This window comes from Nipponia nippon, unplaced genomic scaffold (assembly GCF_047370975.1).
Source record: "Nipponia nippon isolate SJK-2023a ecotype South Korea unplaced genomic scaffold, ASM4737097v1 scaffold_25, whole genome shotgun sequence".
NCBI lineage: Eukaryota > Metazoa > Chordata > Aves > Pelecaniformes > Threskiornithidae > Nipponia > Nipponia nippon.
In genome coordinates, this window is record NW_028262342.1 from 3913999 (window position 1) to 4156252 (window position 242254).

At 48.3% G+C, this 242254-nt stretch overlaps 16 protein-coding genes across 25 annotated transcripts; 6 read left to right on the forward strand and 10 right to left on the reverse strand.

The window, feature by feature from the left end:
• Nucleotides 1–340: 340 nt before the first annotated feature.
• On the reverse strand, nucleotides 341–2091 carry LOC104010352 (adenosine receptor A3-like). The gene is made up of 2 exons (XM_009462461.2): nucleotides 1638–2091; nucleotides 341–1051 (listed from the first exon to the last, which is right to left on the reverse strand). Exons 1-2 carry the CDS (start codon nucleotides 1979–1981, stop codon nucleotides 433–435), a joined length of 963 nt encoding a protein of 320 aa, XP_009460736.2. The 5' UTR covers nucleotides 1982–2091; the 3' UTR covers nucleotides 341–432.
• A 1951-nt stretch (nucleotides 2092–4042) lies between these two features.
• ADORA3 (adenosine A3 receptor) lies at nucleotides 4043–7588 on the forward strand. The gene is made up of 2 exons (XM_009462460.2): nucleotides 4043–4778; nucleotides 5760–7588. Exons 1-2 carry the CDS (start codon nucleotides 4429–4431, stop codon nucleotides 6361–6363), a joined length of 954 nt encoding a protein of 317 aa, XP_009460735.1. The 5' UTR covers nucleotides 4043–4428; the 3' UTR covers nucleotides 6364–7588.
• Nucleotides 7589–9682: 2094 nt separating this feature from the next.
• On the reverse strand, nucleotides 9683–15408 carry LOC148055258 (uncharacterized). Of its 3 annotated transcripts, none has more exons than XM_087761926.1 (6): nucleotides 15037–15408; nucleotides 13548–13610; nucleotides 13101–13206; nucleotides 12704–12792; nucleotides 11988–12067; nucleotides 9683–11370 (listed from the first exon to the last, which is right to left on the reverse strand). In XM_087761926.1, exons 2-6 carry the CDS (start codon nucleotides 13576–13578, stop codon nucleotides 11311–11313), a joined length of 366 nt encoding a protein of 121 aa, XP_087618052.1. In that variant the 5' UTR covers nucleotides 13579–13610; nucleotides 15037–15408; the 3' UTR covers nucleotides 9683–11310. The 3 variants fall into 3 exon arrangements, with proteins under 3 accessions (XP_087618052.1, XP_087618049.1, XP_087618051.1); XM_087761923.1 differs by having other exon boundaries at nucleotides 14351–15408; XM_087761925.1 differs by having other exon boundaries at nucleotides 13975–15408.
• A 137-nt stretch (nucleotides 15409–15545) lies between these two features.
• Nucleotides 15546–18742, reverse strand: ATP5PB (ATP synthase peripheral stalk-membrane subunit b). Its single transcript, XM_087761922.1, has 7 exons — nucleotides 18609–18742; nucleotides 18459–18501; nucleotides 17905–18047; nucleotides 17222–17385; nucleotides 16690–16815; nucleotides 16288–16467; nucleotides 15546–15703 (listed from the first exon to the last, which is right to left on the reverse strand). Exons 1-7 carry the CDS (start codon nucleotides 18634–18636, stop codon nucleotides 15632–15634), a joined length of 756 nt encoding a protein of 251 aa, XP_087618048.1. The 5' UTR covers nucleotides 18637–18742; the 3' UTR covers nucleotides 15546–15631.
• On the forward strand, nucleotides 18714–22359 carry WDR77 (WD repeat domain 77). Its single transcript, XM_087761921.1, has 10 exons — nucleotides 18714–19011; nucleotides 19153–19338; nucleotides 19440–19581; nucleotides 19654–19703; nucleotides 20365–20435; nucleotides 20816–20870; nucleotides 21142–21213; nucleotides 21314–21422; nucleotides 21895–21963; nucleotides 22175–22359. The coding sequence occupies exons 1-10, from the start codon at nucleotides 18714–18716 to the stop codon at nucleotides 22332–22334; spliced, it is 1212 nt and encodes a 403-aa protein (XP_087618047.1). The 3' UTR covers nucleotides 22335–22359.
• A 1359-nt stretch (nucleotides 22360–23718) lies between these two features.
• CUNH6orf132 (chromosome unknown C6orf132 homolog) lies at nucleotides 23719–42496 on the reverse strand. Of its 2 annotated transcripts, XR_015705698.1 has the most exons (7): nucleotides 42279–42496; nucleotides 37391–37506; nucleotides 32683–32758; nucleotides 29397–32334; nucleotides 28688–29026; nucleotides 24655–24859; nucleotides 23719–24135 (listed from the first exon to the last, which is right to left on the reverse strand). XR_015705698.1 is itself a non-coding variant. In XM_087761920.1 (5 exons), exons 1-5 carry the CDS (start codon nucleotides 42421–42423, stop codon nucleotides 28924–28926), a joined length of 3378 nt encoding a protein of 1125 aa, XP_087618046.1. In that variant the 5' UTR covers nucleotides 42424–42496; the 3' UTR covers nucleotides 25565–28923. The 2 variants fall into 2 exon arrangements, 1 of the variants encoding a protein (XP_087618046.1); XM_087761920.1 differs by lacking the exons at nucleotides 23719–24135; nucleotides 24655–24859 and having other exon boundaries at nucleotides 25565–29026.
• An 8648-nt stretch (nucleotides 42497–51144) lies between these two features.
• Nucleotides 51145–54597, forward strand: GUCA1A (guanylate cyclase activator 1A). The gene is made up of 4 exons (XM_009462418.1): nucleotides 51145–51342; nucleotides 53265–53414; nucleotides 53952–54042; nucleotides 54437–54597. The coding sequence occupies exons 1-4, from the start codon at nucleotides 51145–51147 to the stop codon at nucleotides 54595–54597; spliced, it is 600 nt and encodes a 199-aa protein (XP_009460693.1).
• A 4891-nt stretch (nucleotides 54598–59488) lies between these two features.
• On the reverse strand, nucleotides 59489–67271 carry GUCA1B (guanylate cyclase activator 1B). Of its 2 annotated transcripts, XM_087761952.1 has the most exons (8): nucleotides 67157–67271; nucleotides 66550–66697; nucleotides 66294–66460; nucleotides 66004–66213; nucleotides 64255–64431; nucleotides 63818–63967; nucleotides 62296–62410; nucleotides 59489–61663 (listed from the first exon to the last, which is right to left on the reverse strand). In XM_087761952.1, exons 4-8 carry the CDS (start codon nucleotides 66205–66207, stop codon nucleotides 61536–61538), a joined length of 774 nt encoding a protein of 257 aa, XP_087618078.1. In that variant the 5' UTR covers nucleotides 66208–66213; nucleotides 66294–66460; nucleotides 66550–66697; nucleotides 67157–67271; the 3' UTR covers nucleotides 59489–61535. The 2 variants fall into 2 exon arrangements, with proteins under 2 accessions (XP_087618078.1, XP_087618079.1); XM_087761953.1 differs by lacking the exon at nucleotides 64255–64431.
• A 3190-nt stretch (nucleotides 67272–70461) lies between these two features.
• Nucleotides 70462–78334, forward strand: IRF6 (interferon regulatory factor 6). Of its 2 annotated transcripts, none has more exons than XM_087761990.1 (8): nucleotides 70462–70561; nucleotides 74409–74585; nucleotides 75513–75717; nucleotides 76174–76296; nucleotides 76402–76548; nucleotides 76757–77149; nucleotides 77566–77684; nucleotides 77999–78334. In XM_087761990.1, exons 2-8 carry the CDS (start codon nucleotides 74412–74414, stop codon nucleotides 78218–78220), a joined length of 1383 nt encoding a protein of 460 aa, XP_087618116.1. In that variant the 5' UTR covers nucleotides 70462–70561; nucleotides 74409–74411; the 3' UTR covers nucleotides 78221–78334. The 2 variants fall into 2 exon arrangements, with proteins under 2 accessions (XP_087618116.1, XP_087618115.1); XM_087761989.1 differs by lacking the exon at nucleotides 70462–70561 and adding an exon at nucleotides 70908–71033.
• A 657-nt stretch (nucleotides 78335–78991) lies between these two features.
• On the forward strand, nucleotides 78992–80184 carry CUNH1orf74 (chromosome unknown C1orf74 homolog). The gene has a single exon (XM_009462456.2). It carries the CDS (start codon nucleotides 79041–79043, stop codon nucleotides 79860–79862), a length of 822 nt encoding a protein of 273 aa, XP_009460731.2. The 5' UTR covers nucleotides 78992–79040; the 3' UTR covers nucleotides 79863–80184.
• Nucleotides 80185–80803: 619 nt separating this feature from the next.
• Nucleotides 80804–97337, reverse strand: TRAF3IP3 (TRAF3 interacting protein 3). 3 transcript variants are annotated; one of them, XM_009462415.2, is made up of 16 exons: nucleotides 96981–97333; nucleotides 93639–93991; nucleotides 92230–92338; nucleotides 91655–91712; nucleotides 91406–91430; nucleotides 90949–90978; nucleotides 90562–90657; nucleotides 85998–86069; nucleotides 85591–85731; nucleotides 84721–84858; nucleotides 84346–84481; nucleotides 83505–83567; nucleotides 83363–83422; nucleotides 82677–82831; nucleotides 81236–81508; nucleotides 80804–81055 (listed from the first exon to the last, which is right to left on the reverse strand). In XM_009462415.2, exons 2-16 carry the CDS (start codon nucleotides 93933–93935, stop codon nucleotides 80972–80974), a joined length of 1737 nt encoding a protein of 578 aa, XP_009460690.2. In that variant the 5' UTR covers nucleotides 93936–93991; nucleotides 96981–97333; the 3' UTR covers nucleotides 80804–80971. The 3 variants fall into 3 exon arrangements, with proteins under 3 accessions (XP_009460690.2, XP_087617891.1, XP_087617890.1); XM_087761765.1 differs by having other exon boundaries at nucleotides 81236–81349; nucleotides 96981–97309; XM_087761764.1 differs by lacking the exon at nucleotides 85998–86069 and having other exon boundaries at nucleotides 96981–97337.
• A 291-nt stretch (nucleotides 97338–97628) lies between these two features.
• Nucleotides 97629–101512, reverse strand: LOC104010310 (11-beta-hydroxysteroid dehydrogenase 1). The gene is made up of 6 exons (XM_009462414.2): nucleotides 101239–101512; nucleotides 100513–100643; nucleotides 99799–99910; nucleotides 99481–99666; nucleotides 98792–98935; nucleotides 97629–98336 (listed from the first exon to the last, which is right to left on the reverse strand). The coding sequence occupies exons 1-6, from the start codon at nucleotides 101324–101326 to the stop codon at nucleotides 98116–98118; spliced, it is 882 nt and encodes a 293-aa protein (XP_009460689.1). The 5' UTR covers nucleotides 101327–101512; the 3' UTR covers nucleotides 97629–98115.
• Nucleotides 101513–102759: 1247 nt separating this feature from the next.
• On the reverse strand, nucleotides 102760–107850 carry LOC104010345 (11-beta-hydroxysteroid dehydrogenase 1). Its single transcript, XM_087762087.1, has 6 exons — nucleotides 107140–107850; nucleotides 106402–106532; nucleotides 105714–105825; nucleotides 104886–105071; nucleotides 103917–104060; nucleotides 102760–103346 (listed from the first exon to the last, which is right to left on the reverse strand). Exons 1-6 carry the CDS (start codon nucleotides 107225–107227, stop codon nucleotides 103102–103104), a joined length of 906 nt encoding a protein of 301 aa, XP_087618213.1. The 5' UTR covers nucleotides 107228–107850; the 3' UTR covers nucleotides 102760–103101.
• Nucleotides 107851–113249: 5399 nt separating this feature from the next.
• G0S2 (G0/G1 switch 2) lies at nucleotides 113250–114283 on the reverse strand. The gene is made up of 2 exons (XM_087762159.1): nucleotides 114177–114283; nucleotides 113250–113872 (listed from the first exon to the last, which is right to left on the reverse strand). The coding sequence occupies exon 2, from the start codon at nucleotides 113836–113838 to the stop codon at nucleotides 113539–113541; it is 300 nt and encodes a 99-aa protein (XP_087618285.1). The 5' UTR covers nucleotides 113839–113872; nucleotides 114177–114283; the 3' UTR covers nucleotides 113250–113538.
• A 9529-nt stretch (nucleotides 114284–123812) lies between these two features.
• LAMB3 (laminin subunit beta 3) lies at nucleotides 123813–149945 on the forward strand. 3 transcript variants are annotated; one of them, XM_009462411.2, is made up of 25 exons: nucleotides 123844–123906; nucleotides 124351–124556; nucleotides 124689–124717; nucleotides 125293–125357; nucleotides 125855–126009; nucleotides 134411–134525; nucleotides 134727–134800; nucleotides 135259–135441; nucleotides 135847–135910; nucleotides 136247–136422; nucleotides 137100–137220; nucleotides 137589–137777; nucleotides 137871–138026; nucleotides 138640–138836; nucleotides 139814–139925; nucleotides 140445–140817; nucleotides 141301–141461; nucleotides 142538–142746; nucleotides 143861–144064; nucleotides 144769–144913; nucleotides 146265–146472; nucleotides 147493–147634; nucleotides 148021–148197; nucleotides 148653–148806; nucleotides 149303–149945. In XM_009462411.2, exons 4-25 carry the CDS (start codon nucleotides 125309–125311, stop codon nucleotides 149437–149439), a joined length of 3501 nt encoding a protein of 1166 aa, XP_009460686.2. In that variant the 5' UTR covers nucleotides 123844–123906; nucleotides 124351–124556; nucleotides 124689–124717; nucleotides 125293–125308; the 3' UTR covers nucleotides 149440–149945. The 3 variants fall into 3 exon arrangements, with proteins under 3 accessions (XP_087617888.1, XP_009460686.2, XP_087617887.1); XM_087761761.1 differs by having other exon boundaries at nucleotides 137097–137220; nucleotides 149303–149944; XM_087761762.1 differs by lacking the exon at nucleotides 124351–124556 and having other exon boundaries at nucleotides 123813–123906; nucleotides 137097–137220; nucleotides 149303–149944.
• A 41-nt stretch (nucleotides 149946–149986) lies between these two features.
• On the reverse strand, nucleotides 149987–166056 carry CAMK1G (calcium/calmodulin dependent protein kinase IG). The gene is made up of 13 exons (XM_009462410.2): nucleotides 165874–166056; nucleotides 161246–161363; nucleotides 158345–158473; nucleotides 157774–157848; nucleotides 156864–157002; nucleotides 156598–156721; nucleotides 155952–156027; nucleotides 155277–155389; nucleotides 154186–154264; nucleotides 153674–153761; nucleotides 152471–152898; nucleotides 151811–151941; nucleotides 149987–150807 (listed from the first exon to the last, which is right to left on the reverse strand). Exons 2-12 carry the CDS (start codon nucleotides 161335–161337, stop codon nucleotides 151848–151850), a joined length of 1437 nt encoding a protein of 478 aa, XP_009460685.1. The 5' UTR covers nucleotides 161338–161363; nucleotides 165874–166056; the 3' UTR covers nucleotides 149987–150807; nucleotides 151811–151847.
• Nucleotides 166057–242254: the final 76198 nt, after the last annotated feature.

Sequence of the window (242254 nt, forward strand, 5' to 3'; positions counted from 1 at the left end):
CGGCTGCCACCTCCCAGAGCTGCTGGCAAGTGCCCAGGCTCCACCAAACCCCACCGCCTGCCAGCAGAGCACAGTAATGCTTTTTATTAACAGAGCAAAACACCCGTAAGCATACGCAGAGCTAATCTCTTCCCTGCACCCAGCACTCCCCTGTCGAGCTACCACTCTGTTCCAAACATCTCACACCTTTTGCCTTGGAAATGCAAAGGAGTTTCTTTGTTTTGGGAGTTAGCTAGGGACCTGAACTCAGCATTGCACTGTCCAGAGCTTCATTAGCTGAACACAGACATATACACATAGCTGTTGCTCTAGAATGCATGATCTGAAAAACGTGCCTTGGTGTCTGTGCCATTTTCACCCCGCTCTCGGGGTGCTCCCACGCTGTTTCAGTTGTTGTATCCAGCCCGGACAGACGGACAAGCGGGGCACAGCTCAGATGGTGCTCACTGCCGGCTGCTCTGCCATGTGCCCTGCGCTAGAAATAACTGACTCTGACTTCTGGAGCAGGATGTAAGTCCTCAGAATGAAAGCGTATGTTTCTTTGAACTTCTGTATTTTGAAGGCATAGACGACAGGGTTCACGGCTGAGTTGGCATGAGACAGCAGGATGCCCAGGTACATCAGAGGCTGCGGGATGGCGCAGGAGGGGCAGAAGTACAAAATGCAGTTCAGGATGCCCAGAGGCAGCCAAGACACTGCAAACAAGAAGAGGATGAGGGCCAGATATTTGGCCATTTCGTATTCCTTCCCACAAACTGTTCCTCTTCTTGGAGGACTTGCTGAGCTTGGGCTTAGTTTTACCCACATGATGTAGAAAATCTCGGTGTAGAGGGCACACATGATGAGCAAGGGAAGGAGGATCCAGGTGAAGAAGCTGAAATACACCACATAATCCATTCTCATCACAGCCAAATAGTGACACTCGATGTAGCTGGAGCTGCCTGTGTGCTGGTTCCACCCCAGCATGGGGACCAGCCCCACCAACACGGACACGAGCCAGCAGAGTCCCAGAGTCACACAAATCCTTTTCTTCGTGGTGGCTGCCCTGTACCTGGGTGGGCAGGAAGCATCGGCCATGTTAGATGCAAATTTTAGAAAAAAGGACTACAATATTCAGGAACTTGGGCTTTTAAGCACTCATTTCTGGTTAGCCTGATTCAAGTTAAGCATAGTTCTGTGCAGTTGGTCCTTAGCAGCTTCTGACATTTCAAATGTATTTTGAAACTACAGGCGAACCTCCGAACAGTCACCGAGCCCTTTTAAATGAGAACCCACAAATGCAGGGTCAAAACCTTTCCTCAGAAACACTGGTTCATTTTGACCTGCATCAGTAGAGCAGTCTCCCAGAGGAAAAACCTAAAGACCACCACCTTATTCAGACTTTGAGCATACACACATTTATGGGCAACCATACCCTGACCCTCTTAAGATTTTCAGGCATTGCTGAATTTCCAGGAGTGCCCAGGCTGCTGGTGCTCCCTTGCCTACACTTTGGGAACCTCTGCCTTTGTGTGAGTTTCTCTCAGAGAACCGACGATGCCCGGGAAGCCCTGTGATGCTGCAAGCACAGAAGGAAAAGAGAAGGGAGGAGAGAAATGGGGAAAAGATGATGAGATGGGACCTTCGCCCAGACTCACCTGGTCGTCAGCTTCACTCGCAGGTACCTGTCGACTGCGATGGCCAGGAGAGACAGGATCGAGGCATGAGAAAAGATCATCATCAGGCAGCACATGAACAGGCAGGAGTAGAAATGGATGACGACTCCCAGGCTCACCATGACAGCCAGCGGCACCACAAAGATCCCCATGGCAATGTCAGTGAGTGCCAGAGAAATGATGTAAAAGAAGACAGTCTTCTGAAGAGCTGGGTTCAGCTTCACTGTCCAGATCACCAAAGTATTGCCCACCACTGTAAATATCCCAATAATGGACTCCATTATGATATAGATCACATCCAGGCTGCCTACTGACATTTTGGACATCTGAGGCTGTTTACATCCAAAATTAAGGAATGCTGCGCTGAATTCTTTTTTTTTTCCTGCAACAGCCGGGTCAGAAGCCAGCTCCTCCCTGATCTGCCTTAAATTAAGTCCCTCATTCAGAATTTTGCACACTTTCTGATCTGCGTACACAACTCCCTCTTTAAACATGAGCAGAGCAAATTGCCTGTGAAGATCCATTTATCAGACCTTCTATAACAAACCCTGTAACATCTTCCATTCTGTCTCCTTGAAGTTTCAGCACATTTACATATGCTTTTGTAGAAGAGTCAACGCTATATAGTGGCAGCGTCACACTGTGAATAAACCACAGGGGCTACCTGTTGGATGTGGTAATTTCGCTAGTTTATTTTAGCTCCAAACGCACGATCTCCTCCCCACCTGGGCGCTCTGTACTATCTAGCAGGGTGAATTAGCCAATGCACAGCTATGAGGCACTGTGGCTAGCTTGCTGCTTCTCTGAGCTTCTTTAAAGCCTGCTCAGTCTATGCTACATGCAGTGTAGGTGTAGCATCAGAGAAAACAGGGCCAAGGGACCTTCAGTGATTTAGTCCCTTCCCCTGCCACAAAAGAAGGGGTGGGGAGAGCAAACGTGAAGACACTCAGCTGGATTTTGGGTGAGCAAAAGGCAGATGGAAGGAGAAATATTTTCTTTTGACGCTGTTACACAAGCTGCTCCCCTAAGGTCCCACGCAGTACCAAGTTCTTGTTCTCAGGAGCTGCGTTTACAGCAGGCACAGGGCAGCAGAGGAGGCTAGGCCCCATTAAAGCCCCCCTAACTCGGCTTTGTGGTAGCTGTCTCTACGAGAGGCGCCTGGCTGCAGCCACAGGAGCAGAGGACAGAAAAAGGAAACTGGCAGCTGAGGTCAAGCGAGGAGATGCACAGCGAGCGCAGGAAGTGGGGAGCGCTCTTACCCGCCGCCTTGCCCACAGGACACAGACATTTGCCACGTCTGCTCAAAGCTGCAAAGTACCAGCTGCCTGCTCCATCCAGGTACTATTCATTCAGCTTGCAAAAGCCTAGCATACATCCCAGCTGTGACCTTGCACATGCCTGTCCTGGGATTTATCTCCTGCACCCACAGATATCCTGTGTCAGATTTGATTAGAAAACCAGTGTGGCCAAATTCAGTTGCAGACTGGGACTGTCTATAGACAGCTCACCATTTTCCCAGCAGTAATTCTACCAAAATGCCTTCCAGTCAGGGGGCAAGAAGAACTTACATTGATTTCAAGGAAGGGGACAGCAGAGAATAAAGAAGTCTCATTTATTTCTGGCTCTGTCTCCTCTCAGGGCTGATTTCACTTCCCCATCCTCAGTTTTGCCAGAAAGTTGGGTGGAAGAGATGGAGGACTCAATGTTCGGGAAACCGAATATTACCCATGTTTGCTTAAGCTTCGTTACACTAATATGGTACCATCCACCTAATGCTATTTGCTCGTTCCTGGAGAGCATGCATTTCTATTTGTCCAAGAGCCAGGTTACCCTGCGACTCACAGGCTGACACGAGCTCACGGGTTTGCATCTCTTCCCAGTTTCATCTGAAACAGGAGCAGCTCCTTCACTGCAGACCCACGTCCAGGAGCAAGGCACCGCATGCTGCCGGGCTCACCCACAGCAAACAGATCACAGCTTTCACACCCTCTCCCTGCTACTTCACTTCCCACACCTTTCCTCAGTTTCTCCGTCTTCCATAAACAAAGCAGAGGAAAGTATGCCACTCTCTGAACATGACTTGGTTGGTCGTTGTACTGATTTCTAGCAGAAATGAGGGCTCTCACTGAAAACGTCACCTGCATTACGAGTGTTCTGGTCAGACTGAGAAAGGTCCAAGTAAAGAGTAGGTTTTGGCCACCTCAGGGCTTTAACTGAAATGGTATACCCTGAATTAAGTAAAGTATTGGAATTTTATGAAACACCCTTCTAACACCCCCTGAACTGCCTCATTTCCTATAGTGCTGCAGAGTGATTATCTAGATTGATAAGTGTCAGCTTTGCACAGTCAACTGCGATTGCAGTTCTCCCAGTTCTAAAACTGTGGCTTGGAAGAGGAAGCAGCTAAAGTACTTGCTTATAGGTTGCTGGTAAACAGGCTTGTGGAAGCTTTTCCATCTTTTTCCTACAAAATAGCTTTCCAGAGTACTATACTGATACCACGCTGCTGAAGGGATACTGTGAGCTTCAGGAGATGTGTCCAGAGCGGGGAATGTTTCCTGGATGCTAAGGTATTTGCAGCTCTGTGGAAAGGCAACAGCTTATTTGCTGCCCGAGTGCTGAGGATGTAAAATACTGGAAGAGGTTTGCACGCCGGAGAGTCACTGGAACAACTGAGGACCAGACACTGAGGACGAACCCCACACATGGTCATCGAAGCCCATGCTCCCTTCTGCAGCTCAAGCCAGGGTGGGAGCATCTCCAGCAACTCACCATGCCAAATGACAGCCAGGTGCTGAGCAGCCTGGATGGGATTTACATCGGTACCGAGTGCTTGGTTGCTTTGTTTGCCACGTTGGGTAACATCCTGGTCATCTGGGTGGTGAAGCTGAACTTGACACTTCAGAACACGACTCTGTACTTCATCGTTTCCCTGGCACTGGCTGATATCGCAGTGGGGATCCTCGTCATGCCCCTGGCCATCGTGGTGAGTCTGGGCATCAGCGTCCGCTTCTACACCTGCCTGTTTATGTGCTGCCTGATGGTGGTTTTCACTAACGCGTCCATCCTCTCCCTCTTGGCCATCGCGATCGACAGATACCTGCGAGTGAAGCTGCCAACCAGGTGAGCGCTGGACCACCACGGGCCCCTCCGCTTGCCCTGCCCCTGCCAGCTTTGCCATGCCCAGCCTCTGCCCCACGGGCACCACCTCCTCTCTCGTCCTTAACTTGGCCCTCTTCTAACAAATATTTACTCTAAATGCATGCTTGCACATGGAGAAAATATCTGAGCCTCAAAGCCCATCCAAGACAAGCTATCTAGAGCAGGAACCACCCTCTGCATTTAATGCTGCAGCACAGACAGACCCCAGGAGTGTTCGGTGTTGCTGCTGACCAGAATTTAGCCACAAGATGAGGCTGTGGTCGAACAGTTGAATTCTTCAGATGTTTTGTTAATTTTGCAGGATGCTGAGAGTACGACAGATTTCTTGGGGTTTCTGAGGCTAATCTTTCAAATAAAATTCCTTTTAGCATTTGCTGAAAATACAAAAAACGTAACAGACTTATTAAGGGCTAACTTAAGAAGTCATTCACTTTTTATATTTGAACAGAAAAGTACATAAGCTAGAAATGCAAAGCATAATCCCAAGCATGAAAGAAGTCATATTTTTAATGGGGAAAGGACCTATAAAATTGAAGAGTGAAAGAACAGTTTGGTTCTACGAATGGCATAAACCAAATGTGAAGAATAAAGTACAGCCAAGGAAGCTGAGAAATAAGATAGGACTGCTAATAGTAGAAAAGCAATACCTAGGCAAGAGGAGCACTAAGACCATAATGAAACAAGAAACAAAATAGCTGAAAACATCCAATTATAAAGAGGGGAAGTTAAGCATAGTTCTTCTTATGGGTGCTGCAAAGTAACTGTTAGAAATGAAGAGTCAGGGCTTGTCTCAAAGTAAGACTTGGTTTCCCCTCAAAAAAACCTTAATGCTCCATTTTGTGACAATGAACCTGTAGTATTTGAACACGTGAGTTCTTGAAACCATCCTTAACAATTTTAAACATTTCTGTTTAACACAACCTGGGTTTTCTTCCCCAACAGATACAAATTAATCATTACAGAGAGAAGAGTTTGGTGGGCACTGGGTTTCTGCTGGTCTGTGTCCCTGCTGGTAGGATTAGTCCCCATGTTTGGATGGAACAACAGAGAACCAAGAAACTCCGACTTTCTCAGGTGCCAGTTTGCCTCTGTGATGAGGATGGATTACATGGTATATTTTGGCTTCTTCACATGGACCCTTGTCCCTCTGCTCATCATGTGTGCTCTGTACATTGAAATCTTTTACATCATCCGGACAAAGCTAAGACAAGGTACCACCAACGCGAGAGGGGCAGGAGGTTTTTATGGACAGGAGTTCAAGACAGCCAAATCTCTAGCACTTGTTCTCTTCCTGTTTGCAATATCCTGGTTGCCTCTGTGCATTATAAACTGCGTTTCCTATTTTTACCCTAAGTGTCAGATCCCACCGCATTTGCTGTACTTAGGAATCCTGTTATCCCATGCCAATTCTGCCATGAACCCCATTGTCTATGCTTGCAAGATAAAGAAGTTCAAAAACACATACCTTTTAATTTTAAGGACCTATATCCTGTGCAAAAAACCAGACCCAGTTCTTACAGAGCAAACAACAGACCAACAGTCATAAATAAAGAACGCATGTTGACCTGCCAGTATGTACCAGACCATTGACAGACCACTTTGTTAAGAAACTCATGGGAAAATGTCTGTTCTGTTTCATCTACTCCGACTCTTGCACAAACTGTTTTGTGATAAGGGCAAGCTCCTCTTCCTCCATCTGATGCACATTTGACATTAAGCCCGAAAGGATCATTTACGATCTTTTGCGTTATTGTGCCCCAGAGAATTCTGCTTGGCGGTTCCTGTATCAAGCCCAGATCTCCCAGGCAAGCATCTTCATTGAACAGGACGTTCCACTTTTTATTTATTGGCCTGGGCGTTATTTGGTAGGCCAGCAACCCAAAGCACCGTTAACAAGGCAGAGTTTTTGCTCCTAGTTCCCCAGCTCGGATCCACGGCCAGCTGGTAAAAGCCAGTGCTTGTTCATTTCTAGTTTTAACTCAAGCCTGACAAGTCTTTTTGTTATAATTTTGATTTCTCTTTTTGCCCAGTTATAGGCCCTTTGCTTATACACAGCCAGACTTGCCCTGACTTTTTTTTTTGCCTAGTAGCACCTATCCAATAAAACTATAGCATCTCCTGCGACAGCTCCAGCTGCAGATGACCTGCGTCGTGAAATTACCCCCACCCGCTGCTGACCAGCGCAGCTGAAAGGCCAGAAGCTGCACTGACTTTGGTGACCCTCCTCTTCTTCGGGGAGTTCCCGTCAGTGGGAGACTTCCATTGCTTTTAAATCAAGACAGTGCTCACCCCAGGAGCCTGCAAAATCGACCTCAGACATAGAGCACCAGGCAAGAGCCCAACTGCCGAACACACCGAAGCTATTAATTAGTGAGCTATGCCGGGGACAGGGGAGCATGCCAGGAAGGGATGACTGTCAAAAAATAATTATATCTTTAAGTTCTTCCCTCCTCCCCCAGCTACCTGACCCAGGATAGAACCGACTGTCTCTAAACCATCAAGGACGCATTTTCCTAATTTGTTCCTAACCCACATCCATTTTTGGGGTTCTTCCTGCACAGCATATTCCCGTGCTTAATTCTCCCTACAATCACAAACTGTTTTCCTAACACCTGATTTAAATGTAATTTGCTGCAAGTCTCCTCTGGAAACCTGAAGAACAGTTGCTTTTTGTAGCAACCTGTTACAGATCTGAAGACTACTCTAAAGGTGTATGTAAATGTGTCTACATATGTCTTTGTAATAAATTGTTGCAAAATACAAAAGAGATACTTAAGAGAAATTTTGTCCAGTGCCTTTTTTTTTTTTTTTTTTTTTTACATAAGGATCGGTTGGGTCCACTGAAAAATAGGATAAACGTGTTCTTTGTTGTTGGTAATACAGCAGCTCTCAATCCAGCCATGTCCTCGCTGACTATTCTTACGCCCCTTGTCTTCGTTGTCAATTTAGACTAAATTTGAGTCTGGTCAACTTGTGCTGCAGTCAGCGTTGTCACATTTTCATGAATAATAATAAATATTAGATGGATTTTGTATTAATTCAGCCTGCTCGTCTCCCATGACAATCAAAACAGCAGCCTACATGAAATCTCCACGCTGTTTTAGTCGGCGTCCTGACCAGGATGCCACAGAAATTGCAGTAAATATTGCACCACAGCTCTCTCAGCCTGTATTTAGGGAACATGGGTCAAGCTGAAAATAGGTCATTAAAGGCCAGGCTCTTTTTTTTTTCCATCTTTAAATAATAAAAGTGATCTAGAGAAAGCAGAAAAGGGAGCGCATCATTCTGTTATTTATCTCGGAAAGTGTTGGCGTTTGCTCCTTTAGCTGAGATCAGACGTCCTGATTTATTATCTGATGCAACCCTTCTCACAGGCCAAAGCTCTGCCCTGTTACACAGTGCAACTCTATTAATAAACAGGCCAGCAAAGGAAGTCACTGCATAAGTACATCAGAATTTTGCTACATGATCTCTCATTATCAGTTGATAGAACTGATTGCTTTCAGCAGAAAAACAGGTCCCACCTAAAGAGTAGAAAATCATTCATTAGAATGACGCACAGCAAACTTTGCCTGTGTATTTTTGAGAAATTGAGAAAAGAGGGAGCAACACCGCACCAAATTCCTAGCAGGCTGCCTGACAAACACCAAGAGAACAAGGCATAAGGATATGGAGAAAGAACAGAAACAGAGGGCTGAGAGCAGGGGAAGCTTGCTTTTTTTTTTTTTTTTTCTTTTTTTCTTCTGAAAGCAAGCTGCAAAGGAGAGCAGTCTCAGCAAGCTGACTGACCCTGCTCAGCCCCCCGAGAGGGAACCCCAGGCAACAACTCACCTTTTAGCGATGAAGCGGGATGCTCACCACCGCTGGACCCAGCCGCTCTCCGTAAGGCAACCAGAGGAGCAGCTGCCCCGCGGCGGGAGAGGTTCATTAGCTGCCTCCTGCCAGTGGTGGAGCTGCACTGGCTGGAAAATGTTCATGCAGGTGTAGTAGGTCCCTGGTTCTCACTTCCAGCAGTTACTCTGGAAATAGTTGTGGCTTCAGCCCCAGGCAGAGATCAAACAGGCTGAATAATGCTTAAACTAGACGTGAAGATGGGTGAAGGCACATGCCAGCAGTCCACGCGTATACAAATATCACTCAGCTATCACTGTGAGAGCTGGCCGAGGGAAACGCAGCCCGACAGTCACGTCAACATCATCGCTGTAGCTCTAATAATCCATCCTTTTAACACTGCAACCAGATGATCGATTCCAAATATATAGGCCACCACTGTCCATGCACCCTTCAAAGCACCTTTTAAACCGTGAGCCGTTTCCACCCACCCTCCCAGGGCTGGACAATTTGCACTGGACTTTCCCATACCCAGGCAAATTCCTTGCAAATTCCTGCTGTGACAGCTTTTCTTTAGGGAGACCACAAGTACAAACACCTCTAGCAGAAACCTACTGAAATAGTGAAAATGGGAGAGCCAGAATAGCAAAACAGAGGGGGGACAACCCCTCCTCTATTCTGATAAGCAGATGCCGTTGTCCCAAATTCCTCTATCTGTCTATGAGACAAAGCGTTGGCTGATGGCTACCATTAGAAGCTTTGTATGACTATGCAGAGCTCTTGGGATGGGAAAGGGAGAGACAGAGGGATACTCTGGGATGAGTCTGGGACTCTGCAACAAACGGAGGTTCTGTCACTGAGGGCTGTACCAGACGCAGCTCTCCAGGTAGGCACATGAAATTGCCGCACCGTGGTTGGCAACGTTTCACAAAGTACATGAAATGGTTGTGCTCAGTCTCAGTACAGTTCACAGTGAGAAAACATCTACATGAAAACCCAGCATCCCAGCCGGCGTCAGGGTGGGGAAGCCTATGGCGAGTCACCTTTTCTTGCACTTCTAACACAGGATCTAACAGTATCTGACCCAGGAAGGTAGTGTTCTTGTTGGTATGGTGAAGTAACGTTTGTGCAAGCCAGATAAATTGTCAGACATTCTTATTTCTCAGTTGCTGTCCGGCAGCAGACTAGCATTGTTATTAATTTTAAGCAAAAAATAATTGTGAACCAACTACGATCATTCCTCATGAACCTCTCAGCAGCTGCACATTTTGAGTAATACGGTATTTTCTCTATTAAATAGTGCTTGAAGAAACTGCCATGACTGAGGTGAGAGCAGATACAGCAAGACAAAGACCACAAGTTCTACACCTGACCCTGTAAAACGGTCAGCAGCCTTACCCACGACGCCTCTCAAGCCCGATTTCAGAACACAACGGTGTTTGTGCACCTGCTTTTCAGTGGTCCCCCGGACTTCCACCAGCTTCTGCGGTCAGGAAGGCAGGACAAGCCAACGGGGCTGGCAGAGGTGGAGCCGCTGCTCTGCTAACTGCTCCTTGGAAAGACACCAAAGGCACCACATCCAAGCTGAGCTCAGTCCAAGCTGAGCTCGATCCAGCTCCCATTTGTGGCTTGGTGCTGCCATCAGGCGGCACATCCAGCCGCCCTCCTTTGAAGCCTCGCAGATGCCAGACTTGCTGTCTTCACCTGTAGCACACAGGAGGCTGGAGGACCCCAGGCACTTGTCCTGCCTAAGAAATTCCTCTGGAGAGGTGTTTGCAATAGCATGCACGCAATCATCTGCATTTTTAGAAAAGAGAAATACCTGCCAGAATCTGATAGTGTCTGGTGACCAGAAACAAGGAGGCTCCTGAAGCCCGGAGGGCTGAGGGGGCTGGAAACTTAGCTGCAATTCAGCCTTCAGGAGAAGCGGTGTAGGACAGACGGAGATGGCGGTACTTCCTCAGACACCGGGCCTCCCGCCCATGGGCACAGGAACACGCAGAGAAGCTTCTTGGTAGCTGCTAGGGCTGAGTCACTAGTGGTAACTTATCCCCCAGTTTATGAAGTTTTTTTAACTTTTTACAATGTATTTAGAACACTACAGGTAATAACACGTGAAGGAACACCTCCAGACATTTTGACCATTACACTGTGATTGTGCATTTCTTTTATGTGACCCAGTCAGGTAGCAGACATTTACATACAAACATTTCATCATCATAACTTCAATAAGTAGAAAATAACTAATCAGAGCACTTGGCAATCAAAAAAAACCAAAAAAAATGCTGTAGTCAGCGACCGAAAAGGGAAACATAAGGGCACAGACATGAATAGACACAGAGTAACATTTCCATTTTTCAATTCTCTTTGGTACTTCAAAGCAAGAGCAAACACACAAATGGAAACTTTACAAGTGTGTTGTAGGGACTCACTGAGATTTCTCCAGATGAGGAAATACGGTACGCAAAGCAATTTGTCCACAGCTGTTGGCAAATAGTTTGGAACAGGAGATGTCTGTTTCCCCTTATAACTATAAAATGAGCTGACATTACATATGGCAGCGCTGCCGTTTCTCAGAGCTCTGTAGGCCTTGATATAATGTTCTGGTAGCATTTGATGTGCAGAAAGTGCAAACGTCTTCATTTCACTAGAAACTTCTTCATCACACAGCCATCGGTGTCCGACTCCGCTGGAAGGCCAGAGTGGTGTAGGCAACCTCATTCTGGGGACATGAAAGAAGCCGCAAAGATTAGAGAGTGTGCAAGCATCACATTTCAGCATGAATTTCCTGCTGTTAATTTGTCCTCAGTGCTACACACCATAAGCAGTCACAGTCTGTCCCTGCACGGGGGAAATTAGTAAACGCTGTGCTGGATCAGAGCACTTGTTAGCCTAGCTCAGGATCCTGGGTCAACTCTGCATTAGGGGCTTCCAAAGAATCAATATCATGAAGAAAAACGGCAGAAATGCTTGCCCTTTAAAAAAAAGATTTTCCCCTAATCTGCCTAATTAGTGGTTTAGTTTAGCCCCAGAACCCTTGAAACACGTGGGGAGTACGGCATTTGAGCCCTGCGATAACAGAGAAGGAACAGCTTGCCTCCTGCTGTCCAGGTACCTCCTCAGGTAACTCCCTGCAACTACAAACACAGGCTGAAGCCTTGGATGCACAAAAGAAAGCGCTTTTCCTTCGTCAAAAGAACTGGTGACTAACACTTGAGTCTTGCAAGAGCAAACCTCTTTTCTCCCCCCCCCCCCCCCCCCCCGATTAATATTTACCATTCATATGAAGAATCTGAAGCCTCTGCATAAAGTATTAGAAAGAATAGTTGTGACCTGTACCTGGATGTCCTTAGCAGATTCCTCAGTCTCTGCCTGGGAGGGAACTTGCTCTTGTAAGTGTTGGTGGGATCTCTTACGCTCTAGGAAGGAGAGGGACACCAGTCTCAGCTGTCTGCTCCGCGTTTGGAGGCAGCAGCGCTAGAGAGGTGCAAGAGTGGTTCATTAGCTGCCTTCTAACGAACCAGCACCAGAGCGCGTGGCTTCAGCGCAGTTGGTAAAATTTGCCACGGACCTTCCCTGCAGAGGGAGCAGTTTGGCAGCCCAATGCCTGCCCACCGGCGGGAAGTGGCTAGGATGAAAGCGACTGATGAATTCGGCGAGAACTCTGTGTGGTCAGTGTTAGGATGGGGAAAAAAAACAAACCAAAACCAAAAAAAAAAAAAAAAACCAACCAAACCAAATCCAACCAACAAAACCCACCACAACTCATCAGTGCTAAAGTGAATTCTTCCATGAAAACAGCCCCTGGGATGATTCACGAGGAGTTACTGCCAGGAATGACCTGTTCATCAATACATTTATTATTCAAGGCAGACATAATTGGAGCCTCTTTTGAAGGACCTTCTTTGAAACCCTAGTGCTGCAATATGCAGCCTGAAGAGCGCAGAAACGTAGCGCCATCCATGTTACGGTGTGCAGCACACGATGTTAAGCACTTCTCTGCCACCAGGTCTGGATCATCACGCTGCCCTTGCTCCCTCTACTGTGCCACTTACTTTTTCTGAAGAGGCAGATGATTGCAAAAACCAGAACAGTTGACAGGATGCCGGAGATAAAGGCTAGCGATATGTAGAGTATATCATAGCTGTGGGTACACAGAAAATAGTGTGAGAATCCCCACTTTTAAACAGAGGCATTAAAGAATCAGCAGGGCTCAAATTCACCAAGCTTTATAAAATGTAACATCATTTGTCACAAGCCCCACGAGATTAAAAGGTGCGTACCTGCGTTAAGCATCACTATGAATTAAGTATCTAGTGCACAGACTAGGAAATTCTAAGCAACCTTTTAAAACCCCTAGCCGTAAAATGTGTTACATGTAACTCCTCCCTTACAGGAGCAGTCTCGGGATACTCTGTGTTTGACATCGGGAAATAAAGGTGGAGCATTTACTTATCAGTCCAGCACTTGACTTCTGAGGCTTTTAAGTCAGTCGTAGTGGTATATACGGTGGTATGTACAGTGACAGTAGTGGAAATGGGTTCTGGTGTAACTGGAACTGAGTAAGGAAAAAAAAAAAACAAAACTAGTTTTAAGATGTGTTAGTTTCTCCAGTAATATCACAAGCAACAAGAACTACACAGAGGCTTGGGCCTATTCAAGTAAGCGTTATTGTCAGTATAACGTTTCTGTCTCAGACGGCTGAAAGTGGAAACACCAGACCGAAAAATTTATTCATATGATTACTGTCCCCCAGCAGCCGCGGGCAGCCATGCGGTCCTTCCCCAAATGCAGACATCTGCTCCTAAGCTACCCCCGCATCAGCCCGTTCCGAGTCAGGACAAGATCAACTTAGTCAAGAATACTGCATCTGAGAAAATTCCTTAAAGAAGAAAATACCTGGATTTGCTTTCGAGGATCTACTTCCCATTCTCTCCAAACACTAATGAACAGTATGAGAAGCTAAAAGGAGGGGAAAGGGGAAAAAAAAAAGTTTATTTATATACATATACATACACACGCATGACAAGAGCAAACCAAACCTGTCACCCTCTCTAACTCAGGCTTGATTTAGTTTTTATCAATTTTTTCCAGACATCTTCTGCAAACTGGCACAAAGCCACAGCAGCGAACCCGGCGATTTCTCAGCATGCATCCTACTTCCCAACGCCTTATTCCTACACTTGCGCGTTCACTGGGGTGATGAACACGCTGCCTTCTTTCAAGAGGATGAAGTCTATTTAATAACTAAAAAAGCACCCGCAGCAGAACCGAGTGAACTTTATGAAACATTTTCATAATCAGAAGCAGCTTTGAAAAAACGCACCTTTAAGTTTTCCTTTCTCAAGTTACATTGACTTTTTCCACCAACGCAGGAACGATAACTTTCTTCTCAAATTCGGGGGTGCAATCTTAAAAATAGGGAAATACCAGCCTACCACAAAACTCTTACCCTGTTATTTCTCACTACAGGGCTTGCAAACGGCACGGCGTGATCAACAGGGAAGTATTGCTAACAACAACACGAAAGTAAACATCCCGTTTTCTGTTGCTGTCACCTTTTGCTACTGCGTGCCCGTTGTTGCCCACGTTCCAGGAGAGTCCAACCGTTAAGACCTCCCAGTTCCCTACCCCAAGTCTAAAAGTGCGTTGCGTTTGCAGCAGTAGAAGCAAGGACGAGGAGCGATACCGCTCTGTCTTACCTCCCACCATAGAACTGCTGCCCGCCCGCTGCCAGAAACTCCCGAAGCCTTGGCACAGCAGCTTAACCGCCCGCTTTGTGAAAGGAATCTCTGTCACACCAGCTCATGTGTCATTCAGAGGTAGGGTTGCACAAATGCGGAAGTTGAGCAACTTCACTTTTTTTTTTTATTTAAAAAAACAGGAAACTATGAAAAACACCTCCATTCTCAGGAACTGTTCATCTCAAAAAAGCCAGCTTCAGCTTAAGTTAGCTTCCTTTTAAGTAAGGTTCTTACCTTTGAAGAGCACCTTTTTTGCTGAACTGTTGTACTGAAAAGCGCCGAAACCTGTGCTATTTTACTAACTCCACTAAAAATAAGCATTTCCCTCCTGCAGTACCCATCCGTACAACAGATGCACGTAAGCACACCCTAGTCTGCTTACTCATTTAGTAAATCAATCACTTCCCAACACAGAAAGGATGCGATTACACATAGGTCGAGTGTTTTGTGCAGCTGGGACATTTGAGATATAACAAAATCCTTCAGGGAAAGACTTTCCTATAAAAACAAGATGAAGAGGCTTATACAGTGTGTTACCATAATACATGTAAAACTCTTTTCCTTGTTACGCAAAAAAGAAAAAAGCAAGCAACTTTTTTGTCTATGAAAATGCAGGAAAACCCCACCCTCTAGAATAAACTCACCCATTTCACTGTTTTAAACTTAATACCGGCAAGTTCAGTTGAAGCCAAGGTATTCTGGTAGCTTTTGATACATTTCCTGCCACCTACATCCCCTTTTCCACAGGGCAGGACAATGCTTTTCGTCACTATTTGAAGCTTTGTAATGAAAGTGTTTCTTTCAGTTCATTTTTAAGACGAGGACGTTCATTCAGAGTACCCCCAAGGACTGCACTTGGTGAGTGGAGCTCTAGCCATCATTGTGATTTTAGACCACGTTTACAATCACAGTAGATATCCATAGGTCGTTATCACACACAATTCTACGACAAACTGATTGCTGTATTAGCACCACAATTTTTCACTGTGCAGTTCTGTATCTTATCTCTGGAAGTGTTCACGACCAAACAAGGAACCAACCAAAATTGATAATCCCCACTACAAACTAACCGTAGTGGTTTATCTGACCGATCTAGCTATTTCAAACACAAAAAGTAAATGACTGTTGCTACTGCTAGTGAAAGACAGCAGAGTGCTTGGTTTGTTTGTTTAATGATACTTTAGAATCATACAGTTTACAAGAGTAAGTAATGAGACACGTCAGCGGAATCAGGCTTGGTTACACCGCTGCCTGTGCGCTCTTCGATAATGCCTTCAGGTCCAAAATGCACTTTGCAATACTCTCCTTCTGCTGCAAAAGAAAGGAAAACAGCTTTCAGAAGAAAGACTTTTACGAAAGACATTTAAACAAGCAAAATATGCCTTCTAATCTATTTTAGATACTCCTTTTTAGACCCATAAAATGAGTTACAGATAAAAGGGATAGCTCATGAAGTCAGAGATTCAAATCCAACGACCTGCATTAAAGCATCTGCACGCAGTGCTAGGAACAGGTTTTCTTTTCTTGTTCTCAGCTTCATTCCTTAAAAGAAAGGACACCTAGAGCCCATCTGCAGATCTTAAGCTGCCATGGTCTTACACAGAGAATTTTACAAGTGAGTTCCCTAACCTGTTAGCTATGCATCTTATCACAAGCTTAGCTCTATGCTGCAACAACAAACACCACACGGGATTCTAGCTGCGGTCACCAGCAACGCAAGCACCTGGTACCAAGTCGCTGGGCTTGTTACCTCTTACTCAGCAGTAGGAACGCCTTGCAGCCACGTTTGGAAGTCACCCAAAGATGACTTATCATCTTCTGGCTTAAGCCAGAATCACTGGACAGCAAGTATTGGTACAGACTAAAACGTAACGCAGCTTAAAAAAAGCAAATACCTGCTGAGGCGTGATGCTCTGAACAACATTTTTCTCCACCCACTGAATCATGTGATCTTGTTCTTTCTGACGCTTTAAATTCTGCATGGCCACCTGATAGTCCAGCCTCTTCTTTACTTCGTTGTACACGGTCAGTAATCGTTCTCGATAATTAGTTTCCAGCAGCATTGCAATATTGTTCTAGACACAGAAGACGAAATCAAAGGGTTAACATTTGGCAAGAACACAAACCAGCAGCAGAACACATTCTACAGCAATAGTCACCGGATCAGGTGGTGACACTAGCCCCCTCTGCAACACACAGAGGGTAAACGGTTTGTTACTTGTTCGCAATTTAAGAGGCACCCAGATTACGTAGCAGAGACTGCACTGGAAGTGAGCAGTAGAGCTGGAACTGCATACCCGCTTAGCGTCAAAGAGGTAACTGCGGCCTTCAACCCGCCACTGCTCCTTCTTCTCCTGTTCAATGGCAGTCTCAAGATCTTTAATAGCCTCATTTTTCACAGCTAAAGCTTTAGCAACTTTCTCCTGAAATAAGAAACAAAAAGTATGCTTCAGAATGAAAGTAAGATGCAAGGAACATAAGTGATCTGTAATTAACTGCCGAAATGCTACATCAAGATTTGAGAAATGTCTGCACAAACCAGATTGTGCCAGGGCTGAAGTCAAAGGATGGCAAGGCAGAAGAATTCGGGTTCACCATCAACTGCACTTTAAAAAAATCATTTGTGCTGGTATGAGGTGTTTTATTTTTGAAGACTTATGTAGCAATACCAACATAAGATCTAAACCATACCTTATTGAAGCAAATTCTGAAGACATTAAACTCAGGTTTTTATGACAGCCTGGACACAGTATTCTTTTAAATATTTAAGCAGATAACTTAGAACAGTTATTAACTACTACAAAGTCAGATTATGGTTTCTTTTGTTACCTCATTAAGTTTGTCAGCAAAAGCTGCTACAGCAGACCCATATTTTTTTACGCCATAAATGATGACTGTTAATATGCAGGCAGCTGCAACTGTCTCGTGGTTAATTACATAGATTTCCTTAGAGAGAAAGTAAAGCAGGAGTCCAGTTCCCAACATGTAAGGCCCTAAAGGAAAAATAAAGCAGCATTAGTTGTACAAAGCATAAAGAGGCTCACTAAAGTCAGACACCTAAGAGGTACTTGGTTTAAGGCTTACAAGAAGATCAGGAAGCATTCTCTTTTACCACAACAAAAAATAAAAACCCAATACCACCAAGGGGAAGGGTGCCACGAGGGTGCTCAGAAGAAGTGGAAGCAACTTGCGCCTGGCGTGGGACCTGCTGCTTCTGCTCATTCAGAAACAGGCAAAAAATTTCCATTTAAGGGTTTTGAGGGTCAGCAGGCAAATAAATCTCCCTGCAAGATCAAGCTCATGACATTCTTTTAGCCTTTATTTAAAGCACAGGTACCTAGCTTTAGAGCCAGGAAGTGCTGCACTGGCTCATTCTTCACAACCTCCTTCTGCATATGCAAAAGGTAATTTCCCCTAATAATTTACCATTTCAGCAGCCAAAAGTGGTGGACAGAACTAAATAACCATAATTAAACACACATTTTTTTAAAAAAATGAAGGTATATATTAACCTGTAACTCCTGTTTTAGGATAGAGAAACTGGAAAAACTCCTCAGGGATCAAACCATAACGTACTTCTCCTCCTTTCTCAGGCAGAGGTGGCAAAGGGGCCGAGCACTGCTGAGTTGTGTGCAGTGGTCTTGTGTGCAACACGCTACAAATAATGAGAAAGTTCCCATTAAGCTTCTTAAAAAAATCCCACCCTTAGATGAGACTCAAACACATTTCCAATTAAACAGGTAGGCATTCATTAGACACGCCTCCCCGAGGAAGGGGGTGGGACCAGATAACCTCCACGGGTTCCTTCCGACCGTAACTGTTTTATAGGCCCACAATAGTAGTTAGAAGGGTAAAAACAAAACCCCGGAATAACGTTATTTAAACACAACGACTGGCAGGCTCCTGAGGCGCTGCCAGGCCTCCGCCGGCAGCCCGTCACTGGGAGGGGGCGGCAGCCGGCCGGGCCGCCCGGCAGAGCGGAGGCACCGCTAGGCCTCAGCCGGAGGTGAAAGCCCTCCGCGCTGCCCACCGAGGCGGCGGGGCCGCCCCCCCCCCCGGTACTCACCCCACGCTGACGGGAGGCGGCAGGCTCCTCAGCGCGGCCGGGGCTGAGGGAAGAAGAGGGGCAGAGAGGGAGTCAGGACAGAGCTCAGCCAGGACAGACCCCCGCCGCCGCCCCCCACCCCAGGGAGACGGCGCTTCCCCCCCGTCTCACCGGCGCGGAGGAGGAGGCGGGAGAGCATGGCGGGGCGGGCAGGGCAGGGCAGGCGGCGGCGCGACCCCCTTCGTCCCGGTGACCGCCGGCCGCCTCCGCACCGAGATGGCGGCGGAAAAGGTCTCGCGAGACGCAGCGCGGCGTGGGCGGGGCGGGACGGGAACTCTCGCGAGAGGTGGCGGCGGCGGCGCGCGCGGCGCGGGAGCACGTGGGGGCGCCGCCGGCCCCGCTCCCGCCGCCGCCGCCGCCATGGAAGAGCCGCCGCCCGAGCAGCCCCCGCCGCCCCCGGCGCCCCCGGCGGGCGGGGAGGAGGCCGCGCCCGCGGCCTGCCCCGAGTGGAACATCCCGCCCAACGCGCCCGCCTGCATGGAGCGGCACCTGGAGGGCGCGCACTACCGCGCAGGTAGCGGGGCCGCCGGACCGGGGGAGGGGAGCGGGGCGGGGGGGGGTGGGGTGGGGGGGGCGGCCGGGCCGCCCGGCTCGGCCCCTCGGGGGGCGGCGGCGGGCTCTCACCGGGCCTCTCCCCTCGTCTCTCCCCCCGCAGACGGGGCCCTGCTGCTGGGCGCCTCGGGGCTGAGCGGGCGCTGCTGGGCCGGCTCCCTCTGGGTCTTCGCCGACCCCCGCCGCGCCCCCAGCGAGGGCTTCTGCACCGCCGGCGTCCAGACCGAGGCGGGCGTCGCCGACCTGCGCTGGGTGGCTGACAGGGGCATCCTGGTGGCCTCCGACTCCGGTAAGCAACGGGGATCCCCCCGCCCTGGGACCCCCGGCTGAGGTGGGTGCCCCCCCGGCTGAGGTGGGTGCCCCCCCCGGCTGAGGTGGGTCCCCCCCCAGGTGCCGTGGAGCTGTGGGAGCTGGACGAGAACGAAACCCTCATCGTCAACAAGTTCTGTAAATACGAGCACGATGACATCGTGATGACGGTGGCCGTCCTGGCCAACAGCACCCAGGCTGTCAGCGGCGGCAGGGACTTCTGGTGAGTGTCCCCAGCCCGGCTGCCCTGCGCCAGGGCCGGCGCTGGGTGCTGACTGCTCGCTTTTGTCCGCAGCGTGAAGGTCTGGGATCTCCCACAGCAGACAGTCCTGCACTCCTACAGAGGTGAGTGCCACGCCGGCCACGTCGCCTGGCTCCTCCTGGGCCCTCGCTGGTTGCTGCAGGCTGAGCTCAGTCCTGCAGCATCGCTGGTTATCTCCCGTCTGCCAAACCAGACTTGGGCCGTGATCTAATGCTTGCCAGTCTATGGAGTTTCTGGTGCTGCCTTATTTCTTTGTCTGTTGTTCGTTTCTCACCACAAAATGAATGCTATAAGGCTTAGTTTGCCTTGCATCTCTAAGTGTATTTTAGAGTATTTCTTCTGTACTGAAATCTTTCTTCCACCTGCATATGATCGTGTGGTCTCCTAACCTGTATTTGTTTTGAACAACAGCTCATTGGAGATGCCGATCTCTGGAGCTGTGGTATTGTGATCTCTAGCCACAGAGAGCTAGAGGCCCCTGGCCCCTTTGTAACTGCTCTCTTGTCTGGAGAGGCTTCCTCAAGCTTATGCATGTCACGGGGACTTGACTGCGGTGGTTCTGGTTGGATTTGGCAGCTCATCAGTTTGGTAGGAAGCAGTTGGCTCTTGCTGAGTAGAAGTTAACCCTTTATCTGGGCATAAACTATTCTTTATTATACTGCTGTGCCTTCAGAGGTCCTTGGGAATATGCGGGAAAGTTGGATACAATCTTTGAGGCTCTTTATCCTTTTGTGCTTTTGGTAGCTCACTCCGGTTCAGTGACATGTGTGGCTTCCTGTCCTGGTAAGGACACTGTGTTCCTGTCCTGTGCTGAGGTAAAGCTCGCTCTCTGTCTAAATCTACCCAATAAAAGTCATAGTTTAGTTATTTACAGTTAAATGCACTTACTGAGAAACCACCTATTGTATTACAAGCTGCATACCTGTGTTTCAGTGTTCCAGTCTGATAAGTTGCCAGTCAGCTTACCAAGCTGATTTCTACAGGTTTGTATTAAAATGTGGGAGTTCCCAGCTCTGTCCTGGGGATGACTGAAGGAGCTAACTTGCAGTTAATGGCAGTATCAGTTTAACACAAAGGAAGAGCTGACGTGGGTTTGAATGTGGGTCAGTAGCAGTTCTGCAGTGAATCTGAGTTTATGCTTACCCCCTGCCACAAAGAAATTGTAAAAACCTTCTCATTCACTTTGGATTTATAGGACAGCAGAACTTTACTCTGGGACACCAGATGCCCCAAACCAGCTACTCGAATTGGTATGTTTCTGTATGCAGTCACTACTTGTGTATGAGTTTTTGTTGGAAGAAATAACTTACTTTATGCCTGACTTCACTATGTCTAATTTCAAATCTAGCGATGTGGCTGTTTGGGCAGAAAAGCCTGTTAAAACCTAAGGAAGTCTAACACTATCACTGAAGTACAATAAGCTTTTAAATATTGGTCTTAGTGCAGTAGCAGTGCTGAGTTAGTGTAGGAATATCTTTGTACTGACTCTTTTCACACTCATCCCAATTTATTTACTCGCAGTTTGCAGTGCCTGTAATCACCTCCCTACCTCAGTCATGTGGCATCCACAGAAAAGTGACATCTTTGCTTTGGGTGAGAAGTGATATTATTTGACTTTCACCAGACAAATCAAGGTCTTTCTTTTCACGTGACAATTTTGCTAATAACCTCATTCTCCCTTCCTCTCTTAAAGGCGATGAAAATGGAACAGTTGCACTAGTAGACACAAAGAATCCTGATTCTGCCCTCAGCTCCACTGTGCATGCCCGAAGTATCACGGGGTTTGCATTTTCTACACATAGGTACAGTCTGATATACTGGCATAGAACGTGTGACTACATACACTTGAAAACCTTATTTGTTTTTAGAGTAAAACGTATGAGAGTACTAGTTTTGGTCTTTTTATCAAGAAGGTTGATAGTGAAGAATAGGGTAAACCAAACAATGTCTCACTTTTAACAAGAAGTGCATGAATGTACATGAGAAGACTTTTGGAGTATTCAGAATTAGCGACCCACTCGCTGTGAGGATTTTTCTAATTAGTCACCTCTGCTTGGAGAAGGATTACTTGCTTTGCGACGCTAATAGAATATTCTCGCTTAGCGTGCTGGCAACCTGCCAAATCATGATGAAAACATTTTTGTAAGATTTGGTGTCTGTTAATTCACTGTACCTGGGTCAAGCTCACTAAGAAATGTGCTTTTCACAAGGTTATCCCTAAGAAGCTTTCTTGTATTTGACTGTTCTAACCGTGGTCTCATCTCTGTCCTCTAGTTCACCCTTACTGGCTTCAATCAGTGAAGACTGTTCAGTAACCGTTCTTGACTCAGACCTCTCAGAGGTGTAAGTACTAGACAGAATGTATGCGCTACTCTAGCTGTTTGTCTTGTTGGCTTCTCATTAAGCTAATTATTTATCCATATGCTAGTGGAAGATGCAAATACTCCTTAAATAGGGGAGCATCATCCTAACAAACTCGCAGTTAGGAATTGCACAAGCCCCTAAACTCTTAGTGACAATGCTGTGTGGCTAATGGAGTGTTCGTGTTTTCCAGGTTCAGAAACCGTTCTCATCGAGACTTCGTAAAAGGCTTATCGTGGTCTCCTTCAGACGATGCCTTGCTCACTACAGTTGGATGGGATCATCAGGTTTTACATCACACTGTCCCCATACCAACTGGTGAAGCTTCTGGAGTCAACTGTGTAAAAGAATAGTTTTATAAACTCATGGTCCAAATTCCTTCCTGGCATTACTTTGATTTTGCTGAAGTCACAGGTGCGTGTGAACTGGAGTGGGTAGGGTCTCTTGTCTGCCTTGAAGCTTGTGACTAAGAAGGTTCCTGTAGTAATTTTGAATTAGGCATAAGTTAGTTACAAACCAAGCTTTACCCTCTCCTCAGGAGTTGGCTTCACCTGTGATAAGACTTCAGTATTTTACCCGGAAAAAAATTGACTTCAGGCACAGAGGAGAGTTGGAGAGACAGGGAATTAGGTATAATTAAAAAAAAAAATAAAAAAGACTCGATGGCTCCTTCAGTTCTCCAGACCATCCATGGAATTAATATAAATGTTTTTTGGGGAGGTTAAAACGACCCCTCTTGTTAGTTAGATGCGAGGGCCTTACCCTTGAGCAAAGCTCTTCGCTATGTAAATCAATTCTTCCAACTGAATGGGAAGATGGGTTAGCATTTAAAGTATCAAAGGGTTCCGCTGTTGTCCTTCATGCAGCATGTGGTTAGAGGGCTGGTCTTCACTGCCTACAAGTGTGGATCCCTTGGTGAGCACTGTTTATGCACCTCTGCTCCCTTGATGGGTATCAGAACACCAGTGCTCGGTGTGAGGAGCTTTGTATACTGTATGATAAGGATCCCAGCTGTAGCCCTGTAATTAAACGCCTTTGTGATAGTGCATGACACGTGCTGAAATACTGGGACCTCTGATGCTCAACGTTGGCTTGCAGCTGAGGCCAGCTCAAAGCGGCTGTTACTGTAGCATGCTGAAAGCCAAGAGAAGTTAGCAGTTGCTGTGCTGTTTGACACCATGTTTCGTCTCCTCTGTGCTGAAGACAACTTATTCAAAGATAAGACCTGTGAACAAAAGTTTATGTAAGGGAAAAACTGGACTAAGGACTTCAGTTTTCATTTGCTTGCTCCTATAAACAGACTGCTTAGCGATAAATGAGGCTCCTTATGCACTTGTGGTGAGTGACTTTGTGCCGGAGGCTGAGGGGACCGAGCATTCTCATAATCCCCAAAACAGACTCCACGTAATCCTTAGAGGTGTTTTTTGTAACATACCACATACTTTTCAAACTAAACTCTTTCCCTGGAACATATTTAACTGAAAAAAAAAAAAAAAAAAAAATCATTGCTCTGCATGCATTGCCACTGCTCTAGATGTGGCTTGGTCTGGCCTAATATTTCCTAGACAGAATAAAGCAGGTCCTGACTAATGAAACAAAAAATACTATTGAAATGAGTGCTACTCCTGTTTCTTCAGCGCGATAGCAACACTAAAACGTACACCACTTCCAGTGGGCTTATCCCCGCATAAACATAGGTTTTAGCTGATCCAAATTACGCAGAGGCCACAATTAGTTTTTAGGCAGACTAAGCTTTCCCAGGCTCTGTACTTTTCTCATACTCTTTTTAAACCTCGTTTGCTGCTTTTTTTAATTCCCATGTCATACAGGTGTTTACAGAGCAGACTTCCTGATCTAGAGCAGTGTATGACAAGGAAAAGGTAAACAATTATAAAAACTGACAAGTTTCCTCAAAAGTACCCCTCGACCAACCAAAAAAGTTACCTGTTACAGACCTCTGATGGTGTACTGGAAACTGAAACAGGTCTCGTGCTGTTTGTGAAAAAGTTGTCTTGGAAAAAGTGGAAGACAGTTTTTAAATAAATCATAGTTTTCACTTGTAACTGGGTATAAGTTTGACTGGGCCGTTTCTGCAGTGTTGAGGAGCCAGCTGAGATCATTCACGCAGTTAAAGTGAAGTTGTGATTTCAGTCCCTGAAATTAAAACCGTTCTTAAATAAGTGTGCACCATATTACTGTTTAATGCTAGGGTACTATGATTTTTCAGCACTAGTGCAAGGCTGTAAGTTCTGCTTCTTTTCAGGAAGCTTTTCCTTCCAAAACTTGAAGTAGGGTTTCCATTGTGCGTAGCTAAAAAGAAAAGTTTCAAATGTCAAGTACTAAACCACGCGCAGTTCCTCACATTGCCACCCCGTGAGCAAAACACAACAGTCCATAGCAAAACGCATAATGGTGGAAGGTGAAGCCTAGATGGACAACAGGTCATTACTGATATATTATTAATCCTCTTTTACAATTGCTAAGAGACTTCTAGTGTAGCAGCGCAAAAAAAAAAGAAAATATGTGTCAGCATCTGGCAAAGGTTTAGCATCTGCTTATGTTCTGCCACAGGAGGGCAGCAGCTGCCAGGCTGACAAGCGGCAAGGCAGCATCCCCAAAACGTTTGCACATTTCTTTAAAGAGTATCTACTTTTTTTTTTTTTAGCCACTTACACTTGGTTTTTTTGCCATCCTAAGAGAAGCGCAGAAGAGCGACAGTTTATCTAGGAGTCCCTCGTGTTGTCTCAGCGTGGCTCCTGGTTGATGGCACCGCTGCTAGCAAGGCTGTATTACAGTCAGCCAACAGGCGGGCAGCAGGGCAGAAATGCTGGCAATACCACATCAGTGCTTGCTGGCTTTGTAGCTGTCTGCAAAGGAACTGGAGAATTCTCTGGGGTTTGCGGTATGCCCACACTGTCTGGCCTACTCTACACGCCGTTCAGGTTTGGGGACACTTCTATAAATACATTGTGGCTAGAGTAAAAGCTTCAAGATACACAGTGCACACTTCCCTCCCAAAGAACCTGGTTCTGTAGCCAAAGCTGGATTAAAGAGATGAGAATGCAAACAAGCACAATTTTGAGGACTGGAGGGAATAAACCACTATGAAGACAAGCCTGTCTTTTATGTTGCTGCTTGCATTGCTCACACTGCGTTTTCAATTTTAAGGACAACATTCTAGTTAGGACTTGCAAATAAGTATGCAAGTTTCATTACTAATGAAAAGCTCAAAACCAAGAACTATTTATAGAAGCAGCACAGGCTGAACTGCACAAGCTCCTCTGCCAGCCTGCCTAACCAGCTGGATGTGAGGGCTGTTTGTAGAGTGACGGGGCAGTTAGGGCGAGCTGCCCGTCGATTCCTTCATCGGGCTTCTAAAAACACTTAAAATTGCCACAGGGTTTATAGCAACAAGAGGAAAGCAGAAATTGGACCAAGCCCGAGGTAAGCTGAAAGTCAGACTGTTGCTGAGGCCAGTTTCAGCTATGTTTTCCTGTCCTTTTAATCTTACACGCAAAGATCTTGATCTTGCAGCAGACGGACCACTTCAGCAATACTAAATAAAGTCAGACCACACATGTAATAAAACAATACGTCCAGACACATTTAATGCAAGAAGGCTGGTGTTCAATGGCATTCATAAATAAGAGACTTTGACACTTTACAAGTAAAGCTATCAGTTATACTACATCAGCAGGTACTTTTGAGGAAGAGGCAGCTGCAGGGGATCTATTTAAGTTGTATCGAGACTTGAATGACCAAACTGCATCAGAGGGTTGAAGTGAGAATAATTCCATTGTCGGGCTTCAGGATTGCTTTCAGCACTAAGACTGGGCTATAAGGTAGGTTGCTTTGCTCCATTACTACCCCTCAGTTTCTTCCTCTTCTATTACTAAATTTATATAGTGAAACAGAGCTGGGGAGAAGGAGCAGAAATGGGAATCGGAGTAGAGCTTATCTACGTGCTGTCCTGACAAAGCAACCGGGCCCGGGAAGAGGGAGCGCTTCCCCATCCCTGCAGCCCAGGGGTCCCCACTCTTCACTACTCTTCATTACGGATTTAACTCCGCAAGTGCTTGCTGCCAACAGCTCTGACAGTGGTTTCTTTGTAACACAAACAGTTCCCAGTGGCCCCAGCATCAATGGCTGGTTGTTACTGAAATACTAGAATTTTGCTTAATGTATTCAAAAGAAGCAGTGCTAGCCCAAAGTGTTTAAAGAATAGAATAGTTCCACTGCTTAAAACATTCATGCTAACCAGTTTTACAACTGTGAGCAGAGTCCTACCTGATTTAGTTTAGCTTAGTCCACTATGCATTCCCAGAATGGGTGTTCTTTGAATGAATAATGGCTATTTCATAAAACTGACTTACATTATCATGCTTCTAATATTTAATATAAACAAATACACGTCTGCTAGAAACAAGACACTCCACACTATATAACACCATATTACAACTACATATGAATTGCATGTCTGGGTGAAATAGTGAATGTGAAATTCAAAGCAAGTGCCACCATTGGAGTTTCACATTTTGCCCAAAAAAAAACCCAAAGCAAATCCCAAAACTTGTGTTGTGGATACACTCAAATTTAGGAGAATTCTTGCAGGGGAAAATTGCACACAGACCGTTTCTGGGCAAAGTCAGCCTTGAAGGCTCAAGTCTCCCAACAAGCCTTTAAATTTAAAGCTGCTTTTGAGAAGTAATTTGCAGTTATACCTTATTATTAAAAAAAAAAAAAAAAAAAAGTATCGGGAAGAAGAAACAATTAGCTTGCAATATTACCAGAGAGGCTGCTTTGTTTTATTTCAAGTTAAACTGGTGAAACTTCATCCAATACTAAGACGTGACCCTGAAGCCACTCAGCCAGGATCATGGCTTTACTTCCATAGATAAATAAGAATCCTCAAGATGCTCCTCGCACGGAGAAACTTCCATGTTGGGGGGGGGGGGGCTATCCTACATGGCACTGGCACACTTAAATACCCAGGGAGTTACTCCATAGCCACTTTTCTCCATAAACATTTTTTAAAAACCAACACCCAGATATTTAAAGCATGTTACTTCAGTACTGGCTGGAGTGAGCATGTCTGGAAATCTTCCAAGTCACTGCGACTTACTGGCATAAAAATGCCGTTTGAATTAGCTATTAGACCAATTACGGTATTTGCGTTTTCATTTTTATTCACAGCAAAGTAAAGTTCAGAATACTTTGAAGCTGCTGCAATATTTGAAACAGCAGTTAAATTACTAGGTAAAGTTGGAAATGACATAAAACGCAGAACGTCAACAACATGACATTAATATCAAGAAAACTCTTTTGAAAATTCCACCGTCAAGGAAAATTTGTCACTGAGTTTTCAGTTGAACTGTAGAGCAAAAACTGCTGACCTGCACACACGCACACACGTGTGTGCAACACCGGATAAGCTGGAGTGGAACTAATGATATTGTATAGTACTGAAAATAGAAAGTGCGTTCCATAAAAGTAGACTAATGTCTCAAAGTGCTTTTAGTTTGTCAGTGATTAGAAAACATTCTCTACAAGTTTTTACACTTATCTTACAGTGATTTTCAGCAAGTTTACCTATGAGGAAGATTTATGTATTTCTAATTTCAGGAAGTTGGCCATTCAAAACTTTGGTCACCTATCGTGAGACTGTATTGCTCGCTCTGTAGTATAAAATACTCTCTTTAAGGCTACTCGTCTCTCCCACCCAAGCGCACGGCCATCACTGGCTCCTTCGGAGCGGCACTGGTGGGAAGCCGGGACAGGCGCCCAGACAAGCGCTTATGGAAATGGCGGGAGCCAGGTCCCTTCGCTATGGCGCTGCAGCTGTTCCACACACCAGGAGCACCGAATACTCTACAACCGCACCGAAATTTAGCTGCTTAGCAGACAAACTGAAGCCAAATCTCAGTATAACAGTTCATAAGGACACCATGGCTTAGCTTTTAGAGGTGGGGTTTATGTGGGTATGAAGGGGCAAGAGACCCCTCGAGGAAAGCACCACCAGCACAGCACCTTGGTGAGTTGCTGACACCCACCAGCTGATAAAGGAAAAGGATTGCTTGAAGTATTAAGTAAGTCTCCCTCAAAGTCTTACGTCTCCAAAGTGCTTTACAGCCATCGATCCAGGCCTCACAGCCTCTCCATGAGGAATAACGACCAACAGAAGCACTTACAGTGACCAAAAGGCACAGGAAAGCAAGGGCCCGTGCTCCCGAAGCTGCTGCCCCCCGCGGCGGCTCCCTGGAGAAGGGGCGCAGACCTTTGCGGCAGAGCTGCCCCCGCCTCGGCAGGACAGGCGCTGAAAGCCAGGAGCTGTTTTTAAGGCATCGGCATAATTGATTTGCTCAAGGCTGTTGAAGGAGGTGGGGACAGAAGAGGTTAGGATCTATCCTAAACTCTATTTCTATCCCATTGGCCTCACGTTTTTATTTTAATTCCCCTACGTTTAGCTATACACTGGCTTGCTTCCGTTATGCACATCTCCCACTTGGTCTCTCCCTACTCCCAAGCATGTTGGATTTAAATCAATTAAAAAAAACAAACTGAAAACAATCTCTCCAGTGGTGATGCTCCTCAAAGAGAACTAAGGATGCTTTTGGCTTTCTTAGAAGACCTATCAGGCTGCAATTTTGAAAATAATACGGGGCGGGGGGGGGGGGGGAATTGAAGAAGGAAAACCATGTTTGCTCACGTAACAAGACATCAGCCTGTCCTCTGTAGTAACTATTCTCCATGACAGTCTTTTGAGAAGAGTCCAAGTCCCAGGTTCACTCCCCGCCTCCTCCATCAGTAGTTTCAAGCACTGTGTTTGCTGGCCAGGTTGGGACCGTCCCTGGTGCCCGCCGAGAAGGAGATGAGCAGCCCAGGCGCCTTCTCACCCTTTCCCAGCCGGACAAAGGCGGCGGAGCAGCCCTGCGGACAAGGCTATCAGTGGCCGCTCTGGTAGGCGTAGGAGATGGGCTGCCGCGCCCCAGGCCTGACTGTGAAGGTGTTGCTGGGTCCGCCAAACTGCGAGCTGCCGTGGGCAGGTCTGGAGGGAAAACAGAGTGGAGAATCACTGAAAGCCAAGGAAACCCTTTGTTTTTATTCAATATTGCAATTATATATTTGACTTTTTTTATAGCGGAGCAAGGTGAATTTTGTTGCCTCGCATCTGCGTTCAGGGAGGCACAGGGAGGAGCGGGCGATGGGTGCCAGGGTTATGGCTGGGACCGGGGAGGAGCCATGCCACTGCCATGGCCAGGAGCGAGCACAGCCAAGGCACTGCACAAGCCAAGGGGCAACGACTCCTCTAGGGCCTCTGCACTGCTCTGGGGCCAGCCCAGGGCCCAGCCCTCCTCTCCTTCAAATCAAAGGGACACACAGGACAGGGAAGGGGTCAGCTCAGGGGAGACATGTACCTGCTGGCTGCCACCACACTGGTGGGCAAGAAATCCCCATTCTGCCCCTTATACTTGGCGTCAGCCCCGGCACTGCCGTACGGCGTGGCTTTCCCAGCAGCATCGATGGATGTCCGCCTGCCCTGCGTGCTCGTGGGGCCGTTCCTGTGGGCAGAGCCGAGGCGGCGGACCCCCTCCCCGGCCGGGGAGCTGTACCCCCCGGGGCCGTAGGAGGAGAGGGCACCTGTGCCCCGGGGCGCTGCGGCTGCCCGGGGGTAGGAGCTGTCGGGCTCAGAGACGTACAGGCGCTTCTTGATCAGCGGGCGGGGGTTCGGGCAGCGGCTGAAGTAACCGGCGGAGCTGCTGTAGTCTGGGTACTGGGGCGTGAAATCGCCGTTCCTCCTGTTCTTCTCTGAGGGCAGCGGGGCTGGCATCTCATGGCTGACCCCGTAGACACGGCTATAGCCAGGCCACCTGAAATACCGCGGTGCCTCCGAGCCCCGGCTGCTGTCAGGGAAGCTGGGGCACTTGCGGTTCTCCTCCTGACTTGGGAGGGGCCCCTCGGCCTTGTCCACCTCGTTGCTGAACTCCGGGGGCGGGGGGATAATTCCGTAGTCCAGCGCTGTCTCCCCATTCTCCTCCTCCCTGGGTATGCCATGGCCAGGCGGGCCAGGCTGGTTCGGCTGCCCGGACTCGAGGAGGCCCCGCAGCAGGCTGGAGGCAGTGGCCCGCCGGTGCCCGGGGAGGCTCTGGGGCTGAGCCTCACCCACTGCCCGCACGTCCCGGCCCTGCTCCGAGGAGCTGGAGAAGGACGGTTTGCTCCGTCCTGACCCCGCTGTACTCGCCACGGGCGGCCGGGGCACCACGGTGAAGGAGTAGGGCTTGGACTCATGGCGGTAGAAGGTGGTGGAGACGGTGTCTGATGAAGCACTGCCAAGTTTCAGGGGCGGCTTCGCCCGCGGCGCGGCTCCCACCTCACCACCCTGCCGGCCCCGCTGGGCACGCTGCCGGGCTGCCAGGAGCAGCGCCATGGGGGAGCCCCGCTCCACCCGCTCGCCCGTCACTGGGTGGATCAGCACCTCCTCTTGCCCCGCTCCTGAGGTGCCTGGCGGGCTCTTGACCAAGCTTGTGGGGCAGGGTGGTTCGGCCGAGCTCGAGGCGCAGGGTGGTTCGGCTGAGCTGGCCCCAGCCTGGTGCACTTTGTACTGGAAGATGGCTGTGTTGGGCTGTGGTGCTGGGCTCTGTGTGGGAGAAATGGGGGGTGAGGGGGAAGTGGGAGCAGGGGGCTCCTCCGCCGGTCCCCGAGGTGGGTCTGGGGGGCTCACGCTGCTGTCAAGGGACCCGGGAGCAGGGGTCAAGTTCTCTGTGGCCTTGCTAGCAGCAGGAGCGGGATGGTCCTTGTGCCCCATCTCATCCTTCTCCACGGCAGCTGCTGGTGCTGGGAGCGGGCTTGGAGCCAGTTTTGGCAGCACTGAGTCACCCGGGTCAGGGGGGCTCTTCCTCAGGTCAGGGGGGCTCTTTCTCACACGTGGGGTGCTGCCGCCATCCTCAGTGCCCTGCTTCTGGCTGCCAAGCCCCAGGGCAGGTTTCCCTTCTTTCTTCAGGGACAGCACAGCCTCCAGCTCGTTCCTGATTGTCATCACGCTGCGGGTCTGCGCAGCAGGGTTGCTCTCTGGAGCAGGGAGCGCTGTGCTGGGAGAGCCCCCCTTGGCACTGGGGGAGGCGCTGGGCACCTCTTTCTTCTCGCTCTCCCCTCCCATGGGTAACCGTGCATCCTTCCCGGGTAACTGCACATCCTTCCCAGCAGGTCCGGCGAGTTGGGGCCCATTGAGACTGGGCCCACGGCTGCCAGCATGGTCAGTATCACCGCCTGCGGGCCGGGGAGCAGCTGGCTTCTCCAGCGGCCTCTCCTCCCTCCGTGGGGAGCACAGGAGGGCCGAGAGCTCATGCCGCAGCCTGCTCAGGTTGCTGGCATCCCTCCAGTCATCCTCGCAGGTCGGGTAGTCCGGAGGGGGGAGGTCTAGGTCATTTGCAGAGAGAGATTCGGATTTTGGAGAAGAGTCTCTCTCAGCTGTTTTCAGCTGGGGAACCTTCTCCATCTCGGAGCCTGGCAGCGGGGATCGGCGACCAGCAGGATTCGTCCCTTGGCTGAGCCCTGGACCTGGCTTGGGGCTCAGTGGTGGGGGAGTCGGCACAGCCGGCTTCAGGACAGCCTGTCTCAGCGGGGAATTTCTTTGCTCGGGTTCTCCTCCTGCGTGAGCCTTGGCCGCGGGTCTTATGGTGAAGCAGGGTGGGAGGGGAGGCCGGGCGTGAGGCTGCTTGGCGAAGGGCTCCTGCCGAATGGGCTGGCTCTCCTGCATGGGGATGGAGGAGGACCGGGCTGGAGCTGGTGGGGGCACCTTGAAGGACCTGGGGAAGGTGAGGTGGGGCTCGGGGCAGTGCTTGGGCTGCAGGCTCTCCTTCGGGCCAGGGGCAGCCGGCACCCCAGCCTCAGCAGGGCAGAGTGGCCCCTCGGCATCCACCTGCCTCGTGTTCAGCACCGTCTCGGACTTCCACTTGGAGATGCCGGTGGTGAAAGGTGCCGGGGCCCGGCTGAGCGGCGAGGCACCTGGCGGGACACCTGGAGGGGCTGGTGGGATGAAGTCTGGAGGAGCCGGTGTGCCAGGGGAGGACAGGGCAGAGGCTGGAGGTGGCGGAGGTGCCATGGCAGGAGGTGGCGGCACCATCTCAGGTGGTGGCGGTGGTGGTGGTGGAGGCAGCATTTCAGGTGGTGGAGGGACCGGCGAGGCTGGAGGTGGTGGCACAGGTGCGGGTGCCGGTGCCGTTGGAGGGGGTGGTGGGGGTACCGATGGCGGTGGAGGGATGTCTTCATCCAGGTCATCCCCCTCGAGAGCCTGTGGGCGCAGGTCCCCCACCGAGCTGTACATTCGGTAGTTCCCATTGACCTGGGAGCTGGAGCCTGCAAGGAAGAGCGAAAGCACAGCAGTGTGAGCACCTTTGCAGTCAGCACTGTGATGGCTCGCATCGCCCCGGCCAGCTGTCCTCCTAGGAAGCCTGTTTATTTTCCTCAGCAGCTGTCTAAAGCTTGCTGAACTGTAACAGCCACTATGCCTCACCCCTTAGAAATTAATTCATTTTCAATGACTTAAAAAAAAATATTAATAGTAGACTCTATTTTAACATGAAAAAAATCTCATGATCAGACTGTCCGCTCCAGAGCTTGATAGACACACGCTTCCTTCCCCGCGGGCACGGTACTGCTGAGCACTTAGCGCCAGTCAAGGGCTCAGCAGAGAAGATCCCTTACCAAGAGCTGCTTTTTCCTCAAAGTCTTCTGGCACCGAGGGTGTTGGCACAGCCACCCCATGGGGTTCTTGGGCATTCTGCAATAGTGGACAAAACGGAGCTGGTTTAGTTTTACGCCCAGGGTATCAGAGCAAAGTGCTGACAAGCAGGCCCTAGCCTGTATAGCTGGTAATTCGTCCATGCCAACAGGGGCCTGCTGGGATCCAGGGCCATTTCCGAGACATGGAGGTCCCTGTGGTAGCTGCTGTTGACAGGCTTTAAGGGGACGAGTGAAGTGATCGAGGTGGCACAAGCCATGGACACAATTCCCCTGCACTTGCCAGGTGCAGAGGGGCTGGAGAGGAGCACGGCTCTTTCACATCCAAGCTTAGGGCTCCCCAGCCCAAGACCAGCAGCACTAGTTTCTCACCATTCACGTACCACTCAAATTTAATAGCTCCCACTGGTTTTGTGGGTATTGCTCTCCAGCAAGCACTGCCAGCCCACGCTGCAGTCACGTACACACCGCGCTGAACTCACAGACAGACCTCCAGCTTTTTGGGAAACTGGCACCAGCATATCTGAACACTCTGGGGAAAACTGCTACTTGTGTGGTTTGTGTTTCACTCTCAATTACTCCCTTTACATTCATGCTGAGAACTCGGCAGTGCATTTAGCTGGTACAGGACCATGCAATTTAGCAGCCTACACGTTTGCGAGGATGCTTACAGCCAGGGCACTTTGGATAATTACAGCCACCCACTGTGAGATATTCACGGCACGTTGACTCACCTGGAGGCTGACCAGGGCTCCTGCCTCACGCGCCTGCCAGAAGCAGAAAGCCTCTCCTTTCCCGAGTGACTCACTGCTACCATCGCTCTGCAGAGGGACTGGAGCTGCTCGTGAAACGTACGCTAATGCACCCACGGCCGAAACACAAACGGATGCTGAATCAGGCCGTCAGCACAGATGTAAGCAACTGAAGCAGCAGACTGGGCTTTCACATACCAGCCTTGGGAGAGACCCGTAGCAAGGAAATAACGCTCCTTGAGCCGCAGGAGCTCACAAACCCATGGGCAGTGGTCAGGGACATACATCCCTGTTCCCAGGCTCCAGGGTCCACCCTGTTGCGCTCCTACTCACCCCAGGCAGCTGTTTGCATTACCTGTTAACAGCCCCTTGTGCAAAGGAAAGGTTATCCCACCATCAGCCTGCACCGCTCAGCGAAGTGGTTCTCTGCATACAAAAGCCTAGTCAATGACTGAGCCCATGTCCTTTGCCTTTCACTGGCATTATCGCTATTTTTACAAGAGATTGCGATAGGATTCCAAAGTCTTCTTGATCAAAGGTCAAGCTGGTTTATACAGCCAGCCCCATCCCGGGCTCAGACAGCACATTAACACTGCACGCTGCCTCGGGTGGCGGGGTTCAGGAACGTAGGAGCTGCTGGGGCAGAGCCGACTTTAACAGCAGCAGCCTGGGCTCCTTCACAAGAGCCCTGAAATCCCCCAGCTTTTGACAAAATAATAAGAAAATACCCACGCTTTGCTTGCAAAGTCCATCACCCTGCAGATGACCAAAGATCCTCTATAACCACAAGGGAATGAGCCAGTTACTGGTGAGCCACGAGAGAGTGAGTGGGAATTCACATTCCTGGGACTGCACACCTGATCAGACAACTTGGTGCTGACCGAGAAGCCAAGGTCTGCTAAGGCATTAGGACAGATCTGTTAGTGGCAAAACATCAGATTAGGTGAGCCTTATAGCCTCATCTAAGGCTTCTCTACTGGTCCCAAAGATACAGTACAACACAGAGGAAAGATCCTTAACTTCAGCTGAAAGCCAGAGGGAAGACAAAGGCTAACGGAGGCACTTCACCAGCCCATAATGAAACTGTCCGGAGCAATGAGATACCAAAAAACACAAAGAAAAAAAACCCAGCAGTTCCCATTCGCTATGGAAATTCACTGCTGCCAGTCTCCAGAGCACACTGAGGATACCTGCTCATTTACGGGGAAACAAAGATGTCTGGGCACTGAATTAAAAGCAACATACGCATCACATGTTTGGGCAGGAATAGAAAGGGAATGGCAGTCGGAAGAGATCTATGCAAAGCCGGAGGAAACAGAGTCCACATTTCATAAACGAGTAGTAATTTTGGACATGTCATTTCAACAGGTCCTAAAAACTGGGCAAGCCTGTTTCACATCAAAAATTTTTGTTGCAGTTGCTAATGCTCAGCATCTCTCTCAAAAACCACCCATCCTCACGTCATGAGCTGGCCTCTAAAATGGAAAGCATCTCCAGTACGCTGCCAGTCTCCAGAGATGACTAGAAAGATTGTTTCCCTCTCCGGTGTTTGCTAGGGGTGTGCCCAGCCCAGCAAACCTCCAGCTGATTCAGAGCAGGCTGCTGCGCTCGGGGCGGTGCGCCAGGAACCGGCATTTCCAGTTTGTGGTACCTGAATCGGATTTGTGTGTGCCAAGGATCCCGCTGAGGCGAGCTTTCACTGTAACCACCAGGAATCGCTCTTCAGCGCTGGAACAGAGTGAGATACCCCCTGTCCCCAGCGAAGGGGAGCCTGCCTGTCCTCATGGTCCCCAGCTCCCCTGGTCTCTCGGGAGCCCACGTTTCCCACCCATGAAATGAAGTAGGTTTAAGGCTGCATGTTACAAAAAATGCACCAAAATAAAACTGCTTAGCATCCTGGGGTCTCAGAGAGGCCAAGGATTTCTCCAAATATGAAAAGCTACCCCCAAACTCCTTGTTTTGAAGCAGAGCTAGAGAAGTTTGGTGGTTAACTAAAGGAATTTATTCCCCCAGGATGCCAAAGCTCTGCCCGCACCGGCAGCACCTGGGAAGCCGGGTGGGCCGGGGGATGTGGTGGTGCCCAGGAGGCAGGCAGTGAAGCCCCCTCTCCTGCAATCCCTGCTGCAACTCGGCTCGCTTGGCAGCACAGCCGAGGGCCAGGGGCTCGGGGGGAAGGAAGCTGCTCGGTGCCAGGAGAGCTGCCAAGCGCACAGGCACACGAAGCCCGGCGGGCCCGGCTGCCGGGCAGGGTGTGTGCACCCTCCTGACTCACAGCCAGGCAGGCAGCTGCTTCTCAGCCTCCCCCTGCCCCGAGCAGGAGAGCGGGTGGGTGGAAAGAAAGGGTTAAGGTTGGAGCTGCAGAAGAGCCCAGTGCAAGTATGTATGTGGCAGCAGGAGCGTCTGTGCCAAATGAAATCATAATCAAATCTAATCAAAATAATGCAAATATCCAAAACAGACTGGTCCTTAAAAAACGTTGCTTATTCCTACTAAATCCTTCAGTTAAACCTGTTACTCTTGGAAGAGAGGCACAGTGAGAGGGACCCTCACAAGGGCAATTGAGGGGAAAAAAGCCCCAGAGCCAGCTGTGCCTCTGCGGGCAGCAGGAAAGCACCATGGCTGGGGTGACAGCCCTTAGTATTTATCCCAGGGACATTTGTGCTGTTTATTCCTCCACCACATACACTTCCACTAGTAAAGCATTTGAAAGCTCTAAAAAGATGCAAAAGGCCAGTTGCACTCTAAAAACCTGGCAATATGGAGTGCCAGCTATGGTCGCACGCCCAAGCCTGTACTACGGAGAGGAGTTGCTCAGGCACCAGTCCTACCGTTACTCGACTCAGAGCCCAGGCGAGATTTTTCATCCAGTTGTGATCTTTTGGAAGGCATCACAGAGGGCACAACCCCTTTGTAGAACCTGTGTAACCCCATAACTTCCTAATTATGCTCTCAAATAGATAAATAAACTCCCTCCTGCCCCCAGTTGTCCTCCAAGTGACACCCGACAACCCCATTAACTCCTAATGGCACCCAGGTGACAGCAGACCAGCCCATTTTCTGCTGAAGGTGACTGCTGCTCCAAAGGATGAGGATGTACGAGGAAAAACATCCCTTGCTCTCAGAGAGGATGTCCTTGTCGAGACCAAGGGCTTTTAAGTGCTTCACTGTCTTAAGTGACCTTCAGTGACCTGCATGTAGCACTTCAGATTTGGCTATTGCCATCTCCAAAATACCTCTGAGCAATCACGCGCTTCGCTGTACTCTTTTGGGGATAAGACCTTTGGAAAAGTGCATTACATGGGGGAGGAAAGCTTGCTCAGGACACGCAGCATTGGAGCATCGAAGCCAGCAGTGGCCATGTATGGCTTCTGGGGGCAGCAGGGGCGTCCCAGCTGGGTTAAAGCCACCTCTGGGTCCAGCTGCGTTGGCACTTGCTGCTCCAGCAGCGGTAGCTCTGCAGGGAATGGTTTTCCTCATACAGAGATTGGAAAATCAGCCTCTGCCCAGACACCTGCTGCATTGCCTCCCCATTCCTCCGCTGTAAACAGGACGCAGTTTTGCTATTGCTCTCTCCGGCAACATGCCCGATCCAGAGAGAGATACTGCCAGTAGCGGTTAGATGAAATGCAGTGCAAGCCAGATCTATCATCTACATGCTCAGCAATTTTTTTTTTTAATTGAAAATACAAGTCTGATGAGGCTTACGTCTCTCGCCTGAGTATCTTGCCTATGTCCAACACAAGCCTTGAACTCAGATCACCTCCTAATCCCTCGTATCCAGCTTCATTACAGAGTGGCTTTGCTTCTCATTTCTTTTCTTCCCTCGGGTAGAGGATGAGAGCAGCAGCCAGCCCAGCTGGTTCTGGGCACTGGTTACACGCACTGCTGTAAGGAATCCCAGCGGCGAGCTGGATACTCACAAGGGGTAGGAAAGTCAGCAGCGGCCGGACTCTCGGACGAGGTTTAAGCGTTGCTGTGCCTGAGTCAGTCACTGTCCCAAAGCGATTGTCACCATAGTACACTTCAATCACATCACCTGAGGGGAAGAGAAGACTGTTAGCAGCAGCACCGCATTCGAGGTAACAGGAAAAACAACACTGGATACCACCTAATTTTAAAAGGCACTGTGAAGAATTTGCTGTATCAGCTCCCAGGAATGAGCAAAACCCATCGGATTCTGAGGAGTATCTGGGTGTTTTGGAGCTAAGTTGAAGATGGGAGGAGAAAGGTCCCAGGTGAGCGGGACCCCCGGGCAGGCACTGGCAGCCCTGCCACACACCCACAAGGTGCAGAGTCCCTTCCCAGAGCTCCAGATGCTGGAGTTTAAAGAGCACAGATGTCAAGTTTATTCCGAAAGGCTTATTTCTAATAGTAGCTAACTTAAATTTACCTCAGGAGGGTCAAAAGTTAGCATAAGCGCTCAATGCACTCCCCACCCACATTACGTTTAGGGAAGGAAAATGCTTCAGGAGCAACGGGATCAGCTCTTTACAGCACCACGAGGCTCCAACCCCCAGGAGAGCAGGAGGTGGGCCCAGGGCCCACAGAGGTGACACAAGCCAGCTCGTAAGCACGGGCAGGATCCAATCTTGGCCTATCCGTCAGCGGCTGGAGTGGCGGGGGGAGGCAGCAGCAGAGCCTAACCACCAACCACGCCGACTGCAGAGAGCGAGCTACTGCCCTTCCTCGCCCGTCGACCGCTCCATGGACAGAGCAGTTGCATCAAAGTGCAGAGTTAATTACAGGTTCTTCACTCAGCCCTATCACGACTACAGGTCCCCGTCATTTATGCAGCGGAGAGGGACAGCGGAGGCGTCCCTGACCCCGGCTGCCCGCTGGCAGCGGCTCCGTCCCTTGGGATTCGCACCGTCCCTTGGGATTCGCGCTGGCTTGTGCCAAGCAGGACCGGGGCGAGCGGAGGGGAACGCCTCGCTGCGCCACTCGGCCACAGCGATGGAAACGGGACACGCAGGGGCTTCCCAAGGAGGTTTTTCCCCTTCCGTGTTTTGCTGCCAGCAGCTGAGGGCAGCGGCAGGGAGGTGCCACAGCCGCTCTCCCTGCTGTGGACGGCCACCACCAGCGCCCGCAGCATCCTTCTGCACGCTGCTGGAGCAATTTGTTTCTGACCCCTGATGCAGTTGGCACTGGAGGACAAGTCGTGCTTGCCACAACACTTCCACGCTTCAGCCTGCCTTACGGAGAAACGCTCTGAATGTCTTCCCACGAAATACCACCACGAATGGAGACGCTACGGCAGAAGGCAGTCCCAGAGCCCTGGTGGTACAAGCAGGAGAAGCCGTCAGGTACTCCTGGTTCCCAGCCCTGTGCTTTTACCTTGAACCACACCTTTTGGGCCGGTTTATTTCTGACAGTGAATAAAGCCCATAAAATTAGTTTAATTACGTTCTTTGTGTCTGATTAACAGCATGAATTAACAAGCAGAAGCACTGAAGCATGTAAGCCCCACCTTGGCTGGAAGGAGATACACAAATAACTTGTAGCCAAGGAGATCAACATTAAAGAAAATATGAGGGTTTCGACGAAGGAGGGGGAAAGTGAGCAAAACGGCTGTGATCAGAGAGAAAACTGCAGGAGTGTTCCCACCGAAGAGATTTCGATAGTGGTTTCAGTGAGAAGGAAGAAGCAAACAACCTCCCCCTCCGCACCAAAACACAAACACCAAGAAGTAAATGACGCTTTTTTTTCCCCCCCCTCCCAAAAAAAGTTTGGAAGCAGTCCTCAAACCCGACCCCGCGCTAAAGCGTGAAGCACAGAAACAGTTTCTGTCAAGTATCGCACAGCCATTAAAAGCCAAGGAGCAGAAAGGTGAAGGCTGTGTAAGCTCCACACACAGGCAAAGGGGCTGGGCTGCATTTCTAAGCCTCCGAAACCCACGGGCAGCAGTTGCTGAAGCGGGACTGCCCGCCCGAGGAGCCCGCTGCACCCCGGAGTCCCTGACCGAGACTGTGCAAGCAACCGGCCGCTGCCACAACCCCAGCCAGCATCCCCGCTGCCTCTCGAGCGTCCCCGCTCCCGCACGGCCCCTCGCTGGCCCGAGGCACAGCCCGTGCCCTCCGTACGCTGCTGGACTCAGCCCGTGCGGGTGGAACCGATGACCGGGGTCCCCAGCCCATCACAGACTGCCATGGCATCTAGCTGTGGTTGTCACTAAGTCTCAGCCCTACTTGGACAGGCAGAGATGAGGCAAGAAGATCCCAAGGAAACAGAGCCTTACACGGGTTTAGTGAAGGAAAAAAAAAAAAAAAAAAAGAGGAGGGCAAATGCTTGTGCGTGTATTCCCAGAGAATAAAAGCACTTGCATGAACACCTGGAATGAAGAACCTGACCACGCCAGGGGCTGGGCAGGAGCTACCACAGCCTCTGCTGAAGTTATGGGTTTGGAGGCAGATGAATTCCGCATAACCTTGAGACATGCCACTGAGTCCAGCAAGCATGTAAGCTTTTCCTTTCTCCCACCCACTCCACCACAAGTTACCCTGGGATACACCCAGGAGCATCCATCATCCTATCACCGTCCTTACGGTCAGTCACGACTTCCTTTCCCTTATCCCAAACTTCTGCCACTACAAGGGAATTTTTACAAAAAGGACATTTTCTTCAGCTTTCAAAATACTAATCAGCCTGCACTCCAGTTAGCGAGGTCTTACCACCAGCTTAACACTTCCCCGCCTGTCAGGGGCCCAAGCGCAAAGGAGGAGCTGCTGCAGTCCCGAGGACGGCAGAGATGCCAGCAATTTATTATCATTTTCACATAACCCCTTGGGTGACCCCACATTCAGCGAGTAAGCAGCAAGAACTAAGGCCAGTGCAACATGAGAGTTTTGATTCAGGCAGCTTTGTGGAACAGCGATAGAGTCGTTCAGAGACTTGAAGCGATGACAGTTTTATATTAAACAAGACACTAGGTAAACTCAGTGAGAAACTGGATTAAAGATCACAAGGTCTTTGATCCTAGATTACTAAGCATCGCTAACCTGAATGCATTTAATTAAAGTAAAATGAAGTGCTTGTAGTTGTGTTTTCTTTGCTAGATAAACAGGACTTGCCTGCTAAGAGCCTGTCACCAGTAAGACCTGTGCTCCGCCAGCTTCGTTTCCTGGAAGGAGGGATCAGGAAACGCCTTCGGAGGCTGTCAGAAGCGGCTGGCCCCAACTACGCTTTGGCCACTTTTTGACATTCAACCCATTCTGGAGACGTTTGTGTCCTCTCAGTCATGGGAAATAAAATAAGCAATCATCTGCCACACAGGTAATGGCACTTCTTCCTACTTCGGGGTTGCATCACCTGGAGTAGGCGTAGCAGGTTTGACGCCGGGGTATCCACAGCTCACAGCGAGGAGGCGGCATCAGTCACTGCGTTCAGGAATCTCTGAGTCAGCGCCACGCAAACCTACACCCATTCCACATTGCTTAACTTGTGTTTACTTTGTATGAAAAACTAAGGTGGGGATCAGCAGAAGCAGTGGACTCCTTTTGGCAGCAGCGATGGCATGAAGCTACGCAGCAAATATTCAAGAAACAGGGCCAGGGATGGGGCTTCACTGGGTAAGAGCGTGGCACTGTGGAAGTCAGGATACAACAGAATCTGCCCCTTGGATTGCTTGGCTGTGGGAGCAGGCCGTTCCTCGCGACGAGCCCACACCTCAGCACACGTTAGTCCGAACATGGTCACTCAGCTTCTGTGTGTCACGCTACTCTACACAAATTAATGAGATAAATGCCAAGAGGATGCTAAGGAGTGATTCAACAGCCTTTATTTACGCTCAGATTTCAAGGACTCCTGGCTTTTACTTTGCAAGCTGATCCACGCAGCAGTTCCCCACCTGAAAGGAATGCCTTTGTGCTGCAATTGCAGCCACGGAAATCAGGCTTGTAATAAGCAGACACAGCGACTTTTTTTTTTTTTTTTTTAAATCCAAACCACATCAGAGGGAGGCTTGAATCCTCCTCGGATTTACGACAGTTAGAAATCAGCAATTTTCCTTTTGTGTTCAAGAGTTGCACGAAACTCTCCATCACATTTTCATTTTATCTTAGTTTCAGCAGCTTGGCCTTCAGGGTGTAGCCACCTTGCAATAACTTTAATGGACACCGCTTCACATCGCACAGCTCAGCAAGCGGCGCTTCCATTTCTAAGCTTGGAAGTGTTTATTGGAATCTTACAGCCACCAAACTTCATCCACAAACTGCTATCTTTTATCTACCTGGCTCCATTACTGTTAATTTGGCTCCCTCCTACATGAGCCTCCAGGGCACAGTATTGCAATTAAAACCACAAAGAAATACAAATAAATCCTGGGGAATATGCAACCCTGGACTCCCCCCTCGCACACAGCCCTTCAAGAAACAGGTTTACAAGTAAATAACGAAAACCTGGGAAGGAGCAGATCAAACATGGCGTGGGAAAGAGCTACTGGGAGCAATAAAACAGGTTCTCGACTATTTAGCAGCCTGCTTTACTCCAGTTCAGCTCCCCGCAGCGGACTCTGGCCCCGCCGGTGCGGAGCCTTCGCGCCTTCCCCAGCGGCCCGGGGCTTCGCTCCAGCCGCGAGCCCGGAGCCCAGGTTTAAACCCGCGCTTTCGGAACCCGGCCCGACCAAACGCCCGCCGGAGCTGCCCAAGCGGGCGGTGGACGAGCCCCGGCCGCCCCCCGGCCCCGGCCGACCCCCTCGCCCGCCGGGCCCGGCCCCGTCCCGGCCGCCCCGGTCACCCCTGGCCGCGCACAGAGCTCCCACCGCCCGCTCCGGAGCTCCCCAGCGAGCCCCGGCGGCAGAGGGGAGGCACTGACCGGTGCCACCCGCGCTGTCCGAGGTCACCTCCTGCGTGAAGATCCAGGGCGGGTTGGTAGCGAAGAGGGAAGCGGCGGCGGGGCTGGCCTGGCGCTTCCCGAAGAGGCGGCTGAAGGTGCCCTGCACCGAGTGATGCTTCTTCATCCTGGCGGAGCCTGGCGCTGCCCGCCGCGCTCCTCACCGGGCATCCCCGCCGCGGCAGGCGGGCGAGGGCCGGGGCCGCTGGCGGGGCGGGGCCGGGCTCCACCTTCCGCCGCTCCCTCCGCCCAGGTGCCTCCCGCCGCCCCGGGAGCCCCGGGCCGCCCAGCTCCTCCCGCCCGGCGGGGGCGGGGGGTCCCCCGGGGCTGAGCTCCCGGCGCGGCCCCGCCGAGGGGCCCGGGGTCCCCGTGCGGCTGCGGGAGCGGGGCTGGGGCTGGGTGTCAGCCCCTTCCCGCTGCTGGGGGAGCGGGGGGGACGAGGCACCCTCCAGGGTCAGCGGGGTGAATGTCGCCGAACACCCGATTCCGCTTAAAAAACCCCAACCCAACGCAAACTGTCAATCAGTCTTTTCAAGTTGGTCGCATACTGAACGTTGCGGTTTGGGAGTTTGGATCTTTCTCTCGCTGTCTCCTGTGTTTACCTGTTCCTTCGCCTGCTGCTGCAGTCCTGACCGAGGGCTGGGCTCCCCTGCCCCAAGACTTTCTGCGTACCCCCTTGCTCAGCGCGTTGGGACCTGAAGTCCCTGTCTGAGATCTGCAGGTGTCCTTGCAATACAAGGAAATGTCAGCCCAAGCCCGGGGAAGCTGAACTGTAATCCTTTCGCTCTGCTGAGTGTACACGAGAAAGCAAATTAGCACCGAGGGTTTAGGAGGTGCCTCACTAAGTGGTAAAACTCCCCTCCTCCTCGCATCCGAGCCCCTGTGCGGATCCCTGCTGGCTTCAGGGGGACCGTGCACTGCCAGAAACGTCTGCCTGTCCAATGCGGCCTGTGTGTATTAGGCTTTGGGATTTTTTGGGTACAAAAGCTTAAAGACAGTGGGACTTGACCCCAAATCATTTCTTGTCTCGGGTACAACGGCAAGTGTCTAGCAGTGCCAACAATTTTCTGTGTCATACAAGTTAAAACTGAGAGTTAATGAGTAACATTGGTTATTAATAAATGCTGGGATTTCTGGAGAACTTTAAACCCAAAATAGCTGTCAAAACATTAACTCTGAAACACGGCTTGAGGGTAAGGTCATCCTGTCTTATACCTATCTCTATTTCCACCACATTTTGAGGGTCAAAATGATACAGATTTCTTTCTTCAGTGATAAACATCACTTATTTAATCACTTTGAAATTACGCTTTTCACCTCCTTTTCTTGCCACAAAGTGCAAATTAGGGCAACAGATTAAATCACCTGGGAACAATGAAAAATGAGTACTGTTATGATATTTCAAAAGGAAAATCAAGGTATAAATTGTCAGGCAGCACTTAAATAAAGTGAATTAACATGAATGGCAAAAAGGGGGAAAGAAAAGGAGAGTTAAAATGTCATACCACCTGGATTCAATACTGTGGTTGTAATGTGGGGGTTATAATTATTTAAGACAGTTTTCAGAGAATTCAGCCTGGTCTGCAGCCGTGCAGCTCCATCCAGCTGGTCGGACGCCTCTTCCCAGCTGGGAGCTCCTGAGATCCGCTCTGGAGCAGCAGGTGATGCCGAAGGGACGGCTCTGTGCCGTGCACAAGGCCTGCAATTAGTGGGGCTCGCACCCTTTCTGACAGTTATCTTAACTGCTGTTTGTGTGAGACGGGGAAAGGAAACAACCCTGCAAACGTCTGCACGAGCGTGACTCCTGCACGGCCTGAGCTCAGTGCACGGGGAACGCACCGCAGGGACATTAGCCGAGATCGCAGTCAAAGGGATAGTCTTGCCTGCAGATAAGAGTGGTAATAGGATGGAAACTGTGAAACAACGTTCCTCCGGGGAGAGTGGAGCTGGAGGCAGCTCTGTGCAGGAACCCATCTAGCTGAGCCCCAGACATTTAAAGAAAATGCACTGGCACCTCTCGAAAGCAGAAACCAGATGAAATGAAGGCCCCATTCACCACTGGAAAGACAAAGGACACAATAGAAAGGTTGGACCAGATGATCCCTGAGGTCCCTTCCAACCTGGTATTCTATGATTCTATGAATATCTTTGCAAGACAGGCAAGGCTCACGTGCTCGCTGGTATTCACAGTCTTTGACTGAACAAACTGAACGGAACATACAGGGAAACAAAGTCAAGGCAAAGGGGAAGGAGAAGAGGAACTATTTTACAAAGGGAAGCCAATAAAATCCCGTGGAATGAGAAAGCCTGGCCTCCTGCACGAAGGCGTCCCACAAAATGTCATTACACCAAAGAGACTTCAAAGGGGCCACACGGCTGCTGCAACGCTCTGCGGGACGGGAAAGTGTGATTCAGCTCCCTGAGCTGCTCCCGCGGTGTTCCTCTGCCCGGGGGCAGGGGCGGGGGGGCTCCGGAGCAGCGCCCGTGAGATCCGGGGCAGTGAGCCGTACCCCCGCCACCCCACCAGCGATGGGTTGGCCTCACCCTGGGTGGTGAGCGTAGGAAAACATAATCCTCACAACATGAAGGCATGTGTGTTGGAGGTGAATTTTTTATCCCAGTGAACACAAGCTGCTAAACAATTCTGCAAGAGCTCATGTGCACACTCCCGTTTATTTGTTCCAGATGAAAAATATTCGTTCTTCACCTTCCACCTCCCAGTAAAGCATGGACCTCCCCCCAGAAGACCAGAAAAAGCTCAGGATTAGCAAGAAGAGCGTGCTAGGTGTGGTGCTGGGTGGGCTGACGTCTGCAAAGTGCAAGCTCAAAAGATGCAGAGAAGATGCCCAGTTTGGTGGCACGGCTGTGTTTTTAAGGGCGGACGACTGCCGCTCGCCGCGATCTCCTGAGCGATAGAGGCCGCACAGCTAAAGGGACAGGAGGGCCGGGCTGGGCGCAAAGCACGGGAAAGCACTTGGAAGATCGCCAGCAGATTTTATGGCACAGAAATAGCCATGTGAGCAGGGCTCTGATGTAACACACCACAGTGTGAGGCTGCCTTTGATCCTAATATGGGTAAACACCCCAGAACAATCTGCCTTTGCATCAGCGCGAGGAGCTGCACCCTGCAGATGCAGATCTTTCCCTGCCACGCTCGCAGGTGTGCAAAGTGCTTGTGCAGCTCCCCAGCCGGACCCGGAGGAGGGAGGGAGGGAGGGACGGGAGGAGAAACCCTCCTGCGTGGCTGCAGAACAGCAAGCTGCACCCGTGGAAAGAGAAGAAGCTTGTGTCTGTAGGGGTGAGCGGGTCTGCACTGCCAAGGCCATATTTCGGTGGGGGTGGCAGGGCCAGCAGAGCACCCCGCAGTGCTCTGGCTGGACGGGCAGCAGCAGCGGTTCCCATCGGGTGCGGCTCTTCCCCTGTCCCAGCAGGCCAGGAGAAACAGCACTCTCCTCATCTCCATGGCTGAGCCCCTGTGCTCCTCCGCACCCTCTGCCTGAGGAGCCCTGCTCGGCCTGGGCACCCCTATGACAGCCACCACCCTGGTGACACCCCGGTGGTCACAATGGCCCCGATGGCCCTGGCAGCTGGCACTGCCCACCCCGACAGCGCTGCCTCCAGCCTCCACCCCAGACGGCCGCGCGTGCCGGGGTCCCCGCCGGGGAGATGACCTCGCAGGTGGGAGCCCTGGACTCACGGTTTGGCAGGAGGGACTCCCGCTCGCCGTGTCCCCTTCCTGCGGGCAGGGGGCTGGAAGACCCTCGCCCTGAGGGGTGGCTGGGACAAAAGGGTCCTGGTGGTGTCGGTTTGATGCATCGTCCCTCCCCTGCTGCGCAAATCCCGGCTGCACTGCCGTCAGCCGGCTTTGCCCCCGTGGCTGCTGAGGGCTCGGAGCAAACCGCACATGGTAGCCTGGGATGGCTCCGCAGGGACAAGCGGGGATCCGCAGGAGTGGGGACTCCCCGCTGCAAAGCCATGGGGGTGGCAGCAGCGCAGGGGCAGGACGGGCAGCACCAGCAGCCAGGCAGGGCTCCGGCAGCCGCCCAGGGAACGCCTCATCTGGGGTGGACGTCTGACCCCTTCGTGCTTTCTTGATTACCGAAGTCAGTCTGTGACCCCACCTGTGGGGATCTTTTTTGAGAGACAACAGACAATTTGGGAGGGATTGGGGATCTCTAAACATATGACTGGATGCAATAAGATTATGTGGGACTCTCAGTTCAGGCACGGAGCCCTGGCAGTGCCATAAATAGCGCTGTGGACATTGACCTGGTGCTTCCCCTCAAAGGCAGTGATCACGTAAGCAGGCGCGCTCACCTGGGCATGAAGGGCGTTTCTGCCAAGATTTAGACGCTCCAGAGGAGGAGCAGGATCCCCCAGGGCAGACGAACCCCATCGCAAGAGCAAAGCCGAAAGCTCAGTGCTCGCTGGCACGGTATCCTGCCCGTCACTGGAAATGACTGCCAGCCCTCTATCGCCAAGCACATGCGAGGCTCGCACATCTCAAAAACATCTACGTGACTTAGCAGCTGGGTTTTCAAAGTAGCTACAGCCTCACCTCCACACCCCAAATGCACTGCTTTAATAACATCAATGCCTCCCTGCTGGGTGGATGCAGTGGCAGCAGCAGTCATGTGCGTACTTGTCTCTTATCTTCCAAAGCGAGAAAGGTCATGAGCTATAATCATGCATGTATGCGAATATAATCATTTCTGAACAAATCCAAGTGTGTTCAGAGCAGGGATACACAAACCACACTGAAATGACTGCAGTGGTACAAAATCTGCTCTTCAGGAGTCAAAATCCCATTGTTTTATCCCCTGTGGAAAACATGGCCTGACATTTCCTTGTGGCAGCAACTGCTGAAGTAACACTTGGCCTGAGCTCCAGCAGCAGAGCCTTCCAAGCATCTGGCAGGTGGCTGTACTGGGGAAAGGAGTGACAAAACGAGGCGGTGAACCCGTGGGGATCTGCTCATTTCCCTCAAAGGCTTTAAGGAGATTTCTAAACAATTTGTGGGTTTCCCCCTCCTACTAGGTTTAGGAGCCAGTGTTCAGAGCCAGCTACAGGGAACAGAAATAGAGCACCAAGTAAGCCGGGGCATCACGGAAACCTCTTTACAAGGTTAAAAATAAAGCCAGACAGCAAAGCGTTTATTTAGGACACCCAGGAGTAAATCGGATAATTACTGGGGGAAGAGCCAGTTTCCATTAGCACAGAGGTGTCATCAATGAAAACAAGATAACTGAGTCATGGTTAAATAACAGCAGCAGAAATACTTCCGCAGTCAAGCACAGCCTGGGAGCAGCCATGGGTGACAAGTCAGCCCCAGGTGTGTCCTGGGGCACACATCCACACCACCTCCTCTGCAAAGGGTTCGTGCAAATACACAGGCAAAACGGGCTGCTTCTGCAGCCCTTGGTCCCCCGCGCCCTGCGTACGGGTGATGGCGCTGGCTTTGCTCCAAGACTTTAGAAATGTGACCCAGCTGATGACAAGGAAGACCTCGCCTCACAAGAGTCAACAACCCTCGTTTTCCTTTCATGTTTCTGGGGGGCAAAAAATCCACATAGAGTTATGGCAAGAGCAATTAGCATGGCAGTACAAGGTGCAGGGTACCTGCAGAGCGGCCAGGAGCCCGCTGGGCTGATGGCCCAGGCTGTGTTTGTAAAGGCCAGTGTTATGGTTCTGTCATCACTGATACGCCCCATTGCGTCTTGTGGGTTGGACTGGGTTGAACCATTTTCATGGCTGGTTTGCCATGGCTGTGGTTTGGTGAAGACTTTACAAGGAGCATGTATTGCTGTCATTTATAGCTATTATAATTGAGACCCTGATCTGGGGCCAGGGCTCCACTGTGCCAAACACAGAAGGAAAACGTAGTATCCCCCAAAAGCGATGAAAGTGAGCCAGGTCAGACCGACAGCGGGAACATCAGAAACTGGGTAGCACTTTATATTCACTCTGCCCTGTTACAAATAACCAGCTGAAATGCAAGTCAGGAGAGAATCAAGTCCTTCAAGTCTCCTCATGTGCGTTCCCTCAGTATGCTTTGGCTTAGTTTCACTAAGTCGCTTCCATATTTCCAGTACATCATTTGATTTTAAACTCACTTTCTCTTTAAGTAACACCACCTTAGATTTTTAGCTAAAGAAACGTAAATACCTGACTTCTCAGAATTTATACTGCGTATTGACTGCCCTTGCAGCAAGTGTAAGCAGGCTGGCACTCCCCAAGCTCTCCTGGTTTGTTTAACTTGCTGCTTTTTGGTCACCAGTACACAACTCTTGCGTCGGGGCCTTAAGCACTGAAGAGGATGGCAAAGTGTGGGGGCAATTGCAATGCATTTGTCTGGCACTTTTGCTCCACAGGTGACTAAAACACCAGAAGCCCCTGGCGAAGACCGCAAGAGACCAAAGGGAATGGAGGAGAGCAAAGTGATGCAGGAGGTCTCTCGCACGCCGCCCATCCCCACGAGCCAGCAGTCTCCAGCAGATCACCACAGGGACCAGCCTTTGGCCGCTCACTTCATTCCTTTTGTCACCCATTTTGGGGGCCGTCAGCCCAACTCCTTCAAGTTTCTCTTCTACAGACCAAGTTGCTCCAACTCGTACAGCCCCTTCTACACTGCGCAGAAGCCAACCTGCGGGTACCGCTACCACCGCGACACCGATCACACCAGGAAGGTGATGGACGTCCCGAGTACAAACATTGTGAAATGGAGACCCATCCTGGGCACAAAGCCGTATTGAGAGCAATAAAGCCCAAGCAATGAAACCAGCGACCAGTGCGACTTCAGCATCCCATTGAGCGTCTGAGTGACGACCAGCAGTGAACGTGGGGGCCGAGGAAGGGGTGGTGAGGCTGTGTCACTGCTCCCCAGAAAAACAGGCAGTGTGGATCTTGCTCTAAAAACCCAGTCCAACTTGTCCTGTCGTTTATTGCCAACTGCTTACACGGAGGCACTGGGTGTCAGCAGTGCACGGCACTGCGTGAATGGCCACCCAGCCAGGCTCGCCTGCACAAGCCTGGCCTTAGCACATGCTGCAAAACCTGGAAAGGTTTTGGCAGCTTCTTTGGCTGAGCCTAAGTTCTGCTCCTTCTTTGAAAGGACATCTTCTTTCACTAGGCTTTCCTAGACACGGGCGAAGTATTTTTCTTAGTGAATGGAAAAGCATGTTTCATTTGTGGCACTCAGAAATGAGATAGTAATTGGAGCTGAAATTCAGGCGGCACATCCCTGCAGCTCTTCTCCAGAAGGCAGCGTAAAATGGTTCAGCTTTTGCATTGCCCGTTCTGGAGAACTGGATGCACCGTTAGCAAGTACTTCTTGAAACAGTCGGCGAGCCTGTATCCACATTTAATACGCAATCTTTCTGCTATTAATGAATACCTCAATATTGCAACCCCTCTCTGTGCTCCAGGCCAGGCCATCCCAGCCGTGGCCCCTTTGGTGGGTGGGTCGGAGCCCCGGGCACCCGCTGAAGGCTCACCTTGCTCGCAGGTGCTGTGCGCAGCAGGGACCTGTGCCTGCTGCTGCTGGCAAGCGCAGGATTAGCACATCCAATTAGCGTTCCTCGATCTAATTCCTTTTTCATAACTGCTTTATGCTTGTGTAATGCCACCTGCTTTAGCAGAGTTATTCCTAACTGGCTTCAGTGAACAAGCAATGCCGAGTTCTGCAACACATAAAAATTGGGCTCTTTGTCTTAAAGTTGTCAGGTAAAAAAAAGTAAGTGTTATAGGACAGACTCTCTGCGGGTAGAGATCCAGTAGTGACATCCATTTCATTACCGGTGGAGGACCTGGCCCGTGCTACTTTCTGAGGATATACTTTTTTATCTCCCAGTCCTTCTCTGAATGCTGTGCATTGGCGTAAAAACAACATTGGGTTTGGTCGTATTTACATGGAGAATTTTTCATGGTAATTCATCATAAATGAAAATCGAAGCTGCATTCAACTCCCCTGGCGCCAGCCGAGTTGTGGTAAGGCAGCGGCCAGGGCGCTCCCGGGATGTGCCGCGTGCGGGACTGGTGGGACCAGAGAGACTGAGCACGGGTGGAGAGGGAGCTTCCCCGGGAGAAGGTCATCGTAGCAGCTGGTGTCTGCATTTAAAGCACTTAAAGCTTTGCCATTCAAAGCAATTCTGTTTTTATGTTTGTCTTAGCACACTAAATTTACCCTCATATAGCATCTCTCATAGGAGCTGAAATGGCACGTCCCCCTCCCTGAATTTCAGGCTCAAATTGACAGCCCCGTCTGGAAATCCTCCAGCCCGAGCGAGGCTAAGGGAGACCAAAAAGACAGTAACAGCACAGAGACTTCCAGCTGGTTTTCTCTCTTTCTTCTTACTCTGATTTTGGTGCAAAAGTTATTGCTCGTGTCCCCCCACAAAATCATAAATGAAGTGGATTAGGAGATTACACCATCATGGAGAAAATTCCCCCCTCATAATCTCCTGCTGGGCCTATAATCTGCGAGACTTTCCCATTTTACCTCCTTTCTATTTTAACCCTGAACTCTTAATGCCTGGCAGGAGCCCATCGCCCCCCTGAGCCTCATTGGCCGGCGAGGGATTTGCTGGGTACTTAAATGTCACCCTCTTGGCCAAAGAGGGTTTTGTGCTTTTGATTTTTCCTGGGGAGAGGTGTCTTTTGTGTCCCTCACCACCAACACTGAATCGGCACGGCCCGCACACAAGGCGGTTTGTTTTTTCCTGATACTGTGATCCCTGCAGTGCTGGGTACATTTGGACTTTAAAGGCAAGAAGCAGAATTTAAAAGAAAGCCCTCGAATTTCAGAAAACATCCATTTTTGGCTGCAAAGTGACCAGCACTTGGTGTGGAGATGGGGAACATGGATGGGAAAGCCGTGGAGGAGCTGAGCTCTACCGAGTGCCACCAGTGGTATAAGAAGTTCATGACGGAGTGTCCTTCTGGCCAGCTCACCCTCTATGAGTTCAAACAGTTTTTTGGCTTGAAAAACCTGAGTCTGGCAGCGAACAAATACGTTGAGCAAATGTTTGAGACGTTTGACTTTAATAAGGTAAATATTGTCCTTCCTGCTCAGCCTGCGCAGGGATCAGCTGTGCTCTGCTCCCTGCCTGCAATCGCGTCTGGTGTATCTGGGTGTATGCAATATAGATGTGTGTCTAAGTATGTACGGTCCGATTCTCCATGGCCTCGTAAATTGTAAAATCAGTTAGGTAAGGTGAAAAACGTCAGCAAAAACTCCTCACCTGCTGACTGTTCTTGGAGAAAATAGACTTCTCCCAGAATTGATATTTCCCTATTAGTTTTAAATTATTAAATTAGTGGTGTTGTATCTGGTAGTCTCTGATCCCTTTAAAATGAAGTTCCCTTTAGTCCTTAAATATCGAATGTTGTGACAGTAAGGAACAAGCAAGCGGCGTGAGAACAAGCGCTGCATTCATGCAGAAACAGCGAGTTCCCGGGCCATGCAGCGTGGCATGAGCTATGGTTTACAGAACAGATCGGGTTTGTTTTTCTATTGTTTTAAATTATAAATGGATTACAGTTTCATTGATTTTATTACGTGTGCGCGGTCCCATACGATAAGGAGCTTGGGCCCTTTGTTCCCTGCGGAGAGGCTTTGCCCTCGGGCTGGCGCGGTGCGGGACGCCGGAGCGGGGCAGTCCTGGAGCACCTGCACGCCTTGGGGAACGCTGCCTGCCCGGCTCAGGAGCAGCTCCAGAGAAGCAGATGGATGCTGTACCTCTGAGAGGAAACCACCCTCCTTTACTTGCAAATGATTTGAAATTGCACCTCATGTGAGATGAGGAATACGTTTTATGGCAAGCTGAAGGGCTTAGTGGGCTTAATCCCACTGAAAATAATACAATTTAGGCCATAAATCCTTTAGGTATTTTGTTTGTGCCTTGGCCTTTACCTTGCTCACTGCCCCATGTTTGAACGCATGCCTGAAAACGGGACTGATGCACAGGAACTCCTGCTGGGAATGGGGCTCAGCGGCTATTTATACCTGATCTGGCTCAGTGGGATAAAGCAGATGATCTCTGCTTGAACCTGCCCCGTGGTGCGGTGGCTTTGTTCATTGACAAATCCCGGCTTATTCCCTCCCAAAGACTTCCTGTGGTTTATAGTAGGAACCGTTTTCCCTCAAAGTGCTTTGTATCTCAATGGTCCGTGACATCGAAATGCTCTGTGGCGGGCACTAAGCGTTTTAGCAAACTTCGTAGAAGCTGTGAACGTCACGGGGCAGTGCCGGGATCAGGTTGGTGGCACGGGAGCTCACCCCAGCACGGCTTTGCATTGGCACTGTAAGGCTGGCTGGAGAGCCGTCTGCGGGCCCCGCTGAACGTCTCTTTACACCGTGGAGTGAGCTGGTGGCGGGCAAACACCTAGGAGGAAAGTCAAAGATAAAATTGTTTGTGCTTTTGACGTGACCAAATGTGAAGCAGATACACAAATGGCACAGGGACAGAGCAGCGCCCTCCCGGCCCAAGATGTCAGCAACGTTGCTGGGGCAATTCCTGAGTTCGTTCCTCTCCTGGAGGCTTGCGTGCGAGACCCCTTCGCAGCAGCAAAGAGCTATGGGCATGTGCAGACAGGATAACGTGAGGTAATCCATCAGGGCTCATCTCCATAAGCCTGTTCCTCTTCGACCTCTGAATTACACCGCTTTGCATAAAGAGATTCCTTTAGGACAGGCTACCTTTCTAGGCTTCGTTAGTCCCCAGGCCAGGTACACACACCGAGTTCCTTCGTGATCGACACATAACGACTCTGCACAGGTTAACGTGGAGCCCTCACCATACGGTGCGTGGGCTTTAACCGGTGCCTCTGCGCTCCCCAAGCCCCTGCTCTCGAGGTGGTGGCCACACACTGAAGTCTTCCAGTGGGGACTTCCAAAAGTGACCAGGAAAATCACTTACTGCCTGACTCTTCGCTTTTAATCTCACCTAGCTTCTAACCTTCTGCTTTTAGGATGGCTACATAGATTTTATGGAGTATGTGGCAGCTCTGAGTCTGGTCCTGAAAGGGAAGGTGGATCAGAAGCTGCGGTGGTATTTCAAGCTCTACGATGTGGACGGGAATGGCTGCATCGACCGGGGAGAATTGCTGAACATCATCAAAGTGAGTGGGCTCAGCTTTTTCTGTTTCTTTCACAGACAATGGTTATTAAACACAGGTAGACAGAAAGGTTGTAACAGGAACATTCCAACCCGAAAGACAACTCCCTGGTAAATGAGCAGGCGCTGGCCAAACCTGCTGCTTGTCCTCTGCCAGTCCTGCCACCAGGCTGGCCTCCCTGCCTCCAGCGCCCCACACCCCACAGCACCCGCACGCCCCGACACGCAGCAACCCCTCGTCTTCTCCTTGCAGGTTGTTTGACCACGTCCACTGAAACCCCGGCTGAGATAAGCACTTGAATTTAATCTAAGGATTTGTGGAGGTGAACAGCTCCTGGCTTATCCCAGTATGCCCACATAATCTTTTAATGCATTGATTGCCTTTTTAAGTGTTTTTAATCTCCAGTTTTTTAGAAAGGACTTATTCCTTTCAGAACCTACCTGCCTGCAGAAAAGTTTGGCCTCTCATGTCTGGTCACTTAACCACTTGTAGCAATGGATACACCCAGTAATTGTCCTCTGCGTCCTTCTTTCCCTCCAGGCTATTCGAGCTATCAACCGCTGCAACGAAACGATGACAGCTGAGGAATTCACTAACATGGTGTTTGACAAAATTGATATAAATGGAGATGGTGAGGAACTTTCTTATGCAATGCCAAACACTGCTCCCACTTCCCCCTTACCTGACAGAGCAATTCCAGAGGTTGGATGTCCCAAAACACCAGGACATGGGGAGAGCTGGCAGAGCGCGGCTCTCCGCGAAGGTTTAGCTCCCCGTCCCCTCCGCGGGCTGTAGCTGGCCCGAGGGGACACTGCAAGCTGCCCCTCTTCATACTGGCAGTGTGGGGATCTGCGTGGGGTTTAGCTGTGATGAGGTTTGGGGTGTACAATACACAGACCCGGGACCTCGGGAAGGGCCCCGTTTTATGGTCCGTGCAGCTCCTGGGAGGCTGCTCCGAGGCTGCCAGTGGAGGGAGGAGAAAGGCTGCAGGATTTAACCGACCTGTTCTGAACGTGCTCTCGCAGGTGAGCTCTCCCTGGAAGAATTCATGGAGGGTGTGCAAAAGGATGAGGTGCTGCTCGAGATCCTCACCCGCAGCCTGGACCTGACGCACATCGTCCAGTTGATCCAGAACGACGGGAAGAACCCGCACGAGCCGGAGCAGGAGGCGGAGGCTGCCCAGTAGGCTCCTGGGATGCCTCCCCTTCATCTCTGCTTTTCCCCCCTCGCATTATTAAAACAAAACGTGGTTGCAGGAGCTGGTGAGCTGTCCCAGCGCCAGTGCGACCACCGATAGACTATCCCACTGGCGCAGGGACCAGGATCTGCTCCGAAGGCGCCGCTCCCCTGGCAGACGGTTTGGGGGAGCCCGGAGCTCCCCGGGCACTGCCCTGGCCCTGCCCGCCGCAGCTGCACCAGCCGGCGAGAGAAAGGCTGCTGCAAAGAAGGGGTGCTGCGACGGCAGCTCGCCACGCTGGAAGCACATGGCCACCCCTGGGACTGCCAGCAGGGCCACGGGGCCCTTCGCTGTGCAGGGGCCTCTGGATATTGCTGCTGAGCAGAGAGGGGGGAGAGTCTCGCCTCCCCGGGAAGGGGGAGCAGCACCCCGCGATGCGGTTAGATATCACACCGAGAGCCTCAAAATTCACCCCAAGGCCGTGGCCAACACCAGCGTCTGCAGCCTCTGCGGGGGACGAACCCAGGGCTGCCCGGCACTTGGCCCCGGTGAGGGGGGGTCCCCCAAGGACGTGTACAAAACCTAGAAAGCAGACCTGAACCTTCTCTTTCCATACATATCTCCAGAGCACGAGATCAGCGTTTTTGGTCACTTGTTCTTTGATTTGTTATTATTATGTTAGCAATCATTAGTGATAACGTAAGACAAAAACATCTATGAGCTAGAAAAAGGAGAGCGGTGGAGTGGTGAACGCAGTGGCTTTTCTTTGTTTAAAAGCATTAAAAACATAGAATGGTGCCTTTTTTCTAACAACTATCTGAACTTTAAGGGCATGTTTCTCCTTGAAATACCTGGAAGGGCTGCAATGGCAGTAACCTGAGGGGGAAAACTTTTGAATGTTTGTAGGCATATCCCTGCATGTCTTATCACCTGTACAACAAACTTAAACTCTCCTGCAAGTGACGGTGCGTGGTACCCTCGAGCATCATGTGGTTTTAACTACAACGGCAGCAAATCACCTGCATGCAGTCTGGAGGGGTGCGCTTCTAGAGACAGGCTAGACGCAGCGTCCGCACCACGAGCATCCGCAAGTACCTGAGTATTCCAGAGCAGGAATGGGTACCGTCACCTCCACGGTACAGTGGGCTCAGGTACCATCCTCCGTGGAATAAAACCCAGTCACCCCTTATTATAGCATCCTGGGAGAGCAACCTCGTCTGCCAGTGCTAATTACCCAGTGCCACGAGCAGGGGCTGCACCCAGGACACGCACAAAGGAGGCTGCGAGAGCAGCGGCCTCATCCCCGCACCAGCCGTCATCCCCGCGGCTGGGCTGCTCCGGGAGAGGAGTTTCCTCGTCTGACGGGAGCAAGTTTCAGGCGTGGTGAGGCAATACAGGACACCAGGAAGGATTTCTCGCCTAGCTGAAAGACTTGTTATTTAGCACTGGATTCCTGTAATTCATAAGCAACTTTCTGACCATTTTTCCTGTGTATCTTTTTCATTTGACAGTGTTTGACCTGGAAGCTTTTGTACTTCCAATCTTATAGTGAACTAATCAAGATCTTTTACAAGATTATTTCAGGTTGTGCTTTTTCTCTCTTTCAATCAATCATTCTGTTTCCAGCAGGACAGATTAAATGTCTCACGCATGTGCAGAAACCTTTGGTTTGGCTTCATTAAAACAGTTCTTCTGCAAGAACCGCACGAGCACAGGGAGAGGTCTGTTTTCTTCAGAATCAGCATAGAAAAGGGGCTCCTCCTGGGTTCTCACATCCCGTGAGCCCTGAACCTTGTCTGCGTTGAGCAAGCGTAGCTTGCTTGAATAAAACCTCACCCCCTGGGTAGTCCTACAACTCCTCCTCCTAGAGCTCTGCTTTACCCACCCACATTTCTAGGCACCTCCTGCTGCCACCCAGGTGGGCCACATCTGGCAGCCCTGCAGCCCTCTCCAGCCTCTGCTGTCCCCCCAGACGGACAGCGAGTGCGGGATGCACGTCCGCAGCCCCCCAGCAGCCGCCCGCGGCTCCCGGCTGCCCACCAACAGCTTGATTCATGCTCCAGTGCTGTGGGACAGGCACTCAAACCAAAAGGCCATGGAGAGGAACCCTTTGATGGGCCAGCTTGTCCAGCCACCCCACTTACACTGGTGCAAGAGGGAGCAGGCTGCAACCCTCTTATTAGAGCTGGGCTGAGCTGTTTACTCAGTGTGTAACACTCCTCCTCGCAGCAGAATTAACTTCCCCGCAAACAACCAGCACAAAACGTACTGCACATCATCTTCACAACGGCAGTGAGGAGGGAGCCGACTTCAGCATGGGCTTTCTGTGCCCAGCCCTCCGCAGAGACACAGTCAGTCTCGCCTGGGCTTCCTTCAGCCTTTCTCTCCTCTGCGTGCCCAAGAAGCCGCAAGGAGCAGCCCTGACAAGCCCAATTTCTATTTATAAAGACAAAGTTATTCTAAAAGGGCTGTCTCAGAATTGCCGGCTGGCCGAGGGCACCTTTCAAACCTCAGCGTCTCTCTCCAAAGGATGTTTTTTCAGCCTCTAAGAAAGCAAATTAAAAATAATTAAAAACTAATATTGTGACTCTCTTTGCCCTAACTCGTGCATAATTAATTTCAAAATAGTGGTGTCTGGTCAGGTGCCAGCCACGGACGCATTGCTCACTCTTGTGACAATATCGCTGGTGAACGCGAGGCAGCACAGCCTCGCTGCCGAGCGCGGGAGAGGCTTTTTTCGGGAGCTGCTATCAGAGGGGCAGCGGGCCCGCAAGGCTGCAGCACCGCGCCGCAGGTCTGCAGTCAGGTCCCTTTGCGGTGACCTGGGACAAGTCCCTGGAGCCAGGTTTGTTAAGAAGAGTTGCAGCTACACTAAAACCAACTAGCGAGTGACTTTCGGCAACACCAGGCCATTGATCTCAGTGGGGTTTAGGTGCCAAAACACCATAAAAGCTGCAATGCACATTTGCCTTTTGAGGGATGCAGAAATCGTAGGTCCATGGACCGTTTGACATTGGGAGGGATCTTAGGGGGGGTCTGTGCCCATGCCTTTCCCAGCCCAGCTTTGGAGGGAGGATGTCCAGCAGCACTTCATCCTTTCGTACGCTCTGTACAGCAGGGGAGCCCAGCTGGGGCTCTGCCATCCCTCTGCAAAGCCACCTGCCCCGCTGCCTCTCGCTGCAGCCGGTGCTGCTGCTCCATCTGCCCGTGCTGCCTGCCCTGGGGAGCCAGGGCTGCCCCATCCCATCCTGTCCCGTCCCCACAGGGCCACCTCGGTCTGCAGAGGAGCAACACTTGGGAATCACGGGAACCTGCTGGGAATTGAGCCGATGGGCTCCTAGACAGCAAAATCAAAGAGAAGCAAGATGATGAGCTCAGGAACAGATGATGGCAAATTGCAAAAACATCTCCTTTTGCATCCCCGTGCATTAGGGTGTGAGGCCTAAAAGGCAAAGAAATGAAACAAAACAGGTTCTCAGCCAGATGCTTCTAAAGGTCCCTTACCCCAGGGGATGCAGCTGCCCTGCAGCACAGCTCCCGTGTTCCTATATCATGCATCAGATCCCAGAATACAATTAAATTACCTTAAATACGGGGTCTTCAAGGGCAATATGTTTGAGATACTTTCTAAACTTCTGAGGTACATTTTCCTTTGAAGAGAAGGAGGAAAGAAAAAAAGAAGTATTTTCCCATACTGCCAGAGCTGAGCACAGGTGCTGTGAGACAATGGCTGAGCATGAGACCACAAAAAGCTCCCATAGCCATCAGCACAGGGCTGTGTGAGCCCTGGCCCAGCCACTCTGCTTTTCAACACACCATTCTCAAGGGGAGCCGCACATGGGTGCTTTGGGAATGGCCTGGACATAAGCCCTTCCTCCAGGCAGGGACCAAACCCCAGCTACCCATGGATGAACCTCCCCTCTCAGAGTATCAGGTGCACAGACAAATAAAGAGCATGGCTAAGCACAGAGTTCGATGTAATTATCCTCTTTCCTTCTCAGCCTCATTATTTCTACTGCTCAGTGCTTTCCCTGGGAATGCACCTTCCAGAGTATTTCAGGACACAGTGCCCCCTTTGGCTCCTGTTCCTTGGTGCCTCTCCCCATCAGCCACCTTCAGCAACAGCCTCACCTTCAGTCCTACCTAACTTCAGAGGCATCAAACATCAGAGCAGATGGTAGATGATCAGAAAAATCACATGGCATTTGCCTTTTCCAAGTCCTCCTGTTTCCCCATTTAGACTAAAAAGAAATCCGATCAGTCAAATCCAATTCTAGCTGGGCTGTAAGTCTGGAAAAATGGATTATGCAAAACATCTGACATCAACAGCTTGATGTTAACATTGAACTGAGTTTGGGAAGAGATCAAAGTGTTTATACCTATGGATTTAAAAATAGGACTAAGACTAAAGTACCTTGCGATTTCTTGACAAAAGATTACACAATTGATAAGAACAATTTTCCACAGGGCTATGCCAGCACTAACACAAGTGCACCGCTACCACCACCGGTCTGCCTGGGCCAGAGGAGCTGGAGGCATCCCACTGCCGAGTCCAACACTTCCCTTTGAGCCCTAAGTTCTTCAAGGCTCCTGTTTCAGTCCTGGCAGGAGCCATCTCACTGCAGCACTGTCAGCTCACTTCATTGTAAGCAACTATTTCAAATTCCATTCAGAATTTTTTTTTATTATACACATGTTTTCCACCATCTTTACATAGAAGTTAAACAGAAGATACTCCTTTCCTACTCTGCATCTGCAATAGCATCGCCATCTCTGCCTTATATTTGTCTCACCCAGGTTACCTGTTACATTTAACACCTCCCTTAAATATTACAATTTTGGTCCAATACGCAGGTGCTTACACAGGTCTTCACCTTCATCCCAAGTGATAAATACTACAAAACAGAATTTTAATAAATAATTCTTTATTAAATTCATGTGTTACAAGATTCCTACAAGCAACTGTACAAGTGCTCAGTGTTAGGTTGCCCTCTACCACCCCAGCAGAGGACTGCTGCTGCGGGGGACACCACACAGCTCCCACAGTGCCTGGCCTGACCAGGTGAGCAGGGTAAGAACATTTAAAGCATTTAATAAAACCACAGCATGCAACTACAGTAAGTAAACACCCACTTCAAAATTGTGCAAGAAGCAAAGTGTGTTATGTTGGTTGAGATGCTGAAATTTAAGGAATTAGAGATTTGTATCCTCCCATGAAAACATTTGTCCACAAGTTGGAAAATCAGTAAAGTGCGTCTTTTCTTCCAGGCCCTCAAGTCAGAAGCAAGATTTTTTTTCTTTCAGATCTTTGGCTGATAAACTATTGACTTGAATGAGCTTTAAACAGCTGCCTTACAGCAGCATAAACTATAAGTCTACTCTGCTCTGCTAAGTAAGCATGCCACAAGCAAGCGTGTATTTACAGAAAACTCTTAGAAAGGCTATTTAGAAGTGGAAACATATATGGGTTTGAACTGTAGCACTGTGTCTTATCCTGAATGCTTCTCGCGTTCCTGAATTTAAACATTGGCTAAATTCACAATACCACAAACCAGCAAACTAATCACCTAATGAAAGATACTACAGTCATAATTAAAGGCCACAAAAAAGAGATTGCAAATCTTTTCATGGATGTGACTTGGCCCACTGATCCCATGGGAAAATGAAAATAAAAACCAAAAAACTCATGGTTACTCTCCTGGGGAAATTTTTCTTGCAAATAAACCAATAAATAAATCCAATAAAGGAAAACCAAAATATTGGTTCAACCCAAATTCTCTTTCCACATACATGTATATATGTAGGAATACCTGTTAGGATAGCCGAGCTCAGCCTACAGCCTGTGCAAATTTCATATCTATAGTGTGTGGCTAAATTAAGTCCAGTGTAAAACCACTGTATTACTTCAGTAACTCACTCGGATTTTCTGTCACTTGTTCCATTCTGTGGTCCTGCCGATAAAGCAGCGCTAATCCCCTCACTGCAGACACTGCCAAGCAAAACTCTGCTCTTCCCTTCTCTCTCCTGCCACACAAAACATCTCCCAGTACAGCAAAAGTCCTGGAGCTCCTTGAGCTCAGTCTTCACAGGGCAGGAAAAACTGTTCTAGAGTGATGATTCAGTAAGAAGAACGGGCTCAAAAGGAGCAGAATCACACTTGTGCAAATCTGTCCTCTAAACGTGGCTGTCAAGAAGAGGTACAATTTCTAGTGCTGCTCAGTGTTTGGAAATAGCATTTTTCCAGCCCCACAGAAACCCAGGTCTCTGAACAGGCAGAAGGAGCAGACTCTGGTCCACAGGAGGGAGATGCAAAGAGTTACTGCTCCACCTGTCCAGCCCACACATTGGGTTTTCCTCCCCTGTGTGCTGTCTTGGCTACCACTTATAATAATCCAGTTCTCATTTTTGATAGCAATATGTTGATGTTCAATCATTTTACATTAGCAGTAGTATAGTCTACTAAATATGCATACAGACATCCTGGACGTATAAAGCCTGCCAGAGCACCTCTTTTGGTGTCACTGTTGGTGTGATGTGTTTGTATCATGCAGGCATGAATGATGCAGCCACTAGTCTGCACTGGAGATGGTACCACTGCATCACGATTTCTCACTTCCCGATCCCATCTGCCATCAGAATAAAACCCTGCCCAGGATCCACTGCAGGAAGCCCTGAAGAGTTTGTTCCTTGGGGTGTAACCAAAAACCAGAGCTGGCAAACATGGTATTGTGTACACAGAAAGACTTATTCATGGGCCAAAAATAGTCTCTGGGTACCTGCAGTATGCAGCACATTGGTTTTAGATTGAGATATGGCTTCTTAAACCACTGAAGTTCTCACCTGGATGCTGAGATTGTATTCAAAAGGAAAGCCACCACCACCCTGGAGTAAGAGAGCCACAGCTGTGGTCAGCATCACATTTTCAGCTGTATCAAAACTGAATTTTCTCAAAACAAAGCACTCTTTCTCCTCTGCTCAGAGATCCATCCCCCAGGGTTTACATCCATTTGCAACATCTTCATCACCCACTTGTCTTTCCTGGCCCCATCAATGAACTCGTCAAGAGACAACTGCCCTGTGTAGGAGACAAGGAGGACACAAGATGGGGAGACAAAACATGGCAGATAAGACAAGAAAAGGAAGGCAGGAAGTAAAAGCCATCTCTGTTTCAGAAAATATGCTAATAAGACAAAAGCTATACTTCATTTCCCCATGGAGTTTAGGCCAGCTAGCTGAAAGACAAACCACCACACTGCAACCCGGTGCATTCACACCTACCCCATCCCATCAGCTAACATGGAATGTTGCATGAGCTTGCACACGCTCCTCCAGGAGGATTGCAAGTCTGATCCTGCAAGCTCCAATTTGACTGGAGCCACTGTCTGTACTCAGGCTATTTCTGCTGGGACTGGGACCTGTGCTCTGGCTACTGGGGGCTTTCAGAAGATGCGATCTGTGTGGCATCAAAATCCAGACAGAATAGCGACCCCTCTGTATTTTACATTACAATAACAAGGAAAATTAGTTCCTCCTGCTGCACCAAGTTACTCTCGATTCAAACAAACAGATCAGAACCAAACCCAATGCGTTTAATATGAGTAACATAATAGTCCCAAGTGATTTCTTGATAGACGTAATTAAAGCTAGCCTGCCCAGCACAGATAACTGCATTACGCATGAATGCAATCTGAGCCATCGATCACTTACCATCCCCATTCTCATCCACTAACTGAAATATCCTGTCCACAACCTCCTCCGGCGTGAGCAATGGAGTCCTCTCCTCCACCTCCGACCGACACACTTTCTTCAGCTTGTAGATAGACTGAAAAGAAGTTCGCAGATTAGGATAAGGACTGGAAAATGAAGAGCAGTGAACTCCATTATTGTCCCAACAACAGCGTAAAGGTCTTTTACAAAGGCTGTGGTTTTAACCTTTCTAGAAAGATCTGCCACTCAACAGCCTCAGACCTTTAATGAAACCTCCAACCTTAGGCTCACACACACTGCGGATTGCTTCATTTGCTCTTTGAAGCTGCTGCCCTCCTATTTTCCTTGGTCAGACCTCAGGGTTCCTTTGCAAAGAACAAGGCAAGAGTTTCACAGGTGGGAAAATCATCTGCCTTTTGAGTATGATTTTTTTTTTCCAACATCTGAGGCCAGGGACATCTGGACTTACCCAGCCCTCTCTCCCAGGGAGCTTGTGCCCAAGCTGCAAGATCAAACCTGTATTAGCACATATTTTGACCGATAGTTTCTCTTCCACTTTGTCACTGGAAAGGGGCAGATTTTATCTATTCCTCCCATGTTCATTATTAACTTTACTCCATAGGCTGAAGGGTTTTGCCTGAAGTCTTCCCAGAGAGGGGATTAGCAAGGGCCTAACACAGCTCTGGCCGATTCCTGGCTGACCTCAAAACTATAATTGAACCTGCCCCAGACAAGCTCCCCCGATGCTCTCACACCTGCTGCTGGGGCTGCAGACCACAAACTGGTCACACTTTCCAGCCAAAATGACCTGCTTTCCACAGGTTCAATTTCTGATGTTTTCTTGATATTGCATTTCACCTAAGATCCTAAAATGTTTGATAACCATTGATTGAGCCTGACAAGTACTGCTGTGCAAGGGTAGCAGCAGCTGTGGTGCAGGGGTAACTCTAGCACAATCACCAAGATATTCACCTAAAGTAGGATCCCAGGTCTCCTGTGCCTGACTGTCTGCTAAGCCCCATGCCTCCTCTCACACCTTCACACAGTCACTAATTAAAACTAAGTGCAGAACATAACAGAAACCCAGAAAGGAATAATTACAAAAGGGATTTCTGTACTAATTTGTGCCTCTCTGTGTATTCTCACCAGCTACTCAGGCAGAAAACTTGGCTCCTGTAAGGGGCATGGGGTGAAACCCTCTTCCACTGGCCAGTGCAATGAATCTTGGTGTAAACAGGTTGCAAGGAAAGGCCGAGCAGAGATACAGAACTCCACAACAGCACCCAGATGCTGTGTTTCTGGACAGCAGCAGCAGGGGCCAGGCTGCCCGCCATGGGTTTCACTGATCCCTCAGCCACCACCAGACCACCCAGCACATGACCCGTTCACCAAGGTCAGGCATTTTCACATCATCACTGCCCACAGCTGCCCTGAAACCCAATTATCACAAAACCCATATATATCATTACATTGCCAAAGACCTGTGATTGCTTAAATAAGTGATTAGGCAATGCCTACTTACCTCAACAATTTCCAGCAGCTCAGGTTTATCTATGCAGCCATTCCCATCCTTGTCATATACTTTGAATGTCCACCTCAGCTTGTGTTCCAGCTTTCCTCGTAAAACAAGATTCAAGGCAGCTACATATTCCAGAAAATCAATGGTATTATCCTGTAGAAACCAAAAAGCAGCTGAATGGCACTTAACTGGGTATAGTTGATAGAAAACTGCTTATGAAACCTAGATAAAAACCGTCAAGAAGATACTCCATGGGACAGCTTTTATTTTCCACTTTCTATAAGACTTCTGCCAGTCCATGACCATCAGCAAGCACAGCCAGACCCCTCTGCACCAAGGATGAGTTCCCAAGGAGTGACAGCAGAGAGCAAAGCAGTTTTCCTACAGTGCAATAAGGGGGGGACACCTGCCAGGACTCCAGAAATGAGCAATTTAAATACCCCAAGACAACATGGATTACATGGAGGACGGGGAGGCAGATGAGGATCAGTGCAGGAGGCGCTGACTTTTTGGGACAGGATTGCCATTCTCAACAAGCCCAGCTGCTTCACCGATGAGACCAACACCCAACCATCACCCCTTTCTTCCATCCTTCCCCTTATTTGATCTTGATTCATCTGAGAAAGACAGACAATGAAAGTGTCACCATTCAGAAGGAGGCAGCAAGAACACCCACAATAAAGGATTAACATCAGGTGTTCATCCTCCTAAAAACTTCAGAGACAGTGAAGGGCTGCAGGGCTCCTCAGCCGCCTGCAGCAGATGGCCCTCATGCAGATCAGCGCCAGCCCCAGGGCTAAGCCAGGGCCCCATGTCACCCTACAGCCCTCCCCACCAGGGCTTTGAGCAAAACCCCCGGGAGATCTGGGCCACGCACCCCCTCCCCGCACGCAACGGTCTGCAGTAACCATCAGCAAAAACTGCTACTGCTGGACTTCGGAGGCCAGTAAGCACAAAAAGACAATTGAGGAATTGTTTTTATTTTCTTGCCGTATTACCAATAATCCTTTTGATAGTTAGGTCCTGCTCAACTGATTATATACCATGGGCATATTTAAGCAAACATGAATCTAGGCTTAATTTAGTGTTCTTAATATATGCAAGTACCAGCATCCCTTAAAAACAAATTTTAGCCTTATTAGGAAGACTCCTATAAACTGGGAATGGGGCTTCACCTTTTATGCCCACCATTTGCTCTGCAACCCTTTCTGCACAGCTTTCATAACAGAATTTGGACCTGGACCTTCAGGCTTTTTGCAGGAATTTGGGGTTTGCCAACTTCAAATTCTGAGACAAGTCTGACCTGCCCACATTTTCCATAGCTTTTTTTATGCTTTCTCACAAACTGACCTTTGTTGCCACCAGTTTCAAAGGAAGCTTAAGGGAAATTGGTATATCTGAGAGACGAGAGACTTATCTCGCTTTTTCCTATATTGATATACAGCCCCAGCCAACCCCATACTCTGAATATGATCAAGAGCTTCAGAAAAAACCAGAACCATTTGGCAAGCATTGCTTACCTGTCACAGGACAAGAAAGGCCACCATATTACACTTCTTTTGACTACCTGAAATATTGCAGGCTAGTATACTATCTTTTGCACCAGTGCATGGGTATGTGTGCACTGCTACTAAACCAGAAAGCCCACTTTTCCCAGGCATCTGATGACAAATACAGCAAAGGGAATCAAAACCAGAACGTCTGAATTGCTCAGCATTCCTTAGCTTTTGAGCAGCTAAAATCAATATTTTGTTACATGCCACCTGTTCATACTGTATATATACACTTCCTCCAATGTATAGCAAGCCTGATGAGGACTTCAATTACCCTCTGTCATAACAGATAAATATTTTTTTCCATGTAACAACCTTGGCTATTTGAGGATCTTTCAATAATACTGTCTCAAAACACAACTGCCTAAATGTCAACCTTTTAATCCATCCTTAGTCCCTTAAGGGGACATTCTGTCCTTAATTTGTGTACAGATTTGTGAAAGGCTAAATCCATACCAGCCCATACAGAGCAGTGCAGCATGTGCTCCTTCTCCTGCCCTAGCAGGTCCATTGCCTTGCCTTACTCTCATGAAGTATGGTAAAAAGGGTGGGAACTGCCCCAAAACACCTCTGAATTACAGATGGAAGAGGTGCAAATTATTAGACAAATAATTGTAAAAATTCCTCACCACTTACCCCATTCTTATCAAAAGCTCTGAACATGTTTTCAATATACTCTGCTGCTTCACGGTTATCCTGGACCCCGAAGAACCGCTTGAATTCGTGCATGAAGAGGGTACCGCTGGGACATTCAACCACAAATTTCTTATACCATTCCTGCAATTCGGCAACATCAATCTCTGTTTGCTCCCCTTCAGCATTGGTGAACTGCTGTCCCATTTTGCTCTGTAAAGCAAGATTTAAAAAAAGAAGGAACAAAAGGAAAACCCTGCCAGAGTCCTTTGCTTGTACTGTCCTTTTATTACCTTTAGTTGCTTTTTCTTCTCACCGTCTTGTGCCTTTACTTGATGTTAATATTGCGTCTTGCTATTTCCCCTTCTTTTTGTGTTTTACTTTCTTCTTCCTCTTTCTCTCCTACAGTTTTCACCGCTACAGCTTTGTGTGCTTGCTCAGTGATCGTAGACTTGCTTCTCTGCATTAAGGCAGCATAATGTGTGGTATCAGGCATGTATAAAAATAACTAAGATCATTAGGAGATTCCCACCTATGAGTCACAGAGACCTTCAGATGTTCCAGGCTGTGCCCTATTTACAAGCAGACTCCAGGAGCTCAGGGTCCTTCTGCACATTAATACCATCACATCAAAGAATTTGGGAGCCAAGGTTCCCCTTACATAACATACAACCCCACTCACTTTACTGGTGTTTTTCTAGGAAAAAACACAATTGTAAATGAATTTCCCTAACATGAGTTATTCAACACTAGCATACACTACCTGCTTGCAGGGGATACTCAGCATTTCAGTGAACTAGGGCATATTACCAAACAACAATTAGAGAGCAAATCCTGACAAACTAAGCACATACAACTAACACCACTCACATGAAAAAGCCTGCTAAGGCATAAAGTTAATTGAATGCCTCCTACAGGCTTTACTCTATACAAAATGACTGAGAGAACTAGTAAACACACATAGATACAAATGTGCATCTCTCATTTTCACAATTAATTCTGAAACCTCTCAGTTAAAAATCAGAGGAATATTTTAACACTCTATTTCCCTATTTTTTTTAAAGCATTGAGTTCTCCTTACATCCCCTTCCCCCTTTTGCGCCTTTTTCTATTGAAATGCTTCTCCTGCTCACCCCTACCCCTGAACATTGCTTACCACTTTTACTACAGGTACAACATACAGCTCTCCCCTGGCCCCTCGCTGTTCTGCACCCCAGCCTAGCAGCAGACAGCTCACAGCCCCTCCTGCCAGAGATCAGACACCCCCCCCCCCCCCCCCTCCCCACAGGCAACCTGCTCTTCTTTCCTTTTCTCACTAGAGCCACCAGTTTTTATCCATATCAAACCAGGTGTTCTGAATCCAGCCGTTATCTGTGCCAGCTGGAAAGAAATGACCTGTAGCTATAAATGTGTCTGAGCCAGCCTGATATCCAGATAGGATTCTTCTTATAAGAGGATTGGAGCAGTATTAATAGGAAACAATAGATTCCTCATTGTAATAATGCTAAGGCCTAGAAGGATTTAAGCTGTTCAATTTTTTGGAACACTTTTTTTGTTGGTTTGGAAAGAGTTTCTGGCATGGAGAAACACTGGTCAAGAGTCAGTCTAAAATTTGATACTGCAGAACAGTACAGTAATTCATACTCTGCTGTAAGAATAGAGCTTGCTCTGAATCTGCTCACACCTGTAAGCAACCCATCAGGAGTATTGTGTGTGCATAGAGATATATATATAGATATAGGTTTGCAGGAGTATAGCGTAACTTTGCACTTCTGTACGTAAGAATGCCCAGACAACGCACGGTTTCACTGAAGCATCATAAGCGAGAAGAGGGTATAGGCAGTACAGCAGAAGTATGGAGATGGATGGGAAGAACCGGAGGAGTTGCTAGAAAGGTTAAGACCACTCTCTTTCAATGAAAAGGTATACTTTTATCTAATAATATAGAGGAGTCTTGTTTGTCTATCTTTGTGCCTAGAAGAATGCAACAGGATTAATAAACTCAATCCTTCCTTTTCTAGATGCTTCGGACAAACTTCAGCCCCTAACTCTAAGATAACTTGTCTGTTGTGGAGCAGCTTGAGGTCCAGCTCATCAAAAAAAGTTATACTGGTTCTATCCCCCAGCATTTGCCCCTCAGCTAGACCTACGAGAAAGAAGGCTTTGGCAGCCACAGTCACTGTGGTATTTATAAAATAGTTCTGTTCCATTCTCCATTTCCTCACGCTCTGTTATGCATGCCATGTAAAGAATGAGCTTTTTCCCTCGATAATATTTCTTGAATCATCTTGGCTACTCTCTGGTGAGGGCAGGGGTTCTCTCTCTGGGTCACAGACAGCCTTCAAGAAGCAGAGGTGCTGCTGCTGAGATGGGGTGGGGAGGGCTCATCGCAGTTTTTCCTGCAGCACGGCTGGGGAGTTTTGCACGCGCTGGTGTGAAGCCTTCCACCATTTTGTGCTGCGCTCCTGCACCGAGGCTGCATGCTGGAATGTGAGTGCTGAGAGCACACAACAAGACTCCACATGCCCAGGACATTGTCTTGCCTCATTGCATAATTTTGTTTTGCCTTATGGGAACTTAGTGATCTGTTCCCAGGAGAGAAAATGGTTCCCCTTTGTTTTGATGACTACAATCTTTTCCAGCCAGGAACAAAGGACTGCAAGAGACCTGGGTTACAAAGCCTAGCTGGTGCTATTGCAGGTATCATGACATACAATCGTGTTGATAAAAGTACTGATGTTAATTTGGCACTGAAATAAATTAAATCCCATAGCTCCTGGTATGAAAATTCCTCTGCATAAACTCTCATTGTCCCAGGTGTGTGCTCTGCAGACTGGGCTGACAGAGCTGCTGTCTCCCGGCCAGCGGAATGTCACTTCATGCAGTACAGTTCATCAGCCAAAGGATTTCTTCATTTGGTTTGAAAAAAAGATGCAGGAAGAGGTAAAGATAAGCAGAGAGAACTAAAAATAAAAAGAATGATTTCTAGAAAACACTGTAAGAAAGAGGCTTGTGCTGTTTAGGCTGCTGTTTAGGGTTAGGATCGATGCTTTATACATCATGTCAGAGTGAACCCTTTGTATGATTAGTTGCAAACAGGTAACATCTGATTACATGCCCTGCCTAACGAGCTATCCCTAGATTATCACCTCTACGGCTCAAAAGCTGCAGAGTTTCCCAGCCAAGAGCATGGCAAAAGGCAGCGTGTTTCCTGCCAGTTGGCTAACCCAGCATGCTGCCACACGCTTCAGCAGAGGCTGGTAGAAACTCAAGAGAAAAAAAAAAAATAAAAGAAAAACCAAACCCTGCAGAGGGCTGGGAGGATTCATTTGGTTGGCATCTGTGTTACCACGCAGGGAAGGCAGCAGAGGCCGTACCGCAGGGTGCGCAGGCACAGCTGCCTGCCGCGAGAGGACCAACTTCAGTGAAACTGGAGGCAAGACCAGATCCTTCGCCCACGCTGGAGCGGCCCTTGCCTAGTCATTTGGCCGCATTGCTCCATTATTTTAAATACCCCAGCCCTGACCTGCCCTAAGGCCCCTCTCCGGGTTGGGCAATCTCAAGTGTCCTTGCAGTGGGCCTGGAAGAGCAAAGCCCTGCCCGGGGCTGCTCCCAGCCCCTCTGCCGCAGCCAGCCTGCGGCGCGGGTGAGCGTGCAGCATCGCTGTCTGTGTCCGCTTCCAGAGCTCCCCGAGCATCAGACCGCAAAGGAAAGCAAACCTGAAGCATCCTTAAATTTACCCGTCGCCAGGCAGGGCGGATACGCGGACAGGAGGAATGCAGGGAGGATGAACGGCAGCTTTTGCACTGACCCGTTTGAGGGAAGATCAAAGTTCCCTCGTACTTTGGCTAGGAGTTCAGCCCAACGTCTCTGTGCATCTCTTCTCAGTTGCTCACCAAATTGGCCACACCATTGCACATTTCTATACAGCAGGAATAACAACACGGTAGAAAGTATTCTTACAGGAGCAGCTGTCCCTTGTTTTGCAGTATCAAAAATGGTCAGGTACAAGTAACCAAACGCATCTAAAACCCACCATTGCAGTGCTGCCCCACAAAAAAAGCGCTGACCTTTGGGTGTCACCTATTGTCTTTTGCTTATTGCCAGAAAGATTTTATTATGTGCTGACAAACTCCTGCTCAATGTTACATGGCTACATTTCAGCGCTGAACGAAGCCTGAAATATTGATGTTGCAAGGCAAACTTTCCAAGAAAAATGCAGAATTCTATTTTCTCCGTGTGTGAAGATTTTAAGAAGGTTGCATAGTTCCAAAGTCTCGGCATAGGACTGAGCTTTGGCTGTAAGTCAGCCTTTCCAAAATCAGGATTCAGCACTATCCGTAGCGTTCATGATGGGAAAGAGAAGGGAAATTCCCACTGTTTTTTTCTGCTTCATTGAAACTGAATAGTAAAATATTGTATGATCTCTTGAAACCAAGATTCACCACTGAGTCACCGTTCTCCACCTACAAGGAAAAGAAATGAAACGCGGGGCTGGCGGAGATCGCGGTGTAAGGCCAGGCTGGAGGGGAGATGCTGCAGAGCCCCATCGCAGCCAAAGGTGGGTGTGCGAGCGGGATGGAGGTGGCGAAGAGGAACGTTTTTACGTTTTTCAGAGAAAAACTGCGTGCCCGTGGCTTCGCGTTAATCCTCGCTGACTTGAAGTTTTGTCTTTGTTCTGCGCTACGGATCGGCTGGGCCGAATATGCTTTGAACTGCGGAGAAAACGGGAACTTTCTGTTCTCTTCCCGAAGTCTTCCATTAGAAAAAGAGAGGTGGGAAAGCGGCGGGGGGGACGCGGCGCTGCCGGACCCCGCGGAGCGGCTCCCCCCCGCCCCGGGGCCGTGGGCGGAGCGGGCGGCGGCGCGGCTGCGCCGGGCGCACCTGGGCAGGTGAGGGCGGAGCGGGCGGCGAGTGGTGGCCGCCGCCGCTCTCCCCTCGCCCCGCCGCCGCCGCCTCGCCCACGCGTGGGGCCCCGCGGGGCGGCCGAGAGCCCCCCGCGGGCGCGGAGCCGGTTCCCGCCCGCCGGAGGGGTAAGTTGTGCGGGGCTGGGGCGGGGGGGTGCCGACCCGACGCCGCACCGATCCGCCCGGCCCGGCGGGACCGCGGCGCGCCCTTCGCGAAGCCCCGTCCCGCGTGGGGCTCCCGTGGCGGGGGAGGTCGGCGGGAACCGAAGAACAGCGCGGGGCGGCGGGGACGCGGGTGTCCGTGGGAAGGCTGGCGGCGCGGGGCCGGCGGGAGCGGCCCGATCCCGGCGGGAAAGGGAGGCGGGGGGGCGGCCCGGGCCGGAGGCAGCCGGGAGGGTGCAGCCGGCTGAGAGCGCCCATTTAGTGCTCCCTTCCCCGTCTGCTCCCGCGGCTCGTGCTGTATTAGCCCTAGGCTACGTCTTTCAGGTTGGTGTAAACCGAGGCCTAGAGTTAGGCAAGGGTAATATTTGCCCCCCCCCCCCCCCCCCGCCCCGTTCGCCGACAGCAGGTTTTGGACCACAGCTGTTACCACCCCCGAGAACCCAGATTACCTGTAAGAACCCAGGCCCCCCACAGCTTCGTGGCAGAGGTTACCAGATTGGGGCACAGGGACCATGGATTGTAAGAGTTAATTGTCCTCAGGGTGTGTTGCTGGCCCTGGGTGGCTGCAAAAGTGACTTACGGACCCCCGAAACGTGGGAGCTATAGGTTCCCCATGTAGGGAGGTGATTAAGTGTCAGACACTCGGGTGAAAATTCAGCCTGTTTCTCTGTGGGAACGCTCATGTTAAGTGTTGAGCTGCTTGTCTTTGAAAAAATGAATACAAATCCATGAAATAGAGGATAATGTCATTAAACAAAGGTCAGGAGCAAGGAGTGAGGTCTGTGGTATCGCAGCGACGAACCCAGAGAAGACCCCTTCCTTCTTCAGAGGCTTCGTGAACGGGGTGGAGCGGGAGCAGCGAATACGCTTGGGTGTGCAGGCGGAGAGTGAAAGCATCTCGCAGCGAGGCTGAGACAGGCTTCACGTCGCGTTTTCCTGGTGTGCTGTGTGTTGTGACGCTGGCTGGCACCGCGCCGGAGCCCTGACAGTCACCACGGTTAACCGGGGCTGTCCCTGACCTTGGTCACTCATCTGCAGCTCTCGGGGAAGTGGCTGCAGGATGCCTGCTCCGTCCTGAGTTTGCTTCAGTTGTTCTTGTTGGGATGAAGGTCTCCTCTCCAAGGAAAAACGTGTGACTTCATAATAATTGGGGTACAGGGAATAACTACATCACTGACCAGAGATGCATTATCAGCACAGGGATGTGCCAGTTACCCCCCCACACCAGCCAGTTTGAGTGGGAATAAAGCAAACTGGAGGATTCCTGGGTATGTGCACCGAGGAGTCTTGAGTGAGGGCCAAGCCTCCCTTGGCAAATCCAATTAATGGTGTGAAGACGTTCCCCGAGCTCACCCTTGCAGCTCTCGGAGCGGGAGCAGCCTCTGGCGTCAGTGGACTCCACTGGATCGAAGTTGAAGGCTGTAAGAGGCTGACTCACCGTCTGAGCCCAGCAATGGGATTCAAGTTGATTTGCTCTCGGTTATTGTGTCAACAAGTCATTGGTGATAAAAGGTCATAAAGCATTGTAATGTCGCGTATTGACAGACGCTGTCTGTGATCCGAGGGACAATTCAAACCTCGTACGGCAGTGCCAGCGCACCCTCCGTGTGACCGAATGTATTTTGTGTGAGAGAGGCATGAATTTTTCTCCCTGGTGCATGGGTTTGAATTTACTCTTGGGTCTTGCAAATGTGTCTGTACACAGCGTATGTTGTTAGAAGCAGAGGGGGCTGCTTGTAAAGTTAAGTGTAAAAGAGATTGTGGAAACAAGCTTTAGTGAGGATTTCTTTGTTACAATGAGAAGTCACTTTTTTTTCCTTTGCAAGGGAAATCGATACCTGGGTTTGATCTCAATTCTAAGTTCAGGATTAACCTGGACTTTGTGTCTTTGCAAACACTCTACCGAAAGTTTAATTCTGATAGGATTTTCGACATGGATAACTAATGCAGCAGAATTTCAGAAGCACAAAAATAATTTTGATGATAGCTTTCTGATCATTTGCAGCTCCTGGGAAGCAGTCTGCTAATGTCCTCAGGTCTTTGACAAAGCACATTTTCAAACTATTATTTAAAGATGATTTGCAATTGAATCTGCACATTTTCTTTGCTTAACAGATAAAATAAGTTGTGTTCAGATTCATTTTGCGTGAATGCTTGCACGTGAATGGGATCTGCAGGTATTTGAGGAAATAAAACCTCTTCCTAGACTAGTTCTTGGATAGGATTCTTTAATCTCCTCGATCTCTGCTACTAGACCCCTTTTCCAACTCCTGCAGCAGTATTCAGAGCTTATGGCAAAGGCTTTACTTATCCTGTAACTGCTTTATTAATGGGAATATTTATCGTTTCTCACATCTGTTGCAAGATTTACAAATGAATATGGGAGACAGACCTTCTAAGCACGTGTAGCATAAAAGTCCCCTCCCAAAATCTAAAGATAGCAAACGCTGTCTCTTCCTGCAGAGGGACAGTCCTTAGCGGTGTTTGTTTGGCTTTGTATCTCTTCTGCACAAGAAAAATATTGTTGGTTGGTTGCAAAGGTAGTAGCAACATGGGGCTACTTAAGCAACAACAGATTTGATCAGTTAACTGCAGCATTGTTTTTTTAAAAAGCCTAAACATTAAGTCAACATCACTTGATTTTTAGCAGGCGTGCAGGCAGACTTGCAGTTCATGTCCTGCTGGATAAACATCCTGGTTATTACAGGTCAGTGATGTTTGCAAATGATTATACTGCACTTAGAACATGCATGAAAAAGTCATGAAATGCCTTTCAGAGGAACATCTGTCTCTGATGAAGCGGCCCCCTCCGCTTCAGCCCAATGCTTCCACCTTTACCTCAACTGGGGCAAAAGCCTCTGCTTCGGCGCATGGTAGTTTTTCTCCTCCTGGATGCAAGTCTGAAGAAGAACTAGATCAGATAGGCCCCTTCGCTAAGGCGTACGTGGAGGCTTTTGAAATTCTGCTGCCTGTTCTTGCTGTGGCTTGTTTGTGGCTTTATCTCCTGTGCAGCGTTTACAGCTCAGGTTTGATTGGGGCTCGCCCTCCGTGCGCTCAGTTAACACGAATAACGTGCCGTCTCTGCTTACTGGAATATTTAGTAGTGAGTTGTTGTTCTTGTAACGATTACGGTCCTCGCTTAGCAATGTGTTTGTAACTCCTCCTGGCAGAAGAGTCATCTAGCTGAATCTGAATTCTGGTTTCAGTGTGCAGTAACGTAACAAGCAGTAGCAGTAACATGGCATAGGGTCCTTTTTCATGAAATTATTTTTTTTTTAAAGCATATGAGTCTCAACTAACCTTTAGCAGTTGGTCTACTATTATCCCTGTCTTTTGTAGACAATGGCGTTACACCCGCGAAGAGTTCGCTTGAAGCCGTGGCTGGTAGCCCAGGTAGATAGCGGTATGTATCCTGGCCTTATCTGGCTAAACCGAGAAGCGAAGCGGTTTCAGATCCCCTGGAAGCACGCAACTCGGCACAGCCCGCAGCACGAGGAGGAGAACACCATCTTCAAGGTGAGGGAGGGGAGAGCTCGGATGTACCATGGCTCTTAAACAGAGACAAAGGGTTGAATTGTTGGCCCAGGAGCTGGATAGCCATCTCGGGAGCTGCTTCCAGGCACATTTTGTCCTATTTCTTTGACCTCAGAAAAGCACTTTGTGCACCTGGATGCCAAGCTTGGCACGGCCTGAAACGGTGTTGAGTTCTTTAACCCTTTCTGACCACCAAAAGCCAGACAATGTCTGATTGCATCGACTCTGGAAGATTGCTGCTATTGGCTTCATCTGCTTGGTTTAGGATGTGGTAGCTGGCTTGTTCTTAGCAGCAAACCGTTACATACTGTTACATACATCTTCAGAGGTCCACCACAAACTTCCAGTACTCATCGCTGCTGTCCTTAATGTTCTTATCCCAAGGGACTCATTATAACTCCTACACTCCTTTGAGGAATTTCTGACCTCCTCTGCCTTGGAGGGATCTTGGACTGATAGTCTGATTTTGGGGTGAGAGAGGGAGAGGGCCAGCTGCATGTCTGTGGCTGCTCTTCCACTCCATTTTAACCGAGTCCATTCCTCCTACGCAGGGTATGGCTCGCTGTCAAAAATGACTTTTGGTATTGAACCTGAGACACCTAGAAAAACTCAGTGCACAATCCTGTATAATTTATACTTTCTTAACTCGTATGAAGATGCATGCTCAGAATTGCTAATGGTTTTTGGAAATTTGGATTTACATCTTTTTTTTTTTTTTTTTTTTCTCCCCCTTCTTTTAACGGGAAAGCTATTAAAGCGGGATTTTCCATTGTTGTTGTTATCAGAAGAGCTGTAGTTAAGACTTCTGCAAGAGAAGGATTTTACAGTGAATTTGTTTGGAAGTTTGATTTCTGATAAAAGCTGCTCTGTTGAGAGGGCTGGACTGAGCACGGTGTACTTTGTCCCCAGGCATGGGCTGTGGAAACGGGAAAGTACCAGGAAGGAGTCGATGAGCCAGACCCTGCAAAGTGGAAAGCCCAGCTCCGATGTGCTCTTAACAAAAGCCGGGAATTTAATTTAATGTATGATGGCACCAAGGAGGTGCCCATGAATCCTATTAAAATTTATGAAGTGTGCGATATCCCGCAGTCCCAGGGATCAATCATTAATCCAGGTGAGGGCCTTGCTGACACAGGGCCGATTACTGAGCAGGCGTTTGTCCAGTGCGCGTTCCTTTCCCTCCGCGGCGTTAACTCTCAAGCTGCCTTTCTGTGCAGCAGAAAGCAGCTGCCATGTGTAAGCCCCGTTGTGCTTAAACTAAGAGGACTTTGAACCATGGTGTACCTGTACTAAAATTAATAAAGCTGTACACAGTTGTATGTTTTCTGCTAAACAGTCCAATGTTGGTGATAGTTCATCTATTTCCTTGGCTCTCTAGAATTATATATTAAACTGAAAATAGTATGTTGTACAGATCAGATTTTTCCTTTTGTTAATTATGTTCAGAAAATACACAAATAAATTTCCAATATTGTGCAAAGCCAATATGAAGATTACGTTACTTTCTTCAAGAATTGCACTGCAGTGCTTCACACTGATCGACTGCCCACAAGGATGTGCTTGTTTGCAGGTTCCACTGGCTCAGCTCCGTGGGATGAAAAGGATAATGATCTTGATGACGAAGAAGAGGAAGAATTGAATCAATCTCAGCATGTCCCTATTCAAGAGACATTTCCATTTCTTAATATCAATGGTTGGTGGCATGGACTATAATGTATCGGTGAAGGTATTTGCTTGTAAATTGGCGCATGCTTGAAATAAAATCTTGGTTTATTGAAGAATTGTTTCCTTTTTGTAGATTCTCCAATGGCTCCAGCCAGTGTAGAAAACTGCAGCCCTGAAGCTGTGTGGCCAAAAAATGAACCTCTAGATATGGAAATGCCTCCAAATGTGCTGCAGCATGACTTCTTCAGCAGCCCTGAGCTCTGGATCAGCTCTCTGCCAAGTATGTATATGGATTTGTAGTGCTTCTGTCATTGTACTTTAAAAAAGAAAAAAAAAAAAGTGGTTTAACTTTTTTCCTGTTAGCATGGAGAACTGTGTATAGTTTAAACATCCCTGTGACTGTAGCATGGATTGTGTGGTGTGACTCTACTGCTGATGCAGTACACGCAAAGGTCCAGGAAAAGCCATACTGACAGTTTCTTTCTCAGTGACAGACCTAGAAATCAAGTTTGAATATCGAGGAAAGGAGACTGGACCGACGACGACTGTAAGCAACCCGCAGGGATGCAGACTTTTCTACGGAGAGCTGGGTCCTATGCCAGACCAGGAGGAGCTCTTTGGGCCTATTAGTTTGGAGCAAGTAAAGTTTCCAGGAACAGAGCAAATCACCAATGAAAGGCAGAAGATCTTCACAAGTCGGCTGCTGGATGTTATGGACAGGGGACTGATCCTGGAGGTCAGTGGCCATGCCATCTACGCTGTCCGGCTCTGCCAGTGCAAGGTGTACTGGTCTGGTCCCTGTGCGCCTTCCTCCACCACACCAAATTTGATCGAGAGGCAAAAGAAAGTCAAACTCTTCTGTCTGGAAACGTTCCTAAGTGGTAGGTAGCTTTTGCTTCTGCAAAATAGCTTTGGATACTGGTCTGGGCACTTGGTGGCACTATTGGAAAGTGTGGTCTGCACTGGGGCTCAGCCTGGGTGCACCAATGAGTTTGTTCTCGCATGGAGCCTGAGTAGGGGCCACCTCTTCCCTGATGTCAGCTGACCATGCAGCAGGTGTGCATCAGAAGAAAGCGAATGTGCACTCATTTAATGCTCCGAAAAACATTGGTGTGCTTTGCTGTTAGAGAAGGCTCTTCTGGGTTCAAGAAATAAGCTGTAGTTGTGTATGTGTAAGAGGTGGCTTTGGCAAAGGACACTGTGTAGGTAAGACCTGGGATGATACAATGAGGTGAGATGTGGGGAGTGTTTCTAACTGAAAGAGGACAACCCTGCAGCATTCTGCTTTTCTTCCTAGAGCTGATTGCCCATCAGAAAGGACAAATTGAGAAACAGCCACCATATGAGATCTACTTCTGTTTTGGAGAAGAATGGCCTGATGGAAAACCTAGGGAGAGGAAGCTGATTGTGGTTCAGGTAGGAACTGAGGCTCTGGAGTGACACGTGCCAGCCTTGCTGGGGCTGGTGCGTTGGCTCTGGATCGATGCCCATGGAAAGCAGAGACCTGTTCTTCTCTGTCGTGGTTACTGACACTGGGAAACCCCAACGGGGCTGGTGGGTTTTGTCATGGCAAATACAAATGCTATGTATGCTGAATAGCATCAGTCTGTGAGTAAGCTTTAGGTTATTGTGGAAACCATCCCCTGCATCCAGAGCAGGGGATTCCTGCAAAAGAACAGGAGCGTACTGTGTGACCGTTAGGCTAAAACAACTGACTACTTCTTAAACAGGTCATTCCAGTTGTGGCCCGGATGATCTATGAAATGTTTTCCGGTGATTTCACGCGCTCCTTTGACAGCGGCAGCGTGCGGCTCCAGATCTCTACGCCCGACATCAAGGACAACATCGTGGCTCACCTGAAGCAGCTGTACCGCCTGCTGCAGAACCACCAGGAGGGGTGGCCGATGCCAGCCCCCACCATGCACATGGCACAGCCGCTCCCGGCACAGTGACAGACGCTTTGCTTTGCCCTACGGCTTCTTGTGTTGTACATACAGAAAAGTATTTCTTAACGAGTGCCTTGCCTAAATCTGAATAAAATCTGTAAATCTGGTCATCTGATTCAATTTCAGCAGTCTATGGTACTTTTTGTTTTGGAAGTGTTTAAAACAGAGGGGATTACAGGAACACCTCTGGCTCCTTTGCCATTTTCAGCTGTTTGCTTCAATAACCAGTATGTATAAATCAGATTTTCAATTCTGTAATATTTTTTTTAATCCACTATTGATACATTGTATATAAATACTTGATCATTAGAGGGGGAAAAAAAATAATCTGTGCTCTATTAAAACCACCTGGAGAGTATAATCTTGTCTAGTTTTATTTCTGTCTTTAACTGGGCTGTAGCTGCAAGCTGGGAGGCTGACACTTCTTCCAGTGTGCTTCTTTATATGCATGTATACGCGCACACAACGTACACACGTATATATGTAAAATAAACGGCTCTGCACCTTCTGAGAGCACGCTAACCCTAGAGCTCTGAAAGCTGGGAGATGGCTCTGTGCTGCGCCCTCCCCACGTTGCTTCCCCAAGCTGTGGCTGAGGGACATGGCAGCGATTTGCTCCAAAACGGCCTTTTCCTTGTCCGCCCAGGCCCGGTCCCGCCCGGGAAGGCCGCTCCGCCCGGGATCGGGCCCCGGCCTAGTCCGGGGCGGAGCGGCTTTTCCAGGCGGGCCCCAGCCGCTCCGCCCCGGGCCACCGCCCACTCTAGCGCCGAGGCCGAACCCGGAAGCGCTAGGCCCGGCGGTGGCTTCCCCTCAGCGGGCCGCGGCGATGGGCCCGGAGACCCCGGCGGGCAGCGCCCTGTCGGCGCCGCGGTTGGTGGCGGCGGCGCGGGAGGAGCTGGGGACCGGGCGGCGGTGGAGGTTGCCGGCGGCCCGTGCCCTGCAGCTAGCCGGGGAGGTGCTGGCGGTAGCGGCGGGGCTGAAGCCGGCCTTGCTGTACGACTGCGGCGCGGCGGGCCCCGCCGAGCTGCGGAGGTACCTGGCCCGGCTAAGGGAGGCCGGGCTGGCCCCGGGCCGCCTCCATGTGCTGGGCGCGGGGGGCTCGGCCTTGCTGCTGCACCCGGGACTCGCCCAGCGGAGGCTGGCGGCCGTGCTGCGTGCCCACCCCGCGCCCTTCATGGATGTCTCAGCGGGGCGGCGGTCCCCGGGTCTCTGTGGGCCAGCAGAGGCCGAGGCCATCAGGGACCACCTCGCCGCCCTCCTTGCCCACCTAAGGGCCGCCGAGGCCACCGCCACCGGCCCCGTGTCCTCCAGCGAGGTCGTCCCCGCAGGCTGGAACCTCTGCACCATCGTTGGGGTGCTGCTGGGCTACCCAGTGGCGTACGCCTTCTCCGTGGAGGAGAGCACCGAGAACTGCCTGGCGCTGGCGCCGCTAAGGGTGTTCACAGTCCAGGCCTCCTGCCCCAGGATAAAGAATGGTCTCAGGGTCCAGATCTACTCCTTCAGCATCCCGGAGAGCCTCTGCGCGGAGCTGAAGGAGGTGCTGGACGCCTGGTGCGATGAGCTGAAGGAGGCCTTCAGTGTGCAGAATGACTTTGTAGATCTCTGCATTTTGAGCAAGGTGGTGTCTCTTCCAGCGGTTGCCTTGTAAAACCCAGACAAACTCAAGACTCTGGCTTATTTCTCGCTTGTATCAGGGACTGAGGTGAGAGACCCAGTTCGTGTAAGTGCAGCCCACTGAGGCTCTAGGAGGCCCATGAGCAATAAAGGCTGAATTTTGACGATCTCGGGTCCCCGACCTCGTAGGCCAGTTGTAAATCAAATACGTGTACTTCCCAGAAGACCAGTGTGTGGATGTACGCGCTCACAGCTGCAGTGCAGCCTCCGTCCGGGCTGCGGAGTGTGCCCTGTAAAGTCAGGGTGTTATTTATTTGCTGCGAACAGCTGAGGATTAATAAAAAATGTGAACACCACAGTATTCTGAATTTGTGAAGTTCATTGAAGGCTCCATATCATATTTACTACTTGAGCAAGGTGGCGTCACGTGCAAGGGGCAAGTGCTACCATAAAACCTGCACAGTGCAGCTCCAAAAGGGGCTTAAAACTCCTCTCTCTGTCAAATTAATGTGCTGCTGGCAGTGAAAGGGAAGTGGACGTGGCTGTGGGGACGCTTGGCCACGAGACAGGCTCAAAGAGCGGTGGGCCAAACTGGGCCTGGTGGGTGGGAGGTGGGAAAGTTGCTCAGGACAGGCAGTGCACGGGGGGAATATGAGGGGACTGTGCCAAAAAGCCTCCCTGAGCTGGGTTTCTTTGTCAGGTATCAGTAGAGATGGTCCAGGGTCAAATACCTCCCATTTAGAGAGGCAATAAATAAAGGAAGAGAATTTTGTAGTCCACTCAGCCGCTGGGCACGAAAATCAGGGAGGCTGGATCCTGAGGGCGCAGGGTGCCTCATCCCTGCTGCCCTGTCCCTCCCGCCCCACGTGAGCCCCGGGAGCGGTGGTTGGAGTGGCTTTGTCCCTCAGTGCCGCGGGGACTGGGCAGCACAACCTTCAACTGACGCAGAATAAGCAAAGCAGCCGAGGGAAGGAGTGATCTCCCAGCGTTTATTGGAGCTGTGGGAGCTTGTCTGGAGTGAGACCAGCTCAGGATATGAACCAAACAGGCAAGTACACAACAGCAGACGGTGCATTGGGGCAAGGGTGCGTTGCTGTTGGAGAAGTCAGTTCTTGCAGTGAGGTCGGTCATTGAGAAGGTCCTTCATGGTCTGTAACTTGCGAGGAAGGTGGCTATGGCCATCACTATCACTGCCACCAGGAGAGGGATCCAGTGACTGTGTCGTCTCTGCAAGGAGAAGCAAGTGTTACTAGGAAATTGGTGGGGAGAAGAAACATCTCATCTCATCCCTAGCAAACATGTCATTCATCTTTCCGCGCTGCACAAATAAATGGGGGAATTTTTCCCAGACCGATCTGCAGCCTCGGTCCGAAAGCACTGGGAGTCGGGGTGAGGAACACCTCCCACCTTTGCCTGCTTGCTCTGGAAGTGGTTGAGCTCGTCCCGGCACTGGCGCAGCCTGGTCAGGCAGGAGCGGTACTCCTCGCTCAGGGCCTCCAGCTCCGAGCGCAGCTCCGTGCACTGCAAGCAGAGCGAGGGGCCGTTAGCAGGAGGGCACCCCTCACTCTTGTATGCACCGAGAGTGGCAGGGCTCCCGCAGCGGCTGCAGCGCTTCGCCCATGCATGGGCACTGCAGTGACGGGGGATTTTCACTTCTGCTACCTGTATGCCCATATATACCTATAGGGGACAGAGCAGATCTCAGTGTTACTGGGAACGTGGTGACGGAGGCAATGCCCGGTCGGTTGCCATCGCATGACCTGCTTGGCTTTGCTGCCATCTTTCACATCACACAGGAGAAAGAAGCAATAGTTATTTTTATGACCATAGAAGTGTGCAGGTCAGGAAGAAGACGTGGAGTGCAAACTCGTGGCAGGGTTTGCCTCTCATTCTGAAATTCAGTCTGCATTTCACTGACTGCGAGAGCAATTGCAGAGTCCTTTAAACCCTCTGAGACGTGGAACACACGGGATGGGTGCCTTGGTTGTGCAACCTCAAAACCCAAGGAGTGTCTTTGGTCCAAACAGCCACGCGGTGCGAGACCCTGCTGCCCTCCCGGTGAGCGGTGCGTTAGCAGCAGCTGTGGAAGGAGGCTGCAAGAGCCGCCACGGCGGGGGCAGCTGGGATCCCCCAGCTGTTCCCTTTTGCTGTGATTGTGCTTTACAAAGCCCTTCCCCAGGTGGTGCTGGGTGATACCTGGGGCAGCTCTCACCAGCGTGGGTCAGTAGGACACGCTCTTCTCCTGTGTGGCTCTGAGTTCTGCTACAGTAAGTTATAAATCCTTTTTTATAAGTCCTTGCTATCTGAGCACTGCTGTAAGAGCTGTGGGGCTGTTGGCTAGTAGAGGGCACAGTTTGTGCTCCCAGTCTTGTGTCCTGAAACAGTCTTTTAGTTGGGAAAAAGCATGTAAGAGATCAGAAAGCTTTGAAGTTTTTTGCAGCCCAGTTGTAAGGGCATTGCTTCTGTTAGCAGACCTTTCCTGTTATCTGCAAGACTTTTTTTCTCCTCTCCTTCCTTTGTGCTCAAGGCTTTGGCTCTTAAAGCGTGGCTTTGGCTTTTCCCTGTGAGACTATGGAGATTCTCCTGTCTGTGAGAGTAGAAATGGGTTTGTATGGAGAGGGCTCTGCTACTACAGCCCTGGGCACTCAACAGTGTGTCTGGGGTTTAGCTGAGGCTGGTATCAGGATAAAAAAATCAGCAGAAAGAATCCTTACAGGAGGTACCAAGCTCGGGTTACTTCCAGGAGCTTTGGTGAGTTGTGTTGTGCTGCTGCTGGAGCACCCATGCCAGCAGCTCTCGTTCCCCAGCTGGAAACCCAGTCCCAGCCGTGATTCAGTGACTTCCTCACCTCGTTCTCCTTTGCTGTAAGCTGGGATGTCCTTTTCTGCATCTCATCCTTCAGGCTTTCTTCTCCCTCCTCCTCCTCCTCGGGGTGCTCTAACAGAGCGTTTTGTTTTTCCTTGGCAGGAGTGAGAGGTGGGGTCTGCGTGGTGAAAACCTGGTCTAGAAAACAGTCAGGCTTCTGATGAGAAACAGGTCCAGGCTTTCAGTTTGCTTTAGATCTTGTTTACTCAGCATAGTTTAAAGATAATATTTGTGTGCTACGCACACAGCAGAGGACACAGGAGCTGAGTTAGTTATCGTGGGCCTGCCTCTGCTGTAGCTACAAGTTAATCATCTCTAGAGGAATATTTATAATTAGTTGTCAGAAATGGAAGGGAGGGAGAGTTAAAATGCCTTTTATTACTTTTTTTCAAGTACAGCTGTAGTTGCAATCATAAACTGGAAAGTATTTTGCTTGGGAAAAAAATGGCATAGCCACTGAAGTACAATTTGCAATGAAATCCATTTATTTTTAAAGTGTTCACCATCATAAATACATTTACATTTAATGTTAACTAGCAAAGTATAACAACTCGCTTTGCGCAGCTGTAAAATAATCCTGTATTCTAAACCAAGGTAGGCTTCTCCTAGAGTAAGGTCTACTGTTCCTGTATCCAGTGAGAGGAGTGCTAGGTTACAAAGTTTGCTGACCTTTCCTTTGCACCATCGCCTCCTGGGTCTTCAGCTCGTTGGTCTGGTTCTCTATCAAGTCTGTGAACGTGAAAAGCCACTGTTACCATCGTCCACAGCGCTAACGCGGATCTCTTACTTTGCGCTTCCTTGTGTTACGTACTGTGCAAACGGCTGATTGTTGCCTCCAGCTCTACCTTCTGGTTTTGTTCTTTTTGCAGTTTCTCTGAAATAATAAGAAGAAAATCAAGGTTGATGTAAATCTTGTGCATCTTTATGCAAGGATGGCAACTTTCTCCACATGTGTTAAGCAGAGTGGTTACCGTTGGCTACACTGAACTTTCTTCTCTGAAGAGACATGATTTTTAGCTGTTAATTGCCCTTTCAGTTTTGGTAGCTTTTTCTAGTGTGCCTTACATTCTATTAATTTATGGCTTATTTTAAAGCTGTTTGTATGAGACCTATTATGAAAATAGAACTGCCACCTACTTTTCCTTAACTGTGTTTTAAAATAGCCATGTGAAGTATGTGCGAGTTTCCTTCCCTCTATCTGAATTAGTACTTTCAGACACTAGTAGCTCCTATGTACACACTGCTAATCTCCTCCTCCACCAGGCAGCAGCAGCTCACACAGTAACGCTCAGGTGGCGGGGCATGCATTGCTGTGTTTGATGGGTCTGACAAGGATGCAAAAGTCCTCATCAAAGCTGAGGACTCATCTTTGATTTTTTTTTTTTTTCAGGTCTCTCATTCCATCCTTTTTTTTTTTTTTCTTAAAGTCATTTCACTTCTCTGAAGTCCTTTAGTCTAGTTGGAAATTGCTTTAGGAGCCCTTTGGAAACGAGAGGCTGTCTCAGCAAGCTGGGATGTGCAGCATGTTCAGAGAGAGTGTCTTGCACGTGTGTGTGTGCTTGGCTTTAAGGACCAGGATTTTAAGACTATTTTCCTTATATTCCCCCTTTCATTTGGAGGACAGACCCCTCCCATTCCCCTGCACATGATACCTTCGATGGCGCTGATGTGCTCTGCCTTCAGGTCGTTGTCCTCCCGCAAGGCGCTGGCTCGCTGGTGGAGCGCGGCGTGCTCGCTCTGCAGGCTGCACAGGGCCTGCTGGAGCTGCTCCTTCTGCGCGTCCGCTCGCTGGGGGCGAGAAGAGCCCCGACATCAGCCCAGCCCTGGCACCGCACCGCGGGCAGCCCGCGAGCACGCAGCTTTCTGGCAACAAAAGGCAACCTCAAGCGGAGAACTGTGTTGCACGTGTAGCTGCTGTGCTTCATCAAGCGGGACTTATATAGTGACCTCAACCTGGGGGCTTCTCTGATTGCAAACTGGAAAATGCGAACTCCCGTGGGCGTTATCCCTGTGGGGAACTAACGTACCTGCAGTTCGCTTTGCAAAACGTGGAAGCTGTTCTCAAGCTCGGTGTGTGCCATGGTCATCTTGGTCAATTCGGCTTTGAGTGTGGTGTAGTGCTCTTTCCAGAAGGCAAGGTCCTCTCTTGTCACTGCCAGGCTTCTCTGCAGAGGAGACAAGGACCCACGGGTGGGCTGTGACCCACTGCCCGGCCGGACCGTGCCAGGCTGCCCTGAACAATGTCCATGGGTGCTCACATCAGCTGGGTTGTGCGTGGGGCCGGGGCAGCGCTGCCTCCTCCTGCACCCGGGTTATGATAACCTGCGTGGGTCTGATGCCATCTGATGGACGCAGCAAATGCAGGCAGAGGGTTTGCTGGGGAACCCGAGTTCCTCTGCTGCTGGGAGGATTTAGAAGCCTAGTAGTATTTGGGATAAGACTGACTTGTTTTTCTGAAAATACCAGTTATCCTGTGGGTCAAAGCAAATTGCTACCTCTTGGGGAAAATGCATTTTCATATAAAAGAGCACCTCCAGAAAAAGCGTCTCTGGAGATCTCGTGCCCTGGATGTCTGTGTGTGTGCCGCTTGTTGCTCTGTGCGTGCAGCGCAGGGAATGAGGAGAAAGAAGGGATTACATTTAAAACTGCCAAACAGCAGTATGGTTCCCCAGCTTTGTGCTGGTTTTAATAACCTGATGTATGACTAACAAAATGAGCATGGGTTGCCACTAAACTGCTTTGGATTTTGCTCAGTAGTTAACAAAAAAAAAATAGATTTTTTTTTTGCATCTTTGTTACTAATGGTAAGCTAGTCATTGCCTTTCCCTGAAATGTGGGGGCTCTTTGTCACAGTTGGACTAGATTAAAGCAAAGCCAGGTGAAAAGATGTGGCTTACTTGAGAGTTTTGCAGCTGCTGCTCTGTTTGGAGTTTGTCCTCCAGCATCTTCTGAAGAGCCTCTTTTGCCTTCTGCTCGTAGGTCTGCTTCTGGTCTTCCATCTCTATCAGGATCTTTTTCACACACTCCTTTGAGTAACTCTTTAAAAGAAGAATTAAAGTGCTTGATGGGTCTTATCTGACATACACCTAATCTTGTGAAGCCTGAATATTAGCAAATCCAGAGTGTGTAAATGCTACTGCTAATTTGCTGTGAAGCATTGCTTCAGCAAAGAGGAAAAATCATTTTCAGATCCATATCTAATCAGATGGCTCTAGAAACTGAGACCCAACCTAATTACATGGTTTGGTATTTTGTTTTCATGCCTTTCTGTGCCCATGTTTGTTTCTCAGCAATCAGATGTTACCTGGGTGCAGGCCTGCAGCTGATTTTCAAGTGCCCTTAGTTTACACTTCAGTTTATCTTCGTTCAGCTGACCCTGGGGAAGAAACAATGGAACTGATGTGTGGAATCATGAACTGTACAATATGCCCCCGATGTTTTGTTAGCCTGTGTTTTGATTCATTTTCTCCCTTTTCTTCATCTATAATATTGTGGCTAAATTTGGTCAAAGTCTTTTCAACACTCGGAGTTCAAGTAAGCCCTTCATGGTCCCCAAATAAAGGAGATGTGGGGGACGTAAAACTTTTGCACATTGACAATCTCTCCTGAGGCAGTTCCACTGGATACTGAGTGCAGGTACCTGCAGTGAGATGAGAAGTTAAAAGCAAGAGGATTTCAGGTTATTTCCCATCCAGACTAACCTGACTGGGTCTGGCAGAAGCGTAGCTGCTGCCTGTCCCCACGTACAGCCCTGTTCCCTGGCTGATGGTTCCTCCCTGCGCCGCTCCTTGCCTAAAGCTCCGGCTGGTGCTAAGGTCTTGCCTTGGTGCTAAGGTCTTGCCTTGGTGCTAAGGTCTTGCCTTGGTGCTAAGGTCTTGCCTTGGTGCTAAGGTCTTGCCTTGGTGCTAAGGTCTTGCCTTGGTGCTAAGGTCTTGCCTTGGTGCTAAGGTCTTGCCTTGGTGCTAAGGTCTTGCCTTGGTGCTAAGGTCTTGCCTTGGTGCTAAGGTCTTGCCTTGGTGCTAAGGTCTTGCCTTGGTGCTAAGGTCTTGCCTTGGTGCTAAGGTCTTGCCTTGGTGCTAAGGTCTTGCCTTGGTGCTAAGGTCTTGCCTTGGTGCTAAGGTCTTGCCTTGGTGCTAAGGTCTTGCCTTGGTGCTAAGGTCTTGCCTTGGTGCTAAGGTCTTGCCTTGGTGCTAAGGTCTTGCCTTGGTGCTAAGGTCTTGCCTTGGTGCTAAGGTCTTGCCTTGGTGCTAAGGTCTTGCCTTGGTGCTAAGGTCTTGCCTTGGTGCTAAGGTCTTGCCTTGGTGCTAAGGTCTTGCCTTGGTGCTAAGGTCTTGCCTTGGTGCTAAGGTCTTGCCTTGGTGCTAGCCTTAGGAAATAGGCTGGGTCTGCGTTGCGACATCTAGCAGTTGGGCAGGGGGAGAGAGGGCAACAGTGATGACTGATGTTCCTTATGATGAACTCCTCTCGGTGTTAGTCAGGCTTCTTAGGGTTTGTGAAACCAGACTGCATGCAAATTAAGATAAAATTTCTAGCAAAGAGTTCACGTAGGCTGTTTCTCCACCACCAATACTGAGAATGCCAGCATTCTCTCTGCTTATTGCTGTTTGAAGCCAAGCCTCTGACAAAGAAACTCCTTGATGTTACAGGAATACCTGTTAGACCCCAACAAAACCAGATTCTCTGGTGTCTGAGCACTGTTTAAATTTGCACAAAAGTAAGTTTACTGTCCCAAAGAATAAGTCTTCCCAGTTCAGCTGTTGGTACAAAGTACTAATGGCTCCATCCTCTTAGAAAGTAGGTGGAATTTTGAAAAAAATTTTTATGTGAACTGTTACACCTAGTTCCCCTCTGCAGTTTATTCTGTTGCCTGCCTGCAAAGGCTCACGTTAGAGGGTGGTGGTACGGCCGTTGTGCACAGATGTAAATAACTGTACAAAGTACAAGGCAACAGAGCACCGGGGCCTTCCTACGCTTCAGAGCAGAAATGTGCTGGCAAACTCCTTTCATGGCAATGCAGCTTATAAATTGGCAAAAGAACATAGAGTATAAAGATTTCCCTAAATGGAATAAGCTGTCTGTCAGGGCTGTTACCAGAACAGCGTGGCAGTGAGGGGTGAGTGAGTATGTGCACGTATGTGGGAGGGCATAAGAAATTACGCTTCTGACCAGAGAAGTTATGTGAGCAAATCTTGGTCAAGCCTTTGTGTTGAAGATTATCTACATGAAAGGGGCTGCTTTAAAAAAGACCCAAAACAACCCCAAAACCAACCAAACAAAACGCCCACCCGCAACTAAACAAAACAACAACAATAAAAAACCCCTGTAGCCACCAGGATCAGATGGTGGTGGTTTCTCCTCCCTTCTGCAGTGTCCCCGGTGACACCGTTTGAACACCACCTGGGGATCCTTGCTAGAGAGCCCAGAGATGCCTACTGAAAGCGAGGCAGAGGAAATAATTAGGGCTATGTGTTCAAAATAATGCCCATTCTTGCAAAAACTGGATTTGAATCCTCTGTAGTCCTCGTCTTCAGAGAGTCTGAGGTTACCTGAACAGGCAGCTCCAAATCTCTTCCCGAACTCTCTTCTGCATTTCTGTACTGCTGTCACTTAAGTGCCATATAAGTGTGTTAAACTGGTTTTGGCTGACAGCTGTAGTGGCCTGGTTGCCCTATGATTGGTGAATTCTCTGATAATCCTTCCCTTAGTAATTTTAAATAGCTGGTTTAAAGGAACAATAATACGTGCTGTTTCTGGAAGGCTTCCAATTTGCCCAAACATGATGCTTGTGCTAGAAAAATGGGTCCATAAAGTAGCAGTAATGCACTGGAAATGGCAAAGAGCTTAAAATCTGCAGAGCTGCAAGGTACTTGCAAAAGTCAGGCTCAACTTCAGAGGTCAGGAAGGGAAGAAAATGTATTAAAGTAGTAATTTTCTTCTTTAAGAGAACTGCTCAGAACTAATTACTCTTAATTAAAACTGAGATTTACTTAGCTTCCTTCATTGGCAGCATTTTTGAATCAACAAAGTGAGTTTTACAAGACGGGTGATTGAAGGTCCAGACCGGTGGTAGGAAGGTCTCTTTAACTTAGAAGTAAAATTGTGGGAGAGGGAAGGAACCAAAGACACTGTCCCTTCAGTTTAACTACACCCCATCCTCCTGTGAAGTATTTGCTTGCTCCATCAAACCAGAAGCACCCACAAATGTGAGCAGCATCTCAAAAATTACTCTGGCCATTTCATGAGTCACTGCCAAATCGTTCACATGTATGCAATCACATTTCTTCTGAAACCCAAAATATTGGAAAGGATTAAAAAGCTTCTGCAGCAAGCATTTGGCATCTCACCTGGGCCTGGAAATGGGCAATCAACCATCAGCTTCCATGGCACAGCATTATTGATAGGACCCTTTGCCAGCACCTCCCGGAGAAGCCCCTTGCCCCCCGCCTGCCTGCCTCCCTCCACGCAGCTCCCAGGGGATCCCCTCCAAGCTGGCAGCATCTGCCTCGTTTGCCCCGTTGGCTCCAGTGCCAGTGGCGAGTTAATTTTTAGTCCGATGAAAGGCTGAATGTGAGAGGCAGCAGCAAACCTCTGTTCTATAGCAGAGACAGCAAGAAGCAAAGTGCACCCACCTGTTTCTAATCTGAGGTTGCATGGCTACTTCCTGCAGAGTGTGTCAGGCTGTTTTTTCCTGCTCACATTTGAAGAAGCAAGCGAAGGCGGAAGTTTCTAACCGCAGTACATCTAACACAAGTTTTTATTCCATCTCACCCAATCACTCGCTTTTCTGCCCCAACAGAACTTTCAAACCACTTTTTTTATTGGCACAGTGAACTGTAAATTAATATTTGATTTAATGGTCCTATATAAAACACTTCATATGTTGCATAAAATGCATCACCTTAATTTTACCTCCTGAGAACAAAGAAAATGGGCCCTGGTTTTCAGTGCTGCCCGGAGGATTTTGTTTGAGCTGTGGGGAAATAGCCTGATGCAGGGCCACGATTCAGCAGAGCACCTAAGGCTAAGCAGGTGTGCCGGAGCATCGTGGCACTGGGTCCCCTGACCTGTGTTTGGGGCCCAGAACACGTCCCCAAAAAGAACCAGGGCAGAGCATGTCCTGGCGAGGAACAGACTGGGTGGCCGGGAAGGCTGTGTGCGTTGGGTGGGGTTTTTTAGCCATTGTGTTCCCAGCTTAAGAAACAGCCTGCCTTTTCCCCCATCCAGCATGGTGTTTGCCAGCGCTTGGATGCAGCCGTTTGGTGCATCTAAAATTTTTATTTTGGGGGGGGGGGGGGGGGAAATTGGTTCAAAATATTTGAAACTTGTTTTGACTAGGAAAGATAATTTGGTGGAAGATGGTTGTTTGGGTTCATTCCATTTTTTCCCCACTTACACACTTCTGTTTGCTTTTTATTTAAGAAAAAGTGGGAAAGGCAAGTATAAAAAAAAAACCTTATAGAAGAAAAGGGTTTTACACTTCCTGTTGATCTGAAAGCAAAGTACGTTTTGTAACAATCTTTTGGGGGACAAGAGGGAAAAACTTCAAGCAAAGCAGCCCCCTAAATTCTGAGTTTGTGTTCAACCCTCCCTAAAAAGAAAGGCGACAGCAAGGAAAGAGGCAGGGCAAGCAGCTACTTGCAGGCGAACGGTTCGGCACAATGTCTTGCCTGCTAGGTGACAGCGTTGCATTTTAAACCTGTAAATCTCCACACCTGTAAAGCACCGAAGCCAGGCAGAGCTAGAACTTAGCTCTGAGAAAGAAGGGGAGACCCGTGGGGTGCTCTTGTTTCTGCACACAAGCCCTGTCCCACTGAGGCAAAACTTGCTCCCAGCCCCAGCAGGAATCGACTCGTGCAGCTCACCAGTACCTGCCAGGATTTTTCTGATGCTTGCAGCAGCGTGGAGAAAAGCTCCTGCAAAATCACCATCTTCTGCTTGAGCAGCAGCTCGCGGTGCAAGGCCTCCTGTGGGGAAGGGGAGAACCGGTCAGCAGGGACCCTCGGAGCTGGTGGGGACCCTCGGAGCTGGCGGGGACAGCCCAGCTACCCCTCCAGCTCAGGGTCGGGGCTTCCTCTGCTTGGGGGGGGTTTCAGACAGATCTTTGGGTTCAGTGGCTTGTCTGTAGGCTTTCCTGGCCATGTTAAAATTGGGTATGTAACACCTCTTTGTTTAATAATAATTATAATTTTTAAAATGTTGTTGTACTGACTGAAGACCTGCCTTCCAGGTGGGTACGTACAATATTTGGTACCTACCTTCAGGTAGTTGGACAGCTGCACCATTTCCTGAAAGGGAAAGGGCGAATGTTTAAAAACAACAGGATTGCTTCAGTTTATAAACATTTTATGAACTGGCTACAAAACCCAAATATTTTGAAATAAAACTGACGCTAGCAGCCGAGTCTGGGCAGAGGAGGAGAGCCTGCTGGGCTTCGTTTGTTTGCTTTTTGCAGGGAAATGCAAATACTTTCTGCAGCAACTTACAGCATTGGAGTTATGGCATCTTTGCAATGTAGTATGTCAAACCAGGGCAGTTATGGAATGAGAACAGTAGATATCCATGGGACAGAAGTGTCTTTCTCTCCTATAGGAGCAGTGTCATCGTTTTTGAAACTATAGAAATTTAGCACCAGTCAATGTCCCAGTCAGAAATTCTAGAAGCTCATTTCTTTTGCAGGAGTTCAAGGCTAGTTATTATCTGTGTTTCGCTTACCTTATTTAAAACTGCTGTTCCACAACTAAAATAAAAAAGAAAGCGTGTTACTGAGGTGAGGGTGATGCGGGGGTCCGCAGCAGCCCATGGCTGTGGATGCCAGCTGCGCCCCAGCCCCAGCAGAGCGTGGGTATTTGTACAGCAAAAGCTTGCGCCGAGGTGAAACGTGTCTGGGCTTGGGCATCGGAGGCTGCTGTCCTGCCGGTATCTGAATTCCCAGCCCGGGGAGGGAGGGGAGGACCAGCTTACTCTGTCTGCTGGCTTGAGTCTTTCACTCCTGCACTTGGATTTGTAAGGGTCTGGGTTCCTGTGAAAGCAAAGCGAAAGGATGTGAGATCCCCCTGTCCCAGGGGCCATGAAATTCTTCTGAGTGTCCATCCTGGCTGCCTCAGGGATGGCATGGCTTCTAAGATGGAGAGCAGTTGTTTAAACAGCATCCAGTAACACAACTCAGTAGGGACCAGAGGCAAAGAGTCCTGCTCAGACGGACAGAGAAATAAGTAATTCTGCAGACTGGAGTCAGCCCCCAGCCCCAGATAATCGGGGGCACTTACAGGGAAGCCGTAGGGCAGAGCATCTGCTCAGCAGCGCTGGTTGTTATGCTGTGGGCTAGGCTGGTTTATAGCTCCACAGGAAAAAGTATTCTTAACACCTGCAAGCTGCAGGGGAAACTCGGACTGGGATGGTAAAACTTAGCGCAGATGTGGGGCTGCTGGCAAGGGGAGCTACCAGCTCGCATCCCAAACCGCTCGATGGAGGCTTGGACGTGGGAGGGAAACGCCGCGGTTGCTGTTGTGCTCAGAAACCCAGCATCCCTCACCTACCTTGGGTGTTCATAGAGGCACCTCGTCTGGGGATGGCCCCTGCTGAAATGCTGAGGGGGACGCTGAGCAGGGAGCGTGCAGGGGCGAATGTGGGGCAGCTCCGTGGGTGCTGGAATGAGAGGGCAGCTCAAGTCAGCATCCTTCCAAAACGGGCTGTGAGGAATGGAGGGGAAGGGGCTGTGGCTGGGTCAGGCTTTGTCCCTGCAGTGACTGGGTGAAGAGCATCAAGGATATGCCAAGAAACCATGGCAAATCCACAAGGATCTGCTGCTTTGGTTGCAGCAGCTCCAGAGCTCTGTGGGGGAGCGAGGGGGAAACCTGCTGGCTTCTGGGGGGGCACACCAGAACAGGACAAGGAACCCCCCCAAGTGTCTTGAGATACCTTTTTTTTTTTTTTTTTTTTTTTTTTTTTTTTTAAAAGATGAGGACTTTTGGTGGCAGGGAGCTGTGTCCTGGTTTGGATCTCTGCTATCATTTGGCTGCCTTGGAGCAGGCATACCTGTTCTGCACTGGCTTCCCTCTGGGGCTGGGGGAGCAGGGTGCTCGCCCCATTGCCCCTCTGCCCCCCGCAGCCTCCTGCCCCATGTTACTTCTGCAAAAGCAATCAGAGGAAGGCACCATGCGTGGGCCATGCACATGTAAATGCTTGTTCCAGATTCCTGCTGCCTAGTGGGTGATTAAACCTGGTGAACCAAATGGCAGCAGGAGGCAGGTAACTGCTCTGCACGCTCTCCTGCTGCAAAGGGATCTTGAGGGCGTGCCTGCATAAGTTATCTTGCCTTTGACTGTCTCTGCTCACATAGGTTTGTGAAGCCCCTAGGATGAAATCACAGAGTACCAGGGGAATTGTTCATTTTGCACGGGATAAAAGTTTAGAAGGAAATCGGTTTGGCTCTCAGACTGGGGTGTTTTGCATTGCATCTTTCTATAGATGTTATTCAAGGCGCTGAGCCCTCTGGGTTGCTGTTAGCTGTGCGGCACAGGGGAGGTAACGAGTACCAGGGAGTCTCTGATACCTGCACCCTCCCTGCTAACAGCAAAGGTGATGGAGGGAACCCAGGTATTTAGAGCTCAGTTTTTCAAGGGCAAAAATAATTTGTACAAGTGCAAAACTGTAATCTGGCAGCTAGGATGTGGGGTTGTACTTGGAGAAATGGTGAAAAATCTCCATCTGGTTCAGGGTTTGGAAAACCGGAGAGGAGCACGGCAGGAGGGAGGTGACAGCGTTTACCCATGCCCAACTGCAGTCCATAGGAAATGCACTTTTTTGTTGGTGCATTCTCACTTTTTGTCTGTACTTTGATTTGGATGCCAGTGCTGTTGCAATCGGTGGACAGGCTGTGGGTGCTTTAGTGGGTGCTAGCTGGAGCAGGCAGAGCACTGAGCTGCGCTCCGGGGGCAGGCGTTACCTGGAGCAGGACGGGTGGGCTCCACTCCACCCGCGAGGAGGGGTCCAGGGGGACGTGTGCTTTGGGCTCCTGTCCCGGCGGTGTCCTTCCAGCAGCGCTTGCCAGGTTTCTCCTTCTCAGGAACTCCCTTTGCCGGGGGCTCTGCGATGGCTCCTCCGCTCCCCTCCTGAGGCGGCGGCAGGTCGTCACGTTGTTTCGCCGCCGCAGGTTCTCCCGCGTCTCGTGCCGCCGCTCGCACTTCTCATCGTAGCTCTCGTGCCTGTGCCGCAGCCGTGCCTTCTCGGGCTGGCTGATCATGTTGGGCGCAGCTCTGCCGGTCTGCGACCACGCCGTCCACTCTGAGGTCCTCTGTCCTGATGAAACCAAGGGAAAAGACATGATTTGACTGAAAACAGATCATTTCTAAAATAAATGAATGTGAGGTATTGGACACAGATTCTGGAGTCCTCGTGCAATGGATGCAAGTGGTGTTCCTGGAGAAATCTGTTGTCCGTGAACTCGTATGCGTTGGCTGTGTGAAGCACACTGTGCTGTTCTCTCTCCTCCGTCGAGTGGTGCTGACCCAGCAGATGCTCGGAACAGAACTTCAAACAGTTAACACAACCTCATGAAGTTGGCTTCGCTACCAAGTAATGATGCTTCCACTGCTTCCTCTGGAAGAATTCCTTTCCCGATAAAATAAAATCCCTCTGTTATTCAGACTATTTCTTTGGTGCATGCTCTTAGGTTGGCAAAAGAGCTCTAAAGAAAACAATGAAAACACAGGCAGAGCAATAGTTGCTATGTCCGCAATAAACCGCTTTTAAGCGTGCATTTCTTTTACCAGTTTGTTGTTTGTTTGGTTTTTTTTATAGGTCCCGATATAGTGGTGCTGTGGTGTGATTTACCCTTCAAGCAGTTGCATTATATCCCTTAGTGGTGGCTGCCTTTTCTGTGTGCACAGAGAGGTCTGGAGCAGTGAAAACCTTGCAGTGTTGTAGGGGTGGGTTGTTTGTTGGTTTTTTTGGGTTTTGTTTTTTTTTTTTTTTTTTTTTTTTTTTTGTTAATGGAGCATCTGGCAAAGTCCCCGCAGGCCTGAGCGCACCCACTCTCTGGAGACCACAGCTACTGAGTGCTGCTTTCTCTGACCTCCTGGTTGCTCGCTCCCTCCCCAGCTCCTGGCTCGGATGCCGCATAACGCTTTGCCCTCCGCTCGTCCACCTTCGCTTGTCCTCCTGCAGCCTTGCCGGCTGCAGCCCTGGGTCTGTGTGTTAGCCAAGCTGCACCTTGGCTCCTTCATTGCAAATAGAAGTGTAGCGATTGATTGTTACGTTTTGGGATTAATTCGTTGTTGAGCTGTGCTCAAGAACTGGGGGGGCACAGGCTCTCAATGGTACCAGTTTGCCTCAGGCACGGATTCTGCCTCCATGTTTGGGCCACAAAGTCCCCAGAAAAGGCAGTGGCCTGGCCGAAGGAGGAGCTCCTCTGCTTCAGCACTATTGTACCATCTACATGTGCATGCAGGGTGTAGATATGAAACCTTCTCCCTCCTGCTGACTTCTCTGCACAGTTGCAAGCCACTGGTGCATTGTTTTTTACTGGACTTTGGCCGTATCAAGTGTTTTTGAGCCTTTGCTTCTGCATCAGTGAGAGAAAGCTGAGCAATAACTACCTACAACTGCTCCTCTGCCTTCCTCCCCGTGAGCGAAGGCTGTGTCCCCCTCTCCTGTCCCCTCACCCCATTGGCAGTGGAGAGGCTTATCGTCCCCGTGCACGTCCCATGAACGATGCTCGGAGGGTGCCTGGCCCCAGGGGGCTCAGCCTGGGAGCTGCTGTCTGGTGTGGGGCTTTTCTCATGTTCAGTAAATCATGTTAATGTAGGAAGGAGGGAAAAGAAAAAAGAATTTTAGTCTCTGCAAATTCAGGTTAAATGTTCTTCAGTGTTGAACAAAACCACCAAAACTTCATTGGTCTTATTCTGTCTCAAGCAATTAGGAAGTTGTGGAGTCTAATGGGAAAAAAAATGGGAACAAGTAAACCCCATTTACATGTATAATACTTCCGTGCTTTTTAGTCTGCATTAAAATCTGCTCCGTAATTCTCTTCATTGTCCTTGTGCTAGCTGTGGTGTACCCAAAGCTCGTAGCTAGTGCTGCCTTTTCACTGAGGGGCTTCCTTTGGAAGGAGAGCGGCGCTTTCGGGGCGGCCAGCTCTTGCTCTGGGCAGGGACGGTGCCTGCAAACCCACAGCCAGGACACTGCTCCCAGCGCTGAGCCCACCTGGGATGTGGGCTTCGAGACCCCTTAAGTATGGCACTTGCTGAAAGATTAGGCATTGCTCACTTACGTGCTTTTATTAATTTTTATTTGAATATTCTCTTCTTTGAATAGCTGCTGAAGCATCTCTAATTTTAGCTTAAACTTACTGAAGGATCCCAACAGTGTTTCACTATTTGGGTGTTTCTTACTGCGATACACTTTCAACTGGAGGAGTCTGGGGGTATAAAAGCCCGAGCAGGTTATCCCCATGCAGCTTTCACGTCCGTACCACAGCAATCCTGCTGTGCTCACCCAGGGCCTTTCCTCCTGGTGCACACGTGCTTTCCTTGGCCCAGCAGGCAAGGCAAGGTTTGGCCAACAGCTTCGCACACAGAAATGCGAGTTGGGCGCATGCCAACATCCAGCAACGTGCCCCCTTGAAGCCTGAGGCTGGGTACAAACCCCATAGCTCGGGACAAAGTGTGTATCTACAGCCAAACCTGCTCCAGACACTTCAGGACACTTTAAAAGCCTTTTTCAACTCATTTTTCTTAATTTTAGGAATGGCCCAATTCTGTGTTGAATCTGGGCCTCAGATGTCCTGCTCGGTCCCCGCTCATCCAGCTCTTCCCGTCAGGAATAGCTCAGCCCCTCTCCCACCTGCGCTGTCTCTGGGCTGCCCAGCCTGTCACCATGCATCCCAACAGCACCTCTTGTAAGAGCCTCTGCTAACCAAAAATCCGCTTTAAAGCAAGGTAAAGCTTAAAGAAATACACGGTCCATTACTCACCCCAAGCTGAGCAAACTGTTGAGGCCTTTGTGACAAGCTAATACTCTATTTCCTCCTTCTGTTGCCCCAGATTACCCTCTCTAATTAACAAACATGTCCTTTATCTTTGCTTTCCAAGCTGTTACACTTCTTGCTTCAAGGGAAACCAAAAAAACCAAGTGCTTCTTGCCAGTTCATGTTACAGCCTCCCAGTGTCAATCATGTAGGCTGAAAGCGGGGTGAAAAAAGAGGAAAAAAGGTGCATGCTGCTGCCTTTAGCATGGCAGCCTCCCCTCCCCTCCATCCCTTGCCGGCCCCAGCGCGGCAGGCTCTTACCTGGACCGAGGGGTCCTGTCCTACCCCTCGACCGCCGCGGAGGAGCAGGGAGAGCAGGGGGTTATCGGGCACGAACACGCTCCAACTGCCATCTTCGTGGCAACCACTTCATTTTGCTGCTCTCGCTCTCTTTCTCGCTCCGTAAAACAGGAAACGTTGCAGCCGAGCCCCGGTTCCTGTCTCTGCTCGCAGCCTGGCTGCGGGGCGCAGGGGCCTGGCTCGTGGGGGGATTTGGGTTATCTTGGGACCCCAAAGTCTCCAGCTTCTCTCTAAGCAGAGCTAGCAGTTATCTTTTGGGCCATCTCCCTTTATCGGCCTCTGACACGCGGAGGTTGAGTGCTGGTTCATGGAGCTGCTTGTGGCACTTGGTGACCAAGTCTCCCCGAGCTGCTTTGGGGTAGAGAAATCCAGACTTAGGGAAGTACAGTAATGCTGTTATTTTAAGGCTTCCCGTAGATTGGAAAGGAAAAAAAGTGTGTATTGGCAGCTGAGGAGAGGTCACCAATGGCAGAAATTCATTAAGGTCTTTAGAGAAGTGAAAGCTGTGTTAATGCAAATCATGCAGGGAGGTCGGCTTAACCAGCTGGGTGCTGATAAGGGCTCTGTGCCTATGCATATGGAAAAGGAACACAAGTAAATGCGGAGAGCTCGTAAAGTAACGTAGGTTTTATTTTTACAAAGACCAGCCTAAAGGGATACGTGACAAAAAATTTCCCGGTTCAAAGACCCTCTCCTGGCTTTGGGTGGTTTGTGCTGCTTGGCCCAAATCCTCGTTCTGGGCCGTGGCTCTGCTCGCTTCCCGCAGTGCTCAGCACCGCTGCCTTTGGGGCTTTTGGTGGGGGAACAGTAATTCTGGAGGCTGAGCAGGTAATCTGCTGGCGAGCAGATCCTGCTGCCAGGAGCTTCTCTGAAGTGCCTCTTGGTTGGAAAAAAGCCAGTCGCAAGAGTTCGTTACTAAAAAGGATGTTGTCATGCTGCATGTTATAGGCTTCTGGTGCATCCCGTCTTGGCTTCCAGGGTGCATCAGCATGGGACTGCACCAGTGGCATGGAAAAGGGCACCCAAGTGGCCAGATTAACACCCAAATCCCTCGTGCCTGGCCCAAGGTGCGCCGGTGCGCTTGCTGCCCCAGGGGCTATGTTCTTCTGATGTTTTCCACCTTATAGTTGCTCCTGATGAGGGAGTCGAGGAAGTCGGGGGCTATCTCCTTGAGGAGGAGCAGGCTGCCCATTGCCCAGGATGGGTAGCGCAGCTCCCGCTGGCGCAGCACCCCACTCTTGATGATCTCCAGCGCGCACTCCTCCTTTGGTGCCGGCGTGTCCCGGATGGCATGCGAGACTGCTCGCACGGCGTTCTCTGGAGGGACGGGAGGACGGGGAGGGAAGGAGCAGTGTCAGATGGAGGGGCTGCCACAGGCACCGCCGGCTCAGTGGGGGTGTCTGTAGCTTCCTCTAACACACTGACAAACTCTGGGGATCAGACCTACTTAACAAGGCTTAGAATAGTTAAAATAAATAACAATTATAGCCATGTCCTTCCCATTCCTTTCCACCTCTTGAGTGACCATAGGACGGAATCCCTGCCTCCCCTCAATTTACTGCAAGGATAGCACAGTCAAAGGTCTCGGGCCACAGCTTTTAAAGAGCTGGGGTCCTGTTTCCACAATTGCACAGCCGCTGCAGGCTGAGGGTCCAGCAGCAGTGGCGAAGCAGTGTGCTGAGCAGCCTGGGGCCGGGGGGTGGGGGGTGGGCTCGGCTTGGCTCTGTCTGGAAATGCACTGAGTTGCAGGGCCTCAGTGATGCTGAGCTTACCCGTGTCGATGTAGCCCAGGATGCAGAGTGTGATGGAGACGTTGACCTTGTCTATGATGAATTCATGTCGCAAGGAGCTGAAAAATCCATCTAAGGCGAACTTAGTTGCGGAATAGGGAGCTACAAACGGGCTGCCAGTTTTACCTGGAGCAGAGACACAATGTCGGGGTTCATGTACTGGGCAGACACCAGGCTGCATGGCTCTCCCTTCCTCTTGACCTTCAAGTAGCTACAATATTGTGATTTAGGATGACTGAGTCATGTCATGAATGCTTGAGAGAAATAAACAAATGCAGGAATGTTTAAAATGTAACATATGGCATACAGTGGCATGAATACCTTCAGTTGTGGGCAATACTGTTGTATGCCTGTATATATACCCTTGTACACCAAATGCATGTATAATACCTGGCCATGCACATAAAATAACGTGCAGTGGCGTACCGTTGACTGCAATGTGTGAAGGGGATTAGTGGGGGCAAAGAGACTAGTAGGGCAGGGTGTAGAATATAAATCCCGCAGAGGACTTGAATTGTGCATCCAGGATATAAATCATATGCTGATCCCAGCGGGGTGGCTCTCTGCCTTATGGTCCTTATTCTGCCTGTTGAAGAGGAGCTGCAGCGGGCATCCCTTGCAGGCAGAGGGAGGGATGTGGGCAGGGAGAGCCTGGTCCCTTGTGTGCTCACCTGCCAGGGATGAAACCACTACGATGCTGCCCTCGCTCTCCTTCAGCATGGGCAGGGCAGACGTGGTCATCGCCACATAGCTGAGGAAGTTGATCTCCATGAGCTTTCGTACGTGCCCAACGTCCCCATTGAAGTAGTTGAAGTAGGAGAAACCAATGTGATTTAGGATGAGCATATCGAGGCCTCCTGGAAGCAGAGCATGTTTGCTATTAGCAACCAGCATCTAAAACCAAAACAGCTGCTTGGTGGCTGGAATGGCCCCAAAAATGTAGCGCAGGGTGTGTTGGGGAGTGAGAGGGGCGGCTCCCCACCACCTACCCCAGGTGTTCTCAGCCTCCCTCACCACCACCTCGGGGAACGTGGCGTCCTCCATAGAGCCGCTCACGTAGCGGGCAGATGCGGCACCAAGCTTGAGGCACTGCTCCACAACCTGCGGCGACAGCGAGAGTGGTGTTGGCGATGGACCCCTCCTCCATGGACACCACCCCCGTCCCCAGCCCGTGATGCTGTTGCTGTCTTGGGGTGCATGGGGAGCATCTCCCTGTCCTGCTGGAAACCCTTTTCCCTTCATGGGAGGAAAAATATTGCTCAGAGAAACGTTTCTGGTTGCAGAGTTAAACAGTGGCACATCTGAGCCAAATATATAGTTTTTATAAATAGGGTTATTGCTTAATTTTGATTCTGTTGTATATGGAATGCAAAACAAGCTCAGACTTTGAGAAAGGGTAAGGGTTGATCAGACCAGGACTTGGGCAGACTGGTGGTGTCCTTGGTGGTGGAGATCAGAATTCACAGCTGAAGACCGCGGAGAAAGAAATGCTGTGCTGTCAGCATTGAAAACCCCATTTTGTTGCGGTGAGGGGGTGTGTGTGTTAGAACAGGCTCATGCTGGGGAAACGCTGGGGTGGATCTGTAGGGTGTCTGGCATCCCTGTGTGCCCGGGCCAGCGTGAATATCTGCATTCTGCCCGCTTGTGGGGTTCTGGGTTGCAAATGTGTTTTGCCTGCCTGGTGTACTCTGCTCGCCATTTACTTTCTGCAGCTTGGCCTCCGTCCGTGCTGTGAGCAGTAGGTGGGCCTCCATGCGTGCCAGGTGATAGGCCATCTGCTCCCCGATGCCGCTGCTGGCTCCTGTCACGATCACCCGTTTCCCCTGGAGCATTTCTGGGGAGGAGGGTGCAGGGCTCAGAGCTGGCACAGCCCGCACCGTCCCCCTGCCCGCGGGCACCACGGCTCCTCTCTGCCCCTGCTGCCCCTCGCCTTTGGGTGCGGGGAGCTGCTGCAGCATGCACTGCCCTGCTGCAGCATGCACTGCTCATGCAGACCCCGACTGGAGTCTGGTCGTTAATCCCAGTTTGGTGGGGAGTGCGTGCGAGGCTTGAGCTCCGCATCCAGCCTGGTCTGGGAGCGGCTTTTGGAAATGGCAAGAGTTGAATAATAAAACAATTAAATGCTTTAAGTGGATAACTGCGTGTTTCCCAAATAAATCACTTTCTGAGCTCAGACACTCACCACGCGTCCCGGCAGACCCCAGCGTAATCCCGTGAGCTTTCCTGTGCGGCACAGGGGGCTCTGAGCCCTTGCGCCGGGAGCTGCCTGCGCTCCCCTCCGAGCTCTCAGCCCTCCTGCGCTTTGGCTCTTCCAGCTGTGCTTTGAAAGCCCTTCAAATGGCCCGTGCTCTCCTGTGTGGGCACGCGCTGCCGCTCTGGAAGCAGCCTCCCTGATTGTGCTTTTAAAGCGTGTTTTTCCAATGACTTACCTTCACTGAAATTCTCAGGTGCTGAATAAAAATAAAAAGCCAGCGCCAGTCCCAGCAAGGGGGTGAAAATCTTCAGAAGCAGACCCATCTCTCTGCAAAAGTACAGACAGGAGGGAGACAAACTCCGTGGCTCTGACCGTGGAGAGGTGGACACGTCAGTAGGTTGCAAACGGGGCTGGGAGCGCTAGCAGTTTTGAACTGATTCTCGTCTTGCACAAGTTTGCTGGTATCTGTTGGACTTTTTCTTTGCGCTTCCTGTGATTTAGCAAACATTAACCTAATGGAGAGTGTCACTTTGGACTTTAGACTGTCCCTTTGCACCCTTGTCCTGCCAAGAGTCCTGGGTGTGTTTTTGAGAGCGTTGAAGGAAGGCCCTGAGAAGCTTCCAGCTCCATAGAGCAGTGGGCGTGCTGGTTGGTGGCTGCCTTGGGGCTGGGGCACCCGTGTCCCCTCAGTGCAGACCTCCATAGGATGGGCCACCTTCTCTCTCTTCCACTCCGTGTCTGAACCTGAGGCCACACTTCTCTTCCTTTCTGGCTGCTGCAAGGATTTGTTGATCAGCGGCGGTCACTGTGGTACAGGTTCATAGGGATGTCTAGAGAGAGCAGGACTGGCACAGTTTGCGTTTTTAGACCCTTACTGGTGCTCCTGGCTTATCCTACCTACGTGGTATCACCACTGGTGTAATGCTGACAGTTTGTTGGGCGGCTCTTACACCTAAAATTGCACTCTTGTCTTGAGGAATCCATTGATTGCAAAAGGCAGTAAGAAAGCCAAGCGGGTGAATACTAAAGATCTTCAGCTTTTACAAGCGTTGCATGTCACACTGCTCAGCATCTGCCTGGGCATATGGCGAATGGATTTGCAAATAATTTTCTGAAAGAGAAAGTTTAAAGGGCAAAGCCTGCTCTGTGTGCACTGGCTTGTGTAGGCAATCTTGGGGCAAGGAGAACAGAAGTGCCGGTTCCTGATTTCCTTCAGAAAGTGAGGAGCAAACTGATCATGGGGAGTGCTTCAGTGGGAAGGGTTTGGGGAGGTTTCACATGGTTTTGTCTTAGGGCAGGTACCAGTTGGTGCTCCGATGGCCAGAACCATGTTAGACGTAAAGGTGCCAACTTGGGCACTGCTGCCAGGGTCGGGGAGGCGGTGCAGAGCGCGCTGCGGGCTTCTGCTTTGGTTTCGTGTTCAGCATGCGTTGCTCCTGGGGCCTGAGCTCTCGGCGATGCAGCAGTGCTGCGCATCTAGAAGGCATTTTCCAGTTGTAATGTTTGCGTAAGAAACTGCCTACCAAGTTTGGGAAGTTTTGCTTGGGGTAAAAACTTGCATTTAATTTGGCCATTAAACTAACAACAAAAAAAAAAAGGCTAAAAAGGCAGTTATTCTGAAGATGAAATAATGAAGGATTATTGCAAGGATTCAGCTTCCCTGGGGAAGGCACGTCAGTGGGGTTGTGCCTGTTTACAGCAGCATTTAGTAGCGGAGGAAGAGGGGATAAAAAACCCCGCAGAACGCGCACACCTGTTAGGTTAGGAAATTTTATTTAGTCATTACTTTGTGACTACCCTTCCGTCGTCTGGGGAAGGGACGGGGTCCAACCCGGCGGGGTGCTGCAGGGGATTCCCCTCCCACGCCTGGCCCCGCACTACGCGGCCGTCCCGAGCGGCCCCCTCAGAGCCCGGGCGACCTAATTAAAACTATAAAATCATTAACTTTATCCAAAGCGCCAGCGGAGGTTTCCAACGGGAGGCCCGTCCCTACCGTGCGAGGCGGGGCCCCGGCTGCAAGGCCCGTCTCCGCCGGCAGAGGAGGGTGTTGGACCGGCGGAGCCTCCCGAGCCGGCGGCCGCCGCTCGTTACAACGCAATTAAGCGGGAGGGCGGTGCCGGGGGGGGTTGCTCTTCAGGCTGTCCAGCCGGTAGCGGCTCCTGACCAGGTAGTCCAGGAGGTCGGCGGCCCAGTCCCGCAGCAGGAGGGGGATCCTGGTGGAGCCGTACCGGTAGTAGAGCTCCCGCCGGCGGAGCGCCCCGGCCTGCAGCACCGCCAGCGCGCACTCCTCCCGCGGCGCCGGCGACACCAGCAGCAGCTCGGCGGCGGCGCGCAGCGCGTTCTCTGCCCGGGAGCAGAAGGGACTCAGGCGGGGAGGGCTGCGGCCCGCGGAGGGGCCGAGGAAGGCCGTCTCGTTGGGTTAGCGTCGGCGGGGATGAGCGGGGCTTGCGAAGCGTTTGTTAGCGGTGGGCGGCAGAGTCATGAGCCGAAATCCCTCTCCGCTGCCCAGCACATGCAGAACTCTTCCAGCCGCCCTAACCATCAGTTTGCATTCCCACGCCTTACCGTCGCATCGATAGGTGGGATTAACGGGAGATAGGTGGCTGGCACATCCATTTGTACTAATTGAATGTTGGGCTGTGCCAGCCCGTGTGCGGTGGCTGGTTTTATGCAGCGGGCAGGAAGAAATCAGTTTTGAGTCTTTTTTTTTTTTTTTTTTTTTTTTTTGGTAGAAGAGAGGTAGGATCCCCCCGAGATCCGTGGGTGTTTTGCATGCACTTGTGCTACAGCGGGGCTGGAGGAAAAGCAGCAGCGGAGGTGAAAGGGGAGGGTCGGGGGCTGAGGGGCAGGATAAGAAGCTGAGGAGGTGATGCTCGGCTCCTGATCAGCCGGATCAAACAGCACCGATCTTACCAGTATCGATGAAGCCCAGGATGCAGAGCGTGATGGAAACATTAATGCTTTGAATGGTGAATTCCTGCCTCAGGGAGCTGAAAAATCCATCCAGGGCAAACTTAGTTGCAGAGTAGGGGACCGTAAGGGGAAACCCGACTTTACCTGGACACAGAGTGAAGTTCTGTTATAGCACAGAAAGCTGCTCTGCCCCAGACTCTGTTTTGCTCTGCAACAGATAGGGTGTTTTACCCAAAGGGAGTTTACTGTTAGTGAAATGTCATCCTGGCATCTGAACAGCAGCATTACAAACATTCCCATCAGCTTCCACCTCTTTTAAGGTCTTAAGGCCAATGCTATGGCTCATGTCTCTGCTCAGGGTATGAGCAACCTGCAGTAACTAGGAAACCCTCAGAGGGGAGAGATGGAGCAAAGTTTAAACTCTTCTCTCTGGATCCTGAGCTAAGCTGATCGCCAGAAGACCAACCAACATCTTGGCTGTCGGGGGGACATCTGTTAGTAATTTAGTTTTCTGACTTAACAGAAATTTAGTAGAACAGAGTCATGTTTTTGTGAATAGAGTCAGTCAATAAGTCACTCTACAAATATTAGTGGGAACTTGACCTACCAAACCAAGAGGAACAGCCAGAGATCCAAAGCAGTGAGAAATTACTGCATTTCCACTTTTCTCCTTAAAACCGGAGGTGCGTGAGCTCTGCTGCCCGAATGAGCCTGACTCTGGGGTGTGGGGTTTAATTACAGGGATGGTCACAAAGCAAGCTGGGGCGATTGGATTGCATCAGAGAACAAATTCCATTGAGAAAATAGAAAAAAGATCTGGATTTGGGTCTTGTGGCGTTTTTTTGAGTGCGTTAAGCAGCTGTGGCCCCTTTACGATGCCTGGTGTCTCCGCGTGCTGCTTACTGCTCACAATCAGCCCACGGCGTCTTTTGACTGAATCCCATGTCACCTACCTCGCTCCCCACTCACCTGCCATGGATGAAACCACTACGATGCTGCCCTCGCTCTCCTTCAGCATGGGCAGGGCAGATGTGGTCATCGCCACGTAGCTGAGGAAGTTGATCTCCAGAAGCTTTCGCACGTGATCGACGTCCCCATTGAAATAACCGAAGTACGACGTGCCGACGTGATTAAGAATCAGCATGTCTAGGCCTCCTGCAAGCAGAGGAGCAGGCATTAGTGCTGGGTGGGAGAGGGCTACAACCAGCAGAGCAGAACCTTTCCTGGGAGCAGAATAAATGTAATCAAAAGAAATCAGGTTTTTGGGTCAGAGCTGTGGCCTGTCATCTCTGTAGTAGGGATATAGTCTGGATGGTGGCTGCCAGTAAAAATTTTGTCATGATTTTTTCTTCCGTGATTCAAAACAAAAATACCATGGCACGAGGGAGATCACCCTCGAGTTGTCTGATGGCCTGGGGTGGGAGAGGGAGTAGTCCACGCAGAGCTGAAACATTGCACTTCTGCAGCCGTGACCCATGACCGCAATAGCAAGGCTGCTACGGGCCTGATGGATGGTTTCAGACCACAGTAGCTGGGGGTGATGAAATGCAGGCTTATGACACTGGGACAGGGTGTCGTGAGGGCGCAGAGCTGAAATCGAGAGCGCAGTTCAGTTTGAGCTGGAGCGATGAAGCTGGGCGGCGGAACAGGACTGCAAAGGGCATAATTAGGGAAAAACCTCTCCTGTCTCGCCCCATCTCTCCTGCTTTTTTTAGTGGGCATGTGGCAAAAAGCAGCATGGCCAAGGAGAGATGCAATGTTCCGCAGTCGTTTGTGGAGAGCAGGCTGTAAACGTACCCAGCAAGGTCTCTGCCTCCTTCACCACGTGCTCGGCGAAGGCCATGTCCTCCATGGTGCCACTGACGTACCGCGCGGAGGCTGCTCCCAGCTCCAGGCACCGCTCCACCACCTGCCGCACCAACACCACGCGTCAGCAACCCCTTTCCCTGCCCTGGGAAGCCTGCTGCCATAGTGAAAGAGGGTGGCTGTGCTCCCTGTGATGTGTCCCTGCCTTAAAACAGCGGTTTGGAGTTTCGGGAGTATGTTTGGAGCCTTTTAAGCTTCAAAGGGAGCCTGAAAAATTATTCCTTTGGTGAATGCGTTACCCAAAGCAGCCTGGCTCTCTGTTGGTGCAGTCTGTGCTGGAATTGCACGCGTATAGGATGAGCAGGGAGCTTGTATATCACTGCAGTGGAATGAGGGTGTGTGTGGGGATTTGTGTACATAACTAAGCAAGCTTAAATATCATAATACGTGCTATGCAGAGTGCATGTATCTGCAGGAGAGGGATTTCTGTGCATGCGGGAGCCCCAGACAGTGCAAGTATACGTACCTGTGAACGTAACTGTGCCTACCTGCTATTTGTGCCATAGCAATTACATGTGCATATATTCATGCGTGCACCTGTGATGTGAGACTGGCCTTCGTACGTTTGTGTGCGCACCGCCGTGAACATGCATGTGTGAGTGCTTAGCTTGCCATTTACTTTCTGTAGCTTGGCCTCTGTCCGTGCTGTGATCAAAATGTGGGATCCCATCCGCGCCAGGTGATACGCCATCTGCTCTCCAATTCCAGTGCTTGCTCCAGTGACGATCACCCGCTTCCCTTTCAGCATCTCTGGGGACCAAGGCACAGGGATTTAATTTATCCAAACCCTATTTAAAAATAAAATAGAATAAAATCCCCTAATGCCCCTGAGAGTAAGTAGTTAATTGGAAGCTAAGCGAGCCTGCAAGTGCAGTGTGTCTGGCACCAGGACGTCTCTTCCATCTGCTGGAAAAAGCCGTGCTGAGAAGCGGCTGCAGCTCCTCGCCGAGTGCAGTGACACCAGGACAGCGCTCGGCTCCTTCAGCGTTTTTTTCCACAAGTCAGGACACAACTTATAAACACCCCAACTATTTTGTAGGAAAAACTATCTACTAAGTGCATGCTTCAAAACTTAAAATCCAATATTTAAAAGTCGCATTTATAAATTCTTTTGCTACACGCCGGAAAATGGAGTGTTCTGAGCCCTCTCCGTCCCAGCCCCCTGCCTGACCTGCTCCCCCAGGAAGCTCGTTACTTGCTTGATTTCAGATCTTTGTTAAAACAACTTTCCGGTTACCAGCCACCACACAAAGGCTCTGCCGTGATTTGGTCCAAGCTCTGCACAGTTTCTATGCAAAACACTCAAATGCGGCTTTTAATATTGTTCCTTAAAGACAGATTCACTTTTAATACTTACCAGGTTTGAAAGTCTCCCTCGCAGAATAAAACCAGAAGGCCAAAACCAATCCCAAAAAGGGAATGAAAATCTTTTGCAACCGACCCATCCCACTGTGGAGTTGGGAAATAAAGCATGAAAGAGACGGGAGGAGGAGAAAAAAAACCACTATGCAGAGCTGCTCCAGAGGGAAGCAGTAATGCCAATTCTTTAAAACCTGCTAGAGAAGGAACTGCAACTTCCGAAGCACTGGAAAATCACGGGTGGATGGATAAGTGAAGCAAACCCTTTGATTTGCTTCCCCGCTGGAGCTGGCAAACCTCGGCCTAACCGAGGGTGCTGTTTCAGTTCTGCCCAGTTCTTTTCATATTTCCTGTCCTACGTTAAAATGCAGAATTTTGCACAACACCCTGGAAGAGGTGTGTCTTTGCTGAGCAGCATCAAGTTTCACTTCGAGAACATCAGAGGCAGCCCTAGTGCAGGTGGTTAAACATCGCCTTTTATTCCCACCGGCGCTGTACGCGGGTGCGTGCGGAGATGCAGCCTGGGTCCGATGGCTGCCGAAAGCCTCGTGGTGGGTCAGGTGCTGGGGGAGCAACCGGGGGCCGCCGTGCTGCGGGGGGATGTGCAGCAAAGGTCCTGGGCTCCCCGGGGCATCTCTACTTTGTGCCCCGAGGCAGCTGCCTGCCACCGGGATGCTGGGCAGTGGGGACCCAGCAGTGTGTACCACCCCTAAACAGCTCCAAAATGCTTTGCTGAGGCGGGGTTTGTTTTTTCATCTCCAGTCCTGTGAGCAGATGAGGGAGTGGGGTCTGAGCTGAATGTGGTTGGGTGGTGGAGTTCGCTGGCATTGCTTCTGCTTCATGGATTATTTTTTTTTTTTTTTTTTCTTTTCTGCTTCAGTCTCAACTTTCCCTCTGATAAGAAGCACTCAACCCACACTTGGTCAGATAACACCAGTACAGTCACTTCGCCTTTTCCTGCCTCCCTTTGCTTTGAACTTGGGTTGTGATCATGGGGCAACCATTTCATTCCTTGGCTTGGAAAAAAACCCAGACTAATTAACCTTATCTCAGCTGTCATCTTGTCCATGTTGCCAGCAAGGAGGGAAGCTCTTTTCAGATATTGTTGTTTATTACTAGCATTAGGATACTGCAGTAAAGCAATAACTGTCAACCTTTGTGCACCGGCTGCAAGTGTGTTGGGAAGGGATCGTGCTCTTTGCTCTGCGTCGGCACGGGGAGACGCAGGGCCAGAGGCGGCCGGTGGGTACGGAGCCAAACGCAGCTCTCGCCTTGCTGGTGTGGTGTTTAATGAGAATTGTGGGTTTGTCTGGGCTTTTTGTGTGAAACAAAGTTAGCTGATAATAAAAGACTGAAATACTGAATATTTTGGGCATAACTTAAACGTTTTATAAAAAAAATTTGTGTGTGCGCGCCATTTAGGGTGTCCTGTGTGGAAATGAAGCCGGGGGTGCTGGCGTGGTCCTGGGAGGGCTGGGGGCTGCGACTGCAGCGGGAGCTGCCGGATCCGGCCGTGCCTGGCTGCCCACGTGGCTTTGCTTTTGGCCATCTGTCGCCCTTCCAGGGCGCTGCTGCTCCTCACTCCCACTCGCAGCTTTTTCTGGGTTTGTTTTGCTGTATGCAACTTAAGAACTTGTTTTTAACCTTTTCCTGGGGGTGGGGAGCGAGGGAAGGGAGAGGAGGGCAGGAAGAGGTGACTGCAGAGAAGCGTTTTCTCATCTCAGCCCACGAGGCCGGTGCTGGCCCCGCTGCTGCCAAACCTTCGTGCCTTGGCAGAGGGGAGCCCGGTGGCGTGCCCAGCCCGGTGAGACGGAGCTCCGGGAGCACGGGGGAGCAACCTCTTGCTTCTGAAATGTCTTCACCTGAATTTTCCTGGATGTATCCCCCCTGCTGCACATCGTTTCTCTATCGCTCGTCTCTTTGAAGCTGTGTTTTTCAAGGAGTGACGCTCGATGTTGTGCTAACCGCTCTGCGCAGGGGAGGTTCTTCATTTAGTGCTGCCTGGAGCTCACTGGAAGGAAACGAAGACGCGAAGGAAATCTGTTCCGACAACAGACTGGCGGAGCAGCCGAGGGGAGCTGCTGCAGAGCCCCTGCCGTGCCCGCAGCCCCACGCTGCCTGGAGGAGCACGTTCCAGGGGCAGGGCTGGGGCTCAGGCAGGTTCGTGCATGCAGCTCAGGGACTCCAAAGCACTTAGGAAGGAATTGGGATACCATTTCTTTTTTGTTTGTTCGTTTTGAGTGATATTTGGCTTTTTTCAACCCATTATCAAATCTTTATTAAATGCAGAGGATTTTCCTTCCTCCCCTCCTTTCCTTTGTCATGTAGACATTAAAACATTATTTCTCATACCCAGCTCTCCCAGCATACTTTACCACGAGCACAGACTTTATTCCTTTCTTTACAGATATCACCATTGTAAAGGGCTGCCCTCAGTTATATTTGCATTAGGCCGATGTGCGTGTCGACATGATGCTGTTAGGCTGTGACAGATGCGTGTGTGTTTTGGCGTGGCTGCACGCCGCCTCGCCGTGGCTCCTGGACGCGGCCCGCGGGCAGTGCAGGCGTCCTGCGAACGCCGTTGCTGTCACGGCTGCACAGCTCCCAAAAATGCACTCTCAGATCCCAAGGGAGACTTGAGACGATTGTAGGTGTGGGTTTGGTTTGACATGATATTTCTACTCGCTGCCAGTTTAGAGAAAATACTGTGATGTTTAAGCCATGTCTAAGCATTAAATTTATTTTTTTTTTTTCTGCGTGACCAAATCAGGAATTGCTGCCTTGGTATTTGATTGTTGGTACTGTGGCTGCTTTAAGTCTTGGCCACTATCCATGTTCCCGATGCCCTTGCTGCTGGGTGGCAGAGGCTGGTATGCTTATCTGGGCCCTTAATTTTAGCCTGGCAGCTCTTGAAACATCTAGAGGCCAAACCGCAAATAGCGAGTGAGGACTCTGTAAAGACATTTGGCTCGTGCCCTTGAAGCGATTGGCCTGTGAGGGGGGCTGCTGGGTTTTAGGTGGCCTCCAACTCCATACGATGAAAGCCTGGACAATGGCTCCAAGCTGAACTAAGATCTTCGAAGAGGTGTTGCAGGATGGGTACAAATACTCGCCAGGTCTTATGTCAGCTGCAATTTTCCTGAGGATTTAATGTACCAGGAAAATGTCTGAACTCAGTTTACTTTAACCTGGAAATGCGGCAAGGCTTAATGGAAAGAGAATAACAGAAATCAACCCCATTTGACACTCGGCAATCTAACTTGCAACTTGGGCAACATGTGGCTCTCCTCAAGAGCTTATCCCTCAGGCCTCTGGTTTAACTCAGTCTTAAATGCTCCATATGCTTCTACACTGTAGCTTGCCTGAGGTGTCCTTACTGGTACTGACTGTACATCTTATTCCATCTGGTTGCTCTCTGGTATATCCCAGTACTTATAATTAAAATTTCTCTTTGCAATTCACATGTGGGCTTTTGGAATGACTCCGCCGTGCTCTGTTGCCGGTGTGTGTGTATGCTGTTTGCTGGTTGCATGTGACAGTTGTATTGGCCAGGGCTTTCTGCACTTTGGTGTCGAAATAGAGACGTGAGGGGGCTCAGGAGATGGGGCTGGGAAAGAAGCTGCTTTGGAGCGTCGTGCCATCGTTTAAAGACAGGGAAGTTTGCTGAAGCCTTTTAATCTACTGCATCTGGCAAGTCTGTCTTTCATCATAGTTAAAGTGACGTTAAATGGATTACTAAGCCTCCATGCGCGCTGAATTTATCGTTGTGTGGTTTAAATAAGAGTTTATATAGTCATTATGGTAAAATCGGCCATTAATATGTGCCTAATTCACCACTCTGCAGAGAGCTGGTCCTGTCTAATATCAATGCAATCCGCTGTGGAAATGGTACTGCGTAGGCTTGACCTCTCAGGCTGACCTTTCGGGGTAATATGCGGGAGGTAACGACCCCTGAGCTTGCAGTGCGTCAGGAGGCAGGAGATCGCCTTCTGCAGGACATGATTTTACCAGGTTGGCTCCAGAACTGCCGGCACAGCGCGTAGTTTAGCTGCCTAATCCTGTTAGCTGTCTTAGGAGGAACTATTTTGATTGTTCCACAAACCTCTTTGCTTTAAGCTCATAAACCCTGGGACTGGATAACTGTGGAGAGGAGGTGTGGGCTGCAGGGCGCCGGCACGATGCGAGGAGGCCGCCTGCGTGGTGGAGAGGTCCAAACCCAGAAGTGGCGGAGGCCATCCTGGATGGGCTCGCCTGGAGCTCCCTCGTCACCTCTGGACTTGCAAGCTGGGCTGCTCGAGACCAGCTCTATCTCCTCATTTTTAAAATTTTCCCTTTTCCATAGGGCAGGGTGAGACACCTACGACTTGTAGAGAAGGGCTGATTTTGGGAACCGATGTGTGATTGACAGCGTTCGTAGCTGCCCTGGACAAAGACGTGATTCTCATCTCAGTTTAATCCACGTATCAGCTGCTGAGCTCTGCCGCAGCAGCGATGCTTCTGAATTACAGTAATGTGCGAGAGCTCAGACCTGGCAATATTTTCATGCCTGACACAGCCACAGACATTCAGGTCTCTGGTTTATCCATGCACCAGGCGTGACACAGGGAATTCCAGGTCAGCTTTCCCTGTCCCTGAGGCCAAATGTATAATGTCCCTGCAAATGTATAACCTGCTTAAAGCTGGAATTGGGGGGACGATGATGGACGCTCGTCAGCTGATGGCTTTCTTCAGGCCTGAATTCTCCTTTCATGTTTGCCCATTAAATTTCCATTGGTATCAATGAGGTGTTGGATTGTTCAACCTCACCAGAGACCTCAAGGCTTGGTTATGGACTAAATGAAGTATTTCTCAAAGGCAATTTTCAATTTAATTGGACTCTGCTCTTTTCCCCATGAGGAAAAAGTACTCATCATACTTGATTCAAAGCTTGAACAGAGTTTTTGTGCAGACTTGGTAGGATTCCTCCTCCACAATGCGCTGCTGGTTTTTTGACAGAAATAATTGTCAACAAAATGAATTGCATGGTTATGTATTATGATAAATGTAAGGGTGAATTTCAGCTGCCTTCTTATATTTTCAGATTCTGATCTTAACTTGTGCAGCTCTGGGAGGAGCTATAAGTTTGGCACTGGTGTCAGGCAATGCTTTTTCACTTTCCATAGTCTCCTGCTGTTTGTATCAATTGTTTTGCTTTTAGCTAGGTAGCAGCATATCGCTGGGACATCTCCCAATTTCTGTGCAAGGTGTGTAGGCTGCTCCTGCCTCTGCCCCACCGGCCAGGTCTTTGCCCTCGAGCAGATAAAGAGGGATTTTCTGCCCCCGTCATGACTGGCAAGGACTATTTCCCTTCCCTCCCTTCTGTAGCGTGGTCAGGATCTTTCAGCTGTGGCTGTCCAGAGGGTTTATTTGACTGATGTGACATAGTCCTGAATGCAACAGATTCTTAGTAAGCCCAGGAAAGATTTTTTTAAATAGGTGAGAGTCCTCTGACGAGTCTGCCAGTGCCCTGGGCACAGCCCTGAAGCTCTGTTTCCATGCCCTCCGGGCTGACCATGCCATCCCGTCTCTCCATGCTTCAGTCTTTTTCCATCCGTGACACCCCTGTAATACTGGACACTAATATTATTCTGTACAATTAGGTGTCTTTGGTGTGTTTGTGAAGGATCCCAGGAAAGGTAGATTTTTTTTTTTTTAAAGCTTTTCTAGCTGTGCAGCAGCTGTAGCCTGTTGGAGGATTGCTGGGGGACGGACAGGGTTTTTGTACAACAGTTCTGGACACACATGGCCATGGCAGACACGAATCTGTGCCGTTAAACCCAGATAACCCCATGAAGTGCAACCTCACTGCCAACTCAGGGAACGTCTGTCGCCCATGTCAGACACATGCTGCCTCCTCCCATTTTTGGCCCATTTTGGAGGGGAGCAGCTGCTGGAGGTACAGAAACACCAACCCTCGGTCCCCGAGGGAGGCTTTATGGGAGGGTGCTGCCACCACCCTCGGCTGCTCCCTGGGCCCCCCCCCCCCGAGAGAAGCCAGAGGCGCAAGTGAAGCCTATTTGCAAATCTGTAAGAGAAGGGTTTGAAATGAATGCAGCTAGAGAGCACTGGTACCATATAAAATATTTATTGATCTTGCAAAATGATGTAAAATGCATCGGTAATAAAAATAAGAAACCATGCTGTGCATCTTGCACATTTTTATACCAACAAAAGGTATTTTTTCCCACTGCTGCACAGCAGCAAATATAACCGTTCGCTTCTTTCAAGTCTTGCACTTGCGGTCTCCTCCTTCAGCCAACCCTTCTCTCTTCTTGCTGGAACCACCACCAGGTACAACAGGACAGCAGAGTCTCTTGTGCTTGGTTGCTCAGCAGGCACCTCTCCGGCCGCGGGGCTCTTAGGAGGCGTGCTGCCTGGTCACCAGGGCCCTCTGCATCCCCGCCGGCTTCTTGCTCTTCTCCAAGATCAAATCCTCCTGTTTCCGAGGAAGCACTTGCTCTTGCGCCGGGGCAGGTTTCTTCTCCTCCTCTAGCCTCTCCTCAGAGGTGAAAGGACTGCACACTGTCTCCACCAGACCAATAAGCACACCAAAGAAAGCCAGCACGCTGCCCAGCATGTACAGCTTGACCATTTTCCTGTTGGGCTTCTGGCTGAGCATTTCTTTGGCAAAGGGGATCAGCTCATGCATGGTTTCCATTTTTTTGCAGCAGTAGATTTGGAAGGTGTCAGTTCTACGAGAGAAGAGAGGGACATTAGTTAAATCCAGCCGCTGTCTCCTGTAGCGGTCAGAGCCCTCCAGGCAGCCCCAGCTCCCGCAGACCCCCAGCCCTGCTTTAAGCGGGGGTTTTTATTCGCCGGAGGCTCCCTTCAGGCGAACCCACCGGCGCCCCGCCGCGCTGGCCGGGCGGCTGGTGGAGGGAGCTGCGGGGCAGGGCGGACCCTTCGCAGCCGGACCCGGGCTGCAGCAAGGCCGGGGGGGGGGGGTCCAGCGCCGCCCCCCCCCCCCCCGGCGTCCCCCCCATCGCACCCCCTTACCCAGAGGCGGCGGCTGCTGCGGGTCAGGGGAGGGGGCGGTGAGCGCTGCTGGGCTCGGCTCGGCTCGGCTCCGCTCGGCAGCTGCTGCCCGCTGCGGCCGCCGCCGCTGCCTTATATCGCCGGCGGGGCGGGCGGGGCGGGCGGGGCGGGCACGGTGCCCCGAGCACGCCGCCAGCACGGGCCGCCCCCCCGCCGCCTTGGCAGCTCTTGCCCTTAATCCGGCCAGGCTAAAAAAAAACTTTTTTTTTTTTTTTTTTTTTTTCCTTTTACAAAACTTGTTAGTGCCCCCCCCCCCCCCCCAAATTGTCCTGAAGTCCGATTTCACAGCCAGAGATCTCATGTACGGCTTGCAATGCAGCTCCGTGGCTGCTTCTGTAAGAAATATTTAATAAGAAACGTTTAATATATTAGCAGGAGCTGGGCATGAGGGAGAGGGCCCGTGTCCATAGCTCATAAAACATCGCAGTGTTTGGATCTAGGGCTTGGATTTGTGCAAAGTCCGATTCAGCAAAACACACGTTTTCGCCTTGCTGCCCCTTCTTGTAGTGAAGTGGGTAAAAAAAATGCCACAGTGGAGCATAACAGAGGCTATGTTACCCAGGGCAAGGTGTGAAGACGCTTGTTAAAGGTTTCTATAGGTGGTTCACGGGAAGGGGAACCACTAGAAAGTGGATAGATGCAGCATGTGACAGCACCTTGATTTCTTGGAAATAAGAGAATAACTGGAAATTCCTAAGTTAGTGAAAGGTACAGGCAACTTGTGAAGACCCTGTTTTTCACTCTTCCTACGCTTGGTGCTGAAACTCTGTAACACCCCGTTCTAAGTGTCGCTCCTTGTGATTCACCTACAGGACAGCGTATTTCCTTTTTGGGGAAATCCAGAAGGCAGCACTGTCACACCGCTTCCCGGGCTCGCTGCCGAAGAGTATTGCATCAATAACATGCAGCAGATTACATCACCCGCTTCTGCTGGTGGCTTCATCGGCGCACATACGCTGCTCTGGCTGGAAGAACCATATACATGTCAGCGGCTGCTGACCTTAGAGAAGTTGCTAAAGCCACAAGAAGTCGTTGGGATTTACAACTTCTGATTTCGCAGAGCAGATGATGGCGTCTGGACAGATTTCTTACCTGATCCGTATGGCTGGGATGATGGGAATGGCTCTGCCAGGGCGTTATATAGAAAGTACAGTACAGTGTGAGTGGATGGGATAGCGGTGCTTTGAAGGAGCAGTTGGTATATGTGGAAAGAGGCAAAGCTCAAAGGGAGCCTTTGAAAGATGCTGTGAAGGAGGCTGCTGGCTGTGAAGGAGCCTGGTGGCTCCCCAGGCTGCATCTCCTGGAGGGGCACCCAGGGGTGTTCGTAAACCCCGGCGAGGTGCAGCCTGAAGGGTGGGCAGGCAGCCCCCGAAGCAAGCTGGAGCCGAAGGGGGCTTCTCCTCAAGCCAGGGAGGGGAAAAAGGGCGGTTCTCTTACTCCCTGCCCCCAGCGTATGGAAAAGAGGGACTGTGGCACAGGGAACGGGGGTTTGATGCCCCTGAGCTGGGTTTTATCTCAGCCTGCCCGAGAGAAACCTCTCTGACGTGAATACCTTGTGATGTGAATAACTGGTGCCGCGTTTCCCTTTCCTGCCCCTGCGGCGTTGCTGGTGCCGCAGCCGGCAAGTCCGCACGCGTGGCACAGCCGAGGCCAAGCACCGGTTTTGTCTCCGAGTGTGGGAAAGGGGCAGAAGAGAGCTCTGAGAAATGTGGAACTGCTGGAGTGTGTTAGTTAGCCGGGTCCCTTTTTTTCTTTTGTTGAAGGATTTAAACACCTTCCCTTCTGAAAAACTGCCCTATGAGGTGATACTGCCCACAGTCTGCCCTGAAATCACTGAACTGGCTTATAAGGGTTGCACTAGATGATCTTTAAGGTCCCTTCCAACCCAAACCATTCTCTGATTCTCAAATTAAAACCAGCCTAAAATCTGGCTTGGGTTGGGCTTGCAATTCCAAACTCTCGTTTGCAATCCCCCGGGCAAAGACCGTGCTCTCTTCCTCCCATCTTCTCCTGCCCTGCCTGGGCTGCAGGCATTAATGCCCACACGCTGCTCAGCTCCCTGACCGTGGGCAGTGGTCGCCTTCAAATTCAAGAAGTTTGTTGTTGGTTTTGTGGGGTTTTTTTGTTTGTTTTTTTTCCTCCTTCCTTGCTGAGCGCTGCCATGGGCATGTGTGCAGCAGTGAGTCACCCCTCGCTCCTCACATCCCGCACGTCGTCGTCGGAGGCTTTGGGAGGCTGGAGGCTTTCCCCGCCGCCGCCCCTCCTGCCCCCCGCAGCACCCGCACCGGGTGGGAGGGCGTTCACAGCAAGCAGGGCGCTCCGGGGAAACTCCGCCAGTGAAAACTTGGTGGTTGGTTTGCTTTTTTTTTTTTTTGCAAGTTTTGAATGTGCTTAGGAAACTGTATTGCAAGGCTGGCTGTAAAAGTTGCTAAAGACTTGTCTGTCCTCCGCAGTGTCTGGTTTTTTTTTCTTCAAAAGGTCCTTATCTTCTCTGCCAACTTGGCAGCAAAGGTTGCAGCCGATTCCTGCATTCGAGCTATGTTTTTCTGTTCTGCAATGCTTTGAAAAATGACCATTGCAGAAAAGACAGCTGGAGGAGACAGCAATTAGACGGGGAAAGTTCAAGGTCACCATACCTCCAGCCAGGGCTGGCTGCCTGCGAGGCTGGGGCTCCTCGCGGTGTGAGATGGGCTCTCCCCTTCCAGCCGCGCGAGCGAGGAGCGGGGTTCAGGCCTGCGCAAACACCAGAAAGCAGCGTGCCTGTGCAGTACGCAATCCCAGAAACAAAGGTCAGCGTGAAGTGTTGGAATCGTGACATTTGGCCTAAAAAGAGGGGATTTTTGAGGCAGGATTTTCTTTGCCTCCTGAACCTTGTATTTGAAAGTCTCCTTTCCAACCTGAGGGCTAGGAAGGGTACTTTTTATTTGTTAAATATAGCTGGAGATGCCTATGCAATCCCAAAGTACTGGAGCTGGAGCAGTAGAGAGAGCACAGAGCCCAGGATAATTTTGAGGGTTAACCAAGCAACTGATAATCATCTGTGGCAAATGCTGCTTATAGCAGCACTCAGATTGTGTTGATTTAATTAAATAATATTTAATTCAATTTTGTTTTAAATTTGTGTAACAAAGTCTGTGCAAGCTCGTTGTGTGGACATTTAAATTGGATTAAGAGTGGATAAAAGGATTAATGATTAACACTAAATTAGACTAATTTTAGCTGTTCCTAATCTTATTTAGGAGAGTCTGCACAGGGAGGTTGTCAGGTTTAATTGCAACTTTGATTAAACTAGGCTTTGTAGCTGGGAAAACTGCATGAGTTTAACGTCATCTGGAAGAAGAGCTCTGCCTGAATTTGCAAAGCAGCATAAGCACCTGAGGCTTAACCTAAAAATTGCCGGGCGGGGGAAGGCCGAGAAGTGTGACCGCTCAGAGCGGCTCAGGGAGATGATGCTCCACAACCCGGCTCTGCTCACTGGCTTTGCACGTGCTGAGCTCGGCCGGTGCCCGGTGTGCAGCATCGGAGCCGCCAGCTCGGGTAAAGCTGCTTTGAAATTGCTTTGGAGGGCGCAGGTGAAACCATGCTGCAACCATAGCTGCTCTGGGGCAGCTCTGCCTGCAGGAGCCCAAATTTAATTCTCCTGGTGGTGTGGCTTGTTTTGCACAGGGATAACCTTGGTGATGTTCTTGGGAATGGGAGCACCGGGAGCAAGAGCTCTGCCCTTGCTGTGTGTGGACGTGCTTGAGGAGAGGAGCGGTGAGCGGTTCCAGCTCTGCGGAAGGGCTGGAGAGGGGTCGGCTTGCAGGTGGCTCGGCTCCGGTTTCAGCCGAGTCCCTTGGCCGGCGCGTAGCTCCGTGCTGCCAGTGGGGCCATGGGCAGCGGCACGGCAGGCGCTGGGCATGCTGCGGGTGCGTGCTGGCGCTCGGGGGGGAGCACGTAGAGTGAAGACAGGTAAACACGGAGTGTGAGATGGCCACGTGGCTCAGCCGCGGTGACCTGGCCAGTTTGTGGCTGTGCTCTGCTGTGGCATCTTGAGGAGCGATAGCTGCCACCTGGAGAGGAGGAGGTCGCAGAGGAACAGCCGCAGGGACTCCGGTGCTTAGCACCTACCATTGCCTCCGTTTCGTGCAGCTTTGCACCCGGGTGCTCTTCCAGCCGACCTACTATAGGCCTGGCCAAGTTCTCTTCTCTGAACCCCAATTTTTTTTTTTTTAATTTAATATTATTTATCTTGGAGGAGGACACTCACACATAATTAACCCAATGCTTTTCTGCAAGAATTGAGTCTGGGAGGCCAGCCCTATGCTGAGCAGCACCTTGGCCTTGACGGCCGCTGGAGGTCCCTTGCTACCAGCCCGGGACGTGGCTCTGGGTTTTGCAGAGTCGTGGGGGGGAAACTGAGACGAAATGCCAAGGTGACCTCTGCCTGTTGGTGACATTTCCCAAAATGCGGCATAGTATCGTCTCAGCAGGAGCACTGCTGAGGTAGAAAGATGTGTTGCCTCATCTTCCACACGTCCATGCACGGACAAGGGTCAGGCACTGCTGGACTTTGTCCGTGACGAGTGCGAGCTCTGCGGTGCGCGTAGGGCAGCAGCTGCACAGCGGCCGTGCCTGGAAAAAGGAGGAGAAGCTGAGGAGCAGTCTGGGACGTGGGGCTGTGCTCACCCGGTCCAACCCGCCGTGCTGCCAGGGGAGGGGAGCAAAGGTGGTGGGAGGAACAAGCTGGCAACCAGGGGCAGAAAATAGCGTGACCTGCATTTCAGATACGTGGCTTAAAGGGGGCTCCTAAACACACCATTAGTTTAAACTTTCTGCCATTGATGGTCGTAGGTGGAGGCAGGGTTGCTGTGCCGAGGGGCTCGCTGGCCGGCAGCAGTGGGAGCGCAGAAACCCCCTCCCTGCTCCATCACCACAGCCTGGAAGAGCTGAAACCCTCCAGATGGCAGCCGGCCACTTTCCTAATGGAATATTTTCTCCTTTAGAAAATGGGGACATGACAAAAATAAGGATGCTCTCCTGCAAGGATAACTTTATCAAACCTCCCCATGGAAAGCAGGCAGGCTTCCCAGCCCCCTGACCCTGCCAGCTTTGCTGCCTGTGCCGGTGTGTGCCTGGGGGGGCTGTGCTGCGGGAGGTGGGCAGCCACAGACCGTCCAGCTCCGCACGGGGTCTTGTGCCAACCCTATGTGTGTCTGGGCATGTGAAACTCCGCTGGATGTGGAAAGGAGCTGGGGGAGGGAAAAGGAAAAGTCTCCCTTTAAGGGCAGATACCACCAGCCTTTGCTTTAGCTTTAATCTACATCTTGTGAATCGCTCCTGAAGGAGAGCCAGTCCTGGGATTTGGGGCAATCGCCATGCACGGGTCAGCTGCCCTCTGGCATTTGGCCAGTTGCAGCCAGTACGTACTGGGTCCCGCACTGCTGTGCCAGGGAGGACCGGCCACCTCTGAGGCAGCGCACAGCCCGGGCCCCGGCCCTGCCTGCCTCTGGCACCGGGCAGATGCCACAGCGGGGCCGCAAAGGGAGGCGGCAGCTTACGGAGGCTGAGTCGCAGGGGCACTGCCCTTGCAGCAAAGCTTCCAGGGTGACTTGAATTTAAACTTAAACTAGGTCAGCTGGTTTTTGGTTCAAAGCTTTATTTGCTTTTAGAGCAGGGGTAGGGTTTTCAGGACACGAACTGGAACTTCATCAGAAATTCCTGAAATGCTTTTAAAAAAAAAATGCAACAATTAGCAAAGACAGTGTTTTAACTCATCTGCGTGTGCTGGGATGGGGAGGTGGTTTGCTGGTCATGTTTTAATGAAACAGAATTTCTTACCCCTGAAAACACCTTCCCAAGTTGCCCTCTCCCCAGGCAGCTTCCAGCTCCAGGTCTTGTACCTCCTTCCAGGTTTTTGCCACGAACATTTGCATGCGGCTGGCAAGACGCACGCAGGCTGTACCCAGCCCAACGATGGAGAGCGTTTGGGGTTTCATCCCAGCTCTGGGAAGGCAGGGGCTGGAGGGGACTGGGACTCCAGAGCCTGCCCTCCCCTGTGCCAAGATCCTGCGCGGCATCACTAAGCAAATTAGCCCTCTGCCTTGGTTTTCCGTTTGTAATCGCAGCTGCCCATATAGCAAATGTGCTTTCAGGAATTGTGTTCCAGGCGTTTGTTAACCCTTCAATGAAAAATGCAACAGCAGCATTAAATACTGCTTAGTGTTGGTATGTTCAAGCTATAAAATTATACTCAATAAGCATCTTTTTCCTTAATGGAGGTTTTAGGTTTCAAGAGATTAAGTGTTCTTGCATGCAGCGCTCTGTCCCTGATTTCCAGTCACCTTTGTGTTCCTCTGAACTCCAGAGAGAGAAGTTAAAAACTAATTGAACTCGATTGTCCCAGACTGGTCAGCGCTGACTAACCAGTGTCACACTTGAACTAAATCAAAAGCTACGGAACTCGGACGGTGTCCTTGGAAAAACTCCCCAAGGAGTAAAGTACTCGTGTGCCTTTAATCCAAACAGAAAATAAATGTCAGATTAGAGGAAATAAAACAAAACTACTCATGCAAGAGTCACATCCTTTTCAACTTTGGCTGCCACCGCCTGAGCGTGTTTGTTACCGAGTTCTCTATGGGTGCAGCACCCGGGGAGCTGCCCGAGGATGACGCACCCGCGGTGCCTCCCTCCACCGCGGCTCGTCCCGCTCCGTCACCGATGTCGGAGCCTAGAAGGAGTGCAGGGAAGCTGACCGCACGTGGCAGCAGGGGTCTGGCTGCCTGTCTGGCTAAGGACCCTAATTATAAAAGCAGAGGCTTGGCACGTATTATCCATTGCAGAATGTGAGCTTGTGACATGAAGTGACACACGTGTCCCCAGCTGGCAGCGCTGTTCTGTACCCTTCCTCGTTTTTAGGGGGAGATTAGCTTTTAAACAGCTGGCTGTGATGCATTTCTGTTCTCAATGCTGTGACCTCTTTCCACCTGAAACTTAAAACCAGCCCAGCAGCATCTTTCTTGGATGCTGCCAGTGTGGAAGGGACAGGGTCCTCTAAAATGAGTCCCCTTCAGCCCACTGCTGGCACTAAGATCTTCTGAGGCCAGCCCATTGCCACAAGTACAGGATCACACAACGTGGAGCGTTTCTGCCTCTGATAAGCATCTTTGGGATAGGCTAGAGAAACTGCTTGGCAGATCACGCACGTGCACTGCAGAGCAGGAGCTCAAATTGTCCTGCCCACACAAACGTCACCGAGTGCGAGGAGGCAGTGGCTCCGTGACGGCGCAGAGCGGGAGCTCCGCAGGAGCTGGTCGCGCGTCTCGTCCTGGAGAAGATGCTTCTAGCAGAGTAGTGTCCCCTAACGCCGTGTTAGGGCAGGGCATGTCCCATGGCTTCAGAGCACAATTTCCTGCAGGAGCTAGTTTTATTTGTTCTCCAGGGATGTCTTACCCAGCCCTCTGAGGCTGGTGGGCTCTGGCAGCTCAGCACAGGTTGGTGCAGCTGTAGGCTAAACTGAAAAGGCACTGGAAGTCCTGAGGGCATCTTTCTTGTCCCTCCCACTGATCACAGAGGATTGTTCCAACATTTAGATTTTATTTTTTGTAGTGCATTTTTACTGTTACATTTCCTCTGTATTTGGCCGGTCCTGCTGTCTTGGTGTGTCTCAATCTGTAACGCATCTTCGTTCCCTGGTACTCAGGTCAATGCTGTCATCTGTACATGGTAAAGTGGGCAGAGTACAGCCGGGAGCAGCGTTTGAGCCTGAATCTCCTGAGTCCCATCAGGGGCACAGGGCTGCATCTGGGATCCCCTGGGCTGAACCATGCTGTCCCTGAGCACCCAGCTGATCACAGCTGCTTTTTTTTCTTCTGTGCTTTAATTGATTTGCAGTAGATATTCTGTAAATGAGACTATTCCTTGCTTTTGTTCTTGTTTGAACTTGCAGAGCCTGAAATTCCAGGTGATGGTTTACCTTGCTTTGGCAAGTCACTGGGAGCAGGCTGGAGGAGGAGAGAATGGGTCGAGGTGTTTTGGATAATTCATTCAAACAGTTTGTGGTTGAGGTAGCATTTTTACAGTCCTACCTTTGTTTGTGTGGCAGAATTGCAACGTCCCGTGCTTTAAGGTAGTTTGAGGTGGAGCATCACCGTTTCGGAGCATGTTAATGCGCAGCATTGCTGGCTCTGGCAGGATTGATAGGTGGCATTTACAGTCTTTCCGAGAGCAGCTTCAGCCTCCTGGTTTGACTACCAGAGCTTTAGGGTATGGCTTCAAACCAGGCAGAATGGGCACCCAGCAGTGGACGTTTAGGCAAGGCTTGCAAGAGTGCCACGTCTGGCATCACCAGCAGCCTTGCAGAAACTCAAATCGGTCAGGTCATCCTCTCCTTTGCCTTCTCCAGCATAGTCACTCCTCCAGAGGAGGAAGGCAGAGAGTTTGACGCGATTTCTCGCAGAGCCTGGCGTAGGTGGTTAGCACTTCACTGCACGAGGTTGCGCTGTTGATGGATTTGACTGCGCAGAGGTCCGCTCACAGCCAGCGCGCAGGGATGGTGTTGGCGGCTCGTGGCCCGTCTCATCTCAATTTCTCTGTGAAACATTCCAGTGTTTCTTCCCGCTTCTTTTTTTGCTGCCAGGTGAGTGGGGAGGAGGCATCTTTGCTGCAGGAGGAGGAATGCGGTGTTACTGCATTGCTGAGCAGTAACAGGGTGAGGGCAGGCACACCCTGCGCTGCGGGCACACCTCAGCGGAGGCGGAAGCTGAGCCAATGTTTCATAGACTGTAGCCTAAGGGACAGTATTTTTTTTTTCCAGCTCTGTGTGTACCCTTTCTCTGAGCTCCTGATCCCCAGCTTGCACGCGCCTGTGTCGCTCAGCGTGAGGACGGGGAGGTAGGTAGCACACACACAGCAAACCAACAGGAGCAAAGATCCAGGATCATCTGATGTGGTCTGCTGAGCCCCTCCACCAGCAGGGCAGAGGATGTGATTTTGGGGTCGTTTCAGTAAAGTAAACGGAAAAGGCTTGATGTGAGTTTTTCTGAGGATGAAAAACTCTGTTTTAGCTGAAACGCAGCCTGTGAGCGGTGCCCGGGAGCCCTGTGTGCGGGGCAGGGGGTGGTGGTGGCTGTGTGCAAGCTGCTGAGCTGCACTCCCAGCTGCGATCACCGAACAGTCGTCAGTTTAAACAGATTTGTTAAAAAATTGTTACTTTGCTGGCAGACTAAAAAAAACCCGCAAAACCCCCCCAACAAAAAAGTCACTTATGATACTGTTTCCATCAATACTAATGAAAAGCAACAGTGACCACTGAAAAGTGTCAAGTGCAAGAGAGCTCCGACATAGGTCCGAAGTAGGGGAGAAGGGCTCTTCCTCAGCTGGGCGTGCAGCCAGGGGTCTGGCTCTTCCACGTACTCCCAGGCTGATACTAGAAACCATCCTGGCGTGATAAATAGAGTCCTTTTGGATATCTTGGTACTTTTCTAGGTACCCAGACAAGAATTATGTTTCTTAAAATATCTGATGACTCCCTGACTTTTTTCACAGCTGGTGAGTTCACAAGATTGTGTTTTATAGATAATCCTCGAGATCATCTTACATAATTTTGTGTCTTGAGGGGTTCCAGTACTGCAGACAGGAGAGGGGCTGCGTGACCGAGTCTGCCTGTAAAGCCCAGCCGCTGTGCTCGAGGTCGCCTTCAGGCTGAAGTCTGGTATGTGAATACACAGTGTGATTATAACTCACGTGGACATCCTAATTAGGCTTTAAATGATCAAGTTTGGGCGCTGATAGCGGTGCTGTCTTGTCATTACGATGCTAAGCATGACACGCAAAACCTGTCTGAGAGAGTGGGTAAACATTCGGGTATATCACCCGGTGCCCAGCGGTGCAGCGGCTCTGGAGGGAGCTGGTTTCAGGCTGACTTGGTGGTGGTCCTGGCGGTGGCCACGTGAGCCCCGGGTGGGGTTGCCTACAGATGGGCTTTCACTTGCTGGTTACCTGCTGAGCAGCTGGTTCACGCTGCTGTCATCCTTGTCCGAAGTGATTTATGTCTGCGGCCGTGCGCCCTGTCTAGGAGCTGTCGTGTTATACGGTAACTGGGTGTGTATGTCTGAAGATCCCTGAATCACTCCCTTTATCATTACTGCACCCACAGGCACCCTCTCTCTCAGGTGAGGCAGCTGCGTGTTAAAAGCCGGGAGAGGAGAGAGCTAAGGCTCAGAGGGCTCTTGCGGTTGCGGATCGGTTGCTGGGTGGTGTGTGGGGAAAGAGCCCTCGCTGCGAGCCGGGGACGTGCGGGACACCGCGGGGACCGGGGACACCACGGGGACAGTGCTTCCGCTCACACAGGGAAGGGGGCAGGTGAGGTTTCTGGCTGCTGGGGCTGTGCTGGCAGCTCTGCCTCCCCTGGGCTCTCCTGCAGGGCTTCCCCGCAGAGACCCTGCAGGAGACATGTATTCTGCAGCGTTTTTTACGGGTTTCTTCTTTTCATAGAACAAGACTTTGGGCTGTTGCGTGTGCTGGTGAGTTTTGATCTGGAATTGATTCTGGAAACGCAGGGCAAAGGGTGGGGCTGGAGAACAGTCGTGTAGTGTGGCGGGGTGGGTGTGCACACTCGTTAGGGCATCGTTTCTAGGCGCACATTGCGACCTGGTATCGGTGCCGGCTCCCTGCCCGCTGCAGATCGTGATGCTGGGGGCTGCGGCTTCTCGATGTCCCTGGGGAGCCGGGCAGTCAGAAATTACAACTCTGCTGAGAGCGAGGTGGTGTGCTGGTACCTGCGGTTCACCTCAGCAATAATATTAAGATCCAATGATAGTGTTTGGGGAAGGGGGCAATCTCTTACACGCTTCGTGAAAATCTTGTGCACACTTCATGAGTTAGATGAAAAGCTGGGATTCTTTGTACATTGAAAACAAATACAATCTGTGAATCTGATTTTCTTCTTCATTATTCTTGATTTTTCACCCGTGTTACTGTGTTATAGATCAATTTATATTATCTCCCTGTAAACTGAGACGGAATGTGAAGGTCCTGGACTGAGCTTTAGACTGGCATTTTCTGCTTATTTTCGCTCATGCTGCAAATTCTTCCCTAGGCGTGTCCTTGGCGGTATGGAGTCTCGCTGCCAGCTTTGGCCATGGGCACTATTTACCCTCCTGGGTAAGGCTCACCATACAGTGTTTCTAAAAGGATATGGGAGAAGCTGACTAAATAGAAATGCTGCTAATGTAAGCTTTGTATTAGTAACAGTGTTGTGGCAGCAGCTGGGAGACTGGTATTTGATAATAGTGCTGGTGTTTGGCAAAAGGCTGCTCTCTGTCCTGAGCAACCGGCTATAGGGCTGGCTCTATAGGTAAACAGGGCCGTTCAGTGTGATGGGCAGGGAACTGAGCATCCCTGCAGCCCAAACACTGGGGCCATGGCAAAGAAGAGTTTCAGAAATAACTGTTAGTACAAAGTGCTTTAAAAGTGCCTTTTTCTTATTAACAATAAAGGCAATTCAGGGGCAAAATATCTTTGTCCTTTTTGGCACGTACATTTTGTAGGTTTGTCCCAAGCATGGCAGTAGCTGGTCTGTTGCAGAAAACGGCAGACATGCTGGTTGATGACTGTGCCACCCTGACACAACCCCAAGTCCTGTTTTCCTGCTCTTCCAGCTGCCCCATGGCTGGCGGGCGCCCAGCAAGCCTGCTCCCAGGGAGCCTGCTACCCCCCGGCCGGGGACCTGCTGCTGGGACGAGCCCATCACCTGCGAGCCTCTTCCACCTGCGGCCTCACCAAGCCGGAGACCTACTGCACGCCCCACGGAGAGGTACGTCCACCTCCCCCCTCCGTGCTCCGAAACCTCGCGTAGGGATGCTAATGCCTTGACCTGTCCTATCCTTCCTACCCTTTTGCAGGGTTGTGTTTAACCTATTTCAGGTATTTATCCCCCCTTCCAACCACGCTGGGTCACTGCACCATCTGTGGTGTCCCCTCGAGCCCTTCTGTACCATCTCCATGGTTGAGAAGATTTGCTGAGCACAAACGTGGTGGCAGGGAAAGGGCAGTGAAGCGCTGGAGGCAAAACGGAAGCTTTTGCATCCAAAATATCCCAAGCCTTCCTATCCCTGGATTTTTTAGTTATAAACTAAACTCGTATTTCACTTGTCAAAAGTGGGAACATTTCAGGTCTTTCACAAAGACTTGGAAAAGCTTCTGAACCAAACAACTGTTTTCAATTACACTGGTTGTGCGGGGGCAGGAGATCGCGCTCTGGGGATAACGTTTCAGCCAGCTGCGGATTCCCAGGCTCCAAAGCTGCCACCAAATCAGAGTAAGAGTTTCAGGAGAAGTCTGCCTGAGCACAGAGCTGACTACAGCGCTCCCCAAAGCCTTTCTCTGTCAGTCTGGCAATGTTAACCCCGTAACTGCCGTGGGAGTTGCTCAAAAGGGAGCGGGTTCAATGCAGGACAGGCAAAAAGGGTCTTGGAACAGATGCTTGAGAGGAAAGGAAACGGCAGACCTTTGGTGAGGCAGTGTTTTCTACGGTGAAATCCAGCTTGAGTGAAGTCAGCATTCTTCTGGTTTTAATTCCCCTTCAAGTTGAAGGCCAAGACGTGGCAGTAAGTGCCCATGTTCTCACTGGGCTGGAGAGACTTTCGCTCCTCTGTGGGCTCAGGGATGGCTGGAAGCTGTTGGTTGGTGTGAAACTGGGGAAGGTCCCTGGCCCGGACGGGTATGAGCATCACGCCCTCCTGCCTGCTGGGCTGGGGGCAGTATCTGCCCTTTGTTGGGTCCTTTTCCAGGCTGACAGCTGCAGTCAGGCATTTCCTCCGGTCAGGATCCCACTCACTTTTTCGGAGCTGTTCTGCTGCTCCCAGGCAGCTGGGCTGTTTGATCCCCTCCCCAGCAAACCCCTGCTGCTTCTCAAGGGTGCTGTGGCCCATGGAGAGGAAAAAACCAAGCAATTATTTCTGCTCCAGCTTAATTTTTTTTTTCTTCTTGATTTCTGTTTATACTTGAGGAAAATGGTACATAAACGTACTTCTGAAATCCTCACTTAACATTGACTTTTGACAGCGACTTTTGCTTGAGGAGGAGGCTTGTACTATGGGAAGTGAGTGTCTGCAAAACCTTGATTAAGCCGATCGTCCTAATACCCGCTGGAGCGGGCTCGTTATTCCCTTTGCCTGACCTTGAGAGGTCACTCCGAAGGGCCTTCAGTTGTGATCATCTGCATCATTTGTAGTCTTTGAAGTGGAGACTGGGTGTCTCTCTGCTGGCTGTGATATACCTCGATCAGAAACGATCCGTTCGGTGCAGAATTAGTGAGGTCTCGTGGCAGTACCACAGAGGAAGGCAGGCAGGAAGATTGCAGCAGTCTCTTCTAGTCTTCAAGTGCCTAAACTATTCCCTTTTCATATCCCTTATACCTTGCCTTACAAGTACCACGGTTAAAAGGGATTTGGAACAATTAACACTGATATGTTAAGTTGGATTCTCCAATTCTAGCTTTGGGAATGGGGTCTTTGCTTCCTTACTGCCTACACATATGCGATCCTTTCCTCTACTGGAATGAGAGATGCATCATTACTGCTAGCAAATTCCTCAAAGACCCTTATTTCTGTTCTGCAGCTGCAATGGCTAATGGGAGCTACGAGTATAGCAGCTCCTATCTTAGCAGGAGAAATCCCTATGCGATGAGCATTTCCTAATTTTTTTCCTTCCTTTTTCTACTTCTCTAATTTAAGCAAAAATTAATCCCCTGAACTCAATTTTCCTATTCCCATCCCATAAAAAGTAAGCACATTTAATTTATTGACTCTTCTGACTTTTTTTTGTTACAAGTCTTGCTCTTGTTTTGTTGCCAAATAGGTAGAAATTTGGGGGCTGTTTTGCAATCTCAGCAGAGGGCATGGGATGAGGGGTTGCTCTCACTGCCGGCGCTGTCTGGCCCCGCTGCCAGCCCGCGCTGGCCCCAGGGTCCTCTTGTGCAATTCTGGTGGGTCACTCGCTGTGGGCCTCGATTTCGGCCTCTGCTCCGTTGTCTGCTCCGTCTCCAGATCCCTCTAACCATTATACTTTGCACTCTTGATTGCTCCATTCCTTGGCTGTAGGCTCAGCCTGGTGAAATCCAAGAGGGACACTCAGCATTGCTATTTATAGCACAGAGGACTGTGGTGATGATTAGAAAAGTGAGGAGGGGTGGAAACCCGGCAGACCAGTGGTCTGGCTTGGCAATCACTTAGCGCTTGGGAAATGGCTGTTCGAGTCAGCAGGGAAAGTAAAAGCAAGAGGGAAACGGAAAATAAAATGGAAAAATAAGTGAGCCTGGATTCGGAGCCGTAAAGGCGCTGATGTGTGTGGAAAGACTCTCATTGACTGAGGTGTGATTCAAGACCCACTTAACTCATCTCTTTATTTAAATGTTAAGAATAGCGCTTTGATAGGAATATGGAGTAGCTCACACTGCCTAGCTCTAGCCAAGGGAAGGCATGGTGTGGCTTTCGCACGGATAAGCAGGTCCCCGGTCCCCTCGCCTGGCCTGGCCCTTCCGAGTGACAGCACGAGGGCTGTGCATGCCTCCAGTGCTTTTGCACTGGAAGCAGTGGTCCCTGCGCTGTGGCGTGCTCGCATCCAGCAAGATTGATGCTTCTCTGGAGGGAAAACCCTTCTTTCCTCCAGGCTTGTGCAATGCTTTCAGCATAAAGACATATTCAGAACTAGAAAATAGCTGCGGACTTTTCTGGATGTTTTATTAATTTTGAAGAGTATCCAAAGCACCCTGCACATCGCTGTGAAATCTTTTGCCAAAAAATAGGCGGGAGAGGAACAAAGCTGGGTGTCCTTGTGCTTGTGTTGCTGCTCTGTTTCCTGCATCCTGCAGTGGAGCAGGTTGTGTGTGTGGTGACTACGGGGGTCCTCACGCCCCGACCCTGGGAGACTTTGGATATTAAAATGTTGTTTGCATAAGGTCAAGGACCAAGTTCTTCTGCTTGCTCTCACCTGCTTTTCACAGGCACTTGGTGGATGTGAGCAACGAAGGGTGGGAAGTCACCTTTATCACCCCTTATGCCCTGGTGACATGGGGTCATCCAGGTAGGAATCTAGACGAGAGGTACCGGAGAAGCCTAATCCCTAAATGAGTTAGCGGGAGGGGAGCGTGAGCCTGCTGGGCAGGATTGCTCCTGCGTGGCAGAGGGCTCCTGCTGCTGACGGATGGTCGCAGCTGCCTGGCAGGGGTTGCTCTGTAGCATCTCTCCCTGTGGTGTCTCAGCACTGAGTCATCTTTGCTTCCAAAAATACAGGCCAATGTCTGTGAAAAAGAATATGTGCAAAACCGATGCTTCTGTCTGCCTTATTGCTCCCGTCTGATGGCTACATCTGCTTGCCCACCTGCGTGAGTCGGTCAGGGAGCTTGGTACTGATCCAGCCCATGCTGCCCGCCGGGTGCTTCAGTGGGCCCTCGGCGTGTTGGAACAGGGGAGAGCACACTGAAAAGCCACTGTGCCTCCCAGCTCGTTTGCTTTCCAGACCCATGTCATCAGTCAAACTCAAGTCTCTTACACAGAAAAATGCATCCACAAAATCGTGAAACAATTGTGGTCGGGTGGGACCGCAGGAGATCCAACCCCCCGCTCAAAGTAACGCTTCTAGTTTCAAGTATTGCTTCATAATTTTGAGGGTTTGCACCGAATAATTTGTATTCCAGACCTGTTGAAGCTAATACAGGGCTTCTCTGTGCTTATCTCATCTTATTCTGGCATTCAGACACACCCTGCTCTTTGCTGCAGGGATATGTCCCTACCTGTAGTGAACGTGCAGAAGAAAAAGACTATTTCCCATTATTTTTTTCCTCCTCCACCTCCCTTCTCTGTATCTTCTTTTGCCACATGACTGCAAATGGACACGTATGCTGGGAGACATCGTGTCGTTCCCTCGCAGACAAGTTGCGGAGGCAGCAGGACCCCAGCGATGCGTGCGGGGTGTGGAGATAAGCTGGTGCAGGAGGGGGTTTGCCGACCGTCATCCTGGCAGGTTTTACATGAAGTTTCACTGAGGGGAGATGATGAGGACAGACGGGGGGAGGAAAACAGGCATCCGTGTGCTTGCTTTTAAGCAAGAGAAATGGACTTCATTTCCTTAAACCCCGTACCTAGGACGTTTGTCCAGCTTGTGTCTTCTCCCCCGTCTCTGCTGGTGCCTCTGAATTTGGGGGTCAGTGGTAAAACCAAGCTGAGGGTCAGAGCCCTCTATTTGTGTTTTGAGCATAACCTCAGAGCTCACTGCCCAGTGTCACTTCTGACTGGCCAAGCAAGGATGTGACGTTAGATGTTACGGCTAAGAGATATATCTATGTTTCAAAATTGAAGCACAGTCCAGTTTAGCAAATCCCAGTTGCTCACTGAGAAGTTTAATCATGCCGACATAACCATGGGTAACTTCTGCTATGTTTTCCCGTTGAAAATGTGTAGAGTACTTCACAGGCAAGGCGAGCCCTGCTCTGTGAGCCTGGCTCAGCGATGTCCTAGAGCTAGTGTTAACAGGGAAAGAAAATGGGTTGGAATGGAGAATTGCATAACTTGGCTTTAACAGGTGCCTTTGTTCCTAAGGTAATTTATTCTTGCTGCTCACCCTATTTCTTAATAACCCTCAATCTCTCTGTATGCATATAAATTCCTACTGCCTTCCACGTTGTCCCCAAATAAACTTGGAGCAGTAATTACTGTCCCTATACAATATTAATTGTGCAAGACCACGCAGGGCTTACACAGAGCTGGGTAAATGCAGGACCACCAAGGTCTTTGCAGCTATGAAAGGTCTTCATTTCATGACTGGAGAGAAGCAGCTTCCCATTTTTGCTGATGAATAACTTCAGTTTATTTTGGGTTGTGCACCTATGCCAGGAGGTTTTATTTCAAGGGCTCTCTACTCGTATTAAAATGGCAGCTAGAGCTACTTAAAATACTTTGGTCTGAGTCCATCAGCTTAAAATTGTTTGCGGTTTTCTGCCCCTGCATGAGCAGGGAAGCATGGGAGGCTGATCAGTAACTGGTTCACAAGGTCAGAGCAGGAGGAGAGCAGCAGAAACGCGCAGCAGAGCTGCGGAGAGCGCGTGGGCGAGGGCTGGGTCTGCGCCCCGTCCCTGCGCGCACCGTGCAGAAGTGTCCCAGGTGCATGATGTAACATACAGGTGTTTTTACAATAGCTGGTTGTTCTTCTACGTGCTAATTTTTTTCCCCTCCACCATTTATTTCTAAAACACGAATCTGTTTATTCTCAACACGCTAGCTTTTCCTCTAAAACGACTGCCTTCTGAATTCCCTTTCAAAAGGCTGGAAGGAATTTCCTTTAATCTCTGAACCTCTGTAACCTGTATTTTGGGTGACTCTTGAGTAGCATGGAGGCACAGAGGGACAGTTAGTGGTTTCCATGCAGACCTACAACTTCTTTTGCCTTCCTATAGGCCTTTTCAGCCCCACGTCCCATACCTGCTGAAAACACAGACCGATTCTCTGTTGCTGCAGTAGCGCAGGGGCTGGGGCCTCTGGTGCCTGGCAGGGAGGGGACGATGTGCTGGAGAGCCAGGGCTGGGGCTGCCCCAGGGGTCGGTGACCCAGCTTAGACCCTGACCTCCTCATTTCCAATTGTCACGTCCTCCCGCAGCCCTGGTCTATTCCTGGCAAGCCCAGCTCTGGGGGACCTACCGACTCTGTTGCTATGCGGCTAAAAAAAGAAGGGGAGAGGTGGGGAAAGGTGTGCGCTCGGTGAATCTCCCCTCAGCCTGGCGCTGCTCTGTCGGTTTTGGTAATTCCCTCTGTCCCAAGGAACTTTGAGACACATAGTCACAGTCAGTAACAGCAAATCCTCCTGTTGTGCAATAGAGGGGTTTCACAATTTGATCCAAGGACGTGAAATGAATTTTGCTTCCAGTGTTAATTTTAGCCTTAATTAAAAAGCACGAGGGGGAGGGGGGAAGAAAAAAATGGGCAAAGATTTTTGCACCGAGCCCAGGCCCGGGCTGCACGGGGAGGGTCTGTCTCACAGACAGTTTAAGCTTCATTTCTGCTTGGCACTGCGTTTTCGGTGCGGTTGCAGCTTCATTGCCAACATTGCGTTGTAGCTACTAGAAGGCACTCGTGTCTGTGTGAATGGTCTAATAAGTATGCATGAATCACTCCTAATGAATAATTTAGCCGAGATTAACCTTTCCCCTTGCAGAAAGCCTTCCTTCTCCCTTTGCTAATCACAGTCAGAACTGTTGTGAAGTTTAATCATTATTGGGAATTGTTCACTAGATTATTTCTGTGGATAATTCCTGTAGCTTCCTGACAATTTGCTGCTAATAGTCATTATCTGAAACGAGTTCTTCTGCCTGGACCCGATTATATTATTTGTGATTCTTACTGGCAGAGCCAGGAGGAGTTGGTAGAGCCAGGGAAATTGCATGATTATATACTTTAAATTCTCTGTTTGCTTACTTTGCAATATTGTTATAAATATTGTAGTTAGCCAACTCCTGTTCTGGGATATTTATAGACAGAGAACATAAAGACTGTGGAAAATGTTATGGAAACAGATCAGTTTTAAGTGAGGATCTCTCCTCAATATCTGCTCGACTGCTGAAAGAGAAGTTCCCAGGTCCGGGGGCAGAGCAGAGTCAGGTCTGGGCTGTGTTAGGCACTAACAGGGTCCTGCTTGCGTTGGAATCGGCTCATTAGTGTGAGTATCAGATGGGGAGATTTTAGCACAGAGGTGGATATAAAGTGCTTCTTGTCACTTGTCACCCGATGTCTCTGCTCTGCCGCTGAGAGCTGATCTCATCACTGGGGCCCCAAACATGCCCGTGCCTCTGCTGTCACCTTACGCCACCCCAGGGACTGCCAGCCCTCACAGCGGGGTATTTCGTTGCCTTCCCAGTGTCAGCTGTTAGAGCTTGTGCCAGACGCGCTCCCCTCCTGTCCCCCAAACCCGCTTTCCTCCCAGGGCGACCTTTCTGAGCCGTCCTGCCCTGTGCCGCCAAGGCCAGCGCCTCCATCACTGGCACGGTTCTTCATCTTCCCCAGTTTCTTGGGCTTTGGGATGTGTCAGTGTGAAGCGTGTGTCCCACTGCTCCATTTGGGAGGCTACTTTACTGCTTGGGCCACTGACAAATTCAATTTCCAGTTGAAATGTTTCACATGACTTTTGCTTTTGGGCCAGCGTTATCTGCAGCCCCTTGTGTTTGCTCTGCTCTGGGCATGGCCGGTACCGAGCGCTTCGGACGGGGCCTCCCTGCGTCCCCTGTGGGATGCTGCTGCGGGTTCTGTTGTCACCTGCTATTTTAACATCCCTCTGGGCCCTGCCCTTCCCCACCTTGGCCTCACCTGGGTGTCTCCCCCCGGTTTTGCGTGGCCCTCACCCAGCCTGCTTGCCCACCCTCTGCCCACCTCTCCTCTTGGCTCATGTCTGGACCTTCCCCGCTCCCCATCTCTTGCTCAATCTCCTTCCTGCTGCTTTCTACACATTTCTGAGCCTACTCATGTGCCGCACGCACCCGGTGGCTGCACAGAGCGTTGCTTGGTTATTCAAAATTTGGGTATTTGTTTGCTCCTCAGGGACCCTGTTTTCTCCCATCCCCGCGTTCCCTGTGCTACATCTCTGTTTGCTCCTTGAATTACTTGCTCAAGTGAAGGGCTGAACTTTGAGCCGCTCGACTTCCCGCCCGCTGACTTCTCACCCGCTGAGCTGTTTGCTCCTGCTTTGCTCCCAGGGGAGAGCGCAGGGGGGCTGAGCATCGCCCGGGCTTCTGGGTGCGAAAGAAAGGCCTTTCTGTTCGCCCAAACAAACAGCCCCTCGGCTGTATGGAAAAGGCAAACTGGTCCTGAAAAGCTGCAAAGAGCTTTCTGTCAAGGGTTGTCATTGTGGAAAACGGGGTTTGCTTAAAAAAAGGCTTTTTTGATGGTTTGCCAAAAATGTGTTATAATCAAAAGCATTTTGGTTTTAGTTTTTAGTCCATAAAACTACGAGTTGTGTTTTTTAATGGGGTGTGAAGGGGACCACTTGAGTCCTGCATATCATTAGTCTTATTGATCGCGGTTCTTCAGGTCTAATAAACCAGCTTTACTGATGCCATTTGCTCCTTGGCGAGTCTGCGCTGCACCTGGGCCCCTCACCTCTGGGGTCTGCAGCAGGGTCTTTGCCTCCAGCCGAGCCGGGACGGTCGCTTCCACCTGCCCTTTCTCTTCCAGTGGAGCATGAGATGCTGCAGGTGCGACTCGCGGCTGCCGCACGCCTACAATGGCCACCGCGTGGAGAACGTCCTGTCCTCCGCCGGGCACTCGCGCTGGTGGCAGTCCCAGAACAGTGAGTACCGGCTGGGCGCGTTGGGGTCCCCCCGCACTCCGGGCCCCCAGCAATAAAGGCATGAGGGGGAGAGGAGGAGGTGTTGAATTCAATAGGTTGGAAAGAAAGAAGGAAATAAATGGCTTGCCTCAGGCGGCTAAGCGATTTGTTTTCCTGAAGTCTGCAGTCTGCACCTCTGAAGCTGCCTCTCTGTGCCCGCAGGCATCGAGCGCGTCTCTTTGCAGCTGGACCTGGACCAGGCATTCCAGCTCAGCAGCATCCTGCTTCACTTCAGGGTTTGTGTGCATCATCCCTGCTTGCGAGGGGGTCACAGGCAGTGGCGGATGGGCCCCACTGGATGTGGGGATCTCGGGTCACAGCTCCCTCTGGGCTTCCGATAGGAAGCACGCCAGGGATCGTGCCCCCATCCCTCTGTTTTCCCTGTTTGCATGGCCATTCCCCCGGGCGTTTGGGAGGAGCAGAGCAGGGTGGTGGGTTCCCATGCCATGACTGCGTGCCGAAAAATCTCCTTGGTGCAGACGTATACTTTGGGGCTGCGAAGGTGGGGCTGCAGCAGTGCTGGCCAAGGGGAGGGGGAGGCTCAGAGGGTGTTGGTAACCTGTAAGGGAGGGGGTTGCTCCAGCAGCCTGCGGAGACCTCAGCCTGGAGGGAAGAGGAGGAGGAGGACATCCCCAGGCCAGGAGCCGGCTGGGGTGCACCGCATTACACATGTGCCTCTTTCCCTGCTCTGCAGTCGCCGCTGCCTGCCGCAATGCTGATCGAGCGCTCCACCGACTTCGGCAAGACCTGGGAGGTGTACCGGTACCTGGCCTCCGACTGTGCCGCCGCCTTCCCCCACGTCCCCCGGGGATCCCCTGAGAGCTGGCAGGGTGCTCGCTGCCAGGTGCTGCAGGGGTACCCTTTGCACGGGGGCAAGGTAGGATTTGTGGGGTTTTGTGGCAGGGACCCCTGCACGTGTCTGTCCCCCCGCTGTGACCCTGGGTTTGGGGCAGGCGGCCTGCACAGCGCTGCAGAACCATGTGGTGGCCTGGAAATCTTTTACATGTATTACACTTGGCAAGGGATGGAGTCCGTGGACATCTAGCACTGCTGAGGGGAGGATTCTTGCTCCTCTGGGAGGAAAGCCCTCGCTGCTTTGTGACAAGCGAGGTGTTATGTTGGTCTTCCCGCAAAATCCTCTGCAACTCTGAAGCCTTTTCCCTGTGCTAAGGGATGTTCTGCAGAGGCAGGACCAGAGCACACGCTGCTCAGAATGTGAAAAGAAAGCACCTTGTTTCCTGCTTTTTAACTTTTTTTTTTTTTTTTTTTTTTTCCTTCTCAGGTGAAATTTAGTGTCCAAGACCTGGCATCTACCATCACTACCTCGTACAGCCAGGCTGTCGATAGTAAGTGAATGGCCTCTTCTACATCTGAGAAAGGGAGAGGGGGACAATGCACCTCGTGGTTCTTCCTACGTGTGATGGAGAGCACTGAGCCGGGGTAACCCCGCGGGGGAGCAGGTCCTCAGCAAAAAAGGCCTTGAGCTGCGTGTTAGACTGCTGCCCTGGTGCCTGCGAGGTGTCAAGGAGCAGCGTTTGGTCTTTGCTGATGGCTCAGCTGCTGCTCTTGGTGCCGATGCCTCTGTCTCTTGCTCTGAGCCCTCCGCACAAATCGCAGTGCACTTCTGCAGCTGGTGCCTGGGTGCCTGCTGCCCCCTCACGCCTCTCCTCGGTCCCCAACAGAGCTGGGGCAGTTCACCAACCTGCGGATCAACTTCACCGAGCTCCCCCACATTGCGCGCCAGGGCTACCACTCGCCTAGCACCTTCTACGCCGTGTCGGAGATGCGGGTGCTGGGGAGCTGCTTCTGCCACGGACATGCCGACCGCTGTGCTGCTTCGGAAGACCTGCAGGCCGTGGTGAGTGTTGGGGTGAAGTGAAAAGCCCAGAGATGACCTCTGTGGTATCAGACCATCCCTGAACCCTAGTGGGAACATCAGGCTCCACCACGTGCTCGGGAGATGTTGGCTGGGATGACTAGCAATGGGGTGTAGGAGTGTTTTCCCTGGGAAGAGGCTGCTTGTAATCAGGGGAAACAATGCCCTATTTTGCCTGCAGTAATGGGGTGGTGGCTGTGAGACAGCAGCCTGCGGTACCCCCATATAAACCCTCTTTTTGTGTTGGGAAGAAGGCGGAGGGGCTTTATAAGGAGTTACGAAGCTCAGCGGCTGTGGGAGGTCATGCTCGGAGGGGAACTGCTCCTGCCAGCACGGTGTCTCTCGGCTGGGTGGGAGACATGCAGGAGGTTTCAGCAGGCTCCTTCATGCCCAGGAGGATTTGCCAGCACGAGTTGTTTGCTGTGGTGGGATTCCCCAGCTTATGCTTGTCCGCTTTGCCTTGAGCATGGCTGTCCTCAGGTGGAAGAGGCGGTGGGAATTGCTGCGGCAGTGCCATCTGCGTACTGGAGCTTCATCTCTGCGCGGGGAATGGGGGCTGCGTGGGGGCAGGAGCAGGCCAGGGGTGTGCTGGAAAGGCAACAGGAGGGTGAAGCTCTGAACCGAGGAGGAGGAGGGTTAAAATGCTGTCTCTGCAGCAGGTCCGCGGGCACTGCATGTGTCAGCACAACACCGCCGGTCCCAACTGCGATCGCTGCGCCGCCCTCTACAACGACCGGCCGTGGGCACCCGCGGAGGATGATGATCCCCATGAGTGCCAGAGTACGACGAGTGCCTTTCCCTCTCCTCTTCCCGAGGCCTTTCCTAAATCCTCCCTAGCAGTGAGCAATAGGACCGGGAGCGAGCTCAGAGACCTTTCACCCCGGGACACTTTGTGGGGCTGGATTTTAACACGGATGTCTCTGCAAAAGGCACCCAGACACATTTGCACGCTGGGTTTTGCTCCACGGGGCTGTGCCAGTGCTCGGCCACTCTGTCCAGCTGGTGCCAGCTTGGTCCTGGGGTGGTTTGCGGGTGTCACTGTGTCACGCAGGGGACTTGGGCACCCTCTAGTGCCGGAGCCGCCACTGCCGGAGGCGTTTGCACGGTTGCAGCACTAGTTGGGCCGTTTTGTTGTTTTTTTTTTTTAGGGTGCAACTGCAATGGTCACTCAGCCTCGTGCCACTTCGACCCGGAGCTGTACCGTGCCAGCGGAGGGGCGAGCGGGGGCGTCTGTGACAACTGCCAGCACAACACCGAAGGCAACAACTGCGAGCGCTGCAAAACAAACTATTTTCGCAACCGGCGGCAAGATCTTGCCCATCCTGAAGCCTGTCTGCGTGAGTGCCTGGTTGCCCCCTTGTAGCACCTTCCCCGGACCCCCCATCCGCCCCTCGTGCCCCTCAGCAGTGCTGTTTCTTGCACGTTTCCAGCCTGCGAGTGCGACCCGGATGGCGCCATGCCGGGCTCCATCTGCGACCCACTGACGGGGCGCTGCGTCTGCAAGGAGAACGTGCAGGGGGACCGCTGCCACCTCTGCAAGCCGGGGTTCACCCAGCTGGCCAACACCAACCCCCTGGGGTGCCGCAGTGAGTACACCCTGAGACATCCCCTGCTTCCCAGGGTGCTCCCACCCCACCTCTGCACTCAGCATCCTCAGTGGCTCTGAAAGGGACCTGATTCCCAGCCAGCTTTGATTTTTGGGGTTTCCAGGCCAAAGACCCATTTTGCAAAGGCTTATAAAGCTCCTTGCTCAGGCTGTTGCCTGTGTCAGGTATAAGTTTGGCAAAAAGCACAGGGATAGCGAGCCTGGGGCGTGTGTAGGGCTGTATCCCTTCCCGAGTGCCTCCTGGGTGCACAGGGCTCGGGAAGCTGCAGGGGATGCCGGAGGCGATGCCGTGGAGGTGACCCGGGCTCTGCGCAGCAGAGGGCAGCTGTGGCTCGGGTCAGCGTCGCCTGTGCAGCTGGGCGGGAGGGATGCTGAGGCCTCTCGGGCTGCTAAGTCCTGCTGCAGCCCTTGAGAAGGCAACGTGGTGTGGGAGCAGGGGTGTGGGTCCCTTGTGCCGAGCTCAGGTGTGAAGGGAGAGACAGGAGAGCTCGTCTTTAGGTGGCTGCAAGGTTCTTCTGTGGACCTGGCTTCGTGGGAAGCTGGGCTGGTGCTCTGCACCCTTTTTTAATAGAACAAAACCCTCCCTGTTTCAGGATGCACCTGCAATGTGCTGGGAACACGGCAGGACATGCCCTGCGATGATGAGACAGGGAGGTGCTTCTGCCTGCCCAACGTGGTGGGGAACGACTGCGACCAGTGTGCGGCTGAGCACTGGGAGATGGGGAGCGGCCGGGGCTGCCGGCCCTGTGGCTGCCACCCGCACGGCTCCCGCAGCCCTCACTGCAACCAGGTACTGCCCAGCCCACCCTCAGCATCCTCAGGGCAGATTCAACATATTTCAGCAATATTTCTTTTTCATTTCCATGCCTTCTTTCATGCATGCGCCTGCAAGCTTGCTCTCTTTTTTTTTTTTTTTTTTTTTCCTTCCCCTTTCCCAACTCTGCAAATGCTGCTGTGAGGGGCTGCCTGGGAGCAGCAGCGGGGTCGAGCTGCACAGCCGAGAGCGCCACTGCCACGGAGCCGCGTCCCCGCTGGGCAGCACTGCGCCAGGGATCGCTCAGAGCATCCAAACCACCTGTTGGGTGGCTCCGTTGTCCTGCCCCGTCCGTGGGAGCCTCCACAAAAGGGCCATGCTTTCCCTAGGATGTCATGCCCTTATTTTCCTTTTTCTATTTCCTAGAAAACACTATGACAGGCTATTCAGAAAAATGAAAGAAGGTGGTAATTATCAATGCAAGATTAAGCTATTTTAAAAGGTCTGATATTTAGTAAGGAAGTCCTAATAAGAGATCTTCATGTGGGTGAGGCAAGTTAATTATCCTCATTTGTCAATGAAAAGCATGTGTGTCACTTCAGGCTTAAGAGACAACTGGGAAAATTAAAGTTAAATGTAAAAAAAAAAAACCACCAAACCCCCAAAACCCCCACAAACAAACAAACAAAAAAACCCATGACAAATTCTAAGAACCAAAGGTAGGTCCCAAATGTGCAGGGAGGAGACGGAGATGGCAGACTGGCTGCTGGTGGGCAATTCCTTTGTCTTTGAAACAAAGCTTAAAACTCTGCTTTGCAGTGCTTGAGCTGTTTGGAGACTGTGTGCATGGCCATGGCTGAGCCTGCAGCCCGGCCGGAGCAGCGCGGGCCCGTCCTGGGACACAGGCTGAGTAGAGAAGATTGTCCATGTGCTGGCTTTAGTGCTCAGTCAAGGGACGGCTTTCCCAGGAAAGCATCCAGAGCCGGGCCTCCCTGATGTATTTCTTTTCCCAGTTCACAGGACAGTGTCCGTGCAGAGAAGGCTTCACAGGACGGACGTGCTCCGCCATGCAGGAGCAGGTTTGCCCAGATAGGCACTACGGAGACATCTGGGTAGGATGCACAGGTAGGGAGCATCTGTTTCGTTTTGGCTTTGTGTCGCTTAGCGCTGTGAAATCACAGGTTACCTGGGAAAGAGCTCCTGGCCCATGTCCTGACATCAGCATTTCCCACACTATTTTGCAAGAGAAATTTCCTCTCTGGAACAACTTCCCAGTTAATCCCTGTTGCTCTCCCGCATCTCCAGGTATCCACCAGTCCCCTCCCAGCAGTCTTGGGCGAGACCCGTGGCCGTACCGGTCTGGCCCTGCAGGGTCAGGGGCTGGGTGAGCAACTGGGCTTGGGGGCTCTTCCTGTTCCTCTGCCCGTGCCACCTCCTTCCCCGATGCTGCAGGGGCTGACGGGTGGGGTTGGACTTCAGATTGTGTTGGCATCCCATTAACAGGGTCTGATTTTTTAATATATATACGTATATATTTATATTATTATATATATTTATATATTTTATATATATATAAAAAAATTTCTTTTTCCCCCCCTTTCAGTGGGCTTCACCTCTATATCTCTCTACCTTTCCATCCCCCAGAGTGTGACTGTGACTTCCAGGGCACGGAGGACGTGGGGTGTGACAAGACCACGGGCCAATGCCTCTGCCGCCCGGGTGTCACGGGCCCCCGCTGCGACCAGTGCCAGCGGGGCCACTGCAGCACCTACCCCGGCTGCGAGCTGTGCCACCCCTGCTTCCGCGCCTATGATGGGGACATCCAGCGCCTGCACCTGCGCCAGGCTGGCCTCAGCAACTCCACCTCACGGCTGCCCCTCGGGAGCGGGGGCTCCCGCTTTGGCCCTCGCCTCTCACAGGCGGAGAGCAACGTGCAGCAGGCGCAGGGCATCCTCGGCCGCTCTTCCATGACAGAGCAGGGCCTGGCCCAGGTGGGCAGCGCGCTCACTGCGATCAGGTGAGGGATGGGTGCTGCTGACGGGGTGTATCCCTTAGCTGGGAGGGGACGCTGGCTTTTTTCTGGGTGCTCACTCCACTTGTCACACTGAGCTGCTTGCACGTGTTCTGCTTTCTTTCTGTAACTGAAAATCTTGCTCTGTTTATGCGGTGACCAGGGATGCAAGAGAGCAGTGCTTCCACATGTGCCTGTCCTGTGCAAAACGTTGCAAAGGCAGGAGAGGCCGGTGGACAGGCTCCAGGCGGTCGGCATCTTGCCCAGTCCCTGCGTGGGCATGGCCCTGCGAGCTGTAGCCCAGCCCCGCTCTCTGCTGCCTCCGCAAACCTGCGAGGCCATGGCGTGTCCTTGGCCGTCAGCTCTCTGGGCTCAGAAGTGCCTCTTCACTGGGTGTTGGCAGCATCCCCGCACGAGAGCACCCTGCTCTCTCTGTACAGGTGTTTTGCTCTCTACTTGAAGTCACATTTTCTGCTTTTTCTCTCCCAGAGAGCAGGTCCAAGGTATAAATCCTGACCTTCGTTTTCTGGATGAGACTGCCTCTCTGTCGAGGGAGCTCGAAGCCCTCAGCAGCAGCTTGCTTGTCACTAATACCCAGTATCAGAGCAAGAAGACCCAGTTTGAAACCAGCCGCAGCACAGATCTGTCAGGTACAGTGCTGCAGCTGTAATATCTCTTAATTTGCAGCTGTTAATTTACCTCAATGTGACTGTGCCTGGTGGTTTCCCACCGGCCGGGTGGATGAGATGGAGTTTTTAACCTGCTGACAGCTTAGGAACAGCAAATACATCTTCCCTCCCCAACGAGAGGGATGCTTTCTACCCAGCCTCTGGTCCATGACCCAGGATTTCACGCTCTCTGGTTACTTGCTCCAGTGTTTTGGGGCTGGGTGGCTCGCTCCGCAGGCACCGCATTCCCGTCCCCCAGCTAGCACAAACTCCGCTGCCGGGGCGCGGTGGGAAGGGGGGAGCCCCACTGGGAGCGTGTCACCGAACCTGGGAGGAAGCTGAGATAATGAAGGTTGTGCACAGATGGAAGGGATGGAGGGGTGGGGAAGGGAGCCAGGCGGCTGTCAGGCGCTCAGGAGAAGAGCTAATTAAGCCTTGTGATGATGCTGGTGGTAGGCTGCCATTATATGCCTGCTACAGCTAATTCTCTCCAAGTGTCTCATCGCTGCCTCCGCCTCCCCGGTGCAGTGCGTGGCTCGGCCGGCCGGGGACGTGTGAGCTGCGGCGAGCGGCTGCTGCCTGGGCAGGTTCGCTCTGCACCTCGCTTGTCCAAGCAGGGCTTAGGTGTCCGTGTCCCGACCGCGCTCTTTCCAGGTTGTGCTGGAGGGGAATGGGGTGGCCTGCTCGGGAGCCAGGGAAAGGGCTCTGAGAGAGCCCTGTCCTGCCCCGCCAAAGCCCTTCTGGGCTGCACAGAGCAAAGCCCAGGATCAGCATGTGCACATCGTCTTGCTTTAGTTTTGTTTCAATCTTTTAGCCCCAACCCAGAGTTGAGTCCTTCAGGAAAGCTCTGTAGCTCACTGAAGGAATGGCTGAAAAGCATCTGGAAATAAAAGGAGCTTTTTCGTTGTGTTGTGGTGACTAACCACTCTGGCTGTGTCAACCTCCTCTCTGTGCACACATCCCCTCGCAGGGTATAGTCAATGCCTTCGTTTAGGTAGCTATGCTGCAATTATGAGTCATGGAGGCATTTGTGTCATTTATCGGCTTTATTCCTGCAGGAGCCTTCAAGACAATCAGATCTGCTTACCAAACATCCACCAATGCTAGCAGCCTCGTCACCGGTGCCTCCGGGCTGCTGGCCGAGTCCCGGGAGAGCCGCAGGAGCGCCGTGGGGCTGGAGGGAGGGCTTGCGGGGTCTACCTCCAAGCTGCTGACCCTGAAGGACGAGATAGCCTCGTCTCCCAACCTGACCCCTGTCATAAATAAGGTGAAGATACAAAGTAGTTTTATGACTTTCCCACTGTGCACATCTAGTTTTCAGGAGGGCCCTGTAGTGCTCAGGAGGCAGAAGCCTCCTCCTGCAGTCATTCATCTTCCCTGAAACAGCCCAGCATGGCACAAGATAAAGTCTCTGTCCAGAGAGACTCATAAATGGCATCCAAGCCACTTGCTGCTTTGGGACGTCAGTGGAGAATTGTCTGAGCATCCCTTGCCTGGGGGTCACAGACACCAAAGTGTTGCCCACCACCCCCTCCCAAGCATGCACTTTTTTCCTCCAAGGAGTCTCCCACGTGTCAGTTCTTGTATCTCAAAGACCCACTTAATTTCTGGATGAGGTTTCTTTTATTTCTCCTTCGCTGCTTTGTTATTGCCATGGAGATCCATTTCGGTGTCTCCTAATGCACGGTTGCTGTGGAGACCACCAACCTCCCCTCTTTGCTTTTCAGGGCAGCAACACATTCCCAAGCGACCAGCCTGTGCTGGTGCTTGCACTGGCTCTGGGTTTGCATGTGCCCCTGCTGCAGTGCCTCTTTGATGGGTGGTAACTCTACAAGATGCTGTGCAATTAAAACCACTGATGTTGAGGCAAGAGGGCAAGGGTCTTCTCTCATCCCATTCTCTCTCCGAAAGCAAATTGCACAGGTTGGACAGGGTTCCCCTGCCACGAGGGGAAGAGTTGCTGTCCTGAGAGTAAATGAGACGTTTGCTCCGTGCAGACATGCTCTGTTACTCTTTGTGAGCTGCTGGGGTTTAGCTCCTGCTTTGTTCTCGTTTATGCTCCAGCTTGGGGTGGTGAGGAGATGCAGACCTTGCATTGCTGTCTCAGGTGTGGGCGTTCAGCACTGCCATACACGTGTGTAGCTCTGGCTGCCCTGCTCCAACACAGTCACCATCTCCAGTCATTCGGGCTGTGCTGCATGCCCCGCCGTCAGCCCTGGCGGGAGGGTTGGCTCTGTCGCACAGCGAGTTCCCCAGCTCCCTTGGTGAGGGTCTGTTGAAATTTTGGCCCCTGTGATGTGCTGGTTTGCCTCCCTGAGGGCATTGAGGTCTCACCAGAGAGGTGAGTGCCCTCATTGCCCCACCGCTCTCTCCCTCTCCAGATCTGCGGTGGCTTCCGAGTGGAGACGTGCACGCCCGCCCGCTGCGAGGGGCTGCTCTGCCCGCGGGACAACAGCACTGCCTGCGGGGCCGGCCGCCCCTGCCATGGCATCTTCCCGCTGTCGAGCGGGGCCCTCGCCATGGCCGGGGAAGCTGCCAGGGAGTTTCGCAGCCTGAGCGCCCGGCTGCGGGAGACGGCGCAGCTGGTGAGTGCGGGCAGCGCTGCCTGTCCCACGGCTGAGCCCCGTGCTCGGTCCTTCGGTGTCAAGCAGGAGAACTTGGGGGGACAGCTGTGGAAAGAGTGAGCTGTGATAAAATACCCAATCTCAAACTCTATTTGAGATTTGATCTTTTGGACAGCTGCAGAAATGCAGGAATTTTTGAGTGGGAGGCTTCCTGCTGCGTGCGTGGGTCCTGCCTGCCCCCAGCACAGGAGCCACAGAGCTGAAGGCATGCGAGCGGCTCTGGAAATGTCACGAGGAAGCCTGTCCTCCTCCTGGTTTGGGATTAGTATGGCAGAAGGGGTGGGGATGTGGAAACCTCTCTGAATCCGCAGATGTAACTGCTCTAGTATTCGATGCAATCTAGAGCGTATGTGTTAGTGCTGTTGCAGCTTCTTTCTACGGCCTCTTGGGTGCTTGCAAAGATAAAGTCAGTTTTCAAACTAATTCAAAATCCAGTTCAAAGGTGTTTTAAAAAAGCTAAACAGTACTGCCCCTGTTTGAGAGGTTTCTTTGCAAATCCAACCCTTGATCTTTTAACATTTACAATCCTTTAAAGCAGTGGCATATTAAGAGTGGGGAATAGCATAATTTCAGAGTGCCTTGCCCAGTTCACTCAGAGTTGAGGTAGGGCTGCTGGGATTCCAGGTCAGGCAGAAATGGCTCCATCAGGATATTGTTGTTTGCAGATTAAAATGACAGAGACGTCTGCAAATCAGATTCAAAGCAATACTCGGCGGCTTGTGGACCAGATGAGTGTAACAAGGACCCAGATAGAAGGAGATGTCCGGCGCATCCAGCAGTTCATCCAGCAAGTCCGAAACTTCTTGTCCGGTAGTGCTCTGCAAGCTGTAAAATATGTCTGTGCAGGTTGACTTGTGCACGGAAAAAAATAATTTTTACAGTGATATCACGTATGAGAGTACAGTACAAGGGAGTCAGCTGAATAGCTCATCCCAGTTAAGCTCTCAGATATCCAGTTTATCTGCACATGGGTATTTGTGTAGCAAAGGTAACGCACATCCTCTGAGACGGCAAGGCAGGCTTGGGTAGTTTTTCTGAAAAACGGACACGACATTTCGGCAGTACAAAAGTTGGTGATTTTGTCAGGAGTTGTAGTTTGGCCAGCTGACTTGCTCAGGCTTGACTGTGCTGTTCAGATCGACCCAAATTAATCCTGGCTGTTCCATCTGTGTCGACTTCCCTGGGATGTCACCAGGGCAGACAGACCCTGCCTGCTTCCTTCTGGGGACATTTGGGGGCCATCTGTGAGGTCCACGGGGCAGGAGGTACCACATGGCCTTGACCTTCTCTGCGCAGGGCTTCATGGAGGGGTCTCGCAACAACCCCCGTGAACTGCTCTCAGATAGTGCCTCTAAAGCAATGAACTTCAGTTCATTAACATAAGTGGACGGCTGTGGAGGAGGAGGTCTTTTGCCTGTAGCACAGACAACAGCTTGCTTTGGGTCCTGCGCTCTGCCGCAGAGCCTCGCTCCATCTCTGGGGCTTGAGGACAAACCCATCCCCACGGCTGGTGCTCTCTGAGGATTTGCAGTTGGCATTGACCCGATGCAGAAAAGTTTACCGGCAACACTCACTGACCGGAGATAAACAGGCAGATCTCTGGAGCAGACTGCTAATCGGACGAGAATTCCTCGTTGTCCTATAAACCAATGGGATGACTTATTGTTTGCAGACAGATTGTAATAACATAATGAGCCTCATGAGCATTAGCTGAATAAGAAAATCAGGTCATTTGGTGCTGCCTGGTGTTAATGTTGAGTGAAGATATTTCTGAGCTAATTGCTGGGCTAATGTCCCTTGGGCTTTGCCTGCCTCTGATTCCTCAGTTTTCTTAACTTTTATTTGTGAAATAAAAAAGGCTTGTCTTGAAGCACAACCTCATCTGCTCAGCGAGGTTCACCTGACTCTGCTCTGGGCTTAGCCATGGTGTTCTCGTCCCCACATTAAAGGTATTTCAGTACTTTTCTGAAAGTTTTGCTGATGTGAACAAGAAGTACATTAAATTTAAGGGAATTACATTCAGGGTGGATCCTGGCAGCTGCCTGAAATGAAGAGACTGTGCATGAGGCATGGCTGGATGCCTGCTCCCGTCCTCCCTTGCATTTGCACTCCTGCCTTTCCCCTCTCCCGTTCTGACGCCGTCTGTCTGTTTGCTCTGTAGACAAGGACTTGGACCCTGCCACTATCCAGGAAATCAGTGAGTCTGTTCTCTCCCTACGCCTCCCCACGGATGCTGCCTCAGTCCTGAGAAAAATGACCGAGATCCAAAATTTGGCGACTAAGCTGCAGTGCCCGGAGAGCATACTTGCCCAGACAGCTGAGGACATCGCTAAGGCCAAGCAGCTTCAACAGGAGGCAGAACAAGCCAGGTCGGTTGGGGTTCAAGGGCTTTCGGCAGCGGAGGGTCACTCAGCCGGAGTAAGTGTGGTGGTTCTCAGTTGGGCTGAAATCTCGCTCTGCCGGAGCTGTACCTACTTGCACAACATGAAGTTTTAGCCCAGGATCTTCTGTGTCTGTACAGTGCCTAAAAGAATGAGTCTGCGATCTCTGCAGACACCTCCCTGGTGCCCCAATAAGAAATCTGGCTGCCAAGATTAGATCTTGTTATAGATACTAGAACAAGAAGGTCTTTACCAAAAGTAATGGAGGCTTTTCTCTATCTCTTGAGTCCCTGTGATGGGAGATGACAGGGTTGCCCTGCTATTACTTGATATTGGTGACCTACACCCTAATTGCACAAGAGAGCATGAGGAGATTAAATGGGCTATTTGTTTTCTGGGTGAAAGTTGGGAGGATTATCCCATGGTCCCTTAAACAGTAATTACAGAGTGTCCTTGCAAATTTGGAGCATCTACTTTGTCACGTGTTGACTTGCAGCAATATCCCAGTGAGAAGGTTAGCGGGATAAGTATGTAAACTCCTTGACAGTGTCTGACACCTGCTTAACCTGCTGGAAGTGATGAGACAAGGGAGTCTGGCTTTCTATGGGGAGCTCTATCACCCAACCTGAATAGTCCCACTGCAAGCAGAAAAGTATTAATTGGAACTGGTTCAGTGGTTATTGCTTTCCCTTCAATGCTTTTTCTTGCACTAATTAAAAAAAAAATGTTTCTAACTAGTTTAAAGGAAGGCTTTTCTCTCCCCTTCTCAGTTTGTCTCCTCCGCTTGGGGATATGAAATGGAAGTAACACTTCTCTCGAAAGGAGACCTGCTGGACTGCAGTGTGTCCAGAGGTGTGGGTTTGTGGCTTTCGGGGGAAGGAGATTGTAGCCTTCTCAGTAACAATCCTGCCTTGCTTCTCAGGCTTCCCTATTTAGCCTCTGCAACCTTGACTTCCAGCCCATGCAATTGGCTACACTCACTCTTGGCTGTTTCCCACGTTTCCCCAGGAACCGGGCGAATGCCGTGGAAGGCAACGTGGAAGAGGTGGTCGGGAATCTGCGACAAGCAAACACAGTGCTGCTGGAGGCCCAGGGTGCTATCAGGGGCTCTGGCTCTTCCCTCCGGTTCATCCAGGAGCGTGTTGATGAAGTGAGTGATGTGCGGTGACTTCCCAAATAACAATACTGTGCCCTGCTCGCTGCTCCTTTGAATCTTTCCCACTCGGTGGAGTCCTGCACCAGCGCAGCTGGGAAATGGGATCTGGTGAAGCTTTTGCTGTAAAAATCTCTTCTTTCTGCTGTGCCTCACTTGTGTGCTTCTCCAAACTCCAGTCATGGTCCCTGCCGGAATCCCCGAGAGAAGCCCTGCGACTGCCGTGCTCAGCTACGCAGGGAGCAGTCCCTGCTCCCTGCCGAAACCCCGCTTCGGCAACGTGTCTGTCAAGCAGCGTAGCTGGTCCCTGCACAGAGGGAAAAACCATTAGGAGTGGGGTTTGGATGCGATTTCCTTCTTAATGCGGATCACCCTGCTTTTAGATTGAGGCTGTTCTTGGTCCAGCCGAGAAGAACGTGAAGTCCATTGCGGGCCAGCTGGACGGGCTGATGGAGAGACTCTCACAGCTGCAGCGTGGAGTGGACCAGAACCGCCTGCGGGCCACCGACGCGCAGCAGATGGCCAGGGAGGCGGGCGAGCAGGCCAGGAGCGCGCAGCAGGTACTGGGCTCTGCCACGTCGCCGGCCAGGGCGGTCACAGCTGTGCTCCGCTTCCCTGCTGTCATTAGACAGCAAAGCCAGCTGTGTCCTGGCACGTTTTTGGATGAGGCGAGGAGGCTTTCCTGTTCAGGCCACGGCTTGTGCGTTGTCGTGTCACTTCTTATTAATCTGATGCAGTATACCACTACTGAGTTTTTCCAGGACCTTTCTCAATCCTAATGCTTTTTGCTGGAAACTTCTCTCTGCTGTATCTCCCGCCTGAGGCAGAGTAGCCCATACAGCTGTCAGCATCTTTCGGAGCACGTCACAAACTTATGCATTTGCATGATAACATCACGGCGAAGCTCTAGCACAGTATCCATTTAATATTTAGAATGGATTCAACGTTGGAAAATCCCCTTTCTTCCAGTCTATTTGCTTGATCCTACTTGCACTGCTTATTTACTTTTTTACAGGCTTTTGAACAAGTGAAACAAATGTATGCTGAGGTGAAGAGAAGGATGGAGCAGAGCCCGGCTCTGGGTGAGCAGGGCAGCAGGGTGCAAAGCATAGACCTGGAGGCCCAGGCTCTGTTTGAGGAAACTTTGGCCATGATGCACAGGATGGGAAGTAAGACTCTTTGTGAACTCAATGTAATAATCTCACGTGCTGGGGAAGAGCTTTTGACACCCAGTGGGGTGAGGGAAAGAAATGATGAGGAAGACAACATCCTTTGTGCAGTGAGATGGTGCAGATTTGGGCTGCATCTGTTGGTGCTGTGCCAGTAAATTTGGAATTTGCAAGGGTGCACGGGTGGCCTTGGAAGGGACGCCCTGCCTGTGATGCCAATGTGCTTCTGTTTTCCTCCACACGCTCACTTCCATTTTTAAGCATTCAGAAGTACTGGCTTTGTTTGGAGCAGTCGGGTTGGGTTTTTTTGGAGGGGGAGAAGGGGGGATGCAGGAGGAGGCTGTGACGCCGCTGATATTTGTTTTCCTTGCCCCTCCAGAGCTATGCAGGAGGGAGGTGGAGGCTCAGCCCAGCCTGCTGGGGAGGGCAATGGCCACATGCCTTCCTCCTGTCCCATCATCTCATCATGTAACCCTTTCCTGCCCTCTCTCCTCAGCTTTAGAGATGGAAATTCAGGAAAGCAACAAGGCGTTGATGTCCAAGTCAGCCAAGCTGTTGGGCCTGGAGGAGCGGGTGGGAAGGATCCGGGATGCCATCAACAAGCGAGTTGCCTACTATGAGAGCTGCTCCTGAGCGAGCTGCCTGTGCTCCAACGGCATTGCCTTCCTCCTCTGCAGACTCTGACTTGTGTATTTATTCCCATTTTCCGGCTGGAGTTCTCATGTCTCTATTTTTAGCAAACTGAGTTTCCGTAGCTCTGGAAAATAGCTGCACTGAGCCAAAGGAGCAAGCCCTTGGAGAGGGCTAACCTTGGTTGGACTGGCTGAAGCTGCCCAGTGGTTGGAGGAAAAAGGGGGAGAGACATCAGTCTTCCATTGCAAATAAAAACATCCCCAAAGCTGTTATTTCCAGAGGGGTTTATAAACCAAGGCATTATTTCTTTTTCTTGTTTAAGCCAATTCAAGCTCTTTTAGCTGAATGTCACTATTCAAATTAAAACCCTCATGTGGGGCCTTTTAAAACTTTTTATCTATGCTGCAGTTAATCCTTAAAACTTGCCGTGGCTTCAGTACTTCCCTCCTAGATCTTTCTTCAAAGAACCAGATCACAGAAATGGAGAACTTTATCTTCATCATACCTGTACAACATACCTATATTTATACAAATAAGAGCAATGCGATCTTGTACTCAAAGGTGAAGTCAAATGTCTTGTTTGACTTTCCGCCGCAATCTGCTTATTTACCATGTGACGCTTTGCCAGAAAATACCAGAGGGAGCAGGTCTGCAGATGCACGGGGAATGCTTTAGAAGGCACTTAATAGACCATTTCCACATCAAATTTCTATGAATAACCAAGAGGCACTTTACAAAACAAAACTCGGCTTTATTAAGCAAGTATTTATTGTGCAATTACAGACTTGGAAGCAGGGAATTTAGACCTTGCTGTGATTATTATCAGACATATGGAGGTTGCTAGCAGGTTGTCTCTCCTTTTGTAGCTGAAGTGAGAACTGGGCAGCTGGTTGATGCTGAACTTCAGAGTGCCAAAGCCTGGGACTAACCAAAATCCAAGGAGTGGATAGGATGCAGATTGTAAAAATAACTGAGCTGCCACTGAGTAAAACTCTGCATGGCTTTGGTTTATAGGATTTACGTTGTGCAGTGCACTTATTATGCATTGGACAACTAAACAGTATACAGAAAACAAAAGCTTATAGCATTGAGCGATGTCATATGGGTAATATACACTGAATATGCTAGCAGTAGCCTCAGACTTTCCCTTGCTAAAGTGCCTTCTCCCAGTTTTAACAATCCAGAAACACCCCGAGGTCACTGCATGGATGGATTCCTGGGACTAACGTGCTGCTCATCACCAGTCGGTCACTGCTGTCTGAGACGCTGCTGCCCGCCCGCCCCTGGCGGGACACAGCCTCCTTTCTCGCTCGCACTGTTGATGTCTGGCTTTGAAGTGCAGAAAAGAGTAAAACAGCCCTTCTGTTTCTGCAAGAGAGAATTTCAGTTGAGGATTAAACTTTGTTTTGCTAGACTGCTACCTTCAAAATGTGCTCTGTTAATAAGCAGTAGCATGGGGGTTAGGAACAGCTTGGATCCCTTTGTGTGCTTTATTTGTAAAGGGCTATTACATGACTGATCATCGGAATGGACCTTTTTGGAACCTGTAGTAGGTCTCGCTTGCATTTGTCTCTTCTATTAATCCTTTGTATTAGTTCTGTTCATATAATCTCGTCAGTAGAGGGTGTCATCAAAGATGATAGGATGTAGCTCGCTATGTAGCTTTTGTGGAGAACTATGCTAGCATATGCTCGCCTTTGAGGAACCTTCTTTAATGCAGGATCTAATAGCAATACTTCTTACTGCTCATATATAATGTGGTGCAAATGATAACAATTTAGCTAGTCCAGAATTAATCCAAGCTATGGTCAAATGGGATGAAACTTCCATGATTGCACTCTGCTCACCTACAAAGCGAACATCTCCATGCTCTGCTCTCTGGTAACAAAGCAACTTAAACTGACCTGCCTGGACCAAATCTGGGACAGGGAATGGCCCTTCAGGCTGCAGAGATGTCCTGTCTATGCTTGGCCATGGACCAGCAGCCTGTTGTCAGCCCTTTGCTCATGGTCACAGCTGAGACCCGGCTGAAAAGCCCTAATCCCAGCTGATGAAGCTGTTTGCTTCCAGTGTGATTCCTAGTGAGCAGCTTAAATAATGGTGGAGTTTGATATGACATGGTTGGCTTCCTTTCACATGCTCCTTGGGCAACTCTGTTGTCATTGTAACAGTTGGATCAGTCACAGGCCTTAACAGAAGCTGAAAGATGATTTCTTCCTTGAAAGATGGTTTAGTTAAGGCTTTTTCTGTTGCAAAAAATCTGTGAGTCAGTTTTTCATGTACAATCGCTTTGCTATTTGTGCCTTTCCCTTTTTCATGCCATAATGGGATTAATTAAAAGCAGCTAGTGGTTGGATTGCAGAGCACTTACCGCTGGCAATGCGGGGAGCCCAGTGGCTGCCTCCTCATCACATGATCAAACAAACTCCAGTTTGCCCAGTGCCACAGTGAGAAGAGTGTTTACTGGTTTTCATTGGAACAAGAACTTCTGATTTGAAGTGACTGGTTGGAAATGGAAGAATCAGAAGAGAAAGAAGAAAAAAGAGAAATAGCAATATTTATGATCATTCTGTAGGTGAACTGAAGTTATGTTTTTAGTGTGAAGAACATCAGCTGCTGAAAGCAAAGCAGAGCTGGGTGCGAGTCAGCACCGCAGCAAAGGCAGGGTCCAGTCACTCAGCACCAGCTGAGTAGTTGGCATCAGCAGCTTTAACCACCAGCAACTGCAGTTTCTGGAGAGCAAATGTGCTCAAATCAACAGAGCGTGGCAGCTGAGCACTGCTGCCTCGGCTCGCTGCAAGCTCTGCCACGCAGCCTGGGCACTGTGCCTTACCTGATGCTCCTACAAGCATGGAAGGCACTTGGCTGGGTGCTGCTATCCAGCCAGCCAAAACGTTTGCTTCTGTCCTTATTCCTCCCTTCTTTCTACCTCCACCTGGGGCTGGCGACGTAAGTGCCAGACAACTCCTTCCAGACATGGTTATTCCCATATACTTTGTTGGAAATTATGGCTAATCTTTTGGATACCTACTGGGATTTTGCAGATTTTTTAAGGAGCACCGTCTCGGAGCAGAAGGATGTCTTTGTTTTCTCGTGCCCCACGCAGGCTGGACTGCAGCCACAAGAAGTTCTGGTTGGTGGGCTGTGGTTATCCGGCAGGATCAGGCTGCTGCCTGCAGGCAGAGGTCCATTCTCTGAGCGGCTTTGCAGCTTTCCCTCTCTCATTCCTGTGTCTTGCTCCAGCTGAGCGGGAGGGTTTGGACAGCCCTGCGTGGGGACCAGAGGGAGTGATGTGTCCTTGTCTTTGTTTGGCGTTGCTGGCCGGGTGGCCACCATAGGTGTGTTGGGTCTGGGTGGCTCTGAGGCTTGTATAACGGGGTGGGTGCCTTCAGCCGCTGCGTGACCATTCATGTGGAGCTTCTTCATGTGGTGCACAACGGCTGCGGCATTGAAGGCTTGCTGGGGAAAAAGACACGAAACCCACGGTGAGCTCCCAGTGATGCCGGGCTGGGTGGGTGCTGTGGACAAACGGACGGTCCCCCTTAGGTAGGGACTGCGTGCACGGGGCGGGCAGCGCTGTACCGGTTAGCGCTGCCTGTCTGTTTGCACAATATGTGGAAAGTGGGACGTGCTTGATCCTGGCATAAACACGGTGGTTTCCATTGAGTGCAAACTGTGGATGCTTTTGAAGACTACAACCACTTCTACGTGAGGAAATCAGGGGAACAGCTGTAAATTACCCTGCAGTGTGAAATGGAGACTAGAGCTGAATTTTAAATGTAAGTATTTAAAACGCTGTTGTACACGTGGTTCCTTTGGCATTCCTCTCTCTGCCTAATTTCTTTCTAAAGCTCTTGATACAAGTGAAGTACCAATTTATCTTCAAGGCTGAAAGGCGGAAAAGCTGGATTAAGCTCCCCAAAAGATCTGCTGATGGAGCACCAATTTCACTCCCTCAGTATAAAGGCAATAATCCTTTCCTCCTCCCCCTTACTTTCTTGGCGAGGCCACTATGCTGCAATGTTTGTGGTAAATTTACCAGTGTGCATTGCAGCAGGGAATATTGGTCCAAACATACTATAAACAGTAACTGCATACAATTTTCAGGCAGCCTTTGGAGGATCTCAGCTTTTGGGTTCTTACCCACACAACCGAAGCCTTGCTTATTGCTAGATGGCAGCAACTGGCATTTGTTAGTGAAATGGCTCTGGGCTCCCACCAACAGACGACTTACCCTCCATTTGCTCTTTGCAAAGTTTTTCTGAATCTGAGCGCTGACAGATGGGTATATGTCACGGTGAAGGGCTGTATTTCCATTAATCCTGCAGATGGGGAGAGAAGAAAATGGGCTCGTAGGCAGATGGCATTTGTAAGGCATTCCACATTCTGGAGGCAACTAACTGCTTTGTACGTTCAATCAGCAATAATTAAACCCAAAGGAAAAACAGCAACAAAATGTAACACAAACACACACTTCAAAGCTTGGAAAAGCTCAGGATGGGATTTCTTCTTTGCCTCTGTTTACGGAGGCAAATAGGCACAAATTGCATCTTTAATTATTCATAATTTTCCTTCTTCGCACACAAAAAAGAAACACCCAGGGCCACGCGGAGGCAGGCGGTGACGTTAATAACGGGGGCTGGGGAGAAACCCCTGTTCCCAGCACCACTGAGCACGTGGAGCGGGACGCGGAGGCTGCTAAATCCCCATGGCCGCCAGCTACTGCCGGGGCCCCGGCCCTCTCACCATGGGTGCCGCAGGGCTTCTTCACAGGTAAACCTCGTGTTCGGGTTTTTCTCCAGTAAATGTCTGATGAAATCCTTGGCTGTTTGGGAGGGGAGGAGAAGCAGAGAGAAAAGGTTATTTTCTCCTTGTTTCAAGATATGATCTTAATAGCATATGGCAAATGCTAGTGGATAAACGTCGCAATGCTCAGCCCCAAGAAGGAGGTGTTTGTACTGCTTCATTACCCCATTAAAGGGAGATGTTTGCAGCGAAGGGCTCTGAATGAAAAAACGTTAACTGAGGACATACCAAACTTCAGGCCTAGATTACATGCATTTGAGTTGAATTATTCAGCTAAAAAACATAAGACGGTGCAAGCTGAGAGGATTTAGAAGTTGCCCTAAAGAGCAGTTACATCCCTCCCATTTTTTTTTTTTTCTTTTTTTGCAGGGAGGATTGTGGTGTTTGTTATTAAGTCCTAACAGACCTCATGCTAGTTTTGTTTGTATGTATAAAAGGCCGATGTTTAAATATGCTGCTAAGATGGTGGCTTCGGTAAACACTGTGCAGGCGAGCTCCACAAGCAGGTTAGCCTGGTGGAAGGGTGCAGTGGTGGCTGACACAGTTTGCTGTGTGGCTGTAAGGAAATGTGGCCTGATGGGAAGAAAAGCAAAGGGGAAAAGAAAAAAACCAAAAAACCCAAAAACCCTAACTGAAAAAGAAGGTGAAAAAACCCCAGAGTTCCCCTGCTTCCAAGGGAAACGTAAGCCCACTCTGAGCTCACTAATTGTGAAAATCAGGGTTACATTAACAAAGGCTTCAGCTGAGGATGCTGTGCTACAGGCAGGATGCAAAGTACCCCAAGCTCTGCCAGTGCAGCTCGGCTTTGGCATCGTCACCCCTGCTAACGCGGTGCTGGGAGCCTCTGCAATCAGTTCCCACGTCTGGGGGTTTGCTGCTGTGCGAGTGACTCAGTTCAACGCTTCACCCTTTCCTGTCCCTGCCGGGGTGCGCGGGGGCTCGGCTGGTGCAGGCTCCGGCCCACGGGTTGCAGGGCTCTGTATTGCAGCTTGTGGGAGGGAGCACGGTGCTTCCCGGTGCCGGAGCTTTACCTGATGCAGAGATGTCATCCCAAAATGGAGACTCAAACTCATAGTAGCCTTCTTTAATCTTTTCAAACAGTTTGGATTCGGTCTCTTCGTAGAAAGGAGGATACCCGCACAGCCTGGAACAGAGCAGAAAGCCAGCGGTCCTCCAGCACTGCCATCCATGGCTGCACGGGCTCCTCCGCAGCCCGGCCAGGGCACGCACGGGCAGCACGAGGGAGTGAGTAACAGGGGAGGCTGCTCTATCCATCTGTCTGCCCCTCACAGCTAAGGGTATTGGTAAAGCTGCAGAAAAGAGTTAAAAACTTAACTGCAGCAGCGAAAGGACAAAGCCACAGCTGGTACATAACTGTATGGCGTGGGAGGAAAGGAAACAAAAAGTACCGAGGAAGACTGAATGATATTTGTAGGCAACTGAAAAAAAACAAAGCATAGGATGAGGCACATAATAGAGAAAATGTGATTCCTTTCATCTCCGCTCCAGTACTTGATTCCCCGCATCCCTTTCCTTTCTATGGTCTAGTGGATCTGTGCAAGGGAAGAATACGCTGCTGCCATGTTCCCACAGCAAAACGGGAGGTCCGGTATCGCCTCCACTGCCACTCTGCAGAGGTGTCTGAAGCGATGGAGGAGTTGGGAAACTCATGGAAAAATAAGTGGATGCTGTTTGCTCTTACTTACAGGATATAGGTGATGACTCCAATGGACCAGCAGTCTACGGCTTTGCTGTATGGTTTCTGGGCGAGGACTTCAGGGGCTGCAGAACAGCAAAACCAAATAAAAATTCTAAGCAATAATAAATTACTGGGAAAATAATAAATACTGGGAAAAGCAGTAGTTCTTGTACACTTGGTCTCTGAGGTGTCAGTGCAGGAGAATCAACCAGTAACAGCCCCGTTTACCGGCTGGATTGGTCTGTGCTTTTTGTATCTATTTTATGCCATCAATAGAAAGAACCACTGATAATTTCTGCCTGTATCCTGAGGTTTTAACCAGTAAGCTGTGGATCAAGCAAATGCAGTCTGGTGAACATGAAACAAAATCCCATTGTTTTAAAATTTCAATAAATACCTGACTAACGCTGAAATATTTTTTTTTATCCTTTTCTTTGCACTGTTAAATATTCTGGGATTTTGCAGTCTCTACATTCATCTGTAATCCAGGCTTTATGTGGTCCGTGCAGTGCATCTGTGACTAGCATGTTGTTGTTAACGTAATTATGTTTTTGTTTTTTTTTTTTCCCCTCTGCTAGGTAACGTACTGTACATGCACAACCTTTTTTCCAGACAGTCTACCAGCACAAGCCTGTTCCTGATCCTTGGCTTACCAACATATCCTGGAGTCCCACAAGCGGTGGACATGATGCCGTTCTGTTCCATTTTAGACAAGCCAAAGTCCGTGATCATGATTTTGGAGTTCTCTTCGGGAGTAAGGTAAAGAAGGTTTTCAGGCTGCGAATACAGAGTGGTCAGAGGTTGAAATTTGTGGTAGGAAAATGGAAAGGAACAACAGAAAGTAACGGGGCAGAGAGGGCAGAGCCTGCAGTCGCACCGGCTCCCCGCGGCACTGCCGTGGCTGGGGGACAGGTCTCACCTTCAGGTCACGGTGAACTATTCCGTTTTCGTGGAGGTACTTCACTGCTGTCAGGACCTGATGGATCACCACACTCGCATCTTTCTCTGTGTAAACTCCTCGTTCCAAAATTCGGTCAAATAGCTCTCCCCCAGATACGCTGTGGAAATGGTAGTTCAGAAAGAAAAAGATTGAAAAGAAAGTTAAAGCAAGCTAATCATGCTTTCATGTTAGGCAAGCTAACTTTCTGGTCCTTTTACAACTCCACCTGTAGCAGAACTGTTCCTTGGGCAGCAGTTTTTGTGAGGCTGAGAGGTCGATGGACACTCTGGAGTGCAATTTCAGGGTGCCAGTAAGAGTTACTGGTAAACCTGGGGATTTTGGGTAAAGTTACGATGCAGCTCCCGGCAGGTCTGAGCCGCAGGTATCCAGCACCGCCGGCAGGACTGCCCCCAGGCTCTGCTACACGAGCAGAGAGAGGTTTTTGTGTGATTGCTTCCTTTTAGCTGAATTTGCAAGTTAGCAGTAGCAGCCGGGTGCTCAGAGCTGATGCCCACAGCGAGCTGCTTTCTCTGCAGCTGACATGTTGCCCGTTTTCATTTCCAGAAACCCTGCATGGCACAGCTTTAATTAGAAATACTTCTGTCTCTGCCCTGCTAAACTGTGATGAATTAATTTGCATAAATAGATCCTAATCTTGGTTTAGAAACTTGCTGCTAAAAGGAGTATGGGCCAAGACAGCATGAGAAGTGTCCAGGTTAGTTCAAACCACGCAGCTTTGTTAGCGAGAGGTGTTTGAACGGCGCTTGTGCATGCAACTTTTACACGTGAGGGACTCTGGTGTGTAGGTGCTGACATACGGTGCATCACCCTGGTCCTGCCGCTCATCTTCCTCTGCGGCCCACAAAGAAATGGCTCTGCTGATACTTACAGCTGCATGACCAGGTAGAAGTGGGTCGTGCTCTCGTAGATATCTTCTAATGTCACGATGTTTTCGTGCTTTATTCTGCAAAGATAAGCGTGGGTTAGAAACAAACCGGGCAAAGTGGCTTCTCAAGTGGGAAACCCAACAGTCATCTTGCTTTAATCACCAGTGAAAGTTCACTGCGCTGATTTGTGGCTGATCTCCCTCGCCCTGTGTGGCAGAGGGTCATTGACGCCATGCTCTTTGGAGCACCGGGCACTGCCAGCGGCGGAGCAGACCTGCCTGCTCTGCATCAGCTGTGTTCCTGGGACTGCAAAAGCATTAACTCTGGTTCTCCTTCCCTGAGTGCTGCTTTGCTTCCTCTATCTCATTCCACAGGTCTGGGGCAGGATGGCCGTTGCGGTTCCAAGTCCAGCCGAGGAGTGAGAGAAGAAACTTTACTGATCTACTAATTCATATTAATATTTATATTTCTTTAAAAAGAAATACTTAATTCTTTATATTATTCTTACTGTAGAGCCACGTGTTTTAGGAAGCACATTTGTTCTACTTTACATTACAATGCATATATACTCACTTTTTCAATACTGCTATTTCGTTCTCTAAGCTGCTGTCCCTTGTGAGAGGAGACTTCTTGATGCATTTCAGAGCAAAGAGCTTGCCAGTGCTTCTTTGCTTCACTAGGAAAACTTCTGAAAAGGCACCTCTGCAGAGAGAAGTTGTATTTCAGTAGATGCTGCTGCTGTGAACTGGAAGGATACTTACAGAGAGAAAGAGGAAATAGCAAGAAAAAATAATATGGAAGTAATTTAACTCAAAGTGGATGCTGATTGTAAAGCTAGAACTACATCTCCAGCAGCCCCAAACGTAGGATATTCAATGCAAGATTATGCAATACGTAGAAAAAAACCCACAATATTCCCTGTAGAGAAAAGGTTATTGTTGCATAGTTCCTCATGAAGCTGTGTTGAGGTAGTGGACGAAAAAGATCCCTGCAATGAAATTAAGTCCCGTCCTTCAGGACTGTCTGTAAAGACAGTCAAGCATGTTACTCCTGTATGTGCCAGGCTATGGGTGAACTTCAGCCATGCCAGGTTCAGAGCACACCTCCGGGGTGCTCTGAATCCATTGGGACTGGGGGAATTTTCCCGGGCTAAGTGCAGCCGAGGGGCTGTATCGACAACCCCCTCACTAACGGGGCAGTCTGCGGCTCGGGTGCTCACTGGGGATAACAACTCCCTGTGGAAAGGTCTCCGCAGCCTCCCCTCCAACGGGGCCAGATTCCTGCTTAATACAAACCGCGTCTCCGCAAAGCCCCCACCGTCTTAAAGCAGTTCTTCATTTTGCCTGGTTGGCATTGCCCTGAGGACTGAGCGCTGAATTGCAGTGAAGAGAGCCCAATTACATTGCGGTTCGGGTATATCAGTCAACGTTTTGTATATCTAAAGTGCAAAACAACTGGATAGCCTCAGTTAACGCTTTCATTCAGCATCCAGTGTGTTTTCCTTTCTGTGTACCCTAAGTGACAAAGTGACAATGACTGTCTTGTGCATTCCTGATACAGGTTCAGCCCAGCGCAGCGATGAGCAGGTATTTATAACATGCCTAAAGGCTGCAATCCTGTTAAAGGTTTATCTTGGGTAGCTGAACACATGTCTCGGGACAGTGACAGTGCATACTTTGCCAGATCAGTCCTCAATAATCCTCATCAAATGAGCAACAGATTAATTGATGAAAGTTAAATGGAACTTGCCGCTGAGTCTGCAAAGCGCTGCAGGGAGCTGGAGGGCAGAGCGAGGAAGGTGAGCGCAGCAGAAGCACCTTCTTGGTTGGGATGCTATTGCAGCAAACCCAATAAACGAGGGCAGAAAACCTGTATCTCCTGTAATCCACTAAACAAAGAATCCAGCATACTGTGCAGATCGGTTGGCTGAGCACGGAGCTGTACCCATCTGCTTGCGGTGCTTTGCTCCTGTGTCTTTGTTAGGGAGCGGCAGCCGGCGACGACGCAGGGGGGAGCGGGAGCCTCGGGCAGCTCCTCGCTGGGCTCAGCTTTCCTGCTCCTCCAGTGGGCCCCTGAGTGCTGCTGAAGCAATGTGCAAGGCCATTGGGGTTGTGAGGAACTGGGCTGTGCCAGGACCAGTTCCTAGCAAGGGGAAAAAACAAACAAACCCCACCAACAATTAATTAATTAAAAAAAAAAGCCCATAGGTTTTTGGGAAGGCATCCCTACCGATGAATTCAAATCTTTGTTTCACTCAGCAAATTATATGCAATGGTCTTCTCTCTTCTGGCCCCAAAAGCAGGTGGTGTTGGGACCTGTTCCTTGTTTCACACATTTTTTTTTTCTCTCCTTTTATCCATTTGAGCTCTGGGGGCTGTTTTGTGGAAATGCCTTTCAAGTTCCTGAGAGCTCTCGGGGAATAGGCAGGGACGTCCTCGCTGAGGTCCCTAATCCAACAGCTGTGGATGCTGGGGGAAGGTGGCAGGAAGTTTCCAGGTAGTTTTAGGTCCCAAATCTTCATTTATATTCTTCAGCTAGCTGAAGCGGTGTGTGTGGAAAAAATCCCAATTTCTAACGCTAAATTTTACTATTAATGTAATAGTAGGAAATGAACAACCTACAAATCAGATGCTGGGGCATCTGTTCTATATATCTGTCCCAAACAGTTTATAATAATTATGCCCCTTATTAAAAAATGATGAATCAACAAGTTGGCTAGGAGAGAATAAAGCTTTTTCAAACGTCATTCCTTTAGAGAAAGCTGCTGGATAACTTAACTAATTTCTGAGGCTGACCGGGAACACGGTAATTTAAAATGTTGCCCAGCTCTGGAGTAGCTGTTTTTGGGAGCTTTGTCATGGGTTCTAAAGCAGCAGAAAATCTGGCTGTGACAGAACTCGCTGGTGGAGGTAACTCAATTCCTCCTCCACCACCTTGGAAATGTTTTCTTGTCTCATTCGCATGAATAGGCAAATTAAGCTGTTAACTCACAGAGAAGTATCGTACAACTTGAACGTCCTTGTTCTTGTTTCATCCCCCAACTGAGTCAGGGTTTATGAGCTAAATATATGACGTATTATTATAATACCTCTCCCAGAGCCATCCCTTGACCGTGCTTGACCTTGCAGCAGACCAGTGTGCTCAGCAGCAAAAGAGCAAAAACTTTAACTAAGCTGCCATGCAGGCTTAGAGGGAAAGGAGGAGAGGGCAGAGCTGACCCGGAGCCGTGCCGCGGGGCTGGGTGGGAAGGAGCTGCTTCGGTGCCGCTTGGCAAGCGTGAGCCGTGAAGCAGAGCACCAGCAGCAATTGCGCAGCAGCGATGGGGTGCCCACCTCGCGCCTGGAGACTGGTGCCCATCTCCGAGGGAGCCGTTTTCTTGTGACGTTGGCCAGTGCTAGGGAGGGAGTCGCTGCCCTGGGCTGAGAAGCTGGTATCTAGGGGTGGCTCGCTCTGGAGAGCAGTTATGGTACTTACGATCCCAGGGCCTCCATGAAAATGAATGTTTTTCGGATGTTGCTCGTCTGTTTTTTCCAGGAGCTGCTGTTATCATCTTCTTTGCGGCCCATCTCCTCCAGAGTGGAAGCAGGGAACGCTGTGAGGAAGAGGAGGAGAGATGTGAGTGATATGGTAGGTGCTCGCATGAAGAACAGGACTACCCAGGAGCTAGCTGGATTCAGGATGCTGTGAATGGCTTTTGCTTGGTCAGAGGAGTCAGACTTTTCAAGCACGTGAAATTTTGTGCTGCTTTTGCTACTCACAAACGTTCGTGCTGACCGTGCCTCTGCCGTTAGGTCCCGCTCCAGCTGTCAATGCAGCGTAATACCAGATCAGCTGGGTAGGAGCTGGTGACCATATGGTAATACTCTCTTGTCAGTATACTCATTTAGCGCACGTTGGCAATTACAAATGTTTATATTGTGCTTCGTATTTAGTGGTTAAAATAGCTCTGCTGAATGGTTGCTAATTTTAACTAAAGTATCCATGACTTAATGGATTAAAAGTTAGGTACAGCTAGCGATGGAGATGGATTATGGTTGAGCTGCTTTATCGTTCAAATAATAAATGGTTTAAAGAGCTCATGACTGCAGGGAGGGGAATTGATATAAAACATTTTGTTGATCTGTCTTGTACAGTTTGCGCTGCTGTCGTCTTTAATTTTTGTTAATTGACAGATTGCTTTTGCTCTGAGTCATAACCTTCCCTTTGCCTTTTTCTCACAGGGCTGCGATGCCGCGGTGCTGGCTGGTGGGAGGCCACCAACGCGGTGAAGGGGTGCCCAGCTTTTGGTGCCCTGCCCTGATGGTGTCTGTGCTGCAGCCGTGGAGCAAGTGGTCCCCGCCTGCAGCCCCCCACTTGGCGTGCGGGGGGCTGGCGAGAGCAGCTCGCAGAAAACGCAGCTTTCTGGAGTCGCCCCTGCTCTGCGAGGCAGCAGCTGAGCCCCTGTTATTGGCATTGGAGGATGTAACTGCAGGCAATCTGCGCTGTCGGTAAACGCGGCCGTGGGACTCCCCACTGATCCATGCATCTGAAACACGCACCGCCGTTCACGGGTGGCTTGACCTTGGCCAGGTCCCAGTCCCCCACCTCCCCGCCTCTGCTAAGCTCTTTAGAGCGCAGGCTGGGCAGCACCGCTGTAATACAGAGAGTAACGCTGCCAGCCCGGGGGGAGCTCACCGCAGCGGTGGGGGCACCAGTTAGAGCTTGCACAACGTCTGGGCGCTGTGAAATGTTATACAAATGCCTAAGCGCCCTTATTAAGAGCAGGTCTAACATTACAGAACTGGAATTATGCTGGAAGGTGAGAAAGAAGCCCTGAGTCTAGAAAAAAAATATAAAAATGTGGCTTGTCCCCACTATCGGCATACAAAAGAAATGCACTGAAAATATCCCCAGGCAGGAGGGGACAGCAGCACCCTTGGCACGTGGAGCATCGCACTTCTCCAGAGCAGGAGCGGCTGCCCCAAAGCCTGTGAGACACAGCTGAGCCTTCGAAGGACAAAGCACAATCTTTTGTGTAAAAATAAACCTTTGGAAAAGGCAGAAGTATTAAAGCAGAGAAAAAGCTGAAAGATCTTGTTTCATGACAGACAGCTTAGATATTGAATTTCTCCTGAACCTAGTTTATCTCCTTAATTAGCACGGTTTCAGGGTTTTGGGCTCCTTGACACAATTTTTTAAAGGTTAATTTAACATTATTGAAAACAAAATTGACTCAATTGTAAACAGTTGAAGGCTTCAGTCCATAAAATCATGAAAGGCCAGCGTGCACTTGACCTTTATTTACCTTCTGGATTCTGATGCACATGTAACTCCTAGAAATACAACTCCTTATAAAAACCAGCCATATCTTGCTGTTTAGAATCAGCAAAGATCAAAAGTTCTTCACAAAAATGCTGATCAATTAGTAGAAAGTTTTCTGCCAATGTTTTGAACCCCAAAATTAAGTTTTCATTTGGAGTCATCCGCCCATCCCAAATCTCTACAGAACTGGAATGTCACAAAATGAATTCTCAGCAGAGACATTCAGCTGCTGGTGGAAGGTGAGTTTTATCTGCTTTAACCAAATATCAAACGCATGATGCCAGTGTGATGTTGAATGACGGGTAAAATTCAGATGACCTCTCTGTTTCTTTCCCAGCCTGCTGTCAAACAAAGAATATGAAGTAAAAACCCCCAAAAGTAGGTCAGCCTGGCCCCAGGGACAAACAGTATTTTAGTCTCCGTTCCCGTGCAGCCCCTGCGCTGAAGCGCAGCCCAGTTGGCACAAGCTCTTTGGGGCCAGCCCGGGCAGTCCCTCCTGGGGAGGCTGGACCACGCCACGGGCGCCCAGGCAGAGGTGACTGTCCCCCCTGCCCCGGCGGGAGGTGACAGTGGAGCCATGTGTGCTCACTTCTGTGAATTTGGCCCATTTGAGCAGAAGTGTCAAATTTGCCCGCCATTTGCTCATTTAAGCTCGATTCCTTTAGTGTTCTCATGTTTAATTCCTTGCGAATTCAACAAGTTTCTTTTTAAAATGGATTTTGCTTCTAAAGGAAGGTAATATCGTGTTTTCTTTAGTCTCCTGTGAATCATCTGTTCATCTTATAGTTCCTCCTTCTGTCACACTCCGCGTACGGCATTTGGTTTTGCTGATATCTGGAGGGAAGGCTGGATGAATAGCTCTGACTCCCTACACGTGGATTTGATTTCCTGCTTTCTCAGTTTTTCTGTGCCATCATGAGCCAGTCATTTCCTGCCTCCTCTCGCCGTGCTGCGAGGAAGGGGAGTAAGTGCTGCTATTTTGAGAGCAAAATAATGAAATGTTTGAATTGCCTGAAATGTAAAGCTGCATATGTGCTCGGGTGATGAATGCTTGCCCACCTTCCTCCTTCCTCACGCTGGATCATGTTATTCTCAGTACTTTTTCCTCTTTTGATACGTGGGAAAGTATTTGCAAAGGGGCTTGGTGCAGGACACGGAGGCCTCACGGTCCAGCCGTGATCACAGGATTATGAGACCTGTGACTTTCCTGATGCAGGCTCTGGGAGCTCGTCTTTACTTTGTTTCTCAATCTGGTTAAGCCACTTGTTGCACTTCGCAGCAGTTTGTGAGAATGTCATGTTTGATATATTTGTTGTTTGGTTTTTCTTACTTATTCAGGCTCTGGCCCAACAATGTCCTGACCTTTCTCGGTACACAGCGTATGGGTAAACGGGGTTTAATGTATCTACTCGCTTACTTGAAGAAGCTTTACTTTACACAGGAATAGAAACCATCATAACAAAAGTTGGGCGAACAGACTTTGTGCTTGGACTGGCAGGTTTTCCTGCCATACGATGTGTCCATCTGAGCACTTCCATCATGCTCCTGACACGCTTTGTTTGTCAGACCCATCCTGACACCCCGATCACACGTGCATCACCCCCTGGCTTGGTGGGTCTTCCAGCCGCAGCAGTGGGATGCACGGACAGAGAACCCCCAATACGCGCTTGAAAAATGCATTATTTTCAACACCTAATCTAGAGAAGGGTCCGTGTTCGCCCTTTTGCTCATTCATCTTTTGTGACAGTGCAAGAACAGTAGTGTGTTAAGATTGCATAATAAAATGGAAATGCTCACTAATAAAAGTAGGTAAAGACCTTTGGAGATTAAAACAGAGTACATTACATTGCTTTAATTTGTTTAGCTTCCCTCTTCCCCATCACAACAAATTAAGCAATATGCAGGACTTCAATCTGATGAGTATCTGCTGGACGTAGTAAATAGTTTTGATATTAATGTCTAACCTTTGGGCTCTTCTACAGACTAAGTCAATAAACGTGACTGCTGCTGTGTTCTGTCTGATCCAGCAAATGACACATCATTGCTTAGAATGTAATGTATGTTATTATGACCTTGCTTAAATAGCTCCTGGAGAAATTTGTTCCGCTTTCATACCTCACAGTAACAAATCCATCTGCAGACAGATACTCTGCTTCTGAATGGATATACTGCATTAGCAAAATTATTGTAAGACATGATTAATAGTCTTGTGACAAAGTTACATATGGAGGGGGAAGACACATGCTGCTTTCATGATTTTGCCTTTAGAATTAGAAAGAAGTTTACAGAAAAAAAGGAGAATACAAAGTCAAAGGCCTTTGCTTTAAAAAATACACCAAAACAAGCAATCTGCACGTGAATGAATTAACTGCCAGGCCAGCCTCCCTGTTCAGGGACAAAAGAACAAGAAATTGAAAACATGAGCTCGCCATTAAAAACAAATCCACGTTAAACATCTTGTATTCATCCCACCACTCCATCGATTCAAAAGCAGTGCGTTAACTTAGTAGTCCTTGATGAAGACTTGCAAAATCACTATTTGCATTAAAAATATTTCTGATTCCTTAACGTACTTTTAAAGTAAAACATCAGAAGGCAGCTTTCTATGAAATTGCTAAATATAACATGAGTGCTGTAGGGTACTAGACTAACAGTCTGTACAGAGAAGTCCTCCGGTATTTCCCCAGTACTAGATAAAATTCATTTAAAAAAAAAAACAGGTTAGCCAGAATCCCACCTGCTTCCCACACAGAACAGACAGGAAAAGCAAATGGCTATTAAGGAAATAACATTTTGCTTACCCAAGTCACCACAAACAAAGCAACTCCTGTTCGCTGCTGCTCCGGCTCGGCTCCCGCGGTCTGCGGGGATTAGAGCCCGCCTGGGTGCTCACCGGCAGCGGGGAGGAGGAGATGGCTCTGCCGCGATGGTAACCAGGCAGCACTTCGCCACGAGTAAATTGCCACGAGCACGAGCTGCCTGTGGGTGTGCGTGTGCGTGCACGTCGCTCTCGAGAACGGCAGCCGTACCTGGCAGCGCGGACACGGGAACCCCAGCGCTTCACCGGCAGGAATTGAATCAGCTGCTGCTGGGAGAGATGGTGCACGGTGTGCAGCAGCAGCCGCTCCGCGCGAGTACCCAGTTTGTTATTGAAATATTCCTGGGTGGAATGCAAATATAATTTGCCTTAATCAAACTAATGACTTCTCGGTATTAAAAAATTGCCCCATTTTCTTTTCTATGACGCTGGGAGGTCTGTGGGGCCACACAGTGTGGAGCGGGACTGGAGTGGGATGGGGTTTCCCGCCGGGATGCTCTGGCACCCCAGTCATTTCGTTTCCAGCACTGGGAAGGTGATGCTCTCCGCTGTTTTTAGATAGTACAAAACCATGGAGAAAAAGCATTGCAGCAGAGATTAATCTCTATTACCAAAGTCTTGGACTGTTTTAAACCGTGCAATGGCTCTATTTTGACTTTCAAAACCTCTGTGTGTGTGCCTTCCCAAGAAGCATATATAGGAATAGAATATAGGAAATATTAATAAGTCTTTGAATCTTTTCTATACTGTAGGATTTTGAGAGATGGCAATAACAACTTTACTGACGGCACTTGCAATTTTGATTTACACTGCCATCTAGAATAATGCATGAAAAAGGTACATATCATGGCAAAGTTTAGTTTTATATCAGGAATAAATCAACTCTGAGGCAATACTAGAAAATCACATTATTTTTCTTAATATTTTTTTCTTCAGTAGCTTAGTTCCAAGGCGGAGGCAGTTAGTATTCTCCATTTCTCTGTTGGCTGGGCTCCGTCACTGTGAACTCCATAGCGTTGGGGATTTTGGTCAGAATTTCTGGATGCGAATTTGAATGTTAAGGTTTTGTTTAGCACTAGGTTTCGGTGGAATTTGCATTGATCTGATCTTGCGACCCTTGTAAAGCTTCACCTGTTCGTCCCTTTAATGTTTTTTGTCTGGTAGCACCAAAAGCCTTTGCGTGGCCTTGGCTGTACCTCCTCTGGAGTGCCAGTCCCACTGCTGGCATCGCCGCTGAGACACCAAGATCAGAGTAACGTGAGGTCATTTATTAGGGTGTATATATATATGTATATATACACCATGCATATAGATATATGCCCTAATACGTATGTATGTACAAACACAGACATGCAGGTCAATCCCTCTGGTCCTGCTGCAGCACAGACATTTCCATTTGCACCCCGGTGTAAAACCGGTGGCAGCTGGCAGAGAGCAGAAGCCCTCGGCAGGGAGGCACAGCGCCTGCCCCGGCGCTGGACGTGCGTGCCCGCGGTGCCTCGGGACCAGAGGCTGCTCTGCCCGCTGTGCCTCGGGACAGACCTGGAGCAGGAGAGGTGCTGACCACTTCTGCCTCGTGCTCTTTCATTCCCATCTATTAATTCCAGTTTTAAAACATAAAAACAATTTAATGCTTTCAGTATTATTGTCTTTGTCATAGTCAGGTCTCAGCTCATTTCTTATTATTTTATAAGATTTTGGATTTTTTTGTCAACTTCTTTTACTTTCTCAAAAGCTAACTAGAAATTTAACAGCTACAGTTAAAACTCGTGTTGTGAGATAAGGACACCCTGGACCACAGAGGGCATTTTAAGGTGGATTCAGCTGAAGGAACCTCCGTACCCGCAGCAGAGCCGAGTGCTGCCCGCAGGCGCCAGTGAGGCGGCCGGTAGACGTGCACGGGGCGGGGGGCGGCAGAGGAGGAAAGCAACAAGTCCTTTATTGAAATAGGTTCATTATGATGATAATTCTAAATACAGCGTCGATAAGGAGGACAAAGTGGCATCTATGCATGAGCATCCTCCATCCCTGTGATGCTGGTGTCTGACCCCGGGGTTTTGTTTGCCTTGTGCGGAGGAGCGCTCGTGGGCCCTGCGCGAGGGGCACTGAGTCAGGCCAGGCTGGGTCAGCTGTAGGGTGATTAAGGGGAAATGAAATTAAAAATGACACGATTCATGATAATGCGATTGCTCTGGGAGAAGTTCAAGGCAGAGATAACGAGAACAAAAGGGAAGGATTTACTGCGCTCCAGTCCTTGGAGTCGTGTAGTATTATTAGTTGTGTTGAAGAGGAGATGGCTGCGATAAACTGGAGTGTGCAAACGTGTGCCTTGTCTTGCTGTTGTAGCACTTGCTATAAACGCATTATAAATCTTACAGAAAGAGCGTGACTGCAGCAGGGAGATGCTAGGGACAGCCATCAGTTAGGAGTAGGAAGAAACTTGCCTGAAAAAAAGGAAAGCAGAGCAGAGCTCTTCAGTATGCAAGAGCTGCACCGTTCCCCACATCAGCAGTGTTCAGAGTTTGGCCTTCAGAATCGCCCTGAGAAAAACACCAACAACCCGGTGGGAGCGAGAGGGAAAAGCTCCCTTGTGTGCTTTCTTGTGGAAAGAATCAGTCGAGATGGTGGCTCTCGACCTTGCCTGATAGAAATCTAGGACAACAGGCAATTCAGTTCAGGGACTTTTGCTGAGCTCTCAATGGGCTTGAGTTAAAATAGCAGTTATTAACCAAAAACACTCAGAGCAAGCAACAATCTAGTTTTTAACGGTGTGAATCAGAAGTGAGGAGGTGTAATGGAAAGCAACAGCACGATGTGCAAATTACAGCAGCCTGTTTGCAGAGGTGTTGGAAAGATGCTGTTAGCCCCGTCCCTGTGGGCCTTGCCGTGGCGGGGCCAGGTAACAAAGCGCAAAGGAGGTTTTCCAGAAAATCATGTATGATCTTTGATCCTGGTCCTGGGTGCTCTTCATCAGGCAGCGCCAGAGACCTTTGCCTTGGAAATGAATAAAATGGTGGGACTTAGCTCAGGTATCCTCGGGTGAGAAGGGACCTGGAACACTTCTGTCTGTTTTTGCAAGGAAGTGAGAAAAGAAAATACCTCCTGAATATTATCAGTGGGAGGGCAAACAGGGCAGCAGGGCCATTTGTGCAGGAGGCGCTCGCACAGGGGTTTTCAAGCACAGATGTTTTGAGACGTGGCACCCTGAACGTAAATACAAACTCAGAAAGCAAATACAAAGACCCAGTGTTGGTCATCTCAGGGTTTTCCAGAAGCTTGACTCATGGGTTGTAAATCCGTGGGCCTGGCAGTGCCAGCAGTACGGTCCCCAGGTGGACAGGCTCAGGGCTGTGACCGCCTTGTCGCTGGCTTTGCTCAGCTGTGGCGTCCCCGCAGCTCCCAGGCTGGTGCCAGCAGAGAGCACTGCAGCCCAGCCAATGACACCGCCATGGACTTCGGAGCGCAAATAAATAAATAAAGACTTTTATAAACAACGCAGCTGGGATTGCTGAGCGGTTGGGTGGGGGGAAGGTGTTATTCTAGATGAGCTCCTTGAAATAACACGCAATTCGATAATGTATTCCTCTGAAGTGGAATCCGTAAGCATTATTTGCTTTCCTTTGTTGCCTTAAAACACAGACGCTGACTGTAAAGCAAGGAGGTTCCTTCATTTCTAGCATGATTGCGAATGAGTTGATGTGGAACTAGATGCTGCTTCTTTGAATCTATGCTGTCTCTGCTGGAAAGTGTTGCTCTTTTCTATAGGCTTTATTTTTATAAATAAAGTGGTTAAACTGAGTTATCCAAAGAACTTAGCTATAGATTTTGTACATTCTTCTAACCTGGTAATTATGGTCCTGGGAACTAAGTAGTAACTATTCATTTTAAAATGGTAAAGAATCATGTAATTAGCTTCTGATAAGCATGCGCTGTTAATTAAGCTGCTCAGTGGTACATTTACTGTATAGCTTGATTATCTGTCCCTAAATAATTCCAGCTAGCACATCTCTCGTCTTGCCATTGTTTTCATAGAAAACTCTCTTTCTGGGACATGCCCTGACAAACCACCATCCCAAAATTTACAACCACCCCGTGACCTAAACATCAGACATTGCGGGTTGAATTTCTTCAACTGAAGAATGGCTCCTTTTGAATCACATTTAGGCTGTACAGCACAACGACAGGCCACGTGAGGTATACTGGGTCGTGCACCCAGATGCTTGGCCATCCTGCTTGTCGGCTTTCAGCCTCGCATTCCCGCTCTGCGCAGTTCCTGTCATACAGTGATTTTCCCATGTTGATAGTTCATACTCAGAGTTAACTAATAGAAAGTAGCAGCCAATTAGGAACCTAAAAGGGCCTTTCGTTAGCTTTTTGAAAAATTAAGTACTAATTATATAGGTTTGAATAGATGTTTACTCGAGGGGTTAATTATGCATCCATAAAAAGCAAAACTTAATTTTGTGCATCTGGGGAGGAGAGGCTCAGGAAATCACGGTGACTGCTGGCTGGTGATGCATGTGAAGCCTTGAGAAGTTCATCCTTTCCAACCACTGCCGTGACCGCTCGTCGCTTCGGAGAGCTGCAGAGGGAGCGACCGTCTCTCGCTGGAAAGATGGAGAGACTTGATGCAAAGCATGACAAGGACGGCCTAGGTCCACGTTTCGTTTTATTTTCCGCATCCTTACCACCAAAGCGCAGTGGATGCATCGAGGGCTGGTCCTGCGGCTGCTGTGCCCAGCGTTCTCGGGCTCCGCTCCCTGCGGCTGCTGTTCCTCGGCCCCAGGCTCCCTTGGCGATTGCGCTGGGAACTTTGGCCTGTGCAGGGCTGGGGACAGGGACCGCGGTGGAGAGCGGGCTTCGGCCTCGGCGCTGCGTCTGGCAGCATCCGCTCAAAGTCATCGGTGATGTGCCTGTTCTGAACGGGAAACTGGCTCCTCCCTGCTACGTCATCCTGGTGGGGAGAAGGTTAAATATATCAGTCATTACAGAAAAAAGAATAGATAACAGGAGCAATAAAATTCAGAATTTCCAGAACAAGTATTTTTATACCATGTGATGGCTGTTAAAAAAGCAAAACGATTAAGGCGTTCCTAGTAAAGATATAGCTTTCTTTTTTTAGTTAAAAAAGAAATCTTTCAGGATGCTGAAATCTGGCTGGAAGACTTTATCAAGAGCAAATTTTCTTTGTCTGCTTATTACTGTGTGTGGTAAATAATCAAGGAGATAAGGGTATTGTAGAATTTAGCTTAAGAAAAAATCCAATTAGATTCTTCTGGGCTCATCTCATATGGGATTATGTTTGTTTCTGTTAAGATTTTTTTTCTCTTGGGCCAGATAGCAGCTTCAGATCACTTTTTCTGTTTTGTCTGTGATTGTAGGTGCAAGAACAAGAAGAAAAAAACTTTCCTTTAAGTGATACACCAACACCACCTCCTGATCTGCTCCGCAGTCTGGGAGGAGGATGGAGACAGCCTTGTCCCGGGTTTCCATTCCCTCCCTCGCTGCTGCCGGTCATGCAGCCGGTCGCAGCCCGGCTCTACGCGTGCCTGGGGAACACAGCAAAACACCGGGAAGAGCAGCTAAGGTGTAAGGAGAAGATGCTGAAAAACTGCATACGTCACTTCTGAAGAAGTACGTGGAAGTCCTGCCAAACCAGCTCCACGTTTTGCAGTATCACATGAGAAATGTCGTGAAGGTTGGGGAGCACGTTGCAGTATCAGAAAGAAAAAGGGCATTTGTAATAAACGGATATCCTGGCTGCTTTTGTGTTATCCAGAGTTTGTAGGTGGCTCCGCGTACCTGTAAAACCCCCTTCTCGTGGCAGAGAAACTCACAGTGACAACACTGACAAACACACTGACTAGGAAGTTTCTCGTGAAATCGTTTTTCATGACTCTCTGGATTACCTTTTGCTCTCAGGTGCAGTACGATGGCATTCTAGGTATTTTTTATGAGTCACGTCTGTGGCATAATTGCCACCTGGACTGATTTGCACAATTTCCTGGGCTCGCTATCGCTGCTTCTCTGGCACTTCACAGCAAGTTTTAAAGAACGTGGACCGCGCTACGGACCAAAAGGAACCATCACCCATGGGGGAGATCAAGCAAGCGTGCAGTGCGGCGAGGCAGAGCAGTGGGACGCGAGGGCTAAGTTTTGCAGGAGCAGGAGTGTTTGTTTTGCTTTTTGAGTGATGACAAGTGAGCAAACAAGATCTGAATTTCACATCTGCTCCAAAGACTTCTCTTACTCTCTGTAAGTAGCCAAAACATATCAGGAGTTGGTAAGACAACATGTCTGATGGATTTATGCTTTTTTTTCATCAGCTTGCTGAAAAGTGGAAGCTAGATGACAAAACATTTCATAAGCAGTCACAGAGTCCATCTCTCGGCATGTGGGAGTACTGATAAAAGCCGGCTTTGCTGAAATTGTAAACTGCACTTTAGTAGCCTTGATTGGAGCTCTGTAACATTGTCCTCAGGTTCCCCATGAGACCTGGCTGACCATCACCACTTGGAAGTGTTCGCTTTACTCACCTACGCATAAGATGACCAGAGACATGGTTTAGTCTCATTTCCCGAGGTGCTGTTATTCATAATGGGCCATTACCCCGGTTTGGTGATGTTCAGAGAAATTTTTATCTGCCTGGATCCTGCTAGATGTAATTATTCAGAATATCTGCTTTCTGACCATTTGAAAATAGCTGTGGGATGGCTGCTGGCAGCTAACATGTCTGCTATGACACAGGGAATATATCCAAACCTATTTAAATAATCTTTTCTCTGTTCTGTTTAAAGAGATGGCAGTTATCCTTATGGGTAAGTAGACTACCTTCCAGGTACTCTGTCATCTTTAGACACACCATGCAGTTCGTTATAGTAGCACTAAATCAAAACCACTTCTTGTCAGAAGGAACCTTCCCACCTCCTTCCTATGAAATTTGACAGTGTACATGGCAGATAATGGCTTTCCTGCCCAGGTGACCCACTGGTCCGTCTCAGCCGCACTGTCTCAGTGCGTAATTGAGATGGTGACATAGTCTCTTTTTTTTCCTCCCCAAGAAGCAGAAGTTTTCTAAGCATATTAGAGAATAAGGCTAGAAGAGCTGAGTAAAGAAATTGATAAATTACTCAAATACGTGCTGAATGTCCCTGGGATTTTGCATGCCGGGAAGGAAAACTGCAGAAGGTGGCGAGGCGATAGAGCTGATGTGCCTGGGGAGCCGCTAGCTGCTGGCAGACGGACGAGCACACCCCCTGTTCTCAGCCTTTATTTAGCTAAACCCTTTTCGCAGTTGTTTCGGGCAGGGGTGGTTTCCAAACACCCAGTCTCTGCTCCTCACACAACCGTGAAAGCACAGTGCCTGCGGTGGGGATGTCCCCTCGCTGGCACCCCACGGGTCCCCTCGTCCCATACGGGCACACGCATACAGACATCGTCGACTGCATGGCAGTGATGAAAGAGGTGCTTAGATATCAATGTAGTGAAAATGATTATTTATTATTAAGGTCTAAAAGCGAGTCGAGCTACCTAGGTGGCCAAGTGGAAGAAGGTGATTTTTAGGTCCGTTTTTCCCACTCCCAAATATCCAATTCTTTTTAGTGAAATTGGCAGCAAGGGAGTTGTCCCCGAATGAATGACAATGATTTAGGGTACAGTGATGAACATAAACCCCAAAGTCAGAGTGGTGCAGGCGTGTTCCTTAGCCCAGCCCTTTGCCAAGGATTTTTCATATAAGGCCAGAATTATGATAAGCTTAAAACTGGCATGAAAAGTGCTATAGCTTCTAATATCTGAGATTTACATTGATGTGTTTTGTACCAGAGCCACCTCCCTCCTCATAAAGCTGCACATCAGCTTTGAGATGCCAGACAAGAGACCACCTGCCTTTCTCCTGATTTATTAGAGAGTCATCTGGTACCATTTGATTCCTCCCAGTATGAAACCATTCATTATTTATATTGGGAAGAACTAGAAATAGCTGTCAGGTGTCTGTTTTCAGGTTGGCATTGGCAGAGGGAACGCGGGGTATTCTGAGCATCCCTACCAACGTGCAAGATGTAAAAGAGAAACTGCCCTGAGGCTGCCTTAGAAGGAGCAAAATGAGGAATGAAAGCGTTATTTCGATGTGAGATGCTGCTCGGGACTCCGATGCTGGCGTGCAGAGGGCCAACACGCTGTGGGGAGGTGCACGTCCTGCTTACCAGCACCCGTACGCTCACGAAGAGCTCTAGACAGCATGGAGAGGACGTAGAACTTTTTTTCTTTCTGCTTAAACCAGTTTGTATGTTTTGAGCTCCACTGATCTGTCAGGTTCTCTTGAGTTTAAACAGCTCTTTTGGTTTTGCTTGGTAAATAGGTTTCTTGGCTGTGATTATTGTTGTTTTACATCTTAAAGTTTCATTTCAAGCTTCTGGTTTACAATAATCTCACAGCTCAAATGGCAACAAAAGCTCCAAGTATCTCTTGCAAGGATACGGGGGGAAATCACAAAAAGAGTTGAGTACGAGATGGCGATAGCACACCAGAGCTACCGTTGCACGAGGTGAAGGCGGATTTAACATGAAAGCTTCATGGTTACAGCATCGAATTGTTTACTTCTTGTGTGCATGCGGGTGATTTGATCAGTGCTGCCTTCTCTTGAGTTACAGTGTAAAACCAGATTCGGAAAAAAAGAAAGGCGAAAGGACAGACAGGATGGGAGCTGGAAGGAGGCATGGGATTCAGAGCCAGGAAAATCAGGCTTCTTAGGAAAAGGTGGTCCTTCTGGAAGAGAAAGGACTCTGCAGATGCAAATGCAGACTTGAAATTATTCTCATGTGGTGTTTCACTGAACTAAAATGTTAATATTTTCTGCAGATAATTAACAGAGAAGCAGATGAACAGCAAAGACCAGTCTACCAGATACTTCCTAGCAAAGCATTTTCTCCTTATTATTTTCTATTGCCTTCCAACTCTGCTTAAAAAAAATATATCTAATCACATATGATACATTAGTGCAGATCGCTGCCAGCGTAAGGAGCCAAACAGTGAGTATCCTGGAGGATGCGAATGCCAGCTCCTCGGGGGACAAGAGGGACACTTGCCAAAAGGAAGATAGTTTCCAGAACTTAATAATGAATTTGCAGAGATATCCCAAAATCATACATCCAGGCATCTCACTAGTATGAAAACTATTTATTCCTCACGTTTTTACTTCATGTTCTTGTTCAGCACAAAACACTTCATATTTGATTTATTAAACCCAAGTGAACAATTTTACCAGCAACGGGGTGCACCAGTCAGAGGCGGTCAGTGCACTGGGGTGCACCAGTCCCAGGGATGGGCAGTTTTTACCAGCGTTTCGGTCCTGCTGAGCGGCTGCACTTGACACTGCTGTTGGTGGGATGACACGGTTCGTTTTAGATGAACTTTAATTGCTGCCCTTTCCTCTTCATTGTCTTTTTAATGTATTTTGGATGTACCTTTAGCAGATAGTGATGGTTCTCTGCAGACCACTCTTTGGGTACCTTTTATCTGAAGCAGAGTGCAGGGTGCTGCTGCTCTCTGCCTCTTCCTGTGGAAATGGACTTTCACAGGGACCACACGTTTTGCTGCAGCAATAGCAGGTATTATAGTCCATCAGCATACTGTTGAGTTGCAAAATATTTACTACTTGAGCAGAAGTTTTGCCACAGAATGGCTTTTGCTGTTGGGAGAGAGCAGAATGTGGGATAGGTTCCCAGGATGCTAAGGAACAAGATTTCAACCCGCTGCTTGCCGTGCGGCTCGCTGGGAGCAGGTACAGTCCAGCAGGCTGGGCTGGCACCGTGCTCGGATCACATGCATCCCTCTGTGCTTCACATTCTGCCAGTGAAATCATGTTTATCAGCAATAGTTCATTTGAACATTATTAATCTTTGAGACTCGATATTTGTTTTCTTCCCTCCCCATACTGCAGAAGCCTACGCTCGCTTCTCTCCCTTAGGAAAAATAAATTTAAAAACTTTTTGTGCAAGAGAAGGAAGAGAAAATCAGACCATTTTCCTGAGGCCACAGAATTTCTCAGATATCCATTTCAAGGTGTTTATTACACCCTTTCATCCCGTCCCCTGACTGTTGAGACAAAATTTCCTGCCTGGCAACAGATAGGATGCCAATTTATTTTTAGCAGTTTGTTTGCTTTGATTGAACCCTTAAACAGTATCCTGCTTTTAAGTCCTTGAATTACCCTGGGGGCTAACAAGCTAGGCTGAACTGCTCTGCACGAGGAAATTCAGGAGAGAAACTACCTGTGACGAGGAGCTATCCTGGCTGCATAAAACCAATGTGCTACTCTTCATTTAGGGGACCTGGAGTATGGTATAACTATTAACTGGCAGGCTGAGCAGCGAGTGATTTTATTTTACAGAAAGGAAAACAGCAGAGATTAATGCCACCTCAGTAGGGGCTGGATGAGTGTCTAAGGTCGTCTTCAGCCTTAGCTCTCCACAAATCTGACAAAAGACGTATAAATGGATCAAATGGCCTTAAGACAGGCACATCGCCCCTGTTTGCATGATCTTGTGCACACAATTTTTTCTGGGAAAGCAGCAGTCCTATACAAACCTCACATCTTTTGTCTGAACGAGAAGAGCCGTAGACACCGAGAACTTCCTTGCAATTTAGAAGGAAAATAAAGGAAGTCAGATAAATTTATCCTTCCTCCGTGCTTTTCAGACTTTTGAACCTACCCCTGCCATTATTGATATGAGACATTAGGTGTGTTGGCAGTGGACTGGCCTGTTGGCTTTGCTAATCCAATAAACCCTGTGGATTAAAAACGCTCCTGTGGCCAGTGGCTGGCTGGAGCCCAGCCGTGAATCCATCCCAGCGCCCACGTGCTCGCCCGAGCGGAGGAGAGAGGCGATGGGACGGCGAGACAGAGCTGCTGTAGCACAGGGATGCGGACAGAGAAATTTTGCATCAAAATTAGAATATCCCACTTTGCTGGAGTCTATGACATATTTGGAAGGGGTTACTCCTGCTGAACATATTAACATATAAATAAAGTAATACTGTCCTCTGCTTTACGAATTTGTGAAAAGGTAAAGCAGAGTGAGGAAAGAGGCATCCTGCTGGGAGCAAGGCTCTGCTCAGGCAGGGTGAAATACAGCACCTCCGCCAGCCCCTGGCATCTGCTTCCTTGCTTGGGGCTCTGCAGAGAGGCTAACTGCCCCAAGCTGCAAACATCTAGTCATCGTTTTTTGGCTAAACAAACGAAGCCAAATCCCATTCTCGCTCATTACCACAAGCATTCAGCAGCAAGACTTGCTTTCTCCCTCTCCGGGCTGGGAGGTACACATTTGGATGCACAAATGCATGCGAAAACTCTTCGAGGACTTTTTAATGTTTTCTGTAATGAATATAACAAGGATCATTTCTTTTAATCGGCCAATGTCTCTGCAAGCTGTCAGCCACTGCTGCACAGAGAACAAAGGCCTCCCTTGCGCTCCACTGAAAAGGTCTTCATGAAGCTCTGCGCATTTCTGGGGAGCCTAAAAATCTTTGCGCTTGTTCCAGTATAAAGCTGTATACAAAATACGAGAGTTACCAAGTCTCTCTATTGGGGCCTGGCTAGAAAATGAATCACTTTTATTAAAAATATTTTACTTCTCGTCTCCTTTCACCTATTTGTTCAGTTCTTTGCTAAAATTATCCTTTGAGTCATCGAGAGCTTTTTAGACCTCTCATTTTGGTTTTTCTCCTCTAAATTGCTTTTAATACTTAAATGTAATGGAGAAGCTTTGATTGGATTCCTCACTCAGATGGTTAATTAGGTATATCTAAATAAGTTACAAAATGTACTCCTTTGGACTCAATTCCTTTCCTTTTAGCCAAACTAAAATACACTGTTCTCCAGAGAGTTCTTGTTTGAGAATTGACTGAAGGTAATTATTTGAGATAATTAAGATCACTAAGCATAGTAATTTAATTTTCTTCCCTGCCTCTTCCGCCCTCCAAGAAATGTAAATGTCTGTGTAACACTTGATCAATAAAAAAACCTTTTCAAAGGTTAAGTTGGCCAAGTATGCTGTTAAGTTAGGAGAGACAAGCATGAAGGTACAAAGAGCAGCAGGTACAAAGATCTGAACCCCTATGGCCAAATTAGTTGTATTGAAATCAGCTGCTGTGGGGCAGGGTTGGCCTGGCTGAGACCCAGCAGGTGATGGAGATGCAGAATCACGGGAGAAAGGTGAATTGTGTTGAACTGACGAGGCTCCACCAGTGACCTGCAGCAAACCCTACTTAGCAAGGACTGTAGTGGGGTAGTAAAAGAGAAATGAAAGTAGGGCCTTGGAAGACTGAAAAACCTGAGTAAAAAAAAAAAAAAGGTATTTGGGGTTCTTATTTTCTTTTTCTGTCTTGCTTTTTCATTATCTCTGAATATTTGGCTGCTACGCAACTTAGATATTATGTGTTGTTAGGAAAGTCTGGAAGAAATTTGTTCTAACTTTTGTTGGAGTGAGTAATCAGAGGAAGAGAGGATTATTTTTCTCTAAATCATAATGTTTTTCATGTTTACTAACCTTTCTGTTTAAAGCTGAAGAAGGGATGAAGTTGGGAACTCTTTCCTTTTGTGCTTGGTCTTGAGGCTATGAGGCAGGAGCCTGTTTACCAAACTCGTTTTATGTAACCAAAGAAACTGTGAAGCAATGAGGTTTCTTTTTGTTCAGTGAGATCCTGAGTCATTCTAGTTAGTGCCGGTTTAACCCGCTTCTTGTTTCCCTCCTCTCTTTGCAAATGTTTTTTCTTGTCTTAGCTGTATCCTATCTGTGTCCCATGCTGCTCGTGCAGAGAGTTGGCGATATTTATATAGGAAGAATCTTTTATAGTTCCCTCTCCCTGTAACTCTGTGGTATCTCAAACTGCAAGTTCAGAAAGTGCTTAGTCTCTCATCAGTACAGTATGTCTGGGTGCAGAGAAGCAAAAAATAGCAATACTAAACCTTAAGCAGCTTTTGGGATTTAAACTTTATTCAATCCTGTATCCTGGACTGTGCCTTAAGCTCAAACCTTATCTACAGCTGGGTCAAACCTTCCTGACCTGGTTAGTGTTGCCTGAATCCAAAAGCCTTGGGCTGCACTGGGGGAGTTCAGGGCCTACCCGTGCAGCCCTGTTCCAGGTGCACGGGCAAGGAGGGTGACCGGCAGGGGATGAGCCGGTCATCTTGTTGGAGGGGAAGAATCTCTCACTGCTGCACAAGTCTGGGCTGGACTTGCCAAGAAATGAATTAGATGCTAAAACATTGGGGATGTGTCTGCATGTCTGATGTACTTCTAAAAATCGCTTTAGCTCAGAGAAGACAGGCTCCCTGCTCTTGTGTTTACCTTAAACTGCTTTGGCTTCTCTCTTCAGAGTCTTCTGGAAGCCATTGCTGCTTTTAAGGTTGTTTGTAATATGATGCGTGCTTTGGAGAAGCAAAAGGTCTGGGGCCACTTAAGTGTGGCTCTCTAGAAAGGACAGATGCTGGACGGTGCCCAGGTCTCTAATGAGTGCCTGCAGAGCATTTGGGAACAGCGGCTACTTCCCATAGCACCAACCTTCCCACCCAGAACTGTGAGCTTCCACCCATTAATTTCCAAAGCTTAGCTCTCGTTTTTTAGTTCCGCTCGCTTTGTGTTGACTGTATACTTTTATTAAAGCTTCCTGTGGTGTGTTCATTATAATTTCTGTTTTACAAGGGCCACTCGCTGAAGTTCACAAACACTTCAGCAACCTGTCAGTGCTTGGCTTTGAAGCCAGTGTAGAGGCAAATACCAAAGATCTGCTATCTTAATTAGTACAAGAGGTTACAGAGATGTTAATGCCTGATCTTGCAGGGCTGACAGAAAGGATTAAAGGTTGTGGAATCAGATGCTTGTAAAAGCGAGGGTTCTGGGCTCTACTGTTTTTCCTGAGCTGAAGTTAGCAGATTGCGGCTTCGCTTGCTTGGGTGAACGTGCTTGTCGGAGCATATGGAGATGCATGGCTTGCACTTGGGCCGAGGGTGGGAACTGCCAGGAAGGTCTTAATTCCTTTGAGCTTTAATGGTATCAAATTCTATCAGAAATAGTTGAAACAATGCCTACATCTTGTGGCTATGAAATACGAGCTTTCAATTCATGTGTTTTCTAAACAGCCTTGCTGCTGTGGTTATGAAGCTTTGTGGGGTGCAGGCATGCAGCATGCATCTTACCAGCACCTACTCCTGCAAACTCCTGTGACCTGAGGCCAGTAGGGTCCCGGTGATGTGACCACTGCCCACAGCACCTGCACAAGGTCTGCTAGACAGCAGTCAGAAACACATTTTCCACCGCTGTGACAAGCCAGAACGCTTGTTTCCGTAGTGCTGGGATGCTGAGCAGCTCATGTGTGAGGGCCAGCAGAAAGGAAGAGGCACCTTGGGAATCCCCGCTTGCTCCAGAGCTGTGTGCAGGGAGGTTACACCAGGGAAGGGGTCGCTTCACCAGGTATCTGTGGTAACTAATGGAAATGGGATACTGGACAAGATGGACCTTTTGCAGACCTGTTCTCCCTGGCCTTGCCCAATCTGTTCTTGTGGTTCATGTGACGAAATTCCTGAAAGGCAGACTGTCTTCCGTAACAGCTAGAAGCCCTGCTTGAAGTCCTAAAGCAGTCGCTGTGTGGGCATGGAATAACAGTGATGCTTCAGTCTTATATTTGTAGGTCAGGATTCTGAGTTGCAGCAGGGTGTTGGAGCCCTTTGCTCACATTGCTCCCACAGTCCTTACCCTGAAATGTTTATAGTTTCAGCCCTCGATTCCGCAGTAAGGTGGTTTTGGCTGGATCTTTCAGGATATCTGTATGTGACAAGTAATACTCAACCTGTCTGAAGGTGGTAAAAATCTTGCTGTAATTAATTAACTTATTGTATTTTATGATGTTTGGTGTGCCTCCTTGGCACCCAGAGGATCTCAGATCTTTGATCCAGAGGGTGTGATTTATTGGGCAATTACACATCTACACACCATCATTCATGCTGGAAAGAGGCGCTGTGATCTCATCAGTCTGGGAGAATGTGACATGGAAGGACTTTTATCAAATGAAGGGGGAGCTGATGGATGGAGAAGTCGGAGAAGTATTGATTCAAGCCAATACATTATTTTCTACATTAATATTGTGCAGACAGTAGCAAATAGAGACCCTGCACTAGTGTTAGTGTGTTTTCCATGATGAAGAATTGCCCTTCTGTGAAGTTTCATTTCAATGAGGAATGATGTTTTTGGGACATTAAATGATTTCTTATGAAAATGTTAGTTCTTTCATTATACAAAGAAACAGGCAAAATACACAATTATTTTTCCTGTGCTATCAGGAAGAAATGGTGTGAGGTGAATCCTCTTGGGAATATGGTATGGGAGAAGAGCTTTCTGTATGTGCTGCTCTGTTTTGGGGGATGACTTAGAAAATAGCATACTACGGTTTCTAGCACGGGTATGTGGCTATTGGAGCCCATCTGAGTTAGCACGGCCAGCGATAGCCTGTGGGTATTTTGTCTCTCCAAGAACGACAGGCTGCAGAGGTTGCAGTATGTTTCTATAGGGGAATTAAAAGGAATGGTGGCCCGGGCCATCCACTTGGAGGTAAACTTTGCTGCAGGTCTTAGGCCTGGATGGTGGCTATGGGAAGGTGAGATCAGGAAAAGATTTTTAATATGCTTAGTCCGTTGACTTTCCAAATGGCTCCTGAATTAGGGCCAGAATATGCATTATGTGACACAGGTTTTCCCCTTCTATTACTATTTCTCTTTAATTTGAAGTTCATTCCTCTGAGTTTAGTAGAGGCTTTTCTGTTGATGACTGATGCATTCCTCCTTTTATCTGTTCTACCTTGTAATACTGGATTTATTAATGTATCAACAGAGTTCTTCCCATATTCATCAGGGCCAGATGGTGATAAGAAGGACTTCTGCTTTAAAAGTTACCTTGCTCCTTTTCTTCTCAGGCCCCCACCAACAAAAGAAAGGGAGGGGATTAATCTTAGACTAAAAGTGTTTCAGCTGATGCCTGCCTCCAGAAGTCATTAGTAGGATAACCAGGTAATGAGAGTGATGTAAGAGACCTTGACTTGTGTTGGCAGAAGAGACGGTGAACCACTATGCAGCATTTTTGTTTCTGTTGTCATCGGGCTGCTTTGTACAAGATATGGCCCAGCCTTACAATGGCAGCTGCTGATGGAGGTGATCTTTGCTCTGCAGACCACGCATGTTCCATAACTTTGGCACAGATAACCACTCCCAACTGGAGAGATTAAGAGGTTGGTGTGTCTTTGTAGGTTTCTCATGGCTTGTATTTCTTGAAATACTAAAAATGAAGGGTAAAACAATTGAAGATGCTATATCAGTGTGCACAAGTTGAAGAATTCTGAACTTAGACCAGAACGATGAACTTATTTAGAAATAGTGTCCCTGTTTCCAGAGATTAATGCTCTTGAGCTGAAAGGAGTTAATGCTGCTTTGCTCCTGGCATCAAGCATCCATTTTTTTCATGTACTTTCCATGTATGTTGGCTCATGTTGATTTCTTGTGTTTTCTGGGTCCCATGAAGACCTGAACCCAGGCTTAGAGAGCAGCAAGGTCTCCATGTGAGACCCCCGCCCTCCCTGCCATCCTGTTGTCAGAACAGTGAAGACTTTCACCTGAGTTGTCTACATGTCAGAGGGATGTGAAGGTTAGTTTGAACTTATTTGGGTAAAAATGCAGAGGAGGATATCTTGGATCACTTGGCCTGCTTGTTCATCAGGCAGTAAAACTGGGCAGCCTCTGCAGGGGCATCTCAGCCCACCTGTCCTTGCTCCAGGTTTTGCCAACAAAGAGAGTTCTGCTACACCAAGCAGAGGATGGGTGTATTTTCCCCTGGTCCCCACTGGAGGTCACTGGAACATTGTTTACCATTGTCTGTTGGAACAAAGGAATTGCAAAACTGACGTTTCGTGAAATTAATGTTTTAAATTTTCAGCGATTTCATCAATTTTACATATGAAAATAAATCTCCAAATTGCTCATAATCCCTGTGTGTAATAGGTATTTATAAACATTTCTTATGCCCTGAGGAGACATCAGCAGAGTCTTTATTTTACAAAAGTAAGAATCAACTGACAGGAATTTTGAGAAAGGCTCCTGTAGTGGGTTCTCTGTGCCCCAGCTTTCTTTGTCATACCCTGATGGACTCGTCCTAAGTGCAAAAACATACGTTAAGCCATTCCATGTTTATCAGCAGGAAACCTAAATGTTGCCATGGCCCATCATTTTATTGCATTGTTGTGGCTTAACCCCAGTGGGGAACTAAGCCCCACACAGCTGCTCGCTCGCTCCCTCTCCCCCGGTGGGATGGGGGAGAGAATCAGAAGGGTAAAAGTGGGAAAACTCGTGGGTTGAGATAAGACAGTTTGATAAGTAAAGCAAGAGCCATGCATGCAAGCAAAGCAAACCAAGGAATTCATTCACTCCTTCTCATGGGCAGGCAGGTGCTCAGCCATCCCCAGGAAAGCAGGGCTCCATCACGCATAACGGTGACTTGGGAAGACAAACGCCATCACTCCAAACGTCCCTCCCTTCCTTCTTCTTCCCTCAGCTTTATATGCTGAGCATGATGTCATATGGTGTGGGATAGCCCTGGGGTCAGCTGTCCCAGCCGTGCCCCCTCCCAACCTCTTGCCCACCCCCAGCCTCCTTGCTGGTGGGGTGAGGAGCAGAAAAGGCTCTGACTCTGTGTAAGCACTGCTCAGCAATGACTAAAACATCCCTGTGTTAGCAACACTGTTTTCAGCACAAATCCAAAACATAGCCCCAGACTAGCTACTATGGAGAAAATTATTCCAGCCAAAACCAGCACATGCATATATGTTGTTATATATGCCGGAAAGAAGATGAGCAGTTTGGTGTTCTGCAAAGGTTATTAAAATTGATTCAGACCAAGGAAGCAAAGAATGTATTTTTCTTCCCCCTGCCTTGTGCAGGCAGTGGTTTCTGCCCGCTCAAATTTTTGGGAAATCTGCTCAGATACCCGCCCTGTCCTAGATACAGACCCCCCCCCCCCCCCCCCCCGATGCATGAGAAGCCCTCTGCAATTGGTGCTGTAGCAGAAGCAGATGCTAGACTAACAGGATCTAATTATCAGTAATAAGAAAAGTTTGGCAACTAGTCATGGAAATGGCAATAAAAAAAAAACCAAAACAAAGCATCTTCTCAACTCATCTACCAAAGTGTGTGCAGTTGCTGTTAATGATAGACTGAATAATAATTAGTACTAACTAAAAGGATCCCTTTATATTTCCCTTTACATTTAAAGCCAAGAAATAGACTCCTGACTTTTGTGTGATATCCAGTTTCGATACAGCACTGGGATTTATATTTTATTCTTTATATGTAAAGTGCATTTGTGAAATCTATCAGTTTATGGCAAATTAGGTGCCGTTTGCTGTAAGTTTGACTGCGAGAGTGCATGCAATCAACCAACTAGAGCAGTGCTTGGTCTCTGTGGAAAACGTGTGGGAGGAGTTGGGGATTTCCATTTCAGATGTAGGTACTTCCTTTAAATCTATTCCCACAGGCAGCTGATGGATCCAAAACCCTTACTGGAGTGTTTGTCAAATAAATAGATATGCATACATGAAAATCTCAGATTACAATGCTCTCCACAAACATTTCTGTTAGAGAAACACAATTTGCTGTTGAAAAACATTCAGCAGAAGTTTAAACTGCTTGCAAGTCCATGGGGAGCTTGGATTTGGGGCAAGGAGGGAGCAGGGTCAGTCTGAGCAGTCTTCCTTGGCAGGCACTACGTAGGTCTTCCACTGCTGCCTTTTCCTGATGCCATTACCGAATACATCAGGCAGAGTCTGTCTGGTGAATTAAGGTAATGCATCTCGGCCTCTGTCAGTCATCAGAAGCCTCATGGGAAAGTTTGGTTTGGTTTGGTTTTTTTTTTTAACAGCTGGCAACATGTTTTTCTGTTCTCTCATATAGCCTCCTCTAAGCTCCCCCTGGGAAAAAGATGGGTATGGAGAACTCCAGTTTCAGTTCTGCTGAGTATTGGAGCAGAGGCTGTGCTGCTGCGATGCTGCTGCGATGCCGCCGCAGCCGCCCCATGGCAGCGTGCATGGGAGCACAGTGCAGTGCAGCAGGCTGTCAGGGTTTTGAAGGGGCCTCTAGCAGACAGAAAATGCTAAAATTGGCCTAATGGCATGGCTGGAGTGTCTGCTTCAGACGTGCACTCCAGCTGAAGAGTTAAACAGAAGTGAGATAAGTCCTAACTAGTGGCTCTTAAGATGCTTGCCCTGTCTCTGCTACCTGCCCTGGGCTGCTGCTCTGTGCACCTGGGAGGACGCAGCAGTGGTGGCTGCGGGAGGACCAGCCAAAGGGAGATCTGCTGTCAAGCTCTTCACAATGAAAATGCTTATAATATAAAGACTTCAGAAAAGTAACGCTTGACTGTGTTTAGCGAGTGATTTTCTGAATCTAAATAATAGGTTCATCTCAAATTGATGATGAATGCAGGGACTTCAGTCCTGAACCATGGAGATTTGATTAACGCATTAAAACGATGAGGTACCCAGTTGGAATAAGAATGTACTTGCCTATAAGCTCTCTAATATTCTGTGCTTGAGAGAGTGACACTGGATTTTTGTGAATGCAGTGCTTTTTTTGTAGATTCAAATGGGGCAGGCCATCTCCTGAAAGGTTACTGCTGGGTATTCAGTTCTAGAGATGGAGGTCTCTGGTGCTGCCCTTGTTTGAAGCTTTTGGCAAACGGGGGGGACAAGAAAGCTGGCTTGACATAAGCTGCCAGTAACTCGTTATCCAAGAACGTGCCCGAGAACCATCCCTTTATTTGTCAAATTCATCAGCCTCAAAGAGGTTCAAAATGCCCTCGTGGGGTGTGCAGGTATCCAAGCAAGCCAGGAGGAGCGATGGCTCTGTTCGCACCACAGCGCGAAATCTGAGCCTGGACCGGGTCTGGAGCAGTATTTCTGCTTTTGCTTCATTGAAAAGCTTATCCTTAAACGTTTGCACTAAAGCCCTGGAGCCCTAAGAAAGAAGATGCAAATAACTTGACTCTTTTCCCATGGAAGCAATTAAGAAACTGCGTTAATAAGAAATCGAGTTGTTTGTAAATTTTAATGGTTTAAAAGATGCCCTAGGGAAATCACAAACAAATAGGACACTGTTTCATGCGGACCCTTGCTAGCCAAGCAGCTCCACCTATGTTGTAGATGTGATCAATTAAAAATTATCAGGAGAAAATGACGCATTCTTTTAATTTAGCCAGAAGGATTTTCTAACATAATGATGAGAGGCTAGAAGGAGCGTGTAACTTTGTTTTATTTCCTCCCCATTTAAGAAAAAGGGAAACCATATTGCATCTTGCTATAGGCTGGTTGGGAATGCTAGGAGCAAAATCAGTGGGAAGTTGTGTTAATATTGCATGCAATGACCAAAAATGGATTTAACAGTGTGCTGGTAGGCAAATGGCATAAACTGCGTTTATTTGAATATCGGGACTTGTTTCTAGTGTGGGTTTGACATTTGCTGGTGTCACCCAGCGTTGCGGGAACAGGCAGATTTAGGGGATCCTTTGTGGAACGACGACATCAAGTCGTTGTTACCATCAAGTGTTATTTTACCCCATCTCTCTGTGTTTTGGGTCGCTTTAACCCATTAGCCGTAACTGGGGCCTACAGCACCGGTAGGGACCCTGGTCTTCTGAGGCAGCAGCCTGTGGCGGGAACCTGTGGCCCACCCAGGCCTTGTGGCTGCCCCTGGTACTGGCAGTGCTATGGTGTGTGCGTCCCGCTGCCGCCGCCTGTGCCACCCTGACTGGCCCGGGTGTGCGGGACCCTGTGCAGGTGGAGCGGGGAGGTGACCCGCTGGCTGCAGCCCATGGCGGAGTGGGAACGGAGCCCCAAACACTGGTGGAGAACAGCTGAGGTGAGATCTGTCAACTGTGGTGTGAGTCCATACTCGGCGCTCTCAAGTCAGGGGAGAGGCGGTGTCTCCAACAAGGCCGGAGGTGTGAGTTTTAAAACATGGCGCCCAGAGGTGCTGCCCCTCCTCTGCTGACTTCCCCTCCCCAGTCATTTTAGGCGGGCAGCTGGCATCTCCTTCCAGGTGGGGAGAGCCCTCTCCTCGCAGCCTCGCTGCGGGGGCGGCTTGCTCCCTGCGCTGAAGACGGCTTTGCTGGGTGCTCGCTGAGCACCACGTGGGGCCGGGAGGTGGCTGTGCACGGCATCGTCCCGCTGGGCCTTCATACGGGAGCATCTATGCTGTTTTACACCTCTGTTCGGTGTTTGATTCGCCTGTGAGAGTTCCTCTTTTTGTGAACTCTTTCACACACAACCTGCTTGCAACCCAGTTGGTGCTGCACTTTGTCACTGGTACGCAGTGGGCTGAGAAAAATGTGAGTACAGGTAGCAGTTTAAAAGCAAAAAAAAAATTAAAATATCAAATTTATTTCTTCTTTCAATTCCGTGATTACAAAGCCCATTGCATTATTTTGAGGCCCAGCTTGCACTTTATGTAGCGTGAGGGCTGGCAGCACTGCTCCTCCTGTGGCTTGGAAACGGTCCTGCAAAGAAGTCCTCTTGGTTTCTAAACGTGCTAATATCTGGCATATGCAAAGAGTGTCAGCGGAGGCTTTCATACTGCCTCGGTAGCTGAGGAAAATATTAATGTGACAGGAATAGAAGATGGAGTTTAAGGCACAATACTTGCGTTTGAGGGAGGTGAGAAACAGGGGGAGCGACTAAGTGACAACTATGTTTGCTGCTTGGGTGTGTGATATGTATGTGGTCTCCATAGGGCTGAATTATTGTGATTTATAAGAAATTCATGGAACTACATTTAGTTTTATGTAATGTATGTCTACACATACACAAAAATCAACAGAAGATTTCATTATTGCTGTGACACGTTCCTTCCAACTTGTTCACTCCTATGATTATTGCAATTTGTTTTTCCTGAAATTTCTGTAAGGCATGACAAGACACCAAAGTTATGGTGAGTTACACAAAGGGCTCCTTTGCATATTAAAGACTCTGTATTGTCACTTGACTAAATTTGGGAAAACATCTACCACTGTGAGTGTCATTAGAGAGAGATGAATTCCAGTGCTCATTACTGGGGTGCTGTGACAAATAGGTGGAGGAAGGACTATAAAGTGGCAGTGTGCTTTTTTCCCAAGCCTTGTTGAGGCTCATTTTACTTCTCTCCATCTCTAGCAGTCTCAATCCCTTGATAATAAATGCAGCTCGCATATGAACAACCCCCTGGACTGATTTCTTTCCACTGGAAGAAGTGATTTAAAAGAAGACGAAAAAAAGACATTGAATGTGTTCATTATTGATAATCTTAAAGATTTACTGTGGGCTTTCAGAAAAGCTGCTGCCTTAAAGCAAACTGCTTTTATCTCCTTTTTGTTTGCTTAGTTGGCTTTTGTGGGTTTTGTGTTTTTTCATTCAGTAGCTCATGTAGATAGAAGCTTGAATTTTTTTTTTTTTTTTCCTGAGGGGAAATTTGCCAGCCCCTGCTAGCAGTGGGAAAGCTCAGTGGGAACTGCACAAGGATGTGTTTTGCCAGTAGAGAGGTGTGTGGAGTACATCAGACCTGGCTTTAGGCGCCTGTGGGCACTCAAGGCAGCTGGCTCTGTCCATGCTGGGGAGCATCACAGTGTTACCAGCACAGCAGCTGAGCGCCCTGGTCTTTGAAAAAGAGCTAGGCTCCTACCCTTGGGCATCAGGCTTCTTTAAAGCAGTCTGAATTAGACATTAATTGTAAATATTTAAAAAACAACAAAAAAACCTTGGCAAAGTAATGGAGAAATCTGCTCAGCAATGGAAACTCTTTCCAATCTGGTCCTTCTGAGCCCACGTGGTAATGCCTGATCTTCATTCTTGCTCTCCTTCCCTTGTACCGTTCCAGAGCACCTGTCTTAGGCTTGGGGTTAAAATGTTCTTCGCATGGTACATAATTGCATTAGAGTGCAAGAAGCCAAGAGGAAATGGAAGAGGAAGGGGGAGTTTAATTCTGATGAATCCCCAACTGCTCCTTCGTGCTAGCTCAAGGAAAGATGTCGACAAGGTAATTATCACAGCGTTTTGTGTTTTGTTGTTTCTAGCTTTCTCCTTGAGGGAACAGAAGCAGTTGGTGTGGTGCAAGAGATGGGATGGCAGATGGGAGTCAGGTGCATACTGACTAAGCCAAAATGTAGGAAACCAGGAGAACGCGAATCCATACTAAAAAGCCCAAGAACAGTGAATTTCTCCACTGGGTTCTGACCTTTCTCAGTGCATATCAAAGGGCAGAGGCAGTCACCCTGTGCTCAGAGTTATTAGATATTAGGGATGTTTAAAGTACAAGATATCAAGCCAGGAGGCACAGACCAGATGTGCTCATTCACCTCTTTGCCCTTCAGTCTCCAGAAGTTCCAGAAAGTTTAATTAAAGCCAAAAATAGGTTCAGGGAAGAGCAGGTGGCATTAGGAATCAGGAGGTGTGAATGAGCTGCTACGGGGATATGAACTTTTCACCCAGGTAACCTCTTGATGGGCCCCGTGAGAGCATCGTGCTGTCCTGAAACTGCCATCTTTTAAGAAGGTCACTGCTGGAGCCAGACAAGGAGGTGGTAGAGAGATTATCATGGGGAGAGCGGGTGGGTCGCAAGCTTCTGCTCAGTTCTGTGCAGAGCATGCTCGTTATTTCAGAGTGATTATGTTTCCTATACAGATGACTGTTGGGAAGCAGAGAGCATCGACCCAAAGGTCCATGAAATTGAGAGAAGCAGTGGGTTCTCAATACCTCAAAAAATCAGGACTTCCAGTAGAAGCTTGTTCAGCTTTTTTCCCTATGTCTGAAGATAAGCACCCCTGAACTTGAGAGTATTTGTAAACAAACACAAACTCTCTGGAATTTAAATCCCAAAACAAAAGGTGAGGGTCCAAACTGTTGTGTGCAGTGAGGAAGGAACAAAGACAACCTGGTAATATCTTAGCTAAGATGAGTTGTACAGAGGGACACTATAAAAGCAGAGCAGGGAAAATTTTACCCTGATGTTAAAGCAAGGAAATAACTCTGCTGTCTGCTTGTTTGGGGACTCCGGGCATGTAATCTTTTCCCCGTTTGTGCTTTCCTTTTGCAGAGTGTGCTTTCCTCAGTAATACGATGCAGGATCTTGGGAGGAAAGTGCCACGTAATAGCTTTTCGGCACAGAGGGCATAATTGGCTGGTTGAACTCATGGGCGTTTAGAGGCCTAATAGCTAAAAAGGGTTTGCAGGGTTCAAAGTTAAAAAAGCTGGATAATGTTTACCACAATACTAATAGGAAATACAGAGAATCTGGTGTATTTTCTTGTCAGATTCAGTATAGTATATGTTTGTAACTAAGTCCCTCTGGTTTAGGGTTTTCCTGCGTACATAAGTGGAAACTTAGGCAGATGTAAATTTGGTGATGTGTTGAAGCAAAAGCAGAACTGAATCACTTTGTTTTTTTCCTAAGTAGCTAAAACGAGCCAGGTAACTTGGGCAGAAATTGGTTGATTGTGTGTTCTCATTCTCCGTTTCCTGGCGTGCCTCTGCCTTCCACGTCGTGGTATTTGCTTCTGAAACAAGAGATATTTCCCAAAGGTCTCTGAGCATGTGTAGCTGTATTTCATCCCCATGGTTAATTCAACAAAGAATACTGGAACACAGAGTATCAGAAAACATTTTCTCTGTGTTCAGAAAGCAAAACCATATGCTCAAACCCTGTCATCAGTTCAGAGGCATTTAATAACCTTATACTTCACCAATCAGAATAATTAAACAGGCTCATTATTTTAAATATTCATTGCGTCCAGATTCCATGTTTGGCTTTCTTGGTCAATTTGGTTCTTGCTAATCTGGGGGAAGGAAAGAATGTTCTCTAGTGCTTAATTTGCATTAAAAACACTATAATTTGTAAGTAAATTGGAAAGCTTTTAAGTGAAGAGGGAACATCAGTGACTTGACAGTCAAAGCTCTCCTTTGTTTTTCAAGCATAATGTTCCAGAAAGATGGTCTTCCTTTCTTGGAATTACATGGCAGTAAGAATGAAGCCTTGTAATTGTTCATTAATCCATGGTTATTAGGAGACTGGTGGAAGAAAGCACCAGAAAAGAAAAACAAATCCAAAGCGGGTAGTATCTTGCCTATGATACCTTTACCATAAAATTGATTTTAAATTTAAGTGATTTAGGGGGGGTAAATTATCGTCAGAAGAGCAGTTGCTGGTCTGTGTGGTGGAGGCTGGGGAGATGGAAGAAGGGCGCTGCCTCTCTGCAGCACAGTGAGACCTCTCCCTGCCTGCTCCTGTGCTGAGTGGGTCTGGCTGCTCGGCCTTGTTTCTTGGATTCGATTTTTTTTCTCTCCTTTCCACTGCTTCCAATTGTGCAAGACTTCCTCTTACTGGTGAGCTGGTAAGAGCGGCCCACAAGGAGTGATAACTGAAACTTGGCCAAAAGGAGGAGAAAGATATAAAGACACGTCATTGGCGAAATGGTGTGTGGGGGAAGTCTTTCCTATTTTCTTACTTGACCAACCTGACACAAAGAAAATGTCTTAACTGGTTTGATTTTTAAAAATACCCAAACAGACAGGCTCTACTTTTCTTCCTTTTTTTGGTATATCTGATTGCATGGATATTTCTTAAAAAAAAAAAACAAAAAACCAACTTTCTCTGTTGTATTAAAGATGTTGCTTTCTTTGTTGCTTCCACCTCTTTATTAAGGAGGAGGGGAGAGGAGTGAGAAATGCAGCAGAGAAGCTTATTTCAGTGCAAATCTATTGTTGATAATTGCAGTTTTAAAATCTTCTCAACCTTCAGCTGAACAATGAAAAAAGAGTAATGGCTGTGAATTATTAGCTGTTCCACTTACCTTCAAAATAGTTCTTACGTTGTTGTGATGCTTGAACGTATTTGGTTTTGTACATATTTGGGGGTTTTTGATGTGCGTGTGGTTCCTGTGGTCTTCATTTTCCTTAGGACCTCTGATAATTCTGCATCCAAATTCTTGTTATGGATATATATGGCTAAAATCAATTAAAAATCTCTACTTTCTTCCATGCTTCCAAAGTAATCAGATCCACTTGTCCATTATTCTGTCTCTAGGCCAGGATAATGCAACAAATATTAGTATAAAAATGAAGTAGTCTAGGGCAGTTGAATGGGCTAGTTTTGTGCTGCTTTGAACCTTTTCTGTAGGTATTGGCAGAGGTGGGCTCCATTCTGAGCTGTTAAGCTGGTTGCCATCACAGAAATCTAAATTTCTGCCAACTGTGGCACTCGCAAGGAGTGCAAAGGGAGTACAGAAAGCAACTGGAGTGGGGTACGGCCTTTTACACCCGTTGTGTTTTTTCTGCATGTAAATGACCCCGCAGGTTATGGGGTGTAGGGAATCCAACCCAAGGGATTCCCACAGTATGTATGTGGATGTCCGACTGTCTGTATCTACTCATAGAGCAGAGGATACTTGATCATTTTTATTCAATTTTCTGATTTCTTGATTATTTTTTTTTAAAACATTTAGAGATTTAATGGCAGCCATGAAAATTTCTCAGAAGAAAAGGGAGAGAAGATTTGAATAGCAGTAAATAATAACAGAAAGAGCCAAGGCTCCTAAATACATGTTCTTAAAACCACAAAGCTACAAGCTTTGCTTTTTTCCAGGCTTAGTGTTAAACACCTTTCCCTCTAAATGTGGAGCCTTGCTTGTAGCAAGCAGGCGTTATAACTGATGATTGTATTTATCTGCCGTGGCAAAAGAACGGCAAATCGAGACGGATATGTTTCCACCTGTCTGAACTGACAATTTATCACCCTAATTCCTAATGGATCAAGCATTTGCTAAAAGAGGGTAATTGTTTGGATGTGAAACTTGGCTTTTTGATGCAAGGGATTTACGATGTGTCAGGTTGTGGACATAAAGTATAACATCATTTTATGCTAATTCTTGTCATGCTTGTGCATGTTATATGACAGTGTAAGACAACGTGACTATCTAATGCGTAAAAGTAGCAAATGTCTCCGAAATGGGGAGTGCCCACTACTAATTCAGAGGGTGAGAGTCGTACAGAGACACATTCTGGAAGCAGAATAACCATATTAAGAGAACTAATTAACTGAGGCGGAGGACTGGGTTATCCTGCCTCCATGCCCAGAGCTAGCTCTTGGTATGGCAGACTCTAAGCCATGGAGCTCTTGCACAGAAAATTCAGTACTGTCTGGTTTATACGTGGAAATGATTTCCTCTTCCCAAAAAAAGGCATCATGGATTTTCTTGCAAGAAGATGAACAATATGAGAAGGTAGCGTTTTCCTTAGCAGGAGGCATTTGAGAGGAGCACGAAAGTTCCCGGTGACTTGATGAGAATGGCATTAAGGACAGAACTAATAACAAGCAGATGAAGGGAGCTCTGCCTTGGTAAAATGGCTTTCACTGCTTGCCAAGGTAGCAAAGAGATGTCCGATCTCCATCAAGAAGGTAGGACCAGAGCGCTGAGTGGGAAGATAATATAAGTAGGAATATAAATTATCAGTGAAAGATAAATTATCAATGTAAGGGGCAGGATCATCATCTGAAACCCTGTAGTTCAGCATGTTCTCCTCATTAAGCCTTTTAATCAGCCATCTGGATGGGGCGGACTGGGTTTGGAGAGTAAGAAAAGGCTGGCTCATCATGGAGGATATTACACCCATAAAATTCATGCACCTTTGATTGGAAGCTGCTGCTGGCATATGTTATCCAAGGCTCTTGAACACACATTTGATTCAGAGGACAAACGTGGAGTTGTCAAGGATTTGATTGTTTTTCTCAGCTGCGTAAGGAGTGTTAGACCCTATTGTTTTTGACAATGCACCTCAATCAGGTCTTAAAAATAAAATGGGTAGTACATGCTCTGTGAAATTGGAGGAGCTGCGGTGGATTCCTCAGAGAACTGAGCTGCTTGATTTAGGCTTAAGGATGATGTTTCTCCACAAGGGAGTCACCGGTCACAATAATTACATTGCTGTCTTCTCATAATATGATTTATTTAGATGTTGCCGTGTGAATTAATTCTCTCTAATTGCTGCTCTTCTCACTGTAAATCAAGGTTTCTTGCTTTCTGGAGAGTCGTGAACATGATCCGACACTGAAGTAATTAGTCCAATTAGAAAGGAAAGCAGATGTGGAAAACCAATTACTTTCAGGAATATGTCTGCTCCTATGTAGTCTAAATGCTATTCAATCAAAATCTAATAGTAGTTTAATAAAACATTGTTTTATTCATAAACTCTATCCAGCATTAAGACTACACCAGCTCTTTTGGAGAAGCCAGTTTGGGCTAGCTTTGTAGCTGGTGAGCTTTCTTCTGGCTCGCTCCTAGTTTACACAACTCCAGTGAGAGGAAGCACATGGAGATCACTGCAAGCGAGGGCAGGATCCCCTTCCTTCTTAGAGACATCGCCCAGCAGTGAGAATGAAACAGGCTGCTGTCCTTGGCATTAGAACAGTTGTCAAGAAAATATCCAGCAGAGAAAATAACCACCAGAGGTGGATATGGGTCGTGGCAGTTGCACCGCCCATTTTGGATGGTGAGTCCCACCACAGGCTTTGTTTGCGGCTAAAACCACATCAAAGGGATGAAATCGGAGTGAGTGCGTGGCCCCATCCAGCCCCGCGGGTGCTTCCCAGAGCTGTGTCAGTGCTCGCTACTCTCCAGTCACCTGGGATCCAGGCATAAACTGGTTGGCAAATGCCCACCAAAATCCAGATCATGTCCTTACCCAGATAATTTAAGAGCCGCTGTTAAAAAGGAAACGCAAAAGAACAATAGTTGTTACGCTGGTAGTGTGAGAGCCCATGATCCCTGCAAGATCTGACTGGAAAGCTTTCGATGAAACCTTTGGTGGTCTGTCACTGGTGCGCACGCTGCAAGTCAGACTTGCTTGACTCTATCAGTGGGGTTGCAGTGATTGATGTTGGTGGAGAATTTAAACCTCTGAAGCTCAAGATACTTCACAAAACTAAATAAATCTAGAGGAGGAGAAATGCAGGTGCCAAAGTGAGAGAAAGCATGGTGTTCAGCAGAGATTCGAAAGGAAATCGAGAGTTAACAGTGTTGCAGGAGTTTGAGGACGAATCGTGCTGCTCAGCTGAGAGTCTCTGGGGAGCGAACTGAACTTGAAAAGGTGTGAGGAGCGGGAGGAAAAGGGAAAGCACAGAAAATCCTAATGCATGTTGCAGAAATGAAAATGTGAGCAAAACCTAGTCGTCTTTATGCAGTGTAGTCATTTGCCACCGCTGTTGGAGCAGAATGGGCCCAGTAATGAACTTGCACTTACCAGCAGTAGCACTGCATGTGGAGCTGGACCCGTCAGCCTCCCTCTTATGCTCTCATTTTACATCTGAGTTCTGCAGTATCTATCAGCAGGGATTTCTCAAATTTACAAGCAGCAGCAAGGTTCCCCTGCTCTTTTCTGCTCAATGTAGTTGTCAAATCCAGCATTTGCGTCCAGCCTGAAGTAGTGTGTGAAGTTACCTGCTTATTTCTGAGAGAATGGCCACCAGACTGCAGCCAGCACTTGCAATCGTATTCCATCAAGGTAATTCTGTAAAGTTTTAGTCTAATAAAGATTTTCATTGGACAGGCAGGAGCTTGTGTAGTTGGAAGAGGTGGTCCTGTGTTCCTATGCCCATCATGACTCTCCCAGTTTGGAAACAGGATTTATTTTACAAAGGATGCGCTTTGCTTAGCATACAGAAGTAATCGATAAAACATCAAGTGCAAGAAATGGAGGGAGGCAAGTGCTCAGCACTTTTCCCTGTAATTAATTTCACAGTGCAGTTCTCGGAGCGGTGGCTGTCACAGCCCTGTACCAGGAGGGGCGCGAGCAGAGCAAACGCAGCTCGTCTATCCGCAGTGCGAGCCTAACAAAATCAGAATGGCCTCTTTGGGAGTTGTTTTTTAAGCTCTTCATTAAAATACCTGCAGAGGATTCTTGCATTGGAGGTTCACCCATCTATTTTCTTCTATCTACTGCGCAGAAGACAAGTGTTCTCATAATTGGGCCATTAAAGGAGGTGTTGAAATGTTACTAATTGTCAAAGGCAATTAAGTGTAGCAACATGTCACAGGTAAATTAACGAGACTCCAGGTGTTTTGAGCAAATTGCATTTATGTGGGTGTAAAACAATTCCGATCGGCTCTGCTAGTTGTCTGTACGGTTTTGGTGTGCTCTTGGTTTTTTTGGTGGTGGTTGGTTTTTTTTTTTTTTTTTGAGAGAGAGTAATGTAGCTATGCATCAGCACCTGAGCTGGCTGTTATTTATAAGGTCTCTGTGATATCCTACATATTGTATAACCCTGACTTTAGAGATGCTTAAAATCCATAGCTTCTGTTTTCTGGAAGATGCTCCTTCTTCTAACCAGGCCTGCATATCCAGACTGTTTCCAGGCTTGCTCTGATCCACTGGAAGCAGAGATTGTGCCAGTTTCTTTGACTTTTCCAGACTGAGAGGTGCTTCAGAGGGAAATCCAGCCATTGAGGCAGTAACTTATAATCAATGTTCCAACAAGACTAATTTTCTCTCTCTCTCTCTCTCTCTCCACATCTTTCACTCCTTAATTCATAGAGTTTTTGGTGCCTCTTTATCATGGCCTTTAATGAGATGTGTGAGCAGCTGCTGCATGTGCCTTGGTGTGAAGGGCGGTTTCAGAGACAAGAAACCAGGCGGTAAATACCACTGCAGCCTTTGTGCTTTGCAATAGACACCCTTCTCTTTCCATCCCACTTGCCATCATCCAACTTCCCTTTGATCCTTGCATCTCAGTGCTTTGTTGCCTTTCCCCTCCCTAAGGCAGAGGTCCTGCTGCTGCAGCCACGGGTGGCTCCGGCCTCGCTCCTGCAGCGTGCACCAGTTGCTGCATCTGTGACTCCCTTGCTGTAGCTGACCTGAGACCACTGCCCTCCTCCCGTACCTCTGAACAGACATGCGGAGCTCTGCTGGTCTACGTATCAACAGGCATGACGTGTCGCAGGGGAAGAAAGTCACCTCCTTCACGACACCTCAAGCAGAGGCGTGCATGGAGGTGTGCAGCCAGGCAGCATGGGGCTGTGGGATGACCCTAAAAACCTTCCTGGGGAGCACTGCTGTAAGGATAATATTATCTTCAATTATCCCTCCTTTGGTCACTAGCCCAGGGCTTGGCACCGGTTCTGCCACAGACCTCGTAGGTGGCCTGAGCTGACCACCGGCCAGCAAATCTTTCAGAGACCCAGGTAAGAATTATAGGTCGGTCAGTCTCTGTGCTCGGATCCTCATCAGGAATAATAGAGCTACTGCTTGGTGATACTGTGATTCCCACAATGATTCACATGCAGCAGTAGTGGAGGTGTCTCTAATACCCTGCAGCTGCTCATTTTTATTGACTAGCACATCTAGTTAATGACAAGATTTTGTAAATGTGACTTTATTGGTAAAAATATTGTGAAGAAAAAATGCACACATCCAGATTAGTTTCCACTTATTTGTGCATCATACGTGCTATACATACAAGTTATTGTAGCATGGGTTTAAGTTTTGCGTTCGCTAAAATACTAATTAGTCTATTGAGAAGTATAGGAGCCATAATCACAGAGTTCCTGCAGACACTTCTTATTACAAACAGTAAGAAAGCTGTTATCTTTGCTCCATGTATAGCTATTTTCAGGAAAACCTGCAGTGACCCAAAATCACTGCTGAGAATATTCAGAGTTTTAACCTTTGAACAAATATCATGGGTTTTATTTCTGGTTACAATTTCAACATACAAAATCTGGAGTTACTAAATTGAGAGTGGCCAGCAGCTGTATCACTCCTGCCAAAAACGATGGCATGCTGCCCTCCCCCTGCAGCTCACAATACTGTAGATATTAGGAGAGACCACAAAAGGGTGGAACTGTCACATGGTCCCATAATTATCATTCTTTGTTTCTTTTCTGTTCCTGCTGTATTAGATGCCCTCCCTGCGAAGAGATTTGTGATTGTGTGTATGTGCACACGCGTGTTTGAGGATGGGTGAAACCCTAATTGTATATTATTAAAATATTATGATTTTTCCCCTTCCAAGCTGTAGCAATATGCAGCACCTCCCTGATGTCTTGTGCAGCTGGCTTTGACTGGCACTTGCAAGGTTGTCCTCCAGGTGCTGCATCAGAAATCTTTTGACACAGTGTCAGTAATTAAGTGTACAATTAAGAGAATGTCTGCAATTAAGTTCAATCAGTCAGTCAATCAAATCTACATTTGTAAAGGGTTTCTAAAGGGCCTCTTATCCAAGCCTCCCCTCTGCTTCAGAGCTCTGCAAAGTTAACACCAGACACAAGGCAACATTTCTTTGAAGCAACCCAAAGAAAGGGCTTTAAGGTTTGCATTGAGAGGATATTTGAGGCCTAGCTGTCTACTGAATAAAAACTGACTTTAGGTAAGGAATTTAGGCACAACACTGAAATGCAACTATTAAAAAGGTTGAAAAGTTTTAGCTTTTCTAGCTGTCTGTCTCCTCGGCATTCAGCTCAGCTCAATAGTATTATTTCTCATCTCCCTCCCTATGGGATAGAATCAAAAAGGACAGATATTTTGCTGGTATAAGCTAGCCTGGTTTCGTGCCATTTCAGGCATCTTTCAGCTCATGCCAGCTTTAGTTTTTGATGGGGCAGTTGGAGTGGCTGTGCACTTGCTGCTTTTGTGCTGCCCAGTAAATGAATCTTGAGTTAAAGCACAGCCCTGCTTGGGGTAGTTACTTGAAACAGTTTTCCTTGACTGTACCTGTTACAGCCTATACCACGCTCCAGGCTTTTTTAGTGCACCTCAATACAGCAAACGACTTACACGTGCAGAGGATTGTGCTGTGGTTTCTGTGCCAAAGCCCTTACAGGTTGCAAAGCACGTGGTGAAAGCCACCAGTCTCAAAGTGCTTGTCTGTGGCTTGTGTGTTTCTGTAATGGGAGCCTAGGAAATGCCGTCTTTGAAGTCGAAGCAGTTGGGATGGCTCCTGTTCTTGCTAACGTGCCCTTTTCCAGAAAGAGGTCTCTCTCGATAGGCTCAGCTCCCACGTTTGTCTGGCTTACATTCTGTACTCTGTGAAGTCGATACCGAGGCTGTTGGTAACCAACACTTCAAATAAATATGCCCCAAATCACTTCAATGGGGTTCTCCTGTTCCCCCTCACCAAGCTGCAGTGACAGATGCTATTCAGGACTTCGTATTCACAAACAGCAGCAGCAAAGGGCACCATGTTTTAAGTTCTTCTGTGCATGTAGTTAAACCTTGTGTCACTGAGTGAGCCTGCAAATAGGAGAGTGTGGGGGGGCTGCAGCTAGAAGAAGGGCTGCATTTCTCTGTATGGATGTACCTGGTGTCAGTAAGGCCCTTTGATAAATATAGGTTTAACTTAATGCCCCAAGTACCAGCGCTGGCTACAGCAAGAAGCAGCTTCCAAATGCATGAGCCAAGACTAGTGGCTGGTACTTTTTTGACTGTTTTGCATTGATCTCATTCCTTTTGCCTCAAAGGAAGTGCTTTGTTTGGTTGTTTTTTTTGTTTGGTTTTTTTTTTTTTGTCTGAATTGCCATGCCAGATCTATATCACCCATTGCTTTCTAAGGTCTGGAAATATTCAGTCTTTAGACTGCTCATATTACTCCAAAGAGTAACTTGAGGGTTTTTTTTTTTCTTGTCTCTGGTGCTACATCAACGTGAGCCACAAGCCATGGTATCTTTGATAACAAGCTTGCATTTACATAGCACCTCTCATCCCTTAAAGGAGTTTTGCTAACTGCAGAGTGTATTGACAAAGACTTGTCCATAGCACTGCACGTCTCTGGCAGTTTGTCTGCTGTCTCGTTATATTCATTGCCTTAATGTATGGAAAGCTGTTAGCCAAAATGTCCTTCATGGGGAAAAAAGAACAAATGGCTAAGTAACGTATCAATGATAGTGCTGTAAATACTCCTCAGCGTATCATTAATACCCAACCATATTTCTGTCTTCATCCATAGCGCTCACAGTGCCCTACAAATGAAGGCCCCTTACGCCTGGGAAGCTGAAGCCAGCTAGGAAGGGAAGGGCGAGGTGGCGAGTGCAGTATCGTGCTTCAACGGATCTTCAGCAGAACCAAGCAGTTTGCCAGCAGAGGGTCCTGCCCTCTGGACCTGCTGCTGCCCAGGCAGTGGGAAGGTAGGTACCCTTATTCCATTACCCTTAATTGGTAAATAGGCAAACTTGTATATTTTTCATCTGCATATGCTTGACACGTGATACTTACCCTCTTGCACTTCCACTCTTTGTCTCACTAAAAACGTAACGGGGAAAAGAACCCCAATTCGTTGTCGGTGTTCTCGTTAGCCTCCAGCATTAATCACCACCAGAACTCTAAGGAATGGCTTGTTAAGGTCGGAATTGTTCTGGGATGCTCTGAAGAAAAATACTTCAGGAAAAGATATCAAGAGCTCTTTGTGGTTGTTATGTATTTCAAGATACCTACAGAGATGGAGTATTAGAGGGATAAGAAAGTATAGAAAACTGAAACAGTACAGGGTTGGCTACGTTCTGGTTTGAAAATATGTTGTGGTCCTGTTATTGTCATGACTTGATTTGAAATAGAGTGTAACTTTAACACTAAGCAGGGAAATGAGGTTTTGTAAGATATCCAACACAGGGTGTGTGTTACGCTCAAGAATGAGCCTGGAAATAAATGTCAACAGCTTTGACATCCTGCACTGCTGACTGGAAGAGCTCAGCACCGCTGTATGTGGAAGCCGGCTGTTGGCTTTCCAGGGAGCAAACCCTTCAGAGGTCTGCGTTTGTAAGAAAAGCCATCAGCAAGTAGTTTTTGAATGCTTTTAAAGTCAGACACGTAGAAGGGGGAGGGGGAAAGAAGGATTAGGCAGGCAGCTGAGAAATAATACAGGATAATAAATTCTTGAAATTTGGTACTAAATCTATCAAAGCAAATAATATGTCCTGATGGTAGGAGAACATTATTTGGTTTTTGTTTTAAATTTGCCAGACCTCATTTTTTTGGGGCATTCATCTTGGGGAAGTGAGGACTCTGAAAAGGCAATTGCAACTGGTGAGTGATTAGTGTTAGATGTGACACTTTTATGCATCAAATATGTTTAACTGGATTAACCTTCGAGGAATTTACACTGACACCTTAAAAGATCTATCTTGTGCTCAGCCTGAAAAATCTAAAGTCTCCCTCAGCTGAAATCTTATTTACATTCATTTTATTACAAAATAAATGGGTCTAAAACTTTAATGGAGTTTTGCCAGATTCTGAAGGCAGCATGGCAGGAGAGCTGGAAGGAAGCAGGCACTGCTGGTGTGATTCTTTAGAGAAAGATCCTCAAGGGAATACAGAGTGGTGCATGTGCACCGAAACAAGGTTACAATCAGGTTTCTCTACTGGATACACCATCCTAGAGGGAAGAGGACTGAAAGTGATGGAGTTACACATCTAATTTATCCACATTAGGCTTTAATTTCCTGCTAATAAGGTATTTAAGCCTTCCAGAAAGCAGCTTGTGGTCTTTGTAGACTTTTAATCTTTACATATTATGCAGAAAGTAAGTACATTGTCAAAATGGGTTCTTACTGGAGACTTTCAAGAAATATTCAGGTTATTAAAATGCTCCGTGTACTGCACCTCTCCATTTCCCAGTATGCTCGATCTCTGAATGCCTGGCGTATCCAAATTTCCATGCAGTTTCCCTTCTCTGTCAGTGGGAAGCAGTTCCTCTTGTTGCTGATTCATCTCCATGTCTCTTGTGCTTCACTCCACTGAAATCTGGTTAGGTATGAGACAGACTCCGGTGGAATGAAGGACAACAGAACCCATGGATCGTCCTTATTTCACTTGGAAAATGCAGGCGAGTTTATTGCATGTTAACATACCTTTTAGGGAGAAGCACAGCTGGCACACCTACGATGTTTGAGTTGTATATAGGAGTCATGAAATTCTACAACCAGTGCTTATGGGGGTGCTATGGGCTGAAACTTTCACTTGCTCTTCCCCCCCCCAGCCCTGTTTTTTCATTCACTTTAATTTCAGCCTGTAACAGAGCAGCCAGGTACACTTTGTAATGTTAACTGTGGGAACAACTTACCAAAGGATAGGGTGATTCTCCATCTTTTGAAGGTCTTAAACTACTGCGAGCTTCATCAAACTGAACACTCAAGGGTTTGAGCTTTTATGGCTTTTACAAGGAAGGCCCAACAAGATAATTGCCCTCGTCCCTTCTGGCCTTACACCCCTGAATTTGCAAAATCCAAAGAATGCCAGTAGGCAATTTTCTTATACATGCTGGTTCTTTTTAAAGACCTTTGGCAATAATGAGAATGTGCTAAGCTACTACTTCCCTTTAGCCTAGATAGGGGAGAAATAATCTCACTTAGTCACAGCCCCACATGATATGGTAATTGGAGTCTGCTTGCTTCAGGCTTCTTGTAAAGCATGGGCAGATAGCAGAGCAAGGAACACGGCGCTTGTCCCGACGTGGCATTGCCAGGCTGCCGCTGCTCATGCACACACCCTACTACATCTGTGAAATGGATTATGTATATCATGGGATTGCCCTAAGGTACCATGAAGATTCAAATAGTTAAGCTAAGCACTGTCCAAGCCCTCTAAAAGATGTGTAGCCTCTTCCAAAGAGCTTCCAATCTGCGAAAGAGACAAAAATAAAGAAAATAAAGACTGTTAGAAATATTCCCCCCCCCCCCCAAACCAATCCAACCCATCCCTGTATCTCTGCAGTAAAGATGTTTGAGATTCTTGCAAAGGAATCTGATTATAGATTGAAATATTTTAATCTTTTTAGATATGTCCTGTTTTTTACCTGTAAAATTAATACTAAAGTCTGAATATGACGGATATACTTAACATTGCATGTTGCTTCTCATCTAAAGAACTGAAAACATAAAAAAAAATCTACCCCGAAATACACAAATCCCGTAAGTGAAATGAAAGTTCACCATATCCCAGCAAGGAATGACAAATATTGTTTCCAATTTGGGTGGCTCTGCTTCACAGGCACATGAAGCCAAATAAAGGGACCCAGGCCACCATTCCTCCCCCCTTGATACCTGGGAAAACTGGGACTTTCAAAGTGCTTAGTGACATAAAGGGTCCAGTTCCGAGTAGGAACGTGTTTTGGCAACTCTCCCATGTGCTTGGGCAACTTAAGATTTCAACTTTTAATTTGCTTGTACTTTGCAGCTTGGGAAAAGATAGGTTGGGATGTAAAAACTTGACTTGAAGATGAACTGAAATACTTGCCTGTGCTTAAAAAAAAAAAAGCCAACCCACAAAAGCCCCCACTTGGGAGGTGCTGATAGAGGATTTAACAGAACAAATAGCTTAGGGTGTTTCTCTCTCTCTTTTGCTTAAATATAAACCTGCTGTCTGTTGCTGCATTGAAGCCTCTCCCTTCATTTTGTCAAGACATGTTAAAAGCATTTGGGTAAGTCCTGAGAAAGGGTGGCCTAGGCAGGAACCCATCAACTGAAATTCCTCTGTGCAATCCTGGCTTATTTGAAATGCCTTTTATCAGGCAAGTTACAACGGGCTTTAGCACCATAAATGCCTAATGCACAGCTTCCAGCCATTAACCACTTCGTGCCTGGAATTCACAAAGCCAGCATGCCCAGGAGAGCAAATAAACAGCTGCAAGGCTGGCTTTGGCTTCGGGTTCCTTCAGGAACAGCTCGGATTATTAAGTAAAAGGTGCTTATCAACAAAATCTTACATTAAAACAATGGTAATAAAAACTTGAAATACAAGCTCCAGGGACCCACCTCCAACAGCTAACTACCCCTCAATCTTGAACAACCAATTTAAAGTAAATTAAAGGTTACCAGTATGAGGGTTTTTTTCCAGCCTTTTAATGAGATACCACTTTGTTTTTGCTTCTCCCTGGGGAGAAGCCTTGAGAGTCAGGCTGCAGTCTTTTGCATCTACCTGAGCAGTAGCAAAGATCTGCTGCGTCCTCAGAAGTGGCAAACCTTTAACGAAAGGTCAGATAAAATTGTACTGGACTTCTCTGAACTTTAAAGTGAGCAAATGTTTCTGTATTTCTTTGTCTATAGGGGAACTAAGAGATAAAGATTGATGCTCTGAGCCAAAGCTCATTGCATTTGTTACATTAAATGGACTTTTGCATTAGGCCCAGTGATTGCAAGCCCTTGAAATTTTCAGTGCAATGCCCTGAGTGCTCTCAAAAGTGCCAGTAGCTCATAATCCTGGTTAGAAAAGTATATAATAACTTGTTTCACTGTAACATAAGCTTGTATTTAAAATGAAGCATAAGTAAAAACTGCTTTCTGAACTAAGTGTGACTTCCAGAGGCAATACTCTTCTGCAACCCCTACCTGATCCAGGTGTTATGTTGGAAAATGACCTTTGCCTGGGCCTTTTCTAGGAAATGTTCCTACTCAAAACACGTTCTGCTGCTCATTCAGGGGTTTATATTTTTCTGCTTTACTCTGGTGTTACCCTCTCACTCTCCAAAGCCTTTGCTTGAAATTGGCTGCTATTGGTTTTTAAAGGGAAAACAGCTCTTCATTTCTCTTAATTTTGAGCAAGTTTTTTACAACATAGTAAACTGGTTGGCTTTTACCACTGTGCATTGCTCATGGAGAGGAACCCGATTTTACAGCAGTAGCTGAAGTCACTTACAAAGCTCGTGATTCCCTGTTTTAAAAGTGACCGAGAAGGCCTTTGGACTCTTCTCTTTCGCTGGTACACAACAGCCAGCATAAACAGTGCCATCCACAGAAGGGGGGGGAAGCAACCTGAGCCCACTGGCTCCTCTGATCCCAGAGAGAAGCTCTGCCTCTTGAGGAGAGAGCTCACCCAGCCTGAGACTTCAGCATCCATAATGCCACACAGCAACACAGGACTCTTGGACTTCAAAGTACTTAGCAAACTTGTCAAACTAATGCAAGTTAATTCTCTCTATAAGGAAAAATAACAATTATGAAAGTAGTCACGTATATTTCACTTTTTCATGATTCCTCTGAATCGGTAAGAAAACATTTTTCCAGTGCTTTGCATAGAAAATCAAGAGAAGAATCAACTGATTGAAACTGAGCTTAATTCTTACAAATGGTAGTTTAGATGGCTGCTCCAATCCGGTATTCATTGCGCCAATGTAAATCCAGAGCAACTCCATGGGTTGTAACCGAATTACGTTGTTCTTAAAGGCCAGTGATAACCACGTAATTCTTGCCAGTTTAGGAATTATTTTTTAGGGAATCTTTCCATGTAGCATCAATTGTTTCCTTGAATAACTTCGCTATTATTTGTGACTTAAGATACCCCTAGGAACTGTTTAAGGTGTTTGCATTTTTCCTTTTAAAAGCTATTTCCTGGCCTGTTTCCAAACAGCAAAGGGCAGCTGCGTTGATGGCTGTGGGGAATAAGCAGCACTTCTGCTGTATAAAGGGTATTAATGCACCTCGTTACAGCCTCCTGCAACTCCTGTCCAACGCAGCAGCCTTCCAAAAAACCACCTCTACGGCAAGTGACTCCCAGCCACGACGCTCCCCCAGCTCCCAACACTTTTACACAATACATAAGAACACGTGGTTGTACCGCTCACTCACCTGTCTTGGTTAACTAGGCACCAATCCCGTCTTGCAACTGCTTTACTTAACTTTAAACCAAAATAAAAAAAAAGACTAAGGAGACGGAAACTAAAATAAAACAGCTGGTAAATAAATAGATTCGGGGACTATTTCTTTTCTTCGTTTTCGTCCTTCTTTTGAACAGAATCCCAGAGGAGGTGAAACAGAAGAACACGAGCGGTGCTTTATTCGGGCGGCACCGAGCGTTGGGGTGTCCGGGCCGGCCGGGCGGACTGGCAGCGGGGGCGAGGGAGGGCGAGGAGCAGAAGGGCACTCATCACACAAAAAAAGCGCAGGGGGGTCTTAAAAAAAAACCAAACCAAACACGCGGTGGAGCGCGGAGGAGCAGCTCTGCCCCCTCCCAGGTGGTGGCCGCAGGTGAGTCTTTATTTGCGCGCCTGCTCAGGAGGCCGCGCTCAGCCGCGGGCGCAGCCAATGGAGAGGGCAGCGCGCCCCGGCTCCTCCCCGCGCTCCGCGGCCGCCCGCGCTCCCTGCGCGGGGGCGCCCGGCCCGGCCCGGCCGCTGGGGGAGCGGGGAGGGCCCGGGGCGCCGGGGGCTTGGGGCGGGCCGCGGCTGGGCCCACCTGCCTTCCCCCGGCGCCGGTAGTGCTGCAGGGAGCGCCCAAGCGACCGAAGGAGAGCGGCTGCGGTGCTCCTGCCTCTCCAAAGTGAACGTTTCTAGGCGGTCTTTTGCTCTGAAAGGGCTTACTTTTAAAAGCATTAATACTGCAAGTGACCAGTTTGGAAGAGAACATTTTAATGTTTTGTCAGGTCAAGTTGCTTAACTTTTGTATTTGCTTTCCTGTGTAAGAAACATTTCATTTTGCTTTTGCAGTTCCTGCTAAGGAACTGGGAAAACCTACTCCAGGGCTAGCTCTGGAGCATGCAGTACGCTGTGAGATGGGGGCCATAATGTAATCCCTCTAAACTAGTAATGTAAGCAGCAAAAGCCTGCTGTGGGGGTATCTCCTTGCAAAGAATTTGAATAGAGGGACTTTGTGAGGCGTAGGATTGCTCTGTCAGAGGGCTTCAATGCAATGGGTTTAATTCCAGCTCTAAAGGAAGTTGGTTCATCGTGAGACTCCCAAGAGTTGTGTTGTGTGTTACGTGAATCTCTCGAGTCTCTTTTTCTTTTTTTTTTTTTTTTTGAACCTTTCTTTTTGCCCTCCTTTTCCCTGGCGTGCCAGGGTGGAAGGTGCCCAACCACCTGACTGGCACTGGCGGTGCCACGTGGGAGTGGGCACGGCACTCCCAGAGCAGGGTCTGCCCCGCGGCCTCCGAGCCATTGCTGTGGGAGAGCTCTGCAGGCCAGGCTTGAGGTGCCCATACTTTGCATTTAGCAAAAATATTCTGGAAGGCAGATTACTTCTGGATCTTTTAAGTCTGCTAATCTGCACGAATCAAAATATTTCAATTAGTTTGCCTTTCCAGTGGAGCAGGGTGTAGATAACCAAGTAAGCAAAAAAAATTAAATTTAACTTCTTTATTTCTGTTTGTAGTGCTAACAACTTACTGCTATTCTTCCAGACTGTTTTCCATGTTAGGACTGCACTCGAATCTTGCTTTTCTGTTTGGTTGTTGGGTAAACCAGAGATTCTGAATTCAGGCTGCTTTCGTTATGACACAGGTCACGAGGTTTGCTGCTTTAATTTTGATTGTGTTGAATTGCACTGAGCAGCAGTGTCCATCGTACCCACAATTATGAATTAAAAGTTCTCATTTTTTTGCCACACACTTTGAACGTGGAGGTGAACACATCAGTCTATAAATGGGTCTGCTAGAATACTTTTAGAGAAAAGGAAGTCAGTGTTTTCCATATGAGAAATACGTACTGAAGGCTTTCACTGTTCATTGCTTGCTTTTATTGTCTTAGGGCTGTGTGAAACAATAAGCCAAACTCACCACAGTTTTGCACTGCTGCACAGTTTGAAGTCGGGACAGTAGTTCTTTTAGATACAAATCAGTTCTTTATTTGTTTTATTTGCTACTGCAAAACAACAAATACCTGTTGAAGTTTACAACTGCTGCTGTTAAGGACAGATGCGGTGGGACTGGCAGTGACATGGATAGGTGGGTAGGAACATAATGTTCCATAATACCCAATCATTTCAACTATCAGTTCCCTTAAACTTTCAACACGTACCCGTTAGGTGGAAAAAGCTGCCAACACATCATAAAACTGCTGCTGCAAGCTCTCAAACCCTGCCGATGGAAATATGTCAGGGGATGAAGGCTCTTCCCTGCAGTATCTGAAAGGCACATTCCACCGCTTGGCTTCCAAGGAGGAAACCTGTGTGGTCTTGAAGACCTGTCAGCTTTGACCTCTAAATTTGTCCAATAAATGGAATCAAATTATTTACTTGGTCTGCAGGTTTGAGACATCAAACACAGCAGAGGAAAGCTCAGGGCCATGTCTCCTGAAATTGCCCACTGTAAATTCAGTCCACAAGCAGGTGGAGAATAATTACTTGAGGGTTTTCCCCTGTTCGCCTCCGAAGTTTATTTATGATTGTGAAAAACATCTTTATAAAGTAACTGCCTTCATAGGAGTAAGGATTAAATGGAGCCCTCAGACTATGCATTCTTAATATTTCCCATCACAGGAAAATGAACCACAGACTAATACCGTGTTTCACTTTTATTTTGCATGGTTTCTTTGACTCTGCTGTGCTGCAGCGTAACCAGCCTTCCTGCACCCTTTCCCTGTGCAGCACTTACTCTCCCACTTGCATAAAAGGAAAACCGTCTTGTAACCTTTCTGAAGTGAAGCCAAAAAACCTTGTTTGATCATAGGGAGTCATCTTCCCCACTCCGTTCTCCTGCAGTCTCCGCAAACCATAGCTGTGGTGAGAACGGTAGTGTTTGCAAGTCATCCGTGGGAGCACGGTTCAGTCTTGCTCAACGCTGACACGAGCATGTGCATTACTCAGGCAGTCCGTTTCTTCAGCTGCTCCTGTCTCTGTGGAGATGGGCATGTGCTGAAGCTCATTGCTGTGAATAGCGAGAAAGACTTGTTGCAAAATTAAGACTTAAAGCTTATAAGAAAGTCTTTGTATTCCAGAACAATACAGAAAAAGAGAAAGGTTGAGACTTGCTTAGGTTTCTTTGAGATTTATCCCTGTACCATCGTCTAACCGCTTGTTTGAGACTACAGCGCTATGATTTGAATTACTGATTACTGTTACTTCTTTTTAAGCCTGCTTTACGGGTATTCTTGCTTTCTGATGGTAGCTGCTCAGCAACGTATGTTCTCATTTACATCACGCCAATAGAGGAAACGTAGTGTTTCACCATTCGGCTGAGTTCTGCTCATCCCTGACAAGCAAATGTCTCTGAGGTGGAACAGGGCACCTATAGCAACTTTAAGACTGCGTCTACTGGAACTTGCAAGGAAAAAGACAGAACTTGCCAAAATGTTTCCAGGGCGCTTCTCCTGATGAATTCACATCTACGCTAAATGGCATTAGATCCTTAATGGCTTGATATAGCCAAGACTCTACTCGTACTCCTCATTCAACAAGGTGTCTGTGCAGAGGTCAACCAACTGATGACAGGTTCCAGTAATTTTATTTCAAATATTCTCAATCATAGTTGCTCATTTGCAACTTGCAGAAGAGAGAAAACAGATTACGCCAGCCTCTCTTGTCATCTTCACCCCATCCCCAGGCTCCATGAGAGTTTACTTTCTCCCTTTCACTTCCAAATTTAAAAGAAAACACTGCCTCTGTTCTGTTCCCATTCCCCCTTTGGCAATGGCAGTTGGCATGAGCTAGCACACCTGGTTCTGCAGCGTAGTTAAGTATCTGGCTCTTCCACATTAATATGTTTGGCTCTTTTCTTTCTTTAGAGGCATCCAATTCAACTGCAGTGTGCATTCTTGGCAGTCCTGTGCAGCTTTCCTGAGAGTTCAGTATTGATGAGCCTGCAGCAGAGCAGGAGCGCTCCCGGCTTCTCCTCGCTGCCATATCCAGGGAGCGGGACTTCTTCCATGCTGAAACTCTCGCAACCTCCGGTTGTGGGGAGTATATGGCAAAGCAAGCCCGAGCGGGTAGGGTCAGTGGCTACTCTGAGCAAAGTCCAAGCGTGCAACAAATGGCAGGTAGCGTTTCCAAAGTAGAGAAGTTACAAAAAAGGTGCCCGCGGGTGCTAGGGCAGGATAACTCATGGAGTCTGTGCTCCTTGCGGAGAGCTCCCTGCACAGAGGTAGAGGTCTTGCCCTCTTGTTTTCAGCAGAGCTCCTCTCAAACTGAACCAGTGTGCAAATAAATACATGGTAGCGTAACAGAGCATTGGACTTTTCATTCTGTCAGGACTTCTGAAAAAAAGAAAATTGAGACTTTAGAATATCTTTGTCCAAGTTTGGTTTTGCCATTTTCCCCTTGTTCTCTTTCATCACTAAAGTAAAACAAAAAAAAATAGGCTGAAAAAGAAAGAATGGAAGACAGAGAAGCAGAGGAAGAAAACCATTTTCCAGGAGGTTTAATTCTGTCTTTGCAGCAGGGAACAGTTCCATGAAAATATTTGCTTCTTTAAAAGAAGTAAGTTTTTGAGGAGAAATTATTTGTACGTATTTTTTTGCTTGGCTTCACTCGATTGCTTCAGAAGGTACCATTCACTTACGACACCACTGAAAAGAGCCAACAAGCTGCAACCTGCTCTCCTGCGCTGTTACTTCTAGGTGCCACGTCCATGTTTCAATAGAGCGCTCAGGGCTTATAAAAGGATGCTGGTGACACATCCCATTAGCTCTGTATTTCCCACCAATGTTTAGGGGATGGCAAACTAAGGCTGAGTTTAAGAGCATGCCTCCAGGTGCTGAGACACTGGAAAGGATCTTTCTGCCTTTCTAGTAAAGTAGAAAATTGGAAACCTTGCTGTTTCTTCCATAGTGTTTTTCATTTTGCTGTTTCGGACTCGCACGTTCTCGGAGGTATGAAGTATTAACCAGCTAAATCCTGATGCATTAAACCAGGAAAAATAAGGAAGCACAACCTTTAACTGTAGATAAGATGGTATTTTCTGCTGTTTCAGTAACTAGAAAAATAACAGCCCTCAAGCAGCGCTCATGTGATGCAGGTTTGTGTAGGGGGGAAAATAGTGGCTTTTCACAGGAACAACTGAAAAAGTACATAAATTTGAGCATTAACAAAATGCCAAATATAAAGCCGTTGATGGTGCAGTGTCAGGATGCAATTGTGTTGCTGAAGTGAGCTAATATGGACACAAAGCTCCTTGAGAAGACAATGAGGTACCTCCGTGCCAACATATCTTCTCTCGCTGGATGATATGCTGCTGTATATTAATTTCTGTGTCAAAACCACGCTCTCTGCCAATGTAGCTGCACCGATACAAGATCTGTGCCAGGACTGAAGCTGCAGCGTGGCGGTGTCGGCTCGTGGCGGTGTCGGCTCGTGCCGCTGCTCCAGAGCACCTTTGGCGGGAGGAGGAGACTCGGCAGCTGCTGCCCCATCTCTGCTAAGGCTTTCCGAAGGGGCTGTCATAAGGGAAGGGCTTAAATAACCTTCAAATGAAATAATTAAAGATTGATTATACTTTAATTGTAAAGCAGTATCCCAAGGCTCTAAAGGTAGCAGGCCTTTTCTTCTCTGCCTTTGAAGATAAGGCAGGATGGCTGTGTTTTAATTACTGGAAGGTTACTTGCATTTTCTCTGTCTGCAAGAGGTCAAGAACTGAAATTTATAGTAATTCTTGAATTTCTACTTTAGGACATAACTATAGGCTATTAATTTTTTGCTTGGTCTTTAGATCAGGGTTTAAAAACAGCGATGTTAGAAGATGAATAAAACACAAGCTTTGGTTGTCAGTTTCTCTCTTCCTGCGTTACAGTTCTGCAATAACGCATTGCTCCCTGGCTGGCATTTGTGAGTAACCCTAAAAGCCCAGCTGCTTTCTGCACGGTGCAATGGATTAGTGTGTGAGAGACAGCTTTGATCAGACCACCAAACAATCTTAACATTGCCTTTTGGCTGGGGTAGCTCAGCCTCGTTGCTCTCAGTGAGTTTCAGCTGTAAAGTCTGTCTATAAACCTTATTGAACAAAGAGATTTGTGCTGAGATGCGTGTTCCAGACCCGCATGCTGCAGAGCCATCAGGCAAAATAGACTCTGCAGTCACAGGTCACTTCAGAATTAAAACTCTGTGCCCACTTGGGTCTGCACGCTTGGTTTGATAGCGAGGAGGCAGAATGTATCATCCTGCTGACAAGACTAATGCAACAGTAAGTTAAAAATAAACCTTTTAAGCTGATGTATGTGGCCTAAAGCCACCAGAGCACTGCTAAGGAGTATACTTTTCAGTTTTATGTTTGGGGAAAAAAAAAAAAAAAAAAAAAAAAAGGCAAGAAAAAAGTCTTGGCATCCACCCTCACCGGGAATGAACTTTTAAGCAGAAAAGATGAAATTTCTGACTTCTCTGTGAATTTTAATGCCTTAGTGCCCTTTTAATGCCCTGAAAAAAACATTTGGTTTTGTTTTAGCTGTCAGTCTGTGGAGGTCTCTGCCTCTCTGTGCACAGCTGTGTTTTAAGAGCCCTGTTTGCCTGTTCCCAGGCTGAAGTCTTGCTTGCTGCGTGCTCCTAACCGAGTGAAAAAACTGATGGCAGAAATTGAGGGCTAAGGAGGGAGCATATCAGGAAGCTGATACAGCGGAATCACAGATACAGATATACGTCTATAGAGATCTGTATTATTTATATTATAAAAATGTACAGAGAAACATAGCACAGGGTGGAAAATTAAATTACGCAGAAACCTATTTCCTGGAAAATATGGAGGTAATATTCCTCCTTCTGTTTTGTAGTTTAGAGCAACACTAAAAAGTTACATTGCACGATAACAGGCATTTTAAAGAATCTGAGAACTCTTGTGGGTGGGAGGGACAGAGGATAGCTTGTTTTCCAGGGAATCTGTGGACTATAGGCACAATTTCTTTTAAACTAGGAAAGCTGTAAACTATAAAGCCAAGCCTCTTTGAAAGCACTACGGGCATGCATCTGTAGCTGCGCAAACTCTAAGTCAGCAGTATGTCTGAGGAAGATAGATGAATTATGTTGCTGAAGACCCACTATAATAGGAGACCCAGGCCCAAAAATTACACAAAGCTCCCACCCTCAGAAAGGAGTCGGTCTCTTAGTTATTATACCTAAATGAAATGCACTGCCTGCTCTTTCAGAAAGCTTTTCCTAAAAGTTATTGGGTTTTAGTTTCATTCCTGTTACCTGGCTCCAACAGGCCATTCCTGGGAAGCTCTGTCAGCGTGCAAATAGAAGAAGAGAATATTAGATTTCACAATTCAGGAAGCAAAGCAGCACGAAGGTAGTTTTGCAGCTGGCAGGCTCACGCTCGAAAGTGATGGCACGTTAGTAAGCAGGGTGTTGCCATGTGCGAAGCTGATGTTATGGTTTCAGAAGCAGCTAAGTCTGACTTCTGCATCTTCACACTTAGGGCACGGCTGGGAATACTGCTGGCAGGTCTGATGTTATTTGCAGGCGCAGTTTTCTTCCAGTTCTTGCAGTCTATTTGTGATTCTATGCAGTTTTGTTTCCTGCGGTGACACTTCAGTTACCTTTAGCATGTGCCAGCGTGTTCCTTTTAAAGAGGAACGTAGAGAGCCATGCAGCCATGGCTGTGCCCTTTCTGCACCGGTTTCTAAATAATGGATTTGGGCACAAACATCTTTCAGACCCCTGATCTTGGGCTTGCTCTCTTGGTAGAGCACAAGCTCGGGGGGAAATCGTAAGCTTCGCTCTGCCGATCTATATAAAGGGGTACGCCAGCCTTTAGTGAAAAACTACCTGCACTGGTGAAAAACGTTCATCCCTCAGTATGAAACATTAGATAAAGCAGTGTTATTTAGTACTTGGGCCATTGTGATTGTTTTCTGGGAAACTTAAGGTTTCTTGTGAAATGGCGGGCTCTGCTGCATGGGGCTTATGCAATCGCCGCTTACGAGTGCGTATGTGTTCGCAGAGCAAAAACACCAGCGGTTGTTCTGACTGTGCAAGTGCTGACAAAGCTGAGTTTCAAAAGGTTGTAGTGAAAATTTTGAGTTTAGTTTGGATAAGTATCCTTGGCTTCTGGAGGCTTTTTTATAGCGTTCTAGCCTTTTCTGATATTTTTTCTAAATCCATTTACTGGTAATGTTAAGAAGTTGGGATGTGGCAAAGTGGTTTCTCGTGACTCGAGCGAAGCTGAAAATACCGAGGAATGTGTTTTCTGTTTTGGGTTCTTTTTGCGTTTTTACTGACTGGAAGTAGGAAACAACCCTTTAAAAGTTTCTGCAGCCGTTAACTATGTATCTGCTTGTGACTGTGTGCTGGGGGAAAAGTCTCTTCTCGCATTTGACACGGGCAATTAAGAGACATCCTCGGAGAAGTGACCGTGTTCCGGACAGACTTAGCAATACAGGTCCTGGTTTGGCTCGCTCCCCCCCTTAACCCCTTCCCCATGACCTTGGTGCCCATCCCGAGCACCTGCTCCCTGCCGGGCTCTCTTCGTGGGATGCTCGCGTTCCCGTCCTCGCTGGCTGCTGGGTCAGAGACAGACCTTCCTGTAAGCCGGCTCCCGGGAGCTGTTCCAGCACGCTGAGCTGCGAGGCTTTGTCAACTCATTCCTGGCCTTTTGTCTGCAGCTCAGAGTGCAGTTTGTGAGTAACCTGAGCCCTTCCCTTTCCCCGACATGAAGGTACATGCTGGCTTATCTGAGCAGCAATTCCAGCCTGGGCCAAGGACACGCCTTTGGGAACACTCGTTTCTTTAGCCTTATTCAGCTTTGTGTTGTCTTGACTTGTTCTGCGATGCTCTCTAGGCTAACTGTGCATCTGTGGGTAGACCTTCTCTGTGAGCTTTCCATACCTGTAATGCCTGTTGAAATCCAAAGAAAACGACTTAGCATCTGAGTACAGCCACGCTTCGGTCGGTTGGTGTGCCACGTATGATGGCTTCTGAAAAGCTGGGGCAATCCAGACACTGCTGTGGATAACATGTACTCATGTGCGTGGAACCCAGCTTTAGTTGGGTGTGTTAAAGTAACACCCAGATTCTTTTATATGGTGTCTAAATAAATAATTTTTAATTTGAGGCTTTGTTCTTCTGAGCAAGTCTAGCACTGGCAGCATTTAGGAACATGCACATGGAGACTGGCAGCTGTTTAACACAGGCTGAAATTTGAAGCTTGCTTTGTTGAAGGGAAAAACAATCGTTTCCATTTCTGTGTCTGTAAGCGACGTCTCCAAAGGCAAAATCGCTTTCTTTGGGGGGCGTCTTTGAAACTGTAGTTGAAGGGAGGCCTTGTGCAAACCCTGTACCGTATCCCACCTGAAAACGCAAGGAAGAGGTGGCGCACGGCCGGAGGCCGTACTGCAGGGGCAGGGGCAGCGCGGCTCCTGAGGGGCTCGGGGGCGAGCTCGCACGTCGGGGCTGTCCGGGGGGGCCCCTGCAGCTCCCGCCTGTCTTCCTGCCTGTGGGAACAATTGCACCTTTCTGTTCAGAGCCATGCATTAAAATAAGAGATGGATAATTTTAATCATTCTGTATAACAGCTGATGTTCTGATCTTTATGTAGATTGGGGGGAATAGAGGAGTGTTCATATATGCGTGGCTTTAGTTGAGCATGAGATGAAAGGGTTCAGAGAAGTATTTAAAATATATGCCTCAGCTTTGCTGGAAGTCACAGGGACTGAGGCCTAGCCAACATTAATAATGCTAATTTAATTATTTTGGTTAGAAGTGTGATGTTTTTACCAGGGTAGTTACTTAGACACATCCCCACAGGTGGTGAGTTGCAAGCCTGCCTTGCTCTGGCGGAGCTCCAGGTTGACAAAACAGAGTCGTGTTAGAAATAGCATCGGTGTAACACCAAACCTGCACACGCTCTGCACGGGCTTCACTGATTTCAGGCTGGGGTAGCTGGGGCAATAAAGAAACTCTGTTGGCAAGGTCTGAGGCATGTGGTTTAAGTTATGTGTGTCTTAGAGTGCTTTGCTGAACCAGGACCGGGACAGCCCGTGTGTGTTAGTAACAGCCAAAGTGCCGATGTGCTGGCTGCCACCTCTGGGGGCTTGTGGCTCCCATTTTAGCTTTTCTGTATGTCTTCTGCCTCTCCCAGTGTGGGATGCATAGCTTCGGGGCACATTCACTCAATGAACAATGTCTACCTAAGGAACTTTGACCACACCTTGGGAAAAAAAAATTAAGAACTGCGAGGTACTCTACTTGCAAATGATGGGCTGTTATTACCTTCCAGCGTCACACAAGCAAAAGATGTAAAACCAATGCTATGCACTAATAGTCTTCTCTTGCATTATTTACTGTTGCAACGTGTATTTCCATGCTCTCCTGTCTAAGGTGACATCTCAGCTCTGGATTTTTGACGATGACAATTATAATGAGACAAAGGAAGAGAGGCAGCTCAGGTTTGATTTGGATCCCTTTGCCTTTTTAAAAATTGAAGATTTCTAACTCTCAGCAAAGTCCCTACCACGTGAAACCATGTTTTACATTCTGCCTGTTTGCAGACCTGATGCATAGGGGCTTTATGCAGAATCCCAGTATGTCATTGTTCTATTAATGACGGAGTGAGGCATTAGCTTGCCTTTCCTGATGCTATCTTGTATTTTCATGTTCTGAGAGGGCATTTGTGGATGTGTAAGTAACCAATGTTAAATATAAACATAGATGCTACTTTAGGCAATCTGTCTCATTCAGCCAAGAATGAAAACCCTTTCACGGTTAGTCTTTTTTTTTGTTGTTGTTGGTTGACTTCATTTCATGAACAGTGAAAAAGTCTGCACTAACTGCTGTAAAGATACAAGTGATTTGTCTTGACTCAGGATGGACAGAAGGTAATTTTGCAGACATTGTAGGTGTTCCCAGAAAAAAATCAAGACTCACTCCCCTCCATCCCATTGTGAATAATGCAGAATTCTTCCTTTGCCCCTGCGAAGCTGAGCCAGAGCACCAAGGGGCTGAGCTTAAATGCTGTCAAGAGAATTCACATCCAAACCATGCTCCCTCCGTATGAGCTATGCTTTTTCTCAGGAGGGCTGTGCAGGCAAGACTCTGACATAGGAGATTCCTCTGTGAATTGGAAGTCTGATGTGCTCTGTCGCCTTTTCCTGCATAAGGTTGCCCATGTGGCTCTTAATGAATAGTCTTGGGAGCAAGGTTTGCTCCTGCTCTGCCCTGGCCATGCTCCTGACAGCCTGTCCGCGTGTGCCCGGCCGTATCCTGATAAACTGGGAACACTTTGCCTGCCTGCACTGAGCTGGCTGTGCCCAGGGACCGTGCCTGTGGACCACTCGCTGCACTGGGGGATGACCTGCTTTTAAGGGTGTCCTCAAGGCACCTCTCAGAGTTCAGGGACAATGGACGTGATGTGACTGTAAGAGGCTGCTGTGACAGGATGAGCACAAGTTATCTCCTTTTCTGTGTGTGCCAGGGCTGGCGCGGCTGTACAGTTTTATCTGGCACCACTGTGCCCCCATTTAAGCTCCTTTATCTGAATACATTTTGAGGGAGTTATTCCAGATCTCTACTGGAACAAGGAAGTAGAAAGTCAAGCTGAAACTCTGCAAGTATTTCAATGGCCTGCCTCTGCCTGAGGCTTTTCATGGCTGAATGTGGAATTAGCTGGGAGTATGTCAAGTAGCATCTTTGGCTGAAACTGAAGAAAGTCAAGGCAGGATCAGAATGGGACGTGGTCCCTGCTCGGGGCTGTCAGGCTCTTGGCAAGGGCTTAGACCTGATCAAGGAGGGTGTTTGCAGCAGGACCTGGCTGTGCGCCCTCCCCGGGTCGCTCTGTGTTGCCCGTGAGCTCTTGGGTGGAAGCAGTGGCTCTGTTGCTGCTCATCTCACCTGACGTGAACAAGTGATGTTCTTGCGTCAGGAGGTGTCTGCCTGGGTCAGATAAAAAACCTCGTAGTGCCATATCAGTGCCTCGTGCCCTGGCACCAAGCAGTCTGTCACCTGCCCCCGAGCCAGGTCAGTGACTCAAGAAGATCTGCTGCACACATATATGTGAAGGTGACATTATGCGATCCTTGGCTGGTCCTTGACTTTGGTACAGTTTTAGAGCATCTGCCACCGATTTCACAAGACTTCCCCATTTCAAACAAACCTGAATGTAAGTGCTGCAGGTCTACAACTTGCACTTTGCAGCAACTATCCTTCACTAGGCATCCAGCAACACTCAATATCACAGCTAAACTCTCATCCGCTTTGAATTAATTGCTTTTTATCTAGGCAGCAAACATGAAGCAACTTGCTTCATCAATGTATTGCTCTGGAATTACTGTAGCAGAGGCATCAAGCAGCCGGGGGAGTCTGACATCAGTCACTGTCTTACAGGTATATTCAGTTTCTCAATCACATGCAAACTGTTCTTTGTCTGTACTTGCATAAACCTCGCAAAGCCACTGACTTTGAGAAGCTGGTATTCCCTCCTGCTGCAAAGCTGAAATAAACTAGACCCGCCGGATCCCACATTTGTATTATTTACAGTATTTTCACTCTCTGTGTAGTGCTGTATCTGCCTACAAGCATCCAGTGAGCTGGTCTGCTGTCGGGGGCTCGCTGAGGAGCTCTGCGGCAGGCTGCGTGTCGGACGGTGGCATCGCCGGGGTGGCGGAGCAGTGCTTGATGGCTGTGAAAGACGGAGCAGAGCTCAGCGTGCACATGCCTTACGCTTGGATCTCGTTGATGACGGGAAGGGGTGTACGTGATGTGTAGGTGACACATTGCAGATGAGAAACAACTCTTCCTTAGGGGATGGTCTCTGCCCGTGGCTGGCCTTGTTTCCTATCTGGTGACTCTCTTGGGAGTATTATGCGAGTTGTTGAGGAGCAGTGGTATGGTCTCACCTTTGATCTGTCTCTGTTCTGAGAAAAGTCTGGTAAGGGAATAAGAGATATCTATATTTGTGTCTCTGCTGTTCATTTATTCCTGTTGCTGACGTGCAGCGGTATGGAATACAATGTACAAAAACATTTAGTATGTGCATACATCTTCGGAGGTAGTGGGCAGCCAAGCAAGTTCCTGAGGTTAAGAGCAGGCACACAGACCTGAGGAAAACAATCCCTTTTAGTTTTGCATATATCCAAATACATAAATAAAACATTGGTCTAATAGGTGTTAGTGAAGGAAGAAAAATCAATACTTAAAACCCCACCAACCAAAAAAACCAACCAGTATTTTCAGGTTTAGATGTATGCTTAACCCCCCCACCTCGATGGATAATATCAGCCCCCAAAGGCAGCACAGCCTGTGGGATGATACAAGGTGGTTTTGGAGGTCTGTTTTTCCTTCTGCATTCTGCGAGTGGAGAATGTTTTAAGGGGTTCATGCTCATTTGTATTTTAAAGCTTCTTATTCTGAAGTGCAAGACCAGGGGCTACATCTTCAGCTGGCATAAATCTGCCTGGCTGCATGGAGATAAACTGATTTACGCTGGCTGAAGATCTGGCCCTGGATGTAAGAAATGGAAGCAGGTGGATGTAATTTCTCTAAATTTCCACTCAAGCTGCACACGCCTGGAGCACCAGAAATTGAACGGCACTTTCCCTAAGAGTAAAAAAGTTATTAGCTTCATATTTGTGTTAGTGCTTCACTGCCCTCCCTCTTGACTTGATCATCACACGTAGCCATGGGCTGTCTCTGGCAATGACTCTGTCTCCCCAATAAAATTAAAAATCACTTTTGTTTCATATCTTTTTAATAAGACGTGTCCTTTTTAATAAAGGACTCTGCTCTTTAACGGGTGATGTGCTGATGAACAGCAGGCTCAGAGATTATTGCATTTCCCTGATTTGAATTTCTCTTTCTGCATTTCAGCTGTAACAATAAAGCTAAGTAAAAATCCCCAAAGACTCTGCACATGCACCACAAGCACGGTTTTGCTACCACTGCTGAGTTGAAGTTGATGCCCAGTGTAAGTGGATGCATGGCTGTTGTGCAGTTGGGGGTAAGGAATACATTTTATTCTTGAGTGTACAGTGTAGGAAAGAAGAGAGGCACGGGTTCAAGAACGTATGGTCCAGGTCCACAACTTTGACCAAAGTTAATGGCATCCTGAGAGCCGAGGATCTCCCCCCTCACGAACGGTTAATGCCTTTAGCGTAAGTGCTCATAAAGGAAAGAAGGACAAGGCACGGTGACGTGCAGGAGAGAAGGAAATATTTCAGCGGCCACTGGCTGTGTGCACAGAAATGCACGCACAGGCACACATAGCTGTTCACCACCATTCACTTTTGTTTTGCGGGATAAATGAAGTCTGTATCTATTTTCTTAATTATTTTTCTGCCTTGTTCAGAGTTTTTTCATCTGCAGTAAAGTGCTAATCCTGCAGCAAAAGCAGAGTGAGCCCTTGGGTAGGACACTCTCGGTTTAGCTGTCACACCACAGCAGATGTTGCTCCAGCGGTTGTAACGTCCCCTGGTATTTATGGTGCTTTACACGGGTCACAGCTTTGGGCTGCAGACGGCCACCGAGGGTCTCAGAGTGGCAGCACACCAGGAACATGAAGACACTCTGGTGGGGTCCGTTCTGTCTTTAACGTCTGGGCTGTTGGCACAGCTAGTCTCAGGTCTTTGGTGCTGTCAGGCAGAAAGCTCGATCCAGGCAGTGGAAGATACCCACTGCTTCCCAACTGTTTCCCGCCAACGGGTGTGGAGCTGGGAGCAGGAACTGTTTGACAAAGTTTTCAGCAAAGTTTTCTCTTATCCCCTGATACGAGAAGTCCAGTTCAGTGAGCGGAAGAGCTCTTAAGGACCTGAAAGCAACGAAGAGGATCGGATCCCCGGAGGGTCTAGGCTCAGGCTGCTCTCATTGCCCTCAGTGCATCCGCAGACTGATGCAAAGCTAAAAAGTTGGGGTGGAATTAAGCAGTTTCTTTGTCTCTTAGCATAATATTTAATTATATTTCATACATTTTCCTTTAAAAAAGTGAGAGCAAAGAACATTTCAAAAGAAAGTTCTTTTCAATTTTTTTTTATTTTAAAAAAAGATCATGAATTTGATTTCTAAAATCTTGTCCAGAAATTTTTACATGATTCTTTTTGATTTTATTACAAAATCAGTTCAGTGGTGTTGAAATTAATTTGCAAACCTTTTGATGCTATTAAATTATACTGGGAACAGCTTTGCTTAAAATTACACAATCTATTCCTTAGCACAAAAGTAAATAGAATGCATTTCTAGCCCCAGAAAAAAAGACAAAGGTTAAATTCCAGGGATTTGCTGAGTATTAATTTATTCAAATAATTTATGCAGATTTCCTGCCTCTAAATTGTTCCAAGTTTGAAGAATCAAACAAAACCAACTCCCTCTCTATGTTTAGCTTCTTATATTGATTCATTTAGTCCTGGGATCATTTCAAACACAGACCTGAAGTAACTTTATGAGACAGATTTTTTTTCAAAAGTGAACAATTAAACCTGAGGAGTTCAGGAGGCTTTGGAAAGAGCCCGTTTATATCCGGTACCGTAACGTGGGTAATCTGGATTTCCGGACAATGACACTTCCAGGTGGTCGGCATCTGCCCACCTGGAGGCAGATATTCACAGAGAGCCAGGGTCTGTATCGGGCTGGGATGTTGTGAGGTGCTCAAAAAAATGTGTACAGCCGTTCCTGCTCCAGATGGACAAACCTGAATTGATAGGAAATACGTGAAAATAACCACCCCGTTAATGGTAAGAAATAGGGCCAAAGGGGGCCTTAGCCTTAGCAGATTATAAAATAAAATATAAAAATAAGAAAGGCTGGACTTGGGCACCCGTGGCTCTCTTGAGCTTTCCTTTCCAAGGCCATGCTCTTGGTTTCAAAGCAGTGCACCAGAAGATGCACATCCTTGGAGCAGGGATTCTCCTTCTCCCACAGCGGGTTCTGCACGTGGGGAATAGATTTATTCACCTCTTGAGGCAAGCAAGGACAAATGTCAGCACTGTCAGATGCTGTCTGGGTGTAGGTCACTCCAGAGCCTGGTTCCCTTTCCTCGTACATGGGTGTAAATTGAGATAATTAAGATAACACAATGCCAGGCTGCAACACTGTTGAGTTCCTCCTGTGTTTGAGTCTATGTTCATGTCGCTTGGTTAGTCTTCTTCCAGCTCTTCGGGGGGAATGAGACAAATGGGACACAGCAGAAGGATTTGTGCAGATTTTTAATTTCTTAATCCTGTAAATTAGACATAGTTTTCTTTAAACTGTATGGAGAAAATTAGGTCTGATGCCCTTCTGCCAGAAGCAGACAGGGGCACCGGCTGAGAGCATCATCACCCTTCTCCCTTCCGGGCAGCCGCATCGCCCCTTTGAAGGTGGGATGATTTCTCTGGGAGCAGAGAGCCTGACAGGCCCAGCTGACCTCCCCCTGGCTTTGGGTCGGGACCTGCTTGAACCCTTCCAAAAGTGAGCTCTGTGCCGCCCCTGCTCCTCCGGCCCAGAGAAGTCTAAGTGATAAACCCTTCCTTTAATTAAACCAGAACCTCCAGCTCCACTGCTACTCGTGTTCTGTGGTTTCTGGGGTTTTCCAGTGCAGAAAGTATAACTGTGGGCTATGTTTTTAGGGGTGGCAGAGCAAAGGTGATACAGTTGCAGGTTTTTTGCATGCTTCTAATCCTTAGGCTTTTCTGTGCCGGTTCATTGCTGCGCAAGTTACAACAACGCCGTGCTCTTCTCTGCCCAAATCCACCCCAGAAGCTGCCAAGTTCGAGGGCAAGTGCTGCAGCCGTGGGGGTGCTGGGGCCGGGGCTCCAGCCAGCTCCTGCCTTCCTGGTGCTACGGACTGTCTTTACAGAAGTGGTCAGCTGTCTCAAAATCCAGGTGTGCAACAAGCAAAGTTCAAAACAAAAAATAACCAAGAATAACGATCAGTGACTTGAACAGATTTTCTTTTGCGTATCAGCCCCCTATGGCAAATTTGGCAGTGACATGAAACCAGTCACGGCAGCACTTTCACAGTTAATGCAAACAAGGTATGATACAGTTAGTGTTGACCTGTTGCACACCGGAGGATATCGCATTCGAATGCCCATCCTGCACCCAAATCTTAGATCTGAAAAGTTTTTAATAGTCAGGCTAGTCCAGGCTTAGTCCAGGCTTTGCAACACTCGCTCCTTCTTTGTTCCGGGCACACAAGTTTGTGCATTAATAAATGAAGCACCTGAGCATCGGGCTCTGTTAGAACACAGATGTGAAAACCAAGGCTAAGGATGGCTACGCTGCAGCACAGAGACGTGGGAAAGGCTGCCTACGCAGCAGAATCGCACCATTTATACTGAATGTGTAAATGATTCTAAACAAACCCTTGCAATTACAAAGTTCTGAACCAAAACATGTTCATATTTTAAAAGGATTATAGTGTCAGGCTTTCCAGGGCGTTGTGAGCAGGTAGAAGGTCATTTTACATGTTTTCTTATCCAGGTATGTTGTCCTACGTAAGGCTCATGGACTTGGTTGGCTCAGGGTGTAGGCAGAACTTGCTGCCACAGTGAGCTCTGCCCCGGGGTGTTCAGCAGCACTTGCTGGGAGAGCTGGGCAGTACAGAGCACTGGCTACGGAGCATTGCCAGATCGTCTCTCCAGCCGAGTGCCACCACTTCTGGAGTGTCACTGAAGCCTCTGCTGATTTTTAGAAGGGGAAACAATTTGTCTTTGTTGTGGACTGGGGCAACTAAATGGGAAGACAAGTTAACGTTAATTTTTAAATTTCTGTGCAAGTTTAAAGTATCATAGGCATTCATCTTCCCGAGTAGCCTATGGTCGTTCTGTTGTGGCTTTTCATGTCCTTCCTCCCACTATTTTTCTTTTTTCCATGTCGGAGCGATGATGGAGAGGAGTGGATTCCAGGTGTGAGCCTTGCGACGTTTACTGGTTAAGGTTCAGAAATTCCTACCCTGGGGTGGAGAGGGAAGTTAAAGGGAGGAGAAGAAAAAGAAGAGAAATGAGAAAATAGAGTAGGCTCCACCACCTGCCATGTAATGATCGGTTCTGGAGATAAGGCTGTTTTAAGGTGCATTCCAGACATACGGGTCCTGCCCAGACAGAGCACAAAAGAAAAGGGAGACTTAAAACAACAGCCAGCTCCTCCTCCCCCCGGATCAGGTGCGCACACACATAAGAGAATAGCTAACCCTAATAAAAACCTCTCTCCTGGCCCATGTTTTCTTATAGTTTTAATTCAAAGCCCCCTTTAAGCACACATGCACATACAGCCCCTCTAATCAAGTTGACGCCTGTCACTGGGGGTTAAACGCAGGGGATCCGAAGCCAATCCAAATATAATATCACCCTGGAGAAGCTGCTCGCAAGTGCTGCGTGAGGACTGGAAAACGCCCCATCCCCTTCAGTGATCGTTGCGAGGAGACTTGTCTTTGTTAGAAAACGAAATTAAAAACAATTGCGCATTTCTCCCTTGAAATGGAAAGATTCCCTACAGCTATCCTGGATGTGTGTGCGTGTCTCAAAATTAAAGCAGGATTAGACTTCAGTGTTACACCTCATGCAGCAATTAGGAAAAACCGGGGCCTGATCCTGTTTTGCGCTGATGAGGCTCCTCCGCGGTTGTGTGAGATCGCGGTTTCCTAACGAGGGGCAGAGGCAGGAGCTATAGAGTTGGGAGCATGGTAAGAACAGCACGATATGTCTTCATGAGGCAGTGCTAACCTCTCTGTAATTAGTCTTCCCCCGTGTTAGCTTTATGCTCCTGTGATTGCGAGCCATTCGTGCTGGAGAGAAGAATAAGGCCTTTATATTTTTTCGAGATGCTGCCGGTGGCACTATAAATTTACATCTCAGGGGTATGCGGCATGTCTCTCAGGGTGGCAAGGGTAATATAAAGTTGCTAATTCACTGGGATTTGTCCCGGTGAAAACTGAAGAAAGAACAATGGGTAATTGTAACAGCATCTTAGGAAAATGCCAGTGTGATAAAAGTGGAATCACCCAGTAAAAATGTGTTGTAAAGCTCCTAAATTTCAGCCTCACTTGTCATGCTCTCTCTAAGCAAATTTACTCTCTGTTGGACTGTAAAAATCAAGTGGTAGATACTGGCTTTTGATGCAAAAATAGGAACATAACTCTGCAAGACAGAAATTTTATCTTGAATCTTAGATTTTTTTGGGGAGGGTGGTTTCTTTTGGAAAGGCAGTTATTTTTAGAAAGTAAGAGAATTACTACTTTAATCCCTTTCTGTCATCTCTAAAATTAATATTGGTGTGAATTTTAATAAGTGCAATACTAACAGTTTGTAAGATCATGCACTGTGCTTGTGTAAGTGATAAAACAAACGAGAGGAAAGTATTCAGACAGTACCATAATCTCATTTCTGTTTTGCACTGTAGTTATGGTAAATGTGCTCTGGTTAATTACAGCAAAAATTATTTCATTTCTATTTAATCAATGAATTATTTTTCTCTTAAGGACCTTATTAAAGTTTAACTGTTTATATTTATGTCATGGGCTGTAACAAACCAGGGAGGCACGCGGTTCGGTGTGAGTGTGAAGAGCAGAGCACCGGGCTGCTCCTGGAGGGCATGGCTCGTCCCAGGCGCGCGCAGGTTGTCCTGCAGGCAGGCGATGGGCATCCCTGCGGAGCCCAGCCGAAGCTCCCAGACGTTACCGGGGCCGACACACGCCTCCTTGCTGGGCTCCGTTGCATCAGTTCTCCTGCTCCAGTAGCACCGAAACCCCTATTTATTTTTAAATCTGCACCAGAGTTTGTGTGCTTAAATTTTCTGTAGTTACTTCGTGTGTGCCTTGCACGTGTGATACCTGTTGACCCAAATGGAAGGTGAGAAGAAATGTTAGATATGCTGAGAATTTTTTGTAGGAAATTAGGGTCATTTTTTTTCAGGTTTCACCTTTAACATGGGGGGAATTATTTGGAAAGAGTTTAGCAGTATTGAGAAGAAACTACAGACAGATGCAGCCGCTAATGCCATATTACTGCATAAATATTCAATGCAAAAAGTAATGAAACTACAGAACTTAATAAGAATTAAAATCCCTGTTGCCATTTTATGCTCTGCTCCTGGCATTTCACCCTCAGTAACAGATGATCTCTCTTTACAAATAACTTGCTTTAAAATGAAATCCCTGTGAGCTTTCTTGTGCCCTCGAGTAAAAGGACTTTATTTCAGCTGCATCTTCAGAAGCCTGCGGCAAAGGAGGCTGAAGGCCCCCAGAGCTGTTGGGCAGTGGTGGGAAGTGTACGGAGGAGGTTGTATGGGATGTGAACCTCTTGGAGCAGGCTGCAATGAGGTGTAGGTGTGGTGCTGTGTTAGCCCTTGGCATAAGAGCAAATTTCAGCTGTAGCACACTATTTACGAGGGCTGCTGCTTGGGAGGAGCTAGTGAAGGTGATCACCGTTCTTCAATATAGGGATCAGTTGTCTTGAAATGCTACCAACATAAGGCTCTATAAAAGATTGCACCGTTGAGCTGCCATGCCTTCTATTAGCAGCGCTTTTCATGCACGGATGTGCCCAGCCCGGCACCGCAGCGTGGTGAGCGTGGTGGTGTCTCTCCCTCCTCGCGTCCTGCTTCACTGTCCGTTCACCCCCAGTCCCACACTGTTGTCTTTCGTGGGGACAGTGTGATCTCAAGCAGCCTCAGCCTGTGCAGGACCTCAGAGGAAAACCAGTGGCAATAGCAATAAGTCACTGCAGCATTTTGATGTGGAGATGGACACTCCTCCACACAGTCTGCCTGAAGGGCTCAGCTTCTGTCTCTCTTCAAATAAGGAGGAAAAAAAATCTTTCTTTTTTTATTAAAAAAGATGTGACAAGCAGTAATAAATGCTTGTGTGAACTGCTGAAGGCAACTCTCTATATCTATAGGTGATGACTTTTCAAGTAGTGATATTCATAAAATTTTAGCTTGATTTCTGTCATCTCCTAGAGCCATGCTCAGTCTGGCATTGGTTGCACTGCTCGCTGGAGGTAGAGTAACCAGCATCACTGGTGGTGCTGTGCTTTTGTACTCGTGTAATTGTTAACCCCCACTAAATTGCCGCAGTACCCCACGTGTAGGACTTTGATGGCATATAATCATTTATTGTTTGCATTAGAGGAACTCGGAGGTGGTGCCCTTCTCTGTGCTGTCACCCGGGCACAGGTCAGGGCCAGCGAGGCGGCTGTGCGGTGGGTGCAGGAGTCGCAGTCTGAATCTGAATGACAAACGGTCAAATTGGAAGAGAAAGGAATATTTTTTTTTGTTTTAAATCTGAAGCTGAGAGCAGGGGATACGACTTCTTGAGACTGCTCGGAAGACTGTGTGCCTTATCCACTGAATCTTTGTCTTGTGTTTTTCTAGATGTGGTTTTTCTTCACTTTTTCTGCAGTCTCTTATTTGCTCTGAGAGCACGTGCTCACTCCTATGGGGCAGCGCTAATTCTGTCCCTCAGTTTCCTCTGGACGACTTCCATCCTGTGAGCTCCCGCCCTGCCAGGTTTGACTTCTGGTGGATCCATGTGCTTAACTGTGCCATTTTCACTTATTCCAGAAGTACTTTGCCTCTGCTCATCCCTTCACATGAAGCCAAAATTTGCTTTGAAATTTTGATTCTTGTCTCGATATTCATTCCCTCCCTCCCATTCCCGTGAGTTTTTCAGTAGATTTGGCCAACAATGGAGATGTTGGAATTTTATCAGAAATAAACGTGGAATTTAAATTAAGGTCAAAATGGAAAACATGTCTATAAATATTTGAAAAGACCTGAGCTGAGGCAAGTTTCTTCCCCTTTGGGTCACAGGCAGTGTTGATGTACAAAGGTATTTTGGCACTTTTGAGCAGACGGTTCTAAACAGCCTTTAAAATATATGTTCAAATCAATTCAAAATGGGCTAAAGCCCACAGAAAGGTTAGACTATCTTTTTTAGTTGTTTCCTGAAATTTTAGTTTCCTTATCTTAATGCATTGTATAGCTTTCTGCCCATTCAGTCCATTTCTATTCAACTCATGGAAGTTTCCTGATAATTACTTAGCCCCATCTAATTCCCTAAGGTCCCAAAATGCAAAACAATTCTTCACAAGGCAGAGATTACTTTTTACAAGCTTTAACAGGAGAGAAAAAAAATGCATTAAAATGATGTGATCTAAGGTAGAGTTTCACTGCTGAACCATTTCCTACAAGACTTCATTTAGCAGATAGCAGATATATGATTGCATATAAGAGAGGGTTTGAGTCTGTCCTTGCTCATGCCGATGCTAAATTACCTTCGGTAACAGGGCAAAGTCATGGAGGATGCAAACTGACATTATTTCACTGAATTCAACATAACCTATGCAATCTGAGGACCCTACTATAAGAGCCATATCCCGATGTAAACGAGAAGAAAATCAAGCCCAACAGGGTACTGAATCCGTAGGCGTTAGGAAGAGGCATTTGTGTTTTATCTCTTGAAACACTTGCTCACCTGACATACTTTTCCCCTCACCTATTTGTTGTTGGGGCCAGGAATTTCACCCACATTCACCAATCAAAAAGCTAGTCTTCAACACTGTTGTACTGATGCTCTTCAATTCCCTTCGTTTCCGTTGCCTTATCTACCAAATTGTAAAAATGGTTTTCCAAGTGCAAAACTTCTAAAGTTTCAGTGAAAGGAAAAGAGAAAAGAAAGAGAAAGCTTATGTACCAATCTGTATCGATGACATGACACAACCTGTAAAAATCAATGGATTTATCTCATAGTGTATAGAGCAGCAATATAGTTAAAGGTAAAATTACGTTAACACCAATTTCCGTCATAGGACTTCATTCACACGGGTAAGTTGCTGTGCAGACATGATGTCAGACTGCAAGGCCGAGGTATCTGCAGGAACTGGAAGGACTGCAAGGGGTTTGCCTGGAGGGTTATTTACATTTTACTTGCGCCGACAAGCTCCGTGCCAGACCAGGGCTGTGCTGTGGGGCACATGCTGAAACAAGAGATCACTCACTACCGTGAGCAGTGTGCAGAGTAAACGGAGATGGACGGCTGGGTGACGCCGCGGACCTCTGCAGAGTATGTGGAAGGTAGCTCCGAGAGTTTCCCTTTCCCTTGAAAATGCAGAGCAAGGGAGTGGAACAGGCCTGGTTTTAGGAGAGCTTAAAGGCAAGTTATGTCGGTATTTGAATTCATGTGGTGACCACATTTGTCAGGAGCAAGAGGTGAGAAGGGAGAGGACATATCCTGGGAAGTTTGAACCCATGCTGCACGTTCTCTGAACCTGTCCTGAGGATCAGTGCACCCGAAAGGAGCTTTGGGGCATGATGAGACGGTGCTCTGAAGGTACACCATGTTGTCTTGCTCACATGATGTAAAAAGGGCTCGTCTCCAGCTCCTTCAGTCCTCCGGGATTGTGGGAACCTTCATTTGTCACTGCAGAAAGGAGTCTCAATATTTTATGAAAAAAGCATTTTACCACAGGTCTTTGGTGAATATCAGCGTAATTTAACTGTGATTTAACAGAACCTTTCATTGACTTTTTAAATTATGCCTCTCCATCACCTACCCTATGGGTTTCCTTGCTTTTCATCTTGCAAATCCCATTACTTATTAATTTCCCCATAATACATAATAGAGGCAGAAAAGCATATAGCATCCCATTCAGCAATGATTTACAAGTCTCTTAGTTCTGAAGCAACATACGAAAGAGCAGTCATTTTATGAGTTTCCTCTGTGCATGTTTTCTTTTGAAAAATGTATAAAGCAATGCATACAAACCTAAGGCTTCTTTGGACATGATCTCATAACTACAGCTATTGCAGCTTTACAGGAGATGCAATCTGATGAAGATTACAGAAGCACAGTCAGGGCAGAATTAGCAAGAAGATGGTGAGCAAGATTTACCTCATGCTCATTATGATAATGGGTGTAATATCCATGGAAATGCTGATGGGCTTTGCTTAGAGAGGAAGAACTGCAGGCAAAGAACAAATACACAAACCAGCATTATTTACCCACATTCCCAATCAGGCTTTTACTAGCATGTTAATCTTTCTACAGGGGGCCCATGAGAAACTTTGATTCCCTCGGCGTTTGGAGAAAATGACTAGCACATACCATGAATCAGAGGGGCTCATTTAGGAATGAAGAAACTACTCATCCTGCTCTGGCATGAGTGAGCATCTGGCAGCATGTTCTAAAATTCTGTGAAGACAACAGGAGGCAAAAAAAAAAAAAAAATCTAGCGCCAGTACACCTCTTGTCAGCTCAGCAGGCAGCATATGAGAATTGGAAGGAGGTAGCACAAAGACAGATCTGCTGAACTGAGCCTTTATATGCTTGCTTTCTGTTTCCATCCATCTACTCTTTCCAGCTTTTTTTTTAGTACAAGCTGGGGATCCTGACAGAATACATGGAGACAAATTCACCTGGTTAACTCGGCACCAGTCCTGGAAGGTGTGTTCCAGAAATTCACAGACTGCAACAGTTGAAGGAGACAACGCTGCTGGTTGATGCTCTGGCCCCATTGAACTGTAGCTGGTGGAGTCCTGAGTTTAATCAGATTTGCTTATGTGTGCTTAGACCCCTTATGGTATAGATAATGTACAGGAGAGTGAATATACTGTATCCCCAGACACGGAACAGTAAGGATCAGAATAATGAAGTGCTTATTAACATTATTTGAGGTGCAGCCCACATCTAGGTCAGTAGCTGATTAAAAATCGAGCAAAGTTTCTCACAGCAGAGAAGGAGAGGGGGCTGTAGGAGTAGGAAATAAGTAGTAAAGTATGAAAAAAAAAGCTCAATTGGCGTAGGAAATAAAGGCTCATTTTATCTTTTAATGATTGCATCCCGTGATCATTTACAACTGCTGCGTTGTCTCCTCTGCTGCTTTATCTGTGTGCAGAGTTGAAATATAGACTGAGCAAACCATTGTGCATGCACATTGTTCTTTCTCCTGCAAATGAATATCCAAAGTCGCTGTGACCACTGCTGGAAGCTGAGGTTACTCGGGGGGCCAGGACACTGTCCCACCTTGCCGCCCTGAAAGGGCTCTGGCTTGCTCCTCTGCAGTTCTCGCCTTTACTGAAAACCAGAATATGCTGCGTTGCTACTCCAGGATTTCTAAGGTGACCCAGCTAACTGTAAAGTGCAGGGTTGGGGCCATCTTAGCAGCATATGTGTATTTTATTTCTTTTTGAAAAGCAGCAGAGCTGGCAGCGCCGTGCGCGGGGCGGGAGGGCGGCGGTGGAATGTTCCCGGGGCTGCAGGGACTTGTCTTCACCGCAGGAATGCTCGCAAGACGCAGCATGCTGCCCTGGCCGCCGTCTGCATTCATTCACCCTCCAGGTGTAGGCAGCTGCTGATGCTGCTCTCAAAGTTTAATGTGACATTTTTCTCATTATTATTATTTCTCGCCGGCCTTCTTTTCTCTCTGCTGTATTTTTTTTTCTTTTTTTCTGCTACTTTTCTACAGCCCCTTGCCTATATCATAACTGTCAGGCTTCCTGAAACGGGCATTCCTACAGCCAAAAGCATATTGTCAAAACAACCCTATATTTGTATTTTTTCATGTTTCCTCATCATGGCAAAACCTTCTTTTACAAAGGAGTCCTTTTCTCCTGATCTCTTCCCCTAGGTATTCTGTTGAATTGATTTCTCCTCTCATTTTACAGATGAGATATTCCAGGAACAATCAAACTAATATTAGTTCTGTCAAACTTAATCTAGGATACATTAATCTAGGATATAGGGGGGAATCAGATCCAGAAAACCTTGACTTCCTTTTGTATCGGAGAGCTAATAACATAGAAGGATGATAACCGGCTACTGAAATTTAAGCAACCAAGAACAGGAAAGATATTTTATTCAATAGTTGGGATAAAACCTGGTTTTCCAGAGATTTCAAGGTGTACAATCAAACAGGGGAGACGAAAGAAGACTAACTGATTTTCTTTTTATTTTTCAGAAGTAAATTAACAGGTTTGCTGTGGGTTGGTTTTTTTTTATGGCTGTCTCTGTACTTACCACAAGCACATATATATTTCCTTGTCTAAAAACAGACATTAAGTCAGGAAAAGTCTGACCCCTCAAAACGTCTGAAGTTAAAACCCTTCAGCGAGGTCTGTGCAGCGGCCAGGCAGGGCTGAGCAGCCCAGGCGCTGCTTACGCTCAACAGAGAGAGAGACGCTTCCAGAGGGCCCTTTGTGGGACCGGTCTTAGACGTCTGCCTTGGGATGAGATGAATAACACCTTGCAAGTGCTGATTTCTCTCTCTTATCTCTCAAGGGAGCCTAAGGTGACTAGCTTAGATCCAGACATTTAGGCAGATGAATCACACCCTCAAGGCTGTGGAGAAAATAACGAAAATTTGCAAGCCTAGGCCCAAATCTTTCTAGTCATCTTGAATAATTTTACTATTTTACTGAATTAAATGATCAAATGTCTTTAAATAGCTTCATGCTGTACTGGTAGAAAATAAATAAATTCTCTCCCAGAACAAAAACACCTTTTTTTTTCCTGAGACAGCACAGGCAATGGTGTTCCTTTCAGTATGTACTTTCTTTAGTTGGCCTCTTTCTTTTCTAAATAAGCACGTAATTTACCTCTGTGTGCAGCCTCCGGATCTCCTCATGCCTTCCTCTCAGTAGAAATTTCAAAGAGATTACCAGATCAGACTCACTTTTAAACCATCTGGTTTCTGTACTTCATGTCAAGGCTTCCAAACTGCGTTGATGTTTCCCAAGCCTTCAATGGCTTGTTTCAAGTTCTTCTGTCCTTTGAAATGCATGTGCTCAAGTGTGAAGTTCTTACCCAGAAAACTCTTCTCCCTGTATAAGTAGGTAATATAATGATGGTAGAATACGTCATTCTTCCAGGACACCAGCTTAAGTGTGTTGTCCCATGGGAACTAAAATCCACAGTGATAGAGTGCCTCCTTCCACATCCCTTCTTAAAAGTAATTCGTGGTGGTGACAGGTCATTTAAAAACAGGGTAAGGAGACTAGAAAATGAGGGTATGGAAAATGGTGCTTTGTGAACTGGTCAGGATTGATTCAGCGCTTATCATTTCCTCCTTGTTTATTTGTTTGCTTGATACCTGTTACTGAATCACCCTGTAAATGCCTGGTGAGCTCTCTGAGCAGGGACTATCCATTTTATTTTAGTGGAGTATTTTGCACAGAAAGGTCTAGCCCTCTGATCGAGTGCTGCGATGACTGCCATAATAAGAAGTTAATATTACTAGAAACAAGACGTATTTTCTTGTGCATCCCCTTTGCAGAAAGGTATAAACCAAATATTGACTTCAAAGGATACATCTTTGTTCTAAATGTAATGCTCAAAAATGTTTTACAGTCAATTATTTGCAATTAGAATTAAAAGAGAAACCCCCTTCCCCAAACAACCTATAATTACAACTGATCCTTTCATGAAGTATAAATCCAGCAATTAAGTAGTTTCAAAAATTTTAATTCACTGGGCTATTAAAAAGAAAAATGTTGGGCGTTGAGACAGAGAGCAATGCCGCTGTGTGTTTGGGGTCTTAAGTTATCAATGGGACTTTTAGCAGAAAGATTTTTCTATTGATCCTCATGGTTTTAAGAGGTAATCCTTCAGTGTGCAATCATTACCAGTTCTTAACGACTTCTCTCATAAGCCACCACTGAAACTGTGATCAATAGAAACAAACTGGCTGTCAGAGTTGTGCTGGCACCTACCCGAGGACCGGCCCCTGAAACTCTCCCTCCCTCAAGCAGCCTCGTGTCACCAGCATCTGAACTGAATCCTGGCTATAGTGTGTGGAGGAGTGAAATCCTTGGCTTCATCAAAGGGTTCAGTCTGAGGGGAAGTCGTGCCAAAGCTTTCACTGATGGGAAGTTTAACTAACAAGGCCGTCTCTTAACTAATTTTGGCCATGGTTAGCAATGGTGGTGTTTCAGTGCAGCTTGTTCAGGAGACAAGACAGCTTTCTAAAACCACGCCCTCATTCTCATCTTCATGCTATTTCGTGTGTGTTCAAAATACAGATTGGGATGGTTCCTTGTGGTCATGTTGGGCATCTTGGTGTTTCCTTCTTACGTTGATCTATAAAATCCCATTTTTGGTTCTTTCAGCCTTGTCTTTGATATGTTTATCCTTTGCACAAAGGGTAGGGGAAGAAAGTATTGGTATGAGTTCCAGAAAAAGAAATACTTTCTTTTTTTTCAAGGAATTTTTTGTTTCTTAACTGCTTAATGGAATTTGAAAATGCAGTCAGAAAAATATATATTATTTTATAGACTTTTAAAGAAAATATATATCTATTCTTCAAGATATCTCTTGGCTGTACAACAATTCAGAATTCCAGTAAAATTATTAGCTTGCTGTTTAATGCTGAAAAGGCAGAGCTTGTAATAGGATTTATACACCCCCATGTCTGCTTCTCTTTACATCCCACTGGGAAAAAAAAAAAATGAGCTGAGATTGGGAAAGCATCAGGATGAAGTAAGTTTAAATAGGCCGTAGCAACTTTTTGGTTGTGCTGTTACTGTCAGAGAGCGGCAAGGATGTTTGAAACACTGGAGGAAGTACCAAAGAAAATGGATTTAAGATCAGTAAAGATAAGGCCAAATACACAGCCATAAAACGTCAATAAGATCTTGGACAAGTTTATCTGGCTGTTGATAGCAATAGATGTCAACGTATTTGGCAGTTTAAATACATAAAACAGTAATTACTAATAATAACTTACTGAGGAAAGAAGCTAAGGCATGACCAGAGCATAGGAACTTCTGTTATGTCTCTGGCTGAGATTGTTTAGCTACTGGAAGAGATGGTTGCTATACAGGACTGTTACAAAGTCTAGCATTTTTTGTGAAAACAAAAATATAAACGATTATCTTAAAAGTGAATTACTGAATGAATTCTAGGATGAGTAATAAAGAAATGATTGATGGGGATGATCTAACAGAGAATTGAGGGACATCAGTGGACAGCCACATAAAATAAATATGTTGAAGCACTAAAAGCTCAGACTAGCACAGAATGTATATTTTCAGCAAGAACTGAACTAAAATATAACTGAATTAGTGCATGTGCAATAGAATAAGAATTAGAAGTAATTAATTATTATGGAAAAAATAGTGGTTGGGTAATATATTTTTATGTTTTCCAATATGAAATTATTAAACAGAGATATAAGGGAAATAAAAGCAAAATAGGTAATTTGAGTTTGTAAATGATCTTTCTCTGTTGTTATTTAATCCCATGATTTACATCATCCCAGGATGATTATGTTTTAGCTAGGGCTACATGCTAAGCTGAGTTACTGAAGTAGGGCGTTCCAAACATACCTGCTGTATTTCCATTAGACAATTTCGGTCCCTCTCCTTGCCCTTTTTTCTGTAAGTGCATAACAAAATCCAAGAGGTAGCTGTAATCCAGACTCCCATGAGGTGTTACATTCACGTTTGGACACATCGTTAGGACGGAGTCAGAATGGAAACCATAGGCCTTAATCCTCTCTCCCAGATATGTGACGTTAGGAGGAGGAACAGAGTTATTGAAACATTCACATTTTGAAATTGGGGCTTAAATTTATTGAGTTAATTGCATAAGGGAGACCTATTTCTTTCTGGATATTTATTGGTCTTTGGTAATACTTTATGTGTGAAATCCCTTGGCAGCTGCATTAAGAGAAGGTGTGAGGTGAATCCATAAGGCTCACAGATTTTTCCTATCTATGCTATAGGTATTTTTTGTTTGGCTTCATGGTTCATAGTGCTACATCATGTATGCTTGACAGTCTGGTGTGCTGTCTGTGCTATACCCTGCATATGTTCGTGGTGGTGGGGCGAGTGGAAGTGCCACTCACAAGGAACAAACCAGGGAAGGCTCAGCTGCGTTTCAACATTGTGAATATGGAAATGTACCCAGAGAAGTGAAGGTAATACCCACAGAAATTTTGAAAATCAAATCCCATTTACCATCCAGTAATAACCTGTTTCCATTAAGAGACAGGACGCTGCACCCATACAAAAAGGAACCCAGCAGCTTCACAATCCTTTTCAGAGTCCTTATTCATCCGTGCCGTTTTCAAAGATGGTGACAGATGCCACATCTGAAAAAATGCATGAATGACGAGAGGAAGAACAGAGGTGTGCGGTGTTTGCATTTTAACCACCCGATGGAAACACTTAACTTTGACTTTTTACTTGGTTCAATCCCAGATCAAGTCTGATAAGCCAAATTTAGGGATACTCAAGTATGTGGCCATGAAGGAGGAGCTGTGATTTTTATCCTCTGAGATCATGCTCATGCACTTTTCTGCAGGCACAACAGTAAAAAAATACTGGGTTTTTTCCTTGCAATTTCAGTGTCATTCAAGGTATTATTTTTAGATGCCCCTTCAACCAGGACGAGCCATACAGGGTTACCTCAATAGTAACTACATATTTTTTCCAGAACAGGGAATATCTGTGTGTCTCCAACACGTACACTGTGTTACCCTTCTCTGAGTGTGAGGACAGCATTAGAATCACTTGGAATCTTATTTTTCAGGGGTACTGAACAGTCCTCGTTTCCAGCAGCTTCAAATGGAGTTGCACATTCTCAGCATATCTGAAAATTAGGACACTCGCTTTTCTGCCTTGTCCACGCACTACTGTTTAAAATCAAGATGCCTGGTGCTTCCTGACTCTGTTCTTGCTAAAACTTTTCTTAAGGTGCTTGACTCTGATTTGGAGGAAAGTCTTCGGCACCTTGCGGAGCCCTACTGAAGCTTTGTGCTAGAAGCGGTTGGAAAGCCGGAGATCTGTAAAATTGTAGTCTTTTCACCTTTTCCCTATTTGGTAATGCAGTCTTTGCTTACGCTTTTTGACTTTCCACCCTCCCCCACTGCCTCTCCCCTTACCTAGTGTAGGTAACCACACGTTTTGATGGAGGTTTAATCTCCTTTCTTCCTTCCTTTGCAAACCCACCTCCGCCCTTGCCCAAGGCAATCTGTCAACTCTAATGCATCACAAATCAAGTTGACAGTGGAGATCTCCCCTGGAGCAACAGCACTGGGAGTTACGCTCCTGCTGATTCTCAGATAGAGAGGGTGGGGTGCATTTTCCACATAAAACCCAGTTGCAGCTAAATGGAAGTAAATTTCCATTCCCCATTCCCTTTTTCGAAATTCTGCTTTCAACAAAGCAAATCCAGAACCTCAGGAGAGTGCGCAGGACAGGACATAAACGCAGCCAGGTTAGGAGAACTGCAGTGGCAGTCCTTGTGCCTGTTGACTACATTTGACATCTGCTCATGCCTTTGTCGCTGCCTGCTCTAGTGCCGTTGAGCTGAGGATCTCAGGGTACTTCAAAAAATTGAACTAAACTGCACAAATCGGCCATTACTAGAGCACTCGGTATGCCGATATGGAAGCTGAAGGTGAAAGAAAGTGAAAAAGATGTTAAAGGTGACAGCATAAGGAGTCATGTAATTTTCTTTTTTACTTCTTTCTCAGTGTTAGAAGCATGGAGAAGTCACACATGCTGAGTCCTGTCGGTAACACAAACCAGCCAAGCTCTCTGGTTGCTGTTGGACCTAAATCAGCAACTGTACTGACTTTAGGCAAAGGGCTCATCCTTTGTTCAAGGAAAAGGACCATGTCTTCCTTGTTTTTATATGTATAATATTATTACTATTGCAAAGGGAAAAAACTAGAAACTAGCCCTAGCTTGTGTTGCTTTCCAGGACTTTTTCAGGTTGGTGGGAGAGCCTGCTTATGTGTTCTCATAACAGACTAAACACACCATGAAAACGTAAGCATCACCTTCCTGTCCTTAAAAGCCTTGCGTTTATCTGTAAGTTGATGAGAGTCTTTGCAGACACATTTGCTAACCTAGCTAAAGTCAGGAAAAAAACTCTTATTTTGTACATGAGAACATATACATGGTTTGTTTTCCAAAAATGTATCACCATGAACGCTCAGCTTCAGAAGAAGTTGCTCCTGTCTGTATCAACAAAATAATGCACTCAGAGCAAGACATGAGAGTGAGAGAAAGAAAGGAAAAGAGGCCACTCTTGGTCAGCCTCTCATGATAAACTGTTTTCTGTGAATCTTTGAACGCCAGTCTGAGCAGACATTGCAAAATCTACTGCTGATTCAATGATTTTTGGAGGCAGAGTTATTTCAAGTGCATAACCTCTCTGTGATTTGGGGAAGTGAAGCTGCACCTATTATCTAGATTTAGCCAGAAGTTGAGCACTTACTATGTTTGATTTATTAGTTTTATAAAATGCAAGGTCTTTAATGTTTAGTGCTTGGAGCACATTGTAATTTTAGCTACTTTATTACAGTTGTTGACCAACGTATGTATTATCTTCAAAGGCTTTGAGTTCCTCTTAGCAAGCTTTCCCACTCCAACTACCAAGTCAAAGGAAGCCAGGAAGGTCTGTTCGTTCAAGGAAAGAAGCAAAGTGTCTTAGGTCAAATGTGCATGAATGTTCTGGAAACACAATCAGCAGAAGCCCTGGAGAAAGCACAGGAATTATTTGCTAGCTCAGAAACTGTGATCAGTACTACTCACAGCACATAATTTTAATGTCTGTTGAATAGCTCCTTAGAAATAAGTTATTAGTCTCAGAACCCTGGAAAAGAAGTTGCCGTAAAAGTGTCCACCAGCTAGCCTCTTTGCTGAACTCATTGGACCGTGTAGGCTGAACTTGCATCTGAACGCAAGTGTCTCTCCAAGCCACGTCTGAAATGGCAGCACAGAAGAAGGATGTTTCTGCTACTTGTCCCTGCTTAGCCTCTCCTCTAGAGCACTTTGCCTTCAGGAACTGTCACAATGAAAAGTATTCCCACCAGAATTAAATGCATTTAAACTCATTTTTGGGAATTGTCTGGGCACAGCCTACTGTAGAAATGAGATGGCACAGAACTGATTAAATAATGTTTATGCAAATACAAATGTTGTCAGGGCGTTGTTTTCTTATTCTTCAAGATCCAGCTTGTCAAAGACTTTTGGCTAAGTGTCAGGTTTATTGAGCTCAACTGAGCTAGTAGGAGCTTGATTTAGGGTGGGCGATTTCCAGAACCCCATAGAAGCTTTTCTCCAGTGCATCTTCTTCCCATCTCCGACCTCAGCGATCTGTGGGGCCTCCAGACTCTCCACCCATGTATCTTGCTCCTGACTTCTCATTAGTGCTCTGCTGACATCCTAGACTTCCACTTTTCACCTCCTCTTGCTCCTTAAAAGTCCTACGTTGCTCAGACACAGCATCTATTATACAGTAACAGCTGCCCTGCTTTGATTTTACAACATTTTGGTCCATCCAGTGCTCAAGTAGGTACTTCACTTGTTAGAGGAATATTGGCATTGTTAAAGCCGTGATATTAGGGAACTACTGACAGGTGCTAAGACGACCGATGTTTGCAACAGCCTTGGGATATACAGATTCCTGCCGAGAGGAATTCAGAGGCTTTTAGATAAATTGGGCAATATGGGGAGTAGTGTCCAAAGATATTAAAGTGACTTTCTAATCAGGTGAAAGGTGTTGGATTGAATCTTAGTAGAAATACTAATAAATCCTGCAAGAACATCTCTCTCAAACTGCAGTGCTTTTTACTGGTCTGTGTTATTTTCCACATGGCACATTCTAGACTCCTAGGCAGATGACTCCCAAGTTCACAAATAGCATGAAAAGTCATTGGTGTCGTTAGTCATCAGAGGAAATATTTGCGTAACTGCTCAGATTTGAGCATGTATTTGCCTGTGTTTTATGATGCTTTGTCTGAATATTCTTTTAAACAACAGTTCATTTGTGCAAGTACTCCAGGAGAGTGTACAAGAGATGTTATGACTCGTGGGTGCTATTGAAATTAATTCTAAGCCTTCATTTGAACAAATGTTTGCAAATTCTTTTCTACAGTATTTACACAGTTCTGACCTAAGCTTCATTAGCTCAGCAGATTCATTTCTCTGCTCCAATACCTAGCTGGCCAGCTGGAACCACGGAATATTTTCACGTGTCATTTTCAAGGGGAACCTTGGGGAAAGTCAGCTGCTGGCTGATGGCAAATACAGAGTGGTAAAGCACGTGTCTCGTGGTGGTGTCTCTGCTGATGACCCACATCTGAAAGGATGACTTCTCATGGTACTTCTGCCAAGAGCAGTTTTGCTCCCTTTTAAAATGCAGTTTGAAGTTACAAAGCTAAGTCAACTTTTGTAGGTATATATAGATTTTATTGTATGTACAGTCTATTACCGGTAGCGTAACAGTCTTGCGGTGACAGCAGTGTGATCAGACAGACATTGAAAATGTCAAAATGACAAATGTGTTTTTCTATGCAACTCGGAAGGATAGAAAGCAGCTATGGCACGTGAACGGGTCGTTAATGTGCACCCTCTGGACCCCTACATTTTAGGTGAATTAAACAGCAGTGAGTTCTTCACCCTGCATTGTATATGTATCAAATTTAGATATTTCTGATGCTAGCTGGAAAACACAAATAGGCAATCATCCACATAGCTGCTTTTTGCCATTTTAAAATGGCTTTAGGTGCTTGTCTGAGGTAGCCACTCGTAACGCAGAACGGCCTAGGGCTTGAAGCTGATCTCACCACAGTTGCAGTGGCAAAAGTCCATTGTCTCCTGCAGTGTTAATATTGGTTTTGGTTTTGCCATGCTGCAGATGAGATCAGAATATATGCCTGATGCTAGACTAGATAATGATATATGAAATGGCAATCGAATGTACTGAGGTTCTGATGGATGGGCTCACCTGTGTAACTCCCAGCGTCTACCTTTGCTGAATTCCAAATGGCCTTTACACAAGTGGATCTTCCGTAAGTCAATCTAGTGATAGAGTAGGGGGGTTGATCTGTTCAATCTTTAAATGTTTTTACTGCTGTGAGTAGTACTTCTGTGATGTCAGTAGAATTTTATCACGCAATTTTTCTATGAAATGAAAAACTTGTATTTCAGGTGCATATTTGAATTGGTCTAGAACCAGCTAAATCAGAAAAGTGGAATGTAGTTTGTATAGTCATTTGTATTTGTCTTTTCCCTGAACACTTATGGTTTTGGCCAGTATTGGAAACAGAAATGTATCACAGAATGTGTTTTCTGTGTTATTTTGTCCAGTTTAAACTTCTTGGTAGGAGTCAGACTTCAGAATTTAGCTGGGATAGTGCTGAATCCCAGTGGCATGGATCTGAATCTCATGTCTTCTCTTCCCACTAAATAGTTGGTTCAGTTTTAAGCTTCAGGCTTTGGCCCTTCTCTGCCTTCTAAAAACATACTTTAATCTCCTGAAAAAACATGAGCCTGATAGCTCCTGGGTGCTTTAATTAAGTGAAATGAAAGACGTTAATTTCCATAAATAGAAGAGCTTCCAAGAACAGCACCGGGCTCCAGCCCAGCCACCCACCCCGAGGTGCGCGATGAGAACCACCTCAGCCAGATCTGTGCTCCTGGAGGTGGGGAGCAAGAGGGGCTTGGACCTTATCCCCAAAGATGCTGCTGATACCGTAATGAGAAATAAAGAAGTCTGGGACTTGAGCACCCTGTCAATATGATAAAGACCAGGGAAGACCAAAAGCACTTCTTTCATCTACCCAACTGCTGAGGACGGGAGAGCTTCCCCAGCCCGGCTTCGGTGGCTCCCTTCGGTCAGGTCATGATTTTGAGTCAAGACAGACCCTTAGTGGCCAGGGAGCTGGAATTTCCCCAAGCTTTGTTCCTTGGGCAGATTCTCTCCTTGCACTATTTTCCTTTCCTTTTTCTTCATATTTATTTATTTGTTTATTTTAAGGAAGACGAAAGCAAGATCTTAATGCTGATACTTACCTACGTGCTGCATTTCCTTTGGTCCTGATTTGCCTCGAGCTGTTCTTGAGCTTTATCGTGGGAACACTACACTGAAAATTCAAGGCTATTTTCATAGGAATATAGATTCCCTTATGGAAACTTGACATATCCTAGCATTGCCACTGAAATAAATTCGTGCAAACTTACAACTTTATCTGTTCTGAGGAAGTGAGGTTAAAAATTGCGTAAAACAAAACTGCTAAAAGACGGGGACCCCCAAAGAAGAATGGGATATGTTGTGAGACAGCACAAACAATGGGATAGTTCTAGAGAGCGTGCTCACCAAGAATTGTCCCAATAGCACCAGCAAAAAGCAAGGCAGAAGGCTTCTTGTTCAGTTTGGTTGCATCTAGTTTTGTCCTATCCAGCACACCTGCCCCTGCCCCCCAAGAACGGACACCAAGATTTATCTGGTCTCATAAGTGGAAAAATATGATTTTCACGTTGATTGCTGTAAGCTCTGAAGTCCCAATGGTGATGATGGGATTTTATTTTGGCAGCCAGCGCAGCATCCTTGGCTGCATGCAAGTTGCAAAATGAAACCGTGCCATCTCTGCCACCTATGCAACCATACTTACTGCCCTTGGCAGCAGCAGAGGACACACTCGCTCTGCAGAATCCAGAATCCTTTGTTAATGGTGCTGAAGGCAACAACTGAATTTGGCAAAGGGTGCTCCACCATCAAAATGCAGCAGATCGAAATCACAAATATTTTTCCCCCCATGCTGTAGAATGTTATTCTAAGCTGGCATCCAGTTTGAATAGTAAAAACTTGCTCATTTGGCCATATTCACTGAGGTTGTCTCAAGGAAAGGGAGAAAAGCGTTAATAGGACGAATCCAGCCCAGTGATGTGAGATCAGGGCTACAGTTAAAACATTGTGGCAGCATTAAAATTCTAAACTTAACACAATATCAAAC

Excerpts from the sequence above, each read along its gene's own strand:
- GUCA1A (XM_009462418.1), top strand. The coding sequence starts at position 51,145 with ATGGGGAACATGGATGGGAAAGCCGTGGAGGAGCTGAGCTCTACCGAG. Across the intron at positions 51,343-53,264 it reads AGACGTTTGACTTTAATAAG|GATGGCTACATAGATTTTAT; the intron begins GTAAATATTGTC and ends TTCTGCTTTTAG. Across the intron at positions 54,043-54,436 it reads AATTGATATAAATGGAGATG|GTGAGCTCTCCCTGGAAGAA; the intron begins GTGAGGAACTTT and ends GTGCTCTCGCAG.
- LOC104010352 (XM_009462461.2), bottom strand. The coding sequence starts at position 1,981 with ATGTCCAAAATGTCAGTAGGCAGCCTGGATGTGATCTATATCATAATG. Across the intron at positions 1,052-1,637 it reads CGAGTGAAGCTGACGACCAG|GTACAGGGCAGCCACCACGA; the intron begins GTGAGTCTGGGC and ends CTGCCCACCCAG.
- LOC104010310 (XM_009462414.2), bottom strand. The coding sequence starts at position 101,326 with ATGGGTCTGCTTCTGAAGATTTTCACCCCCTTGCTGGGACTGGCGCTG. Across the intron at positions 99,911-100,512 it reads CGGAGGCCAAGCTGCAGAAA|GTTGTGGAGCAGTGCCTCAA; the intron begins GTAAATGGCGAG and ends CTGTCGCCGCAG. Across the intron at positions 98,936-99,480 it reads AGTGGTTTCATCCCTGGCAG|GTAAAACTGGCAGCCCGTTT; the intron begins GTGAGCACACAA and ends TCTCTGCTCCAG.
- LOC148055258 (XM_087761926.1), bottom strand. The coding sequence starts at position 13,578 with ATGGGAAGTAGATCCTCGAAAGCAAATCCAG. Across the intron at positions 12,068-12,703 it reads CATCTGCCTCTTCAGAAAAA|AGCGTAAGAGATCCCACCAA; the intron begins GTAAGTGGCACA and ends TCTCCTTCCTAG. Across the intron at positions 11,371-11,987 it reads AATCTGCTAAGGACATCCAG|AATGAGGTTGCCTACACCAC; the intron begins GTACAGGTCACA and ends TCATGTCCCCAG.
- LOC104010345 (XM_087762087.1), bottom strand. The coding sequence starts at position 107,227 with ATGGGTCGGTTGCAAAAGATTTTCATTCCCTTTTTGGGATTGGTTTTG. Across the intron at positions 106,533-107,139 it reads GAGGGAGACTTTCAAACCTG|AGATGCTGAAAGGGAAGCGG; the intron begins GTAAGTATTAAA and ends CTTGGTCCCCAG. Across the intron at positions 103,347-103,916 it reads CCTGGGCTTCATCGATACTG|AGAACGCGCTGCGCGCCGCC; the intron begins GTAAGATCGGTG and ends GCTCCCGGGCAG.
- CAMK1G (XM_009462410.2), bottom strand. The coding sequence starts at position 161,337 with ATGGGCCGCAAAGAAGATGATAACAGCAGCTCCTGGAAAAAACAGACG. Across the intron at positions 156,722-156,863 it reads TAGTTCACCGTGACCTGAAG|CCTGAAAACCTTCTTTACCT; the intron begins GTGAGACCTGTC and ends CTGTATTCGCAG. Across the intron at positions 155,390-155,951 it reads GGAGTCATCACCTATATCCT|GCTGTGCGGGTATCCTCCTT; the intron begins GTAAGTAAGAGC and ends GCTCTGTTCCAG.
- CUNH6orf132 (XM_087761920.1), bottom strand. The coding sequence starts at position 42,423 with ATGAAGAAGCATCACTCGGTGCAGGGCACCTTCAGCCGCCTCTTCGGG. Across the intron at positions 32,759-37,390 it reads TGCTGACTTTCCTACCCCTT|AATGCCCAAGAACCCCATGG; the intron begins GTGAGTATCCAG and ends CCACTATTGCAG. Across the intron at positions 29,027-29,396 it reads AGTGTGGTGGCAGCCAGCAG|ACCTGCCCACGGCAGCTCGC; the intron begins GTACATGTCTCC and ends TTTTCCCTCCAG.
- IRF6 (XM_087761990.1), top strand. The coding sequence starts at position 74,412 with ATGGCGTTACACCCGCGAAGAGTTCGCTTGAAGCCGTGGCTGGTAGCC. Across the intron at positions 76,297-76,401 it reads TCCATTTCTTAATATCAATG|ATTCTCCAATGGCTCCAGCC; the intron begins GTTGGTGGCATG and ends TCCTTTTTGTAG. Across the intron at positions 77,685-77,998 it reads GGAAGCTGATTGTGGTTCAG|GTCATTCCAGTTGTGGCCCG; the intron begins GTAGGAACTGAG and ends CTTCTTAAACAG.
- LAMB3 (XM_087761762.1), top strand. The coding sequence starts at position 125,309 with ATGGAGTCTCGCTGCCAGCTTTGGCCATGGGCACTATTTACCCTCCTG. Across the intron at positions 138,837-139,813 it reads GCAGCCCTCACTGCAACCAG|TTCACAGGACAGTGTCCGTG; the intron begins GTACTGCCCAGC and ends TTCTTTTCCCAG. Across the intron at positions 142,747-143,860 it reads TGACCCCTGTCATAAATAAG|ATCTGCGGTGGCTTCCGAGT; the intron begins GTGAAGATACAA and ends CTCCCTCTCCAG.
- GUCA1B (XM_087761952.1), bottom strand. The coding sequence starts at position 66,207 with ATGGGACAGCAGTTCACCAATGCTGAAGGGGAGCAAACAGAGATTGAT. Across the intron at positions 63,968-64,254 it reads GTAATCCATGTTGTCTTGGG|GATAATACCATTGATTTTCT; the intron begins GTATTTAAATTG and ends TGGTTTCTACAG. Across the intron at positions 62,411-63,817 it reads AGCTGCTGGAAATTGTTGAG|TCTATCTACAAGCTGAAGAA; the intron begins GTAAGTAGGCAT and ends ACTTCTTTTCAG.
- ADORA3 (XM_009462460.2), top strand. The coding sequence starts at position 4,429 with ATGCCAAATGACAGCCAGGTGCTGAGCAGCCTGGATGGGATTTACATC. Across the intron at positions 4,779-5,759 it reads CGAGTGAAGCTGCCAACCAG|ATACAAATTAATCATTACAG; the intron begins GTGAGCGCTGGA and ends CTTCCCCAACAG.
- G0S2 (XM_087762159.1), bottom strand. The coding sequence starts at position 113,838 with ATGGAAACCATGCATGAGCTGATCCCCTTTGCCAAAGAAATGCTCAGC.
- TRAF3IP3 (XM_009462415.2), bottom strand. The coding sequence starts at position 93,935 with ATGATCAGCCAGCCCGAGAAGGCACGGCTGCGGCACAGGCACGAGAGC. Across the intron at positions 91,713-92,229 it reads TGCCTCTATGAACACCCAAG|GAACCCAGACCCTTACAAAT; the intron begins GTAGGTGAGGGA and ends TTGCTTTCACAG. Across the intron at positions 86,070-90,561 it reads CATCAGAAAAATCCTGGCAG|GGTCAGCTGAACGAAGATAA; the intron begins GTACTGGTGAGC and ends TTTCTTCCCCAG.
- ATP5PB (XM_087761922.1), bottom strand. The coding sequence starts at position 18,636 with ATGCTCTCCCGCCTCCTCCTCCGCGCCG. Across the intron at positions 17,386-17,904 it reads TCCTAAAACAGGAGTTACAG|GGCCTTACATGTTGGGAACT; the intron begins GTTAATATATAC and ends TTTTTCCTTTAG. Across the intron at positions 16,816-17,221 it reads TTGCTGACAAACTTAATGAG|GAGAAAGTTGCTAAAGCTTT; the intron begins GTAACAAAAGAA and ends TTCTTATTTCAG.
- CUNH1orf74 (XM_009462456.2), top strand. The coding sequence starts at position 79,041 with ATGGGCCCGGAGACCCCGGCGGGCAGCGCCCTGTCGGCGCCGCGGTTG.
- WDR77 (XM_087761921.1), top strand. The coding sequence starts at position 18,714 with ATGGCGGCGGAAAAGGTCTCGCGAGACGCAGCGCGGCGTGGGCGGGGC. Across the intron at positions 19,582-19,653 it reads AGCGGCGGCAGGGACTTCTG|CGTGAAGGTCTGGGATCTCC; the intron begins GTGAGTGTCCCC and ends TTTTGTCCGCAG. Across the intron at positions 20,436-20,815 it reads TGTTCCTGTCCTGTGCTGAG|GACAGCAGAACTTTACTCTG; the intron begins GTAAAGCTCGCT and ends TTGGATTTATAG.